General features: G+C 41.6%; 2 protein-coding genes and 1 pseudogene across 2 annotated transcripts; 2 read left to right on the plus strand and 1 right to left on the minus strand.

Moving 5' to 3' along the window:
* The first annotated feature begins 41,388 nt into the window (after nucleotides 1-41,388).
* Nucleotides 41,389-62,121, plus strand: LOC126215156 (calexcitin-2-like). The gene is made up of 7 exons (XM_049941821.1): nucleotides 41,389-41,543; nucleotides 50,314-50,394; nucleotides 53,062-53,114; nucleotides 56,360-56,479; nucleotides 58,060-58,174; nucleotides 60,254-60,351; nucleotides 61,445-62,121. Exons 2-7 carry the CDS (start codon nucleotides 50,343-50,345, stop codon nucleotides 61,559-61,561), a joined length of 555 nt encoding a protein of 184 aa, XP_049797778.1. The 5' UTR covers nucleotides 41,389-41,543; nucleotides 50,314-50,342; the 3' UTR covers nucleotides 61,562-62,121.
* Nucleotides 62,122-81,679: 19,558 nt separating this feature from the next.
* LOC126215398 (5S ribosomal RNA) lies at nucleotides 81,680-81,791 on the plus strand (annotated as a pseudogene).
* A 674-nt stretch (nucleotides 81,792-82,465) lies between these two features.
* Nucleotides 82,466-235,383, minus strand: LOC126215015 (molybdenum cofactor biosynthesis protein 1-like). Its single transcript, XM_049941639.1, is given in 9 exon segments — nucleotides 82,466-82,521; nucleotides 103,368-103,453; nucleotides 112,337-112,482; nucleotides 123,085-123,266; nucleotides 123,269-123,302; nucleotides 147,379-147,605; nucleotides 224,685-224,856; nucleotides 232,288-232,524; nucleotides 235,324-235,383. Coding segments are annotated over 9 exon segments (1,200 nt in total).
* Between the last annotated feature and the right edge of the window lie 52,975 nt (nucleotides 235,384-288,358).

The raw sequence follows: 288,358 nt of genomic DNA on the forward strand, positions 1-288,358 counted from the left end.
CAGAAATATGCTAACTATTCTACAGAAACACAGTAGAATATTGCTGGTATCGAGAGGCTGAGGTGAGGCCCCGCAATGGCTACGCAATTCAAGTACCATTACAATGCGCATGTCACAATAAAAAAAGACTAAGTCAACAACGTTGTCGCGTTATTTGAGATGGAGTGAACAACATCTGTTAGATTGTTAAAATAACGGAAAGGGCTGCGATATAATGTTTTCCTAGTGTATTTCTAACTTGTAGAGTTCTCTGTTGTCTGGAGAGGTCACACACCGTGTTCCCCACGATAGTTCGACAGTCAGACTTGTCGCCATCGTCTTCACCACTCGAAAATGGCATCACGTCTGTCTGGCGAAACATCGTAGAGAACTCACGGCGTGACCTGAGTAGACAAGCGAGAATTCTGCAAGATACTGGAAAGTGGCACTTAACACGAGTCTCCGCAGAGCAACCTGGTAGTCATAAGTTTATGTACGTAAATAAAGCATTTCGATAACACCTTCTGCACAACGACAACAGACCAACTTACTAACCGACTGAACACGGTTCGTTCTTATTAGAGGTACATTCTAACAGATCCATCTGCCACATGACGGACGCGTAAAACTTCTGTTGCGATGTTGTCGGAATTGCACCTTAACGCTTGCTAATTGTGTTGTTTTAATGACCTTCCAAAAGTGTACAAAGTGTGAAGTAAATCCGTGATCCCAACTTCGTGGCCTCCCTCGTAATTGGTGAGTCGTTCCATGAAGACACAAAGCAAGAGTGAAGAGAGGTAAGATTTTCACCGTGTTCTTGTAATTGACTAGTACTAACAACTGGAACATCTCAGTGATATGGTAATAGAGATAACACTTCTGCCGCCATCACTGGAAAGAATGGGGAGATCGCACCATTTTGTCATATTCAGAGTAGGAAGTTACGTACTGTGGATGGAGACTGCCTGTTGATTTGTACGAGCTACGTCGAATTTTATACAATCGTAGATCGTGCGGTAGAAACATTATCATTTCTGTGCATTTTTATATTCGCGATGTAGTCATACCCGGAACAACACTAAGGGACCAGAAGATTTATGGACTTTAAAAGAAATGCAACTCTACACAATTAAAAAAAAATTGGTTCAGAAATAATAGGAAAACGATAATGTTCCTTCTGCCTCATGCTGCGTTCGGCCCATCAGCGTGATCGTAATTTCTGGTGATGAACTAACACAAAACAATTATCCTTCAGGTAAATAAGGAGATGGAAATCATCAAGGTTAATTTACTAAAATAAGCACACTTATCTTTAACACACTTTTTTTTAATGCTACGTACCTTTTCATATTAAATTACAATAGATGACCATTGTGGTTAAATACTTTATACATAACAGTCAAAATGTCCTCTTGATGCTGTCTGTTCGTAATCAGTTACAAGAAACTACATGTTTTCTGATTGAAAAAAAAAAAAAACAGTTAGCATATTCACTCAATATTTTCACATAAAATATAAAATACAGTTGCGGAACGCAGCAAGTCCACGTCCGCCTTTCATAGAATACAAACGGTAAAAGGTGAGGCGCCAAAAGCCTCATTTGTCTTGAAACAACAGAATTCTTTTTTATACCATTAATCGATACACGTACATAGAGATTTACAGGCACCGCGCAAGAACGGGAAAGATAAAGAATAACAGACTCTGTCGCTGCTATGCGATGGTTCATTTCTTTTACTTTACAATTGTTCGATAACTTTAGGCCATCAGGCATTTACTATTGAGCGTATCTTAATGTTTGTGAGGCGTAAATTACTAATATTACACTGCGTCCCATGAGGATGGAAGGAATACCGAAGGTATTACTTTCATCCTCATGCCCATTGGAATATTTGTAATTTTCGGGTGTAACATACGGGTTATTAAAAGTTTCATTTCACATTCATTCCATAATAAAAGAATTAACGTTTCAGTTTGTAATTACTGACGGTGGCTCATTCTGAATTTGTTCTGTGTTTCTGTCAGTGTTTGTATGGATTCAGTCTTTCTTCATGATTCTTAAAATTAAGGCTATAAGTACACATATTTACAAAATTTATATGGAAATAGAGTCACACTTCATTTTCCATTGTTGCAAAAGTAATTTGACTATCACAACTGGTACACAACTTTCTGTTTTGACTGTATTCATTATATTGTAATCGTCTTGTCAATTGATTGCCTTGTCCGTTATCGCAAGTAATTATACATTTATTTTCGTCGCACATACACTATTTATGATAGACTTGGATTGTAGAGCGGCTTCGACAAGGAAGTCAATATCTTTCACTTTCAGGACTCGAGTGTGGCTCTCCGAATTATTTCACATATGAAACAGAAAAAATATCTTATATTAGAATAGCTTACAAAACTAATTTTATATACATGTGGGATGGGATATAGGAAGTATCGGATCCTTTGACGCATTTTAGTGTGCTTATTTTCATTCGTATCGTGACCTCTGGTTAAAGTTTACATTTCAACAGTGTTCAGAGGTGACCTTGTGACTTGTCTCTGTGTACAATCAGTCAGTATACTACTTACGCTAACTCCTCTATCTTAGAGTCTCTCAGAAGGTTTATGATACATACAAAAATGTATTCAGTACTGGGTGTGAATGTTTTTGCTACAGAATGTAGCGCACAGCAACTGTGTTGGCGGTTGAACGTTTACATTATTTCGTCACATGGTGGCTGTCCGCCTCCAGTTTTGCGAGCAATCTTGAAATTCAGTCTGTGCGCGCGCACGTGACCGGAGCTTTCTTGCAGAGCGTTGATTTCGCGTTTGAGGTGCCGTGCGTCGCTTTTGTTCGGCGGATCGTGGCTTTGTACTTTCTAGATTGCTGGAGGGAGCTTCTGCCACCGAAACTGCCTCACATCACTTCCTGTCCACTATCCAACTACGGATTCACAGGTAAGTGGTAGCTACCGCTGCAGCTGCATGTGTGGAATGACACTGATTATTACACACTGCACACATCAATGAATTTTTTTTACACATATGGTGCAGTAGAATACTGCCACTGAAAATCGTCGAACTTTAAAACTTCACTTGCACTGTGGTGAGCGTCTGCGTGAACGGTGTATTAAAAGAACTTCTCGCTTCATAACATCACACGGTGTTTACAAGTTGATTTACATACTAATATTTACAAGAGATCATTTAAATCGAGAAATAATCTAATTCACCACTTTGAATCAGAACAATTGTTTCTTAATTAGTCTTTTTTTTTATTTATGCCTACGGTCACAGGTAAGCTATTATAAGTCCTTTTTCTTTGACCAAATTCATTCCAATCTCCTTTACAAATTAATTTCATTCATAGTAATCTTTATCACGCTTGCTTATTCATTTTGTAGGCCCAATACATTTTTTTAATGCTCACCTTATTTAGTGATTTGTGAGGGGAGCTTCATTTATGTCAAAGTTTCTCTCGTATGTGCTTGTCTTTAAAGAAAGTTCGAGGACAGATTTGAAAATAGCAATTCCGCCTCTGAATTTCGTGTAGAAATACAAACAGTCGAAAAAGAAAAGTGGACAAAGCGGGCCTACTTGCGGATCGTCGACAGAATTTAAATTACTCCTCAACCAGGTCGAAAATTTAATTTACATTGCGCATTACAAAAGCAATATACGCGTCGCGAACCTACTCATTTTTATACGTAGTGCCTCACTTCCCAAGCACATGTGCATCTTTACAAGTTGATACTGAGGAGTGGATAGGATCAAGGATCTTAAAGGATTTGCACTTAGGAAAGGGGTTCAATAATCACATAATCACAGAGAAAACAATAAATATTGCAGTACGCACTTAAAATAAAATCTATCACTTCAAGCATGTATGTCTAATATGTATCTTGCTGCAGCTTGCTTACTACTCTTTGTTCATTTCTTAGACTAAGTCAAGTTTATGCATTACGCATTTGGGTATTAATTATCATTTGTATATATAAACCTCTCACTAGAGTGTTGTTGTTTGCTGCTGTGGCGACCTGTGAAGTTTGGGCGAGATTCTTATTCTATTTGCTGCTAGCTTGTGAATTTGCAGTATCGCTAATGCTCTATAGTAGCGTGAAGTTTCCATAATAAACCATGTTACTCATATGTTCGTTTACTCAGCTTGTTTATAGTCTGGACTCATCTTACTTTGCGTTATATAGTAAACTTCCTTTTTATTCCATCACGCTTTTACTTAAGGTTAACGTCAGGCCTTTTTAGAACAATTGCAGTACGTTATCAATCTGTTCATGCTTAATCCTAGGTATCTGTTTACTTCAAAGAGATGTTATTTTATCTCTGGCACAGCACTGTGCTGGAACTTACAAGTTAAATCTACCGACTGTTTTGCGCTAACAGGTGGTGCCTTATTTATGTCACATTTGAAAATAGGGAATAACCTCATGGAATCGAATCTTCTCACACTACTTTCCTCTTTTGTCTGGACGTTAAGTATTTAATTTTAAAACAGGTCATTAATTTGTCCTCGATTAAATTTCACTTACTAATACTAAGCACATATAATCATCATTTTCATATTACTATTTAGCGAGAGAAGTGCATTATTCGCTCCTTCCTCTTTACTCCTTTTAGTAACTCGGGGCTAATTAATACCTCTCGAGTACATCATTTTTCTTAAATACTAACTTATAACTAAAGTTGAAAATCGCCTCTAGGACATGTCCTCCTGTTTACATAAAGATTATTCATATAAATACTTGCCTACAACTTATTCTGTATTTTATTTTCCAGACGCGTTGTTTTAATAAATAAGGTTTCCTTTTAGCGCCGGTTAACGTCCGTAGTCAGTTCAGTTCTTGTCACTCATTGGTTAATCCTGATCTCCAATACCTTAGAATTTTCTTACAGCTTAAATTAATTCATGGCGTTATAAAATTTTCTTAAATCATGATGGTGGAACAATCCATTGATTTTATTCGTGGCAGGGTCAGATAACAAATAGCTACCAATGTGTGGTTTCCTCATGATCACAAAGGGACCTTCATAAATGTGTTGCCACTTACGATTCTTCTTTAACAACAGGGATGGTTTAAAGTGAGGCCTGACTAATACCTTTTCTCCTTCTTTGAAATCGATAACTCTTTTTACCTTCTTATCAAATGCCTTTTTTCGGAGGTTAGCATACGTTGTCAATGATATGAGAGCTTGCCTGATTTTTGCGCCTAGGTCCAATTCGTTGTCTTGTAACTTTGGAAGGGGGTCTATCCATTCATTCCTTTCTTTTGATCTTGACGTTAACTCATGGGGCGTGAATCCGGTCGACAGATGAGGAAAGTGGTTTACATTCTGTTCGAAAGGTGTTACGAAGTCTACCCACTTAGATTGCTTATTCGGAATGCGTCCTTATAAATCAGTTAAATTCTTTGAAGATTCTTTCTGTCGGATTCGATTGCGGTCGAAACAGGGATATCAAAATTTGTTTGATTCCATGGCGAGCAAGAAATGCACGCCACGGGCGTGATGTGAAATTAGAAGCATTATCGGACAAGATTGAACCCCGAATCGTTGGATATAATCATTTTCAATGCGACAGTCTTATGTGCTTAGAAAAATTGTCCAGGATTGCTACTAAGTATTTAGCGCCTCCCCTACCGGTGGGTAGTGGACCTGCCAAATCAATACTAAGAAGCTGGTTTGGCCTTTCAGCAATTATTGGATTTAGTGGGATTGAAGTGGAAATGTTTAAGGATGATGTAGATTCGGAACATAACAGTAAGTCGAGATTTTCCTTTTACATTTTTCTGGTCCATAGTGACCCCATGAAATGTGAGTGTACCACAGAAGATGTCCAATGAAATTTCGAGGGATGCAAACACACCACTTCTCAGATGACTCACACGTCTTATGAAATAGCACTTGGTTATGAACTTTATAAAACTTGGACAACTTGTGGGCTGGATTTTCGTGAAGAATTTGTCTAACCTTTTTCCATTTTGGATCTGTATTTTGAAGAATCTGAATCTGCCTACATAACTGAAGAAAATACTTTCTGTGAATTGGATCTTTCATTAACAAAACTTTATAATTAGACAATTGTTCCACCAGTTCGCTGGTTTCTGGTAAGCCCTCAGGTGAGCGAGAAAGTGCGTCTGCTATAACATTATCTTTACCTTTTATATATATATATAATGTCAAAGTCATATTCCTGCAGGAATAAGCACCATCGAGTATGACGGGGATGTTGCAACTTGCATGTAAGGAGGAATAAGGCTTGATGGTCTGAATAGACTTTAATTTTTCTTCCATAGATATAATACGTAGTTAAATCGCTTAAAAGCCCATACTACGGCGAGTGCGTCCAACTCCGTAACCGAATAAGACATTTCACACTCAGATAACACTCGACCCGCAAAGCTGAACACTTGGATTTGCTCGTGTCCATTTACTAATTGAATCTGGAAAAGACAAGCGCCGATACCCACAAAGGAAGCGTCTGCAGTAATACAAAATTCCTTATCCATCTGAGGATAATGGAGAATGTTACTGTTAACCAGACTGTCTTTAATTTTCTGAAATACGTCTTGGCATTCCGGCGTCCAATTCCAATGTGAATTCTTTTTTAAAAGGTTGTGAAGAGCGGGATTGTTCAATACCTGATTGGGAACAAAACGTCTGAAAAATGACGTAAGACCGATAAATCCTTTCAGTTGCCTTTTTGTAACAGGGGTTGGAAAGTTTTTTATAGCAGACAATTTTTCCGGGTCAGGTTTAATTCCTTCAGGGGTGATGATGTGTCCTAAAAATTTAATTTCACTTTTCCAAACTTGGATTTCTTAAGATTTGCTGTAACACCATACTCTCTGAATCGTTGAAATACCTTTTGTAGAAGGGCCACATGATCTTCCCAATTTTTCGATGCTACAAGAACGTCATCCACGTAGACTGTTACCACATCTAAAAGTTCAGGACCTAGTACATAGTCAAGGGCAGAAATAAAAATTCCGGAACTTACATTTAGTCCAAACGGTACTACTTTGAAATGGTAAGATCTACCTGCAAATATAAACGCAGTGTACTTCCTAGACTCCTGCGCAAGTTTTACTTGCCAGTAACTGCTTTTCAAATCAAGGGTGCTCAAATACTTAACTCCATGAAACTTCTGCAGATGCTCTTCAAGAGCCTCTGGTCTCGTTCTTATGGGTACTATAATTTTATTGATTAATCTTGCATCTAGCACTAGCCTTACGCTACCATCTGATTTTAGTACAGACAATAAAGGACTCGAATAAGGTGAATGAGATACTTCTATCACATTCCAGCGTAACATTTTCCTGATCTCGCATTTGACAGCTTCTCGCCTCGCATATGGAATGGAATAGCTTGTTCTACAGTAGGTTGAATGGGGCTGGACATCCATTCGATATTCAAAGCCTTTTATTAGTCCAGGTTTCTTAGATAATACTTGAACGTAATCTGTTAACAAATTGTAAAGCTCATTCTTCTGTTGTTTGGATAATTCAGTGGACTCACTAGCTCTACCGTATAATTCATTCTGACCGGGAATTAGGCCTTATACTCATCGTCATTAACACTTTCAAGATATGTCATGTCTTCTGTCTGACTGTACTGTTGTCTTTTAGTCCATGGCCGTGCTGCTATTTGAAGCACCCCAAAGTTTGTCTTCACCTTACTTCTTAACAAATTTACAGTTACTTGTTGCTGGCTCGCTACTAGAGTACAGATTCCACACTCGATGTCAATTTTAGCTTTCGTCTGCCTCAAGAATTCCATACTCAGGATACATGGCACTGATAGGTTTTTAACAATAAGAAAAATGCACGTTACTGAAATAGACTCTATCTGGATTTGAAGCTGAGTCTGAAGATTTACACGTTGTGTTAGTGGACCAATTGCTCCAGAAACGGTGCAACCTTGAATTGGAAGTGATAAAACTTTGCATACAGAGGATATTTGCTTAAATAAACATAAAGATAAGACATTTATATTAGCTCCTGTATCTACAATGGCTGTTACTGGTAAGTTGGCAATTGATACTCTTATGGAAGCTTGAACTTGTTCGTCCCATACGTCATCATTGTCTTTCGTCTCAGTGTCTGCTACTAGATCATCCCGTAAGTTTGTCTCTTTGTCATACCTAATTGCTTTAATTTCGTGTGGACTAAGGGACAGGGTGCCCCCATTCAAACCTGCAGCATCCTCTAGGAGGCTCAAAGGTGCTGCTTTTAATACTCCGCTCGACGCTTACTTTCCTGCTGATTTATATTTCTTAAAGTTTCTTCCGTCTGGAACTGGTGTTGGTTTTGTGGTACGAACTCGGTTGGAAATGGACCTTGTTGTCTTGGCGTATTCGCTTGCGCACAATAAATTTGCGTTTATGCGGGCGTTTAGGCTTCAGACTTCCCGAAGGTCCGTTCGCTTGTTGCGTGAAGTGTATATTTTGTGGCTGAAAGGTATTTTGCTGTGGCTTGTGTTGATTGTAACCGTTACTGAAACGTGTACGTTGGTCTCCACCTTGATTATGCCATTTATTTCCTTTCCACTGACGATTTGAATCGTAAGACTGATCGTTTTGATAATTACCGTTGATCGGTTGCGTGTTTCCATATTGCTGGGGCTGTGTATTATAATGTGCATTTCCGTACTGAGGTGGTGACGAATTATATATTGGATTGTATCTCTGGCCGTTATTGTACTTATTTTTGTATTTACTGTTGGAGTACGTAGTGTGATTATTTTTGAAACCGTTGTGGGGTTGGCACTGGCCGTCGCTGTGACGCGCTTTCGCTCCGCCACCATTGTTGCCTGCGTATTCTGTATTGTGCTGGCCGCCCGCACTGAAGTGAGCGTTGCCAACATCAAGTCTAGCGTCCTCGTCAATCAGATCTAACGAGTCTAACACAGATAGGAAAGTGCCCGTATCGTCCTCAGACACGTTTACTACCTTTTCTTTGATCGCAATCGGCAGCTTAGTTTTTAGAAGCATAATAACGTCTTTTGCGGCGATCGGCGAATCCCAGAACTTGATTTTCGCTAAATACTTTTCAAAATATCTTCTCAAACTACCGCGCTTACTGTTAAACACTTCGGCGTTGTAAACCTCTTTTCTCAGGCGCTGCTGCACACCAGAACTCCAGAATTTAGCTAAAAACATCTGTTCAAACTGTTTGTAACTTTTACAAGAGTCGACCATTTCGGTTCCCCATAAGGCAGCATCGCCTACGATAAATCCAGTAACGAATTGAATTCGCTGGCGGTCACTCCTGCTATTCGGGAAAATTCCTGAAAAATTTCGGAGGAACACTATAGGAAAATTTCGGAGGAACACTATAGGATGAATTTCTCTTTTCTGTGGGTGAAAGGTCGGAAAAACACGATGTTTGATCACGCTTTCCTCCTGCATCAAACTGACAAAAGTGGGTGGGCTGGTACTCTGGTTAAATTGTGCTTCTATAGAACTATGAGTTTGAGCGTTATCAAATGGTGAGCGGTAATGTACCTGCTGTTGTTATTACATCGTGGTGAATTATTCCACTCTCCTGACACGGGAGGTGGGGACTTTCCAACTTGACATTTTAGTGTACGAACTTCATCAACTATCTGTTGACGCCATTCAGGTAAATGTTGAGCTAACGTTCGTCTTATCTGGCCTAATTCTGACATCACCGTGTCTCCTGTTTTTCCAGGGGCTGCCAATATTTCAAAGGTCACGTTTTTGACAGTTTCCCTGAATTCGTTCTTGACCTTGTTTTCTATGAATCCACTCTTGGTAGTGGTCGGACAATGCTTCAGCATGTGCCTTAAAGGTATCCTTTATTTGATTCTCTACATTAAGAGTAAAGTAAAGCTTTACTCTTAATGTAGAGAATCAAATAAAGCTTTACTGTATGATTAAATGATGATGGCGTCCTCTTGGGTAAAATATTGCGGAGGTAAAATAGTCCCCCATTCGGATCTCCGGGCGGGGACTACTCAAGAGAACGTCGTTATCAGGAGAAAGAAAATTGGCGTTCTACGGATCGGAGCGTGGAATGTCAGATCCCTAAATCGGGCAGGTAGTTTAGAAAATTTAAAAAGGGAAATGGATAGGTTAAAGTTAGATATAGTGGGAATTAGTGAAGTTCGGTGGCAGGAGGAACAAGACTTTTGGTCAGGTGATTACAGGGTTATAAATACAAAATCAAATAGGGGTAATGCAGGAGTAGGTATAATAATGAATAAAAAAATAGGAGTGCGGATTAGCTACTACAAACAGCATAGTGAACGCATTATTATGGCCAAGATAGACACAAAGCCCATGCCTACTACAGTAGTACGAGTTTATATGCCAACTAGCTCTGCAGATGATGAAGAAATAGATGAAATGTATGACGAGATAAAAGAAATTATTCAGGTAGTGAAGGGAGACGAAAATTTAATAGTCATGGGTGACTGGAATTCGTCAGTAGGAAAAGGGAGAGAAGGAAACATAGTAGGTGAATATGGATTGGGGGGAAGAAATGAAAGAGGAAGCCGCCTGGTAGAATTTTGCACAGAGCACAACTTAATCATAGCTAACACTTGGTTCAAGAATCATAAAAGAAGGTTGTATACCTGGAAGAATCCTGGAGATACTAATAGGTATCAGATAGATTATATAATGGTAAGACAGAGATTTAGGAACCAGGTTTTAAATTGCAAGACATTTCCTGGGGCAGATGTGGACTCTGACCACAATCTATTGGTTATGAACTGCAGATTGAAACTGAAGAAACTGCAAAAAGGTGGGAATTTAAGGTGATGGGACCTGGATAAACTGAAAGAACCAGAGGTTGTAGAGAGTTTCAGGGAGAACATAAGGGAACAATTGACAGGAATGGGGGAAAGAAATACAGTAGAAGAAGAATGGGTAGCTCTGAGGGATGAAGTAGTGAAGGCAGCAGACGATCAAGTACGTAAAAAGACGAGGGCTAATAGAAATCCTTGGGTAACAGAAGAAATATTGAATTTAATTGATGAAAGGAGAAAATATAAAAATGCAGTAAATGAAGCAGGCAAAAAGGAATACAAACGTCTCAAAAATGACATCGACAGGAAGTGCAAAATGGCTAAGCAGGGATGGCTAGAGGACAAATGTAAGGATATAGAGGCTTGTCTCACTAGGGGTAAGATAGATACTGCCTACAGGAAAATTAAAGAGACATTTGGAGAGAAGAGAACCACTTGTATGAATATCAAGAGCTCAGATGGCAACCCAGTTCGAAGCAAAGAAGGGAAGGCAGAAAGTTGGAAGGAGTATATAGAGGGTTTATACAAGGGCGATGTACTTGAGGACAATATTATGGAAATGGAAGAGGATGTAGATGAAGACGAAATGGGAGATAAGATACTGTGTGAAGAATTTGACAGAGCACTGAAAGACCTGAGTCGAAACAAGGCCCCGGGAGTAGACAACATTCCATTAGAACTACTGATGGCCTCGGGAGAGCCAGTCATGACAAAACTCTACCATCTGGTGAGCACGATGTATGAGACAGGCGAAATACCCTCAGACTTCAAGAAGAATATAATAATTCCAATCCCAAAGAAAGCAGGCGTTGACAGATGTGAAAATTACCGAACTATCAGTTTAATAAGTCACAGCTGCAAAATACTAACGCGAATTCTTTACAGACGAATGGAAAAACTCGTAGAATGGGACCTCGGGGAAGATCAGTTTGGATTCCGTAGAAATGTTGGAACACGTGAGGCAATACTGACCTTACGACTTATCTTAGAAGAAAGATTAAGAAAAGGCAAACCTACGTTTCTAGCATTTGTAGACTTAGAGAAAGCTTTTGACAATGTTAACTGGAATACTCTCTTTCAAATTCTGAAGGTGGCAGGGGTAAAATACAGTAAGCGAAAGGCTATTTACAATTTGTACAGAAACCAGATGGCAGTTATAAGAGTCGAGGGGCATGAAAGGGAAGCAGTGGTTGGGAAAGCAGTGAGACAGGGTTGTAGCCTCTCCCCGATGTTATTCAATCTGTACATTGAGCAAGCAGTAAAGGAAACAAAAGAAAAATTCGGAGTAGGTATTAAAATTCATGGAGAAGAAGTAAAAACTTTGAGGTTCGCCGATTTCATTGTAATTCTGTCAGAGACAGCAAAAGGACTTGGAAGAGCAGTTCAACGGAATGGACAGTGTCTTGAAAGGAGGATATAAGATGTACATCAACAAAAGCAAAACGAGGATAATGGAATGTAGGCAAATTAAATCGGGTGATGCTGAGGGAATTAGATTAGGAAATGAGACACTTAAAGTAGTAAAGGAGTTTTGCTATTTGGGGAGCAAAATAACTGATGATGGTCGAAGTAGAGAAGATATAAAATGTAGACTGGCAATGGAAAGGAAAGCGTTTCTGAAGAAGAGAAATTTGTTACCATCGAGTATAGATTTAAGTGTCAGGAAGCCGTTTCTGAAAGTATTTGTATGGAGTGTAGCCATGTATGGAAGTGAAACATGGACGATAACTAGTTTGGACAAGAAGAGAATAGAAGCTTTCGAAATGTGGTGCTACAGAAGAATCCTGAAGATAAGGTGGGTAGATCACGTATCTAATGAGGAGGTAGTGAATATGATTGGGGAGAAGAGAAGTTTGTGGCACAACTTGACTAGAAGAAGGGATCGGTTGGTAGGACATGTTTTGAGGCATCAAGGGATCACAAATTTAGCATTGGAGGGCAGCGTGGAGGGTAAAAATCGTAGAGGGAGACCAAGAGATGAATACACTAAGCAGATTCAGAAGGATGTAGGTTGCAGTAGGTACTGGGAGGTGAAGAAGCTTGCACAGGATAGAGTAGCATGGAGAGCTGCATAAAATCAGTCTCAGGACTGAAGACCACAACAACAACAACACATTAAGAGACTCAATTAGTTTGGAAAGATCATCAACAGCATTCTCGATCGTGTCTACTGCGGTTTTAACTCCTTTGATCTCATCAGAGATTGCAGTATAATCTTCTTTTAAGGTCGCAGCTTGTTTTTGATATTCCATCACTTTTGAATTTATCTCTCCCTTGGCTGCTTCAATTTTTTCATCTAACCGTTTTGAAATATCCTCTATTTTTGACTCTACTTGTGTGTCAATTTCTAGCCTCATGGTCGTGATCTGACTACTGATTTGGCTTTGGACATTACCCAAGAAGGTATTTAAATCAGCTGTTATGTCTTCCTTTAGTTCGCCCTTTACCGAATTTAACTGTGTATTTAGGTCATTTATCTCCGTTTGCAGATCTGTTTTTACTGAATTTATGTCTGTTTTTACTGAATTTATTTCTGTTTTTACTGAATTTATGTCTGCTTTTACTGAATTGCACAGGTTTTTAAGGACCTGATTTTTATTATACCGTCTTTCGGCCTTCTCTTTTTCTTCGCGGGCCTTTTCATCTAATTTTTCCTGCTTTTCACGTTCCTGTCTTTGCGCTTCTCTCTGACTTTCGAACTTGCGTTCCATTATTGCTTCGATGAACTTGCGTTCCATTATTGCTTCGATCATTGCGGCCAAGTCATTTTTTTCAAAAGCGGGGCTAGTTTGCACACTAGGACCAGCTTCTACAACTTCGGTCGAGGCTGCTTCTGCCTCCGCTCGTGTACCTATCGCGCGTGATCGTAATGGATAGTGAGGTCCATTCGCATCACCGCTGTCGTCTGCTTTTGTTTGTGTCCGCTGTTTACCGTCAGCCATGTTCATGAATTATTTGTCAAACGTCAAAATGCTACAGATATTGTTTGTCAATGCCGTCAGTCGTTTGTCTGTGACGTAGTGCTATGGCTTACTGGGACCTAAGATGAAATTTTAACTCTGGGTAACAACTGACGTTCATGTACGCCAAGAAGACAAGATGGTTCCTACTAATTATAAACAAATGAAATATCACACGTTTTACCAGTTTTGAGCGTAATTATCCCCCCATATCGTAATTTTTTTATGCACTGACAACAATGGTACACTTTCACTGAATTTAACTACATAAGAATGGACTATGGACAAATTGAAATAAAGCTGTTTCATGGCAAGGAAAGACAGGTTTACGTTCTGATCAACTCGAAAGATGCAACATCAATACGAAAGCTTGCCTACTGCGTATAAAAATTTCACTTACTATGGCTGTCTTGATGGTGATACGGATGGATACTCGAGTTTTTTTGGGAATTTCATCAATCGTTCTCCTCAATTAATTAAAAGGTTTTCCTACTTCTCTTTCTGGGTTGAATTTCATCCACATGAAAAAATGAAACAATTATTAGAACAAGCACTGAAAAATTTTTAAACACATACCACATACATGAAATGATTTTTGGTCAAGTCCCTGTTCGGGCGCCAAGTGTAGCGTTGCTCTTGGGAGGGGCAAAAAGAAAAAGAATTGTTATTTTATATTATTTTTTAAAAATGTCGAAAAAGTGAATATTTTGGTGGGCCACTTGGCTACAGAATCAGGGATTGATTACACTATTATAAAAACATGCGTTGAGCATTAAATACCTGAATAAGAGCAGCATATTGATATATATATTTGAGATCGTTCGGAAGAAACATTATCATTTCTGTGCATTTTTATATTAGCGATGTAGTCATACCCGGAACAACACTAAGGGACCAGAAGATTTATGGACTTTAAAAGAAATGCAACTCTACACAATTAAAAAAAATTGGCTCAGAAATAATAGGAAAACGATAATGTTCCTTCTGTCTCATGCTGCGTTCGGCCCATCAGCGTGATCGTAATTTCTGGTGATGAAGTAACACAAAATAATTATCCTTTAGGTAAATAAGGAGATGGAAATCATCAAGGTTAATTTACTAAAATAAGCACACTTATCTTTAACACACTTTTTTTAATGCTACGTACCTTTTCATATTAAATCACAATAGATGACCATTGTGGTTAAATACTTTATACATAACAGTCAAAATGTCCTCTTGATGCTGTCTGTTCGTAATCAGTTACAAGAAACTACATGTTTTCTGATTGAAAAAAAAATAACAGATAGCATATTTACTCAATATTTTCACATAAAATATAAAATATAGTTGCGGAACGCAGCAAGTCTACGTCCGCCTTTCATAGAATACAAACAGTAAAAGGTGAGGCGCCAAAAGCCTCATTTGTCTTGAAACAACAGAATTCTTTTTTATACCATTAATCGATACACGTACATAGAGATTTACAGGCACCGCGCAAGAACGGGATAGATAAAGAATAACAGACTCTGTCGCTGCTATGCGATGGTTCATTTCTTTTACTTTACAATTGTTCGATAACTTTAGGCCATCAGGCATTTACTATTGAGCGTATCTTAATGTTTGTGAGGCGAAAATTACTAATATTACAATACATAATATTTATATAAAAACCAAAAACATCACATGCTATGGATGAAAACGGCAGCCAGATTACACACGGCGTGAGTCAGAATAAATGCACACACGTATTCGCCCACTGGTAAAGGCCATTCTCTATATAATAAAACTAATAGCAGTCCAAAGAATAAAATATTTCCATGACCTAAGTATTCACCAAAGCCAACTGTTCAAAGGTACAGACTCAAGCGATAAGAAACAACTGCGAGCAAAGGGCGCTAAACCTTTGGTTTGCAACTGGTTATCTGAGTTTTTCAACCTCTTCAAATTTATACAGTTGCTGAATCGCAGCCATTTTTAAGATTTTCCTACCGAGCAAAGGCCGCATAATTCGAGCTTGGAGGTAGGATCTGAAAGTTCGTAAAAAATAAAGGGCGTTCGGGATTCTAAAGAACCAGCTTGAAGATGTTTACCAGTTTAACTAATGAGGCCTTACTGCCTCCGAAACATGTTGTAAATGGCTATCGAGTCGGATTTACTGTCAAGCTAATATTGATGCAAGTTAATGGTTGTTTTCGCTATAAGTTCTCCACACGAAAGCAGCCTGAAGTTCACCAGTCTGACCTGGGTGACCCACTGCAATTCGCAATTTACTGCATCATGTTGTTCAGTTAGCTTCTTCCAAAGACGTGCTCGCCATAATGTCGCGAGATGTTCACTGTAACGTCTCTCAGCAAAAGACGTATTATATGTGGTAAAAAAGAAAAGGAGAAAAGAATAATTGAACAGGATGATTGTAAATGCGTGGACAACAATTGTGTGAACTTTATGTAGTAAAGAGAAAGCATTATGTGTCATGTTTTGTTCTTGTATAGAATTATGTACTGATTTTTTAAAATAATATCTGTGTCGGCGAGTACTGAAACCGCCACAGACGATACTTATTAAATATCAAACAAAGATGAGATTATGTGACTACTATAAATAGTAAAGATCGAACATTAATTTCTCTGTCGTCTTCTTGTAGTTACGTGAGTAGGAAGAGCCTGTGACGTTATATTGTACGCTTGCGTAACATTCTTTTGTCAAGATTGTGAGAGGGACGCCATTAAGACACTGATTTGGAAAGGTGTGTAATAACTTAATCTGTTTATATGTTTTGAATAGAGTTACTTAGTGAAAACTTGCATTATGATTTGTAATAAGCTTGCCTGGCATTTTATCCCATCCCTTTAAGACATTTTCAGTTATTTAAATATTATTCGTGGCGCAGAGCTGCGCTACGAACGAACGAGCCGCTGCCGCGGCGCATTGAAACTGCGTTAAATGAAATGAATCATACCGCAAAGAAGGGGGCAGGTAATAGTGAACTAAAATTATCTCTCTCAGCTCTCGTCTCTGCAGAGCAGAGCAGCAGATTTTATGATGTGTTTTACAGGTTGACGCGGGCTGCTGCTGATATGTTATTAACAGTGCAAAAAGATAATTTACCTTCACAACATAAATGAAATCTTGCTGTGCGTAGTGCAAAAAGATAATTTACCTTCACAACATAAATGAAATCTTGCTGTGCGTAGTTCTGGTCTGGCTAACCTTATAGTAAAAACATCTTTTTCTATGATAAGTCTCATGTTCTCGTGTTAGTCGTGGTACTTATTGGTGTTTTACTGCTAACAAAAATCCACTGCAAAATTTTGATGTTGAACAATCATTGCGTACTGTAACATCAGTATTGATAACGAAATAATTTTCATTAACCTTTTCAATAACCGTAAAGTAAGGAAGATATGTTGAACTTTATCGCGAGTTACAGTAACGAAAAATGTTCCTTTAATAGAAAGCCAGATCCAGAATAATAAGAACATAATATATTTTGTTTTGTTGAAAATTAATGATCCAAAGAAAGTCACAGCACAGCATCGCTAAAAGGTATTTCGGGGCTCTTTTCGTAGCAACATATTTTATCTCATATGTTAGTTGTTACGCGAGTAATAATAAAACAAAGCAAATAGTAGAGCCAGCGAAATCACGAAACACGCCACGCAGAGTTCTGTTAAGTACGTCAAGAAAGATCACACGCAAATAACTGCCCCACAAAACCATTTTAAAAAAATCCAGACTTTCACTAAAAAGTTAAAAAAGTAGTCGCTTTGCAATTACGAATCTAGAATCGACGAACAGCAAGATTTCCTTCATCTTGGCAGGAATCTGTGTAGCGCAGTTTAACATTGATGTGTACCGTACTAATGTTCCCGGGTGACTCACAGAGGAACACAACTGCGTAATGCGTATTGGCTGACGATTTAGGAAGCCTTTCGGAACAGTTCAAGCACGCATGTCTTACCGTGGTGATTGCTAATCCACCCAGCAGAATAACTGAAAGGAAATTAAAAAAGAAGTTCTGTATTTACGAAACCAAAGTTGATTGAAATAATGTAAAACACGAATTATTCCCATAATGTAATACTAACTGATGCAACGCTTAACATTTCTTCTGTCTGCTTTTATACGTACATCACATGATTTATGATTGCACAAGAACTTTCCCACCCACACATTTTACACAGATTTTAATAAAATCAAACAACCACACTTTACGTATGTCCTCCGTACACCCTCTCAGTCTCTCCTGAACATTCACACAACACAACATAATTAAATAATTTGTTTGAAAGTGGTTACTATTACGTCAGCAGCTTGTGTAATGAAAACGAAGAAAAGTCTAGAAAAATAATTGTATCTTTTTAGGTATAGTTTCAACTGATACTATAGACGAATGGACTACAATCTCTAACTCAGCTTCATAGCACCAGACAAATTATTATGACTTTCAAGTAAAAGTTTGTATCTCGGAAAGCATTAAAGATATTTGACTGAAATTTTTACGGTGTGGTTGTATTAACAATACAAGTGTGTGTATGGAATATGAAAAAGGTGGAATGAATTTTGATGCTGCTGCTTTAGACTCATAACGGATAGTAAGAAGGCGGCAGGCGAACACGTGGCCTCAGTGGCCACTGACAGCTACGCTCATGTGAAAATAAATAAATAAATAAAAATGAAAAAAAGCAGCACTCCTCGTGGCGGCACGACAGGACACGCTACCAGGTCGCTCACTTCAGAACACGTTAGCGCTGCTCCACACCCCACCCTAGCCACACCTGCCCTGCATCAGCCACACCCTATTCAAAATCGACCAGGTTTAGACGACTGCGTAAATCACCGAATTATATCTGAACTGGATGAAACAAGACGACTTGAGACCGCCAGTTGTATGATCCCTTCCACTAACAAGGTAAATTATAATACAGAATGAGATTTTCACTCTGCAGCAGAGTGAAAATCTCATTCTGGAAAGATGCCCCAGGCTGTGGCTGAGCCATGTCTCCGCAATATCCTTTCTTTCAGGAGTGCTAGTTCTGCAAGGTTCGCAGAAGAGCTTCTGTAAAGTTTAGAAGGTAGGCGGCGAGGTACTGGCAGAAGTAACGCTGTGAGGAGGGGGCGTGAGTCGTGCTTGGGTAGCTCAGTTGGTAGAGCACTTGCCCGCGAAAGGCAAAGGTCCCGAGTTCGAGTCTCGGTCCGGCACACAGTTTTAATCTTCCAGGAAGTTTCAATAATAATATACTGTCGGGATTACAGCAGTGTAGTTGGAGGGTTGGAAATTCGATAGTGGCAACTATTTATTCACAACGGATACAAAAGGGCTACATGTTTGCACCCGTTACTGTCCTTAAAAGTAGTCACCACCGTTATGTAGAACCCGTTGCCAGCGATGTGGAAGGCGTAGTATAGCGTTATCTGAGCCTGTTCTGTTGATGGTGGGAATGGAGCGGTCTTCTGCCTGTCTATTCCCTGGAACAGTTCTAAAGCGAATGCCACGAAGTGGTTTCTTCGTCTTCGGAATCAAATCAAAGTCACAAGGACTTGAGTCCGGGGAATACGGTGGATGGTACAGTACATCCCAGTCCTATCGACCGAACAGAGCAGCCACAGCTTGCGCTGTATGCGCCCGCATATTGTCGTGCAAAATGATGGGTGGGTTGCGCAGAAAGTGTCGCCGCTTCTTTCGCAGAGCTGGTCACCGGCGATTCTCCAGAAACGAACAGCAACACTGTGCATTGACGGTCTGCCGTGGCGAACGTAATGCGTTAGGATGACACTATCACAGTCGTAGACGTGAATCACCACAGCTTTCATCACACTGGACTCTGACGCACTTGCTACTTTCGCTGTGACCCACAATGACGCCATTCGTTGGATTGGCGTTTCAGTTTTGCCTGGTACGGTATGGCCCATGTCTCAGCCAGTGTTACGATACCGCGTGAGAAAGCCTCTCCTCCGCGCTCACAGCGCTCCAGAGCGTCTGAGCAGCGTCGTAACGAATCCAGTTCTGCATTTCCGAAAAATTGCAGACCAATACCCTTAACATCGGTTTGTTGCAGCATTCTCGAACATATTCTCAGTTCGAATATAATGAATTTCCTTGAGACAGAGAAGTTGCTTTCCATGCATCAGCACGGCTTTAGAAAGCATCGCTCCTGCGAAACGCCACTTGCCTTTTTTCACATGATATCTTGCGAACCGTGGATGAAGGGTATCAGACGGATGCCATATTCCTTGATTTCCGGAAAGCGTTTGACTCGGTGCCCCTCTGCAGACTCCTAACTAAGGTACGAGCATATGGGATTGGTTGCCAAGTATGTGAGTGGCTCGAAGATTTCTTAAGTAACAGAACCCAGTACGTTGTCCTCGATGGTGAGTGTTCATCGGAGGTGAGGGTATCATCTGGAGTGCCCCAGGGAAGTGTGGTAGGTCCGCTGTTGTTTTCTATCTACATAAATGATCTTTTGGATAGGGTGGATAGCAGTGTGCGGCTGTTTGCTGATGATGCTGTGGTGTACGGGAAGGTGTCGCCGTTGAGTACTGTAGAAGGATACAAGTTGACTTGGACAGGATTTGTGATTGGTGTAAAGAATGGCAGCTAACTCTAAATATAGCTAAATGTAAATTAATACAGATCAATAGGAAAAAGAATCACGTAATGTTTGAATACTCCATTGATATTGTAGCGCTTGACACAGTCACGTCGATTAAATATTTGGGCGTAACATTGCAGAGCGATATGAAGTGGGACAAGCGCGTAATGGCAGTTGTGGGGAAGGCGGATAGTCGTCTTCGGTTCATTGGTAGAATTATGGGAAGATGTGGTTCATCTGTAAAGGAGACCGCTTATAAAACACTAATACGACCTATTCTTGAGTACTGCTCGAGCGTTTGGGATCCGTATCAGGTCGGATTGAGGGAGGACAATAAGCAATTCAGAGGCGGGCTGCTAGATTTGTTACTGGTAGGTTTGATCATCACGCGAGTGTTACGGAAACGCTTCAGGAACTCGGGTGTGAGTCTCTAGAGGAAAGGAGGCGTTCTTTTCGTGAATCGCTTCTGAGCAAATTTAGACAACCAACATTTGACGCTGACTGCAGTACAAATTTCCTGCCGCCAACTTACATTTCGCGAAAGACCACAAAGATAAGATAGGAGAGATTAGGGCTCGTACAGAGGCATATAGGCAGTCATTTTTCCCTCGTTCTGTTTGGGAGTGGAACAGAGAGAGAAGATGCTAGTTGTGGTACGAGGTACCCTCCGCCACGCACCGTATGGTGGATTGCGGAGTATGTTTGTAGGTGTAGATATAGATGTAGATGTCATGCGGAACCCATAGTGATGCAATTTTTCGCACGCCCAGGCGCACCTTCAGAACGCCAAGCAGAGTCGTGTGCGCTAGTCTGATTTTGTGGGCCCAGTCACGAATCGTATGGCGTCGACCACTGTCCACTAAAGCGGCAACAGCATGCACTTCTTCTTCAGAGACGCTAGGACGACCTGCCCGTTGCATTTCTGCCACAGTTCGCCGACCTCCGTCGAAGGCTTTTACGCATCGTGCCAGTGTTCTGTACGGCTATGGCAAATCCCCGCACGCCACTTGAAGACCTTGATGACACTGTCGTGCTGTACGATCTCTGGCACATTCAGTCTTGATCCAACTCCGTTGTTCCGGTTTCGAAAACTATTGACACCGTTACGTTAGACCGCTCGCTCACAAGCGACTATGTTTCCCTCGCCTGTGCGGACGCCGGTGACGTGAGAAGGGCGAGTCCATTTGCTCGGAGGTAAGGTAGGTATGTCGACAACGTGTGCTATCAGCGACAATATTAGATGCCATTACATAGTGTCTCCACAGCAGTGTTGTCACTATTTAAGTTCCAACCTACGTAGTTACTGTCGCGCTGTGCTGTCAGTTCGTTTTTTGGTCCGAATTAAATAATGAACCAATTTTTCCTCCACTGCGCAAACTACCTACAATTACGTGAAGGCATTTTCATGTGATATTTAAGTACTTGTGATGCGTATGTCTCAATGTTACAGTCGTACATGCACAGTAAAAAGTGATGGGTGGACGACAAAGATGATTTTCATTCAAGCGTTTCACAAGCTGAAACTTCTACATTGTGTCTCTCGTTAACGCTTGTGTTTGAAAAGAAACGTAATTATTACCAAGTTATGTAATCAGTATTACAGTCTTACGAATTAGTGACAATACCAAGGTGCGTACTGAAAAGTGAGGCCTCCCAATTTTTATTCGAAATCTCTTAAAGCTTTTTAAATATAACAAACGTTATCAACTTTCTATATCTCTATTCTACACGTCCAGACATTCATTCTTTTGCATCCCGCCTGGATCTGTGATGTGCAAAACAGGCCGAATGAAGGAAGCGAGTAGGAACAGGTGAGGTAAAGCTCTTCGGTACTGCAAGTAAAGTTAAATCACCTTTACTGGTGTATAAACATTTACAAACACATTACTTAACTTCTGGTACAGATGAGCACATAGGTGCGAAGCCGTTCATGTACACTACTGGCCATTAAAGTTGCTACACCACGAAGATGTACTACAGACGCGAAATTAAACCGACAGGAAGAAGATTTTGAGATATGCAAATGATTGGCTTGTCAGAGCATTCACACAAGGTTGGCGCCGGTGGTGACACCTACAACGTGCTGACATGAGGAAAGTTTCCAATCGATTTCTCATACACGAACAGCAAATGACCGACGTTGCCTGGTGAAACGTCGTTGTAATGCCTCGTGTAAGGAGGACAAATGCGTACCATCACGTGTAGCCAATCGCGATTGCGGTTTTTGTGGTATCGCGACATTACTGCTCGCATTGGTCGAGATCCGATGAGTGTTACCGCAATATGAAATCAGGGGGTTCAGGAGGGTAATAGGGAATGCCGTGCTTGATCCCAACGGCCTCGTATCACTAGCAGTCGAGATGACGGGCATCTTATCCGCATGACTGTAACGGATCGTGCAGCCACGTCTCGATCCCTGAGTCAACAGATGGGGACGTTTGCAAGACAACAACCATCTGCACGAACAGTTTGACGACGTTTGCAGCAGCACGGACTATCAGCTAGGAGACCAGGGCTGCAGTTCCCCTTGACGCTGCATCACAGACGGGAGCGCCTGCGATGGTACACTCAACGACGAACCTGGGTGCACGAATGGCAAAACGTCATTTTTTCGGGTGAATCCAGGTTCCATTTACAGCATCGTGATGGTCGCATCCATGTTTGGCGACATCGCGGTGAACGTACATTGGAAGCGTTTGTTCGTCATCGCCATATTGGCGTATCACCCAGCGTGATGGTATGGGGTGCCATTGGTTACACGTCTCGGTCACCTCTTGTTCGCATTGACGCCACTTTCAACAGTGGACGTTACTTTTCAGATGTGTTACGACCCGTGGCTCTACCCGTCATTCGACGCCTGCGAAACCCTACATTTCAGCAAGATAATGCACGACCGCATGTTGCAGGTCCTGTAGGGGGCTTTCTGGATACAGAAAATGTTCGACTGCTGCTCTGGCCAGCACATTCTCCAGATCTCTCACCAATTGAAAACGTCTGGTCAATGGTGGCCGAGCAACTGGCTCGTCACAATACGCCAATCACTACTCTTGATGAACTGTGGTATCGTGCTGAAGCTGCATGAGCAGCTGTACCTGTACACGCCATCCTAGCTCTGTTTGACTCAATACCCAGGCGTATCAAGGCCGTTATTAGCGGCACAGTTGGTTGTTCTGGGTACTGATATCTCAGTATCTATCCACCCAAACTGTCTGAAAATGTAATCACATGTCGCTTCTACTATAATATATTTGTCCAATCAATACCCGTTTATCATCTGCACTTCTTCTTGGTGTAGCAATTTTAATGGACAGTAGTGTATCAAAGCTAACAGTTACTAAAAGTTACAAAGGCAAAGTCTGTAGTGGCTCGCCCACTATGATGTAGAAACAATGTTGGTCGGTCGTCTGCTCTTGATGAAATGGCCAGAAAGCAGAGCGGCGCTCCTTGAGCTCCACGGCGCCGTTCGTTCGCCTTCGCGGTGCTAACCTACCTGCGTGCACCTACGCTGTGTGATTGGAACCACCGATACCACACATTTGTCGACGGAGTCGATCTGGTAACGAGCACCTCCCAACGAGAGACCAGTTTGTCGTACCGGCGCTGTTGGCGCAGCTCCACCCTCAACTCTGCTTGTACCGATTCGTCACCATCGAAGTGAACTCCTCGAAGATTTGGGGCCAAGTCTGGAGTGTGTGGATGACGATCGACGACAACGAGCCCGTTGCAGGTGTCGCAGCGCTCGTGTGTCATCTGGTATTGCCCTGCTGGAGGAGAGGATGCTCCACGTGTGGACCAACTCTTCCGACCCGTGCTTACTGTTTCTGACAAGGGAACCTCCCCATCGCACCCCCCCTCAGATTTAGTTATAAGTTGGCACAGTCCATAGGCCTTGAAAAACTGAACACAGATCAACCGAGAAAACAGGAAGAAGTTGTGTGGAACTTTGAAATAATTAGCAAAATATACAAACTGAGTAGCCCATGCGCAAGATACGCAACATAAAGGATAGTGTTAGCTCAGGAGCGCCGTGGTCCCGTGGTTAGCGCGAGCAGCTGCAGAACGAGAGGTAATTGTTCAAGTCTTCTCTCGAGTGAAAAATATTAATTTTTTATTTTCAGACAATTATTATCTGTCCGTCCGTCCGTCCGATGCGAGGTACACCGAGCAGTATTGTTTACGTGATCATGTGTCAATTGTCAAAGTTCAGGCACTCACACATAATCAACTTCGCTCTCCAAAATTCCAGGACATGTTCAGATTTGCTTGGACATATGCAGGATTTGACGGTCTAGACACGGAAAATTTTGAAAACGTTAAAAACATATGTTTTGACAGAGCACAGGGAAAACTGTGCGACTGTGAAACTGTTGCATTCATTTGCTGCAAAAATGGCTCAAAATGGCGCTGAGCACTATGGGACTTAACTTCTGAGGTCATCAGTCTCCTAGAACTACTTAAACCTAGCTAACCTAAGGACATCACACACATCCATGCCCGAGGCAGCATTCGAACCTGCGACTGTAGCGGTCGCGCGATTCATAGAACCGCTTGGCCACTCCGGCCGGCTCATTTGTTGCAGTTTATGTGACAAACTCTTATTTTCATCACATTTTTGGGAGTGATTATCACATCCACAAGAAAACCTAAATCGGGAAAGGTAGGAGAATCTTTTCGCCAAGTGTACAACTTAGGTGGGTCGACAACATATTCCTGTCATGTGACGCACACGCCGTCACCAGTGTCGTATATAACATATCAGACGTGTTTTCCTGTGGAGGCATTGGTTGACCTATGACCTTGCGATCAAATGTTTTCGGTTCCCATTGGAGAGGCACGTCCTTTCGTCTACTAATCGCACGGTTTTGCGTTGCGGTCGCAAAACACAGACACTAAACATATTACAGTGAATAGAGACGTCAATGAACGAACGGACAGATCATAACTTTGCGAAGATAAATAAAGTAAACTTTTCATTCGAGGGAAGACTTGAACCTAGGACCTCTAGCTCCGCAGCTGCTCACTCTATCCATGGGACCACGGCGCACCTGAGCTAACACTATCCTTGATGTTGCCCATCTTTCGCATGGACTACTCAGTTTGTATATTTTGCTTATTTTTTTCATAGTTCCACACTACTTCTTTCTGTTTTCTCGATTGATCTGTGTTCAGTTTTTCAAGGCCTATCCACTGTGCCAATTTATAACTAAATCTGAGGGGGCTGCGATAGGGAGGTTCCCTAGTGAGCTGTTTAACACTACCACATATATTTTTAAATATACGGGAAGCCTGCAAAGATACTCCAGTACCACCCCTCGCAGACGAAGACTACCTGGACATCCACTAAAACGACTTAGGGATCCCGTGAATCTGGAACCGTAACAGGTTAGCAATGGATTTTCGTGACTGGAATATGATGATGATTATGATGATAATGACCTTTATCATCGATACTCGTGTAAGGAAATTTCATTTCAAAGATAATAAAAAGCCACTGTTATTTATATAATACTGTTACAAAGTTGTTAAAAGAAAGAACATTATCATATTTAAAACAATTTAACATTCCTCGTAAATCTTTCGAGCATAGAACAAACATAAGAACCTTCAACATCGCAGCGTGTCAGCAATCGTTGGTTAACATATTAAAAAACTAAAAACCCGCCTCGATTGCGAAAAAAGCACCTAGTGTTAAGTGTTAACCCAGGTTTCAGAACAACAATAAAACCCACAAGTGCCTAAGAAGACCTTTGTCAATGATTAAAAGAACACCACAGCTGACCGCTACGGTCGCAGGTTCGAATCCTGCCTCGGGCATGGATGTCTGTGATGCCATTAGGTTAGTTAGGTTTAAGTAGTTCTAAGTTCTAGGGGACTGATGACCTCAGAAGTTAAGTCCCATAGTGCTCAGAGCCATTTGAACGATTTTGAACACCATAGATATACATTTATAAACGAAAAAGAAAAGGAAAACACAAACAGTACATATGTACAAAGTTAAGTAGTGGTTTTGACTTTGTACATATGTACTGTTTGTGTTTTCCTTTTTCGTTTATAAACGTGTTCTTTTAATCATTGACAAAGGTCTTCTTAGGAACTTGTGGGTTTTATTGTTGTTGTGAAGAAGGTGTAGTTATCTACGCCGAAACCTGCGTTAACACTTAAGACTATGTGCTTTTTTCGCAATCGAAGCGGGTTTTTAGTTTTTTAATAATTAGAACAAACCTCACGCAGTCATCGATGTTTCCTTATTTACATATTTTGCACTGGAGTGAATATTTTCACAAATCTTTCTGAAGCTCAACAATATGTCATACATTTCCATGCATGGGAAAGTGAAATTACTTTGCAACATTAGAGCATGTACAGTTGTACATTCCAAAGTGTTGGTCTTTTCAGATGACCAGTACTTATTCATTTTTGAAAAAAAAAAAAAGAAAAGTTCTGTGGGTGTATTTGAGCCTGGAAGGCAAAGGATAAATTCTATAAGGTGAGGAAGGATTGTTATTTCGATATTTTTCTCCTTGAATATTTTGAAAATTTCCACCCATCTATCCTGTATTGGTACATTGTTAGCGTTCCATTCACGTAATTTTTCTACTATAATTGTTTTAGCCATATAAAACTCACCGAACAAGTATGAACAGTCAGGGATTGTACTATCTATCTCTTGTATTTTTGAAATAATGGCCTCTACATTTGACCGTCTTCGTTTTCATTTCAAACTACACAAACGGAAGTCGGTGTCTGACTCTGTGAAACTGGGATAACCGTATGCTACACTGTAAAACATATTTACAAATGAATAATATCTGTCTTGAGCTGGTCGTTCACACTCATACAATTTCAGTAACATAGGTTTAACTTGCAGACCCGAAAAATTTTTATCCCTCCTGTTTTTTTCTGATTTTTTTTTACCGTAGCTCATAACAACTTAATGCTTCTGCAACACATTTATTTTGCCTCTTTCACTTTCTAGAATGCTCGTGTCAAAGATATATTAATTCTGACTCCTTGTTACTGAAAAATGAATGCAAAGCAGCAGGGCACCCTGCTTCTGAGAGAAAAGATTATTTTCAAGCAGGATACAATGTCACAGCCTTTTCAAGTGCAGGAAATAATGCTAACCATCAGTACTTTCTGATGTTCAATGTTCACAAATTCACAGAATTCCTTTCGTCGTTCCACCCTAATACTGTATATATGGAAATACTTTTAAATTCTACACACCGTGTTTTCTGCAACGATTGGTAACTTGCCTACTACTGTCTCTACGCTGTTATGAATTACATATGCTATGCAACCAATCCCTACAAGAGACTTTTTCAGACTTACTTCTGATTTGCTGAAAATATTTTCTTTACCTGCTATATTAACCGCATCAAACATACTATACTTATTACCAGCTGAGAGACACAGAAATTTTGAATCTAAATTATGGGCATGCAAAACATGCTGCACACGCTGTGATAAGACAGCTGATATTTCATTTTCGACACGACAGAAATCTAACGACTTTACATGTACCCCATGTTGAGGTTTGAAATATCTGACAACCAGAGGAAGCAATTTAGTAGATTTATGACTGCTGATATCCACAGAAATAAGATTCACTTCATTAAGGGCTTCAGAAATAGGCTCTTTACACCATAGAGCCAACATATTATTAACAATACAATCTCTTTTCGTTCTTGTACAACCAAACTTGAAACTTACTGTTTCTTATTAATTTTCGATGTGCAGTCCATGGAACTATAGCTGTAACTATGACACGCACTGTGGAAGGCAAATGTTCCTTCTGCCACAGCCAGTTTTCATTCTTCATTGCCTGATATACAAGGAATTTGTAAAAGTTATTAATAAAATAAAAAAATTGCAGTGGTTAATAACAAAAGTATAAGATACCAATATTAAAATATTCTGTTAACATACCTAATATTGTACTGCGGAAGAAGATCCTCATTTTCGATGATGTTGCAGCAGGTGATGAACCCAATTTATGGTTCTTAGTTTTCTAGTGCTGTAAAGCTTTGAATTTCCACCATGTGCAATGGAAATTCAGGTGTGGCAAGTTGTGCAATAAACCTCGCAATTTATTTTGGCATTTTCCAGAAAAGGTTACTTTTCCTTTAGTTTATGTAAAAACATGCACTTGTGTTTATAGGAATGTATCACAGTAGGGAAGAGAAAGAATCTTTGAACACTGAAAGTGGATGCAATACTGATTATTCACAAAGTTGAACAACAAGACACCCACTTCTTAAAGCATTCAACACTCAGCAGACACCACTGAGATGAGGTCGGCACAAAAATGTACAGAAAATAAATAGGAATTGCCAATATTCAAATAAAGAAACAAAACACGTGGTTAAATGTAAACCTTTGCTAAGCGATAGTTTTACTACTCAGCTGATTCACGCACTGTTGCTGTTTGAAAATAAATATTAACATGGTTTAGGCAGTCGAGAAATAGGAGGGGGGGGGGGAAGTCGATTGTTGACGACGTAGTGTTGTGTGGAAGAATACAGTTACATCAACAAAAAAAACTAACAAAAAGAAATAAAGCGATAACATAGAAAATAAGGTAATTTTACGACATATTTTCAAAATTATAGATCGCAACATTTTCAAACAATTATACTTAACTTAGATCTAAACCAGTATTATTAATTTATGGCATAAAACGTATTTGCGAAATTTTTATATACCGAACACTTGTTCGTCCCAACAGAAATTTCGGGGACACCGGACACCTGGGTCAGAAAAGGGGACTGTCCCGTTTTTCACAGGACGTCTGGTAGGCGTAGGGGTGCGCCAACACAGTTCCGTTACACGCCGCCATGTTGCACGCTGCAAGTCAGCCCTCTAGCGGCAGAGAGCTGCAACTCGCGTCACCGAAGCGGGAAATTCGACCGCGAAATGTGAACGACATGTGACAGACACCACGAGCGATATCGAGGACAGAATAAAAAATCCGGAGGTATTACATTTCAGCACACGCTCTTGGTAATGATCTTTTAAAACTAATCCAGTTTCCTGGCCGAAGTACAATTGCGCTCTCTTGTGTTAACGACGAGAAAATTACGTTTTTTCATTCACAAGAGGAGGACAAGGAACGGGTCTCACCGATTTGGATCAAACTGTGTGAGTAGGAGAAAGTGTATGACCCTTTCAAGTTTCTAAATTATTTCATCTGAACGGACCGTAGGAAAAGAAGAAACGCAATGGAAAATTTTGTAAGCAATGATAGAATACTAGTCGGCCGCGCTGTCTGTAAGCGTACAGAGTGCAAATTCGGAAGGTAGAGTTCGATTCTCGCTGCTATAAAACTTTTTTTGTTCATTGTATTTTATTCCCACAATGTTTAAAACTCAACTTTAAAATTTAAATATACCGGGTGATCAAAAAGTCAGTATAAATTTGAAAACTGAATAAATCACGGAATAATGTAGATAGAGAGGTACAAATTGACACACATGCTTGGAATGACATGGGGTGTATGCAGGATGACGCTCCACCCCATATTGCTAGACGCGTGAAAGATCTCTTGCGTGCGTCGTTTGGTGACGATCGTGTGCTCAGCCGACACTTTCGTCATGCTTGGCCTCCCAGGTCCCTAGACCTCAGTCCGTGTGATTGTTGGCTTTGGGGTTACCTGAAGTCGAAAGTGTATTGTGATCGACCGACATCTCTAGGGATGCTGAAAGACAACATCCGAAGCCTATGCCTCACCATAACACTGGACATGCTTTTCAGTGCTGTTCACAACAATATGCCTCGACTACAGCTATAGTTGAGGAATGATGGAGGATATATTGAGCATTTCCTGTAAAGAACATCATCTTTGCTTTGTCTTACTTTGTTATGCTAATTATTACTATTCTGATCAGATGAAGCCCCATCTGTCTGACATTTTTTGAACTGTTGTATTTTTTTGGTTCTAATGAAACTCCATGTCATTCCAAGCATTTGTGTCAATTTGTACGTATCTACATTATTCCGTGATTTATTCAGTTTTCAAATTTATACTGACTTTTTGATCACGTAGTAGTTTAACTGCTCAATTTATATATGTAAGATTAACACACTGAAGCGCCAAAGAAACTGGTATAGATGTGCGTATTCAAATACAGGGATATGTAAATAAGCAGAATAAGGCGCTGCGGTCGGCAACGCCTGTATAAGACAACAAGTGTCTGGTCCGGTTACAGCAGCTTCATGGCAGCTCATCAAGATTTAACAGAGTTTGAACGCGGTGTTTTAGTCGGCTCACGAATGGTGCAACACAGCATTTCCGAGGCAGTGATGAAGTGGGCATTTTCCTTCACGGCCAATTCACGAGTGTACGATGAATATCAGGAATCCGGTAAAACATCAAATCTCCGACATCACTGCGACCGGAAAAGGACCCTACACAAACGGGCCCCACGACTACTGAAGAGAATCGTTCAACGTGACGGAAGTGCAAACCTTCCACAAATGGCTGCAGACTTCAATGCTGGGACCATCAACAAGTGTCAGCGTGCGAACCATTCGACGAACCGTCATCAATATGGGCTTTCGGAGACGAAGACGCACTCGTGTACCCTTGATGACTGCACGACACAAACCTTTATGGCTCGCCTGGCACCGTCAGCACCGACATATGACTGTTGACGACTGGAAACACGTTGCCTGATCGGACGAGTCTCGTTTCAAATTGTATTGAGAGGATCGACGTGTTCAGGTGAAACCGTGGACCCTGCATGTCAGCAGGGGACTGTTCAAGCAGGTGGAGGCCCTTTAATGGTGTGGGGCGCTCGCAATTGGAATGGTATGAGACTCCTGGTACATCTAGATACGAGTCTGACAGGTGACACGTACGTAAGCGCACTGTTTGATAAGCTGCATCCATTCGTGTCCATTGTGCATTCGGACGGACTTGGGCAACTCCAGCAGGGCAGCGCGACACCCCACACGCCCAGAATGGTTACAGAGTGCCTCCAGGAACACTCTTCTGAGTTTAAACATTTCCGCTGGCCACCAAACTCCACAGACATGAGAACACATTTCAGCATAACTGGGATGCCTTGCAGAATGCTGTTCAGAAGAGATCTTCACCCTCTCGTACTCTCATGGATAGCCCGGCAGGACACAATGTGTCTTTTCCCTCCAGCACTATTTCAGACATTAGTTGAGCCCATGGCACGTTGTTTTCGGCACTTCTGTTTGCTGGCGTTGGCCCTACACGATATTACGCACGTGTACCAGTTTCTTTGGCTCTTCAGTGAACAGACACTATACAACTAATTATAATTACTGTAATTTGAATATTAATATAGTTAAAAAGCGATTGTCTTGACATGATTCATCTACACTACTGGCCATTAAAATTGCTACACCAAGAAGATAACGTGCTACAGGCGCGAAATTTAGCCGACAGGAAGAAGATGCTGTGATTTGCAAATGATTAGCTTTTCAGAGCATTCACACAAGGTTGGCGCCGGTGGTGACACCTACAACGTGCTGACATGAGGAAAGTTTCCAACCGATTTCTCATACACAAACAGCAGTTGACCGGCGTTCCCTGGTGAAACGTTTTTGTGATGCTTCGTGTAAGGAGAAGAAATGCTTACCATCACGTTTCAGACTTTGATAAAGGTCGGATTGTAGCCTATCGCGATTGCGGGTTATCGTATCGCGACATTGCTGCTCGCGTCGGTCGAGATCCGGTGACTGTCAGCAGAATATGGAATCGGTGGGTTCAGGAGGATTATACGGAACGCCGTGCTGGATCCCAACGGCCTCGTATCACCAGCAGTCGAGATGACTGGCATCTTATCCTCATGGCTGTAACGGATCGCGCAGCCACGTCTCGATCCCTGAGTCAACAGATGGCGACGTTTGCAAGACAACAACCATCTGCACGAACAGTTCGACGACGTTTGCAGCAGCACGGACTATCAGCTAGGAGACCAGGGCTGCGGTTCCCCTTGACGCTGCATCACAGACAGGAGCGCCTGCGATGGTGTACTCAACGATGAACCTGGGTGCACGAATGGCGAAACATCATTTTTTCGGATGAATACAGGTTCCGTTTACAGCATCATGATGGTCGCATCGTTGTTTGGCGACTTCGCGGTCAACGCACATTGGAAGCGTGTATTCGTCATCGCCATACTGGCGAATCACCCAGCGTGATGGTATGGGGTGCCATTGGTTACGCGTCTCAGTCAACTCTTGTTCGCATTGCCGGCACTTTCAACAGTGGACGTTACTTTTCAGATGTGTTACGACCCGTGGCTCTACCCGTCATTCGATCCTTGCGAAACCCTACATTTCAGCAAGATAATGCACGACTGCATGTTGCAGGTCATGTACGGGCCTTTCTGGATACAGAAAATGTTCGACTGCTGCTCTGGCCAGCACATTCCAGATCTCTCACCAATTGAAAACGTCGGGTCAATGGTGGCCGAGCAACTGGCTCGTCACAATACGCCAGTCACTACTCTTGATAAACTGCGGTATCGTGAAGCAGCTGCACGGGTAGCTGTACCTGTACACGCCATCCAAGCTCGGTTTGAATCAATGCCCAGGCGTATCGAGGCCGTTATTACGGTCAGAGGTACTGATTTCTCAGGTACTATGCACCCAAATTGCTTAAAAATGTAATCACATGTCAGTTGTAGTATAATATATTTGTCCAATGAATGCCCGTTTATCATCTGGATTTCTTCTTGGTGTAGCAATTTTAATGGCCAGTAGTGGAAGTGGTTAGCCGTCTATTGCGTCCTTGTAATATAAGTACAAGAATCTCAATCTGAAGACATCTATGAATGAAGAAGAATAAATGTTACTGTGCTGTGTGTATGTGTGCCAATATATGAAAGTTGTAATAGCTAAGACTTGTATATACTGTAAGGCAATATAATACAGAAAATGATTCTATTCAGCGTTTTGTGATTTCAAGTGTTTTCCAAAATTTTTTAACGACCTATGGTGAACAGCATTTCGCCATGTGTCTGCGGTGATTTTGAGAGTTTCCCTGACTTAGAGTCATTCTTACATTCTTCTTCTAATTGCTTCACGGCATCAGAAACACGGCGACCAAATTTATTGCCAGGCTCTTTCATTCAAAAAAAAAAAAAAAATACCAGAGACAACTGTTTCCCTGAAGCAGTTAGAGCTGCACTGCACTATGGGTGGCTTTGGAATGATTGAGTTTTTTCACCTAAATGGTATGCGCACCTTTGTAATCCAGTATCCTGTTGTACGCTTTTTCATACTGGTATCCAGACTGGTCAGAGTTAACTAGACAATCAAGGTGAAGTTTGGGATCATACATCTGTCTGTAAACAAAACTTCTCTGCCGCTTCCACCGTTTTTTCCAAACTTGCAACATCATTTCTGCTGAAGAAGTTGGTTTTTTTTCGGGGTCTTATTGAACGTTTGCGTTTGAAAACTTTCACCCAAGTATCATTAGCAATAAACTGTATTTTTTGTGATAAATATGGGAAGGCGACTGTCCTTGGTCATTGTTCCAATGTTCCTGCCAACACTTGTCCACAACAGCCTCTTGCATCCTGCAATATTTCCCATGTTTCCGAGTCGTTTAATGATATATTGTGATCTTTTGTGCCACCTTGTTCTATTTCTTTCCTCCAAAACTGAAAAAAAAATCATTTTTTCTGTTTTCTTTTTTTTTTTTTTTTTTTTCAAGAGTGGGAATCGTGATTTTAGTGGTTGGAACTTTCGTTTTCGATAAGCATCGGCGAAATCGATCACTTTTCTATGCTTGAGAAAGAGACCTGCTACAAATGAATTATGACTACAGCAGAGGTGTACGTGGGCACAGTGAGAATGAGAAAATCCACATACCTCTTCATCAAGGATTTGTTCATTAAGTTGGGTGCATAATATTAAATCATCATTTACTACGAAATTACCAGTCATAATTTCAATAACACAGTCTGCAGTTGCTTGATCTACAGCTATTGCTGCAGGACACGCAGACACTCGTGGCTTGTCGGTTATCGTGGCTTTTTTTTTATAAATCGAGTAAGTGTAGCGAAGAGCACTGGTGGAGCCTTCATCAAGAGTTTTAATTACGATGTTTTCACTAGTCTCTTCTCCTATGGAAAATTCTTGCTCGGTTTGCGTTTCCCAACAAAGTACGTTTTTGTGAAAAATCACGGCAGCAAATTGGCGAAATGCCGTTCGTAACTGCAGAGCGCAGACATCGTGGCCGTACAGTATACAGGTCGCTTGTGTCACACTTTAGTGTCGCAACATGGCGGCGAACGCACAAGATGTGTAAACAGCTGTTTGTTTACTGCTAAAACTGTCGTAAGAAATGGGGGTAAACTGATACAGCTACGTTACCTTTAGGGATTTCACATGATGGACAATACATGAGACTCGTTTGGGTGTAATTTTTTATATGGGAGACGGAAGATACAAGGAAAGGAACGTGTCTCATGTTACGTATTTTCGCCTTTGCACCGTATATAAGCCTGAATAATACTGTATGCAAGCCTAATTATGTGTTATCTGAAATACCGGCAGTGTTTATATAATTTACGTATATTTTAAGAGGTTGAAAAATCTAGTGTTAACAGAGCTAGTTTAATGGGGTGTTTTAACCGCTTCTGTCCGCCCCGCCCCCAGTAACTGAGTGGTGCCGGCACGGTAGCTCAGCGTGCCCTAAAAAAATTGAGTTAATAGATCAACAACGAACTTAAAAGGGTGTCTTACGACGTCCGCACCGATCAGATGCAACGAACGAAAACGAACGAAATGAAATTAAAAAAAATAATAATAAAATAAAAAGTGAACTACAGAAAGCATATAAACTCACGTGGAACTATTATAACAAAAAGTCCATATCCATTAACGCAAAATTGAGGCACTACAACACCGTCGTACTTCCGGAGGCATCTGAAACAACACAAATAGGTGGGCACACTAAAATCAAAGAAATAGAGAAACAAGAAAGGAAAATTCTCAGGAAAATTTTTGGCCCGATACAAGAGCAAGGCATCTGGAAGAAGAGACCAACATCAGAATTATATAAATACACAGACAAGATTACAGATACAATAAGGAAAAGAAGAATGCAGTTCTACGGGCATATCCACAGGATGAATGAAAACAGAATTTCAAAGCGAATTCTTAAAGTCATCAACTCAGGCAGGGGAAAAACAAAATGGATAAAAGAAGTTGAAGAGGACCTCAGACAAGCACGCATAACAGTAAATTATGCAGAAAATAGAACTGAATTCAGGAACATCATCAAAAAACATAAATTTGACACCACAACACAGAAGAGAACAGGATGCAAATGGACAGCGGAGCGAAAGAAACAACACAGTGAACACATGAAGAAAATTTGGGCTCAGAAAAAACATAAACAATCATCATAAAGGAATTCAAGTTCAAACGCTCTCTTAAATGGGAATAATCAAAAAAATGGTTCAAATGGCTCTGAGCACTATGGGACTTAACATCTATGGTCATCAGTCCCCTAGAACTTAGAACTACTTAAACCTAACTAACCTAAGGACAGCACACAACACCCAGCCATCACGAGGCAGAGAAAATCCCTGACCCCGCCGGGAATCGAACCCGGGAACCCGGGCGTGGGAAGCGAGAACGCTACCGCACGACCACGAGATGCGGGCCTGGGAATAATCGAAAATAATAATAATAATAATAATAATAATAATAAAATAAAAAGTGGTCAGTGCGACAGAACGTCAATCCTAAGAGCCCGGGTTCGATTCCCGGCGGGGTCGGAGATTTTTCTCCGCTCTGTGTCTATGTGTTGTGTTGTCCTTATCATCATCATTTCATCGCCATCGACGCGCAAGTCGCCGCAGTGGCGTCAAATCGAAAGACCTGCACCCGGCGAGGAGGCTCTAGCCACACCACATTTATTTTTTACCGGTTCTGATCAACTTCGGCTTTTCTTCGAATAGTATGCTAGTTATGGAAGTGGACCCACAGGTAGAACATGCTATTTGTTGCTGATAACAAGTGTCTTGGTTCATTTGAATGTTCTTGTTTCAGTAAAATGACGTCATGCGCAGTTTGTGGTATCTATGGTCTATGGTCTGTACTGTAGAGACCGTGACAGTATCTGGGAAAACAGGGAAAACAGTTGACATCACAAACTGTCAAAGATGAATCATTTAAAGGCAATACTTGTGTAACTATATCCCTTCTCGAGTTACAGTAATCGTAACTAATTTTAAATGGTATATAATAATTTTAGGTTATACACTGAACCGTTAAGGTATATTTAAATTTTTATAATCGATACCTAAACACTGTGAGGAATAAAATAGAATGAGTAAAAGGAGTCATGGGTTACCACTGGGAATCGAACTCGAGCCGTAGAATTATCACTCCGTACGCCTACCTTTTCTTTTTTCTTTCTTTCCTTTTTTTTGTAATCTCATTTCGTACGTTGCATTCGTTCATTGATGAACCATTCATTCAGTTTTTTTTATTTATTACAGAGGGCAGCTAACCCCCTAGCCGAACACGTCTTACCGACTGCGCCATTGGATAGGCACTTGGTGATAACTGACCCTTAACATAGACAAATGTAATGTATTGCGAATACATAGAAAGAAGGATCATTTATTGTATGCTTATATGATAGCGGAACAAACACAGGTAGCAGTTACTTCTGTAAAATATCTGGGAGTATGCGTGCGGAACGATTTGAAGTGGAATGATCGTATAAAATTAATTGTTGGTAAGGCGGGTGCCAGGTTGAGATTCATTGGGGGAGTCCTTAGAAAATGTAGTCCATCAACAAAGGAGGTGGCTTACAAAACACTCGTTCGACCTATACTTGAGTATTGCTAATCATTGTGGGATCCGTACAGGTCGGGTTGACAGAGGAGATAGAAAGAAGAGCGGCGCGTTTCGTCACAGGGTTATTTGGTAAGCGTGATGGCGTTACGGAGATGTTTAGCAAACTCAAGTGGCAGACTCTGCAAGAGAGGCGCTCTGCATCGCGGTGTAGCTTGCTGTCCAGGTTTCGAGAGGGTGCGTTTCTGGATGAGGTATCGAATATATTGTTTCCCCCTACTTATACCTCCCAAGGAGATCACGAATGTAAAATTAGAGGCCGGCTTGGGTGGCCGAGCGGTTCTAGGCGCTACAGTCCGGAACCGCGCGACCGCTACGGTCGCAGGTTCGAATTCTGCCTCGGGTATGGATGTGTGTGATGTCCTTAGGTTAGTTAGGTTTAAGTAGTTCTAAGTTCTAGGGGACTGATGACCTTAGACGTTAAGTCCCATAGTGCTCAGAGCCGTTTGAACCATTTTTTTTGTAAAATTAGAGAGATTCGAGCGCGCACGGAGGCTTTCTGGCAGTCGTTCTTCCCGCTAACCATTCGCGAGTGGAACAAGAAAGGGAGGTAATGACAGTGGCACTTAAAGTGCCCTCCGCCACACACCGATGGATGGCTTGCACAGTATAAATTTAGCTGTAGATGTAGGTATTCGAACATCACTCACAACGCAATGAAAAGACCTTAGAGAGCGTTTTATTTTTTCCTACAGCCCATTCAGACGAAATACAGGGTGTTTCAAAAAGAATATACGTATTTCGAATGCATATATTTATTAAACTTTAAGACATACGAATGTAAAACTTCACTCTCATATTTACGAACCTCTCAAGTTCACTATGTCCTCCATTAGCGACACGAATAATATCACATCCATACTCAAATGCCTGCCATACTCGGGCAAGCACGTCCTTCGTCACTGATGTTACGGCAGTACGGATCCGGTTCTCCATCTCTTCCAGGTTCTGTGGGAGTGGTGGTACGTAAACGTTGTCTTTCACGAAACCCCACAGGAAGAAGTCAGAGGGTCTAAAATCGGTGACCGTCGAACCCAACTGAGCCTTAAGTTGCCAGCTCCTTGACGACCAATCCAACGGTTCGATATTCATTGAGATATTCGCGCACTTGGCGACTCCAGTGTGAGGCTGCTCCGTCTTTTTGAAAAATGAAGCCTTCGTGCAGCCTCGGAAAGAACCACTTTTGTGACATAGCGAGGTACTGCTGATCGTGTAGTTTGGATTCTTGCAACATCTTCTTCAGGAACACGAGGGCGGTCAGGACTCTGCGAATGTTCCACCCATTCGGAGGATCAATTTGCTACCTCAACCTGAAACGTCTTTGCACTGTAATCACGGAATTGCACTTCGCAAACTCGAGAACACAAAATGATTTCTGCTGTGGAGTAGCCATTTTAAATACATGACGGTTACCAAGCAAAACAGAAGACAACTGACATCTAGCGGATATATTAATATAAACTAGACTGGGCATTCGTTTGTCCAATAGCGGAGCCGACGCGCAGCGATCGATAGTTTGGACAAAATAATTGTAATACCTGTATTTGAGCCGTGTCTCGACTCGTGCTACACCTTGTGTTTAGACTGCATTGGTTTTCCTTTCTTCCCCTGACATCTTTGTTTGATATGTTGTCTGTCCTTAAGTGGCTGCTTGGTTGTCTTTTCTCTCTGCTATCTATATCTGCGTTTTTGCGTCCGGGAAACTGCTATGGAGGAAGTGAGATCGTTGACCGGTGGTAACTTCGTGTAGTGGCCCGGAAGTAGGGGTGTGCGCTGAGAGAGTCTGGCGGACACGGGAGGGCAGTGTGGCTCGCCAGCGCGGACCAGGCGTGGTCGGTTGTACCGAGCCGCCACGTGATGTGTGTCGGTCGTGTGTAACGAGCGGGTCGACAGAAGAGCTCCCCGCGTGTTGGTTGTATACATAATCGCCCCACGAGTAGTTGCTGTTCATTTCGTCTCGGTGGGACGTTAACAAGCTTCTTTAAGTCCTCCGTTTCAACACTGGAGTTTAAAAAGGAGACCACCTGACACGAAGGAGCGGTCACTACCCGTCAACGTTGCTGAGAAGACGTGGACTCCGGTGACAGAGCGTGATGTCGCGCGACCGTGGCGTGTCGGGTACGCTGGCGACGCGTGCGCTGTCGGATGTGTGGATCCTGGCCATCGGAGGTCGTGTACTGCCTGTTCGAACATAATTGCAAGTTAAGTTCGCGGAAAGTTTAATCATTAAGTAATAATTTTGTGTAACCAGTGCCTCTTCTGCCTTGTGGCCTCCGGCGACCGGGTTTCGTGTCCCTGGCACCGGTGTAATGGAAGACAGTGATCTTTCCTCCTCCTCTCGTTACTGTTCGATGGGAGGTGTAGTTTTGGCATTTTAATTGTTTCGCTATTCTGTCGTGTGTTATGAGTAAATTCGTGCTTCTTGTTGGTCGATCGTGTGGTCGCTGATTCAGGACTGTGTGGTGTAATGTTTCCTTGCACGAGGTTAGATCTAATTCTGTCAGCAAGTTAAGCCATCTTATTACAAGTATTACAAGTTTTCGCTGGCCAAAAGTCGGTGCAGTGACCAGCCTGAGAGTGGCAATTGTGTTTACGGGCGTATTTAAATTGGTCAGTATTCTGCCTAGCCTGAGCATCCCTGAGTGGGTGATTTGTGGCCGCCTTACACGGGTCCGCCATATCTGTTATGTTCTAATGATATTCCAGGACACTTTTGTTTAAAAACCTTTTAAATTCCTCCATTACCTTATTGCCATTAATCGTGTGTTTCCTGAGACCTTTGATTTTTTTTTATTGGCGGTGTTGGAAGCTTCACTACCTCACTGTACTTTATTAACAAAGTTCTGTATTTACTTTAGTAGCCGATTTACTAATGTTCTTTAAATTTTCTTTAAACTGTTGTATTGCTAGAAATTACTTGATTGGCGTTAGCGGCATGTTTTGAAAGGCTGTTATTGCCGTACTGTTAGCTTCCGTGTTTTTTTTTTTAAATTTAAACTTGTATTACTATAAATGACTTGATTGCCGTTTTTAAAAGAAATTTTTAAACTGTTGCATAGCTGTAAATTACTTGATTGGCGTTAGCGGCGTGTTTTGAAAGGTTGTTGATTGCTGTACTGTTACTTGCGTTTTTTTAAAAAATAATTTTTTTTAAAATTGTTGTATTGCTATAAATGATTTGATTTCCGTTAGGGGCGTGTTTGAAAGGCTGTTTATTGCCGTACTGTAGGTTTCTGTAAGAAGATATGAATAAAACATTTCTGTGTGAAAATCTCGACAGTAAACTACTAGAAATCTGGCCCCGTTTCCCAACTTGTGGTGTGGCTCGTAGTAACCGTAACCACTGTGTGTGTCAATATTCATTTTGAAACAAGCTGTATTTTCGCCATTTGAGAGGGCCGTGTACTTGCTGCTACACACACTGTTTGAGCAGGATCGGTGAGAGCCGTCCAACCTCTCCTTGTCAGATGGTAATTACCCGCAGGTCGGGAACCGCTGGATTGGTAGTTCAGAAGAAATGACTGTTTTAACCGTGTCTCTAGGGTCAAAACGAGGTTAGGAACCGTTATTTAGACTGACAGTGTGTGTGTGCAGCAGGTCTGAGAAATAATCCGGGTCCGACAACAAACCTCTCCCAGGAGCGACACGGTACGTCCTTTGGTTTGATTCGCACACCAGACACGCGCCCCGTGTACGAGACCACGGACTTTGGCTGGACTACACCAGATGCTGCGGGAGCTACAAGAAGACACAGAGGAGCAGGACTCTCCGCGGCTGTAATCATATCAGGCCTGACAATATGGCCAGGACCCTCGTGTAACAGACGGACGTCAGCTGTCATTCCCTGCAGCCGTTCTTCGCTCTTTGTAAAGTGGGGGTGCTGTGCGCGCATTCCCACCCAGAATAACAGGAAAGTGGGATAAAAACAAGAGCGAGTGGTTGATACGAATGTCGGGCCGTAGCTGCTCTAGATAACGATGGCACTCGAAGCGCTACTGGGTAATTGGAAAAATTTAATGTGCTGCATGGCGTCATCTAGACAGGTCCATCTCATCGTAAATTACGTAATCCAGGGCTGCAGCAGCTCTCCACGCTCGCTGTTATCTCTCCGATATGGAGACAGCACTCGAGATAATCTGCTCTCGAGACGACGGAGCCTCATCGAGCAATGCGCTTCTGCGTGTCTCCCGATAGCGCTGTCTTAATTACGCCCATTATCCCCTGACAAACACTCAGAGCGGCTCTTGAAACGGGAGACGCACGTCACTCGCCCGCCTATATATTCACCGCAGTGGACGGCAGCTGCCAGCTGGACACCTGGCCCGCGCATCCAGAAGCCGAGTCGCCTTCCAACTGGAGCCTCCTGTTCGCAGCTTCTCTTCGGCAACAGGTATGCGGGCAATATCCAGTATCACCATCTCACTCTACAGTATTTCAGGATTAATGTGTAAATATTTTGGGAGGCGGTTGTATTGACTAATCCCTTTAAAAACACTTCATCGGCCAGAGTTCGACAGTCTTCCACAAAGCCGCTAGCGCAAATACGATATTTCGTGGGCTAATATCTCGGGTTCTGTTGATCACAGAGATAACGGGTAAAGTATTTCACCTAGCTCTTGGCCTAACGACCATTCGGTATACCTTTTGGAAAAAAAGCTGTCCTCTAGCTATCCTAGAGTACAGGGTCGAAATATAAACATTACATACATCCTCCAGCCCAGGTACATTGAGCAAATCGTTTGGTTCTTTTGAGGTATGGTCTATGGTACACATTAGTTGCTTTACAAAAGAACATTTGTTGATCGACGGACCCTTAGAAAGCCTCCAAAAATCGTAAGTTTTCGCTACGAAAAGTATCTATTGTGGGGATTTCCACATCCAACTATACGTATGTTCTTAAGAAACCATTTTCTGGGAACTTGGAAACTTTTTCGATATCATTTGTGTTACCAAGATTCAGAAATTAAAAAGTTACAGCACTTACGTACAAAATGGCAAAAATCGGTTTTCAACCGTTTTTGCACCATGGTCTGCTGTTATCTAAATAAGTAACCACAATAAAACTGTCAGGTTTTGACTACACACTCTTTAGAAATTTATCTAGAAACACCATTTACCCATTTTCGACAACCTGAATCCGTTACCGAGATACACCAGAAAAATCACGAATTTTACGCACCAAAAGTTGGCATTGTCCAAATGGCCATGAACCGTGTTTTATTTTCAAAAAATATTCGTAATAATTTGTTCCACTTACTAGCGACTCATCAATAACATTAACACAGAGCGTTGAAGTAGTTGCCAGGGAGTAACTGATGAAATCATAAGCAAATTCCTTTTTGACAAATGGTAATTTATTCACTTTAATGGTGCCTAAATCTTTTTTTAAAAAGAAACAGATTTGAAATTATAATCAGAAAGTACCTTCTAAATATCAAGTTACAATTTATTCAGAGGCAGAAAGAAACAACTGTTTGACTGAATCAGCTTTTGGGCTGAGAGCCTTGCCGCTCCCTTTTGACACGGCCGTAGTTACGACCTTTCACAATAACCTCCGAAAGACTACACTGGTGCAAATCTGCAACACAGCAGATTACTTTAAACTAAAAGTTTTAACAATTCACACAAGCACACAACCTATGCACCCCGTAGGAGGGATGGAAATGGTACAAAACACTAAAATTAAAATATTAACTTTGCCACCGAAGGTGCAAGTTGATTTAACTTCTAAGAAAAGTCTTACGGTGGAAGGGTGGCAACTTTATAAACTAAAATGACCATTTACATAAAAGCCCATTAAATGCAATCTTATATAAAATTCTACAAGGTTGGCCAAACAATAGTTAAGATGTTCTACAGTACACAGATACCGCCTCTCAAGATCATAGGCAATAATATTCAATTTTACAAAGATCAAAACATATTTCAGGTATTGGGCCGTTACACTCCAAGCAATAGATTAGATTAGATTAGATTAATACAAGTTCCATGGATCATGAATACGATATTTCGTAATGAAGTGGAACGAGTCGAATTTTCCAATACATGACATAATATGGTTAATTTAACAACATACTTAAGTTAATATAACAACTTTTTTTTATTTTTTTTATTTTTTTAATATTTTTTTCTTAATTTATATCTAAAAATTCCTCTATGGAGTAGAAGGAGTTGTCATTCAGAAATTCTTTTAATTTCTTCTTAAATACTTCTTGGTTATCTGTCAGACTTTTGATACTATTTCGTAAGTGACCAAAGACTTTAGTGCCAGTATAATTCACCCCTTTCTGTGCCAAAGTTAGATTTAATCTTGAATAGTGAAGATCATCCTTTCTCCTAGTATTGTAGTTATGCACACTGCTATTACTTTTGAATTGGGTTTGGTTGTTAATAACAAATTTCATAAGAGAGTATATATACTGAGAAGCTACTGTGAATATCCCTAGATCCTTAAATAAATGTCTGCAGGATGATCTTGGGTGGACTCCAGCTATTATTCTGATTACACGCTTTTGTGCAATAAATACTTTATTCCTCAGTGATGAATTACCCCAAAATATGATGCCATATGAAAGCAATGAGTGAAAATAGGCGTAGTAAGCTAATTTACTAAGATGTTTATCACCAAAATTTGTAATGACCCTTATTGCATAAGTAGCTGAACTCAAACGTTTCAGCAGATCATCAATGTGTTTCTTCCAATTTAATCTCCCATCAATGGACACACCTAAAAATTTGGAATATTCTACCTTAGCTATATGCTTCTGATTAAGGTCTATATTTATTAATGGCGTCATACCATTCACTGTACGGAACTGTATGTACTGTGTCTTATCAAAATTCAGTGAGAGTCCGTTTACAAGGAACCACTTAGTAATTTTCTGAAAGACAGTACTGACAATTTCATCAGTTCATTCTTGTTTGACAGGTGTGATTACTATACTTGTATCATCAGCAAAGAGAACTAACGTTGCCTCTTCATGAATATAGAATGGCAAGTCATTAATATATAATAAGAACAACAAAGGACCCAAGACTGACCCTTGTGGAACCCCATTTTTGATAGTTCCCCAGTTTGAGGAATGTGCTGATCTTTGCATGTTATGAGAACTACTTATTACAACTTTCTGCACTCTTCCAGTTAGGTACGAATTAAACCATTTGTGCACTGTCCCACTCATGCCACAATACTTGAGCTTGTCTAGCAGAATTTCATGATTTACACAATCAAAAGCCTTTGAGAGATCACAAAAAATCCCAATGGGTGGCGTTCGGTTATTCATATCATTCAAAATTTGACTGGTGAAAGCATATATGGCATTTTCTGGAAACCAAACTGACATTTTGTTAGTACTTCATTTTTACAGATATGTGAAGCTACTCTTGAATACATTACTTTCTCAAAAATTTTGGATAAAGCTGTTAGAAGGGAGATTGGACGGTAATTGTTGACATCAGATCTATCCCCCTTTTTATGCAAAGGTATAACAATAGCATATTTCAGTCTATCAGGGAAAATGCCCTGTTCCAGAGAGCTATTACACAGGTGGCTGAGAATCTTACTTATCTGTTGAGAACAAGCTTTTAGTATTTTGCTGGAAATGCCATCAATTCCATGTGAGTTTTTGCTTTTAAGCAAGTTTATTATTTTCCTAATTTCAGAGGGAGAAGTGGGTGAGATTTCAATTGTATCAAATTGCATAGGTATGGCCTCTTCCATTAACAGCCTAGCATCTTCTAATGAACACCTAGATCCTACTATATCCACAACATTTAGAAAATGATTATTAAAAATATTTTCAACTTCTGACTTTTTGTTCGTAAAGTTTTCATTCAATTTGATGGTAATACTGTCTTCCTCTGCTCTTGGTTGACCTGTTTCTCGTTTAATAATATTCCAAATTGTTTTAATTTTATTATCAGAGTTGCTGATTTCAGACATGATACACATACTCCTGGATTTTTTAATAACTTTTCTTAATATAACACAGTAGTTTTTATAATGTTTGATAGTTTCTGGGTCACTACTCTTTCTTGCTGTCAGATACATTTCCCTTTTCCGGTTACAAGATATTTTTATACCCTTAGTAAGCCATGGTTTGTTACAAGGTTTCTTACGAGTATATTTAACTATTTTCTTGGGGAAGCAGTTTTCAAACGCATTTACAAAAATGTCATGAAATAAATTATATTTTAAATTGGCATCAGGTTCACGGTACACCTCATCCCAGTCTAACTGCTGTAGGCTTTCCCTGAAATTTGCAATTGTTAAATCGTTGACTGAACGTACTACTTTGGAGGACTGTTTAGTATTGCTGAATGGAGCTATGTCATATATTGTAACTAGCTGTGCACCATGATCAGAAAGACCATTCTCACCAGGCTGAGCATTTATCTGGTTAAACTTATCTTGGTCTATAAAGAAGTTATCTATCAGTGAGCTGCTATCTTTTACCACTCGAGTAGGAAAATCAATAACGGGTGTCAAATTGAAAGAACCAAGTAATACTTCAAGGTCATTTTTCCTATTACCCTCTTTAAGAGAATCTACATTGAAGTCCCCACAAATAATAATATGCTTCCCTCTGTCTGACAGATAGCACAACAAGGAGTCCAAATTTTTCAGAAATAGATGAAAATTTCCTGATGGGGACCTATATACAGTTACAATTATAAATGTGCCTTTATTTAATTTAAGCTCACAGGCACATGCTTCTATATGTTTCTCTACACAAAACTTTTTTGTTTCTATACTTTTTGCACAATGATAACTTTTGACATATATGGCAATTCCTCCTTTCTCCATATTTTCTCTCATTACATGTGCAGAGAGCTTATATCCACTTACATTTACCTTATCCATATCAGGAACAATGTGATGCTCAGACAGGCATAGTATATCTATTTCATTCTCAGCTTCTAAATCTTCTAAACAAACCAGAAGCTCATCTACTTTATCCTTTAAACTCCCAATATTTTGATGAAATATACTTACATTATTTTTAATTATACTTTTATGAGAACCTTTCCTTATTCTAACATTTGCAGTACTCTCCTGTCTGAGTTTCTCATTGTGCTTAGGCCTAGTTCCTATACCAGTGGTCACATGGAGTTCAGAGAGGCAGATTATGTCAACTGGGTTTGGTGACTTTAATTCATCAATGCAATTACCTAGGACTGAGATACAACTTGGTGGAGATAAAATTTCTGGTGATTGGTGAAAATTTATAATTGACAGCTGTGATTGGTGATCCAATGTGCTAGAATTGTGCTGTTTAATTTCTTTCCTAAACTGAAGATTTGTTTCAATCCTAACTTCTCTTAGAACTTGACATCTTTCTGTCTTACCTATCCTAAAAAAGGTGCTGCTCCAACACCTGTAACCACTGGTATTTTACCATTCATGGTAAAATTTCCTGCTATTACCCCAGCCAGTTTTCCCTTCCCTTTCCTGTTGAGATGTAGGCCGTGCCTGGTATAGTCCCACCTACTGAGATAATCAACAGGAACCACACCAATATGAGCCCCCGCACCCGACCCAAGCAGCCGTTCCAACTCCAAATTAACTCTCCCAACAGAAGAGTCCAAATGAGGCCGGTCATGGCGTCTCAGGACAGATACAAACTCAACATTGGTGTGTCTCGATGCCGACGCAATCTTTACCAGGTCACACACTATACTGTACCCAGGATCTCTGTCGATGCTGTTCCCTGGCCCTCCCACAATAACCACGGTGTCTTCCCTGGTAAATCCTTTACAGAGTGAACCTAAATCCTCTGTCACCTGATCCAGACTAGCACTTGGTTTGAAAAAATTTGTGACCTGGTATTCTGGTCCTAATTCCTCCTGCAGAAGTTGGCCTACACCTCTGGCATGAGAACTGCCTAACAACAAAACTTTCTTCCTTTTCGATGACTTTCCTACATTCTTTTTCAATTTCCTATTGAAAGTTTGTTGTGTCCTGTCTACACCTACCTCTGCTTGAGGCTCATCAGTTTCTAACTGAAGCAACAGGTCAAACTTATTTTTGACATTCACCACAAAACTGTCAGACTTAGTTCTAGGCCTGTTCCTTCTGCTACCTGTTGCCACTTCCCACCTCTCTTTGCCCTTCTCCCTCCTTAACCTGTCCAGATCTTCCCTAGCCTGATCTAGCTCAGCCTGAAGGGCAGCAATTTTCCCCTCCTGTTCCACTATTTTCCTATCTCTGCTGCAAATCCTACATAACCACTGATGAGCCTGATCCACTTTCCCAACACCCACGCCACTGCAGTCCCCCCAGTGAAAAAAACTACTGCATCCATCACACCAAACCCCGGAACTAACAATTCTACGGCAAGTCAGGCACTTCTCACTCATGGCAAAAATAATACTTAAGCTAGAATAAATCAATTGAATTACCGAAAATCAAAAAAGACGTTACAAGAATTAAGCCTATTCACAAATGTATATAAGCAAATTTCTGATTTAAAATTCCGCTGTTTTTCTGAGATCTGTATTAAAACAACGAAGGTATACGCTATTTAATATATATTTCACTCGATGGAATGAAAAAAAGGACAATTAAACGAGATAGCCTACTTTAACTTTGATTCTCCAAAAACGTTACGAGAATTAGGCCTATAAACAAATGTATATAAGCAAGTTTCTGATATAAAGTTACGCTGTTTTTCTGAAATCTGTATTAAAACAATGAAGTTATTCGCTATTTACGGTAGTTTACTTATTTGTTACCGAGAAACTAGTTAAATTACCGCGAAACAAGAAATAAACACGTTTACAAAATTTATGCCTAAGCGCGACTTCGCGAAGTTACGATCTTTTCGTGTTTTCTTAAAAAATACGCAAAGAAAAGTCAAACCTTTAACGGCAAGACTAAACGATACACTAATGCACGTATTTAATTTGTTGTCGGCGTTGAACTAAATTATATTCCTGTCTAAATCACTTAACTTTCTGGAAATGGTTTCTGGCGTCACTTACTCGGCGGCCATCTTGCCGAGTTCGTTATTACACCAAATCCGACAAACGTGACAGAGGCAGCTACTAACGTACGGCAGATTGATAGGGAAATTACCGAACAACCCGAACCGCAGGTTGCTCTAACCCGCCCCTGCTCCACATGGGAAAAACGGACCACCCAATTTATAAACAACCACCTTCCCGCGGGTGAGCAAACGGAGAAGAATGGTGGGACGACCCCAAAACAAAGAGGCTGGTGACCTCACCAAGAAAACAAGTAGAATTTAACAAGTAAATGAAACAATATATCACCAATCACTTAACTTCTAATAAACTGCAATTTCTGGAGAAGACCTGGCGCAGGACCCCCAAATCGCTCTCCCGAATCGTCCGCTGCCAGCCGCTTCGACAGACGCAGGAAGGCGCGCCGATCTCCCGTCTCACGGCGTCGCAGCTCGCACCGGCCAGACTGGCTACTCCTCGCTATACGGTGCGGTCCATTGGACTCACGTGGCGACCCCAGATGCGCCGACGCTCAAGGCGGACAAGTCATCTCGTGTCTCAGTGCGCGACCGACCAACCGATCGATCCAACCGCCAATGACCGTTGCCTGAGCAACCCGAGCAGACTGGCGGCCTAACGCGCAGACTCAGATGCAGGAACTCAGCCCCGACCGGGCGACCACTCGCTGAGTTCTCTTACTGGCGGAGTGGAAAGACTCTCATTTATCCGGCTTTAAAGGTTGATCCGAACGAAAGACATGCTAGCACTTCGGACGACAGACAGACATTAACTGCCTCACAAATTCGGACGAGAGACAGACTAGCAAATTGAGGACGAGAGACTGATCCAGACTGCCTAGCTGGCGAACTCATAGCGCCCCTCAAATGCACGTGAACGGACAACCTTTGCCCCTTTCCCACCAGAGGGAGACACCAAAGAGCTGCGACTGCCACAGCGGCGCCACCGCCAGAAACGGAGGGCGACTGCTTCACACTACGCGCTGCGGCACGCTCTTCAAAACAACAATTTTTACCAAGGCTCAGGCCATTTCTATAATTTCTGTTCATGGTGAAACATCAAAATTTTTACAATAAGTCCTTAAGATGATTTTCGAGAAACTGTGAAAGTTTTTTCGATATCAGTGTCCGTTACCCAGATCCAGAGGTTCAAAGTCACCGTACGTATGCAAGCAAAATATCCACGTAATATCGAATCTGAAGCGTAAATATGGTTTTAACGGCCGTAGTGATCACATAGCAAGGGTTCTGGGATTACAAAAAGATCTCTGCGATAAGCAAACTACGTTTTCAGTGATAATTCTTCACCAATAAAACTTTAAAAGCCTCTGTGTTTGTATAATGGGCAGTTCATGAGTATACAGCCTGACTCGATATAGAAATTATTCGTTCGTGCCACATGGCAGCATAAGCACCTGACAAGATATTGTTTTGTCGCGCAAAATTCTTCGTGCTTGCATACCGAACACAACATATCCGGCTGGCGCCCCAGGTTGCAGAAAACACGAGGAAGGATACAGCATTACTTAGATTTGCAGTCACTGTTATAAGATTTAATTGTATGTTTAGTTTCATGCAGTGGTAATAGTTTAAATGGCTTGGATATGATTATCTGAATATTGGTTTATTGATTTGGTTAGGGAGTAGTTTTCGAGAGGCGTCCCCCACCTAAAGTTACGCATTGGCGAGGAAATGCTCTCTCACAATTTGGTGGTGTTCTTGATGCAATTTTCCTTTGGTACAACTCTGCACGGCGCTTTGTGCAGTTTCAGACTTCTCTACACGCTAACAAGTAAACAAATGTGCTCATTCCGGTCACATACGTATTTCGTTTGGCACCAGATGTGGCTGTACTGCCGCTGGTTAGCGTACCTGTGGCAGCGAGTGTAGTGCTGGTCGGGGCTGGAGGAATCCCTCAGCCCCCAGACTGCCCTGTCCGGCGGCGAGGGGGTCACTTGTTTGAACCCAGGATACGTTCCGATATAGCACAACAGACCGGCGTAGGGATTCCTTTAAGCCGTAGAGCCTCGTTCGGTTTTAGCGATTTCAGCTATTGTTTTATTTTACACTCACTTTCAATTAATATTAACTGTTAGTTTGAAAACAGAACTCTTGTTTTTCATATGAGAATTAGTACGTGGGTCAACACACTTTAGCTGATCTATTTGCTTCTTGCAGGAAGTTAATACAACACCAAAAACAGAGCGATGGCAGACTTCAGGAAGAAGAAACTGATGTACGTCTTCCACGTATTCTTCGGTGAGTCGTCTGGCATAATTATTGCTTGTATACAACAAAATTGCTACAATTACCTGCATAATTACTTCATTATTGGTACAACTGAAGCTTACGAAATGACAAATTTTCTGGTCACAACAGATAATTTCTTTTTCATGCGGCACCTCATTTCCCACACGGGGACGTGCTGAAAAGTAAAGTCCTCGAAATTGTCATGTGAAAATTCTTGAACCTTTTTTTTAACTAAATAAACGTTACCAAGATTTTTAAAAGAAAAAAACGTCATTAATATTCCATATCTTTATTTTCTGTATCTACATATTTTAAGCCCTCTACCACGAGAGGGCATGGAATTATACCGCGTAACATCGCGGTGCGTAACGTAACTCTGTCGGTGCGTGAGAAACAACGTGTTGTAATCGGGTTTTGACTTTGAAGCCTTTGTCCACACATGGATCAGCCTCACCTTCAGCACGATAACGCCAGACCACACACGATCGCACTTATCTGCAGCTATCCGATGCCTCGGGTTCACCGTCGTCGATCACCCTCCACACAGTTCCAACTTGGCCCCATCAGGTTTTCATCTGTCTCCAAAACTTACGAACACCTTCGAGGAGCTCACTTTGACAGTGACGAAGCGGTGCACACAGAGGTGAGGTCGTGGCTCCGTCAACAAGGTCAGGCATTCTACAGTGACGGTATCAACAAAGTGGTCTCTCGTTGGGAGAAATGCGTTCGTCACCAGGGTGGCTATGTTGAGAAATAAATATGTACACGTGAAGAATAAACATGTAGAATGTTAGCAACGTTTGTTTTACTGAAAAGCCTTAAGGATTTTTACATAAAAAATTGGAAGGCATTACTATTCACCTCTTTCTCGTGTTACTGTAGTGAATGCCCTCCGACTCGATATTATAAATACTCATGTTCATAGTTTCAGTGTAATAAAAATTCTCTACTTCCTACCACCTTCCTTAGCGACAACCTATTCCGCTCTTATTTACTGAGAGTCTCAGTTTATCTCTCTGTTATTACTTAAATCTGCCTCCATGCATATCGCAACATTTACTGATTTTAGCTTTCTCATTGCATTAATAATTTTAGCTTTTCGTTGAACTGTAATGACCTTTCGAAATTTCTCCTCGGTCTTCTTCACAGGTTGTTGAATGTACAGATGACATAACGTCGCAGATAAGCTACAACCCTGTACAAGTCCATTCTCACCCAATGCTTCCCTTTCATGCCTCTCAACTCTTACAACTGCTATCTGGTTTCTGTACGAGTTGTAAAAACCCATCCGCTCCCTGAATTTTATCCTTGTTGCATTCAGATTTTCAAATAGTGTATTCCATCAGCATTGTGAAAACTTTCACTAAATATGCAAATACCGCGCTAGTTACAGCATCTCTCTGGAACCCAAACTGATCATCCGCGAGGTCGGCTTCTACCTGTTTTTCCATTCCTCTGCTTATTTTGCAAGCGTGAGTAATCAAATTGATAATTCAATACCGTTCACACCTATCAGCAATTGCCTCCTTTCGAATCGGTATTAATTAATTGTTGAAGCGTGTTGGTATTTCTCCTCTCTCATATATCTGTCACACTGTCTGGAATAATTCAGCCGTGTCTCCCAAGCATCTCAGCGACTTTGGAGGGAGCTTCGTCTGGTTCAGGGACCTTGGTCGACTTAGGTCTTTCGAAGGTCCGTAAAATACCTGGCACAGCATCATACCTGCCATTTCATCATGCGTGTACTTGCTCTTCCCTTTCTATGTGGTTGGGTCCCAGTTCATTGGCCTTGGAGTGCAGTTCTTTATACAGGAGGAAACCTCAAAAACGCCACACATCACCACGCCTAATACAGTGTAGGGAAACCGTTGGCATTCGAAACATCTTCCCATGGCGTCAGGGTGCATAAATACTGGTCCTGCAAGGCTTTCAAGTCACTTTTATGCCATTCCTCCCGGAAAATATAGGCAAGTTCAGACTGAGAGGAATATCGTTCACGCACTCTTCTCTCAAAAGTAGACCACAAAGGGTCAATAATATTGAGATCGGGTTAATGTGGTGGCCAGGTGAGGTGTTACGATTCATCCTCGGGCTCACATGTCAGTCCTGGAGAGTGGGAGAGGTGTGGACATGGGCCGTGTCGTCTTGGGACGCAGCACCGCCATTGGGGAACAAAATGGTCAAACGATCCTTGGCAGTAGTAGGACCGTGGAGAGAGTGACCACGTGGCCCACGGAATACCGCGATGTGGGTGTCCACGTCATCAGCCAACCCTACAGTGCTGCACACGTGGGACGTAAACTCGACCAGAAGTCGGAAGCAGTGTGGACCGAGTGTCAGACGAGCACACATTCTCCCGTTGCTCCACACTCCAGTACGGGTTCAGTCCTCGTTGTTTTGGTGCTCACAGCGTTTGCGAGTGCGATATTCAGCTTTTGCAGCAGTCGTACCGTTGTTTTACATCGCAATCTGTCACAACATTGGCAGTTGTCACAATAAAAGAATGTTCTAAAATGCGGGATTTCGTAGAGTTGTCATCAAGGGGGAAGGGGTGAGGAAATAAAGGAAGAGTAATCTTGAGTAAGTGGAAAGAAGTTTGGTTTCGTGCTTAGCAAATATAGCCACAGCTACTGAGAAATACAGCATGAAGCATCTTATTTTGCCTCTTTTTTCCAGATGTCAACAGGAGCGGCACGATTGACAAGAAGGATTTTGAGATGGCGATTGAGGTAATTATATTTTATTTATATGTGCTGAAGAATTTTCTGCTCCAGTCAAGGGGATATTGTCAGAAGTTTTGAAATTAATGACCAATCTGACATGAAACAAGTAATTACAAATATCAATATAACAATAGTAGAAGTTATAAGTGATCTACATCCGAGGGTCACTATTAAAGTTAACCTGTAGCAAACAGTAGCGAGACTAAACTCTTGGGCGTGTGGATCCAGAATAACATCAAGTGGAGCATGCACGTTGTAGATGCTAACACAAATTTGAATAAAGGTCATTATATTCTAAGGATCTTGAAAATGTGCACACATAAACAGATGTTTGTGGTTCACTAACAGATATAAAAATGGCTACGTATCGTATGGGGCTAAAATTACACAACAAGCGTGCAAAGCCATTTTGGTTTTTGTTTCGGTAGATGTTAGCAGATCCCTTTTCGCAACGTGTAACTCAAGTCATGCCAAACAAACAAACGCTGCTCGTAACGTCTCTCACGTGACGCAGAGTAACGACAGGAGACGTTTTAGCGCGCCCATTGGATAGACCGGAGGAAGCCGAGCACTGTGACTTGTGGACTACCCCGAATAACTTTTTGTCCAGATAGAAATTTTGATTAGCTGCAGGGAAACATCAGCCAGCATTACCTGTAACTTTGTTCGTTACGAACCCATGAAGGGCTGTGCTTCTTTTGTAAATAGCAACCTATTTCCTTTGGTATTCCCTCTGCTCAATACCTGTTCAAAACCGTACCATAGTCTACCGTTCACGTAAACATGACGTGATCAACGTAACCTAACGCCGACTTTGCTCTGCCAACACACTGTGCAAGTAGGTGATGTAAAGCAACTCGTACACTTTTCGGAGTTGACTAGTAAACGAATCGAAACAGAATGGAAATACACTCCAGTCATTCAGTCAGCCGTCTCTCGTTGAAGGTTTGTGTTGTGTACGTAGTTCCGCGTAGTCAGTGCGTACACAACTTTCCTACTAGAGCGCGCTCCGCTAAGCACAACAGCGTAGGCATAGCGCTCGTCCGTCTCCGCACTACGAGATGGCGCTGCCTTAGAGACGGACCAAATTCTGCTTCCGCCGATCCGCGTATTAATATGTAATGCAGCAAATGAGATTGCTGCTAACGTAGAACCTTTTCTTCTCACGGATCACACTCGCGCACTGATACCTGAACGCTCGAGGTATTATAACGAGTGTACAGACCTCTGAGTAGTCAGTCTCCATTAGTCTGTTGTCAAGTTTCAGACTGCGCCTAATAAGATTATCATATTCCTCTACGTAGCCATGAAGATAAATGTATAGACACTTTGTCAAGTATCAGAGATATGAGAATAAGATTAACGTACCAAGACCCAAAGGAACCTCAGATTGTCAATTGTAAATAGCATCCAGAACCAAGTTAAGATATTTTTATGCTTGTTATTATTTTAATAAATGTGTGTGAAAATTAATCAAGTTCTGTTTAAAGTTGGTCACTGTCAATCTGCTACTCTAAGCGCGCAAGTGGCATTTCTATCGTCTGACCTAATTGCAGAAGATAAACACGCCACGATAAGACCACGAGACATATTGCTGACACTGGCCTACTTCGTTAGAGCAACAGGTCAAATAATCTGATGGTGTGTGTACCGAAGGTCTTACAGTACGCACACCACAGTTTGTCTGACAACAATCTCCAACAACGAAGAGATGGTAGTAATGCTACTCACCTACAGAGAAAATAAGTTAGCAGAACAGTAACAACAATGTTTTCTTGTTTGTAATACGAATTCACAACTGCAGTTCACACTTGCACAGACAACTAACTGATAAGCAACTCGACAAGTGGAGAACTGGACTGAAACAAAACCTGGCCATTAGGACTCACCAACTCAGTGACTTGACCTTTTGAATTCTGGCTACCAGCTGACGCTAGCTTTGTGCACAATGCCTGTTTAAGGATGGGTGGGTGGGAGATACTACAAAGCTGTAATATGTGAGACTATTACATTTTAGATACTAATGTAAAAGACGCAAACAGTAAAAAGTACATAAACATATTAGAGACTGAACTATATTTGTGTAACTACGTGCTGTATCTTCTTAAATTTGTAAAATTGATTGGTACTATCTTGGGGGGGGGTCAAAAGTTTTGGAGCGCAGATGGAACCACAAAAACCACCCAAGAATGATCTGCAAACTCTTTAGTTTGTAACTGCAGTATTTCCGATACCAACATGTTATTCTAGCAAAGTTATATATTTTTGGATAGAGCAAGTTAGGTGACTCAAAACTATAACATTAAATTTCCAAAAGATTATATCTTAAAGATTGAAAAATTCTAGAGTACAGTTAATTTGAGTAGCAATATCTTTCGATACTGGAAGTTTTGGGTAAACATAAAACGTTTGTTTCAAAGAGGAGAATGAAGTATTTGTTGTAATGCACTACTAGGAGAAACGATTATAGTCAGAGTTGAATTGATAAGAGTTTGAGGTGAGTCATAAAGTTAGAAAATTGCATTACAGAAATAGTATAGAAAATGTATCTGCATGAACTATTAACACTATTGTCATCAGGTGTCTGTCCTGAATGGCAGTTGAAAACACAAACTTTATGTAAGAATCCGTGGATTTCGTATATTCAAGTTACAGCATTTTTTTAGTTTCTCTGGCAATTCAGGAGACATGAGCTTGAAAACTACAACAGGTAGAGGAAAATTTTGTGTCTACATATCAACCGACAGAGTGTCACTGCGAGTTTCGATAGGTGATACGCATTGTGGCATAGGTGCACTGTGGGCTCGGCACATCAGAATGAGTAAAGCAATCGTTTGCTCCATACCGTCACATTGATTAAAAAAAGAAAGTTCACGCCCCAGACAGGCAACCCAACAAAAACTCATCGAAAGTGGGCTGTCATCGTGCCTTACCACGCAATCTGTGACAGCGAGACAGAGGACATTGACATTTGTCGCATCACAAATGGTGGCCATATACACAGCCTGTAAGGCGAGTTAGAAACTTGGAAACACACTATTTTCACTTACAAGTGACTATTTTCTGTACGTCTTGTTCTTTTTACGGCAGTCGACATCTCAAACCCTGGAAGTACTTATCAGTGACGCTATTCAGAGTAGAAAACAGAAAAGGATAGTAGTCGTCATTTGAGGGGTAGGTTTATTTGGTGAGGGGAGGTGTTGCACCAGAGGTGGGCAGGTGGGTGTGACCACAGCTGTGCCGTGTTCCAGAAAATCTGCCGCAGCCGCGGCTGGGCCGAGGGCAGCGCGGAGCAGCAGAAGACGCGGGGCGCCCTGCTGGAGGTGTGGCAGGCTCTGCAGCAGAGGGCGGACGCCGACAGCGACGGGGAGGTGAGTAGGCTGGAGGCTGGGGGCTGGAGGCTGGTGGCTGGAGGCTCCAAAGCAAAGCGCACAGGCCAGGTGGGGGGCGGGTCTTGCCCTTGTGTATCAACACCGTCTAGTAGGCCACGCCACTTGCCAACAACCACATTATTGCCCGAGTGAGGCCATACCTGTTATTCTGTCACGCCTTTGTTCCCAATTTTTTCTAATTAAAAACCTCTGATCACCTTTCCCATTTTCTATAATACCTGAGTATCTCAGAATAATAAAAATGTTGAAATAAACAGTACCTGTTTTTCTAAAAAACTATTTATTAAAAATAAAAATGTTAGCACTGCTGACGTGGTAAACTGACATGTCGGTTTTTAACATGAGTTATTAGTAAAAAGTGAATAAAGAGCCAAGACTGTACAAATCCCGAAAAACAGCGATTATTTATAACTTAAATACCGTCATCGCTCTCAACGGGTCAGTTTTCGCATCTCGCGCTGCAACTAATTTCTGTCCGCTTCTGGAATTTCTGGGGCTGCGCAGTGTATAGCCATCTTGTGAGTGAGATGTTCTGTAAGACTCTCCGTTCTTTCCCTCTTTGTGTCTATCGGTCTTCTGACAAACATGTCACATAATTTACTACCTGATGTTTCGGGCACGGTCGCAACTGTTCCATGTAGTTGACTACACCTGCCTGTGTTAATTGTTTGTTTTGTGTCCACACGTCGATAGCTGATATGCTGGCCGGGAGAATACAAATATTGATGACTTGTTAATGCTACTAGTACGAGTACCTGCAGGTGCTAACCCGTCTAGAAAAAACATATTACTCCTAACAGCTGTAGCAGTTAGCTTGCCAGTGATGTAAACACTGCTGTAATGTTTTGCAGTATGCTGCGACATGGGTAGTTTCCCCCAAACATCCTGTGTATGGTCAGTTGGAGCGTTGATTTGAGGAAAGGGGCCAAACAGCAGGCCATCGGCCCCATCATGCTAGGGGAAGATGGGGAAGGAATTCGGCCGTGCTCTCTCACAGTAACCATCGCGGCTTTTACCTGTAGCGATTTAGGGAAATCACAGAAAACCTAAATGGGGATGATCGGAAGCGTGTAGAACCGTCGTTCTCCTGAATGCGAGTCCTGTGTGCGAACCTTCTCGCCCCCTTTCTCGGTCCCTGTATATGGTTGCTTCCATTTAAGTTTTCGCCAATATGAACGACGAACTCGAAGTTTTCTACGCTCTTTATTTCTTCTTGATGCACTAGATTAACGGGAAGTGAGGTATTTTTGACAGTACAAAAGTGAATGAACTACATTTTTCAAAGCTTAAATCTAGGCCTATTTTGCGAAATCAGTCAGTAGCTTTCACAAAAAATTCGTTTACTGTTTTCACAATGTATGCTTCTTTGCTCATCTTCACCATGGTGCTTGCATTACCTACAAACACATACACGCATTAACTTGGAAACGTGTGCAGTAGCCGTTATTTCCATCGAGCGGTGGCAGCAAAACTAATTTTCGTCACACGGAGAAGTCACAGTCCTTTTCCCCTTTTGTTTACCACTGGCCACTGATTGCCTGGCGTGTGCCCACTGACAGGTGAGCGAGGCGGAGTGGATCCAGATGTGGGACGATTTCGCCAAGGGCGGCGACTCGGCGCTCCACTGGCAGAGCCGCTACCGGGACTTCATGTTCCAGCACGTCGATGCCTCAGGTACAGTAGCGGGCTGGACGAGTCCACGGAGAAGGTTCCTCAACAGAACCCTTCTTTCTTGCATTTATAATTGTGATGCTAATAATATGGATAGAAGCTGGAGTAATGAATTAAAATTTGTGCCTAAGTCAGGTCTTGAACCCAGGTCGTCCGCTTACTAGACACAGTGCTAACCACTACACGGCTGTGGCACTATGGCTCACACCAAAGGACACACTGCCCTAGTCCAAGGCTGTCCCTAACACAAACCCTAAGTCACGCCTTCTGCAGTGGTGTGGCGGTTGGCACACCACTGGAGCGGGGGACCCGGTTTCAAGTCCTGGTTTTGGCAAAAAATTTTAACTCTTTACTTCAGCTCCTATCGCTATCGAAGATAAAGTTGAGACTCATATGTCTGTAGGAAACTGTAATTTAAGTAGTTATCAATACGTCATACCTTATAGCTTTCACAAAACACGCATCATCCTAGACATAAAAATCTTGATTACTTTTGAATACACTATAGTGATCAATGTGTTACAAATATGTAGTATTAAAAACAGTCTTGATCACGATTTATTTATTAAGGTGACCAGTTTCGACCACTACTGTGGTCATCTTCATACCATTGAGTAGGAACCTCAATCTGCTGGAGAATCACAGTAGTGGTCGAAACCGGTCAGCTTAATAAATGAGTTGTGATCAAGACTGTTTTTAATAGTAAATATAAAAATCCTGGATGGGTAAAACCATCATAACTTCCAACTTTCCCCACAAGCTACGTACCTGTGTATCATAATGTTTACCTTTCTGCAAATTATACAAAAGATTTCATGTACCTCAGCAATGCTTTAGTATCTGTGTCTTGGGATGACTTTTTAGCATGAATTACAACTATAATTCGCAGAATTGTAGGAGAAGGATGTAGGACTTTTGAGCCAAATTTGAATCTTATGTGTCTTAGTGCGGAAAAATGATGGGGTCTTAAGAAAGGCAGCCTTTAATTCTTTTGCCTTGTGCAAAGTGAAAATTGTAAATAACAATTAATTTTAGTACTTATATTATTTTTGGTGAACTTGAAGATGCTTGGAGTTACTAATTACATCTTCTTGACCAGGGGTCCCAAGTTGGTATATGTGCAAATTAAAACACGAATTTCCATTGAATCCACTACAATTGCTCTTCCACTCACATATTCTAAAACAAAATCTCTCCACATAAAATACGTTTACAAGAACTGATATAAGACTAGTTCTTCACTGACAAATGATACATTATGAACAGTTTACACATCTTGAAGCAATGTAACAAAAAACACCTAACTAGCATGCCGTCAGTCTTTCTATACACTATTTTCTCGTGCAAATCTTCGACAAGGACGAACATATCAAATTACTAACAACTTTCTAAACAAAACTGAATTAAGATAAATGTGGATATATTGTGACATTAAAATTGAAATGTAACAAAACGATAGTTTCAGTTTTTTAATTAACTTCTCATTTAAAATCTAAACTTCGCAGAATGCATGGTGTAATTACAAAGGTTAAAACTTATACATGTTCCTTTCTTAAATAAATTGTTTTGGATCAATTAAATGGCATTTTTGTATTCCGCAAAGTGATAACTAAAAATTTGTAAGAAATTTGTATGTTTAAAAAATAGATTAAATTTTTTGCAGATTTGTAGTTCATCTTGTAGGAAATACATCCAATTGGTAATATCATATAAATTAAAATTCTGCCCTTTTATGTGTTAGCTTCTTCCAAATGAAATAATAGGATGACCATCTTGGCTTGAGAAATACTATATTTATGTATTGTGCAAAATTATAGCTGAAAGGATCGCTCAAATGAGCTGTTGATGGGTGTGGTTATGGTATCTTGGGTACAATTTGTCTTTGTATTTGGCCCTTGTATTACGATTTTCGCCATTTTATCAGTGTGTTACGTAGGAAAAAGTTGCCTACCGTACAATGAAAGTAATTTCATTTCCGTAGCTGCACAAGCAATAAATAATCTCAGATTGTCAATGTACCTGATTTTCTGTGTAACGCGTACTCCTTTGGAGCTGACAGTTGCCACCTTTTCCTTTCGACAGGTGACGGGAGTATCGACCTGGACGAGTTCGTCAAAGTGTACACCAGCTACGGCATCTCAGCAGACGAGTGCAAGAACGCCTTCAGCAAGTTCACCAACGTAAGTTTGGTTCCGACGACAACAAGTGAGGCAGTAGAATAGCCTACTGCACTCACAGCGGCTTAGCTCTGGAACCAGAGGGGAGGACACAGTAGCCCACTCTCACTGCTCTTCATCACTTGTAAGGCGCTCTGTGAAGGCGTCTCATAAAGCAGTCTGAACGTTATGTCCGATAACGTGCTCGTTATAACATAAAGGAACTGATGTAGGTTTCACCACACGCTGTAGCGGTTAACACATTACAGGCGACACTCGTTGTTGACACTGTCAGTAGTGTAGAGTGTAGACTGTCTTCAGAAATGAACAGCTGTAGCTGAATGGTCGCATGTCGCCGTTTTATACATTCAACCTCCAGACCCAGTTTGCTAGCAGGCTACCCCCAGCAGCTATGAAGTCGACCGTTCAGTCCCAAAACGCGGTTGCCAGAACAGGCTGTCTTTGTTGGAATTTTCACGACTCGAGTGAAGATGGTCAGATACAAAGTGAGGCATATACTTATTCTGTTATTCTTTTTTTTAAATAAAAATCTGTTTATTGTACTCCTGCACAAGTATGACGCTTCCCTCAGCTGGAGCCTTTAAAACAGTTTACTAACTAGGTGCCAAACCTTGGCAACAAAAATCCATTTCATCTGCTTAAACGAACTCATAGAACAAGTTAAATCTGTTAAAAGTAGTAGTCCTCTTCTCTTATATGCAAGATGCTCAATCCCGTTAGTGACCAATTATGAGACTTGATGGATTTATAGTTATCTTATAACCTATCTTTCAAGTGCCTCTACTCTGTTGAGATTATGGGTCATCATTAAGAACTCAAATACACAGAAAAAAACCATTGTCAAAATCGTGATAAAGCGTTTTGTATTTGTGCTTCTATAGATGCCTTTCTTGTTGTAGATATTTTGATTTGACCACTTGCTCCTTTCAATTCACTGCATTTTACATCTGTTGTAAACTGTTATTTGTTCTTTTTTATTCTTATTTTAATTTTTTATACCTGTATTAACCATTTTATCATTAATGTGAATTTGAACACACAGAAAAAAAACACACAAATGTTATGCCGAGAGCTGAATTTCGTGTGTCTCTTACAGAATCAGACTGTGAAGGTTACACCGCAAGTCTTCGAGAAGCTGTGGAGGGAATTCTTCTCTTCAACGGACCCTCAAGCTCCAGGAAACTTCATCTTTGGCAAAACTTCATTCGATTAGGCTTCTGTAGGAAGTGAGACAGAGGAAGAGGGAAAATGATGATGGAGGAGGGATGAGAAGACAAGGCATACAGAAATGGCTTTCTCTTATGGATGTGCACAGCTGAAGATCCACTAATTCCAGTGTCGGCAGTTACTGCTCTGCTGTTATATGTTATGAGGGACAGCAATGGTATCCATATGTGTGCATTGCCCACCAGGCAGGGTCACCTGTTTAGCTGCCTCCTCCACACGTCCATGGCCCAAACTCCATTATCTCCATGCAACAAATACCAAAGGCCTGTAAACCTATACAAAGTATCACTGTTGTTTTCGTTCTGTTATCAAAGTTATGTTCACCATGTAAGTTCCTCACACACGCTCTGTTAACTTTATATGGACCTGTCACATTATTCTTCCTCATGTTCCTCTGTTAAAATGAAATTGTATTTTTACAAATATGCCAGATAACTGTTTTATTTAATGTAAGAGAGTTGAACAGATTATGAAGCACTTTATACTGAGCAATATTTTGTATTCATATGAGATGTTGAAAGTAAAGGAAAGACATTGGCAAACAAATATGGTTTCCGTTCCTGTTACCATACCCATAAAATTAAACATTAGATAAGTCTGATGTGTTTTACCCAAAGATACCACACTGACTGATTTACAAGGTAATATGGACGCCTTGAAAGGAATAATTCGATTCTAGAACTGGTCTTTCGGGTTAGCTATCACACACTGACATACTTCTCATTTCTTTAACGTTTCTGTGATGTTTCTGTGAATATCTTGAGATGGCGTGATGTTTGTGTGACGAGAGGTGGCTACACTGATCTACCGTCACATCAGATGTCTGACTTAACCGACCCCCAGACTGGTGCCCGCTCAGATGGTGCGTCCACAGCAGCACTCGCAGACAGTGAGTCTCCCAGAGAAGGGTAAGCCTCAGGCATGATTTGGTCCAGATTCAGAAACCATCACTCACTGAAAACAAAATTCACCCTGTGTACACACGATGCCCTGCGACCTATGCAAGACACTCCAAGTTTCCTGGAAAAAATTCGACACTTTAGTCCATGAAAAGTGGTCTAAACACAGGGAATAGTTTCACAAGAAACGTGACTGGCTCAAAGACTTTTTGCATGTTAGAATCCAGTACATTGTCTTGGACAATAAGTGTTGGTCAGCGAAAAAGATAATTATGGAATTTACAGGCTTTCAGAGCCAGTGGCTCTTTTTTCTGGCAGAAGAGTTGAAGGAAAGGAAAAGAGGTGACGGAAAAAGACTAGAGAGGTATAGGAAAAGTGGTACAGTCTTTCCTTCTCATCCCGTCCGGTAACTCTGACTTGGATCAGGGTTCTGGGTGACTTTTCTTAATTGTACCCTTTTCCTAAACATCTCCAGTCATCTTACTTCTCCCTTCTTCCGTACCCTACAAGGAGACACTGGCTCCGAAATCTTGTAAAAATTAAAACTTTTTGTGTGTGTGTTCTGCTGTCACGAAGTGGTGAGTAGATTTTTTTATCTATCCATTTACATTACATTATCAACAATTGACAATTTTTGTTGTTATAATGAAGCATTAGTATGACAGAAGCAAGCAGTGAACAACACATACACGTATAATATCATCTGTCAAATAGAATTAGAAAATTTAGTTCAAAAACAGTCTAGGCTAATTCTAGACTTATACTGACTTGTCAAGAGACGACGAAATATTTTATCAAGTCGTCACATGCAAGTGATGACGATCCAGGTTTAAGAGTTACTCAGTCCGTTGACTGATATTATGGGAAATAAAGTAGTTAAGAAAATCACTGTTAGCTTACCAATATTATCGCCAGTGTCCTCGTCATCGCCAACCTCAACGCAACATATTGAGAATAGAGGTTTCAACTGAGTAAACCCAAGTAGAGGAGGCTTTGTCCAACTTGTTACAAACTGCAACACAACAACTTCGTTCTCAGAGGACAAGTACGATACCAACAAGTTCAGTCTAACCGTAGATTATACCTTACGAATCAATGCTGTTGAAAAATACCCAAAATCAAGGGAATGTTTTGTGAACCAGAGTTCGTAATGGCCAAAGTTTGTATCACATGTGAATTGAGAAAAATGAAGGAAAGGAAGCAAAGTTCAAATACACAGTATTTGCCGGCCGAAGTGGCCGTGCGGTTAAAGGCGCTGCAGTCTGGAACCGCAAGACCGCTACGGTCGCAGGTTTGAATCCTGCCTCGGGCATGGATGTTTGTGATGTCCTTAGGTTAGTTAGGTTTAACTAGTTCTAAGTTCTAGGGGACTAATGACCTCAGCAGTTGAGTCCCATAGTGCTCAGAGCCATTTGAACCATTTGAACACAGTATTTATTTGGAAAAGTATAGAAATTTGTACAATATTTTAAATTAGTCACATTGCAATTACTTTAGGTGTTTACGTATGTCAGTTAAAGAAATATTTCAAATATGGAATTTAAGTATTTAGAAAATTCTTAATAGGCTTTGGTAGAGCACACAGAGAAATCTATTTTCCCAAAAAGCGGCTCATAAAAATAAGTTATAACACAAAAGCCATTGAGTGTATTTTCATTGGTTAGTGAAAAAAACCCTGTGACCTAACGCTTAAAAGAAATGTTTACAGTTCCTGTATTTCATGTTTCACTGAACATCTCCGTATTTTATGAACCTGCCTTATCTTATAACAGAAGAGTGGGACAGATGATGCACTTCCCAAACTAGTGGAAGTTCAATAAGAGTAAGAGAGACAACACTGAAAAGTAAGCATAAAGAAACTGAAATGTTACTTTTGTTGGATGAATATTTAAGAGGAAAAAAATTGCCCATTACTCTGCCAATATTATAGGAAAAACTTTTCCTCGCAAGTCCTTTGATCGAGAAAGTCCACCAAATAAAAGACGGTACCAAAACTACTTGAGCGTGGTCATCACAGCATTAGCAGCCGGCCGAAGTGGCCGCGCGGTTCTGGCGCTGCAGTCTGGAACCGCGAGACCGCTACGGTCGCAGGTTCGAATCCTGCCTCGGGCATGGATGTGTGTGATGTCGTTAGGTTAGTTAGGTTTAACTAGTTCTAAGTTCTAGGGGACTAATAACCTCAGCAGTTGAGTCCCATAGTGCTCAGAGCCATTTGAACCATTTTTGAACCACAGCATTAGCACAGAGCTGTTCAGGGAGGCCAGACCACTGTTGCTTGACACTCTTGAGTCACAGTCCAAAGCTATCACTTCTGATGATCCAGGACTACCAGCAGGCGAGACGCAGAGATGTTGCGGCCGGCATGGCAGATCCCAAGTCTGGGTGACATGTCAGATTGCCTTGTGGCCACTGGTGTGCCAGCTTATAAGGCCAGTTGGCTCTTGGATCTTCTGGGACTGTTTTCGTTCACGTGAGTGGTGTAGGAAAATAGTTCGCTTGTTGGTCGCGACCTCTGGCACTGCTGTCGAGCAGTGGTGCTCATATAGTGGGCCCTGCCGGCCGTTGGCTGGGACACGAGGCTGTGTTTCCATCTCTGGCAGTGGCCTCTGTCTTACTGCAAACGTCTGCTTTGGTTTCACTCACTGTGATGGAGGCATCCCGCATCTCTGTTCTGTCATGTGGGATGCCAATGTCCCAGGCCGATGGGACAGATGCTGCACTTCCCAAACTAGTGGAAGTTGAATAAAAGTAAGGAAAACAACACTGAAAGGTAAGCATAAAGAAACTCAAGTTTTACTTTTGTTGGATAATATTTAAGAGGAAAAAAATTTGTCCATTACTCTGCCAATATTGCAGGAAAAATGACTAATGGTTCAAATGGCTCTGAGCACTATGAGACTTAACATCTATGGTCATCAGTCCCCTAGAACTTAGAACTACTTAAACCTAAGTAACCTAAGGACATCACACAACACCCAGTCATCACGAGGCAGAGAAATTCCCTGATCCTATTGCAGGAAAAAGCATTGTAATTTCACCAGCAAATATAAACAGAAAATGCAGTGTTTTCTGGCAGTGATGGTAGGTTGGATCACTGGTAAAAACAATTCAGTATTCACTAAATTCCCTTTAGTAGAGAGGCTTCATTTGCAGACATAGAAACTGTGCCATTGTTCAACGACTGCTTTCAAATCTAATTGATGAGGATGGGATTTCTGGTGAACAGTTGTACAGTTGTATTCAGAGTGTTTTACATTACACGCTCCCTACGCACACACTTGTTTTGAAAAAGGAAGCTGCGGCACCTGGGTACAAGAAAAGTAAGGAATGAGTTATCATATTAGCTTGCAGTAATGTAACTGGCAATGACGAGCTTAGGTGTACGTTAATGGGGAAATCACGAATACGTAGAGATTGCAGAATCATTGCCCCTACACTACAATCAACAAAAGAAAACCTGGATGAATGCATAGATGCTTAAAACATGGTTCTACTGTAGACAAAAATACTTGAAAGACAACTGTTTACCAGGGAAAGCTCTCCTGCTTCCTGATAAATTGTGCCTTCACATCCTGCGAGTTACGAATACACAGATGGAGATATCAAAGCATTATTTTTACCACCAAATGTGACCGATGGTTCAGGACACCACTGCAGTGCCTTCTTTGACGTTAGCAATTGATAGTAATGAAGACTGCGTAATCATTTTGAAGAGGACTCGCTTGATACATATCACAAGGGGGTTGGTCGAAGCATGGGAAGAGATTCTGAACATATCGCTTCAAAGGTCTTGGAAAATTTTTTTAGACCATAAAAATGTATAGTTTAACTTCGAATAAATGTGGGAGACTGAAGTCACAGATGGAAACAATGATATACATTACTCAAAAATGTGTCGGGCTGTGAAGACGGTGATACAGCGAATGTCACAGAATGGATGCAAGTGATGAAGCTGATGAACTAACGGACAATATTGTGGAAATGGTGATGCAGGGAAAGTAAAACAAGAAGAGATGGAGAAATCTCACATCCTTTATAAGATGATTAAGGCAGCACTGCAGTACATTAGGGAACAGAAGGAAGCAATACTAATTGATATAATCTGTTTGTGAAAAACGAAGCATGGAAGAGAGCTAATGGAGGGAAACAGTCATCAATTAAGGCCTCAAACCTAGAAGATTCATCTTTTTGTTGGGTCTGGCTTTTTAAAGTATGTAATCATACAGTCATACTTCACAATGCAGATGATTGTATGTTTCCTGCAACAACTTTTGAAGGGTGCAGTATGTACATAATAAACACTTATAACTAGAATTTATTACATAAAATGTTATGAAATTGGGTTTTGGTATAAAAAGGGTTATATGAGTGGTATGGCTGAGTGAGAAGAGAGAGTCTATAGAAGTCTGGCCTGTCCAGCTTGTTTGTTATCTGGCTTGACCTTACGCCACATTAGACCGGATAGCCGAGAGTCTGCTATACATTGCGCTGTTCTACTTAAGTACCGTTGTCGTGAATGACTGACTACCGAGCAGCCGTACCACATCAGTATATAATCTACTGTGTTTATATGTGACTGTAGGCTTTCCCGGCGTAAACTATTGCTGAAGATTTCTCGGGTCTCCAGCCGGGTGGTAGCATTGATATCTCGCGACGTTTCGGGAAGTGTCATACTACCCATCTTCTGGCGAAGATGGGTAGTAGGACACTTCCCGAAAAGTCGCGAGATATCAACGCTACCACCCGGCTGGAGACCCGAGAAATCTTCACCACTGTGTTTATGTTATTTAAAACGACAGTGTTACTGTAAAATCAAATAATGAAAAGTCTACAATGCAATAACAAGAACATGCCAGTGGCTCACTATCTTCAAACTTACGACCTCCTTCCCTGTTGTTGACGTTCACTCTTACTACTATTCTTTGTTCCATATTCAGGGGATAGACATATCGTGAACAGGAAGTTCAAGAACAGTCCAGACATAACATTAAATGTGTATGTAGTCTGTCCTAAGCAAACTGAAAAAAACGTCCCTGTGTTGGCCGGATTTACGGTGTTCATTTTGAAATAAAAGTATAGAGTTATACTAAATGATGTTCCCATTCACAAAAAATCTTATGTATTCAAGTACAAATCCAAAATCAACAAGCTTTATACCAAAGTTTGTGGCGGGCGGCGAGCGGGCAGTGATGGTTTCAGCAGCGGCTGGTGGAGTTGCAGCGGCAACAGGGCCGTGACTCCGTTTGACTGTCAGTTGTGAGTGAGATGGCGACCGTGGAGCACAAGGTTTTCTGGGTTCTCGAATTCGCGAAAAATGAGTCGCAAATTGCAGTGCAGCTGGCTGGCATTTCGTACCAAAGTCGGTATTCGACCACCATTAGCCGTCGGTTTAAGCAATTTAAACAGACTGGGAGTGTGTGCAAAGGAAAAAGGCCGACCGCTTGTCTTAGAGAATGATGTCCGACGGATTCTAGAAACTTTTGTGTGCAGTTAGTCTACCAATAGAGCCAGTCAAGAACTTGGAATACCACAACCAACTCTACGGGAAGTTTTCAGGCGGCGTTTGCTGTACAAGTCCTACCGGTTACAACTTGTGCAGCCTCTCAACCTCAGTGACAAAGAGAAGTGTCTCGCATTTTGTGGTTATGTGCTAGTAAAGATGGACGACGACGCATTTCTACAGCGTGTAATTTTTAGCGATGGTGCGACGTTCCACCTTAGTGGAACAGTCAACGGACACAATGTTAGCATTTGGGTTTCGAAAATCTGCATTCACCTTTGCAACACGAAAGAGATTACCGAAGATCGACGTGTTATGTGCCGTGTCCTGTGAAAAGGTTTACAGACCACGCTTGTTTGCGGAAAGAACTGTAACGAGAATCACATACCTGGACATGTTGGAACAATGGCTGTTCCCTTAAGCTGTAGAAGATTCCCAGGACTTCATTTTCCAACAGGATGGAGCTCCGCCACATTGGCACCATAACGTACGAGGCTTTTTGAATGACTCTCTTCCTCAGTGCTGGATCGGTCGCAGGGGACTTGAGGACCTGGGTCTGCACTTCTGGCCACCGAGGTCCTGACCTCACTCACACCCTGCGACCATTTCTTATGGGCTTACGTGAGGGAAGGCGTTTGCCGTTTACCGACCAGTCTGAACGATCTGTGGAACCGGACCACTGCTGCCGTGCACTCAGTAACGGCAGATACACTTGCGCGTGTGTGGGACGAGTTTGGCTACCACACTGATGTTTGCCATACAGCCAATGGCGGCCACATTAAACATTTATAACATTTAGCACATTTCTAATTATTAAACAATTATTAAAAACTAATTAATTACAAATTATTAAACTGATGTCAAACATTATGTACAAAAACTTGGAAACCTCCATTTTCATTGGTATAAAGCTTGTTCATTTTGGATTTGTACTTGAATAAATATGAAGTTTTGAAAATGGGTTCATCATTTAGAATAACCCTGTATTATACAGTTAGTTCCGATTTTTCAATAGTCCTGGGTGTCTCCTGAAATGACAACCGTTTTAAGGGATCTAAATAATCTCTAAAGGATAGAATCAATGTACAAACTGCAGTATTTGAAACTTTCGTGGGACTCAATTGCATTGAAGAATACTAGCAAGTTCACTGCTGAGACCACACAGTTCACTTATTTTTATGCTCATGTTCAAATCAGTAGATTCAAATTATGAATCATTTGGCTCTATTTTTCTCATAAGTTCTCATACCAACGACAGTCACTAGGGAATTTATGTTATTTTCCATTGTTTTGTGATTTGATGTATGTGATGATTAGCCAAACAGCACCTCAGTGGCTAAGTGTTTATTTTACACAGTATTTAGACAGGTCAGCGTGGCTGGTAGTCCTGATGGTGAAATACATTTAGAGCTACAGAGAGTGGCATCATCAACTGTTTGAAGATACCGTATATCATGAGTGGCTCCCAGCAACGAGAAGAATATAAAAACCTATAATAAGCGGAGTCTAGGCAACCCTTATCTTGTTACTGTGGCTGTTTCTTTATGGGGACCATGAAGTTGATTTCATAGGCTTAAGGCACATATTACCGTACAGGGTAGAACACTTCTGTTACTTATGAACTGGAATGAAGTACCTGGTGTTTGCTAGTTGAAACACTGGATTTTTTATTCACCTCAAAGATGGCGTACTGTATGGCTCCAAATTGTGGTTGAATACCTATGTATGTCTACTTAAATTGACTTATTTATTTACCCTCCGCCACGCACCGTGCGGTGGCTTGCGTAGCATATATGTAGATGTAGAGATAGATGTGACCTTATAAATGGTACATGCAGTTGTCCAAACATACTCACGAGTACCTCAGTATCAGAGCAATGCTAATTTGTTAGAAGTGGTTGTGTAACAGTGGGATGGTGACTTTTGAGGTGATAGTTTTTTCTGTTAAAGTGGAGACCTAATTCGTCATCTTTCACTTGTAGTCATGATGATGAATATCAATTTTGAGCAGCCAATTTTAAACACGTTGACAGAACTCTGTTTCTGAGTTTTGCTGTATGATATCCTTTGATTGCAAACATCCTTAAAATGATTACTCTGTGTGTGGTATTGCTATCTGAAGACTCTGATGAATACTTTAGTGGAAGCAAGTCCTCTTCCGTCAGTTTCTGAATGTGAAATATATTTTCCTCTGGTTACATCTTTGTCCTTCCTATTCAAAATAATTTCCTTTGTAACTAAATTTATCAGACAAACAAAAAACTGTGTGTATGGAATGACAAAATCCTCATAATATTTTTCGAAAGGGTCCTATACCATTACACAAAATTACTCCAGTTTCAATGCCTGTGGCAAAAACTACTGAATAGAGTACAGAGAGCTATGATGGAGGCCCTTCCATCACTTCTAACAGTCACACATTGCCAGAATTTGGAGTGACATATTGTAACGAGCATTCTATCACATCTCTTCCTCTGAAGTGGAGCAATGGACTACAGCCCAACCACACTCAAAATTTTTTGACTGACTATCATGCTTTTAAGTCTCCACCAACTTATCACAGGTATCAATATCTACTCTATGTGGAAATACATTTTGCCAGAGATCAGAACTTGAACTCCAAAATTGACATTCTATTCAGTGAGACTTGCTTACCATTCAAAAATGTTAGGTGAGGTGTCCAGTGGATTTAAAACAATGACGATTGGAAAGGGTACTGCAATTATTGTTCCATATTACTGGAAGATGCCCTCACATTTGGGACTCATGCTTCATTGATAAAGTGCCTCAGCCACTTACAAGATAAGACAGTGCCCCACTAGACGCTCACTTCTTGCCCAGGAATGACTCTAATCATTTAAGACGTTGGGGCATTATACTTCTTTTGCTCCATTCCCTGGACTGCAGCCACAGTGTCAGCCAGCTGAAGGAGTGTGTAATGGGGCACCCTCCTCTGGCATTACCTTTATTTATAGAAATAGCCGATACCAGGGATATATTCGAATCTCATATTGGTGAACAGTATCTCAGCTGTTTCACTAAAAGAATTTCATATGATGTTGTATACGATGTGTTGTATTTCAGGCTGAAATTGTTGTGGGTTGGCAAGAGAGCCAACAGCTTAATAACAGAGGAAGCCGAAAGGCACGCGTTTTAGCTCACGCAGGCTGGCGTGAGGTCTGGAACAGGACAAGGAAATTAGACTTTAGAAAAAACGGACGTAGCTGGTGGAATACTTAACTTTAATCCATTACTGGTGAACGTCGGTCTGACGTTACATGAATCACAAGATCAATAGCAACTGATAATGGCGCCTTGCTAGGTCGTAGCAAATGACGTAGCTGAAGGCTATGTTAAACTATCGTCTCGGCTAATGAGGACGTATTTTGTCAGTGAACCATCGCTAGCAAAGTCGGCTGCACAACAGGGGCGAGTGCTAGGAAGTCTCTCTAGACCTGCCGTGTGGCGGCGCTCGGTCTGCAATCACTGATAGTGGCGACACGCGGGTCCGACGTAAACTAACGGACCGCGGCCAATTTAAAGGCTACCACCTAGCAAGTGTGGTGTCTGGCGGCGACACCACAGAAATGTATAGAAAGAAATTAATTTGTGACAATCGATATTTACTTGCTCTATTTGTTTAGCTAAAATTATTGTTTTTTTAGAAATATTTGAAATTACGAAATATCTGGCATACTTAAAATTCATATTATAAATTGCACAATCTAATGCTAATTATGTAATTTATTTCTCGATCCATTTACAAAATTGTAATATAACTTCGTGATGATTCTTCTTTTGAAACTTCCTGGAAGATTAAAACTGTGTGCCGGGCCAAGACTTGAACTCCGGACCTTTTCCTTCCACAGGCAAGTGCTCTACCATCTGCGAGGTTCGCAGAAGAGCTTCTCTGAAGTTCGGAAAGTAGGACACTGTATACTGGCAGAAGTAAAGCTGTGAGGAGGGTACGTGAGTCGTGCTTGGGCAGCTCAGAAGGTAGAGCACTTGCCCGTGAAAGGCAAAGGTCCCGAGTTCGAGTCTCGGTCCGGCACATAGTTTTAATCTGCTAGGAAGTTTCGTATCAGCACACACTCCGCTGCAGAGTGAAAATCTCATTCTCGATTCTTCTTTTGTGAAAAAAAGTTTGTAAACTCGTTTGTTTTGTAAACTATTTGAAATGTGTTAGTACCACCGAATGAGTTAGTAGTAGTGGGTATGCCTCTGATTGAAACTGGATCTTTTGAAACTAATGAATAGACTGAAAATTTCCTGGTAATGTGTGGCAGGGTAAGAGTACAAGTGCTTTGGGCACTCCTAAAGAGAATCCAGTATGGGGTACAGTTTTGCTTCAGGGAAGGTGCAAGCAGTAGAGAAACACACAGCCTTCAAATGAAGAAATTACCATTCATAATTTTTACCACAGTCACTGTGATAGTTTGAGGTCTATGGTGATATATTACATGGAAATCCTTCCTTCTAGAGAGCTGCTCTGACCGTTGATAGATTGGGGAATGGAAGCTATTTCACAGACTGCTTACTTACTAGCCTGTGTTTTACCAAACCTTAATTTGTGTGTTAGGTGCCAATCTTATTATAATAATTTACATTATATGACCTCCACTGGATCACTTTAGTCACTTTTATGCAAAGTGTTTTTCAGTTACCTGTTGGCTCTGTAGCTCTTTGTTCCTTCACATCACAATTTATTTTTTCTTCTTCACTGCCCATTTCCAGCTTCCAAAGTTAGGCTGCGAATCAAGAACCTCCATTGTTGATCGTTGCCTGCCCCTCCACAACTTCTATCCTTCTTTAAGTATGACATCTGGTTTTCTTCACCTCTTCTGGATGGAGTCCCCCACTGTGTCCACCTATTTCTTTTCTGTGTCTTCCTTGTGGTCCCTTTCCAATTAACCTTTGACAAAAAACTTCTTTTTCTTTGATCTCCTATTCTCATCATATGTCTACATCAATTCAACTTTATTGTTTCTATCTTGTCCCAAATGAGACTCCTGCCATTTATCTGTTCTCCTATTTTCTGATTTTATCCTTTCTTGTCTTGCGTTTAATACATCTTAAAAATTTCATCTTTGCTGCCTTCATTCTGCTCTCTTCGCTTTCTCTTGTATTACATTTACCATATACTAGAATGGATTCATAATAAGTAATGTGGACCTTTTTTGCACCCATTTGGGGCATCTTTGTTCCACAAAATATTCGTTACACTCTGGTAAAAGCTGTCTGCTTGTTGTAATCATTTCTCAATTTCTGTGGGTATCTTGAAACTATTTGTAATCACAGTTGCTAGAAGTACTTGCTACTTCTGACCTCTTTCAAAAGTTTATCATTCAATTTTATCTTTCTCCTGCCTTTTTGCCCCTTGTAATCACTATTATTTTGCTCTCATTTGTACTAACTATCTTCTCGATTCTTCTATCTCTTGGTTTCACACATCTGCTTGAATTTGGACTTTCATTTTCTCCTCACACCATACCATTATGTATCTGCAAACAAGGTGGCTATTGTTGCATCTCTTCCAATTTTTTTAAATATCTGTTCATGACATCAAAATTAGAGAAAGGAACACAAAACCAGCTTACAAAAATTTCCCTAAGTGAGTTATATTATCTCCAACCATAATTAGATGAATAGCTGTCAGGCATGTAAGGTATTCTGTTTGTCCAACTGTTTTGCTCATCTGCATATGTAGTTTGGTGTGCTGTTATATTAATGAATGACTGTTAGAGAGATTTGTTAATGATGTAAAATATATTACTCATGTTCACAATACCATTACATAAGTTTGTAACTGTAGTGGAACAGGACATGTAAATCAAATGCTTGTGTATATTTTTAAATTGTACAATGTATTTTTTTAAAAATACATTGACAGTACTCTTCAAATATTTGAAAACACAGACAATTTTACATGAATGATCTATCAGTGCTTTAAAGTATTGCACAATCATGCATACATAACCCTAAACAGTATTACTTTCAATTCAAAAGTGCTATGATTAATTTTTCCATAGAAAACTGATTATTATTGTTTATATATTGAGTATACTGTCTATTTCTGCAATGTTAGTGGTACTGAAAATGGTTTCACTTATATATATTGTTTTTGGTGTGGTGATACACACCACCCCAGGGAATTGAAGCATACCCTTCACCTTCTTACTGACAAATGATACATACAAGATATTAAGAAGATGGCAACTTAAAATAATATTGCTAATATGCTGATATCCACATATTGGTTGTTTTACTTTATTGTTCCTATGGAGAGCCGTGCTGATGGATGGCATGTGATTTCAGGACAGGATGGCTGTCACAGCTATTCAGTTATTTGCTGCAATAAGTATTCCACAGAACATCATCCTGCTTTGGACATGTACAGACTTCGAAGAAAATACATCATAATACAGGGTTATTACAAATGATTGAAGCGATTTCACAGCTCTACAATAACTTTATTATCTGAGATATTTTCACAATGCTTTGCACACACATACAAAAACTCAAAAAGTTTTTTTAGGCACTCACAAATGTGCGATATGTGCCCTTTTAGTGATTCGGCAGACATCAAGCCGATAATCAAGTTCCTCTTACACTCGGCGCAGCATGTCCCCATCAATGAGTTCGAAACCATCGTTGATGCGAGCTCGCAGTTCTGGCACGTTTCTTGGTAGAGGAGGTTTAAACACTGAATCTTTCACATAACCCCACATAAAGAAATCGCATGGGATTAAGTCAGGAGAGCTTGGAGGCCATGACATGAATTGCTGATCATGATCTCCACCACGACCGATCCATCGGTTTTCCAATCTCCTGTTTAAGAAATGCCGAACATCATGATGGAAGTGCGGTGGAGCACCATCCTGTTGAAAGATGAAGTCGGTGCTGTCGGTCTCCAGTTGTGGCATGAGCCAATTTTCCACCATGTCCAGATACATGTGCCCTGTAACGTTTTTTTCGCAAAAGAAAAAGGGGCCGTAAACTTTAAACCGTGAGATTGCACGAAACACGTTAACTTTTGGTGAATTGCGAATTTGCTGCACGAATGCGTGAGGATTCTCTACCGCCCAGATTCGCACATTGTGTCTGTTCACTTCACCATTAACAAAAAATCTTGCTTCATCAATGAAAACAAGTTTCGCACTGAACGCATCCTCTTCCATGAGCTGTTGCAACCGCGCCGAAAATTCAAAGCGTTTGACTTTGTCATCGGGTGTCAGGGCTTGTAGCAATTGTAAACGGTAAGGCTTCTGCCTTAGCCTTTTCCGTAAGATTTTCCAAACCGTCGGCTGTGGTACGTTTAGCTCCCTGCTCGCTTTATTCGTCGACTTTCGCGGGCTACGCTTGAAACTTGCCCGCACGTGTTCAACCGTTTCTTCGCTCACTGCAGGCCGACCCGTTGATTTCCCCTTACAGAGGCATCCAGAAGCTTTAAACTGCGCATACCATCGCCGAATGGAGTTAGCAGTTGGTGGATCTTTGTTGAACTTCGTCCTGAAATGTCGTTGCACTGTTATGACTGACTTATGTGAGTGCATTTCAAGCACGACATACGCTTTCTCGGCTCCTGTCGCCATTTTGTCTCACTGCGCTCTCGAGCGCTCTGGCGGCAGAAAGCTGAAGTGCGGCTTCAGCCGAACAAAACTTTATGAGTTTTTCTACGTATCTGTAGTGTGTCGTGACCATATGTCAATGAATGGAGCTACAGTGAATTTATGAAATCGCTTCAATCATTTGTAATAGCCCTGTAGTACAGATGGGCTGAAACAGTATTCAGAGTAATTTTTGCATGAAAGAAATCTACTGAAATTTGAAGCAATAGTATTTAAGATTTGTACAAGTTGGTAATATACTTTGTGACATTCCCCTTCTTTATTTCTCAGTTGATAGTCCTCTGTCTTGGCGTACTGCTTTGTTATACTGGCTGAAAAATGGGAGGTGGAAGTTCAACACTGAGTACTGTAAATGATGTAGCCGGCAGTTGCACATTTGCATTTCACAAAAAAATGGTTCAAATGGCTCTGAGCACTATGGGACTTAACATCTGTGGTCAACAGTCCCCTAGAACTTAGAACTACTTAAACCTAACTAAGCTAATGACATCACACACATCCATGTCCGAGGCAGGATTCGAACCTGCGACCGTGCATTTCACAGTTCTTTGCTTTCACTGTTAACCCCCCAATATTGCACGATTATATGGCCAGTTCACTATTGGCAAATATTGATAAGCCTCATGATTAGGTTGCAGGCAAACATCAGCATAGTGCTACAATAGTTTGCTGTTGAACATATATGAGCAGTAAAAACCTAACCACACAGTTCTTGGAGAATAATATGGTATGTGTGACAAAGTTTCTCAGTTAAATTGAATAGACATTGTCATTAATTGTTCTAACACACAGCCGATTTCTGTTTCACTTATTCCACTGTTAAGTTGGTGCACTGCTGTTAATTTAACCAATACATAATTCCCATCTCAAAATTGGTCGTGGACTGACTGTCCTGAGACCAAAAATCGGTCCTTTATACACCCTCACAATAATAGGCACTGAAACTATACATTGTTCGATGTTTAAGTTACTGAAATCACAATTAAAACATAACTCACTCAACTAACTGAATACATCGAAAAATTCCTTCTTTTTAACAATTCCTTCTGCCACAAAAGTTAGTTCAAAATGCTTCAAATGGCTCTGAGCACTATGGGACTTAACAGCTGAGGTCATCAGTCCCCTAGAACTTAGAACTACTTAAACCTAACTAACCTAAGGACATCACACACATCCATGCCCGCGGCAGGATTCGAACCTGCGACCGTAGCGGTCGCGCGGCTCCAGACTGAAGCGCCTAGAACCACTCGGCCACTTCGGCCGGCAAAGGTTAGTCCAACTTATTTGTTTAAGTAATGATAATTAACAGATGTAATTATACAACAATACTTTTGACAGACTTGATAACTATTTTGGAATGAATTAAGAGCTGGCTTTGCTAATATGTTTTCGAATAGAGCCAAACAAATACTTTAAGAATTCTAGTAGTAGCTCTTCTTCAAGATGGCTATAATTAGTAGAGAATTTATATTTTTTTATAAGTCAACAATAGAATCTCAGTCACGAAACAATTACTGATCCACCCTATAACGATCTGTAGCAAAAGATATTAACTAGGAATCGTCAAAATAAATTAGGAAATTAATTACATACATAAAACTAAGCACATAATTGAAGATGATGCTATATTCCTTAAGGTTGAGGACCAACGTTTCTCTTTTGTGGAAATGCAGGTTATACTAGTGCATGGTAATGGTAACTAGACATAAATGAAAATAAAATGAATTTAAGCAGGCAGATGGCAAAATAAGAGAGGAAGTAAAGAGATCCCAGCTTGCTTCGTCACAACTTGCAGTACAGACAAGCATATCCAATGTGAAACAGTACTTGGCACAAATTGATCAATTTTGAGTTTTTTAAATTTAAATGAGTAAATACATGGTAACAGAGTTCAGAACCACACAGTTAAACTACTGTTATATAAAGAGTGTGTCATGTTTATGTTCTATTTCGTGACTGGTTCCAGGTATCAAAACAAAGTTTTTAGCACATTATAGTACACTGCTTGTTAATATTGAGACCAAAACTCTTCGCAATGGAATCTGACAAATGAACTGAAACTTGATAGCAATGCGGACAGGATAACCATGGTGGTGGAAACACTGCCAAGCGGAGGTCTCATGCTAAGCTCCGTCGTTACAGGCACCAAGACAGGCCTACACTACTCAGAAAAAACACTACATCGATACAAAGTCAGCTATGATTCTTGTGTATGGAACTACGACATACGCTAGCTTCTCACCAAGCTGCGGCAGGAGAATACACACGTATAGGTATTTAATTTGCAAGCTTTCAGAGCCAGTGGTTCCTTCTTGCAGAAGGGCTGAAGGGGAAGGAAGAGGAGTGAAGGAAAAGGACTGGTGAAATTTAGAAAATAGGGAGAGTTCAGAAAAATCGCGCAGATCCCGGAGTTAGAGGAGACTTACCAGACAGGATGAGAAGCAAAGACTGATTTTTGGAAATTGTACCAGACGGATGTGACAACCTGAGAGTTTAATGGTGGAGGGTAACACAAAAGACAGATATTGTTGGTCAAGTCCTGTTCCAACATATGAAGAATTGTTGCATCAATCTAAAGGTGTTCGTTATGATTATGTAAGATCAAATGCCAACAGACTTACTGTGCGTACTGTATCTGTTCCTACAGAAAGAGCGTACGAGGAAAGATGTAGCCGCAGTGCGCGGAAGCCAGGAAAACGCTGACTACTTGCTGAGTACGTGGTTTGCAGTCTATGGACCCAGAAGACATGCACAGAATAAATGATTATGCAATCTCTTAGGAGAAAAACAAATGATGTGTTTAATTGTAATGTAAGAAAGATTTTGAGTCACTATTAGATCGGCAGCACTCTTGTTTGAGTTCTCATAGAGATAATATGTATTAGTGCCATGTTAATGGACTGAATTGTAAATGCAGTTACGCAATAAACATCTGGAAATGGATGTTCAAACTGAAAATATGCGTTGTCGTCATTTGATAACATGAAATAAGTCCTCAGGCTGAAAGTCAGCAATTTTCTGCAGTGGAGAAGATGCTTCAGTGAAGTCCGCACACACGTGGCACACACCTGTTGGTGTTCATTTGCCATTTTAAACACTAAATTCGAGAGTTTGAGGAAAAATTTTGAAACATTGTCTGTGAACTCACGGAGTTCAGAGGAACGTATTAAAACCTTAATAGACAAACAGGATGCTAAACATTCTACAATAGAAGACATTGTAGCTATTAAGTTTAATGCAAAAAAGGATATCATACAGGCAGCTATTACTAGTAAGGTAACTAAAGCAATAAAAGAAGGACTTCACAACTCAAATAAAAGAGCAGGCAACAAAGTTAACAGATAATGACAGTCTCACAAAAAACTTACCCAATTAAGTACATCAAGTAGTAGGTATGGCGTTTAAGCAGTATTTTTCTAATGTTAGAGATAAGTTCGACAAAGTACAACTTGAAATTTCCAGTACAGATAAATGGGGTGGCATCAACAGTAACAAGTAAGACGTGTGGAGGGGAAGTGAGAGGGGCACAAATTTCAGACGCTCTAGGAAATGGTTGGTGGGTTTAATATAGGAGGGAAGCTCTAGGACTGTAAGTCGCAGGTGTTGATTGACTAAGGGACTGTAGGTCAGTCTGATTCAAAGGAATGGGATCTCGGTGGCACTTGCTGAATGTAAAGGTGTAATACAGCTGCTGCAGACCCACACTTACTTGCGTATATTAAGTACCACAGTGGTAGATCTCTTATCCACTGGGAGGATAATGATAGAGGCATTAGTTTTTAGAGAACATAGATCCTGAAGTTCTACAGAGGACAGATGTACGCCAACTTTTGCAGGGTCACAAATTTTTTTAAACCTAGTGCTGGTCTGGGTCAGGTGACAAAGGATTTAGGTTCACTCTATAAAGATTTCACCAAGGAAGACACAGTGGTTATTGTGGGTGGACCGCTCAATAGTACTGACAGAGATCCTGAGTACAATATAGAGTGTGACCTGGCAAAGACTACATCAGTAACGAGGCATACCAGTGTTGAGTTTGTGTCTGTTCTGAGATGCCATGACCGACCTCATTTAAACTCTTCTGTCGGGAGAGTTAATTTGTTCGAACTGCGATTTGGGTCGGGTGTGGGGTCACATATTGGTTTGGTTCCTGTTGCTTCTCTCAGTAGGTGGGATTATACTAGACATGGCATAAACCTCATCACGAAAGGGAAGAGTAAACTGGCTGGGCTAATAGCAGGAAATGTAAGGGGGGGAGACACCGCCATGAATGGTAATATACCAGTGGTCATAGGTGTTGGAGCAGCACCTTTTTAGGATAGGTAGGACAGAACCAAGTCAAGTTCTGAGAGAAGTAAAGATGAAACAAACCTTCAGTTTGAGAAAGAAATCAAACAGCATAATACTGGCACATTGGATCAGCGAACACAGCTGTTGGTTAACAATTTACAGCAATAAGCAGTAATTTTATTTCCACCCGATTTCATCTTGGTAAAAGTGAAATGCCACCTATCTTCAATGCATCAAAACATTCGAGGGCTTGGAAGTAAAATTAATGAACTACTTATGTGCATTGATGAATTAGAGTCATCGAACCCAGTTGATATAATCTGCGTCTCTGAACATCATGTGACCACTGGTATAGATACGTTGAACCTTACAGAATTTAAGTTAGCCTCTTACGTCTCTAGACAAAATATGGAGAAAGGAGGAGTTGCCACATTTGTTAAAAACAGTTTTAAATTTAAGAATATTGACATTAATAAATTTTGCTTAGAGTACCACTTAGAAGCATTTGCAGCAGAGATAGAATTTCATAATAGGTCCTTTATAATAGTAACCATATACAGAGCACCTTCAGGAACTTTCAACCCGTTTATAAACGGCCTTGAAGATTTATATCCCATCTAAAATTAAAAAACAAAGAACTAGCGGTTGCTGGTGATTTTAATATAGATGTCCTGAAAACACTGTCAGTGAACAGTTACTGAAATCAGTTACATTGTCATTCAATTTAATTTCTACTGTAAATTTCCCAACTAGGGTACACAACTGTTCAAAGGCTGCCATTGCTAATATCTTGATAGACAATTCTAGGCAACTAAGCCACATTACAAAACCAGTAGCAAATGGGCTATCTGACTACATAAAGAGTAAGCTATTTTTGTAAAACGAAAATTGTAATTTTGTAAATAAAAGTTTACTAACGATAAAAAAAAATGCTGTTGGCTCCCCTTCATTCTTTCGTTTTCTTGTCGCTACCACTGCCAGCCCTCTTTTCATACCACCATTCTTTTGTGACAATGATGCTTCCTTAAGCATTTTAGACTACTGTAATGGTACGAAAATGCAGCAATTAACTCAGCTTGAAGGAGAATGTGCTAACGAAGTTTGCCAGGAAGTCTTTGAAGTCGGCAAAACAGTACGAATCGGCACATGTGTTCTGAAATACATCAGCGCCTATTGTTGTTGCAGCATTGTACAGTTCGAAATTTGATTTGTAATCGTAAATTTATTCTTTAGTCGTCTCGTCTCCTCCCGCAGACGTTTCTCGTGCTTGCGCTGTTATAAGGACCACGACCCGAGCGGCAGTCGAGCAAAGTGGGGACGAGTCGGGACGGGGATAGGGATAGGAATGGTGCGAATGCACTGCAAATTACGCAAACATGTGTGAGGCGAGGCGAGGCGAGGAAGCTCACATCGCTAGCAGTGGCGCCTTCCAACACGACACTGCCACACACCGCACAGGCCGTACGCCGGTCGGCCGGCCGCGCGCCAGCCCTCCGCCGGACTCCAGGGACATGATGCGTCCTCCGCGAGTGTCGAACGCAGCACGCGCCAAGCGAATGACAGGAGGTGCGACGAGCAGCTGGGCGCCTCACACACGCGGCGGCGCGCCCGCTAAACCGGCAGTCGCTCTGCTGGCACGTCGGGCGCGCGCTCAGCGCCGTCCTCGAGGAACTCGCTGCAGCGGAGGGAAGTGCTTTGCGTCAAATGCGGCCGATTTCGACCGAAAGCTATTTGGATACGAGCCGAATGCGAATTCTGACGTGCGCCTACAGTACACGAACGCCACGGCCATACCATGTTGAATACAGCGGTTCTCGTCCGAGCACCGAAATTAAGCAACATTGGGCCTGGTTAGTACTTGGATGGGTGACCGCGTGGGAGAACCCTGTGCGAAAATATAGAAGACCAAAGGAAATAATTACATGGACACTAACACTAAAATAAAAGCACCGAATGGATTAACTTATCGAAACAAGTAAAGAGTAAGCTATTTTTGTAAAACGAAAATTGTAAACCACTAAATGTAAACCACTAAATGAACTTGGAAATGAGTTGTCCTAGCTTCAGTATATTATTATTCATACTGTGTTTCTATCTAGCCACTGGGTAAGATCTTAGGAAAAGAAGTGAATAGTCCACTTTACTTATCCATTAGACGCAACACACGGTAAATCCTGTAAGAAGGATAACTCTATTGATTATCTTTTCCTATAAACAGTGTATTTTATTTGGAAACTAAACTAAATTTTAGTAAGAGGGTTATACGTGGCAACATAGAGACAGGGTTTCTGTTATTTACGTATAAGCATACTAATATCATAATGGTAGTGTTATAAGGTCCTATTAATGTGTGGTCATGACATTTGTTAAATGTCTCACCACATTCCTATTGAAACTATTTACTCTTCTTGTAAATAACACCTATGACAATTTTATACAAATGTCCACTAAGACATTGCTCGTCAACTTTCATTTAGGTAACAGCGATCTTTTAGATGTATTTAAATCAGTACTGTTAAGAAATACTGACTAGCTTTATTTTCAAGAATCTCAAGTTTAAGTTATACATACTGTTATCCTCCAATAAGAATCATTGGCCGATTCTTCATCTTTGACAGGTTCATCATGTCTGCAATGCAAAACATTATCTTTTGTATTAACAGATGAAATCCAACTTTTTAAATTTAATAAATGCTTATACAAACATAAAGTTTCTTCAAAAAATGTATTTCTGACAACTTCCTGTCACAGATAATTTTCGCTGAATGTTGCAACCCAGTTATATTGCTGATGAGAAGCAAATGTTGATCTTTTCCCTCTCTTCCTTCACCATCTCCTGTTTTGTTCACCTTGACATATTTCTACCAAAAAGACTACCCCAATGGATCCACTGCTTATATTTAACACACAGTAAATTCAGTGCAAATATTTCCTTAACACAGGATGTGCATTGACAAGCTTGAATTAATCAGAAAAATATAAACAGATACTAACCATTCCACAGCTCTTACAAAATACTTGCATTAAGTAATCATCAAAGCTACTTTTTGTACAGCAAGAGGACTAACAGTCAAAATGGTGCTACATGCTACAGGCAGTGCAATACAATTTATTTTACTCATTGCTACAGCAATAAATGTAGTTATAAAAATATTCAGACTTAGACTATAATCAAATACAGAGAGAGAAAATATTCTAACTAAAGAGATATAGCAGCCATAGGCAGAAACAAATAAAAAAACTGATACTAATCTTAGCTTTGAGGACCAAAAGTTTCTTCATCTGGAAAAAGTATAAAGAGAAATGAGACTGTTCAAGAATTAAGGATGAAAATTCAGGATCTTGAGTCAAGGAAGATGGATGGTTAAATGAATGAAAAAACTAGACTGGACATGATGAAATTCAGTTGCGAAAGAGCAGCAGATGATGTAATTTTAAATGCTGAGAAATAAGATCTCTTCAAGAGGAGCCACCAAAAGGTCAAATAAGTGGAGAACAAGCTGAAAATACCGGCAAATGGGCTAAAATGGCGGCAAATAGATAAAGGAAACAGAAAGAAAGTGCTGAAGAACAGGCAACCAAACAACAACAACAACAACAACAATAATAATAATAATAATAACAGCACATTGTAGCAATATATAATAGCAGTCCCACAACATCTGGAGGAAGATTTTCCACTAACAGAGCAATAAATTCATGAAGCCATCAAATCATTCCAAAACTTCAAAGCAACAAATGAAGACTCCACTACAGCAAAATTATTGAAATAGTCAGAACACGCAAATGATCTACAAATGCTGTTTGAGAACATTTGGAAAGCTGAAGAGATTATGGAAAGCATTAATCCACAGCTATGAAAAAAAGGGGACACACAAAATGTCAACAATTGCAGAGATGCCTCATTTCTGCCAGTGGTATACAAAATATTATCAAAAATTCTCTGGACAGAGTTGTAGAAACTTTAGACAAATAACTGGGAGAATCTCAAGGAGCTCTAGAAAGGGAAGACACTGCACAGAACAGATGTTTATTAGAAAATCGATAATTCTCCACAGACTGTTAATCACCAAACCTATAATAGTATCATGTATTGGTTTCAAGAAAACATTTGATTTGGTAGGCAGAGAAATTATAGGTAAAATCATCAAAGAATTTTGTGTTAAAGCAAACATAATCCTCAAAACACTAGCAAATAGGATGGCTGAAGCTAAATTTATGGGAGAAGTATCTCAACCATTTGAAATGAAAACTGGTGTTAGACAAGGGGACAGTTTATCACCTTTACTGTAACACTGCATTCTAGAAAAAATAGAAAGTATCTGGAATTTGGAGAAAAAAAATCACAAAATTGAACCAATAATTCTAGGACGAAAAACAAATGGAATTAAGGTAAACTGCCAGGCTTCTGCAGATGATTCTGATATACTTTCAAAAAATCTGACAGACAGTTATTGAAAGAAATATTTTGGAAGAAATAGCAAAGAGAGCTGGTCCCAAAATTTCAGCCGAAGAAACAACATTGATGACAATTTCAAACAATGCATCAACATTCGCAGAAAAACAAAAATGTAAAATAGCATTAGTAAGTAAATTTAAATATATTGGACAAACTGTACAACAAAATGGACTAGAAGAATTAACAGTAGATGCAAGAGTCAGCAAACTGGAGAGAGCAAATCGTTTGACAAAGGATATTTACAACAAGAAATGTACAACTAAAAAAACAAAACTAGAACACTATCCCACAGTGGTATGACCAGGATGTTTATATGGATGAGGATGCCTAATGATGAACTATAAGCTGGACAGAACAGAGGTTCCTCAAAGGAGCATTATTAGAAAATAATGGTTGCAATACAAGCTACAGATGGCTGGAAAATGAGAAGTGATGAGGAGATCTACAAAAATTTTGAGAAAATATCAGAAGTAATGGCTAAAAGAAGATTAATCTTTTTTTAGAGACCTCTACTGAATGAGTAGTTCTGGAAGAAGGAATCAATGATAGCATGGATTACAGAAATAAGAAAGAAACAACATCAAACAATCAGAAGTAATAGAAAGAAACCTTTTTACAGATAAAATACTAAATTTAAAAGGATCATCACCTCTCAAAGATCAAAATTAATTTCATCCCTCTCAATAAGACCGTGAGAACCGGAAATAAAATTCATAAATATGATATTGCGAAGCTCAAAATCAATCAAAACATATTGGAACAATGCCACCAGTAACTGACAGTTGAATCCCATAAATGGGCAGACATTGCCTCCATGATCCGACAAGCAGCTAATACTACAATCCTGACAGCTAAAAAGAGGAATCATACATGGTGGAATGAGGTTTGTGATGAGGTGGTGGCCCAAACAGCAAGTGCATGGAAAAAGTGGAACTCTACCAGGAGACCTGAAGATTTTGATGTATTCCATGAAGTTCCAAAATATGCAGCCAGAACTCTACGAAGGGCTAAGGAATTGCATGAGAAACAGCAGTTAGAACAGATCGATCAGCGTTTCCAGATAAACAATGTCAGAGTCTTCTATCAGACGTTCAAATCGAATTTGAAATGATACCAAGCCCCTAGTTTTTGTTTTAGAGACGAAAATGGAAAGCTCAGTGTTGTGTACATAGTTCCGCGTATTCGGCGCGTACACAAATTACACACTAGAGTGCGCCCCGCTAAGCACAACAGCGCAGGCGCAGCGCTCGTCCATCTCCGCACTACGAGATGGCGCTGCCATAGAGACGGACCAAATTCTGCTTCCGCCGATCCACGTATTAATATGTAACGCAGCCAATGAGATTGCTGCTAACATAGAACACTTTCTCCTCGCGCATCACACTCGCGCAGTGATACATATACGCGCGAGGTATTATAACGAGTGTAAAGACCTTCGATCAGTCAGTCTGCATTTGTCTGCACCAGTCTGCATTAGTCTGTACCAGTCTGCATTAGTCTCTACCAGTCTGTACAAGTTCTACAATTGTCTGTACCAGTCCATAGTCAAGATTCAGCCTGCGCCTAATAAGTTTACCATATTCCTGTACATAGCCATGAAGATAAATGTATAGACACTTTTGTCAAGTATCCGAGATATATGTGAGAATAAGATTAACGTACCAATACCAAAGGAACTTCAGATTGTCAATTGTAAATAGCATCCAGAACCAAGTTAAGTAATTTTTTTATTTGTTATTATTTTAATAAATGTGTGTGAAAATTAATCACGTTCTGTTTAAAGTTGCTCACCGTCAATCTGCTACTCTAAGTGTGCAAGTGGCATTTCTATCGTCTGACCTAACTGCAGTAGATAAACACGCCACGATAAGACCACGAGACATATTGCAACACACGCTTACTTTGTAAGAGCAACAAGTCAAATAATCTGATGGTGTGTGTACTGAAGGTCTTACAGTACACACACCACACTCGGCCTGACCAACAAAGAAAACTGCAAGATCATGTCTCGTTACTTTGAAAACCTACTTAATTGTGATGAACCGAAAGAAAGATTCCCTGTATGTGCCCCAATCAACAAACTACCCCTCAGCTCCATCTAGTAAAGAGGAGACCAAAGAGATCATCAACAACTTTAACAATAATAAGGCAGCTGGAGAGGATTCAATAGTGGTGGAACTACTGAAGCTGGCAAATAATGAAACTCTAGATATACTAGTCCAACTTTTTGAGGAGATCTGGAGAGCTGGGATGATACCAACTGATTGGCAGTCAGCTTTAATCCATCGTCTACACGAAAAATGTGATAAATAGAATGTCAATAACTATAGTGGTACCTCATTAGTATCTGTTCCATATAAGATTCTCTGCAAAGTGATACAGAATAGAATAGAAGATCATTGTAACCAACTGATTGTGGACTATCAAGCTGGTTTCCGAAAGGGCGATTCTTGCGCAGAACAGATCTTTAACCTGAAGAACATCATCAGGTACAAAAAAACTGGAAGAAATAACTATGTGGTCATGTTTGTTGATTTTCAGAAAGTATATGACTCCATCGACTGACAGGCATTAATGAATATTTTGGAAAAGTTTGGGGTGGATAATACATCAAGAAAGCTGATCAAACAAACTCTTACTAACACAGTGTCAAAAATTAAATTTATGGGTGAGGTATCTGAACCCTTTACAAACAGAACGGACATAAGACGAGGAGATGGACTATCCATCTCCTTTTCAATTGTGTCTTGGAAAAGGTCATTCGAGAGTGGAGAAAGTTATTAGCCCAAGAAGAAAGAAATGAAGAGTGGTTCAGACTTGGTCCTAAGAACAAAGGGGTTTTTCATTGACTGCTTAGATTTTGCGGCTGACCTGGCCATTTTTGCTAACAACATAGAGTCAGCAGTCAACAAGATAAATAGGCTGTCAGAAATTGCTGAAAAAAGTTAGACTCCAGATCTCTATTCAAAAGACAAAATATATGACGAACATCTGTGACGGACCTGAATGGATGATAACCAACCTGGGAAAAATCGGACGAGTTAAGAATTTCAGGTATCTCGGTGAAGTCATCCAGCAGGAGAATGGATTAAAAGAAGAAGCAATTGTCAGGATGAGGAAGTTAGACCAAGCATATCAACTGACAAAGAATACTTATAACAAAAAGTCTATGAGTATATGGGCCAAGTTCCAACATTGTAATACAGTTGTAAAACCTGAGGGCTTATAAGCATCCAAAACTTTGACCACGAATAGACAAGGTCAAGCTGAGCGGCTGGAAAAGCGTGAGTGTAGGATATTAAGGAAAATCCTAAGGTAATAGATGGGTCGATGGACAATGGCGAATGAGAGCAAATGAGGGCTCGTGCAGCAAGACAGAACCTATCACAGCATCCATTACGAAGAAATGATTGTTATTTTATGGTCATCTCATGAAAATGGACGGTGATCGACTAACAAAAAGAATATGGAGTTTCATCCTATCTAAGAAAATGAGGCCGAGATGGTTCAAAGAATGTGAAAAAGATCTTAAGCAGATTGGTATCTCAGAGAGAAATTCCTGAAAGGAACAAATTTAGAAGATTGGTGACCAACTACCAAGGTTTTAACATGGCATCAACATCCAAAAGACAGTGAGTACCATTATCTGAAGAGCATAAAAAGGCACTTCTTGGAGGGGCTCAGAAGATACTGGCAGGAAGTCAAAGCTGGAGCAAGAACAAGACCTGGACACTAGAGTGAAGTCGGTTGTTACCACGCAGTCCGTAGAGTCTCACCTCGATAAAAAAAATAAATAAAAATAAAAGGCTTTCGATGCAGAAGAAATAGGGGATTGAGAACAACGTGAATAGAATAAAGGGGGAAAAACATGAGGAGGAGATGGACGAGTACTGGAAAAACAGGAGACGACAAGGGAAGAAGAAGAAGTGAAGTTATTACATGACGAGAGATGGTGATTGGATTTGATTTGATTCAGTTTTCTTTACATACACCGAAAAAATGAGATGATTCTCGAGGGTGTGGAACATGTCAGAATGTATAACACAAAACATTTTAATATAATGAATACTACCCTGATCATTTGTCACGAGATTGTCAAATTTTTACTTAAGCTGGCCTAACAGTCTCTGTTAGGATATTCATCTATAGAGTAGAAGGCATTGCCTATCAAAAAGTCATTCAAACTCTGTTCAAACTGTGCTTTATCTGAAACCAAGTTTTTAATGGTTGCTGGTAATTTATTGAAAATGTGTGTTCCTGAATATTGGACCCCCTTTTGGACCAACATAAGTGATTTTAGGTCTTTATGTAGATTGTTCTTATTCCTAGTATTGATAATATGTATTGAGCTATTTGTTGGAAATATAGATATATAACTTGCAACAAATTTCATTAAGGAGTAAGTATACTGAGAAGCAATGGTTGGAATTCAAAGTTCCTCGAATAGGTTCTACACGATGTTCTTCAAAGACTGGTCCCAGGTACTCCATTGCACCATTCACCGAACCTGGTAACCCCGAGCTGTCAGTAACAAAAATTAAGTCTTGTTTAAGAGATTTACAACACTACATGCACTTGTTACCAAAGTCTCATTTACTTTTAGAGCTATCTGTTCCACTTCCTTTTTGGCCCCACTTCTCTCTGTCTTCACTATATCCCATACAGTTCTTATTTTGTTGCCCGATACAATTATCTTTTTCTCTTAATAAAGCTACTTCGATTTCTGGATTACTTGATTCAATATTTTGCAGTATTCTTTGTAATGCATTACAATGCTAATATCAGAAATGTTCCTAGATAGTAGATACAGTCTCCTTTTTGCCCCACATGATATCTTTATTCCTTGTGTAATCCATGGTTTATCTTTTGACTTCTGTGTGATTTGAGTTACCTTTAGGGGAAAACAATTTTCAAAAGAGGAGGTAACTTTATTAATAAATGCTTTGTATTTTCCATTTGAGTCAGGTAAACATCTCTCCAGTTCATGTCTTTGAGCAATTTCCTGAATTCCTCAATTTATGGCTTATTTATTATCCTCCTGTACTCAGATTTAATATTTTTTTATCCTGACAAGTTTCAACATTTAACACAAGATGCTGCACATCGTGATCAGATAGTCCATTTACTATTGGTTTTGTGATATGACTTTTTTCCCCTAGATTTGTTCATAAAGATATTATCAATAGCAGTCTCAGAGCATTTACATATCCTAGCTGCGAAGTTCACAGTAGAAACTAAATTGAATGATAGTGTTAAAAACACCAGCAACCACTATTTCCTTCTTTTTTTTTTTTTTACAAGCCATTCCTTTCGCTTTGTGAAATGAAGCACTGCCTAGTTCCAAAACACAGGACTACTATGACAAGGTGAAATGTTCTCAGAGTGCTACATGTATGATAGTAAATGTAATCAGCACTATAGTTGTCTTCTGAGTAGTTATGCTGTGTGTGTTTCATTCAATCAGATGAAATGGAATAAAATCATCAATTTATTTATTTTGGCTCTTTATCACCAAGATACATTCAATGTTGGTTGAGGTTTATCTTTTGAATTCACTCCAGTGTAGATTGTCAAAATTTTATCAGTTGTCAAAGTACTTGTAACACAGTTTCCGAATTTACTGCCATCCAGGAAAGTCTCGCACTCAAATTATTCTCAGAGACTGAGAGCTGGCTGAAACCCAGAGTAGAAAGCTCTGAGATATTTAGTGATTAATGGAATATATATCAGAAAGGCAGGTTAGACACTGTAGGAGAGGGAGTGTCCATTGTCTCTATTGAGGTCAAAGCTGATTGTGACAGTGAAGTTATCTGTTTGCGTATAATAAGTCTATGTGAAATCACGTTAATTAATGGATGTTTTAATCAGCCACCCGGTTCTGCTATGACAGTTTTGGAGCCATTCAAAGAAAGTCTACAGACAGTAGCACGTAAACACCTAGATCATACAGTACTAGTTGGAGGTGAATTTAGCCTACTGAGTATAGATGGTAGCCCATGGCTTCATTGCAGAGGGTGCAGTCAATCTTGTGAAGCACTTTTGAATGTGGTTTTCGAAAATTGTCTTGAGCACCTAGTTTGGCACGCCACATGCAATGGAAATATCTTAGACCTTGTAGTTACAAACAGGACAGATATCATCAATGACTTCAGCATAGAGATGGGGATTAATAATCATGATAACATCATAACAACTAAGGTTACAAAAATTAATAAATCAGTCAAGAAGGCTAGGAAAATGTTAATGCCAGAAAGAGCAGATAAGCAGATGTTAGCATCTCACTTAGACAGAACAGACATCACTTAGTTCCATTAAGATGGACGTAGAGAGATTATGGTCAAAGCTTAAACAGATCGTGAATTGCACTCTCAACAAGTCTGTACCTAGTAAACGAATTAAGGATGCAAAAGAGCCACTGTGGTTTAACAATGAAATTCGGAAAATACTGAGGAAGGAAAAGCTACTGCACTCTTGGTTCAAAAGAGAATGCCAAATGGCAACAAGGAAAGGTTACTACCACTGTCATACCTTAGCAAAAGATCTGGCTGAGAAGCAGGGGAAATTATTGTCCTATGTAAAATCACTAAGTGAGTCAAAGGTTTCCATCAAGTCACTTGACCAGTCTGGTGTGGCAGTAGGAGATAAATGTTTTAAATTTTGCATTTAAGAAATCATTCATGCAAGAGAATCATATAAACATACCGTCATTTGACAATAGCACAAAGACACCTAACAACAATCACCACAAGAGGCCAGCGCTAGCACAAGTTGTTCACATGATATTCGTTGGACTGTTGCCTGTAAACACGTGCCATGTCAGTGCTCTTGGAAGAGAGCTGTGGCAGTGACACGGCTCTGTTGTTGTTCCTGTGTAGTGATCTGCAAAGACTGGACGGGACGGGACGGGATTTGGGGGGGGGGGGGGGTCGGGTCGAGATTCAAGCAGTGATTAAGTACTTCATAAAGAAAGGTATGAAAGCGAAGGACATTCATGCCGATTTCCAGAATACACCAGGGGACTCTGCTCCTTTGTCTTCAACTGTTGCCAAGTGGATAAATGAATTTAAATTTGGTCAGGAGAGCTTAGATGATGATCATCCATGAAATGGTCAGCCAAGATGTGTCACTACTCTAGAAATCATTGCAAAAGTGCGCATAATGATCAAGAAGGATCACCAATTTAGAGTGCATGAAATTGCTCACGCTTGCCAGATGTCATCTGAAAGGTATCCACAAGATGGGTGCCGCGACTCTTGACGCTGGATCAAAAACGCATGAGAATGGACATATCACAACAATGTTTGGCCTGTTTTAGGAGAAACAAACAAGATCTTTTGTGCTGGTTTGTGACCACGAGGAAACTTTGGTTTACTACTATACCCCAGAGACAAAGCAACAATCAAAGCAGTGGAAACATGCTGAATCTCCGCCGCCAAACTCCTTCAGCGGGGAAGGACATGGCGTCAGTGTTCTGGGATGCGCCACCAAATTCCTTCAGCGGGGAAGATCATGGCATCAGTGTTCTGGGATGAGAAGGGGATTCTGTTTGTACATTATCTCCCCACTGGGCAAACAATTACTGGAGAATACTATGCTAACCTTCTGGACAAATTGCAGCAAAAGATATGCGAAAAAGGCCAGGTTTAATAAGGAAGAAAGTCATCTAGCATCAAGCCAATGCACGCTCGCACGCATGTGCCATCGCCATTGTAAAATTACACAAACTAAGGTATGAATTGTTGCCACACCTGCCTCTTCCCTAAACTGAAAATTTTTCTTTGTGGATGAAGATTCACTTAAATGAAGAATTGATAGCCTGAGTTGACAACTATTTTGTAGGCCTGGAGGAAAATCATTGTCGAGATGGGATCAAGGCATTGGAACACTGTTGGACCAAGTGAATTAATCTACAAGCAGGGTACATTGAAAAACAAAAAAGTTTCAGTGACGTAAGTACTTTTTTTCTATTCTGTTTCAAGAACTTTTCAAACCACCCTCGTAAGCATCCCTGACACCTGAAATAATTAAAAACAAATAAGTCGCCAGTTGCAGATGGAATCTCAGTTTGGTTTTACAAAGAGTGCTATATGGCACTGGACCCTTACTTAGCTTGTATTTCTTGTGAATCTCTCACCCAGCAGAAAGACCTAAGCAACTGGGGAAAAAAATACAGAGGCGTCTCCTGTATATACGAAGGGCGAAAGAACAGACCCGCGAAATTACGGACCAATACCCGTAACATCAGTTTGCTGCAGAATTCTTGAACATATTCTGGGTTTGAATCTAATCAGTTTCATAGAGACCAGTTTATGTCCACAAATCAGTACAAAGCATCGCTCATGGGCAACTCAGCATGCCCTTTTGTCATACGACGTCTGTTCAAAAAATTCCAGAACTTTGTCCACAAAATTTTCTATGCTTACCTTTTAGTTACTATGGATTGTCTCCTTCGAAATACTCTCCTCCACAATTGATACACTGCTCCCAATATCATTTCCACTTCCAGGAGCAGTCTTGACACACCTCTTGCGGGGTCGCATAAAGTGCCGTCTGCGAATTTTCTTTTATCTCATCTGCCATTGCAAAACTTCATCCTTTTCAACTTTGGAAATAAAAAGAAGTCTGCAGGGGTCATACTATTCTCGCAAGGAACATCTCATTCTCATTTGTGAGATCCAAAAACTTTTTTTGGTCTTGACTCATGAGCCGTGGAATGAACTTGGCGGCAACACAATGCATTCCAAGATTCTGTGCCATTTCATAACATGATCCAATTGAAATGTTACATTCTTCTACAATCTCTCGGACAGTGAATCTTCGACTGGCACACACAATTTCGTTGACGTTCCTGACACAAGCGTCATCAGGGGACATCTAAGAGCGTCCTGAACAAGGATCATTTTTGACTTTTGTAAAGCCATTTTTAAAACGTGTGAATAATACGTAACACCGAGTATGGCTTAAGCACTCATCGCTATAGGCTCCCTGCATCCATCATTTGGTGTGTCTCTGTAAAGGTTTTCTTGAGTTTCACGCAAAATTTAATGCATTGCTCCTCTAACTTTGCCATCACAAAATTCACAAACCCAGATTCCATATTTCTTGATTTCCGAGAAGCATTTGACATAGTGCCTCACTGCAAACTTTTAACAAAGATACAAGCACATGGAATAGGTTCCCAGACATGTGAGTGGCTCAAAGACTTCTGAAGTAATAGAACCCACTACATTATCCCGACGGTGAGTGTCCATCAGTGACTAGGGTATCATTAGGATCGTTCCAGGGATGTGTGATAGGAGCGCTATTACTCATATTGTCTATGTGCATAACTGATCTGATGGACAAAGTGGACAGTAATCTGTGGTTGTTTGCTGATGATGTTGTGGTGTATGGAAGGTGTCATCGTTGAGTGATTTAGGAGGATAAAAGATGACTTGGACAAAGTTCCCAGTTGGTGTGATAAATGACAGCTAACCCTAAATGTAGAAAAATATAAGTTACTGCAGATGAGTTGGAAAAACAAATCCATAATGCCAGAATCCAGCATTAGTAGTGTCATGAATGAAGAAGTCACATTGTTTCAATATCTGGACATGACGTTGCAATGTGATATGAAATGGAACAAACTTGTGATGGTCATGGTAGGGAAGGCGAATAATCATCTTTCGTTTGTTGGGTGGATTTTACTACAGTGTGGCTCAGCTGTGATGGACATCACATATAGGATGCTAGTGTGATCTCTTCTTGAGTACAGTTCGAGTGTCTGGGATCCGCAAGGGGTCGAATTAAAGCAGACATTGAGGTAATTCAGAGGCAGGATACTAGATTTGTTAACAGTAGGTTGAAACAACAACATACAAGTATTATGGAGATGTTTCTGGAACTCAAATGGGAATCCCTGGAGGGATTTTGAGGAACACTGTGCTGACTGCAGAACAATTCTGCTTGCATCAACATACATTACGCATAAGGACCACGAAGATAAGAGACGACAAATTAGGACTCATAGAGAGGCATATAGACATTCACTTTTTCCTCACTCGATTGGCAGATGGAACGGGAAAGGAACTGACTACAGTCGAATTAAAATTACTTGATAGTTGGCACTTCAAACGCCAATAAGAGTAGTCAGCGTCACACTTGAACTGTCTGCTGTTGCCAAACTCCACCAAAATTGGCCAGTCACTTCCAATTCCTGGTTCAGCATTCTTTCTTGATGTATTTGTATCCCGAATTACGAGCCCGACACTTTTATTATGTATTTCATGACACGCGATAACTACACCAAAAACAACACACATTAACAATGCTAATGAAAGACACACATTTCATTCATAGCACTAACCAAACACTACCGAATAACTCAGCACAAGGTGTAATTCAGTATCATATTCACAGAGATCACCTTACATTAGATAAGCTTTTCACTATACTGCGTGAAACTGAAATTTTTAAGGTTGCAATTCATAGTTGCAAATGGGTCACTACATTCACATATATAAATACTTAATGCAGTGCTGTGGCATAGCACAATGGTTGGCAGATTAATCTAATGTGTAGCATGTCGTAGGTTTGAATCTCATCATTGTAGCAAAATTTTTATTTCTAAATCTAACCAAAAGAGTGTGATTATTATTTTCATTCAATTAATTGGTTTAAATGTATTTTTTATTTTTAATACTTTGCTGCATCATTTTTCATCATTGTTTTGACTGTTCTATTTGGTCTTATTTTTCTTCCTGTCATTATTTGTTCATTTGGAATCTGCCTCAGTCATCTATAATCCACGACCAAGTGCCCACACGGACTGTTCACTGGTTTCTAACATGGCAGCATGTGCAGCTAGTGTAAGGATAGTTACAGGTAACAAATGACACGGAGAAATTTCAATTTGCTTTCAGCCCTGAAATTGAGTTTTTGTTGTCTTGAGTTTACCCTTAAGGGTTAGCTTTAATCGCCATGAACAAAGCGATCATGATATTAGTACTGCTGCCGACTGTTGACCACAATTTTCTCGGCTGGGTTGGGACACAAGTTTACAGTCAGGGATACAAAACGGGTCATCTGCCCCAATTCAGTCACAGGTCACTTTAAATCAATAGTCGACAGAGTATCCAACATTTCTGACATACCTTGCACCAGCCACTAGAAAAATTGCTCTGTATTAAACATTTAACATAATTTGTGAAGTGAGCCGCTTGTTTGTTGTCACCTGTAACCAAACGGTAGCTGGTAGCCAATGTGGCAACATTGTTGCAGCAAGTGATTGATGTCAACTATCAAGAGGGGTACCTTCTGCCATGCACCATATGGTGGCTAGTGGAGTATGTATGTAGATGTGGAATCAGTCTTTCCCTCTCATCCCATCTGGAAAGTCTCCCCTGATCTGCAGTTCTGGGTAACTTTCTCAAAATCTACCCTTTTTCCTAGACCTATACTTCACCCCTCTTCCTTCCACTTCAAACCTTCTGCCTGAAGAATGAGCTACTGGCTCTGAAAGCTTGCCTAATTATAATCTTCTTTTATGTGTGTGTTCTGCCGCCACTTAGCGAGTAGATTGTTTATCCATCCAATTCAATTATCATGTAATCAAAAGCTGCATTTAACACACCAAGTCTCTTTTACCAATCATTTTTAATATGTCATACAGAATGTACTGTCAATCCTGTCCTTTTTTGAGATTACTGTTTTGTTGTACTTTTCTACAGGCATCATCTTACTTATTAGGAGTCAGTTCCTTCATAGTCAACAGTTAAGGAATGGGTGGCTGAATTTATATGTGGCATATGTCTCTGTAAGATGACTCATGAACAACTTCCTAGAATTACAATCAAATATGAAAATGCTGAGAAAGAACACAGTGTGATATTGCAAGATCAGTAATTAAAAAGATGTGCAAAACAGTTGATGCCGTGGCCGTACCAGAAAGTGAGTGGCATGTCTGTTGAAGCCTGACTACAACCTAATGTGAAAAACAATTTGGGACAATCTGACACACAACTGATTCTATGCACCAAGCTGTTCCCGTGGATGAGAGATGACCGAAATGAAACAGCAGTTGCACAAAAATAGCCAAGGTGACTTCATCGGAGAGAAAGAGTGGTCATTGTTTCCTAGGATGCAAAAGGGATTTGTATTTTAGATTAGCTTGCAAGACTGAAACAATACCTCACAAATACTATGCAAGTGTTCTGACTCAACTGGATGAAAAAATATGGAGCCAAGACCCAGGGGGAAAAAAAAGTTTATCGTCAGTGAAATGCATCATCGGAGAGAAAGAGTGGTCATTGTTTCCTAGGATGCAAAAGGGATTTGTATTTTAGATTAGCTTGCAAGACTGAAACAATACCTCACAAATACTATGCAAGTATTCTGACTCAACTGGATGAAAAAATATGGAGCCAAGACCCAGGGGGAAAAAAAGTTTATCGTCAGTGAAATGCATATGGTTACAAAGGCAGTTTCACAATAGGAAAACTGGGAGTTTCAAGTGTGAAGTCTTCAAATATCTATTCCATTCTCCAATTTTTTCACATTCTGACTTTAGCTTCTTCTTCTTTTGTTTTTGTATGAATGATTCACTTAAGACTACATGCGTCACAGCTCAAAACCGTTTTGTGAGTCAACAACTGGATATGTTTTCACTGCTCTGTCTCTTGTAACTCCGTTGGACATGGAGGTAGCAAATGAGGATGTAGGATGTCCATGACATACTGCTGTGCTGTCAGAGTGACCTGAAGTCATATCCGATGTTGCCCCACACGCCCTCTCCCTATGTCGTTGTCATACTCACTGACAACTGTCATCGCGGGTCTTGCAGAATGTGACTCACTGCTGATCACATGACAGGTGCAGGTGTGAAAGGGTTACAATGTGCTCGGTGTACATTCCAGCAATTCTCCCATGGGCTCGTCAGACACGGTCAACCTGCAGCTTGCTGACAAGTACGCCGCCCTTACGTTCCCAAGCAGTCCAACATGGGGCCACTACCACATCTGAATGTCTCACAAATCTGCATATTGCATAATTCAATCAGCCTGGCAAATGGAGACACACAATTAGGCCCCTTCAAATTTTGTTAGGTGCTGATAATGCTGACTCACAGAAGTACAGGGCATCTGTGTCCTTCACAGGGATCACTCAACATCTTACACTCTTCACATCTCTTATAGCTCCTACCATTCATGGTAACAATCCGAGACACAAACAAAGCTAATGCAATCTGGTGGCCTTTGTATCCATTTCAGAGAGTTGCAACTCTCATAATTTACCACTGGTATGCACACTCATGAAACTACGTTGCTTCAGGGAGCTTCCCTTTTTTTTCTTCAAGCAGTTTAGTTCTTTGAATCCTTTATTTTTCTTGTAGCTCAGAATAATTATTTTATTGTGTAGCAAACTTACAGACCAGCATTCTGGTCTGAGATGTCAGAGTTGGCGGTCATGTGTGTGTGAGGTGTGCTTGCTTGTGAGAATGAATGGTGTGTATTTCTATTTCTTTTTCTGATGAAGGTTGTGGCCAAAAGCTTATGTGTAAGTGTCTTAACTGTGCCTGTCTGCATTTTAACGTGCCATCTTTATGGTAATTAGCACTCTATCTTTTCCTACACTGCTGATATTCCAACCTAGAGTTTCCATTGTTTGAACTTACGGTCTACTGTTTTATGTTGCAGTGCACTTCTACAAGTGTAATACACAAATGTTGCCTTAGGAAAGAGTCACAATAACATCCATGTCTACCGTTTGCTATTTTTTACGAAATAGCATGTCACACTCGAAATTTAACTTAGCCAATGAAATAAGTTTGAAGATTTATTGTGTGTAAAAGACACGAGGGCCCACTGTGTGGGAAATGTGGGAAGTTCTGTGCAGAGACGGAGTTATCCACAGACGCGGTAACTCTGGGGAGCTATACGGTTGTTAAAACATCGCCACCTGCTGGGATGAGGGGCCACTTACTCTGTGGTGGCGCTGTGCCAGCAACGAGCTCGACCACAGATGACAATGAGCAACCAGCTGCTTCTCTGTGCAGAGATATAAAATTTATCGATTTTGGACGTCGGGTGACAATCTGTCACATGGAGAACAATGTTTACTCTGGCAATTTTAACACTAATCTAGTGTTCTGCAATATATTAATGTGAAATGTTGTCTATGATGTTGAAGAGTGTAAGTTAAACTGATATCTGAGAATTTGTTGTTTTTGTGGCATTACCTGGAAAAATGGCCTCTCTTGCAGCTCCAAGCATAAATGTCAAGTGAAGAAGAATAATCGGCACAGCACACTGGAACCGAGTAGGGATCCGGTTTACGGCTCAGCCACTAAATTAGCATATCCTGAGTACACCAGAAGAGACGCTGTACACACTTGCATATACTACATACACAAGTACAAGCATCGATCAAGCTACTGTGAAACTGCACTCTGTGTGACTCGTCACTACATCAGAATACTGTAAATGTGGTGATTCCAATTTCTTAAGGTCTCTTCCTGTTTGTTTTCATCAGTTGGATCTTATTTTTCAAGTATGTGGGAATCCAATGAGCTGCATGTTTGGATACATTCTTTCTGTATGTCCCACAAGTTGGATTCTTTGGAGACACATTGTAACAAGAGTTTTTAGGAATTTGCCTGGAGATTTCACACTAGGTTCTGTGTGATGTATTCCATCTTTTATTCTTGGACCTAAGATTTTTACTACAATTTTACATTCTTCTCATTCAGTTTGCTGTTTTCATGTCTTGTGTTGGACAAAGAGTCTCTCTCATGCATAAAGAGATTCTAATTTGATCACTGTTGTACAATGTTAGATTTTAGAGTTCCAGGAAAAATACTTTTAGTTAACTGAGAGACAGTTTGTATTTTCTGAAGTCTGGATTCTATGGCCTTCTTTTCATTATAATGTTCAGTGGTCTTTTTCACCTAATTATTTAAACTCTTTAACACCGAATACTATGTCGTTGCCTATATAAGTTCACCCAGTGCCATTTTGGTATCAGCCAAGAATTTTTTCTCCAGGTGAAATTAGTAGTCCAATTTTCCTAGCTTTCTCCCTTAATATTTCAAATTGCTTTAGCACATCAGTGATGTTTTTGTCAATTAGTATTATGTCATCGGTATAGGTTACACAATATAATTCTATCTTTAAGTTTACGTTCTAGTCAGTGTAATAGTGCACCTGCTCTTCTCCATTATCTTACAATTTTCTTAGGGACATAGCTGAATAGCAATGTGATATGCCATCCCATTTTCATATTCTTATGTCTCTCTTAAATTACACTGCTTGAAAAAAAGTGAGACAGAAGGTGGGGAGAAAACGAATTGAAACATAGCGAATTTAGAAGGTATGTGATGTTATTTCAGTGATTACAAAACAGAGTCAAATTTACACAGAACTTATCAGTTTGAGCCCACTTATCAATACAGCATTGCACCCTGTCTGGCCTGGACAGTGCAGGAGGATGTCGTAAAGCTGCTGCATACCCTCCTGAGAAAGGTGATCCACAGCTGTTGTAACTGGACATTGCAATCATGGATACAGGCAGTGGGATGCAGTTGACGTTCATGTTGGTCCCATAATGTTCTATCGGGGACAGATATGGGGATTTTGCTGGCCACAGGAGTATATCAACATCACGCAGACAATTTAAAGAGACACATACTACATGTGGACAAGCACTGGCCTGTTGAAAAATAGCACCACAATACTATTACACACTGCTGTACCATCAGAGTTCCCTCGGCCATTACAAGCCGACAACTACTGAACAAAGTTATGAAACAAATCTAGAGATTACTCAAAGGAACGAAAAGTCTGTCAAGAGGAACTTTCAAGAAAAGTAAAAAAAAAAAACTTTTTAAGTTATGGACATAGAAGTTCTAGGATGCTTCATTATAGTTTATTTTTTGGTAACGAAGTCACGAATGTCTTTTTTTTGTTTTTTTGCTTCAGAAACTATTGCTGCAACAATACATCTCCAACGTTGAAAACAAACTATTTCAGGATAAATCGTCTCCTCCTGTTGGCTGATGTACTCCAGGGCAGTTTGGATCACTTCGTAACAGAATGTGTGAGGAATATTTTTCTCTGATTCATCATCAGAAACATAGTCTTCTGACGCTTTATGATCGGTCACAATTTGGACGATTTCATCCTCAGTCACATGAAAAAATGCCATTTTCCATCCACTCTTCAACGTCTTCGAAGTGTGTGTCTTTACAACCAGCTTCTCCAGTAAATTCACCAAAATTATGTCAGCTTGAGTTTCGGTGTTGCCTCCTCCTTCCCACCACTTAGGTTGCCTTACGATCTAAGAGTTTTTTCCAAGACCTAACAAGAGGAACTGGAGGAATTAGATTCCAAGCTTCAGCAATCAATGAATGACAAAACATCGATTTTTTTAAGAGCTTCCACAAAATCATCTGCAGCATCAATCACACCTATTAAGTATTCCAGCATCTTGCGTCTGTAATGTTTTTCCATCGCCTCAAGAATACCTTGGTCCATCGGTTGACATAGAGATGTGACATTTTGTGGGAGAAATACAACTTTGATATCCCCATCTTGCAGATCACCTGGGTGAGAAGGAGCATTGTCCACAAGATGTAGCGCTTTTCAAGGAAGTCCATTTCCTTCCATGTAATTTACAACAGCTGGAACAAACTCTGCCTGGAACCACTCTCTGAAGATGGCACTGTTCATATATGCCTTAAGACTGATTCGTGTACCTCAGTGGCAAAGCTGGTTGGTTGGTGTCTAAATGCTCTTGGTGTTTTGGATTTGCCAATTAAAGTAAGACACAGTTTATGATTGCCAGTGGCATTACTGCAAGCGAGGACAGTAAATCTTTCTTTGATTTTTTTTGTATCCGGAAGCCATTTTTTCTTCTTTAGAGGCAAGGGTTTTCGTTGGCAACATTTTGTAATTCAAACAGTTTCATTACATTTGTAAAGTTGATTGCCAGTATAACCTCCTTTGTCAATGATTGTGTGCAGTTTCTTCTTAAAATCAGCGTAGCAGCTTCATCCCCAGATAATGATTTGGCACTGATGGCTATTTCATGAATGCCATGCCGCTTCTTGAAACGATCCTGCCGGCCATTACTTCCGAGGAATTCTTGCTTCTTTCCTTCAATCAGCTCATCTTGACAAAGTAGAGGACCTGAAACTGACACACCTTTGGCTCTTACTTATTCGTGCCACAAAAATAATGCCTCTTCTAACTGAGGATGTGCACCTTTTCTCATTGTTTTTCAAGATTTCACTGCGCTGCCCAATGCTTGGATAGAACAAAATTTTTCAATTCCTGATCGATTTGTCTTCCGATCAGTAATTGTACTCCTACTCTGCAGCCACTTTTGTGGGTGGCTCACCAGCATCAATTCTCTGCAAAATGTGAAGCTCTTTTTCCAACAAGATCACATTCGTTTTATGTTTCATGCCTGTAGTCACGTTCAGTGTTCTTTTTACAGACACTCGACTGAGTCCTTTATGGTTTTTGGCCCCTTTTATCTCTGGACACTTTAAGGGACATAGTGGGAGCACAAAACCTCAAATCAGAAACACACAGATGCACAACTTGACAACACTCGAGATGCACTAGACAAACTTTTGACTTTTGAAACCAGGCTGTGGCAGCCATCAAATGAAAGCATTCGATACATCTATGCCATTTCCTCTGTTCTGCCCAAGCCCACGTGGCAACACAACAGGGTGTTGTACGTTCACTGTTAAACACTCAGCTTTGATGTACCGACAACAAGTGGAAAGTGTTAGGCGGCGCACTCTAATTGTCGGTTTTGACAGGGCTACGTTGCGCTGCATAGAACAATACTGTATGTACTGTACTTCCAAGGAGTTCCAATAGATGGCAGTGGCATGAAACCATGCAATACAAATAAGAAACATACTAGAGCTTCAACCAACACACGCACGAATTGACGATACTTGGACTTTTGACACGCACCAGTAGATTGCCAAAAAACACCAGCAAATGCTTGGCTCCAGGTGCACGCAAATTGAAACTTGTCAAGTGTCAATATAGCTAGCCAAAAGTGTAGCGGCACGAGAGTTTACTGTACTTGTTCTCAGATGGTAGTCACAGACGTGAACAGGTTACAATGTACTCAGTACACTACACAGTGATGCTCCCTTGTAGTGGTCTGATGTAGTCAACTGGAACATTGATGATGAGTATGCCCTTAATTTCCAACATCAGGCCACTGTCAGATCCAAATACTCCAAAAATACAGATGTTGCAAGGTTTAACCAGGCGACCAAATGGACATCCACAATGAGGTTTCTTTCAAATTCTCATCAGATAATGCCGTCTCACACCAATATGCAGCACCTTCATATTCTCCAGAGTGATGATTCAACATCTGACGCTATTCGCATCCCTTATATACCACACAATGCTTGCTAAACAGCAATAAAAACAAAGAACACTAATGAATAATGAAGGAAAAGACAGACTGTTACTTACCATAAAGAAGATACCTTAGGCTGCAGATGGGCAGAATTAAAAGACACTTACATAAAGCTTTCAGCCACAGCCTTCATCAGTAAGTAGTAATCTGTCTTTTCCAACATTGTTGATATTCCTACTGGAGTTTCCATTGTTTCAAGGACACTGATGCTTTTCTGTGAGTGTTTCCTTTATGATGTTTTCTGCATTTTAGCTTTTTTTTTTAAAAAGAAAAAAAAAGAAAGAAAGAAAGAAAAAAAAAGATTTGTTGCTGGAAAACTTCTGAAGTCCAATAAAGGAGTTACAACAGCCATATATGGTTATCTGGTGGACCTTGCAGAACCAAATTCTAGGGCTGAAATGTACTGTTGACCAATGGGCATTAATCAGAATGAATACTAAATAAAAAATTAAATCCAATTTTACACAAAAAACACAGGTTCTATCACTGTTGTTTTTCGTTCTATTTTGCTCTTATGTTTGTTATGACTTGTTTAGCAGAAATTTTTTTTCTATCTATAGAGTTACATTTGCTGTAACGTATCTTACCTGCATGTTGTTTCTTCTTTCTTCTCACTGCTGCCCCAATCATGGCAAGCAAGTCATCCTCACTGCATTTGCTTCGTATTGCATCTCTGAAACAACAGTTAAAACACCCGTTAAACAGTACTACGCAATTACCACACAGTGAAATGTTGGTACACTAAAAAGGAAGAAAAACTTTGCAGAAATCTTCAACAGTAATCTTGTAGTCTGCAGTAGGCAACAGCAGGATAACAAACCCACTGGACAAGAATGGGAAAGTCATGATAGAAGTTACTTTTATTTTTATAAGTAAACAGGTATCTTACACAAATGCTCAAGAGTATACATAGGATCTCGGGCTGAAGAGGTGGAGCAGAAACTGACATTTGTTTTGTTGAAGAGGGAGTAGTGGAACACAGCACAATTTCTTGCAAAATGAAGCCAAATTTATTGATAAACTGTTAATTAATTGCCAAGCTCACTAATGTGACCATTTTACAACAGGTACTTACTGCTTGGAGTATATGTGAATTTTCAGGCTTGCCTGATAGATCTGTTGCAAAAACACTTTGGGTTCCCCACCAGATAACATTATGCAAGTCCCTCCCTCAATATTTCAGTGACAACTTTTTGGCATCTTCAGGTGGTGGTGATTTCCACCATCACTGCTGCAAGATGCAACTGGCAATTTCCACGTGACAGCTTTGAAATTTATCATGTGGATGACTATGACCATCATATTTAGAATTCAGAGGATTTCATAGAATACCTGAAGATGCTTAAACTAGAACTTTCAGATCTTTTAGTTAGCTCAAATGTTATATCATTACTTACAAAAGTGCCCCTGCGGCCCTCATTAGAGGTTATTAGCAGCAAGTTAGAGAAAGAAATTGTGGTGCTGTTTAAACATGTGCATACCTCATCCTATTTCTTATGTAACACCAACTACTTTGATCAAGTGGACAGTGTTCCCATGGGAGATCCTCTATTTCCCTTAATAAATATCCAACATTCCTCCTTCTGGCAGAATGCTGAAGAGACATTTGTGGTGTGGCCCACTTAATACAGACACTACCTATGTTCCTGCAGCATTTGCGCTCGCTCCATCTGAATATTCAGTACAAAAAGATAGCAGCTTACCATTCCTGGATGTCACGGTTAGAAGAAAAGCTGACAGAACACTGGGGCATAGTCTCTACTGCAAACTGATACACGCAGAGTTACATTTGCGGTCCAAACGTTGCCATCACCCTGCACAATGTGGTAGTGTCTTACACTCCCTGGCACATAGAGCACACGTGATCTCAGATACCGACAGTCTGCCTGGTGAACTGTAACACCTAAGAACAGTGTTCCAGCAGAATGTTTATTCTTGTAAACAGATTTACAATGTGTTCTGAGCAAAGCAAGTTCAGTGTAGGGATGTAAATGAAGATACTTAGACAAGCACTGCAAATGGCTTTCTTGCCATATTTCAGTGGCATGTTTTCAAAAATAGAAAGAATCGCTAAGAGAAACAGAATCAAGTGTGTTTTTCGTCTACCAGCAAAACTAAGGAATTGTTTGTGTTCAGTTAATCTTGACCTTAGAAAACACAGATCATATATAAGATCTGATGCCATTATGGGAAATCTTATATAGGGCAGACACCTCACATTGTGCAAGAACACTGTGTTCAACAGCGCTGACAAAAATACCACCCAGTAAATTAGTGGTAGCAGACCACTGCCTGAATACAGGGCACCACACATTTCCCAAGAGGACTGAAATTTTATCCTCAGCATCATCACTCTAGGATTGTGTTTTTAAGAATGAGGCATGTATCCATACGGTGGGCAATCTTACCAACAGGAATATGGAATTTTGACTAAGCACTGCCCAGAATCCAGCACTGACTGCCATGAAATTAAAACAGTAGAAACCAGATCCTCCGATGTATGACCTGATGCAGCACCTTGCAGAGAGTTAATTCAGCTTTTAACCACACGAGTGTCCAGAAGTGCAGTCATTGCCCACAACACATAAGCAGAAGGAAAAATGGCATTTCCATCCAACTGGGAGTGCCTGTCCACACATTCGTACTCCTGCTTCTAGCCTGACAAATTTCAATTCTGCTGTGCGAATATCACCAGTCACATCTTGCAGCAGTGATGACAGGACCCACCACTACCTGAAGATGACGAACAGTTGTGTTGGTGAAATATTGTGAGGCTTGCACAAAGTTATTCAGTGGCAAATCTGAGAAGATTTGTATACATTATTTTTCTGTGACGCAGGTAATGTGCAGCAAAATGTGATAACTTTCTGCATTTGCCTTTTTGTACATTTCAAAATACCCCAAAAATTGGTGAGAAACACTGAACATATGACGTAACCAGATGACATACCCCACAGCATGTGCAGCAGTCGGGGTTGAGTGTAAAGAAATGATTGAGCAGTGCAATATTTTCATTTGAGCAAACAGAGCAAATTTCGAAAACATTTTGTAAATATGATCTGTTGTAAATGTAGATGTTACAAAATTATTGTCCCTGCTGTAATCAAGCAAAAGCAGTTCTGATTTTGTGTTTTTTGCTTCTGTCCCTTCTCTTTTTGTTTACAGACATTAGTTAGTAAAGAAAACATAGGTCATTTAATGGCGATGATGCTATTCAGAAGTTTATACTCATCTACTTGTTAAGCAATATGGTAGGTTTTCATTGTACTGTACTTTGAAATAAATCAAGGAAACTGCAAGACCGATAAATAAAATAATAAACCTCAATATAAATACATAATTGTTTAACACAATGAAAAAATACTGCCTGCTAGATGCAAGACTCAAATCCTGAACGCCATCACTGAAGTCGCACACGTGTGTCCGTAGCCACAATGATATGAATACTTGACTTGAGTTGGGATGATCAAGTGTGACAGACCGAGAGGCTCAACCACTGCAAGCATGGCGAGGTACATCATCTGGTGACATTTGTCATTCGCTTTTGACACATTTCCCAACATTTGCATCGTATCCAACATTTGTGATCCCATGTGTCTTGTATTAAATTACTTGTCTCAGGGTCATCTACAGGTCTTTGGAGGTTTTTAAATATTAATATGCATCACCCTGTCTGTGTGTGTGTGTTTGTGTTTATATATATGAAACAAATACTAACAAAGAGATAGAGGGCCTGGCCAGTACTTACCTCGGCTCAGTACAGCCGATAGATACACAAAACAGAACAGAAAATTGACGTATCCTAGCTTTCGGAACTTCGTTCCTTCATCAGGGAGGAGAGAGGGGAAAAAAGGGAAAGAAGGGAAAGTGGATTCAGTTATTCACAACCCAGGTTATGCAGCAACAGAGGAAAGGTAAACAGGGAGGGTAGCAAAGATGGAGGCATCGATGTCAGAGGGAAGCCAAAGATATTCTACTGTAAGTACTGTGCCAGCTTCAAACCAAGGAGGATGAATACAGAAGTAAAGAGGTACATAGTATAAAGATAAACGCAACTATGTAGAATGAAAAGATGCGTGAATGGTTAAAGAGGAAAGGGAAAGAGGAGAAGACTAAAGAGTAAATGGGAGTGAGGTTGGTTAACGTAGGTTCAGTCCAGGGGGATGGCGGGATGAAAGGATGTGTTGGAGTGCAAGTTCCCATCTCCGCAGTTCCGAGGGACTGGTGTTGGGTGGGAGAAGCCAAATGGCACATATGGTGTAGCAGGTTGCTAGGTCCCTAGAATTATGCTGGAGGGCGTGCTACGCTACTGGGTATTGGACATCTCCTAGGCGGACAGTTCGTCTGTGCCCATTCATGCGCTCAGCCAGTTTAGTTGTCGTCATACCAATGTAACAGGCTGTGCAGTGCAGGTATGTCAGCTGATAAATGACGTGTTGTCTCACATGTGGCCCTGCCTTGAGTTGTGTATGTTTTACCAGTAGCGGGGCTGGAGTAGTTGGTTGCAGGTTTTGCATCGGGGTCGGTTACAGGGGTAGGAACCGCTGGGTACAGAAGGTGGTCTGGGAATATTGTAGGGTTTGACAAGGATGTTATGAAGGTTAGGGGGTCGGCAAAAGGCAACTCTGGGTGGTGTGGGGAGAATATTGTCAAGGGATGATCTCATTTCAGAGCTTGACTTGAGAAAGTCATATCCCTGGCGGAGTAATTAGTTGATGTATTCGAGGCCAGAATAATATTGGGTGACAAGGGGGATGCTTCTGTGTGGTCTGGGGGTAGTAACATTGTTGTTGGACGGGGAGGAATGTATTGCTCGGGAGATCTGTTTGTGGACAAGGTCTGCAGGATAGTTGCAGGAGAGGAAAGCACTGATATATAATATAAAACAGGGAAACATTCCAAATGGGAAAAATATATCTAAAAACAAAGATGATGTAACTTACCAAACGAAAGCGTTGGTATATTGATAGACACACAAACAAACACACACACACAAAATTCAAGCTTTCGCAACCCACAGTTGCTTCATCAGGAAAGAGGGAAGGAGAGGGAAAGACGAATGGATGTGGGTTTTAAGGGAGAGGGTAAGGAGTCATTCCAATCCTGGGAGTGGAAAGACTTACCTTATGGGGAAAAAGGACAGGTATACACTCGCGCACACACACACACACACACACACACACACACATATATATATATCCATCCGCACATATACACACACAAGCAGGGTATATGTGCGGATGGATATGTGTGTGTGTGTGTGTGTGTGTGTGTGTGGCATACTGATCTGAACTATGCAGCCTTCAAATGGAAGTTTTTTGATCACTCCTTATTTTGCACCCTGCCACCTTGGCAATATGTACCGCAAATCATCAGACAGACGACCTTCCTGCATGCTTCGAGCATCCACTGGTGCTGTTCCGAACCAATGCTAATCTTTGTAACAGTGACGAGCAGTGTGCAGATTGCATCTTTGTATCCCACAAAGAGGTGACAGTTCCCAGTGGCATGATTGGTTACTGTTTATTGACTGTCACTGAGTTGGTGAGTCATTTGCTACATTGTGGCCCACCTGTTCGCTGCTAAAGCCATGCTAGTCAGTGGTAACCCCTGTCAATGATATCCTGTTGCCCATAGCAGTTCACTCTGCTGATTGTGGTAGTATTTTCCTTGAATAAATCTGCTCACAGTACACCTTTGACACTGTGGTACAAGAAAGCCCAATGACTACACACCCTTATAGAATAAGTGTCTCGAGCCATGGGTACCTACGATATGGCAGTGATAAAATCACCCTGTGATCAACTGTCACACTGCAGCTGTAAGCTGCACCTCCTTTTTCAGAATACTCAGGTTTATTAATTTGAAGTAAATCAGATCTTTTGAAGGAAGATTTAACAAAAAGAGCACATCCAGGAAAGGATGAAACCATGTCTAATTAACTGGCACACAAAATTAATAATTAGTGGTGACAAAGATCCTCTGCAATAAAAAATAATGTCCACTGACTTCATGTATTAGTCTTCAAGTGACAGAATATATGTAACTTCAGGTAGGAATATCAACAGTGCAGGGAAAGATAGATCACTATTTACCGTAAAGAAAACAAAGTTGCACACAGGCACAACACACAAGCAAGCACACTGCGCGTGCACGCACGCACGCACACACACACAGAGAAAAAAAAACTGCCAAGTCCAGCAGCTAGGGGCAAGCTGCTGGAGTTGGCAGTCATGTGTGTGTGACATGTGCTTGCCTGTGTGTATGAATGTGTGTGTTTCTCTGTATCTCTTTTGCTGATGAAGGCTGTGGCCAAAAGCTTTGTGTAAGTGCCTTTTTAATTGTGCCTGTCTACAATGTAACATGTCTCCTTTACAGTAAGCAGCAATCTATCTTTTCCTATATTTTTCATTTACACAGATGTAATTAACAAATCAGAGTCTATTTATTCCAGAGAAGTGACAGTTTGTTCATGACAGTTCAGCACAAATCTGATTTTTTATATATAGCAAGGCTACCTATAAATTATTCTGTGTGCCAGTGTTCATGCTGACTATAGGGATTCACACTGATCATGTGTAATTTGACATCTGGTCCTGTAAACTTACTTCTGCTCAACGTGAAAAATTCTCCAATTCACATTTTGTAATTAACCTTAATATATCAAATAATGCACCCTTCGATATAACTGCTTATTGTCCACTTCCCATCACTCTATTCCCAATGTCAACCCAGCTGACCTCTACTTCTAATCCAAAAACCATGGTTGACTCAATGTTTGCTATTGCAAGCTATTGGTATTGCAACACAAAAGTGCCAGAGGCACCAGTAATGATATATAATTAAAAATACTAGAAAGTAAGGCTCACCGGTTAGTACATGCTAAGACAAACACTACAAGTGTCTAAGACACTGTGCTCTCACACAACAAGTGCGAGGTCTGAATACATTACAGTTACGATACACTAAACTGTTTCATTCACAGTGGCAATATACATACTCTCTCCCCAATAAACAGAATAGTTATAACTCAATTGTTCACAAGTGTATATTATGACTCTTGCCACAGCTATGCAGTCAGTATGCCACAGGCGTGCCATAGAAAGGGATCAGGTTCAATTCCTTGTAGAGCCGGGAAATTCTGCTCGGTGGACAGACTGGAATAGGGTACACTCTGCTTGTAGTTCCAGCTGAGGAGCTACTCAAGTGAGAAGTAGTGTCTTCAACTTCTGGAAGTTGATAACAGCCTGGAGAGTTGTATACTGACCCCCTAACTCTCCATAGATATATAGTAGAGGACATCTCTCGAAGAGCATTGCGTGGTCTTCTGGGCCCAATGCAGAGTTCCTTTATCAATGTATATTGTATATCACCACTTGTACACACTCATCAGCACAGTACCATATTGTCTCTTCACGTGGCAAATTTTTATTTCCTTGTTTCCAGATCAACATTTTTCCTCTTCTTCTTCTTCTTCTTTTTTTACTTGTACCACACATATTCCACACGGTTTATGCTCACTCCTTCAATGATACTGCCCATTCTTCTCTAGAGTGCGAGTTGTCGCTGCTTTCCTGCGTGTTTGTTGGTTTAAACACCCTTGTTTCAAAAGAGAGTGACAGCTTAGATACAGTCTTGTCAACATTTTGTATTTTTATTTAGCAATTATTGTTTGAGCCTTATAGGCGAATGTCACAAGATATTGTCAACCACTGCATTCACTAGATTGGAATGGGGTTCATGGTAACTTATCAATTCATTTTTTAAGTTGCTGTTATCTTTTTCATCCTATCTTGGACTAGCTTTTCCATACTCCCACTCTATTTTACGTAGTCAAACAGTTATCTGCCCTTGCAAACTTGCTCCTTTACTACCAAGTTAACTAATACTGGGCAGCCTAACAGAAGTTCCAATATCCAGTCTTTCACCACAATTCACCTACACACACTTTTCACTCACTGATTTTCTTTTTTCAATATCATAAATATTTTGCTTTCACAGAATGGTGTGCTTTGAACATAAAATTGTAGGAACATCTGCCTCACATGTCAGTTTTTTTTTATTTATTAAAGAATATGCTCCTTGCTTATTCCTATCTGCTTCTGATACATTTCCATTCTCACTTTCATTTTGTTTTGATCCATTTCTTTGTTCTTTGATAGACAAGTCAAACAACAATGGCAATATGTTGCAGCCCTGTGTTTCACCCTACTTACTACGAACTTACTTTTCTTAGCTTCCAATTTTATTAGTCATTTGGTTTTTAAGATACTTAAATTAATTGTTTGACCCTGTATTTTTATATCTTATTTTACCTTGGGTTGATAAAGGATTTCTGGTATGCTCACAAAGAGAGAGCTGATTCTTCCCACCCCCCACCCCCCTTACCTTGTCCTGAAACAAACTTATCACCAAGTATCTTGCAGTTTTTTTCCTATTATTAATCTCTTAGTCTAGTCATCAATTTAAAAGTGTCAGTTGTTGGTCCCATTGTCTAATAATTTGTACATTTATACACATGAAGTTCCAATTTTTATTTGGAACATATAGACTCTGATAATCATGAATCACAGTACAAATGGCTCTGGGCACTATGGGACTTAACATCTGAGCCAAGGCCGGATTCAAACCTGCGACCGTAGCAGTCGCGCGGTTCTGGACTGAAGCGCCTAGAACCGCTCGGCAACTGTGGCTGGCGAATCATAGTTACCATCCCATGGACAGAAATACTGGGTTAACTTTATTACAACCTAGGGAGATAGCTAAAAATGTCTTTACATAATTTCCAGTCCTGATTACTTTCCTTTAATTTAATCTCACAAATAGGTTAGTGTAACATGATGTTGACAGAGGCAAATTATATATATTCACAAGTTATTTAGCTAGAGGTATCTGGTTTGTATGTCTGGGAGGGAGGAGGGTGCAAGCTGAAAACTTTAAGAAAAGATTACTCATTTCATACCTGCTGGATTTAACTGCAGTTTATCTCTTCCATATACCAACCACATACCTAATGTGCATGGCAAACAGTTTGAAAGTATTATTCTATACTCAGCATTTGGAACTATCAGTTCCTTTGTAGTAACACTGTTCACGTTTGCGTCGCACTTCACTTAGCGTAGACCGGGACTGTCCTAGGCATGCCCGATGTTGACTGAATGGGCACGGCCCGTGCTGCTGGAGTTGTTGTTGGTCTTGTTGTTACGCCGGCAGAGGTCGCGTCCGAATTCTCGCGTGCCCTCTGGTGGACGGGACTCTACTTGCGGCAACTACCGCCCGTGACGCGCCGTGCCAATGTGCGCCTCCCGCGATCTTTCTGGTGGCTACTACATCCTTCATGAGAGAGAAAAGAGGGATAAGTTTCTGAAGGTCTGAAAGGTCACTCGGACTCCACGACTAATGTGAGGACAAGAGGAACGAATGTGTCTATAAGAAGTTTTGGAATTTCACCTCCTGAAGGTAAAATACTGATCAGTCTGTCAGTCTTCTAGTAATTTTATGGTTTCCTCGCATGAATTTTCACTTTGACACGATTATTCTATGTTTCATCACTCACCTGAGAGATATCTCTGAATTCCCAAAGAGACACACCTTCAAATTGCAATCAGCTGTTATCCGTAAACGGTTGCACGTGCCACAGAAGTGTTCACTCATTGAGGTAATAAATCCCACACGTCCCTTGAAGCCCGGGACATGGTATGCCTGCAAAAAGAAATTGTAAGAAAATAGCTACTGCTGTTGTGAAAATACCATAAATGTGTTGCTCACCAAGTGGAGGAAGGGGGGAGTTTGAACGCCCTATCCTGACAATATTAAATTTAGTGACTTAACTTCCCCGTATTTCAGGAACAACTGTAGCCATTGACAAGAACCGTTTACAGGACATTAAACTACATGTTCGGAGTCTTACAATAATTGCATTTCAGCCACTGCTTTTCGAAATACAATTTTTTAATTACACAGTTACAATTTTGTGTACTTTTTTGTATGTTATTCTAAATAATTTTATTTATACATAACATTATGTTCTTCTTTTAGTTCAGAAGACTCAGGATACGTATGTTATTACTCCCTGAAAATTTGCATTCGCTACTCGAAGTAGTTTCTGAGATTTAGGGAAAAATGCAAGAGAAAATGTAAATTTTCAGGAAGAGTTTTTAAAGTTTTAATAGACTGTAACTCAATATATGCTTAACATTTTATTTTTAGCCACTCAGAAGCACCCTGCACCATACTGTATATCATCCTCTTGATCTTTTTTAAGTTTTTTCTTGTTTTCTTCTTTCTGGACTCCGTAGTGGCCAACTGTGCTGCATACTCTGCTTTACCAGTGCTAACCTTGTCCATCCATTCAAATTCTCTGGTGCAGTTTGCTCCAGAATTAATTCCCATATGTTGTAGCACTTTCACGCTACCAATGTTGCCATCATTAAAAGCAATAACAGCATGACTGACCCCCACTTTAGTGTCTTCATTACAAGAAAAACATTTTTTGGTCTACAACTACATCTACACCCATACTCCTCAAGCCACCTGACGGTGTAGGGTACCTTGAGTACCTCTATTGGTTCTCCCTTCTATTCTAGTCTCGTATTGTTTGTGGAAAGAAGGATTGTCGGTATGTCTCTCTGCGGGCTCTAATCTCTCTCATTTTATCCTCATGGTCTCTTCGCGAGATATACGTAGGAGGGAGCAATATACTGCTTGACTCCTCGGTGAAGGTATGTTCTCGAAACTTCAACAAAAGCCCGTACCAAGCTACTGAGCGTCTCTCCTGCAGAGTCTTCCACTGGAGTTTATCTAACATCTCCGTAATGCTTTCGCGATTACTAAATGATCCTATAACGAAGCATGCTGCTCTCTGTTGGATATTCTCTATCTCTTCTATCAACCCTATCTGGTACGGATCCCACACTGCTGAGCAGTATTCAAACAGTGGGCGAACAAGTGTACTGTAACCTAATTCCTTTGTTTTCGGATTGCATTTCCTTAGGATTCTTCCAATGAATCTCAGTCTGGCATCTGATTTACCGACGATCAACTTTATACGATCATTCCATTTTAAATCACTCCTAATGCATACTCCCAGATAATTCATGGAATTAATTGCTTCCAATTGCTGACCTGCTATATTGTAGCACATTACACTTGTCTACATTGAGACTCAATTGCCAACCCCTGCACCATGCATCAATTCGCTGCAGATCCTCCTGCATTTCAGTACAATTTTCCATTGTTACAACCTCTCGATACACCACAGCATCATCTGCAAAAAGCATCAGTGAACTTCCGATGTCATCCACAAGGTCATTTATGTATATTGTGAATAGCAACAGTCCTACGACACTCCCCTGCAGCACACCTGAAATCACTCTTACTTCGGAAGACTTCTCTCCATTGAGAATGACATGCTGCGTTCTGTTATCTAGCAACTCTTCAATCCAATCACATAATTGGTCTGATAGTCCATATGCTCTTACTTTGTTCATTAAACGATTGCGGGGAACTGTATCGAACGCCTTGCGGAAGTCAAGAAACACAGCATCTACCTGGGAACCCGTGTCTATGGCCCTCTGAGTCTCGTGGACGAATAGCGCGAGCTGGGTTTCACACGATCGTCTTTTTCGAAACCCATGCTGATTCCTACAGAGTAGATTTCTAGTTTACAGAAAAGTCATAATACTCGAACATAATACATGTTCAAAAATTCTACAACTGATCGACGTTAGAGATATAGGTCTATAGTTCTGCACATCTGTTCGACGTCCCTTCTTGAAAACGGGGATGACCTGTGCCCTTTTCCAATTCTTTGGAACGCTACGCTCTTGTAGAGACCTACGGTACACTGCTGCAAGAAGGGGGGCAAGTTCCTTCGCATACTCTGTGTAAAATTGAACTGGTATACCATCAGGTCCAGCGGCCTTTCCTCTTTTGAGCGATTTTAATTGTTTCTCTATCCCTCTGTCGTCCATTTCGATATCTACCATTTTGTCATCTGTGCGACAATCTCGAGAAGGAACTACAGTGCAGTCTTCCTCTGTGAAACAGCTTTGGAAAAAGACATTTAGTATTTCGGCCTTTAGTCCATCATCATCTGTTTCAGTACCTTTTTGGTCACAGAGTGTCTGGTCATTTTGTTTTGATCCACCTACCGCTTTGACATAAGACCAAAATTTCTTATGATTTTCTGCCAAGTCAGTACATAGAACTTTACTTTCGAATTCATTTAACGCCTCTCGCATGGCCCTCCTCACATTACATTTCGCTACGCGTAATTTTTGTTTGTCTGCAAGGTGTTGGTTATGTTTATGTTTGCTGTGAAGTTACCTTTGCTTCCGCAGCAGTTTTCTAACTCGGTTGTTGTACCACGGTGGCTCTTTTCCATCTCTTACGATCTTGCTTGGCACATACTCATCTAATGCATATTGTACGATGGTTTTGAACTTTGGCCACTGATCCTCAACTCTATCTGTACTTAAAACAAAACTTTTGTGTTGAGCCGTCAGGTATCCTGAAATCTGATTTTTGTCACTTTTGCTAACCAGAAAAGTCTTCGTACCTTTTTTAATATTTCTATTTACGGCTGAAATCATCGATGCAGTAACCGCTTTATGATCGCTGATTCCCTGTTCTGCGTTAACCGTTTCAAATAGTTCGGGTCTGTTTGTCACTAGAAGGTCTAACATGTTATCGCCACGAGTCGGTTCTCTGTTTAACTGCTCAAGGTAGTTTTCAGATAAAGCTCTTAAACTTTCATAACGGGTGGCAGGGACAAAGAATCCAGTGAAATTTTTTAGTCTCCCAGTCTATATCCGGCAAATTAAAATCTCCACCCAGAACTATAACATGGTGGGCAAATCTACTCGAAATATTTTCCAAATTATCCTTCAGGTGCTCAGCCACAACAGCTGCTGAGCCAGGGGGCCTATAGAGACATCCAATTACCATGTCTGAGCCTGCTTTAACCGTGACCTTCACCCAAATTATTTCACATTTCGGATCTCCGTCAATTTCCTTCGATACTATTGCACTTCTTATAGCTTTAAACATGCCTCCCCCTTCACTGTCCAGCCTGTCTCTGCGGTATACATTCCAATCTGAGTTTAGAACTTCATTACTGTTTACATCTGGTTTCAGCCAACTTTCTATCCCTAGTACTATGTGGGCATTGTGACCGTTTATTAATGAGAGCAGTTCTGGGACCTTTCTATAGACGCTCCTGCAGTTTACTATTAGCACATTAATATTGTTATTCCCTGTTGCATTTTGTCTACTCCTACCTTGCCACATCTCAGGAGGTGTCTTGTCGGGCCTAGGGAGGGAATTCTCTAACCTAAAAAACCCCCATGTGCAGTTCACACGTACTCCGCTACCCTTGTAGCCGCTTCCTGCATGTAGTGCACGCCTGACCTATTCAGGGGGACCCTACATTTCTCCACCCGATAGCGGAGGTCGAGAAATTTGCACCCCAGATCTCTGCAGATTCGTCTGAGCCCCTGGTTTAAGCCTTCCACTCGGCTCCAAACCAGAGGACCACTATCGGTTCAGGGAACGATACTACAAATAGTTAGCTCAGATTCCACCCCGCGAGGCTTTCCGCCTTCACCAACTCCGCTAACCGCCTGTACGAACTGAGGATGACCTCTGAACCCAGACGGCAGGAGTCATTGGTGCCGACATGAGCAACAATTTGCAGACGGGTGCACCCAGTGCTCTCTATCGCCGCCGGCAGGGCCTCCTCCACATCTCGGATGAGACCCCTGGCAAGCAGACAGAGTGAACACTGACCTTCTTCCGCGACCTTTCCGCTATTTCCCTAAGGGGCTCTATCACCCACCTAACGTTGGAGCTCCCAATAACTAATAAACCCCTCCCCCCATGTGCCTGCTCGGACCTTGCTGAAGGAGTGGCCACATGTCCACTCACAAGCAGAACGGGCGATGACACACGGCCAGCCTCCACACCGACCCTCCGTCTCGTGCGCCGCGTACGCCGCTGAACCCGCCACTCCCCTTGGGGAGAGGGTGGCCCAACCGCGCCCGGTAGCCGCAAAGATGTCTCGACAGCAGGGACAGTGGGTGAAGCATGTAACACCTGGGGTGTACCATGCAACGCACCAGACTCCCCACTGCCGCTACACTCCGAGGCAGCAGCCTGAAGACGGCTGACCGCGGCCATCAACACGTTCAGCTGTTCGCGAACAGTGGCCAGCTCCTCCTGGGTCCGTACACAGCAGTCACACATCCTATCCATCCTAAGAAATCAATTTACTGTAGAGAGTTAATCAACTAGACTGCTAATTCACTAAAGGCGGCTGATAGTTGACTAAACTGTGGTTACTAGACACTTCCTGTAGAAAACAATGAAAATAGCACTACCTGTCTCTGGACTGTATTGAAAACAAACACTAGCACTACTGGCACTATGGTTGACTAAGGAGACTCTCTCTGACTGTATTCAAAACAAACACGAAATCTATGGAACACTATTACTAGCACTCGACAATTAAAGCTTCCTAAAAGCAAAAACACACGGAAGAAGAAGTGACAAGTAAGAAAAATAGAGTTAATACTTAAATTAGCGTAGCTCGCTGCACAGCAGATGTGACGCAGACGGCAGTTACGACGACACTGACACTGTAAGATTATTGAACGACTCATTGGGATTTTGAGTCTGACAATGCAGACACTTCTTCAGTAATTCAGGATTGCCAGGTCTCTGTAAACAGGTTTTATGATATCCACAACTGCTGCTGGGATAGAATGTTTATGGCTGTATGACCTGTTTGAGTACTGGGCATTGCGGTAATTGCACCATGAACCAGATCCAGGAGGGCAAAGATGGTGTACTGGTTTATCATCAGCTGACAGTCTCTGGAAGAAGGTAGCCCATACTGCCTGCTTCATTTTCAACAAATCCTCAGTATTATTTCTAATGGCAATCTCATAATACTCTTGTAGTACATCAGTCATTTTGTCTGTCAGCCTGCTTCTTATGGCCTTACCACCTGAAAGTTTCTTGTCTCTCAAACTTTGTTTCAACTTCCTCAATCTGGTACCGATCCTCTTCTGGACATGACCAACACATTCCAGTTCTGTGATAAGCTTCTCACCATAAGGCTGAGTGGCTACTACACTGTTATATGCATTTGAGTCTGCATAACCTAAGAACTTAGTGTAACACACTCCCCTTTAGTTTACAGATCGATTATAAATTTCAACAGCTGCACAGGCCTCCGTACGACTAGTTGTCCTTCATAATTTCTGTCACAGATATGCCCTTCTTCATTCCCTGATTTATACTTATAACAATGTTTGGTTAAAATCTGGAAATCTATTAGCTTTCCAGTATCCACACTGGTCACTGTAGCAACAGAATTCTTAGAACTGTAGCTGCGCTTCTACCAAGTGCCCCAAAAGCTACTCATATGTCAATCATACCATCGTTTATTTCAGCAGCTTCATTTGCAGCATCCTTAATTGACTCACATGCAGCAGATTTCACAGCAGCTCCAATAAATCCTGCATACTTGTCGATTTTACAAAGTGGGCGTGGCATATACATCACGACACACATTGTTTCTGCTGCAGTGTGTCCTTTGCCAATAGCTCTCAATCCATAAAACCACCTAACATTTATTTCAAAATAATTATCTTTACACTTATCAGAATTCCAAAATGAATGAGTATATTTACAACTGGCAGAATTAATGATAAGTTTACTGGCTAGTCCATTTGATACCTCAATGTCTTCATGTAAACTAACTGGCCCTCCACATACATACAGCACACACATTCACATAACACCCCTGTTAGGATTAGGATGTGTAAATGTATCAGAATATAATCTAACCTACCATTTACATGACTTTTGTTTTGAGAAAACTGTGTTATCACTATGTTTTATTTTAATCTTCGAAGCACTAATGGGTGTTTCTCTAGATACTGATGAGTTTGCCAGTATTTCATTGTCTGTAACTTCACACACCACATGCTGAACACAAGGTTTCTCTTTATTCAAAAAATTATTACCATGAAACCCACATTTCTTAAAAACACTTCATTTTGGAGTCACACTTTTTGAGAGATTTACCAGTCTATTCGTCACTTTTCCTCGGAAAAACGTTAGCACTTCGATATACAAAGCATGTTTATATTATGAAAAGATACGATACTATTTTTGACAGTGCTACCAATACAAACACATAATTTAACCTTTATAACACAGCAATCCACAGCTTTCTACAGGGTGGTCCATTGATAGTGACCGGGCCAAATATCTCACGAAATAAGCATCAAATGAAAAAACTACAAAGAAGGATATTCGTCTAGCTTGAAGGGAGAAACCAGATGGCGCTAAAGGTTGGCCTGCTAGATGGCGCTGCCATAGGTCAAACTCATATCAACTGCATTTTTTTAAAATAGGAACCCCCATTTTTTATTACATATTCATGTAGTACGTAAAGAAATATGAATGTTTTAGCTGGACCACTTTTTTCGCTTTGTGATAGATGGGGCTGTAATAGTCAAAAATGGTTCAAATGGCTCTGAGCACTATGGGACTTAACTTCTGAGGTCATCAGTCCCCTAGAACTTAGAACTACTTAAACCTAACTAACCTAAGGACATCACACACATCCATGCCCGAGGCAGGATTCGAACCTGCGACCGTAGCGGTCGCGCGTTTCCAGACTGTAGCGCCTAGCACCGCTCGGCCACTCCGGCCAGCTGCTGTAATAGTCACAAACATATAAGTATGTGGTATCACATAACATTCCGCCAGTGCGGACGGTATTTGCTTCGTGATACATTACCCGTGTTAAAATGGACCGTTTACCAATTGCGGAAAAGGTCGATATCGTGTTGATGTATGGCTATTGTGATCAAAATGCCCAAGGGGCGTGTGCTATGTATGCTGCGCGGTATCCTGGACGACATCATCGAAGTGTCCGGACCATTCGCCAGATAGTTACATTATTTAAGGAAACAGGAAGTGTCCAGCCACATGTGAAACATCAACCACGACCCGCAACAAATGATGATGCCCTGGTAGGTGTTTTAGCTGCTGGGGCAGCTAATCCACACATCAGTAGCAGAAAAATTGCGCGAGAATCGGGAATCTCAAAAACGTCGGTGTTGAGAATGCTACATCAACATCGATTGCACCTGTACCATATTTCTATGCACCAGGAATTGCATGGCAATGACTTTGAACGTCATGTACAGTTCTGCCACTGGGCACAAGAGAAATTACGGGACGATGACAGATTTTTTGCATGCGTTCTATTTCGCAATGAAGCATCATTCACCAACAGCGGTAACCTAAACCGCCATAATATGCACTATTGGGCAACGGAAAATCTACGATGGCAGCGACAAGTGGAACAGCAGCGAACTTGGCAGGTTAATGTATGGTGTGGCATTAAGGGAGGAAGGATAATTGGCCCCCATTTTATCGATGGCAATCTAAATGGTGCAATGTATGCTGATTTCCTGCGTAATGTTCTACCAATGTTACTACAAGATGTTTCACTGCATGACAGAATGGCGATGTACTTCCAACATGATGGATGTCCGGCACATACACTCCTGGAAATGGAAAAAAGAACACATTGACACCGGTGTGTCAGATCCACCATACTTGCTCCGGACACTGCGAGAGGGCTGTACAAGCAATGATCACACGCACGGCACAGCGGACACACCAGGAACCGCGGTGTTGGCCGTCGAATGGCGCTAGCTGCGCAGCATTTGTGCACCGCCGCCGTCAGTGTCAGCCAGTTTGCCGTGGCATACGGAGCTCCATCGCAGTCTTTAACACTGGTAGCATGCCGCGACAGCGTGGACGTGAACCGTATGTGCAGTTGACGGACTTTGAGCGAGGGCGTATAGTGGGCATGCGGGAGGCCGGGTGGACGTACCGCCGAATTGCTCAACACGTGGGGCGTGAGGTCTCCACAGTACATCGATGTTGTCGCCAGTGGTCGGCGGAAGGTGCACGTGCCCGTCGACCTGGGACCGGACCGCAGCGACGCACGGATGCACGCCAAGACCGTAGGATCCTACGCAGTGCCGTAGGGGACCGCACCGCCACTTCCCAGCAAATTAGGGACACTGTTGCTCCTGGGGTATCGGCGAGGACCATTCGCAACCGTCTCCATGAAGCTGGGCTACGGTCCCGCACACCGTTAGGCCGTCTTCCGCTCACGCCCCAACATCGTGCAGCCCGCCTCCAGTGGTGTCGCGACAGGCGTGAATGGAGGGACGAATGGAGACGTGTCGTCTTCAGCGATGAAAGTCGCTTCTGCCTTGGTGCCAATGATGGTCGTATGCGTGTTTGGCGCCGTGCAGGTGAGCGCCACAATCAGGACTGCATACGACCGAGGCACACAGGGCCAACACCCGGCATCATGGTGTGGGGAGCGATCTCCTACACTGGCCGTACACCACTGGTGATCGTCGAGGGGACACTGAATAGTGCACGGTACATCCAAACCGTCATCGAACCCATCGTTCTACCATTCCTAGACCGGCAAGGGAACTTGCTGTTCCAACAGGACAATGCACGTCCGCATGTATCCCGTGCCACCCAACGTGCTCTAGAAGGTGTACGTCAACTACCCTGGCCAGCAAGATCTCCGGATCTGTCCCCCATTGAGCATGTTTGGGACTGGATGAAGCGTCGTCTCACGCGGTCTGCACGTCCAGCACGAACGCTGGTCCAACTGAGGCGCCAGGTGGAAATGGCATGGCAAGCCGTTCCACAGGGCTACATCCAGTATCTCTACAATCGTCTCCATGGGAGAACAGCAGCCTGCATTGCTGCGAAAGGTGGATATACACTGTACTAGTGCCGACATTGTGCATGCTCTGTTGCCTGTGTCTATGTGCCTGTGGTTCTGTCAGTGTGATCATGTGATGTATCTGACCCCAGGAATGTGTCAATAAAGTTTCCCCTTCCTGGGACAATGAATTCACGGTGTTCTTATTTTCATTTCCAGGAGTGTAGTTTGCATGCGGTTGAAGCAGTATTGAATAGCATATTTCATGACAGGTGGATTGGTCGTCAAAGCACCATACCATGGTCCGCACGTTCACCGGATCTGACGTCCCCGGATTTCTTTCTGTGGGGAAAGTTGAAGGATATTTGCTATCGTGATCCACCGACAATGCCTGACAACATACATCAGTGCATTGTCAATGCATGTGCGAACATTACGGAAGGCGAACTACTCACTGTTGAGAGGAATGTCGTTACACGTATTGCCAAAGGCATTGAGGTTGACAGACATCATTTTGAGCATTTATTGCATTAATGTGGTATTCACAGGTAATCACGCTGTAACAGCATGCGTTCTCAGATGTGATAAGTTCACAAAGGTACATGTATCACATTGGAACAACCGAAATAAAATGTTCAAATGTACCTACGTTCTGTATTTTAATTTAAAGAACCTACCTGTTACCAATTGTTCGTCTAAAATTATGAGACATATGTTTGTGACTATTACAGCGCCATCTATCACAAAGCGAAAAAAGTGGTCCAACTAAAACATTCATATTTATTTATGTATTACACGAATATGTAATAAAAAATGGGGGTTCCTATTTAAAAAAACACAGTTGATATCAGTTTGAGCTATGGCAGCGCCTTATAGCAGGCCAACCATAGCGCCAGCTTGTTTCCCCCTTCGAGCTAGACAAATTTCGTTCTTTGTATTTTTTTCGTTTGACACTTATTTCGTGAGATATTTGGCCCGGTCACGATCAATGGACTACCCTGTATATAAAAAATTACCGATTTTATTAGGTCTTGAAGTAATGCATGTAAAAATTTTAACATTTTCAACTGGTGTAGATTATATTTTAGAAAATAAAATAAAATACTTCCCACGCAAGTTTATACGTAATATACATATCATTTTATTTGGAAAATTGCAAATTTTATAATCAGATAAAAACCCGAAAAAGTGAAAAAGAATGTTTTCCCCTTCTAACTCCCCTTTAAGTTACGGAAATGTGCAAGCTTTCGGAGCCAGTGGCTTCTTCTTCTGGCAGGAACAATGAAGGGGAAGGAAAAGGGAAGAAAGAAAAGGATTGTCAAGGTTTAGGAAATGGGGAGAGTTTCAGAAAAGCTGCACAGAAACCCAGGCCAGGACAGACTTACTGAATGGGATGAGAAATATGTAACTAAACCAGTCCATCTCTCATACCACCAGCAGATGTGAAGTATTCTTGTGATTGGTAGTAAGTCACAAACATTAAATTATTTTCAATGTATGTTCATATGTAATACTGCACGTACCTTTGAGGTATCATTGGGCCCATTGGGAAGAGGTTCAAAATCAGGCCACTGCTTTCTAATTATTTGGAGCATTTCACTAAATGAGACCATCTTCCCATCATTCCATTTGTTGCCGCTGAAAGGCATGTACTCGATAAATCTTACATCAACATTTTTCTCTTTTGTTAACTCCACAAAACTGCATCTTCATTAAAACCTCGCATTACAACACAATTTATCTGTGGAAGAAAGACACCATTAAAAACTTGGTATCAGATAAAGCATGGTTTAAACAGAGTTTGAAAGACTTTTTGATAGGCAACTCATCCTACTCTATAGATGAATATTTTAACAGTGGCTGTTAGGCCAGCTTAAATAAGAATGTCTGTTAGATTTCAGTTCTGAGAGCACTTTGTCATAACAGTCAAGATTATGTACTTTTTGTTTGATAAATTTATTAATAGTGCATAACAATGTTTCAGTCTGACAGCGTATGAATTCTCAAAATATTAGCTGTTCCAGTTTCTATTGTATTCACCTAGTTTGACAATCTCCTGACAAATGATCAGGGTATTCAAATGTTTTATATTTTTTATGTTATACTTTCTGGCATGTTACTCACCCATGAGAATCATCTCATGTTTTGGGTCTTGGAACAAAAGCTGAATCTAATCTAATCTAACCTACAAAATAATGGTTCTACAAGTCTGTTGTTATATTTGTATACCTCACTGATTCTGTTAAATTAATCTTTTTCTCTCTTTTTAGAGAATATGGGAATTTATCTTAGCATGCCAAGCTGTTAACCTTCTTAACAATTTACGAAAATTAAACTACGTACATCTCCAATCATTTTCCCCACTCCAACGCACACATCTTTTGCTGAAGGTATTATTTTAACTATTACATTAAATTAAGAAGCTTTCTTGAAACTGTGCTGCCATTTGTGAAACAAAGTTAAAAGTGTTCTCAAGATAAAAGGTCTTCACAAAAGGAGCATTTAGTATCTGTGCAGGTGGTAATACTGACAGCCTTCATATAAACAAGCCCAAATGGTAGAACATCCTGCTATACACATACACGCAATGGCAGAAAAAAGGAAAAGAGCACACCTTTCATTCAAGCATTGAATATATAAACTGATGAGACAAAACACTATGACCTCCTGTGTTTGTCCACTGTTGGAACACAATACAGCAGTGATTTTGTGTGGGACAAGTTCAGCAAATTTCAGGTATGTTCCCAGCATTATGTGAGGTATGTTCCCAGCATTATGCAGCACCGCATGTCTAAGCACAGGTCATGTAATTCCCATAAATTGGAGATCAGTGGTTTCTGGGTGCAGAACTGGTATCTGATAGCATCACATATGTATTCCATCAGATTCAGAAGGGGTGAATTTGATTCTGGCCTCGTGACACTGAAAGTCATATTGTTGAAACATGTCATCTTCATTAGGGACAGGGTGCGGACAGTGCACAATAATGTTCACACAGAACAAAGCTGTTATGGAGCCTTCAGTTACTACCACAGGACCCACAGAAGACCAGGTGAATGTCCTCCATAGCATAATATTGCTCCCACTGGCCTGAGTCTGTAGCAAAGTGCACCTTTCAAGCACCAATTCACTCTGTTGACAGTGTATGTGCACAAAACCGTCAAGCAGGTGTAATGCGAAACACGAATGATTCAACCAGATGACACATTTCTATTGATTCACTGCCCAATCTCAATGCTCCTGAGCCACAGAAATTGTAATTCAACAGTGTTGTCAACATGGGAACATACAGGGGTTGTCTGCAGCAGAGCCCTATGTTTAACAACGTGCAATGAATGGTGTGCTCTGAAGTACTCGTGCTTCCACCAGCACTGTGTCATCAGACCTGCCACAGAAATTAGCTTCCTCAGCCGAATGTCATCTTTTTCAAAGGAACCATCCCAGCATTTGTCTTAAATCATTTAGGGAAATCAAGGAAAACCCAAATTTTGGTGGCCCGATGGGACTCGGGTCCGTTGTCCTCTCGAAGGCAAGTCCACTGTCTGACCACTGTGGTGGCATGACCTAGTCTTAATTAAGCCAGAAAATCCTGGGAAATGCTGACATACTTATTGATTTAAGATATAACAATTTAAAACAATCCTTTCATGAATTTCACTACAATTTTCTGCTCTTTTGAAAAAAAATTTCTTTTGACTGTTTTGATGTGGTTCATGGGGTGGGTTCCTGTAGTCATGTCCTAGTTCACGAACCACGGGCAACGTATGAGTGGCCAAGTAAGTGGTCCCGACAGTCGGGATACCAGTTACTTTGGAATAAGGCTGGGCATCTCGGACGTATTCTGAGTCGTGGTCACCTTTGTGCTCATACGGCAAAGACTACCAAATCCACCGGTTAGTCCCTCAGCCGTTAGGGGTAAAACCCAATGGGACTCGGGGCAAGTAAGGCTAGCAACCTGCTTCCCTGGTACTTTAAATATGATGCTGGTAACAATCAGAGCAAAATGCCTCGGACCTTTGGAGGTGATGGAGTCCCACCTCTAACTGACAAACCAGGGTCTCCCAAGATACGACTTGGCAAACAAATGGTATTGAGATGGGGAGCTATTAATATCAATGGGGGCTACTCTGGGAAGAAGGTAGAGCTGGCAGAGGCTGCAAGTAAGATGGGGCTGGACGTTTTAGCTGTTAGTGACATTCGGGTAAGGGGTGAGAAAGAAGAGGAAGTGGGAGAATACAAGGTCTACTTGTCAGGAGTCAAAGCAGGAATAGTACAATGGGGTGTAGGGCTTTACATCAGGAAAGAAATGGAACCCAGCGTAGTTGCAATAAGGTATGTAAACGAACGACTGATGTGGATAGATTTGACAGTGTCTAGCAAGAAAGTTAGGATTGTGTCAGTATATTCGCATTGTGAAGGGACTGATCAAGATAAGATGGATAGTTTTTATGAGGCACTCAGTGATGTAGTTAAGGACAAGGACAGTGTTCTGCTCATGGGTGATTTTAACGCCAGGATTGGAAATCGAACAGAAGGGTATGAAAAGGTTATGGGTAAATTTGGAGAGGATATGGAGGCCAACAGGAACGGGAAGCAACTCTTGGATTTCTGTGCCAGTATGGGCTTAGTAATCACAAACTCCTTTTTTAAACATAAGAACTTTCACCGGTATACGTGGGAAAGCAGGGGAACCAGATCTGTCATTGACTATATAATAACAGATCAGGAATTCAGGAAGGCTGTGAGGGACACACGTGTATTCAGGCGATTCTTTGATGACACTGATCATTATTTAATCTGCAGTGAAATTGGGATTGCGAGGCCGAAAGTGCAGGAGGTCAGGTCCATATGTAGGAGGATAAGAGTGGAGAAACTTCAGGATAAGGAAATCAGGCACAAGTACATAACAGCGATCTCAGAAAGGTACCAGTTAGTTGAATGTAGTCAATTACAGTCATTGGAAAAGGAATGGACAAGGTACAGGGACACAGTACTAGAAGTGGCTAAAGAATGTCTTGGAACAGTAGTGTGTAAAAGTAGGAGGAAGCAAACAGCTTGGTGGAATGACACAGTCAAGGCAGCCTGTAAAAGGAAAAAGAAGGCGTATAAAAAATGGCTACATACTGGAACTCAGGTAGACAGAGAAAGTTATGTTGTAGAAAGAAACAAAGCCAAACATAATTGCAGCATCCAAGAAGAAATCTTGGGAAGACTTTGGAAACAGGTGGGAGACTATGGGTCAAGCTGCTGGAAAACCATTCTGGAGTGTAATTAGCAGTCTTCGAAAGGGAGGTAAGAAGGAAATGACAAGTATTTTGGACAGGTCAGGAAAACTGCTGGTGAATCCTGTGGATGCCTTGGGCAGATGGAGGGAATATTTTGAAGAGTTGCTCAATGTAGGTGAAAATATGATCAGTAATGTTTCAGATTTCGAGGTAGAATTGGATAGGAATGATGATGGAAATAGGATCACGTTTGAGGAAGTGGAGAAAATGGTCAATAGATTGCAGTGCAATAAAGCAGCTGGGGTGGATGAAATTAAGTCGGAACTCATCAAATACAGTGGAATGTCAGGTCTTAAATGGCTACACAGGATAATTGAAATGGCCTGGGAGTCGGGACAGGTTCCATCAGACTGAACAAAAGTAGTAATCACACCAATCTTTAAACATGGAAACAGAAAAGATTGTAACAACTACAGAGGTATCTCTTTAATCAGCATTGTGGGTAAAATCTTCTCAGGTATTGTTGAAAGGAAAGTGCGAGTATTAGTTGAGCAGCAACTGGATGAAAATCAGTGTGGGTTTAGGCCTCTTAGAGGTTGTCAGGACCAGATCTTTAGCTTACGACAAATAATGGAGAAGTGTTATGAGTGGAACAGGGAATTGTATCTATGCTTTATAGATCTAGAAAAGGCATATGACCGGGTTCCTAGGAGGAAGTTATTGTCTGTCCTACGAGATTATGGAATAGGAGGCAAACTTTTGCAAGCAATTAAAGGTCTTTACATGGATAGTCAGGCAGCAGTTACAGTTGACGGTAACCTTAGTTCATGGTTCAGAGTAGTTTCAGGGGTAAGACAAGGCTGCAACCTGTCTCCACTGTTGTTCATATTATTTATGGATCATATGTTGAAAACAATAGACTGGCTGGGTGAGATTAAGATATGTGGACACAAAATAAGTAGTCTTGCATATGCGGATGACTTAGTTGTGATGGCAGATTCGATTGAAAGTTTGCAGAGTAATATTTCAGAGCTAGATCAGAAATGTAAGGACTATGGTATGAAGATTAGCATCTCCAAAACGAAAGTAATGTCAGTGGGAAAGAAATATAAACGGATTGAGTGCCAAATAGGAGGAACAAAGTTAGAACAGGTGGACGGTTTCAAGTACTTAGGTTGCATATTCTCACAGGATGGCAACATAGTGAAAGAACTGGAAGCGAGGTGTAGCAAAGCTAATGCAGTGAGCGCTCAGCTACGATCTACTCTCTTCTGCAAGAAGGAAGTCAGTACCGAGACTAAGTTATCTGTGCACCGTTGAATCTTTCGACCAACTTTGTTGTATGGGAGCGAAAGCTGGGTGGATTCAGGTTACCTTATCAACAAGGTCGAGGTTACGGATATGAAAGTAGCTAGGATGATTGCAGGTCCTAGTAGATGGGAACAATGGCAGGAGGGTGTCCACAATGAGGAAATCAAAGAAAAACTGGGAATGAACTCTATAGATGTAGCAGTCAGGGCGAACAGGCTTAGATGGTGGGGTCATGTTACACGCATGGGAGAAGCAAGGTTACCCAAGAGACTCATGGGTTCAGCAGTAGAGGGTAGGCGGAGTCGGGGCAGACCAAGGAGAAGGTACCTGGATTCGGTTAAGAATGATTTTGAAGTAATAGGTTTAACATCAGAAGAGGCACCAATGTTAGCACTGAATGGGGGATCATGGAGGAATTTTATAAGGGGGGCTATGCTCCAGACTGAACGCTGAAAGGCACAATCAGTCTTAAATGATGATGATGATGATGATGATGTTTTGATGTTGTTTAGTATGTTTAAATAATGATGGCAGTCTCTATAAAAGGGCAGTTTGACTTTTAAGTTTAGTTATACTGTTTTAAACTACATCCTTCATCTATTTGTCCACCCAGAAGTGCTATAGGATATAACTTGAAGACTATGGTGAGGTGGTGGGGGACAGTCATTTGTTGAGAAGGAGGTGCTGCCAGAAATGAAGTGTGTGAGGTGACATTATTGACACTGCATACAGGAAGGATAAAAATACTCTATTCCATATTCATTTACAATCTACGTCTGGCCCCCATATGGTTTTACTTTTCTCCAATAAGAAAAAAGAAATTGTCAGTAACTGTCTTTATAAGGTCTTAAAAGGAAACAAACAATAGAAAATCTAGGCTGGAATAATGACCATATTATAAAAAAGATACATTGTTATTCACTGTATACAGGAGATGTTAGGTCACAGACAAGCACAACAAAAAGACTACTAAACACGTAAGCTTTCGATCAGAAAGTCTTCTTCCAACGTGGAAAACACACACACACACACACACACACACACACACACGACCGTTGTTTCTCCCATGATGCGCAGTTGCTCCCAGTCTGGCCCTAGCAGCCAGAGACAGTGGTCATGTATGTGTGATCTGCATTTGTGCGCATGTGTGTGTGTGTGTGTGTGTGGGAAGGGGGGGGGGGTTTGCACCAAAAGCTTGCGTGTTTAATAGGTGGTGATTTTTTTTTCCTGCCTGCAACACAACATCTACACTATACAGTGAGTGCCAATCTATCCTTTTCATAATACTGTCGTTACCACCTTGCCAAGAGGCATATTGTGGAGTAATCCGAAGGGCTCTACTAATTTGTACAAGAGGAAGGAGAGCAAAATCTCAATGTAAGTTTTTAGAAAACTGGTATGTGCATTACTTCTGCAAACCTTTCAGAAAGGACACGGTATGCACTTCATTCAGCAAGATGAGTAATAAACAATATTAGCAATACTGCATCAAACTTGTTCACTTTCATCTTTGGATTAAACATTCGATTTCAGAGAGTACAGAATTTGGCAGAATCAAATTTTGGGGATATGTGGAACTGGGACAATGGCATATTTTTTACCCATTCAACAAACTAAGCACTGCTGATTGCTACTTTTATTGTGTCTGCTGCTGCAATGCATATATGAAACTGTAAGTGCAGCATCTATGATGGAATAAAATGTTATACAAATGAAACAAACAGGCACAGTGAAATAGAGTAGTATGGCTCATCATTTCGGTCTCACAGATTAGCAGGTGTTGACTTGAAAGATAATACTGAAGAAGTTGAATCCAAAGGAGAGGATGTACCGTATTTACTCAAATCCAAGCCGCACTTTTTTTTCGGTTTTTGTAATCCAAAAAACCGCCTGCGGCTTAGAATCGAGTGCAAAGCAAGTGAAAGTTCTGAAAAATGTCGGTAGGTGCTGCCACAACTAACTTCTGCCGTCGAATATATGTAGCGCTACACAGGCATGCTTCGTAGGCACAAAGATAAATACTGGCGCCAAAACCTCTGCGTCAGTAAATAAATTTTAAGAAAAAGGTGGAAGACGATTTTCATACATTATCCAACGAAGTAAATACAAATTCCGTATTGTTCATCTTCGAATGTAGCAGAACTTCAACGTATTACGAAAATCCGACTGGCAAGACTGTTTGGGATGTTTGTCAATATGGCCAACTCTACGTTCTGAATTTTTTCCTACCTGTGAGAATAGATGGTTGCTAATAGGAACCTGATGAAATGTGAATCACATGCAGTATTCTCTTCACCATAAGAGTAATACGAATATAAACATTTTGCCACGTATTCTTTCGTGTTTGCTGCTATCTTATTTAAATCCTGTCTGTCTAATAAACTACGAAACTAGAGTGAGACAACAGCAAACGCGGAAGAATATACGTATCGTGTCATGTTTATATTCGTATTATTCTTGTGCCTAATAGTGATACAGTCAGAAATGAAGCACGGCAACTGACTAGATTTTTAAATCTAAGATGACTCTAATTTCTGTGCAGAATTTGATGTACTAAAGAAGCGGCCGCAAAGATTTTCAAATGGAGAAAAATTTTCGCCCAACTCTCGTTCAGAACATGTTCTATCATACGCAGTCTATTATTTGGTTCTTGTTGATCATTATCAAAGAAAGCAGCAGTGTAAGTAACAACAAATAGTAGTCTCTTGCCATTGTTTCGCTAATGAGACGATTTCTCTCTCTTTTTTTTTTAATTGTAAGCGGCGGTAGCGTGCACAAAAGCAAGCCATGCCGCGAGCGACGACAGGCCGCAAACACGCACTATCAGAATGCGCCAAACAATGCATGGCACAGTACAGTAATGCATCTTCAGCTTAGAGTGACATAAACGCCTATAACAAGGAAAACGGCACTTATCAGATCAAAGCAAAATAAGCAATCGATTCAAACCAGACGAAGCACGTGAAAAATGAAGGGTACCAGTATAAATACGGACGGAGCGCCTGACGCATAGCAATGGCTACCTGGTAAAGCTTAACTGCTAAGCTTACGACTCGAACCAAACTACTGTAGCTGTATCGTCATTCATTCGACCTAAATTGTGTCTCATATTACAATGGACCGACTTGGAGGTGTGGCCTAAAACTTTTCTCTCCCCTTGAATTTCGAGTCTCAAATTTCAGGTGCGGCTTAGATTCGGGAATTTTTTTTTTCCTTCCTTTATTTGGAGTCTCATTTTTCAGGTTTGAGTGCGGCTTAGATTTGAGTAAATACGGTAGGTGGTATTTCAACTAATTCTGACTATGAAATAAAACAAAGTACAGCAGGGAGCTCTGACGAATCAAAGAGCAGCGATGAAGATTCTGATGAATAGTAAAGTATGAGTTAAGAAATAAGATGCTACTGAGATCGTAAATTTTTGTTGTGTTGATGAATCTGTTAACAAACATATTCAAAAATGCACTGAAACATTGGCACATGTAGTGTTGGGAGGTGATAAACTGTCATTACTGTTAGAGGAGCTACGTATTTCTTGCTGTTCTACTCCTACGTGACACTGTATCTGAAGGTATAGAATGAATCTTCACTGGCTAGAGAAATGGGTAACACAATTTTACAAGTCTCTGCTGTCATGTAATCTCTTCAGGGAAATCACGACTGTACTAAGATTCGGTTTGTGGTTGACAAGGTCAGAGTCATTAAGAAATCCAAGGCAGCTACCACGTCAGTCCTAGAAGAGAGAGACGTAGCAAACTGTCAAAGCATGTACATTCCCGGTCCATATATTTGTGGTGATGTAGTAACCAAGTAATACTGAAGTGTGATCCAAGTCGCAAAAATATGGCTTTAATAATAACCTCCGAACAATATGCCTCTAAGGACTCGACAAGACACAGAACACTGATGTGCACATTACAAACTAGAACCACACAGAGACTGAGTCAGCAGTGTTCCACAGTGGCGCCAGCAGACGGCAGGCACGGCAGGGACCGCGCCGCACGCTCGGCTCCCAGAGACGGCCTCCAGCAGCCAGCCTGCACTGATCAGTCGGTGACCAGTTTAAAGACGCATGTACGGCAACACCACACTCGGTGCACTCACGCTGACACGTACTAGTAGCACGGTACAGCAGTGATGAGCAGTGGTACCCCTCCTGTCTTGCGCGCCTTTCATCTGGCTCTACAATTTACTTTCCTAGACCCACGCAAATGCCTGATCCTCCTAATTCAATTTGCTCTGCAGACTATTTAAAATTCATAAAGAAAAAGGAGCCACAATTGCACTTTGTGTGCCAGTTACTTTCCAATACATTGGCACCAGCTGATCTTATTTAAGAATACTCAACTTTCGTAGCCATACTTACAGCACATCCTTTGCTTCCTGGCCTAAATCCAAGTTAACTCCCAGCCCCCCCCCCCCCCCCCCCTCAGCTAGTTGTGTGCTGTTATCTCACGTCACACCCTAGTCTATGAGTGCCCAGCTGTCTGTCGCCTGACCCCTCTACCTGCACCCCTAGCTAGCCAGCAGATGGCTCCCCCCCCCCCCACACACACACGCCCCTCCCCCCCTCGCCCCCCCCAATCAGCTAGTTGTGTGCTGTTATCTCACGTCACACCCTAGTCTATGAGTGCCCAGCTGTCTGTCGCCTGACCCCTCTACCTGCACCCCTAGCTAGCCAGCAGATGGCTCCCCCCCCCCCACACACACACACACGCCCCTCCCCCCCTCGCTCCCCCCCCCAATCAGCTAGTTGTGTGCTGTTATCTCACGTCACACCCTAGTCTATGAGTGCCCAGCTGTCTGTCGCCTGACCCCTCTACCTGCACCCCTAGCTAGCCAGCAGATGGCTCCCCCCCCCCCCCCCCCCACACACACACACGCCCCTCCCCCCCTCGCCCCCCCCCAATCAGCTAGTTGTGTGCTGTTATCTCAAGTCACACCCTAGTCTATGAGTGCCCAGCTGTCTGTCGCCTGACCCCTCTACCTGCACCCCTAGCTAGCCAGCAGATGGCTCCCCCCCCCCCCACACACACGCCCCTCCCCCCCTCGCCCCCCCCCAATCAGCTAGTTGTGTGCTGTTATCTCACGTCACACCCTAGTCTATGAGTGCCCAGCTGTCTGTCGCCTGACCCCTCTACCTGCACCCCTAGCTAGCCAACAGATGGCTCCCCCCCCACACACACGCCCCTCCCCCCCTCGCCCACCCCCAATCAGCTAGTTGTGTGCTGTTATCTCACGTCACACCCTAGTCTATGAGTGCCCAGCTGTCTGTCGCCTGACCCCTCTACCTGCACCCCTAGCTAGCCAGCAGATGGCTCCCCCCCCACACACACACACACGCCCCTCCCCCCCTCGCCCCCCCCCCAATCAGCTAGTTGTGTGCTGTTATCTCACGTCACACCCTAGTCTATGAGTGCCCAGCTGTCTGTCGCCTGACCCCTCTACCTGCACCCCTAGCTAGCCAGCAGATGGCTCCCCCCCCCCACACACACACGCCCCTCCCCCCCTCGCACCCCCCCCAATCAGCTAGTTGTGTGCTGTTATCTCACGTCACACCCTAGTCTATGAGTGCCCAGCTGTCTGTTGCCTGACCCCTCTACCTGCACCCCTAGCTAGCCAACAGATGGCTCCCCCCCCACACACACGCCCCTCCCCCCCTCGCCCCCCCCCCAATCAGCTAGTTGTGTGCTGTTATCTCACGTCACACCCTAGTCTATGAGTGCCCCGCTGTCTGTCGCCTGACCCCTCTACCTGCACCCCTAGCTAGCCAGCAGATGGCTCCCCCCCCCCACACACACGCCCCTCCCCCCCTCGCCCCCCCCCAATCAGCTAGTTGTGTGCTGTTATCTCACGTCACACCCTAGTCTATGAGTGCCCAGCTGTCTGTCGCCTGACCCCTCTACCTGCACCCCTAGCTAGCCAACAGATGGCTCCCCCTCCCCCTCACACACGCCCCTCCCCCCCTCGCCCCCCCCAATCAGCTAGTTGTGTGCTGTTATCTCACGTCACACCCTAGTCTATGAGTGCCCAGCTGTCTGTCGCCTGACCCCTCTACCTGCACCCCTAGCTAGCCAACAGATGGCTCCCCCCCCACACACACGCCCCTCCCCCCCTCGCCCCCCCCAATCAGCTAGTTGTGTGCTGTTATCTCACGTCACACCCTAGTCTATGAGTGCCCAGCTGTCTGTCGCCTGACCCCTCTACCTGCACCCCTAGCTAGCCAACAGATGGCTCCCCCTCCCCCACACACACGCCCCTCCCCCCCTCGCCCCCCCCCCCAATCAGCTAGTTGTGTGCTGTTATCTCACGTCACACCCTAGTCTATGAGTGCCCAGCTGTCTGTCGCCTGACCCCTCTACCTGCACCCCTAGCTAGCCAACAGATGGCTCCCCCTCCCCCACACACACGCCCCTCCCCCCCTCGCCCCCCCCCCCAATCAGCTAGTTGTGTGCTGTTATCTCACGTCACACCCTAGTCTATGAGTGCCCAGCTGTCTGTCGCCTGACCCCTTTACCTGCACCCCTAGCTAGCCAGCAGATGGCTCCCCCCCCCCACACACACACACGCCCCTCCCCCCCTCGCCCCCCCCAATCAGCTAGTTGTGTGCTGTTATCTCACGTCACACCCTAGTCTATGAGTGCCCAGCTGTCTGTCGCCTGACCCCTCTACCTGCACCCCTAGCTAGCCAGCAGATGGCTCCCCCCCCCACACACACGCCCCTCCCCCCCTCGCCCCCCCCCCAATCAGCTAGTTGTGTGCTGTTATCTCACGTCACACCCTAGTCTATGAGTGCCCAGCTGTCTGTCGCCTGACCCCTCTACCTGCACCCCTAGCTAGCCAGCAGATGGCTCCCCCCCCCACACACACACGCCCCTCCCCCCCTCGCCCCCCCCCCCAATCAGCTAGTTGTGTGCTGTTATCTCACGTCACACCCTAGTCTATGAGTGCCCAGCTGTCTGTCGCCTGACCCCTCTACCTGCACCCCTAGCTAGCCAACAGATGGCTCCCCCCCCCACACACGCCCCTCCCCCCCTCGCCCCCCCCCAATCAGCTAGTTGTGTGCTGTTATCTCACGTCACACCCTAGTCTATGAGTGCCCAGCTGTCTGTCGCCTGACCCCTCTACCTGCACCCCTAGCTAGCCAGCAGATGGCTCCCCCCCCCACACACACGCCCCTCCCCCCCTCGCCCCCCCCCAATCAGCTAGTTGTGTGCTGTTATCTCACGTCACACCCTAGTCTATGAGTGCCCAGCTGTCTGTCGCCTGACCCCTCTACCTGCACCCCTAGCTAGCCAACAGATGGCTCCCCCCCCCCACACACACACGCCCCTCCCCCCCTCGCCCCCCCCCCCCAATCAGCTAGTTGTGTGCTGTTATCTCACGTCACACCCTAGTCTATGAGTGCCCAGCTGTCTGTCGCCTGACCCCTCTACCTGCACCCCTAGCTAGCCAGCAGATGGCTCCCCCCCCCACACACACGCCCCTCCCCCCCTCGCCCCCCCCCAATCAGCTAGTTGTGTGCTGTTATCTCACGTCACACCCTAGTCTATGAGTGCCCAGCTGTCTGTCGCCTGACCCCTCTACCTGCACCCCTAGCTAGCCAGCAGATGGCTCCCCCCCCCCACACACACACGCCCCTCCCCCCCTCGCCCCCCCCCCCAATCAGCTAGTTGTGTGCTGTTATCTCACGTCACACCCTAGTCTATGAGTGCCCAGCTGTCTGTCGCCTGACCCCTCTACCTGCACCCCTAGCTAGCCAGCAGATGGCTCCCCCCCCCCACACACACGCCCCTCCCCCCCTCGCCCCCCCCCAATCAGCTAGTTGTGTGCTGTTATCTCACGTCACACCCTAGTCTATGAGTGCCCAGCTGTCTGTCGCCTGACCCCTCTACCTGCACCCCTAGCTAGCCAGCAGATGGCTCCCCCCCCCCACACACACACGCCCCTCCCCCCCTCGCCCCCCCCCCCAATCAGCTAGTTGTGTGCTGTTATCTCACGTCACACCCTAGTCTATGAGTGCCCAGCTGTCTGTCGCCTGACCCCTCTACCTGCACCCCTAGCTAGCCAGCAGATGGCTCCCCCCCCCCACACACGCCCCTCCCCCCCCTCGCCCCCCCCAATCAGCTAGTTGTGTGCTGTTATCTCACGTCACACCCTAGTCTATGAGTGCCCAGCTGTCTGTCGCCTGACCCCTCTACCTGCACCCCTAGCTAGCCTGCCTCCCATCTCCCTCCATCCCTCACATTGCCTCAACCCACCCCATCCTACCCCACTCTAAAGCCCCACCTCACTCCAGAACACTCACCGTGGGCCAGTAAAGAGCTGGCAGTTGAGCGACCACAACATAAGGAGACATGCATGCGCATGTGTGTGTGTGTGTGTGTGTGTGTGTGTGTGTGTGCGTGTGTGTGTGTGTGTGCGCGCGCGCGTGCATGTTTTCCCTACAGCTAGAAAAAGAAAGTGCATTCTGGAAGCTCGCCAACCAACGTACCTTTTAGTTTGGAAGGTAGAAGACGAAGTACTGGTGGAAGTAAAGCTGTGAGGACGGGTCGTGAGTCGTGCATGGATATCTCAGATGGTAGAGCACTTGCCCACGAAAGGCAAAGGTCCCAAGTTCGACTCTTGGTCCGGCACACAGTTTTAATCTGCCAGGAAGTTTCATATCAGTGCACACTCCACTGCACAGTGAAAATCTCATTCTACATACCTTTTGTTCGTGTGCCTATCGATGAGACAGTGCTTCTGCCTTTTGGTGAGTCATCTCCTTTATTCCTAAATAATTCGTAATTTTCAACAGAAATTTTCCGTACGTTATTATTGCATCCTACATTACAATATGCAATTTCCACAATATGTGGTCATCTGTGAATATAATGGGGGTAACAACTGTAGAAGACCAAAAACTGACTGCAGTAAGCAAGTTCAAGTTATTGTACGCTGCAGTAGTTATGCAGAGGTGAAGAGGGTCACACAGGATAGGCTAGCATGGGCAACTCCGTGAAACCAATCTTCAGATGGAAGATCACAACAATAAAAACATTTGATTCAGCATACACCAGACTCCAAACAGCGTACACAACCTGTATGCTCAGAAACACAGAAAATCATATTGGTTCCATCAGCAGGAAACTTCAGCCCGTATTTGTTATGGAACACTGTGGCGATTTTGTTCATTAATAAAACCCAAAACTGGGGAGTAATAAGAGAGTATTGTTGTAACTTCTTATCAACCTGGTTACCAAAATACATATTAAGAAGACTGGTAAAGTGTTATTTTAAAGGGGTCACTCCAAAGCGCCACGAAAGTATTTGAGCAATGTATAAAATTAGAGAATCAGTGCACAATATTGAAAGCCTATCTACATTATCTATATCTGCATGACTAGTCTGTAATTCACAATTAAATGCTGGCAGAGGGTTCAGAGAACCACCCTCAACCTATTTATCTACCATTCCACTCCCCTACAGCATTTCAGGAAAAACAAACACTTCAATATTTCCGTACAAGCTCTGATTTCTCTTATTTTATTACAATGATCATTTCTCCCTACGTAAGAGGGCTCTAAACAAAATATTTTCACATTCGGAGGAGAAAGTTGATGATTGAAATTTTAAGAACCTGCTCCAGCAAAATGCTTTTGCTTTAATGACTGCCACCCCAATTCACATGCGATATCTGTGGCATGCACTTTCCTGTTGCCCAATAATACAAAATGAGCTGCCCTTCTTTTAAATGATGTCCTCTGTCAGTCCTATCTGGTAAGGATCCCACACCATGCAGAATACTCCAAAAGAGGACAGACAAGTATAGTTGTAGATAGTCTCTTTAGTAATCCTAATCTTCTAAATGTTTTACTATTAAATCACAGTCTTTTGTTTGCTTTCCCACCGCATTATCTATGTGAGCATTCCAATTTAAGTTATTTGTAAATGTAATTCCTAAGTATTCAGTAGACTTCACACCCTTTAGATCTGCGTGAATTATCATGTAACCAAAATTTAGTAGATGCCTTTTACTACTCATGCGGATGACATAACAATTTTTATTATTTAAGGTCAGTTACCACTTTTTGCATCATATGGATAGGTAGCCTAAATCATTTTGCAGTTCATTTTGATCATCTGATCACTTTACAAGACAGTAAATGATTTGCAAGACTGTAAATGATAGCATCATCTGCAAACAATGTAAGAGGACTGCTCAAATTCTCTCTTAAAGTGTTAATGTAGATCGGCAACAGCAGGTGGTCTATAACACTTCCTTGAGGAATGTCAGATATCACTTCTGTTTTACTTGACGATTTTCCATCAATTACTATGAACTGTGACCTTTCTGACAGGAAACCACACATCCAGTTGCACAACTGAGACAATACTCCATAGGCACACAATATGATTAGAAAATGCTTGTGAGGAACTGTTTCAAAATGTCTTCTGGAAATCTACAAATATGGAATCAATTTGAGATCCCCAGTCAACAGCACTTATTACTTTGTGTGACTAAAGAGCTAGCTGTGTTTTAAAAGGTCGATATTTCTGAATCTATCTTGGCTATTTATCAATGAATCATTATCTTTGAGATAATTCATAATATTCAAACACAATATATATTCCAAAATCCTAATGCAAATCAACATTAGTGATATGAGTCTGTTATTTAGTAGATTACTCCTCTTTTCTTTCTTGAGCATTGGTGTGACCTGAGCAACTTTTTAGTCTCTAGGTATGGATCTTTATCAAATGAGCGGCTATATATGATTTCTAATGGAGCTATTGTATCAGCATTCTCTGAAAGAAACATAACTGCTTTATTACACTGAGGAGAGCTACTACTAAGTTACTCACAGTTGCAGTTGTTCTTGATTTGAATACTGCAATATTTACTTTGTTGTCTTTGGTGAAGAAATTTCAGAAATCCGTGTTTAGTAACCCTGCTTTAGTAGCACTGTCATCAGTAACATTACCACAGCTATTGCGCAGTGAAGGTATTGGTTGTGTCTTGCCATTGGTGTACTACACATGCAACCAGAACCTCTTTGGATTTTCTTCCAGATTTCAAAACGAAGTTTCACTATGGGAACTATTAAACACATCTTGCACTGAAACCCACCCTAAGTTTCGAGCTTCAGTAAAACATCGCTAATCTTGGAGATTTTGCATTCTTTTAAATTTTGACATGCTTTTTTTCATTGCTTCTGCAGCTGAGTTTTGACATATTTTGTGCACCACCCTTTTAATTTATTTGGTATCCTTTCAATTTATTTGGTATGTATCTCTTAATTGATGTCGATACTATTTCTCTGAATTTAAACCATGTCTGGTCTACACTTACATAGTCAGACTAGAAGGAGTAGAGACTTAGTAGAGACCGTCTCCTTGGAAGGCATCAAGTTAATTTTTATCTGCTTTCTCATTAAATGCCCTGTTGTGTAGGGCTGAAAATTAATAGAGATAAGGCAAACAGAATGTGCAAAGTAAGTGGAAATTACTCGTCTCTTCCCCGATTACAGTGCAATAGAAGATACTACAAGATGTTGACAGATTTCCATATCTCGGTAGCTTTATATGTAATAATGAGGTCACAGATGCAGAAATCATCAGCAGAACTGGAAAATCAGTCCATATGGCAATTAGGTCTGTAATATGTCAACAAAGCTTTGACTGTACTCCTTTATCGTTTATATGTGTGAGACTTGGAAAATGTCAGTAAAATCAGCACACAGTCTCCATATTTTTCACCAACAATGCTAGAGATGAATTCTGAAGATGTTAACCCAACCAAGTTACAAACGATGAAGTGCTGAGAATACGAGGTCGACACAGCCTGTTGAAAGAAGACTGAAGATTGCAGGTTATGTTCTACGCATGTAAGGTGGAAGAATCCCAAAATCAACACTGTTGTGGAAATCAATGGACAGATAGAGATGTACAGGAAGACCTTTTAACACCTGGAACTTTTGCAAAGAATCTTCAATGCATGGACACAAACTTGGAGGAAGGTGAGAACTTGGCAGCTGATCGAGTGAACTAGTGGAAACCAGTTCCTTGTATGGTACACAGCAAATCTGAGTCAGTAAGTAAGTAAAGTAAGTACAACTGGGGATTTTGCAAAACTGTTGGATGATCGATATTATTGTCTAGATTTGACACTGTTGGACTTCTACCTTTTCCTTGATGTGTATTCTTCAAATTGTGAATTTTATGAGAAAGCTGATAGGTACTTACCAATCAACCTTCCCTCACACGAACTGACATTGTCTCTTTATAAATTCTACTGTGCTAACAATTATCTACTGAGAATCCTCGACTAGGTCTCCGCAGCTCAAATGAGCCAGTTTCTTTTAAATTTCTGTCTTTGGCTATAATTGTCTTCCAATTTGCCTTTACACTTGTTTACTTTTCTGGACACTGCCTTTTTCTGCACTGTGCACTAAATACACTATGTGAGTAACGCCCAATCTCCAACAACCAATCGTGAACTGTAAACAGTTGTAAACTCTACCAGGGCACATAACAAACAATTAACATTTGTGTTTTAGTGTTCTAAGCTGTGAGGTCATCAGCGGACAAATAATTTAGTACCTATTCCTGGACAGCCGGAGTGGCCGTGCGGTTCTAGGCGCTACAGTCTGGAACCGAGTGACCGCTACGTTCGCAGGTTCGAATCCTGCCTCGGGCATGGATGTGTGTGATGTCCTTAGGTTAGTTAGGTTTAATTAGTTCTAACTTCTAGGCGACTGATGACCTCAGAAGTTAAGTCGCATAGTGCTCAGAGCCATTTGAACCTATTCCTGACGTGCTGTTGTTTGGAACAACAACTGACATGACCCAAAATATTACTTTCTTTTATTATAGCTTCACTTTTATTTTGTCTAATGATTACTAATTTCAGTATCAAATTCCATCATCAAGCCACTATATGATCAGAAAGCATAGTGTATCGTTAAAATATTGTTTAATAAACAAATTACCATTACATCATCATTCCTTAAAGTAATGTCCAAAGTGGAAGGACAGATGATTAATTTTGAGTATATACAAACGTCAGAGTACTGAACCGGATATGAAAGAAGGAAGCCGGCCGAAGTGGCCGTGCGGTTAAAAGGCGCTGCAGTCTGGAACCGCAAGACCGCTACGGTCGCAGGTTCGAATCCTGCCTCGGGCATGGATGTTTGTGATGTCCTTAGGTTAGTTAGGTTTAACTAGTTCTGCGTTCTAGGGGACTAATGACCTCAGCAGTTGAGTCCCATAGTGCTCAGAGCCATTTGAACCATTTTGAAAGAAGGAAAACCAGAAGGGCAGTGAGAGACGGGTGCCTTCTATCACCTTACTTCCTTAATATGTTCATCAAGGAAGTAATAACAACAACAAAGAAATGATGACAAGAATCAAAAGGTAATTTCTGGAATACTCCAAGGAAATGTGACAGGACCATTACATTTACAATGTATATAAATGATCCAGTAGAAAGTGTCAGAGGCTCCTTAATATTGTTCACAGGTACTACACTTGTCCATCAGAAAGTAGCAACAACAGAAGACAGTATCAATTTGCACAATGACCTGCAGAGGATTGGTGAATGATGCAGGCTCTGGCAGTTGACCCTGCACATAAATAAATGTAACATATCACACACACACACACACACACACACACACACACACACACACACAGGAAAAGAAATCCAACACTGTACAACTACACTATTAATGACAAATTGCTGGAAACAGAATCTACCGTAAAATATCTAGAAGTAACTATCCAGAGCAACCTTAAAGTGGAATGACCACATAAAACAGCAATAGAAAAGCAGATGCCAGACTAAGATTCACAGGAAGAATCTTAAGTGAATGTAAATAACCTGTGTCCTTACCCAGTAGGACTGACAGAAGAGAGAAAGAAGATCCAACGAAGTGCGGAGTGTTTTGTCACAGGATCATTTAGTCACCGTGAGATCATTACAGAGATGCTCAGCAACTCCAGTGGTAGATGCCATAAGAGAGCAGTTGTGCATCACGGAAAGATTTACTACCCAAATTTCGAGAGAGTAGTTTCCGAGAAGAGTCTGACAACATAATAGTTTCTCTCATATACAATTCACGAAATGATCACGAGAAGAAAATTTGAGAAGTTAGAGATAATACAGAAGCGTACTGACAGTCATTCTTCCCAAGCACTATTCACAAGTGGAACAAGGCAGAGGGGATCAGTTGGTGGCATGAGACGTACCCCCTGCCACACACAGTTAGGTGGTTTTTGGAGCATGATGTCAATATGGAAACTTAATTGCAGGCATATACACTGCAGATTGACGACATTGGAATAGTAAATCAGAGTAGGAACTAAATAAAATGTTTCAGGCCTTAAATCAAGAAATGGTAAAACTAAAGCTAAAAATGAATACAAAGAAGACAAAAGTTATAGCTACAGACAAGAAAGGAGGTGGAGGTAGGACTGACACAAGAACAGGCAATGAGCAACTCAAGAAAGGAACTGAAATTCACTATCTCAGTAGCATTTTGCAAGAAAACAATCAATATTTCAAGGCATTCAAGAAAAGAATAGCACAGGTGAAGAGTTCCTTCCAAAATAAGAAGAAGCTGCAACTGAATAAACATATCAGCTTCCACATTAAGAAAATATTTGTAAAGACCTTTGTGTGGAGTGTTCTGACACACAGATGCAAAATCTGTACATTAGAAAAGCCAAAGGAAGCTCGCCTCAAACCTGCTGAAATGTGGTTATGGAGGAGAAGTACAAGAACTAGCTGCATTGACAGAAAAATTAAAGGAAATAGGAGAGAAGAAAGAACCACTGAAAGTTATAGGCCAGGGCAAAGCAAAATACACTGAACACTTAACTGGAGACGATAATCTTTTAAAAAACATTTCTGAAGGCAAGATCGTAGGTAAGAAAACAAGGGGATGACTGAGAACATCCTACTTAAACAATATGATCAATGAATGGGATTTTCTTCACACATGGAGATGAAGACAACTGCTGAAGAGAGGAAGCTGTGGCTGCAGAGACAAGGTTTAATCTTTTGGAAGAGTAAGGACAAACTAATACAAAATATGATTCTGCATGGTAGCTACATATGGAATAAATGACAACTTCTTGTGTGCAGTCATCAAGTCACTTACCCCAGTAGGTGTCTTATCTACTAAAAGTAAAGGTCACTGTTGTGCTTTCAATAGATGTGAACTGCACCCTGAAAATGGTATGTCTAGTTTGCAGTTGTACAGAAGCTTTTTATTTTGCAAAATGGTTCGAATGGCTCTAAGCACTATGGGACTTAACATCTGAGGTCATCAGTCCCCCAGACTTAGAACTACTTAAACCTAACTAACCTAAGGACATCCCTGCCTGAGGCAGGATTCGAACCCGCGACCGTAGCAGCAGCACGGTTCCGGACTGAAGTGCCTAGAACCGCTCGGCCACAGTGGTCAGCTTTTATTTTGCAACGAAATTTTTGATAATAAGATGAACTGATGCTGGTACTTGCTACTGAAACCAGTAGTACTTGTTGTTGTTGTTGTGGTCTTCAGTCCTGAGACTGGTTTGATGCAGCTCTCCATGCTACACTATCCTGTGCAAGCTTCTTCATCTCCCAGTACCTACTGCAACCTACATACTTCTGAATCTGCTTAGTGTATTGATCTCTTGGTCTCCCTCTACGATTTTTACCCTCCACGCTGCCCTCCAATGCTAAATTTGTGATCCCTTGATGCCTCAAAACATGTCCTACCAACCGATCCCTTCTTCTAGTCAAGTTGTGCCACAAACTTCTCTTCTCCCCAATCCTATTCAATACCTCCTCATTAGTTACGTGATCTACCCACCTTATCTTCAGCATTCTTCTGTAGCACCACATTTCGAAAGCTTCTATTCTCTTCTTGTCCAAACTGGTTATCGTCCATGTTTCACTTCCATACATGGCTACACTCCATACAAATACTTTCAGAAACGACTTCCTGACACTTAAATCTATACTCGATGTTAACAAATTTCTCTTCTTCAGAAACGATTTCCTTGCCATTGCCAGTCTACATTTTATATCCTCTCTACTTCGACCATCATCAGTTATTTTACTCCCTAAATAGCAAAACTCCTTTACTACTTTAAGTGTCTCATTTCCTAATCTAATCCCCTCAGCATCACCCAATTTAATTTGACTACATTCCATTATCCTCGTTTTGCTTTTGTTGATGTTCATCTTATATCCTCCTTTCAAGACACTGTCCATTCCGTTCAACTGCTCTTCCAAGTCCTTTGCTGTCTCTGACAGAATTACAATGTCATCGGCGAACCTCAAAGTTTTTACTCCTTCTCCATGAATTTTAATACCTACTCCGTATTTTTCTTTTGTTTCCTTTACTGCTTGCTCAATATACAGATTGAATAACATCGGGGAGAGGCTACAACCCTGTCTCACTCCTTTCCCAACCACTGCTTCCCTTTCATGCCCCTCGACTCTTATAACTGCCATCTGGTTTCTGTACAAATTGTAAATAGCCTTTCGCTCCCTGTATTTTACCCCTGCCACCTTCAGAATTTGAAAGAGAGTATTCCAGTTAACGTTGTCAAAAGCTTTCTCTAAGTCTACAAATGCTAGAAACGTAGGTTTGCCTTTTCTTAATCTTTCTTCTAAGATAAGTCGTAAGGTTAGTATTGCCTCACGTGTTCCAACATTTCTACGGAATCCAAACTGATCTTCCCCGAGGTCCGCTTCTACCAGTTTTTCCATTCGTCTGTAAAGAATTCGCGTTAGTATTTTGCAGCTGTGACTTATTAAACTGATAGTTCGGTAATTTTCACATCTGTCAACACCTGCTTTCTTTGGTATTGGAATTATTATATTCTTCTTGAAGTCTGTGGGTATTTCGCCTGTCTCATACATCTTGCTCACCAGATGGTAGAGTTTTGTCATTACTGGCTCTCCCAAGGCCATCAGTAGTTCTAATGGAATGTTGTCTACTCCCGGGGCCTTGTTTCGACTCAGGTCTTTCAGTGCTCTGTCAAACTCTTCACGCAGTATCTTATCTCCCATTTCATCTTCATCTACATCCTCTTCCATTTCCATAATACTGTCCTCAAGTACATCGCCCTTGTATAAACCCTCTATATACTCCTTCCACCTTTCTGCTTTCCCTTCTTTGCTTAGAACTGGGTTGCCATCTGAGCTCTTGATATTCATACAAGTGGTTCTCTTCTCTCCAAAGGTCTCTTTAATTTTCCTGTAGGCAGTATCTATCTTACCCCTAGTGAGACAAGCCTCTACATCCTTACATTTGTCCTCTAGCCATCCCTGCTTAGCCATTTTGCACTTTCTGTCGATCTCATTTTTGAGACGTTTGTATTCCCTTTTGCCTGCTTCATTTAATGCATTTTTATATTTTCTCCTTTCATCAATTAAATTCAATATTTCTTCTGTTACCCAAGGATTTCTATTAGCCCTCGTCTTTTTACCTACTTGATCCTCTGCTGCCTTCACTACTTCATCCCTCAGAGCTACCCATTCTTCTTCTACTGTATTTCTTTCCCCCATTCCTGTCAATTGTTCCCTTATGCTCTCCCTGAAACTCTCTACAACCTCTGGTTCTTTCAGTTTATCCAGGTCCCATCTCCTTAAATTCCCACCTTTTTGCAGTTTCTTCAAATTCAATCTGCAGTTCATAACCAATAGATTGTGGTCAGAATCCACATCTGCCCCTGGAAATGTCTTACAATTTAAAACCTGGTTCCTAAATCTCTGTCTTACCATTATATAATCTATCTGATACCTATTAGTATCTCCAGGATTCTTCCAGGTATACAATCTTCTTTTATGATTCTTGAACCAAGTGTTAGCTATGATTAAGTTATGCTCTGTGCAAAATTCTACAAGGCGGCTTCCTCTTTCATTTCTTCCCCCCAATCCATATTCACCTACTATGTTTCCTTCTCTCCCTTTTCCTACCGACGAATTCCAGTCACCCATGACTATTAAATTTTCGTCTCCCTTCACTACCTGAATAATTTCTGTTATCTCGTCATACATTTCATCAATTTCTTCATCATCTGCAGAGCTAGTTGGCATATAAACTTGTACTACTGTAGTAGGCATGGGCTTTGTGTCTATCTTGGCCACAATAATGCGTTCACTATGCTGTTTGTAGTAGCTAACCCGCACTCCTATTTTTTTATTCATTATTAAACCTACTCCTGCATTACCCCTATTTGATTTTGTATTTATAACCCTGTAATCACCTGACCAAAAGTCTTGTTCCTCCTGCCACCGAACTTCACTAATTCCCACTATATCTAACTTTAACCTATCCATTTCCCTTTTTAAATTTTCTAACCTACCTGCCCGATTAAGGGATCTGACATTCCACGCTCCGATCCGTAGAATGCCAGTTTTCTTTCTCCTGATAACGACGTCCTCTTGAGTAGTCCCCGCCCGGAGATCCGAATGGGGGACTATTTTACCTCCGGAATATTTTACCCAAGAGGACGCCATCATCATTTAATCATACAGTAAAGCTGCATGTCCTCGGGAAAAATTACGGCTGTAGTTTCCCCTTGCTTTCAGCCGTTCGCAGTACCAGCACAGCAAGGCCGTTTTGGTTAATGTTACAAGGCCAGATCAGTCAATCATCCAGACTGTTGCCCCTGCAACTACTGAAAAGGCTGCTGCCCCTCTTCAGGAACCACATGTTTGTCTGGCCTCTCAACAGATACCCCTCCGTTGTGGTTGCACCTACGGTACGGCCATCTGTATCGCTGAGGCACGCAAGCCTCCCCACCAACGGCAAGGTCCATGGTTCATGGGGGAAGCAGTAGTACTTAGACACAACAAAAGTGTGACTACAGAATTAAGAATAATTTTTCAAAACAATAGAGTATTTTTTTCAAAACAACACCACAATAGAGGAAACTTATTTTAAACTAAAGACACAAAAGAAAAAAAGAGAAACTGTAAAGATCTTGAGTCTCATAAGACTCTCTTGGGAGGAAAATATAAGATATTTAATTGGTAAACTTGCAAGGCATACTTTTTTATGTTGTATAAACTACGAAACCGCATCGTCAGCTAAAATTTACTTCTTCTGTCTTAATATACCTTCCTTCACTTACAACTGCAGTGTGGAGACAGGGTTGAGGGTGGGAGCGGGGATGGGGGCGAGGGTGAGGGCGTACTGCTTTAAAATGGTGATACTTGTATTGATATTCTTAACAACAGATTTATATCTTTTGCTTATGAAAGTCTGCATGCGATGACAGCTGCACTAGTAATACCTTCACAGGGTCGTATTCAAGTTGCAAGGCTAGATCTATGCCAGCCATGACACGCTCCCAGCCTTTCCTCCTCGTGATCTGGTTGTAGCGTTGGGACTGCAGGGTGTCTAAGCTGATGTTCAGACCGTCAAGCCCTGCCCTCTGCAAGGCAACCAGCTGTCTTGTCAACATGAGGCCATCGGTTGTCATTAAGACACTTTCGAGATCTTTTATTTTCTTCAAGGCACCTGTGAAACAGCAAATTATTCTAAAGAAACTGAAACAAATGATTTGTAACATTGCTGCTGCATATGAAACAAAACTCCAGTTGATAAATTGAAAATACAAATTCCTTAAAAGTTAACTGTACATTTGCCCTAATACAAAGAGATAAGAAGGGTTAATAAACTGAAATTCACTATCTCAAACTGCGAGGTGCCTTGTTTCCAGTAGAACAATTATCCAAAGGAAAAAAGGAAACAAAGAAGACGTACGGCAATAATAGGAGAAAGGAAGAACCAGAAGAACGACAGGAGGACAACAAACACTACAATGGACAAAACAGGACGAGATAAACACAGAGACGCAAGAAACAGGGAGAAGAGATTAAAAACAAGAAAGCAGATTACCATGGCTGGTTGACCATGAGAATAAAAGAGAAGCGAAACACATTAAAACCTCCCCCCTAAATGCCCTAGGGGACAAAGGACATGCGCTAAAACTCAGATCAAATGATAAAACCCACGCTCACGAATAAAACGTAAAACTAAAGCTGGTATTGAGGCACTGTCGCCCGACACACCGAAAGCAGGGTGCTGGGAAAGTTAAAAGTCCGCCGCAGGGCGGCTAAAAGTGGGCAGTCCAGCAAGAGGTGGACGACTGTCATTTGGGAGCCACAGCGACACTGAGGTGGGTCCTCGCGACGGAGGAGGTAACCATGGGTTAGCCAAGTATGGCCAATGCGCAGCCAACAAACGACAACAGTTTCCCTGCGAGAAGCCCGCAGGGAAGACTTCCACACATTCGCAATCTCCGTAATGACACGCAGTCTGTTGTGCATACTGTTATGCCACTCCGTCTCCCAAAGCCGAAAAACCTTGCGGCATAAAACAGAGCGCAAGTCAGTTTCAGAGGTGCCCGTCTCCAGGAGCGGTTTCCGCGTAGCCTGTCTGGCCAGCCTGTCAGCAAGTTCGTTGCCTGGGATTCCGACGTGTCCTGGGGTCCACACAAACACGACTGAACGACTGGACCGTTCCAGGGCAGCGTCCCCCTGAATAGGTCAGGCGTGCACTACACGCCGGAAGCGGCTACAAGGGTAGCGGAGTACGTGTGAACTGCACATGGGGGTTTTTTAGGTTAGAGAATTCCCTCCCTAGGCCCGACAAGACGCCTCCTGAGTCGCGGCAAGGTAGGAGTAGGCAAAATGCAACAGGGAATAACAATATTAATGTGCTAATAGTAAACTGCAGGAGCGTCTATAGAAAGGTCCCAGAACTGCTCTCATTAATAAACGGTCACAATGCCCACATAGTACTAGGGACAGAAAGTTGGCTGAAACCAGACGTAAACAGTAATGAAATCCTAAACTCAGATTGCAATGTATACCGCAGAGACAGGCTGGACAGTGAAGGGGGAGGCATGTTTATAGCGATAAGAAGTGCAATAGTATCGAAGGAAATTGACGGAGATCCGAAATGTGAAATAATTTGGGTGAAGGTCACGGTTAAAGCAGGCTCAGACATGGTAATTGGATGTCTCTATAGGCCCCCTGGCTCAGCAGCTGTTGTGGCTGAGCACCTGAAGGATAATTTGGAAAATATTTCGAGTAGATTTACCCACCATGTTATAGTTCTGGGTGGAGATTTTAATTCGCCGGGTATAGACTGGGAGACTCAAACGTTCATAACGGGTGGCAGGGACAAAGAAATCAGCGTTTTTTTTTTAAGTGCTTTATATGAAAACTACCTTGAGCAGTTAAACAGAGAACCGACTCGTGGCGATAACATATTAGACCTTCTGGTGACAAACAGTCCTGAACTATCTGAAACAACGCAGAACAGGGAATCAGCGATCATAAAGCGGTTACTGCATCGATGATTTCAGCCGTAAATAGAAATATTAAAAAAGGTAGGAAGATTTTTCTGTTTAGCAAAAGTGACAAAAAGCAGATTACAGAGTACCTGACGGCTCAACACAAAAGTTTTGTTTTAAGTACAGATAGTGTTGAGGATCAGTGGACAAAGTTCAAAACCATCGTACAATATGCGTTAGATGAGTGTGCGCCAAGCAAGATCGTAAGAGATGGAAAAGAGCCACCGTGGTACAACAACCGAGTTAGAAAACTGCTGCGGAAGCAAAGGGAACTTCACAGCAAACATAAACATAGCCAAAGCCTTGCAGACAAACAAAAATTACGCGAAGCGAAATGTAGTATGAGGAGGGCTATGCGAGAGGCGTTCAATGAATTCGAAAGTAACGTTCTATGTACTGACTTGGCAGAAAATCCTAAGAACTTTTGGTTTTATGTCAAAGCGGTAGGTGGATCAAAATAAAATGACCAGACACTCTGTGACCAAAATGGTAGTGAAACAGAGGATGACAGACTAAAGGCCGAAATACTAAATGTCTTTTTCCAAAGCTGTTTCACAGAGGAAGACTGCACTGTAGTTCCTTCTCTAGATTGTCGCACAGATGACAAAATGGTAGATATCGAAATGGACGACAGAGGGATAGAGAAACAAAATTGCTCAAAAGAGGAAAGGCCGCTGGACCTGATGGGATACCAGTTCGATTTTACACAGAGTACGTGAAGCAACTTGCCCCCCTTCTTGCAGCGGTGTACCGTAGGTCTCTAGAAGAGCGTAGCGTTCCAAAGGATTGGAAAAGGGCACAGGTCATCCCCGTTTTCAAGAAGGGACGTCGAACAGATGTGCAGAACTATAGACCTATATCTCTAAAGTCGATCAGTTGTAGAATTTTGGAACACGTATTATGTTCGAGTATAATGACTTTCCTGGAGACTAGAAATCTACTCTGTAGGAATCAGCATGGGTTTCGAAAAAGACGGTCGTGTGAAACCCAGCTCGCGCTATTCGTCCACGAGACTCAGAGGGCCATAGACACGGGTTCACAGGTAGATGCCGTGTTTCTTGACTTCCGCAAGGCGTTCGATACAGTTCCCCACAGTCGTTTAATGAACAAAGTAAGAGCATATGGACTATCAGACCAATTGTGTGATTGGATTGAAGAGTTCCTAGATAACAGAGGGCAGCATGTCATTCTCAATGGAGAGAAGTCTTCCGAAGTAAGAGTGATTTCAGGTGTGCCGCAGGGGAGTGTCGTAGGACCGTTGCTATTCACAATATATATAAATGATCTTGTGGATAACATCGGAACTTCACTGAGGCTTTTTGCAGATGATGCTGTGGTGTATCGAGAGGTTGTAAAAATGGAAAATTGTACTGAAATGCAGGAGGATCTGCAACGAATTGACGCATGGTGCAGGGAATCGCAAGTGAATTTCAATGTGAACAAGTGTAATGTGCTGCGAATACATAGAAAGGTAGATCCCTTATCATTTAGCTACTATATAGCAGGTCAGCAACTGGAAGCATTTAATTCCATAAATTATCTGGGAGTAAGCATTTGGAATGATTTAAAATGGAATGATCATACAAAGTTGATCGTCGGTAAAGCAGATGCCAGACTGAGATTCATTGGAAGAATCCTAAGGAAATGTAATCCGAAAACAAAGGAAGTAGGTTACAGTACGCTTGTTCGCCCACTGCTTGAATACTGCTCAGCAGTGTGGGATCCGTACCAGATAGGGTTGATAGAAGAGATAGAGAAGATCCAACAGAGAGCAGCGCGCTTTGTTACAGGATCATTTAGTAATCGCGAAAGCGTTACGGAGATGATAAACTCCGCTGGAAGACTCTGCAGGAGAGACGCTCAATAGCTCGGTACGGGCTTTTGTTAAAGTTTCGAGAACATACCTTCACCGAGGAGTCAAGCAGTATATTGCTCCCTCCTACGTATATCTCGCGAAGAGACCATGAGGATAAAATCAGAGAGATTAGAGCCCACACAGACGCATACCGACAATCCTTCTTTCCACGAACAATACGAGACTGGAATAGAAGGGAGAACCGATAGAGGTACTCAAGGTACCCTCCGCCACACACCGTCAGGTGGCTTGCGGAGTATGGATGTAGATGTAGATGGACTCCTGGATATTCGCTACCAAAGAATGGCGTGGGTAGCACTGGTTGATAGCTTGTAAGTTGCTCACGGAGTCCTAACAGAGAAGAAACGACTCTTCAGAACAGGAACCGATGTACTGAAGTGCACGGGATATGGCCACAAGCTGTGCAGCCAGCGGGCAAGGAATGCTGTTCAATATGGCCTCTGTGGACATAGGCGAAGCCAGCATTACCATCAGTCATCGAGCCGTCGGTGTAAACAACTTCAGACCCGCGGAACACTTCGACAATCGAGAGGAAGTAACAGCGGAGAGCCGTGGGCTTAACGGAGTCCTTAGGCCCAGACGAAGCTTCGGCCGACGTGTATACCATGGAGGTGTACGTGAATGGACCTCAAGTAAAGGTGGTAAAGGGAAGGACTTCAGTTCGGAGCGAAGGGACAGCACGAGAACCGCAATCGTGAGCCCTGCCCTGGGCCGCCGAAGTGGAAGATGAACTGCCGCTAGTGGGAAAAGGAAACGGTAATTTGGATGCTCAGGAGAACTATGAATATGTGCAACATAAGTGGGAAGCAGTTGCACACGTCGGATCCGCAATGGAGGGACTCCAGCCTCCACCAGGGCACTGGTCACCGGACTCGTTCTAAAAGCTCCCGTCGCTAGGCGAACGCCACAGTGGTGCACTGGGTCGAGTACACGCAACGCTGCGGGCGCCGCCGAACTGTAAACCAGGATCCCACGGTCAAGGCGGGATTGAACAAGGGCTCTGTAGAGCTGCAGCAGCCTAGAGCGATCTGCGCCCCAGTAGGTGTTGCCCAGGCAGCGGAGAGCACTGGGATGCTGCCAGCACTCCCGCTTAAGCTGACGAAGGTGAGGTAGCCAGAACACGCTGAAGGATGCACGAAGTTCATGGGGTGTGTGATACTTGTTGACTAGCTTTTTATCTATGGTGTCAGCAACGAGTTTACAAGATTCTGAAAAAATTAAAGCCGTACACCTGAGTATTGTCTTTGTAGGAATTGTGAATGTCATACGCATTCACTTCACTTATGCCCAACATTCGGAAGAATAATGCCACTGGCCGTCATTGGAAGAGTCCACTCAATGTTTCGAAACTGTCGTTCTATTTTGTTCCTTCCTTCGCTTTTCTTTCGTTCCCGCATTATGGCTCTCGATGTTAAGTTTCGTGACTGCCTGAGTTCGATACTGACATAACTAAACTCAACATCGAAAATCCTCACATGCTGTTAGCTACTGTTGATATTCTGCACGTCAATCGGGGGAAGCAGGCTTCGAGGTTTAATGACCTCGAAAAGTTGGCTGGTTATGCTTTCTCGTGAGTCTCTTATTAAATTAACTTGCCTTTTGATAAAAAGTGCACAGGCTTTATCCGTTATATCAGTTGATCCTAGTCCACCATTTTTAGGATCGTAAGTGGCTACTTTAGCAGGTACTCTGAACACTTCACCTCTCCACAAAAAGTTTGTGATTTTGGACATTATTCTCCTCGCTATCATTCTCGGTATTGGAAACAGCTGAGCAGTATAATAAGCTTTAGCAAGGATGCATGAGTTGATATACTGTGTGCCGGCCGAAGTGGCCGTGCGGTTAAAGGCGCTGCAGTCTGGAACCGCAAGGCCGCTACGGTCGCAGGTTCGAATCCTGCCTCGGGCATGGATGTTTGTGATGTCCTTAGGTTAGTTAGGTTTAACTAGTTCTAAGTTCTAGGGGACTAATGACCTCAGCAGTTGAGTCCCATAGTGCTCAGAGCCATTTGAACCATTTGATATACTGTGTTCTTTGAACTTGGTTCATACATCGAGTTAAATTCTCTATAATGGCTCCTTGCACTTTATCTGCTGCAACGTCCCAATTTAAAGCCGTCATTTTCATAGGGCATGCTGTCAGGGCGATCCCAAGTGTTTTATGTTGTCGGACTAATTTTGCCCACTCGACGTTGATATTATCAAAACCTCTGAGATTTAAGATCTTACTTTTCTCCGTTTGCATTGGCTCCAGATGCTCTACAGTACGAATCAATCACTGTTGCTAGCGTGGTTACTCGTCATTGTTCCTTATAATGAGCCCTATATCGTCAGCATAGGCTCTTATAACTGTTCTATTTCCTGATAATGTTAAGCCTTTTAATCTGGCATGGACATGTCGGAGGAAAGGTTCCAGCGAAATGGCGAAGAGCGACATGGTCAGAGGACTTCCTTGACGAAAGCCTCGTTGTATTTGCATCGGCCTGGATTGTTGACAATTCACCGCTATTTTAGCATTTATTCCAGTTGCTATGTTCTTAATCAACTGTATGACCCTATCGTTGAAACCTATTTTCTTCAATATCTGTAGAAGATATTCATGATTTACTACATCGAACGCTTTATAAAAATCTAAAAACAATAAAGCACACTTTATGTTAGTTGCAGAAGTTATTGCAATGACATCCCTGATTCTGCTAGATTTTGAAAAATGGTTCTGCCTTGCGCGCAGTTCTGATGTTGACTAATAATTTTATGTGTAAGGCATGAAATTCTCTTGTTTACTATTCTAGCTATTAATTTATAATCAGAATTCAGCAGTGAAATTGGACGAAAATTATTTAAATCTTTGTTTCCATTATTTTTTGGCACCAGAACAATTTTACTCTCCTTAAACTCAGCCGGAATCATTTTACCCTGAATAACCTCATTTACAATGTCCGTGATTTTCGCACCTACTATTGGCCAGTAACGGATGTAAAACTCTGCTGGCAGACCATCCGGTCCTGGGGATTTTTTTGGTGGTGAGGCGCACAGAGTCTCATACACGTCTTCTTCACTGAAAACCTCGAGAAAATTTTCGTTTTCTTCTGTCAGCTGTGGGGCTAGGATGTCAAGGAATTCTTCCAAGGAAGCATCACTACTTTGGTGTACAGCATATAGCTCGCAATAATAGCGATAAATCTCATCCATGATACCCTGCTGGGTTCTGAGAATCGTACCGTGTTTTGTTCGAATTTCATCAATAAAAGTCCTTCTCCCGGTCTTCGTGTGCTTCACTAAATGATATAGGGAAGTAATTATCTTCAGACACCGAATTTGCCTTCGATTTTATTTTCAACCCTTCCATTTGACTTCTCTTGATATTAAGTAACTTGGATTTGACTTTTTTGATGTCTGCTATCCGAAGTGAGGAACCTGCTGAGACTTGATCATATAGACCTCTCAACACGGAATAGTATTATTCTATAGTGCATTTCATTTCCGTTGGGTTCTGCGCACTGTATTGACTAAGAACCTTCCTCAACTTTGGCTTTGCCATTTTAACCCACCAGTCAACAGCAGTGGCAGTGGCTACGGGCTCGCAGGCATATTGCCCATGTTTCTTTAATCAGATCTTCTAAATCATGATTTACTAACAAGGAAGTGTTCAAATTCCACTGATTCTTGAACTGGCTGTCTTGTTAGATTTATGCAAGCTAAGACACTGGTCTGGAAAGTACGTAGGAATGGTTTCTACTTTTGTCACGGAAGTTTCAAGATTTTTAGAAATATATAGTCTATCAATCCTGCTACGTGATGTTGCCGTGACATAAGTGAACTCAACAATGGAGGAGTATTTGATTTCCCCTGTATCCTTTAATTCTAAACCAGTAACTAGTCGTTTTAGTTCACTTGAGAAATTAAAATTAGGTAACTGATCTTTTCGATTTAGAACACAATTAAAATCACCTCCAAGCAATAACTGTCTTGGAGTTTTCCTTAACAAGTATATCAGGTCATCTTTGAAGAAACGTGCCCTGTCAGCTCGGTGAGAACTTCCTGAAGGGCGTACAAGTTGATGATAGTCACATCATAGATATTTGGTCCTATTCCCCTTCCGGATTCCAGTCGTTCCACCTCGCTTACTGTAATCCCTTCCCTCACCAAAACAGCTGTTCCAACACTTGTCTCGGGAGACACATTTATGTAACTGACAAAACCAGGAATTACTAAATCACTTCTTGTAACAGGGCAATATCAGTCGTGGATTCGTACAAAAATTCCTTAAGGGCTGATAATTTCAAACTGGTCGCAATTTTATTTATGTTTACAGTGGTGACAGAATAAGATTTCGTCATTGTGCTGTCACTATGTAGTTGTTTTGATGAACTAATTTAGTTTCCTGTGGTTCAGGGTTCAGTTAAGCTGCCGGCCGGAGTGGCCGAGCGGTTCTAGGCGCTACAGTCTGGAACCGCGCGGCCGCTGCGGTCGCAGGTTCGAATCCTGCCTCGGACATGGATGTGTGTGATGTCCTTCGGTTAGTTAGGTTTAAGTAGTTATAAGTTCTAGGGGACTAATGACCAAAGCAATTAAGTCCCATAATGCTCAGAGCCATTTGAACCATCAGTTAAGCTGTAACAGTTTTCTCGAAAGGCTGAACATGGAATAACACTTCAATCAGAGTATTAGTTACTGTCCCATTTTTTTCTTTTTTTTTTCTACTTCTGATGTTTTCTCTTGTACCGCAAGCAGGCTGATTTCCTGGTGAACTTTCTGATTTTTCCTCCAGTGATTCGTGTAAGACCGTATCGGACCGAACACTGTTTGGGCTTGGGTCGCCCCTCCCGGATTTTCCCTTCCCTTGGTTACGAGCTACATTCTCATTTGGTTGCATCGGTATTTTACTTCGTGGCTTATCTGGAGCAGCAGCAGACGCTTTCGCAATTTCGGTTGCCGGCGCCTGCCCTGAGATGTTGACCGTGATTTCGGTTTGGCCACCACTTCCTCGTTCTTTATTAATTTCACTCACTTCCTGATGGAGGGAAACAAATGGAGACTGCAGTTTTGCAACCTCTCCATGAATCTGTTTATTAACAGATAGCTGCTGATCTTTGCAATCGGCTACTGCACCTGTTGTTTCTTGCAAATTAATGCTGATTACACCCCCTTCGCCGGCCTGAGTGGCCGAGCGATTATAGGCGCAACAGTCTGGAACCGCGCGACCGCTACGGTCGCAGGTTCGAATCCTGCCTCGGGCATGGATGTGTGTGATGTCCTTAGGTTAGTTAGGTTTAAGTAGTTCTAAGTTCTAAGGGGCTGATGACCTCAGCAGTTAAGTCCCATAGTGCTCAGAGCCATTTGAACCATTTTTGAACACCCCCTTCATTTTCTGGTACCGTATGTGTATAATCTTTCTGTTCATCAGTTTCTATTCGCATTTTGCCTTCAGGTTCCTCTGCCTCCTCATCGCACTGTTTTTGCTTGCGAAGCGAGGGAGTGGGACAAGACAGCTCGTCCTCTAAACAACTATCAGTTATCTCCAGAGGTCGTTTTTTCGTTTGCATTTCAGTTTCACGAGTAGTGGTAATAGGATTTACCTTTGTTGTTAACGGGCGAAATTGAATGTTATCGTGATCGTGAAGGGTGACATCAGCTTGGCCCGCTGCGTTAACATCCTCAACCAGTTGATCCGGGCTATTCTTTGGTAACAGATAATTTAAGGTAAGCTTCTGACGCTGTATCAAATTACTTTTAAGAACAACAGTTCGCCGCGGACATTCCTGTCTGAAGTGGCCGGTTTCGTTACATATATGACACGTAGGTTCCTGACCTGTATAAACAATTTGTGCCTTATACCCACAAACAGTTATGTGAGACGGAATGTTCGTCTTAACGTCCATCTCTACACAGCGGACCCCGTTGAAACACTGCAGTTTAAAGCGAGGCGACCATCTTTCATTTGCAATTGGTTTAACGTCTCCGAGGAGGAGGAGGAGGAGATTAGTGTTTAACGTCCCGTCGACAAAGAGGTCATTAGAGACGGAGCGCAAGCTCGGGTGAGGGAAGGATGTGGAAGGAAATCGGCCGTGCCCTTTCAAAGGAACCATCCCAGCATTTGCCTGAAGCGATTTAGGGAAATCACGGTAAACCTAAATCAGGATGGCCGGAGACGGGATTGAACCGTCGTCCTCCCGAATGCGAGTCAAGTGTGCTAACCACTGCGCCACCTCGCTCGGTGGTTTAACGTCTCCGTAGTTTGAAAGAGGTTCCTTAATCTTATCATTTTCAATTTCAATGGGAAGATTCAAGACACAAACGGTTTAGTAATGAATGTGCGCTCTATAGATGGAAACCTTACTTTTCTTACCATTTCTATGCACAAAATTTACTTCATAGCCCCACTTTCGTAACACTTTATCAACAGTCGCAGCACTGATTAATTTGGCAAAAACACAGTATTTTTCCTGATCCAGATGCCAGGTATGGGCGGTTTCTGAACTGAGACCAATTACCTGTGTAATCCAGTCATCTGTTTCCAGGGATGTCGGCTGAACAGGACGGGATTCCTTGTCAAAAGCAAATACCAGGGTATTCTTCCTGAGGTTTGTAGCCATGGTTAATCCAGCGACGCAATTTCGGTTAAACAACCTAAATTCCAATTAGCAGCAGCAAGACCAGAAAGAGCGATCAGATCACAAGGAATAGGAACGAACACGGAGGTTAACGGACGGACGGCACTCGGCGAAGCACAAGTACAGCGATGTAAACACGGAAGTGCAGCGCAACAGTTAGCAGTGGCTGAAACGGAACTGAGGTATTTGTCTCGACCTGGTGTATTTCTGGCAGAACATCCAGTTAAAGATTCAGTCTCTACACTACTGTCTTTATCACTTTCATCACTTGTTTCATTCAAGGAAATCACAAGCTGCAAAATAAATTCGTATTCACTTTTCCACAGTTCATATACTGTATTATGTTCACTTTCAATTTCGTTGACGCTGTCTGATATAACATCACTTCCTAAACTGTCCTCAAACCATTTTAAAACAGCACCTATCAAAGTCAGGGTCTGTAATGTGAACAGTAGGCGTAGTGTGGCTACTGAATCCATAACGCAATAGTCCCATGTGCGGTCTCGGAGACCGCTAGCACGAAAGAGGCAGTAATAGTGTAGGTCCGCGTCACATTCAAAAGGGTACTGATAAAGGAAACCACGACAGCTTCGTGGAAGAACAACTGGAAAACGCTGTAATCGCCTACATCAACATTACGCATTATCAACAGAGTAACAATAAACGCTAGCGGTCTGTGAGAACGCACCTGGGACGTTAAGGGTTAACTAATTACACATACTAAAAGCTCTTGAGCAGTAAGAATTGATGGTTTGCCGTACGTCAGATGCACTTATACAAATGGTACTAGGAAAGTTTTGCAATACGACGCAACAATAAATCGCAGGAGGCTGATTGTAGCTGTGTTCTGAGAATACTTCATACATTGTAGCCCTTGTGCCAAATCTGTGGGCGCAGTCGTACACTTGCAGGGTTAGTTTGAAGTGCTTGCTATGGCATCGTGGTTACCAAGTGACATTCGAGCAGTTCTGCGGTACAACTTCGAGCGTTATTCAAACATAGAGCAGTGCTTTGAAGAAATTACTCTTGCACTCGGTGACATGTGTTCATATCGTACCGCTATATTCAGGTGGTACAGAGAACTCCAAAGAGGGAATTTCACTCTGGAGGACGCACAGAGGACGAAAAGGTCACGATCATCAGTTACGGAGGAAAACATTGATGCTGTGAGGAAAATGCTAGACGAAGACACCTATACACAGTAGAGGATACCTTAGGGCTAAATGCACCAGCTGTTCGTTCGATTCTGCACGATCATTTGCAACCAGAGAAACTATCTTGTCTCTGGGTGCCGCATAGACTGGACGAAGAGCAGATGACTCGACTTGTGACTTGGTACCAGTAAATGATAAAGAAGTTTTCTAAGGGACAATCTCAGTGTGTGACAGGTGACGAGACTTGGCTGTGCTATTATGACGTGCCGACTAAGACACAAAACAAAGTTTCGGTCTTTGAAGATGATGACACACCCGTAGATGTCAGAAAATCCCGATCAGTAAAGAAGAAAATGACAGCTGTTCTTTTTTTTTTTTAAAAAAAACGATCTGAATTGTGGGGCGCGTTGTTTTGGACACACGGAAGACAGTCACAGTTAAGTGATACACTGAGCAATGCCTGCCAACGTCATTCAATCTTTGAAGAACCTGCGACCAAAGTCAGGAATGGACACTTGGTTTTTCCAACGTGACAACGCTCTAGGTCACCGCGCAAAAGCAAGCAGCAAATATTTGCGGGGTACAGGACTGAAACTTCTTGAGCACCCTCCTTACAGTCCAGACCTCGTTTCTTGTGACTTTGCACTGTTCCCGCATGTTAAAATGAAGCTGAAAGGAGTACAGTTTTCAAGTGATGAGGCCCTCCTGAGGACTTGGGACAACGAGTGTGCCTTATTCCCTACAGAAACCTGGGAGAAATGGTTTAGGGATTGGTTTCGGAGGATGGAGAGGTGTATTCAATGTGGCCAAAATTACTTCGAAAAAATTAAATAAATCTTTTTTCCACTGTTCAATCGCCCAATGTTTACGCTGCCTACACCAAGCGAGGCGTCGTTTGGCATTTACCGTTGTGATGTGTAGCTCATGAGCAGCCGCTCGACCATGAAATTCGTTTTCTCACCTCCCGTCTAACTGTCATAGTACTTGCAGTGGATCCTCATGCAGTTTGGAATTACTGTGTGATGGTCTGGATAGATATCTACCTATTACACATTACGACCCTCTTCAACTGTCGACGATCTCTGTCAGTCAAGACGAGGTCAGCCTGTACGTTTTTGTGCTCTAAGTGTCCATCACGTTTCCACTTAACTATCACATCGCAAACAGTGGACCTAGGGATGTTTAGGAGTGTGGAAATCTAGCGTACAGACTTATGACACAAGTGACACCCAATCACCTGACCATGTTCGAAGTCCGTGAGTTCCGCGGAGCGCCCCATTCTGCTCTCTCACAATGTCTAATGACTACTGAGTTCGCTGGTATGGAGTACCTGGCAGTAAGTGGCAGCACAATGCACCCAATATGAAAAACGTAAGTTTTTGGAGTTGTCCGGGTACTTTTGATCACATAGTGTATATCGTTCCCTTGCAACAGTCCTCGCTTCCACTGATCCATACTAATAAATATCTTAGGTGCGAATAAAATTTTATCGGGCTTACAGCTGTGCATTCGTGTATATTAGCTGCGTTCTCAGCTTCACGGGCCATCTTCGCTCGGACAGATCAATACCAAAAACTTGGGAGGAGACACAGCATTGGTCGTATATTTTTGTTTATTATCGCAAAATCGATTTTCGGTCACTTAGTGACCATCTTCAGTGCTGTAATATATAACTTAAATTGGTCAGCACTGGTGTCAATAAGCTTACGGCGATCACATAGACTATTTGACTACGATTCTGTTTCGTGTTCTCATGGCACTGATCAAATGAATCAGTGGAGGAAAATAAGAAAAAAAAGAAAGAAAAAAACAAATGCCGAAACCCGGGACCTTTAGATCTTCAGTCTAACGCTCTCCCAACTGAGCTATTTCGGCTTGTACTTCACCGCTTTCTGTGACTATATAACATTATTTCGGACGCTACCTTTTTTCCTAAATGTAAAAATAGTTTATTGTTTACAATACTGTCAGACTAATTAAAGGGAGGCGGCAGTTTGCACTTAGGTTGTGTTTATTTTGACCTCGTCTTTGTTTAGAATTAGTTTTGGTTTTATTAAGCCGTAACTGAGTGTTCAGCTACTAGAACAAGGTGCTAAGCGTATGAAAATGGCACAGCGTATTGACTTTTGCTTCCGCTCGGTTTGATTTACAAAATGTACTGTTTTTGAAGGTTTCACGACAAAACTGTGGTGGCAACATCAAAATTTCGACACAGGATGTATCGTACGTGTCTGTCTGCTCCGTGTTATGAACATGCTAATCAACATTATGTATTGTGCTATGAGACCAAGACGCTGCTGTGGTCCATTATATTGTTAATTACAAAAGGCCTATTTCGGCGTGATTGCCATCTTCACGTTATAACAGGTGGTCTTGAATCCATATGACATCGACGTATCAGTTGCCGTCACACTAATACATAAGTTTGCTTCTTCGATGTTGGTGGAGCTATAGTAAGTACTAAAACTTTTGCTGGCGTGATTGTTTTTGAAGTTGTCGAACTATGAAACTGCTCCAGCAAAAGTTTAACACCTACTGTAGATCCACCAACATCAAAGGGCGCGGACTTACAGCAGTGTGACAGCAACCGAGACATCAATGTCATATGGATAGCAAGACCACCTGATATATGCTGCAGATGACAATCACGCCAAAATAGGCCTACTGCAATAAACAATATAATCTAACACAGCTGCATCTCGGTCTCATAACATAATATATAATTCCCTTATATTGCATATAAGACGCAGTGGGCCCAGATCAGTACAAACTGCTGAGCAACGTTTGTTTGATAACTTATGCTCACTTTCTCCAATTAATATTAATATGCTGTAGGAACACACCAAGAAATTTTGTCAGTTGCTCTAGTGTGATCACAATAAATTATTTAAGAAATTGAAATTTCTTGAATATTTCACATACGTCAGACGAAATAAATTCTGGAACCTGAGATTGGTGTAATGAGGATGTTACATCCACATACCGTGGCTCCTTTCACATCCCACTCACATTCTGCTAATGTCTATTAGGAATCCATGCCATGGACATCATAAATGTAGACTAGATTACTTCACAGATATAAACATTGTATTTCTTATCCTCACATCGTGTTCCAAACATTCCGTAATGATGGAGGGTCTACAGGCTGTGGAGTGAGTCAAATTATACATCAGGTGCAGGATATCAGTACTTACATAACATGTACCAACAACCAGTTACAACTTGCTGTCGTCTACTCAAACTGATAATAAATTAGCAGAAATTATTGGAATTGTTTCAAGAGTACCTCATTATATATGAAACAAGCCACTGCTCTTCCTCTTACACTACTTTCGTAATACTTCCAAGTTAAGAATATATGTAACATCACCCAGGACACTATCATCTGTATATACTGATAAAGAACCCTGTTTGATGCAAATGTTAGTATGCAGCTGAATTTACAACCCAGAGTCCAAATACTCCAATAAATAATAGGAGTGGCTAATGAGTAAGTCTTTTATTTTTGTTTTGCATATCTGTGGTTTCCAGTTTCCTACCTGATGTCTGGTAGTTACATGTTGCAGGTTTTTACATAAGAATATAAAACTACATTCTGGATTCTAGACAGAGGTACACGGTCTATGTGTAAATTATTTTTATTTCTAGTATTATGGTTGTGAAGTCATCCTAAATTACTATTATCACAAACACTTTTATGGAGTAAATGTATTGGCACGTATACCTGTTATTTTGCCCATTTCTTTGTCACTTCCTCCTTTTTTAAGGTGTAATTCACGAATTGGTGTCTAGTGCTACAATCGACGTGTAGGCATCCTTCGCAAAATACCTCGAAGAAAACAATCTATTGACACATAAACGACACAGATTTAGAAAATATCATTCCTATGAAATACAACTGGCTCTTTATTCTCATGAAGTAATAAGTGCTACTGACAAGTTGATGGTATATTTATCGATTTGCAGAAGGCTCGTCACTGTTCCTCTCAGGACCTTCTAATCAAATTCATAAAGAGCATAAAAAATGTACTGAAGGGTAACTTGTTTTGTATTATTACAAAATATGGGACAGGTCGTCACAGATATAATACACGAGTTTGGGTGGCGGTTTAAAACAAAGGCGTTTTTAAAAATCTTGAGTGCTTGGTGCTCTGCAGTTTTAAGATATTTATTAATGGACATCTTCTCAACACTATGAGCTGCACTTGAAAGATTTATTTGCTGCCCATGTGTTTTCAGTGTATAAGCCATCGTCAGTGGCATCTGATACAGAGGAACAAGCAAGGGTATGTACACCAACTACTACAGCTTGACATATGTAATAGTAGAAATGTAAGTCTGCTTACATTATGTATCTCTGTAGCAAAGACATGTGTGTCAGCTATAAATTCTTTAGGATTCATAAGGTGAGTAAACTTATACAGGGTTATTACAAATGATTGAAGCGATTTCACAGCTCTGCAATAACTTTATTATTTGAGATATTTTCACAATGCTTTGCACACACATACAAAAACTCAAAAAGTTTTTTTTAGGCATTCACAAATGTTCGATATGTGCCCCTTTAGTGATTCGGCAGACATCAAGCCGATAATCAAGTTCCTCCCACACTCGGCGCAGCATGTACCCATCAATGAGTTCGAAAGCATCGTTGATGCGAGCTCGCAATTTTGGCACGTTTCTTGGTAGAGGAGGTTTAAACACTGAATCTTTCACATAACCCCACAGAAAGAAATCGCATGGGGTTAAGTCGGGAGAGCGTGGAGGCCATGACATGAATTGCTGATCATGATCTCCACCACGACCGATCCATCGGTTTTCCAATCTCCTGTTTAAGAAATGCCGAACATCATGATGGAAGTGCGATGGAGCACCATCCTGTTGAAAGATGAAGTCGGCGCTGTCGGTCTCCAGTTGTGGCATGAGCCAATTTTCCAGCATGTCCAGATACACGTGTCCTGTAACGTTTTTTTCGCAGAAGAGAAAGGGGCCGTAAACCTTAAACCGTGTGATTGCACAAAACACGTTAACTTTTGGTGAATTGCGAATTTGCTGCACGAATGCGTGAGGATTCTCTACCGCTCAGATTCCACATTGGGTCTGTTCACTTCACCATTAAGAAAAAATGTTGCTTCATCACTGAAAACAAGTTTCGTACTGAACGCATCCTCTTCCATGAGCTGTTGCAACCGCGCCGAAAATTCAAAGCGTTTGACTTTGTCGGGGCTTGTAGCAATTGTAAACGGTAAGGCTTCTGCTTCAGCCTTTTCCGTAAGATTTTCCAAACCGTCGGCTGTGGTACATTTAGCTCTCCGCTTGCTTTATTCGTCGACTTCCGCGGGCTACGCGTGAAACTTGCCCGCACGCGTTCAACCGATTCTTCGCTCACTGCAGGCCGACCCGTTGATTTCCCCTTACAGAGACATCCAGAAGCTTTAAACTGCGCATACCATCGCCGAATGGAGTTAGCTTGTTGGTGGATCTTTGTTGAACTTCGCCCTGAAGTGTCGTTGCACTGTTATGACTGACTGATATGAGTGCATTTCAAGCACGACATACGCTTTCTCGGCTCCTGTCGCCATTTTGTCTCACTGCGCACTCGAGCGCTCTGGCGGCAGAAACCTGAAGTGCGGCTTCAGCCGAACAAAACTTTATGAGTTTTTCTACGTATCTGTAGTGTGTCGTGACCATATGTCAATGAATGGAGCTACAGTGAATTTATGAAATCGCTTCAATCATTTGTAATAGCCCTGTATTTCTGCTATTACATATACAGTTGTCAAGTTGTGGAAATATATCTCACACTGCTCAAATACAAAAACATTTGGGCAGCCAGTGTAATGAAGAAAGTCATAATACAAACAAAGTATCGTTTCTATCAGGCAGTATGGCAGAAACTCTATGAAAATTTTGAACACTATATTACCAAGCAACTATAAGTGTACATCATTTGTAAAGTCTAATGGCATGTTCCTCACAACATACAAAATAAATCACTCAATTTAGGACAAAAATGACTATTTCATTATCCTAGCTGGAGCAAAAGACATAAATGAGAGAAAAGATGAATTTATGGGCTCACTGAATGAAACTATTTCGAAACCTATACAGACTCAATTAATACTCTGCGCAAGACCTTATAGATTTGATATCCCAGGAGAAAACCACAAGATCTCGGAGATGAACAAATATTTAATAAAAAGAACTACAATGACAAACCACATCAAAGAAATCAACATAAACAGGTTTTTTCAGTGAAAAGATTTTTCAAGACATGGATCACACATGGCAAAATTAGGAAAACCTAAGCTCTGTGCAAATTTATTGAAGGAGCCAAACAAACGGTAGGTCTACTATCAAAGGGCTGATCCCGTCCTATCAACATATTCTATCACCACATGCCAAAAAGTGGTACGACAATCCAGACAACATGGGAGATTCAACCATTGCTACAAGACCAACAGAAGCCGCAGAAGTTGAAATACAGGCTGCACTCTCCAAGAAGACACCACTACCACATGCAGGGCTGTATTAAGTACAGAATCTGCATCATCTCCTGCTGAAGTGAAAGATAACAGGAGAACGATGTTATCCTTAAATGAACGCTAGCTAAAACAAGAACACATAAAAATGTATGTTCCACGGTTGCACCTAATTACAAGTTACTGTAGACCCAAAGAAGGTTATGGGGGTTCCTCCATATATACAAGTTATTATTTAGATCTGAAATGTACTGTTTTGGATGTTAAGGACTTACATATTAAAAGTGTTTTTGAAGCAGCTGTATGCTTCTACCAACAGTAAGGATGAATATGATGCAGAGAAATTTACCAAATGCTTAGAAAAACTTATTGTCCATGTACAGAAATATACCAAATACAACATGCTAATTTTTAGAGACTTAAACATTGATGTTAGGAAAACATACAGCTAGAAATATTAATTTAGCAAATGTGTTAAGGTCATATAATATTTTCTTTACAAATAAAAGTCCTATGGGGCTTCAATCCTGCCCTGATAACTTCATAACAAATGTACATAAAAGTGGATTTGAAGTAGAATTGTTTAATGTTGATCACCTATCAGACCACAAAGGTATACGGGTGAAATTAATTACTGAGAAGTTAAATGCAGACCAAAAACAAGTTCAGTACCAGGGTGTTAGATTATTGACTGATAAGAATATTAACTCTATAGGCAGGAACTACAACTAGTACACTGGTATACTCTCTTACTTTCTTCCAACAATGTTGAGGAAGCCTTCAACAGACTCATGAGCATTATCTCAAAAAGCTTTGATATCTGTTGCCCAAAGATCAGTAAACAAAAAGGCATTTGACTGTGTAAATCACAATATCCTTTTAAGTAAACTAGAATATTATAGTATAACAGGAAATGCTGCAAAATGGTTCAAATCTTATATCTCTGGCAGGAAACAAAGGGTGTTATTAGGAAAGAGACATGTATCAAGCTATCAGGCCTCATCCAACTGGGAACTAATTACATGTGGGGTCCCACAAGGTTCCATTTTGGGGCCCTTACTTTTTCTTGTGTATATCAATGACCTTTCATCAGTAACATTACCAGATGCCAAGTTTGTTTTGTTTGCCGATGATACAAACATTGCAATAAATAGCAAGTCAAATGTAGTCTTAGAAAGATCAGCCAATAAAATATTTGTGGACATTAATCACTGGTTCCTAGCCAATTCTTTGTCACTAAACTTTGAAAAAACACACTACATGCAGTTCAGAACTTGTAAGGGGTGTCCCAAGAGTATATGTCTAACATACGATGACAAGAAGATAGAAGAAGTGGACAGTGTTAAATTCTTGGGATTACAGCTTGATAATAAATTCAACTGGGAGGAGCACACCACAGAACTGCTGAAGCGTCTTAACAAATCTCTGTTTGCAATGCGAATTTTGTCAGACATAGGGGATATAAAAATGAAAAAGCTGGCATACTATGCTTACTTTCATTCCATAATGTCATATGGGATTATTTTTTGGGTAATTCATCAAGCCAAGCTAAAGTTTTCCGGACACAAAAACGTGCAGTGAGAGTTATATGTGGTGTGAACTCAAGAACATCCTGCAGAAGCCTGTTTAGGGAACTAGGGATACTAACTACTGCTTCCCAATATATTTATTCCTTAATGAAATTTGTCATTAAAAATATATCACTTTTTCAAACCAACGGCTCAATTCATGGAATCAATACTAGAAATAAGAATAATCCTCACAAGGATTTAAAGTCACTTAGTCTTGTACAAAAAGGTGTGCATTATTCAGGAACACACATTTTCAGTAACTTGCCAGCAGCCATAAAAAGCTTAACAACCAATGAAATTCAGTTTAAGAGATGCCTAAAGGATTTATTGGTGGCCAACTCCTTCTACTCCATTGATGAATTTCTTAGTAAAACCAACTGATTTGTATATAAGTACAACATAACTTCTGCACAATTTCAGTGCAGTAATGTGTTCATTGAAAATTTGTGTGTGTGTGTGTGTGTGTGTTAGTATAATATAACTTCTGTACCATTTCAGTGCAGTAATGTGTTCATTGTAAATAAGTATTACAGTAGTTGTATTACCTTATAAATAAATAAAAAACTTTTTTATTTTAAATTCAGTGCATTAGTATTTGTAAAATGACTCTTAGTGTTCATTAAAAAATGACGATCATTCCACTTGGGACCTGTGGAATGGTACATTAGCTTATTTGTTTTAGTTGTAAATATTTGTCATGTATTGTTGTTTTTCTGACATGTTCCACATCGTGGAGGACCTCCTCACTACGGATCAATTGGAATGAAAGTAAATCTAATCTAATCTAATCTAATAAACTCAGAACGGTCAGAACACCCAAGCACCCAACACAACACAAAGGTTTGCACCTGACTGACAGAAATTAAGGCTCTTGGTAATTATTTGCTGTGAAAAAGTAAAAAGCAGTATTGTGAACAAAGCCACTTACAACAATCTCATAAGACTTGAAAGTACACAAATCGGAATGGCCAAATGTAGTGAAAATGAACATTTCATTGAAAACTCAAATAACAGAAGCAAGGCAGCATGGAGGATTATAAAAGCAGAGTTGCGTACAGCTATAAATTATAAAGACACTACAAGTGCTGTCAATACCACAGCACATGAATTTAATAAATTTTCTGTCAAGGCAGCAAACCCCACTATCATCCCAACTTCTGGTACGCATATTATCAGTTTCATGTACGCTCCTAATCTAAACCTCATTTCTGGCTATCAGTTTCTTTAAAATTGTTCAAACTCTGTGCCAACTTTCAAGTGGACAGGAATATAATTATGTGACGTGGTTAAATCAATAATAAAACTAGGAAATTCAAAATCTGAGGACATGCACGGCTTATCAAATTTTGTGATTAAAAAAATAGTGGATCTCATATCAAACCCACTTTGTACAACAATAACTGCACGTATGCTAGTGGCCATTTCCCAGAGCGTCTAAAAAGAACAGTTGGCATGCCTGTTCATAAAAAGCAATTTCACAGCTGGTCATTCTCTCCAGAATAATAGAATACTGTGTCAATGGGATATTTGCACACATTTATCCGAAAACAATATTTTGACTCAAACTCAGTATAGATTTGGGGATCAACAGTGAAAGCAGGTGAGACACCATTTCTTTTGTACAAACCCCATTTGAACCAAAGTTATCTGCTGAAACCATTCTAATTGACCCAATCAAAGCATTTGATTTGGTGAACCATACAATACTACTGGAGAAACTTTGGTGTTATGGAGTCAGAGACTTAGAACTCCCCCTCATAAGCTCCTATCTCACTGACAGGAAACAAAAATGTAGATTATAATAACAAAAGTTCCAATACTTAGATTAACTCAGAGCATTCCTCAAGGTTCCATGCTTGACCCTTTACTGTATATATTTGTGAATGATCTTCCCAATAACATGCCGCATAAATCTGTACTAGATACTGATGACACAACATACATTATCTCTTGGAAAGACATACACAAATTGCACTAGAAAACAAAGAGCAACTTAACCTCTCTAATACATGGATCAAAGCCAATGAGCTAGACAGCCAATGAGAAGACAGTGAACATCAATTTCAGTTTATCAAGCAGTGAAACTGAGAGCTCAATTGTTAAGCTACTTGGTATACGAGGTGCGGCTAGAAAAAAACCGGACTGATGCTGGAAAAAACATTTATTTACAATTATTTACAATTTCATGTTATCTCCTTCAATGTACTCTCCTCCTCGGTCTCTACACCGCTCGATACGAATTTTCCACTGTTCATAGCAATGCTGCAGATCATTTTCGGTAAGTCCATACATTACTTCCGTCGCTTTTTCTTTTACTGCTTCAATAGTCTCAAATCTAGTTCCTTTCAAAGTTGACTTGACTTTAGAGAAAAGAAAAAAGTCACAGGGGGCCAAATCAGGTGAGTAGGGTGGATGATCTAAGATGGGAATGTTGTGTTTTGCCAAAAACGTCTTCACTGACAACGCACTGTGAGCTGGGGCATTGTCTTGGTGAAGGATCCATGACTTTTTTCTCCACAAATCGTTCCGTTTTCTCCGTACTCGCTCACGTAGGGTAGCCAGGACGCTAATGTAGTAATGCTGATTCACTGTTTGTCCCTCTGGTACCCAATCAATGTGCACAATCTCTTTGATGTCAAAAAAAACAATCATCATTGCCTTGAATTTCGATTTTGACATTCGTGCTTTTTTTTGTCGTGGAGAACCAGGAGTTTTCCAATGCATCGATTGGCGTTTAGTTTCGGGATCGTAAGTAAAAAACCACGATTCATCGCAAGTAATAACATTTTGTAAGAAGGTGGGATCACTTTCAATGTTTTCCAGGATGTCAGAACAAATCATTCTTCGGCGTTCCTTCTGTTCAATTGTGAGACACTTTGGAACCATTTTTGAACACACTTTGTTCATGTTGAAACTTTCATGAAGAATCTGCCTAACACTTTCCTTGTCAACTCCTGTTAACTCAGACACTGCTCTGATTGTTAAACGGCGATCTTGTCGAACAAGTTTACCGATTTTTTCAATGTTTGCATCAGTTTTTGCTGACAATGGTCTGCCAGTGCGAGTGTCATCACTGGTGTCTTCGCGGCCATCTTTAAATCGTTTAAACCAAGCAATCATCGCCGTACACTTGTTGTAACATTACAAACGTTTCACTTGCAGATTTTCCTAGTTTGAAATAAAATTTGATGTTAACACGCTGTTCTTTCTGTACACTCAACATTTTCCGACGCACAGACAAAACGTCAACTACTTAAAACAGACGCCACGGGCAGACTGAGTGCAGGAGGCAGATGAAACTCGAGCAGTAGGCGGAGCGAGAGTCACGTGACAGGCCACGCGACTTTCAGCCTTATTGCATTCGTTTTATTGTTTCACCAGTACTAGTCCGGTTTTTTTCTAGCCACACCTCGTATACCTTCATTCCAAATTAACTTGGAACGAACGAACGGACCACATATGCAGAAAGCCCTCACGCTTTACCTTCTTACTGACTAAACTACAGACATGTGTAACAACACCTTTGTTACTTAACTCCTGCTATGTCTTCTTTCACTGCCATTTGCAATATGGTGTCTCTTTACGGGGTAATTCTGCAGGGACCAAAAAATTTTCATCTACAAAAAAAGAGGATATCAAGTCTATTTATGGAGTTACAAACTCTAAAACCTCCTGCAGACCACCTTTTAATGACTTAAAGGTATTGACTCTCCCATCACTTTTTGTTGCCTAAAACTCGAACAACAACATCCTAAGGGAAGCTGTACACTAATATAAAACTTGGCAAATGAAACAGATCGATATCCCCACAGCTAGATGATATCAATTGCATAAAAATGCTGAAAGATGGATTAAAATAAAATGAACTGATGTACCAGGTGGGCATAATTAAAGTTACCCTATTTAACACGGGAACTAATTACCGTACAAGTACCAAACTTGGTCAAATTAATGTCAGGGACATGGAGAAGAGAAATAATGCAGAATCAATGCCGCAATGGTACGCTATGTGATCAAAAGTATCCTGATACCTGGCTGAAAATAACTTACAAGGTCATGGCACTCTCCATCGGTAATGTTGGAATTCAATGTGGTTTTGGCCCACCCTTAGCCTTGATGACAGCTTCCACTGTCGCAGGCATATGTTCAATCAGGTGCTGGAAGGTTTCTTGGGGAATGGCAGCCCATTCTTCATGGAGTACTGCACTGAGGACAGGTATCAATGTCAGTCGGTGAGGCCTGGCATGACATCAGCATTCCAAAACATTCCAAAAGTGTTCTATAGGATTCAGGTCAGGACTCTGTGCAGGCCAGTCCATTTCAGGGATGTTTTTATTGTGCAACCACTCTACGACAGGCCATTCATTATGAACAGGTGCTCAATCGTGTTGAAAGACGCAATCGCCGTCCCCAAATTGCTCTTCAACAGTGGGAAGCAAGAAGGTGCTCACAACATCAATGTAGGCCTGTGCAGTGATAGTGCCATGCAAAACAACAAGGGGTGCAAGCCCCCTCCATGAAAAACACAACCACACCATAACATCACTGCCTCCAAATTTTACTGTTCGCACTACACACACTGGGAGATGACGTTCACCGGGCATTCGCCATATCCACGCCCTGCCATCCGATCACCACATTGTGCACCGTGATTCGTCACTCCACACAACATTTTTCCACACTTCAATCGTCTTATGTTTACGTTCCTTACACCAAGCGAGGCATCGTTTGACATTTACCGGCATGATGTGTGGCTTATGAGCAGCCGCTCGACCATGAAATCTAAGTTTTCTCACCTTCCGCCTAACTGTCATAGCACTTGCAGTGGATCCTGATGCAGTTTGGAACTCCTGTTTGAAAGTCTGGATAGATGTCTGCCTATTACACATTACGACCCTCTTTAACAGTCAACAGACGAGGTCAGCCTGTATGCTTTTGTGCTGTACATGTTCCTTCACATTTCCACTTCACTATGAGATCAGAAACAGTGGACCTAGGAATGTTTAGGAGTGTGGAAATATTGTGTACAGACATATGACAGAAGTGGCACCCAATCACATTCATAGTCTGCGAGTTTCATGAAGCACCCCCGTATGCTCTCTCACAATGTCTAATTACCACTGAGGTTGCTGATACAGAGTACCTGGCAGTAGGTGGCAGCACAATGCAGCTACTATGAAAAACATATGTTTTTGGAGGTGTCCGGATACTTTTGATCACATAATGTACATCATACCATTACATACCGGTACATTACTGATACAAAATGGCCTCAATATGGTGCCCATCAGTGTTCAGAAGAGTCTGAAAGCACAGGCTTGCATTTTGCACAGCAGAAGAAACGATGTCTGTAGGTACGCTGGCTCTCTCTCTCGATACACAGTGCTGCAGATCAGGACATGTGTGAATGTTACCCTGGTAAACACTGTCATTCAGGTAGATCTATAACCAGAAATCACAGGGAGTGAGAACAGGTGATCATGCTGGCCAAGCATTTGGAAATGATCAGCTGGTAATTCTATAGTTTCCAAATGTGTTTCAGAGAAACAGGTGAACTTAACAAGCGATGCGCGGTGGGAACCCATCTTGCATGAAAACTGTTGAGTTCAATGCGCCTCTCTGCTGTAGAGTAGGAGTGACATGCTGGCGAAGCATATCACATTAACACTGGCCAATCGCACTACACACCTTTGGTGCTTGAGAGCCAATCTGTTCAAAAAAGAATGGGCCAATGATGAACGTAGCCATGAAGATACACCATACAGTGACACATTCATCATACAGAGGAACTTCATGCACAGTGACTGGAGGTGAAGACCATCACAGTAGGCAATTCTGTGTGTTGACCTCAACCACCAGAGAAAAATGAGCTTCGTCTGTCCATATTATGGTCCACAGCCAGCCTTTGTCAACTTAAATCCTTGCAAGAAAGTGAAGAGTGAAGTCAACACGTCGTTGTGCATCCCGCGATGCAAGTTGCTGTACGATATGGATCTCGTCAATTTCATCAACCAGTCGTCGGCCTCTTCACGAGCGACACCTAGTTCTCCAGCTGATACAAACTTGTTCATCATGCTCCGCACAACAGGTGGAGAAAGAGGACCCTTCCCTAATCCTTTCAGCCAGCGATACTCTCGAAGTACAGTTGCAGTATTACTATTGGTTTGATAATAGAGCTTCACCAATAATTTCCTACTCCATTTGTCCAAGCTCATGTTGATAGGTCAACAAGTGCACTGTGGCTGGTCTGGTGTGCGAGAGATATGACTGCTCACTGCACCTGGTGGCCATAGTTGGAACTAGATAGTAACGCTCGGAGGCATGGAATTCATGCACCTCATACTTTGGACGTAAATGCTACCAAGTTTGGTACTCATAAGGTAATTAGTTTGTGTTAAATAGGGGAAGTTTAATTATAACCACCTGATACATACAAGGGTAGTTTGAAAAGTTCTCGGAGCGCAATAAAAAAAAGTATTTAAATCACTGAAACTTTTTTCTTTTTCAATGTAGTCTCCTTGTAGATTAATGTACTTCGTCCAACGATATTCCAGTGCCCTGATCTCATCTCGAAAATGTGTTTCCTCCAGGCCTGCAAAATAGTTGTCAACTGCAGCTATCAGTTCTTCGTTTGAAGTGAATCTTCGTCCACAAAAAACAATTTTCAGTTTTGGAAAGAGATGGATGTCTCATGGAGCATATCGGATGAATAAGGTGGGTGTGGCAACAACTCATGCCTTAGTTCGTGTAATTTTGCCATAGTGACGGCACATGTGCGGGCGTGCGTCAAGAGTTGTGGAACCTATGTTGCAGATAATTTATTCATTTCTAATCCTTCAGTTAAAATGTGATATACCCTTTCAGAGATCACACACTTTCAATTGGTGATCCTCAATGAACATTTTGTGCACTTTTGCAATGATTTCTGGAGTAGTGACACATCTTGGCCAACCACTGCGCGGGTCATCATCTAAGCTCTCCTGACCAAATTTAAATTCATTTGTTCACTTGGCAACAGCTGAATATGAATGAGCAAAGTCCCTCAGTATATCCTGCAAATCGGTATGAATGTCCTTTGCTTTCATACCTTTCCAAGTCCTTAATCACTGCTCAAACCTCAATGTTTTTTCCATCCTCGCAAATCACTACACAGGAACAACAACAGAGCCGCGTCACTGCCACAGCTCTCTTCCAAGAGCACTGAAGTGGCACATGTTTACAGGTAACAGTCCAATGAATACCACGTGAACAACTCGTTGCACTAGCGCTGACTTCTCGTGGTGATTCTGAGAACTTTTCAAACCACTCTGGTACACTTGTTTGTTCCTCCGTATCAGATGCCACTGATGATGGGTTTTACAGCCGAATACCAGTTTGACAAATAAACATTTCAAGCCCAGCTAATGGTATTTAGACGATGTTTTTTTAGTAAAAAGGTGTTTTTTGTGGTAAGATATTTTCTCGAAATTTTAGTCGCCAACTTTCTACTCTAGATGCCAAAAGACTTTGTTGACTCCAAATTACATAAGGAGAACTGACCAGCACAATAAAACAGAGAAATCAGGGCTCGCACAGAAATACTTAGATGTTCGTTGTTTCCCACATGCTATCTGAGAGTGGAGCATAGTCTGAATGTCATCTATGAATCCTCTCCCAAACAATTAAAGAGTGAACTGCAGAACAATCCCGTAATCTCTCCCCGAGCCGACCCCCCCCCCTGTCTCTCTCCCCCACTCCCCTCCACCTCCACCCCTACGCTCTACTTCCTTCCGCCCTACTATTCAGAAATAATTTCACTAGAAGTTCTTGCATAACATAACAATTTCTCCTATAAATGTCCAAGAATTTCTTTAGAAAATTAAATTTATACTACACTCCTGGAAATTGAAATAAGAACACCGTGAATTCATTGTCCCAGGAAGGGGAAACTTTATTGACACATTCCTGGGGTCAGATACATCACATAATCACACTGACAGAACCACAGGCACATAGACACAGGCAACAGAGCATGCACAATGTCGACACTAGTACAGTGTATATCCACCTTTCGCAGCAATGCAGGCTGCTATTCTCCCATGGAGACGATCGTAGAGATGCTGGATGTAGTCCTGTGGAACGGCTTGCCATGCCATTTCCACCTGGCGCCTCAGTTGGACCAGCGTTCGTGCTGGACGTGCAGACCGCGTGAGACGACGCTTCATCCAGTCCCAAACATGCTCAATGGGGGACAGATCCGGAGATCTTGCTGGCCAGCGTAGTTGACTTACACCTTCTAGAGCACGTTGGGTGGCACGGGATACATGCGGACGTGCATTGTCCTGTTGGAACAGCAAGTTCCCTTGCCGGTCTAGGAATGGTAGAACGATGGGTTCGATGACGGTTTGGATGTACCGTGCACTATTCAGTGTCCCCTCGACGATCACCAGTGGTGTACGGCCAGTGTAGGAGATCGCTCCCCACACCATGATGCCGGGTGTTGGCCCTGTGTGCCTCGGTCGTATGCAGTCCTGATTGTGGCGCTCACCTGCACGGCGCCAAACACGCATACGACCATCATTGGCACCAAGGCAGAAGCGACTTTCATCGCTGAAGACGACACGTCTCCATTCGTCCCTCCATTCACGCCTGTCGCGACACCACTGGAGGCGGGCTGCACGATGTTGGGGCGTGAGCGGAAGACGGCCTAACGGTGTGCGGGACCGTAGCCCAGCTTCATGGAGACGGTTGCGAATGGTCCTCGCCGATACCCCAGGAGCAACAGTGTCCCTAATTTGCTGGGAAGTGGCGGTGCGGTCCCCTACGGCACTGCGTAGGATCCTACGGTCTTGGCGTGCATCCGTGTGTCGCTGCGGTCCGGTCCCAGGTCGACGGGCACGTGCACCTTCCGCCGACCACTGGCGACAACATCGATGTACTGTGGAGACCTCACGCCCCACGTGTTGAGCAATTCGGCGGTACGTCCACCCGGCCTCCCGCATGCCCACTATACGCCCTCGCTCAAAGTCCGTCAACTGCACATACGGTTCACGTCCACGCTGTCGCGGCATGCTACCAGTGTTAAAGACTGCGATGGAGCTCCGTATGCCACGGCAAACTGGCTGACACTGACGGCGGCGGTGCACAAATGCTGCGCAGCTAGCGCCATTCGACGGCCAACACCGCAGGTCCTGGTGTGTCCGCTGTGCCGTGCGTGTGATCATTGCTTGTACAGCCCTCTCGCAGTGTCCGGAGCAAGTATGGTGGGTCTGACACACCGGTGTCAATGTGTTCTTTTTTCCATTTCCAGGAGTGTATTATAACTGAATTTAAGTATTCTCTTTTTCCGAGGTACATAGAAACAGAAACTGCAAAAGTGAATTAATGTATGCAGCCTTCCTCGTCTTGTTATTCTGATTCTTGTGTAAACTTTCTCTTGCACACAAAAACTTGTTCACTTTTTATACATTAAAATATTTCATTTTGTTACTGTCCATTTTCCATTAAATTCAGTTGTCATTGTTGTGTCGATAAAACTTTTAAAATCATATGCGGCTCCAATCTTGTTTGAAAAGAAAAATGAATAAAATAAAATAAGACTTCATGTTGAGTATAATTAAGTGTCTTGTATAACAGAGATTTTCAGCATGGGTCAAAGCATGTTTTGGAAGATACTAAACTTTACCATCTATAAAAAAGTCTTTAACTCAAACACCTAAAGAACAAAAGAAGTCCTTGAATGAAAATAAAAGAACAAATGGAGGTGGTAGGAAGCAATATGTCATGGACACAAATAAAGGAGTCAACAAGGCATAAATATTAATGCAGATTTTTTCCCAAAATACTTAGGAGACAATGGTATGACTTGTGAACAGAGAATTAGAAAAACAAAACTCTATATTCCATCAAAGAGGAAAATGCATAATTTGGAGTGACAAAGCCCCTTTGAAGAGCAAGTTGGACAACGAACTAAGCTTGCCTGTTAAAAAATGTATAAGCATTTCTTCAGGCAACTGATGGTTTGGAATCTATTGTCTATTCTAATTAAATCCCAGAAACTAGGCTGCACATACTGGTGTCCTTCATGTAACAACAAAGTAAACTCACTTACAAATGGATATTAACTCCAGTGTTGCTTAACAATTTTCTGTGAAATCCTTGAAAATGCAAGGTCAGATAGGCATTTCATTTGACATTATACGCTAAGTAAAAACCACAATGAGTTCAAAGACTGAGCAGCAGGGCAACCAATATATTCCTTTGCTGTTGAAGTATGATTTGTGCAAAGAGACTGGAGCGATCTTTATGTACCTGAGGCATTTCGCTACATAAATCATAAGATTCCCTAAAAAAAGGCTTATTTAAAATAAAGTGAACAGCAGAGCATAAGAATCAAAAACGGGTTGACTATCCAGTCCATGAAATGCTGTATTATAGGCCCTTTGCTATTTTTTACACGCAGTTTATGACAGAAATGGTTTTTCGTTACTGGTTACAGTCATATAATTAAAGATTCAGTGGTCAAGTTTTATTTGATATGACACCTATAGCAGCCACAAACTCAAACCTAACCATTATGAGAGGATGATAGTCCCTACAAAGGTTTTAAAAGTAACTGGAGTCACAAACAAAAGTGAATGAGTTTATACTTATATTTCTGAACTGGATGCAACGAATCTTCTGAGAATTAACAAGTGTTCAATTAATTTCTTAAGATCATTGTTCAGGTAAACTTTAAATGATTTGGAGCTAGCTTTAAATGAATTGGAGTACTTATTTAAATGGTTGTTAAGTAGGCATGTTAAATACTACACAAAAATTACACCATCTGCAAAACACACACTTTCAAGCACAAATCAGAAAACTGAAATCCGGTTACAGGTTGAACAAAGTCTCAACATAACATTTTCAACAGCCAGAGTGACTGTGCTTGCACCTTTCTTCAAAACCCATCTTTGTGCTTATCTCTAACTGTAATACCAAGAAACAACACAATATACTTGAAATTCCCTCATATCAGCATCACATTACACCGTTTTCATTCAGCTGTGCTCAACAATCATGTTATACACAGTCTAAAGTTGCAGGGGTGTGTTTCTAATGGAAAATCATTGGATCACCCTTCAGTGTCTAGCCAAGTGCTTTGGTGTATGCAGAAAATTAGTTCATGTAACTCCTTGATATTAATATGGGAACATCATTGTCAATATGTTCTGCTTCACTTCAGTCATGATGTTCACGAATGCCCAATCATAATCGTACAAAACTGACCACCTCTGATGGAATGAATGATTACACTTCTTTCTCCAGCACATCTACTAAGCTTATGAACTGTTGTTGTTGTTGTGGTCTTCAGTCCTGAGACTGGTTTGATGCAGCTCTCCATGCTACTCTATCCTGTGCAAGCTTCTTCATCTCCCAGTACCTACTGCAACCTACATACTTCTGAATCTGCTTAGTGTATTGATCTCTTGGTCTCCCTCTACGATTTTTACCCTCCACGCTGCCCTCCAATGCTAAATTTGTGATCCCTTGATGCCTCAAAACATGTTCTACCAACCGATCCCTTCTTCTAGTCAAGTTGTGCCACAAACTTCTCTTCTCCCCAATCCTATTCAATACCTCCTCATTAGTTACGTGATCTACCCACCTTATCTTCAGCATTCTTCTGTAGCACCACATTTCGAAAGCTTCTATTCTCTTATTGTCCAAACTGGTTATCGTCCATGTTTCACTTCCATACATGGCTACACTCCATACAAATACTTTCAGAAACGACTTCCTGACACTTAAATCTATACTCGATGTTAACAAATTTCTCTTCTTCAGAAACGATTTCCTTGCCAGTGACAGTCTACATTTTATATCCTCTCTACTTCGACCATCATCAGTTATTTTACTCCCTAGATAGCAAAACTCCTTTACTACTTTAAGTGTCTCATTTCCTAATCTAATCCCCTCAGCATCACCCGATTTAATTTGCCTACATTCCATTATCCTCGTTTTGCTTTTGTTGATGTACATCTTATATCCTCCTTTCAAGACACTGTCCATTCCGTTCAACTGCTCTTCCAAGTCCTTTGCTGTCTGTGACAGAATTACAATGTCATCGGCGAACCTCAAAGTTTTTACTTCTTCTCCATGTATTTTAATACGTACTCCGAATTTTCTTTTGTTTCCTTTACTGCTTGCTCAATATACAGATTGAATAACATCGGGGAGAGGCTACAACCCTGTCTCACTCCTTTCCCAACCACTGCTTCCCTTTCATGCCCCTCGACTCTTATAACTGCCATCTGGTTTCTGTACAAATTGTAAATAGCCTTTCGCTCCCTGTATTTTACCCCTGCCACCTTCAGAATTTGAAAGAGACTATTCCAGTTAACGTTGTCAAAAGCTTTCTCTAAGTCTACAAATGCTAGAAACGTAGGTTTGCCTTTTCTTAATCTTTCTTCTAAGATAAGTCGTAAGGTTAGTATTGCCTCACGTGTTCCAACATTTCTACGGAATCCAAACTGATCTTCCCCGAGGTCCGCTTCTACCAGTTTTTCCATTCGTCTGTAAAGAATTCGCGTTAGTATTTTGCAGCTGTGACTTATTAAACTGATAGTTCGGTAATTTTCACATCTGTCAACACCTGCTATCTTTGGTATTGGAATTATTATATTCTTCTTGAAGTCTGTGGGTATTTCGCCTGTCTCATACATCTTGCTCACCAGATGGTAGAGTTTTGTCACGACAGGCTCTCCCAAGGCCATCAGTAGTTCTAATGGAATGTTGTCTACTCCCGGGGCCCTGTTTCGACTCAGGTCTTTCAGTGCTCTGTCAAACTCTTCACGCAGTATCTTATCTCCCATTTCATCTTCATCTACATCCTCTTCCATTTCCATAATATTGTCCTCAAGTACATCGCCCTTGTATAAACCCTCTATATACTTCTTCCACCTTTCTGCCTTCCCTTCTTTGCTTAGAACTGGGTTGCCATCTGAGCTCTTGATATTCATACATGTGGTTCTCTTTTCTCCAAAGGTCTCTTTAATTTTCCTGTAGGCAGTATCTATCTTACCCCTAGTGAGACAAGCCTCTACATCCTTACATTTGTCCTCTAGCCATCCCTGCTTAGCCATTTTGCACTTCCTGTCGATCTCATTTTTGAGACGTTTGTATTCCTTTTTGCCTGCTTCATTTACTGCATTTTTATATTTTCTCCTTTCATCAATTAAATTCAATATTTCTTCTGTTACCCAAGGATTTCTATTAGCCCTCGTCTTTTTACCTACTTGATCCTCTGCTGCCTTCACTACTTCATCCCTCAGAGCTACCCATTCTTCTTCTACTGTATTTCTTTCCCCCATTCCTGTCAATTGTTCCCTTATGCTCTCCCTGAAACTCTCTACAACCTCTGGCTCTTTCAGTTTATCCAGGTCCCATCTTAAATTCCCACCTTTTTGCAGTTTCTTCAAATTCAATCTGCAGTTCATAACCAATAGATTGTGGTCAGAATCCACATTGCCCCTGGAAATGTCTTACAATTTAAAACCTTGTTCCTAAATCTCTGTCTTACCATTATATAATCTATCTGATATCTATTAGTATCTCCAGGATTCTTCCAGGTATACAACCTTCTTTTATGATTCTTGAACCAAGTGTTAGCTATGATTAAGTTATGCTCTGTGCAAAATTCTACAAGGCGGCTTCCTCTTTCATTTCTTCCCCCCAATCCATATTCACCTACTATGTTTCCTTCTCTCCCTTTTCCTACTGACGAATTCCAGTCACCCATGACTATTAAATTTTCGTCTCCCTTCACTACCTGAATAATTTCTTTTATCTCGTCATACATTTCATCAATTTCTTCATCATCTGCAGAGCTAGTTGGCATATAAACTTGTACTACTGTAGTAGGCATGGGCTTTGTGTCTATCTTGGCCACAATAATGCGTTCACTATGCTGTTTGTAGTAGCTAACCCGCACTCCTATTCTTTTATTCATTATTAAATCTACTCCTGCATTACCCCTATTTGATTTTGTATTTATAACCCTGTAATCACCTGACCAAAAGTCTTGTTCCTCCTGCCACCGAACTTCTCTAATTCCCACTATATCTAACTTTAACCTATCCATTTCCCTTTTTAAATTTTCTAACCTACCTGCCCGATTACGGGATCTGACATTCCACGCTCCGATCCGTAGAATGCCAGTTTTCTTTCTCCTGATAACGACGTCCTCTTGAGTAGTCCCCGCCCGGAGATCCGAATGGGGGACTATTTTACCTCCGGAATATTTTACCCAAGAGGACGCCATCATCATTTAATCATACAGTAAAGCTGCATGCCCTCGGGAAAAATTACGGCTGTAGTTTCCCCTTGCTTTCAGCCGTTCGCAGTACCAGCACAGCAAGGCCGTTTTGGTTAATGTTACAAGGCCCGATCAGTCAATCATGCAGACTGTTGCCCCTGCAACTACTGAAAAGGCTGCTGCCCCTCTTCAGGAACCCCATGTTTGTCTGGCCTCTCAACAGATACCCCTCCGTTGTGGTTGCACCTACGGTACGGCCATCTGTATCGCTGAGGCACGCAAGCCTCCCCACCAACGGCAAGGTCCATGGTTCATGGGGGAAAGCTTATGAACTATGGTTTATTAAATTCATAATGTACACATTTTAAATAGGAAGAATAATTCAGCAGTCAGCTTCCAATGTGTTTCTCTAAATTTTCTCGACAGTATTCTTTGAAAAGAACGTCGCCTTTCCTCAGGGATTCTCATTTGAGTTACCGAAGCATCTCTGTAACACTTACATGTTGTTCGAACCTACCAGTAAAAAATCTAGCATCCTGAATTGCTTCAATGTCCTCCTTCAATCTGACCTGTCACGGATCCCAAACACTCAACCAGTATTCAAGAATAAATTGCACCAGTGTCTTATTGCAGTCTCCTTTACAGATGAACCACACTTTCCTAAAATTTTCCCAATGAACTGAAGTTGACCATTCACCTTTCCTACCACCATCATCACACATTCATTCCATTTCAGCCTGCTTTGCAATGTTACCCTGAGATGTTAAAATGACATGACTGTGTCAAGTAGCAAACTACTAATGGTGTATACAAACATTACAGGTTTGTTTTCCCTACTCATCTGCATGAACTTACATTTCCATACATTTAGAGCTAGCTGCCATTCATCACACCACAATTTGAAGTGTCTCCTGTATCTGAATCAAATTATTTAGATTATGTACATTATGAGATAAATAAACCACAATTCAACAAAAAAAACTAGCAATTTTGTCTAAGCCATCTTGTATCTTTGTACAGTCACTAAACTTTGACACCTTACCGTATACCACAGCATCATCAGCAAACAACAGCAAGTTGCTGCCCACCCTGTCCACAAAAACATTTATGTATATAGAGAAGAAAAGTGGTCCTATCACACTTCCCTGGGGCACTCCGATGAACACTCGTCATCGAGGACAACATACCGAGTTCTATTACTTAAGAAGTCATCGAGCCATTCACATATCTGTGAACTATTCCCTACGCTCTCACCTTCGTAAACAGCCTGCAATGGAGCACCGTGTCAAATGCTTTCCAGAAATCTAGAAATATGGAATCTACCTGATGCTCTTCATCCATAGTTAAAAAAAATTGTTCAAATGGCTCTGAGCACTATGGGACTCAACTGCTGAGGTTATCAGTCCCCTAGAACTTAGAACTAGTTAAACCTAACTAACCTAAGGACATCACAAACATCCATGCCCGAGGCAGGATTCGAACCTGCGACCGTAGCGGTCTTGCGGTTCCAGACTGCAGCGCCTTTAAGCGCACGGCCACTTCGGCCGGCCTCATCCATAGTTCACACTATATATCATGTGAGAAAAGTTCAAGCTGAGTTTCACAAGAGCAATGCTTTCTAAAACCGTGCTGATTCGTAGACATAAGCTTCTCAGTTAAAAAAAAAAAAAAAGTTTATTATATACGAACTGAGAATATGTTCAAGGATTCTGCAGCAAACCAAGGTTTGGGATATTGATCTGCAATTCTGTGGGTCAGGTATTACTCTCACCTCGGACAACACAGCCTTCGCTTAACGACTGACGGCAGTGGCGTTTATGTAGAGGTGTCAGTGCTAAGAGACAAGTAACACTGCACGAAATAACCACAAGAAATCAATGTGGGATGTTTGACGAACATATCCATTAGTATAGTGTGGCAAAATCTGGTGTTAATGGGCTATGGCAGCAGACGATTTACACGAGTGCCTCTGCTAACAGCACAACATCACCTGCAGTGCCTCCAGCAGGTTAGCACTGAGGTTAGCACACTGGACTTGCATTTGGAAGGACGACGGTTCAAAAATGTGTCCTGATTAAGGTTTCCAGTGATTTCCCTGAATTCCTTAAGGCAAATGCCGGGATGGTTCCTTCGAAAGAGCGTGGCTGCTTTCCTTCTCCATCCTTCTCTAAACCAAGCTAGTGATCCATCTCTAAAGACCTTGTTGTCAACAGGATGTTAAACACTAATATCCCCCTCCTCCTCTAGTGCCTCTCTTGGGCTCGTGACCGTATAGGTTTGACCCTCGATGACTGAAAGACTGTGGTCTGGTCAGATGAGTCCCAATTTCAGTTGGTAAGAGCCAATGGTAGGGTTCAAGTGTTGTGCAGACCAACAAGGCTATGTGCAAACTGGTGGTGGTTCCATAGTGGTGTGGGCCATGTTTACGTGGAATGGACCCCAGTCCAATTGAACCGATCACTGAATGGAAATAGTTGTGTTCAGATGCTTGGAGATCATTTGCAGCCATTTACGGACTTCATGCTCCCAGACGACGATGTCATGTCACAAGGTCACAGCTGCTCACAATTGGTTTGAAGATCATTCTGGACAATTCAAGTGATAGGCCACCCAGATCACCCGACATGAATCCCATTGAACATTTATGGCACATGATCAAGAGGTCAGTCCATGAATAACATCCCGCACCTCCAACACTTCCGCAATTATGGACGACTTTACAGGCAGCAAGGCTCAATATTTCTGCAGGGGCTTCCAGTCATGTGAAGTTGCTGCACTATGCCATGCAAAAGGAGGTCCAACAAGATATTAGGGGGTATCCCATTGCTTTTGTCACCTCAGTGTCAATGAATGCAGGAAGAAATGAATATTTCATTATTTCAGACAGAAGAGGCATATTTATTGAACATTTGAAGCTGTGTTGAATTTGTCAAAACATGTAATTATTCACGCAGTTAGTTCATATCTTGTGTAGATGCTAAACAACACGAGAATTAACAGTAGCACACGCAGAGAAAAGCAAAGTACACACGTGAAACTTTGCAAATAAGTACAGCAAGATCCAATATACAAATGATCCAAGTTTTGTGCAAATCGCTTGCCCGCAGACCATGAAATGGAGCTGCAGTTTAGCAGGGGTCGTATTTAAATGGCTCATAGTAAACAGATCATACACATGATGATCCCATCCCAACACGAGTCGGTGCAGAATGCCACATAGATGTACTAGATGACATTTCTCACAGTTAAACCAGTCTGAGAGGGGCCTAATCATCGGTATGAAACCTGCCGTTGGTCGACACTCTTTGTGGCTCACCAGGTCAGTCATTTGGAGCGTTCCATCAGACGATGTTGGAATGATCTGGAAGATAATGAGGCGAGAAGACTTTAAGTATAATGTGGCAAGCGATTGGACATCCTACAGTAAATAGCTACACAATACAAGCGACATATGGGTGCCAGTTGTTCCACAAATTATTTCCAGATGTACTGAGGATGCGAATTTGCAATCCAAGTGCCCCTGTTGTGTACTGACGTTAACATCAAGCCATAGGCGACTCCGCCTACAGTGGTACCAAGCGAGACTGCCACAGACTGGCAAAACATGGAGTTTAGTGATGAATCCTGATTTGTTTTGGGTACAGGTGATAACCACATGTGGGTGTGGAGGCAGCCTAGTGAACTGTACAATTGTACCCACACTCTCATGTGCCACACCGCCCACACAACCAACTTAATGGTCTAGGGGCCATAGCTGTGATAGCTGGTCCCCTCTAATTGTGGTATGGAGAACCTTACAGGAATCGCATTATGCTGATAAAACTCTTCAACACCATGTAGGATCTTTCTTACATGGTCTACCAGGGGCACTTTTCCAGCAAGATAATACTCATCCACATACAGCTCGAGTTGCTCACGACTTCCCATGTCTGCCCCCCAGACTTCTACCCTATACAGCATATGTGGGACCAGCTGAAATAGCAGATGCCCAGTGTCACTGTGTGCATAATTTGGAGGCAGCTGTTCAAGATTTGTGGGTCAGTCTGCCTCAGGACACCATTAGATGACTAATCAACTTGACGCCGGACTGTGTTGCAGCATGTATTGCAGAAAAAGGTGGTCTAATGCGTTAGTGATGTTGCACTATATTTGTCAACTTGTGCACACTATGTTTGTTTACAGGCTTTGGTTTCGGGATCAAGTGAATTCAGTAAGTTAGTTGTGTTACATAAATTTTGTTGAGATGTAAAGTGTACAGTATCATTTGGCGATTCACTTTTAGTCACTGGATAGCAAAACGTCTGACAATATAAAAGTGCTTGGATACTATTTAGGGTGACTCTTTTCAATCAAATTTAGCGTGGTCAAACATCCATTTACGATGGGGGTTACTCAGGGTACATACAATGATACTGTTAATCGCAGCAATAATCTGAAATTTTGAAACTACATCTACATGATTAATCTGCAGTTCACCCTTAAGTGTTTGCCAGATGGTTCATACAACCAGTTTCAGACTATTTCTCAACTGTTCCACTCTCGAATAGCCCATGGGAAAGCATTTGGAGCAGAAAGTTGGTGATTGTAAGTTCAGGAAACGTTCTTGTTGCAGTAAAAAAGCCTTTGGTTGAGTGACTTCTATCCCAAATCGTTTATCATATAACTGACACTCTCTCCTATATTGCATGATAATACAAAACAAACTGCCCTTCTCTGAACTTTTTTAATGCCCCCCTCCCATCAACCCCATCCACTAAGGATCCTATACTGCACAGGAATACTCCAGAAGAGGGTGGACAAGTGAACTGTAGGTAGTATCTTAAGAACATTTGTTGCATCTTCAAAGTGGTTTGCTAATAAAATGCACTTTTTGGTTCACCTTTGCCACAAAGTTTTCTATGTGATGGTTGCAATGTACGTTGTTTTTAAATGTAATCCCTTGGTACTTAGTTGAATCAACACCCTTTATGTTTGTGAGATGTATCACATAACCAAAATTTAACACAATTTTTTTAGTACTCATTTGAATGATCTAATACCTTTCATTGTTTGAGGTCAACTGCCCGCTTTTGAACCATATAGATACCTTACTTAAATAATTCTGTGATTTATTTTGATCTTCTGATGACTTTACCAGACAGTAAATGATGACATTATGTTCTAAAAATCTATGATGGTTGTGTTGCTTGAGGCTTTTCCGACGGACGTGTTGTATATATGGTTCTCGGGCGAGACATCGGATGTCATAGTGAAAACTCCACAATATTTCATCAGCGCAACTGGCCGAATTCTTCAGGTGCGACGAACACACTGCTAAGGCAGGACCAGAGCCCCCTATTTATGCCAGTCTTAGGCAGGAAGTGCGCATGCGTGGAGGTGACAATCTCCGATGTGGTTGCTAAGAGACTACGTACACAGGCGCCCGTATCTCCCAGGCTATACGGATTGCCCAAAATTCACAAGGATATTGTGCAACTGCGGCCTATTGTGAGTAATATTGGGGCACCAACGTATAATCTCACGAAACATCTGGCGGCGCACCTGAGCCCTTTAGTAGGAAAGTGTGAGCATCATATCCGTAACTCACAAGACTTGATTCGTCGGCTCAAGAACTTACGACTCGCACCATCAGATATACTCGTAAGTTTTGACGTAGTCTCACTTTTTACTCGAGTACCATTGCAGGAATCGTTGTTGCTCATTAGCGAAAAGCTGGATGGGGAACTTTTAGAATTATTCCAACATGTGCTCACCTCGACGTACTTTTTATTTAATGGAAAATACTTTGAACAGACTGACGGCGTCGCAATGGGTAGTCCCTTGTCACCCATTGTGGCTAATCTTTTCGTGGAAGACTTCGAGGAGAGAGCACTCCAGACATCGGATTTGAAACCTACGTGTTTTTGGCGATATGTGGATGACACCTTTGTTATCTGGCCTCACGGCATTGCATCGCTGAATGTTTTTCTTGAGCATCTCAACTCGCTTCATCCCAACATCAAGTTCACTATGGAGATGGAGAAAAACGGCGAACTTCCATTCCTGGACGTGTTGGCACGAAGAAATGAAGATGGCACATTAGGTCACGCAGTGTACCGTAAACCAACGCACACGGACTAATACTTACAAACCACCAGCTGTCACCATTCTTCGCAACGGAGTGGCGTATTGAGGACGTTGGTTCACAGAGTTCGAGCCATATCAGACTCAGACAGCTTATCCAATGAGCTACTCCATCTGCATACCACTTTCCAACAAAATGGATACTCCGAACGCAAGATTCGCCATGCCTTACAACCAAAGCGGGTTACCCAAAATGAGGAAGTGGAAGAAGGCGAAGAACATAGGGGAATGGTCATCTTGCCATACATCCGTGGTGTGTCTTCAAAAATAGGAAGATTATTGAAGAGGCATAAAGTTAAATGTGTCTTTCGTCCACCGGCAAAACTCAGAGCTCTCTTGGGCTCATCTAAGGACAGCCTTGGCCTAAGAAGACCCGGTGTTTACGAGATTCCTTGTAGCTGCGGCATGTCGCACATCGGACAAACTTGTCGCACTGTAGTAGAGAGATGTACTGAACACCGACGCTACACTCGTCTGGAGCAACCAGAAAAGTCTGCAGTGGCCGAGCATTGTCTCAGTACAGGCCATTCTATGAATTATCAACATACCAAAATTCTCACATCTACGAGTTCGTACTGGGACAGTGTTATTAAGGAAGCAGTGGAAATACGCAGCTCGACGAATCTTGTAAACAAAGACACGGGCTTTCAGCTTAGTACAGCTTGGGATCCAGCACTGGCCATATTGAAGTCGCTTCGAGCAGAGAGGAGTACTATTGGTCATACGACGGATGACGATTCACCAGCAACATAAATATTCTGTTGACAACGGGAGGATAATCAAGGTGCCTATGTGGATGCGCATTTTTGCTTGCGGCTTCCGACAGAGGTCGCTGGGGCAGCCGATGGCAGCGCAGAGCAGCGGCGGCCTCCGCGCGTGCGCTGAAGTCTTTGGTTCATCATCCTGTAGGTGGCGTTGCTGTCCTTCCAGCTATCGGTTGATATCATCGCTATTGGCCATCGAATTTGGTGCCTCCACGCATGCGCACTTCCTGCCTAAGACTGGCATAAATAGGGGGCTCTGGTCCTGCCTTAGCAGTGTGTTCGTCACACCTGAAGATGTCGGCCAGTTGCGCTGATGAAATATTGTGGAGTTTGCACTATGACATCCGACGTCTCGCCTAAGAACCATATATACATCTATGATGGTTGCCCATATTGTCCCCTAAACAGTTAATGCAGATTAAGAACAGCAGATAGAACTTCGGCTTTGCTACGGGACTTCCCATCAATTACCACAAGCTGTGTCCTTTCTGACAGCAAACCATATGTCCAGTTCCATTGATGAGATTGTACTCCCTAGGCACACAGTTTGATTTGAATCCGCATGTGAGAAATGGTGCCAAAAGCTTTTGGGAAATCTAGAAATATGAGATCAACTTGAGATCCTCTGTCAATAGCACTCTCTACTTTATTTGAATCAAGAGAAAATAGTGTTTCATAAGAATGATATTTTCTGAATACATTATGGTAATGTGTCAATAGATTGTTTTCTTTCAGGTATTTCATGATGTTGGAACACAGTATATGTTCCAAAATCCTGCTCCAAATTGACATCAATGATATGGCTCTACAATTCACCACATCATTTCTATTTCCTGTCTTGTGTATTGGTGTGATCTGTGCAACCTTCCAGTCTTCAGGTATAGAACTTTCATCGAGTGAGAAGTTGTATATGATTTCTAAAAATTTTTCACAAAACCTAATTGGTGTGCAGTATGGAGCAGAAGACTTGCATTTATAGAGTGACTTAAATTGCTTCACTACATGAAAGATATCTACTTCCAAATTACTCATGTTGGCAACTGCACTTGCTTCAAATTCTGGAATATCTTCTCCATCTTGTTTGGTGAAAGAATTTTGGTACCTTTGCTTTAGTGGCACTACCATTGGTAACACTATTAATGCTATCACACAGTGATGGAATTAATATGTCTTGCCGCTAGTATGCTTTGGATGTGACAAGAATGTCTTTGCATTTTCTGCCAGATTTTTAGACAGTTTCATTACAGCAACTATGAGAAGCATCTCGCATTGAAGTCTGCACCTGTAAATCATCTCCAATCTTGGAGAACCTGCATTCTCTTAAGTCTTGCATCCTTCTCTCATTGCTCCTGCAACAATATCTTGACCTGATTTGTGTACCAGTGTTGTTGTCTCATTTATTAATTTACTTACTATAAAACTCTAAATTGCCATCAACACTATTTCTCTGAATTTGAGCCACATTTGGATAACACTTACATAGTTAGTATAGAAGTGGTCGAGATTGTCTCTTAGGAAGGGATCAAGCTAAGTTTTACCTGTTTTCTTAAACAGATATATTCTGCGTTTATTTTGTGGTGGATTTGGATATTGTGGTATTCAGTCTCATTGCAACAACCTTGTTGTTGTGTGTTGTTGTTGTTGTTGTTGTTGTTGTCGTGGTGGTGGTCTTAACTCCGAAGACAGGTCTGATACAGCTCTCCTTGCTACTCTATCCTGTACAAGCCTCTTCATCTCTGAGTAACTGTTGCAACCCTTTTGAATCTGCTTACTGTATTTTTTTCTTAGTTTCTCTCTATGATTTTAACCCTCACCCCCTGACACACACACACACACACACACACACACACACACACACACACACACACACACACACACACACACACACACTTTCCCTCCAGTACTAAATTGGTGATCCCTTGATGTCTCAGAATGTGTCCTACCAACCAATCCCTTCTTTTGATCAGGTTGTGCCCGAAATTTCTGCTCTCCCCAACCTTATTCAGTACCTTCTCATTAGTTACATGATCTACTCATCTAATATTCAGCATTCTTCTGTAGAATCACATTTCTAAAACTTCTATTCTCTTCTTCTGTAAACTGGTTATTGTCAATATTCCACTTCCATACACGGCTACATTCCATACAAACATTCACAGAAAAGGCTTCCTGGCACTTAAATCTGTATTTGATGAAGCAAGCCTTGTAGTTACTAATTTCTGTATTTGTCATGTCACTCTCTATTTGCTCAAGATTGTTTGTCATTATTGTTTTATTCTTCAGAGAAAGCATTTAGTGCAATTGTGAATGACGTTTCATGCCTATCACCAATTTTAAACAAATGTTTTCAATCAATGTATTGAAGGCAAATTGAAGTCATCACCATTTGTAAGTGTAGTTTACAATGGTAACACTGATGTTTGTGGGTCAAAGACCCTCTAATCTTTTTTTTTAAGTGGTCCAGTGCACAAGGGTAAGTAATTTCAAAAGTTCTGCGCACTTTAAGGAGCCATTGAAGAAAATAATTTATCTTCTAAAATAACTTTACAGGTCTCCAATATAGTCTCCATTCATACTTCTGAAAGCTTCCCAATGTATTTATAAATATCATACCATTTCAGTGGTTTTAAGTGAACAAGTGCATTAAGACGTCAGCACAACATAAATGTCTGTTTTACATTTGTAGTATTTTATGTTTGATATGCTGATGCTCCTTGCAACCTTTTACCGTAAAACAATGCAACATTAGTATGTTACTTGCAAGTTTGCTAAGATCATGAACTCCTGTTAATGTGTTACAAGATCAGATGAAGATGGCACAGACTTGTCGATATCAGTAATCAATAAAAAGATTTACAAGCGATCTTGAAGTACCTGATATTTCAGAATAATGTAAAATTCAGATCACCCCCAGTGGTTGACACAATGACAGACATATATACTATGTTACATTTTTTTAATCGAAAAACTTTTTTGTTTTAGCAGTGTACTCATTCTTCCCTACTATCACCACCAAGTCCCCCTTATCTAACTTCGTAATGATAGCTTTGTCATAATTAAGTTTGCAGTGAATGTTGTCTACAGTCATTTTTTATTTAACAGAAACAGTCTAATTGGATTCTTGCGTAATGATTTTACTCTCTGCTACAGCAATTTTATACTGTTCAAATTTTGAAACCTTTATAGAGTGTCAACCGCATATTCAATGTTCACAAAAGTGCCCCTAATAGCTCTATTTCGTACTTTTGTGTTCATGTTATACTTGAAACCATTACCTGGCACTACTTTTTCCTGCTCATTAGACAAAATGTTCATCAAATTAACCAGTCTCGGACAGAAATTAAAGATCTGTTCCCTACCTGTATTAGTACTGGGTGGTTTTGATTAAAATGCAGCTATTCACATGAGTCCAGTGTAGGCTGTAATTACCGTTTGACAGGAAAAATTGGTACATATTCTAATGTGTTAGTGTGAAACCAATTTACTCTGGAAAAAAATTAGTTCAACAGGTGCAAACTTGGCACTAGGAATGCTAAAAAGATATACAGAAATGCTTCCATTTGTAATGGATTAGGAATGGGATGTGGGAAGAAAAGTTCAAATAAGTCAGAAAGGCATAATGTTGATTTCATTATTAACCACTGCAAACATAGTTTGTTCAATATGAGCACGAAAGACGTCGACGAGATATTGCACGTGTAAAACAACGTGACCAAAAGTTGCTCACAACAGTTCCAGTGGAATCTAAGCAACATGTTCCTATACTATTGCCTTCAGATCATGTAGAGATCAAATATGTCCCTGGTAAATGCGTTCTTTTACATATCCCCATAGCCAAAAGTCACATACATTCAGACCAGGTGATCTTGCACGCCATGGATTCTGGAAAAGGTCTGGAGATAAAACATTCATGGAAGGTTGTATTAAGAAGAACTTTCATAAGGTGAGCAACATGAGGTGTTGCCCAATCTTTCGTGAAAACATTGGTTTCCATACAGTTGTACTCTTCCAAAGCAAGAATCACATGCTGTACATGGAGGTCTCGATAACGTGCAGATGCCACAGTACAACGGATAGGCACTCTGGGTGTATTGTCTTCAAAGAAGAATGGACCAAGAATAGGCGCTTGTGACTCCACACCAAACAATCACATACAGCATGTGCAATGGCTCTTTGTGCACAATACATGCTTTAACAGTATCCTAAATTCTGCAGTTCTGTGTATTCAGTGCACCCTATAGTGTAAAATGTGCTTTATCACTCCACAGAACATTGCCCAGACACACGTCATCATCTTCAGTCCATGTCAGAAACTGAAGATCAAATTCAGAACATTACTGCAGATCATGAGATTTCAGTTGCTGCACTGTCTGGATTTTGTACCAGTACCAATGTAAAATAGACCGCAAGACTTTCCGCACCATTGACCACGGGTTGGACAATTCTCATGACACTGCACAAGCTCTAGCACTACCCGGGGCACATGCCGCATAGTCAGCTACAGCAACAGCAACGTCGTCATTAACTTCCTCCGAGGTAGGATGCCTTCCTCTTCCAGGTGCCACACCGAGATCACCCACGTTTTAGAACTTCATTATCATCACCGTTAAACCATTTAATGACATCAGGACTCTCCTCAGACCTTTCAGTCAGTGATAATCTCTCACTGTAGAACTGTAATTGCTGCCATTCACACAAAACAGTTTCACTTAGAGTTCACAGTCACTCTTCTCCATAGCCATACATCATGGCTTGTCAAATGAAAGTGTGGATGTCAAACCATCATAAAAAAGTGTACAGTGTCAGATTTGCACCTGGTGACTAAACTTGGAACTAATTTTTTTCCAGCATAACTTGATTCCATATTAACACTTTAACATATCTACCAAGTTTCACTGTCATACAATAATTACACGCCACACTGAACCTCCTTGAGCAGCTGCACTTTAGCTATTCGTCTAACCACCCTGTGCAATAGGACTGACCTAGCGGATCTAGAATTTTCTTGTATGTCTTAACCTTATATGTCTGAACCTTGTTCAATAGCTGTTATGCTGGCAATGTCCCTTACAACACCAAATAACATATCTAACATTAAAGGGGTTAGTACGCCTACCAGTTCAAAATGCAACCTATACAACTCATAGTTAATGGAATGGTAGTCAGTAAAAATATCTGTATAAGTATGATAATCTAAGAATGACAATGAGAAACAAAGATTTGGGATTTTTCAAAAAAAAAACAATCAGCATAAGAATGCCTTTTTTATTTTTCTATTAACCATCTTCTTAAGCTCCCACTCTCTCCACTTGAACAAGAACAAGAATTAGGCACCATTCAACACACTGCCAAGGCAAACAACTATCCCCCATCCCGCCCACATTACTCAGATAAATTTACAAAAAGACTGTAAGAAAATACCAAAGTGTAAAAGAGCCTGAAAGTAACAATAAAATGAAAGATACATATGCAAATACATTTGTTTGGCATAATATGGTACATTTATCACAAAAATAGGATTGGTTTTTAAAAAACAAAACATAAAGGCTTCTTTTTCAACTACAAACAATCTTGGCCATATTTCGGCTAAAGGGGTCGATAAAAGTAATGTGCGCCATGAATCAGGTGTGTACAGAATGGAATGTCTAGACTGTGACGTATGTTACATGGGACAGACACGTAGAAGATTTGAAGTCCGGTTTGGTAAGCACATAGCTTTGGATAGACAGGATGTAATTGAGAGATCGAACTTTGATGAGCACCTGGTTGAGAGTGGATGCACCCTTCCATCTTTGAGGTTGGGTGTCAAGCTATTGCAAAAGGCTGAGAAGGGTAGATTCATGGACCGCTTCGAGATGGAAATATACAGTCATCTGAGGTCATCTGGCGTTCACAGATGTTGGTGAAGAGCAGCTGGTTTTGGGAGATCTTCAGTGGTCTCCAGCTCCACAGCAGGAGACATCACAACCCAGGAGGGAAATAATATGAAATCTTGGCATACCTTTAATATGACGTCACTATGCATGATAGTAAGTGAAAATATAACTTATTACTATCAGTGGATCAATTTGTCTTCCGTTTTGCTGGTACCATCCGGTGCTGCATTGGCAACAGGTGATGTGAAATCGCGTAAGAGGTACACAACCATTTTTAAATAATTTGAATGTTTCCAGAATGAGATTTTCACTGTACAGCAGAGTGTCAGAACAAGGCTCAAACTTGGACCTTTGCCTTTTGCGGGCAAGTGCTCTACCAACTGAGCTACCCAAGCACGACTTCAATTCTGCCAGTGCCTCGTCTCCTACCTTCCAAACTTCACAGAAGCGATGGGTCATGAGTCATGCTTGGGTAGCTCAGTTGGTAGAGCACCTGCCTGCGAAAGGCAAAGGTCCAAGTTTGAGTCTCGGTCCGACACACAGTGTTAATCTACAATGAAGTTTCAATTTGACTGTTGTATCAATGCTATTATTGACTCTACAAAAAATACATGAACATCACAGGTTGCGTGGTGACTACTTTCTTTAATTATGAGTATTCATGTACACATCATTATCAACAACCACCATCACCATCCAAACCTTGATTAACTTGATCTTGATGATGATACTATGATGTTGACAGATCTCCATAAAATCAATCTGTATGAACTTTTTACATTTCTTTTCTATTAATTATTTAGTGGATCACTTAACCACTATGATACGAGTGACTACACTACATTTCAGCTTTTAATGATTTTCAAATTAGTAATTACCTATATTTTACTATTGTAACACAATCTTCCAAAAAAATTATTTTTTGTAAATTGTGGTGTAATAATTATATATAGGGCCATTGCATGAGCCGATTTATGATCATTTGCATAAGATTTGGTGGATTGCTTCACCACTAATATGAGAACAAACACATCATAAGTCAGTATTTTAAAGATGATATGCAACTATACTCGCTGATTTCATTTAATAAAAAAAATGGTTTAAAAGTACAACATCATAAAGAAACAACATTAATCAGTTCGTAATATACAAGGCATTACTTACACTACATGCCACAAACTGAGGCTCCCGTACATGCAAACAGCAACCACAGTTCCCTTCTGGCATACACCCATAATGTCATATAGTGACATGTAAGGCTGTGAGTTTGTTGGATTGCAACTCATTCAAATGGCATGCTGACTATAATGGATCACTGCTATGGGACAATGTGGTGTTTTACTCGTTGTTTTACATAAATCAATTCTGTTTCTGTAACTGCCACATATTTTAGGACTGAAGACAGCTATTTATAGCTGAAATCAGGATATGCAAGGATAATAAAAAATCAATCAAACTGTGACTGACTGCTTTGTCCTATCTTTCCTTACATGTATTTTAAACAATAATTATGATGTTGATCAGGCAAATGAAATGTGACATTCATATTCATTCTTTCTTTTGACAGACTTCTATGTAGAAGTTTCGTGTTGGATGTTAGGACTTGACAGAAGTTTGATGTTTCAAGTTGATGTGGTGAATGTTGATGGATAATTAACAGATTATAAATACTAACAGTCCTCTTATATTATTCAAGAGAAGCTGGAGTAGCACTACTGAATTTCATGACAGCAACGAGTAGACAAAATATGGCATAGTTGCTTACAAGCCCAAGCGACCAGGTGACTAAAAGGTAGCAAAGTGGCAATATTAAAACGTGTCCAAAAAAACAATACTAAAGTTGAGAGACAGGCAGCCTTTTTCTCTTAGGTAGAAGGTAGGAACATGAGGGGGAGGAGTAGGAGAACTCATGGACCTAAGTCAGTTACTACTTAAATTTCTTCCCCCCCCCACACACCCCCACCCCCCTCCCCACCCCCACCCCCGTCTCTTGTGTACTTTTTATACAGGCGTTGTCAGTTTTTGAAGATCCTAGTGAAATGAAAAGGTCATGGCACACTGGACACAGTACATACAGAAAATCCAAATACAGATCTTCAAATTTGTATGTGTCCAGTTGGCACAGTGTGACCGAATCTTATATGGAGCAAGAGCCATCTCTGAAAAAGATGACTTCCAGCAGAACTCAAACACTTAAACACCACATTTTTTTAAAAAAGCTATAGGAACAAGCAAATATGACGTGCTTTGAAGCAGCCAGCACCAATGCAGAATGAGTTGGAGACTCTCAAGGCTGTGGAGCACATTCCAAAGGTGGGTAATGTGGTGGACACAATTGTCCAGATCCTTAGGATGGTACATCATCAAATTAGTGTTCGCACCAACTCCCAGAACTTCAGCTTTTCTAAGATCTATCAAAGATAATCTGGGCTTCAACATCTCAGAAATGTACCCAATCCGCTGCCAATGTGGGTTACTGTACACTGGTGAGGCTGCAAATTAATATTACACAGAACTCCACAGCCCCACCAATTCAGCTGTTGCAGAGCACTTCAAGGACTGGTCATGCTATGGACTTTCATAGAAAACTCTGACAATCCTCTTCTTTCTGCAACACTGTGTTTAAATATGTGGTAACAATCCAACTTCAGCAGAGCCTGACGGACATGACATTGGATTTTGTGGTGTCACCGCCAGACACCACACTTGCTAGGTGGTAGCTTTAAATTGGCCGCAGTCCATTAGTACATGTCGGACCCGCGTGTCGCCACTGTCAGTGATAGCAGACCGAGCGCCACCACACGGCAGGTCTTGAGAGACTTACTAGCACTCGCCCCAGTTGTACGGACGACTTAGCTAGCGATGCAACACTGACGAAGCCTCGCTTATTTGCAGAGAAGATAGAATAGCCTTCAGCTAAGTCAATGGCTACGACCTAGCAAGGCGCCATAGCAATTGATAGTTATCTTATGAAGCATTGTATCATCAAGAACGATGTATACAAATGATGGATTAAAGTTAAGTATTCCAGCAGCAACGTACTTTTCTTTATAGCATTCATTCCGTATCCTGTTTCAGACCTCACGCCAGCATGTGTGAGTTTAACGCGTGCATTTTGGCCTCCTCTCTCAATTAGTGTGCGTAGTGTTGGCAAGTCTGCCAACACTACAAAATTGGCGACGAGGATGGGATTAAAACGGTCTTCTTTCTACTTGCTTAATTTACTTGTCATGGCTTCGCCACAATCTCCAGATGTACTGTCCGAATTTTATCGCTTGCGGAATCAGCAGACGCAGGCCTTATTGGATGCCCTTGGACAGCTCGTCCAGGGTCAACGTGCAATGCAAACCGATGCGGCAGCCGCCGCTTCACCGCTACTGCAGCCACAACATGCTGTTGCACCACCTTTTCGTACATACGATGCGGCAATGGAAACATGGACGGAGTGGTCACGCCAATTTGGATTCCATCTCGCCGCCTACAGAATTCAAGGTAATGAGCGGCAGCCTCACTTATTATCGTGTGTCGGCGTCCAGACGTACCGTGTGATAGTGAAATTGTTTCCCCGACGCGACGTAGCAACTCTGTCCTACGAAGAAATTTTGTCGGCATTGGATGCATATTTCAAAGAAACAGTCAATGTCGTTGCAAAAAGGTATACGTTCTTTCGTACAAAACGTACGGCCAGTCAGACTAATAGGGAGTGGGTTGCAACCTTGCAAGGCCTTACTAGGGATTGTGCTTTTGAGTGTGAATGTGGACTCCCTTATTCAGATACAATGGTACGTGATGCACTAGCACAGAACGTTTCTGATGTTCGTATACGGGAACAGATTTTGAAACTAGTCAATCCCTCCCTTCAACAAGTGATAGACATATTGGATAGGCAAGACACACTTGACTTTGCTCAGGAATCATTTGCAACTTCGCCAGCCGTGTGTCACATTAACCGGTCCGCCGGGCGCGCTGCACGGAACGGTAAACAGCCCTCGCGCCCGTCCGCGCAGCTGCCGCTACGCTCTCAACCAGGTGTGCCGCGCCAGCATGCAAATGCAGTGCTAAAATCATGCCCGCGGTGTGCTACTAGACATTCGCGTGAAAATTGCCCGTCGCGCCAAGCGATTTGCTTTTTCTTTAATAAGAAAGGACATGTTCAAAGTTTTTGCCAGAAAAAGCTCCGAAAGGACACTCACAACAATTCCAGGCCCTTTGCTTCGCGCCGGAATCGAACCAAGAATACTCAGGCTCGTGGACCTTCGTCCATGGACATTCATGTAGTTAATTCCACTCTGCCCAGTGCCACTTTCTTTAACAGTGACTGTGTTCGTCCCACAACTAGTGTGCGTCGACGGCGCCGGAAATCCCGTCAAGTGGCGAGTGCTTATGTACCAGTATCAGTTCAAATTGCACGAGAAAGTCGCTCTTGTCGGCGGCAGGACAATAAACTTTTTGTAGACTTGGACTTTCATGGCCACGTGATACCATTCCAGCTCGATACCGGAGCTGCAGTTTCATTGATCAATCACGACATGTACAAACAACTGGGCAAACCTCCGTTGCGTGCCGCAAATGTTCAGTTCAATAGTTATTCAGGTCAGAATATTCCTGTGATAGGACAGTGCAGCCTTCTTGCAACATACAAGGGACAAACAAAACTTGTGTCATTTTACGTTCTTCATTCTTCTTCTGCAGTGAACTTGTTTGGTTTAGATTTATTTCAGTTGTTTAACTTGTCAATAGTCAATCAGGTCCTCTCAGTGAATCAGACTGTGCCTTCCGCCAGTGTTTCTCGTCTATGTGAAGAATTTGCAGACATTTCTGCACCGGGCCTTGGTTGCGCTAAGAACTATGAAGCACATTTGGAACTGAAAGCCATTGCGCAACCGAAATTTTTCAGAGCGCGCAATGTTCCCCACGCATTGCGTGATGAGGTCGCAAGAACATTAAACGATTTAGAATCACAAGGTGTAATTGAACGTGTGCAGGCTTCTCTCTGGGCCTCATCCTTAGTAATTTTGCCAAAACCTTCCGGAAAATTGAGACTTTGTGTGGACTTCAAGGCAACTGTGAATCCACAACTCGTGATTGCAACTTTTCCCTTACCCCGCCCAGAAGATCTTTTTGATAAACTGTGCCCGGGTAAATATTTTTCGAAGTTGGACCTAGCAGATGCGTACTTGCAAATACCAGTGGACGAAGAATCCCAGCGAGTTTTGGTGGTTAACACGCATCTTGGTTTGTACCGATTCAAAAGACTGCCGCCATTCGGGTTTGCATCTGCCCCTGCATTGTTTCAGAAATATTTACAAACTGTTTGTGCGTCGGTCCCTACTGCAGCAAACTATCTGGACGATATTCTGATCTCCGGAAAGACGGAAGAAGAACATTTAGCCAATCTCAGAACATTATTTCAGGTATTGCGACAAAATGGTCTTCGCTTGCGGATGGACAAATGTGTGTTTTTTGCTCGTGACTTACCATATCTCGGACATGTAATCAATGCCCAAGGCATACACCCCAGTCCAGAGCACCTCCGTGCCATACAAGACTTGCCTTCGCCGCAGAATTTGAAGCAGCTACAGCGTGTGTTGGGGAAAATTAACTATTACACCCGGTATATACCGCATGCCTCTTCCATTTCAGCTCCGCTTCATCGCTTACGTCGTAAAGGTGTTCCGTTCGTCTGGACGACGGAATGCGAACGCGCCTTTCGCCAGTTGGAATCGGCGTTGCTTTCAAATACTTGCCTTACGCCATTCGATCCCCAGAACCCCTTTTGTTGATGGTAGATGCATCGGATTTCGGGATCGGTGCTGTGCTTGCGCACAAAGATGGCTCGCCTTTGCGTCCAAATTGCTCTCAACTGCGCAAAGAAATTATTCACAGATAGAGAAAGAAGCTTTGGCTCTAGTATTTGGTGTTACTAAGTTCCATGATTTCTTGTATGGTCGTCACTTTACCATCATCACAGACCACAAACCTTTGACATCGCTTTTTCATCCGCAAAAGCCTGTACCTCTGCGTACAGCGCAGAAATTCATTCGCTGGTCTATTTTCCTCTCGCAGTACCGCTACGATATCTTGTATCGGTCCACTGCTAAGCATGGAAACGCCGATGCGTTGTCCCGGTTGCCTGTTGCTGCGGATAGAGCATTCGATTCTTCCGAACTTGCTTGCATGTTCATTGATGCGGAAACCGATGACGTGGTCGAATCGTTTCCGATTGATTTTCGTCGTGTAGCTACAGCCACAGCTAGTGACCCTGTCCTTGCTACCGCTTTGCGTTTTGTTGCTACGCAATGGCCTTTGTCAAAGTCACGGATCGAGGATCCGCTGGTTCGCTGATTTTTTGCTCACAAGGAGAGACTTTTTGTACGACGTGGTGTTTTATTGTTGCATTCTGATAATGATCAGTCCAGGGTCGTGGTCCCACGTTCGTTACAGTCCTCTGTCTTACGGCTTCTCCACCAAGGACATTGGGGTATAGTGCGAACGAAACAACTTGCTCGTCAGCACTGTACTTGGTTCTGAATTGATGCTGCGATTATGTATATGTGCTCTTCTTGCATGGCGTGTGCCGAACAACAATCCGCACCACCGCGGAAATTCTTTGCATGGCCGAAAGCCACTTCCCCTTGGCAACGCTTGCACATCGATTTTGCTGGTCCATTCTGGAATGCTCGGTGGTTGGTTGTGGTCGATTCTTTCAGTAATTTTCCTTTTGTTGTCCGGATGTCTTCCACGACGTCATCTGCAACCATCCAAGCGTTGTCTGCTATCTTTTGCTTTGAAGGTCTTCCACAGACTATTGTTTCCGACAATGGCCCACAATTCATGTCCGCAGAATTTCAGTCTTTCTGCAAGGCCAATGGTATTCAACATCTGACATCCACGCCGTTTTCGCCTCAGTCAAACGGTGCCGCTGAACGATTGGTCCGGACTTTCAAGTCACAGATGTTAAAGTTGAAAGAGTCGCATTCACGGGAGGACGCATTGTTGCTCTTTTTGTCCTCGTATCGATCTCAGCCCCGAGATGGTCTCTCGACGGCTGAATTGCTCCACGGTCGTCCTCATCGAACCTTGATGTCTTTGCTGCATTCGCCGTATCAGGTTCCTGTGCAGCGGCAGACTCCTGCTTTTGCTCCAGGCGACGTTGTATTCTATCGCAACTATCGAGGTTCATGGCGTTGGCTCGCAGGGCGCATTCTTCGCTGCCTCGGCCGCGCAATGAATTTGGTTTTGGGGGCCTCTGGTGAGGTGCGTCCACATCTCAATCAGCTGCGCCTCTGTCGTCGCACGGGTTCTGCCGCTCCCTGTCTGCTTTCAGCGCCGGGGCATCCGGTCAACGCCCTGGGGACCCATCTACTGGCTCGCCTCGTCCCCAGGTGTTACCGACGCTGCCTTCCATTTTGCCCCATGGCGACGCGCCGCCGCCGCCGCCTGTTCTCCCGCCGGCGACGCCCGCAGTGGACGCTTCGCTGCAACCGCCTGGCGCCTCCCTGGGTCACGCGCCGCCAATCGCTTCCCGTGACCAGATGTCCTCCGCCATGGAACTCTTGCCCGCTCTGGACCACATGGCGTCTTCGCGCGTCGCGTACCCCGATGCAATGGAGGTCGACCCTTCGGCCCCTCCTGTCTCTTTACGGGCGCATACACCACATGTTGACGTGCACCCTGGACTAGGTTTTCAGGCGTTCCCTAGCTCCCCTCGGACCGAATGGCCGGGTGCGGGTGGCACAGCCTCGCCTGTTGTTAGGCTCCCCACCTCGTCGCATACGTCAACATGGGGTCCTCCCCACGGCGGGCGGAAGCCTTATAAAACGACCGTTCGCCGATTTTCGGGGGTGGAATGTGGTGTCACCGCCAGACACCACACTTGCTAGGTGGTTGCTTTAAATCGGCCGCGGTCCATTAGTACATGTCGGACCCGCGTGTCGCCACTGTCAGTGATAGCAGACCGAGCGCCACCACACGGCAGGTCTTGAGAGACTTACTAGCACTCGCCCCAGTTGTACGGACGACTTAGCTAGCGATGCAACACTGACGAAGCCTCGCTTATTTGCAGAGAAGATAGTTAGAATAGCCTTCAGCTAAGTCAATGGCGACGACCTAGCAAGGCGCCATAGCAATTGATAGTTATCTTATGAAGCATTGTATCATCAAGAACGATGTATACAAATGATGGATTAAAGTTAAGTATTCCAGCAGCAACGTACTTTTCTTTATAGCATTCATTCCGTATCCTGTTTCAGACCTCACGCCAGCCTGCGTGAGTTTAACGCGTGCATTTCGGCCTCCTCTCTCAATTAGTGTGCGTAGTGTTGGCAAGTCTGCCAACACTACAGATTTCATCTAAGTAAGACACGGGATCTTATGTTCGGCATACTGAGGACAAAGTGCAAAGCAAGGTGTGACTTGAGTAATGGTGTGGCATTTGTTAAGGGGAGTTGGAATGCCCTATCTCGCCAATGTTAAATTTGCTAACTTTGTGTACCTTTTTCTTTGGAACTATTATCTTCAGAACTTTGAAATTCTGGCAGAGGTTTTCAGCATATATTGTGAGCCCACTGAACTAGAACCAATGTTTTCTTTTTGTTGGTATAGTATTTATGAATTTTTTACCATTAAGCCATTTTTTATTGGAAAAAGTATAACATAAACTTCCCTAGTTCAGAGAATAAGCCAGTTCTTGTCATGATTCTAGTTCAGTGGCCTCTTTGAACTGTTTTGCAGCATTTCTGAAAATTTGAATGTTGTTGGTTGAGTGGTTTATGAGATAAAGGTACATGTAACACTAAAAATGTCAAATGCCAGAAAATGCGATTAAAGTAATTTATTATGAAAATTCACAAATACCTTTTATTCTATTATCAAAAGTGTCCAGCAGAGTAATCAGGGTCATCTTCTAGTTCTTCTTCTTCACCTAGAAGCTTTCTTCTCCTTGCTGCCCTTGCTTTTTTTGTATTAAATTCAGCTGCATACTGAGCCTTCCTTACTCGCACGCTGTCCAGAAGCTGAAGACCTCTGATGGTGTTGATACCAGGAGCAATGCCGAGCCTTGCCATGACCTTTAGCCTACCCATATGACCATCATTGAATGAAATAACAGCATCACTGACTCCCCATTTCAATGTTTTTATCCCAACAAATACATTCTTAGGTACACGAGTCCAAATGAGGTTGTTGAACGACTCGTTTTGATTCTGGGTACAACCATGAAGACATTTTCGCAGAAGATCAGGATGCCCCAAGTCTCTATATATTGGTTTAATTACTTCCATAACAGCCAATGGAATATAATTTTTATGGTGATAAGGATCCCCAGTAGCTTGAGATTTTCTATAATTGCACCATGACTGAGGACCATCTGGACAAGCAAAATGTTGAGGATTATCATCAGTTGATGATCGATGTAAATATGTGGCCCATACAGCTTGTCTCATTTCCTGCAAATTATTTGCATTATTTCTTATTGCCATACCATAGTATTGTTGTAATTCATTTATAATTTTATCTGACAGGCGACCTCTAATGGTTTTACCATCTGACAAAATTTTGTCCTTCAGATTCTGTTTCAGTTTCCTTAGACGAGTGCCCATTCGTTTCTGAACATGACCGACACATTCTAGTTTAGTTATTGTCTTATTGACATATGGCATGGATTCTGTAACACTTTTGTATGCCTTGGAGTCCCCATCTCCAAGGAATTTTGTGTAAAATACTCCCCGTTCTTTTTCTGATCTGCTAAACATTTTCACAGCAGCGGCAGCCTCCATGCCTCCACTCGTACCTTCATAATTCTTGCTACATATGTGAGCTGCTTCTTTCTTACCAGATGCACAATGGTAACAATGTTTAGTGAGCACTTCATAGTCCAAAACTTTACCGCTGTCCACACTAGTAACAGTAGCAACAGCATTTTTGGATGTGTGACCCCTTTTCTGCCAGGTTCCATCAAAAGCAACAGGGATATCTGGGTTTCCTTCATTTATATATTTTGCTTCACTGGCAGCAGCTTTCATTGATAAATCTGCTACAGACTGAACAGCATCTCCTATCACTTCAGTGTAATTGTCAATTTTAGCAGGTGGAGGTGGAAGATTCATTATGGCACAAAATGTTTGAGCAGCAGTATGTCCTTTACCAATTGCTCTCATTGCATACATTAGCCTGATATTACTCTCAAACAAATTGCTACTGCATGTTTTAGAGCTCCAAAAACAGGTCTCATTTTCACAACTGGCACAAACTATAGCAATTTTGCAGGAAAGTCCTATAGAGTTTGTTATGTTCATATCAAAAGAACCTCCACAAAGATTACAACACAAACATTTCTTCATAAACTCAGTAAAAACAGGAAAGTCGACTAAAACATATTGTTCATTAGAAGCTTCATCTGTAATTTCACTTGCACAGTTTGATAACTTCTTTTTTGATGCACTGGTGGGCGTGTCTCCTTCACACATCTCAGCTGTACAAACGTCAGAACTTTCACCAGCATCAACAGGTGCTGAAGCAGAATCACTTGAACAAACGTTATTTGTAAATCTATTACCGCGAAACTTTCGCTTTTTAAATAATGATGCACTCCTAGGCATCGTAGAAACTACGCACTCACCACTGAAAGTCAAAACAAGACAGATAACAAACTCCAAATGAGCGACAAACTAAACTCGAGGCTCAAAACAAACACTCACAGATCAAAAACTGAACAATAAACACAGCTAGTCGTAAAAACAATGGTACCTATGGAAGGATCAAAGATTCTACAACTGAAGAGTGAAATCCACAGCCTTCTATATGTAATGTTTTCGGAAATGCGAAGATTTAAATGTGTACAAATCACAAGATGGGTAACTTTGCTGGGCGCACATGTAATTTTGAAAAATTAAATAAAAATACTTCCAATTGGAATTTCTTAACAAATTTTGCACCATTTTAAGCAGAAAATTTCAAATTAAGTTATAAGGTTAAAAACTGAAAATGTGAATTTTTTCCATTTTCCGGCATTCCAACTCCCCTTAAGACTCCACAGCATGGCTCCATTCTCCCACACCACATATGCACTCCACAAGTTACTGTACATTGAGATTGTACCTGTGTGACTGATTTTATGTGTTACTCCATTCACACATAATCATAGTCTTCTTCAAATACAGGTTCTATAAATTTACCCAACTGGGATCTACAAGAACTACACTGTCTTTCTTCAAAAGATTTCCAACCAAGTTGCCTTAGTATTTCTATAACACATGCGTATGGGCTGTACTGAACTGTTACAATCCTTGCAGGATGTCTCTGAGATCGATCAGTGTCTACTGTCATGCTCGCTTGGTAAGAACTCCAAACACTGGAACAATACTCCAGAATTGGTCGCACTAGCATCCTGTGTGCAATTTCCTTTACAGGTGCACTGCACCTTCCCAGAGCACTTGCAACAAATCTAACTTTTCCATTTACCTTCCACAACAATGACTGTATATGAGTGTTCCATTTCATATCAGTTCTCTGCATTACCCTTTCATACATGCAATATGATGCGTACAAGATGTTCACAGTAACCTTATAATTAGGCACTACGAGACCCTTTCTCCTTATCATAGGTGTTACCAAGCATTTATCTACATCTGAAGACAGCTGCTACTGCTTATACCATGTGGAAATTTTGGCCAAGTTTTTCTGCATTACCTAACAATTGTCCAACAACAGTTCTTTTCCTGCATACAACAGTATCGTTTGCAGTGTTGCTGATACTATTTAGTAATCATTTGTCTATACTGAGAACATTAAGGGACCTACAACATTCCATGAAGCACAACCAATGTTACATTAGTTTCTGTTGAATACTCTCCATCCAGTTTAACGTACTGGGTTCTCCTAATCCTGTATTCACTGAAACTCTCATATGTTTGTGAAGATACTCTGTATGATCATTTCTTGAAAAGTATAAATAAAGCTAACTTCACACAAGTGAGTTTCCCTGAATCAGCACTGACTTTTTGTGAAAAGTATGTTGTCCTCGAGGAACATCATAATATTTGAGATTGAAATGTGCTCTAGGATCCTATAGTAGATGAACATCAGCTATGTGGTGTTTAAATCTGTGTAGCTGATATTTTACCCTTTTTGCAAAGAGAAGTGACCTTCACTGTTTTCCAGTCACGTGGAAATATTTGCTGTGCAAGTGAGTCTTGATAATTTTATGGGCTAGTAAAAGAGTTAATTCCACAGTGTATTCAATGTAAAATCTAACTGGAATTCTGTAAAGGCCTGGTGCCTTGTTTGTTTCAAGCAGTTTTAACTGTGTTTCAATACTGGAGGTGGTAATTTGTGCTCATTTGTAAGTCTGAGCAGCAATTAAACATGGGTATGGTAGTAGTCTCCTGTCTAAATACATTTTTAAATGTAGATTAATAATTCTGCCATTTATCTGCGGTCTTCAGTTTCAAAGCCAGACAGATGCACAAGAGACTCTACAGAAGGTGCGCAGTTTAGCCTTCTGAACTACAGAAATATGGAATCTGCTTGAGATCACCTATAGATAGCATTCATTACTTTGTTTGAATAAAGAGCCAGTTGTGTTTTACAAGAATGATACTTTCTGAATCTGTGCTACACTTTAACAGGATGTTTTTCTTCAATGTGTTATATAATATTGGAACATACAGTATAGATTCCAAAATCCTACTACAAATCATTGTCACTGGTGTGCATCAATAATTTGGCTTAGCTCTATAAATAAAAAAGTTTAGTGCAGCAGTCATATATTTATATTTCTGCTGCGCGTTTCAATGTTTCATACCATCATCTTCAGGCAGAGAATTGTGTCACTCTCTTAATTTCGAATCTCTTTCACTGCTTCACCTAGCGTACGATCAATATTTCATTCATAAAGGATGGGATCATGAGGGCTGCAGCTGTTGACAATATAAATAAAACGAAAAATATTCGGAATTACAAGAGAATGACACAAATCTCCACTTGGAGATAATGGTGTGAATCATCAAAACACACAGTGGAACAATAAATTAGTGACAGACAAAGTTAACAATTTTCCCATCCTTTATGGATGAAATGTTCATTGGTTTAGACTGCAAGCATTTCGAGTTTGTCAGATTTTAGATGCACATTATCAGTTTATCCTTTAAGTACATTGTCAGTAAATGTCTATCAGTTCAACCACAGAAATACAGGGAGTAAACGGTATAAGGCGCCAAAATTATACAGATGGTACATCTCGGTGTGCTTGACAAAAAACTCTAATGAGATTTTCTTGTATCATGTACTTTATTTTTGTATTATTAAAACCTAAAGTTCGTAGGATAGATAGTACACGCATTTCTGTTTACGTAGTCAACCGACAGTACACGGCGTACCGAGCTTATTGCCTACAATGACAGGGCGGCCAGAGAAAGGCAACGAGCCGACCAGAGGATTGAAATCATTAGACGTGTACGACGACGTGGTGTGATAATCAGGTGGCACCGAAGAAAAAAGGAATGTAAATGGTTTTTGGGTTGTCAAGAATGTGTAATTCGCTTTACATGAATTGAATACAATCAGTCTGTTTCTCAACAAGTCAATAACGAAGGTCGTAGTAGTAATGACAAGCTAATATCAAACACAATGTATTTCCATTAGTACAAATTCAATCAATCACCAAGTAGATAGTTGTGCATTAATTACAATCAACTGTTTCACCTTTTTATGGCAATGCCATAACGAATACTAAATTCACATTATTTTCCTTCGGTACAACAACATCGTTACGAAAAGAAAACCCATTACTTCGTTTCCTCTTACACCAATACTACAATAAATGTTCGAAATGACCACCATTTGCTTCTACACATGCTTCATTACGGCGAACCCAGTTTCGTTGCACTCGTTCACACACATGCACATTGGCCTTTATGGTATTGGCAGCATCTAAAATCTTCTGCGTCAATTCGTCCACATTATTTACAGGCTCAGCATAAACAAGTTCCTTCATATGGCCCCAAAAGTAAAAATCCAGTGGATTTAAATCAGGGCTGCGTGCTGGCCATCGACGTGGAGCCGAACGCCCAATCCATCGTCCTGGAAATCGACTATCCAAAAATCTGCGTACTCTGTGACCAATGTGGGGTGGAGCACCATTGTGGAGGAACCACATGTTATGACATATGCCTAATGGAATGTCTTCTAACAGCGTCGGTAACAATGTTTCCTCAAGAAACGTTCAGTAATAGTTACCAGTCAAATGTGCAGGTAAAACATAGGGCCCAATAATGTAATTATCAAGCATACCCGCCCACACATTTATGGAAAATCGTCGCTGAAAATGCGTTGCCACTATGTGGCAAGGATTGTGTACACTCCACGTGTGCACGTTATGGAAATTAGTTATTCCGTCGCGAGTGAAACACGCTTCATCTGTGACGAGTATTTTGTTGACAAAATCATGCTGCGCACTGTGTAACAAAAACCACTCTGAGAATTCACGTCGTGGAGGGAAATCTTGTTCTTCCAATGCTCGTACGTGTCGAATGTGGTAAGGCCGCAGATGCTCCTCTCGCACAGTGCGATGAATGACAGTGTGCGATATACCCACGTGGCGGGTGATGCTTTCAGTACTCTGAGAAGGATCCTCCTGGATGCGGTCCACAATTCTTTCCTCAGCTTCCAATGTACGATCGGCACGTTGTGGGCCTCTGCCTTCTGCGCGGGGCAGTAAAGAGCCAGTATCTCTCAATCTAAGGAAATTAAATACATACTCGTCAGCTGTATTCTGTCACGATGTAACAAAAACGGAAAGCCTATCAGAACAGAAGATACGTTTCGCATACGGACGAAAATTTACAAAGGTGCAGAGAACTACTGTACTTTATTAAGATGTAAATGCATGATAATCGCATACAAGTAGAGGATTACAATGACACAAGCCTTTGGTGCACAGCACCAAATGTCTTTCGTGCAGGAAGTCGTCGTCGTGGGAAGCGTTCTCGATAAATTCGTACACCTGCCCTCGCAACACCTTTTGCCTCGCCATAAATTAAATGCATATCGCATAGTTCAGCTATAGAAAATCTCCTTTCCATCCTAACAGTTAACAGAGTTGCAATAGCATCTGCACAGGTTACTCGCCTGCTGTCGGCGCTCGGTGCATTACAATGACGCAGCCACTCAGGCCGCAGTTGCCTGTGTGTTTACGATTTACGCTCGCGATGTCAATACTCGCAGCGGGCAATAACAGGAACCGATTGCTTACGTACGCGCACGGCCAAGTATCTACTTTTCCAAAACCATTATCCTGAGACGAACTGTGTTTTTTCTGGGACAACCGTAGGAAATACACAAACATGTTACTAGACTTTTTTGTCAAGCATTGCGAGATGTGCCATCTGTATAATTCTGGCGCCTTATACCGTTTACACCCTGTATATTACCCTAGATTTGTTGATAACTTTTTACCTTTGGTGGCCTTAGTTCCTGTAATAACATCAGGATCGCTAATCCCTCTCTCACTCATTACAGTCTTGGTTCTTCCACATGTGGATTGTCAGGTTAGTTGTTAGAAGCAGCAGTCGATGTATTCAGCATAACTTTCCAAGACTGGTTTTCCTTTCAGTTGATAATATATGTGTAGTTTCTCACCTGATATTGGGCAGGTTAGGGTCACCACCTACAACTAATCTATGCTCAGCATATTTCCAAGTGCTCAAGTATAAACTATCTTCGAATGACTCTACAACCAATGTGTCTGGATCTTTTTGGACAGTAGCAATATCTGATTATTAATGTAAGTCCACCAAGCAAAATTACTCTTGTCCATATTAGTCTGCACCCAGATTAATTTTCAATCTTGCTAGACCTACTGTTTTTGCTTGTCACTATAAACATTCCTCCTTCTGGAGAGTGTAATCTAACCACCATGATGCTCTCCCTTGGGATAATAAAGAAAATGAAAATGTACCACTGTGGACCAGTCTATCCCTCTTCAGCGCGCGCACACACACACACACACACACACACACACACACACAAGGTTTAACTTATGCTAGCCTTCAGAGCCAGTGGCTCCTTCTTGCGGTAGAAGTGTTGAAGAAGAAGGAAAAGGGGTGAATGAAAAGGACTGGCGAGGTTCAGAAAAAGATGTAGATTTTGGAAAAGTCCCCCAGACCTGCATGTCATGGGCGGTTTACAGGATGGGATGAGAAAGAAACACTCATTGTTCGGGACTGCACTGGATGAGATTTGAAAATCTGAGAGCTTAAAAGTGGAAGCCACGGTAATATGTGCGACAGAGATTACTACTAAAACAGCGTGTATACGCGGACAAGGAAAAAAAAAATCCCGGATTTACCGGTAAAAAATACACTTTCTTCGGGGTGAAAATACATTTTTTCTGTGTTAAGAGTGACATTATGCTTTCCCTTGGAACTGTAAATCCTTTGAATGGCTATGGTTCACTTCGGAAAACGAAACTCAGAAAAAAAAAAAAAACAGTTTCAGAAAGATCTTTGATGTGCAGCAGCAAGTAAGCTGCATATTTTCGTATTACGAAAGTATCAATGCGTATTTCACCAAACCCTGCCTGTTACTTTCCAAGGCCTTGAAATTCAGATTGCAATGTGCTTTGGTAAGCCAGTCATAGCTCCTGTCACGTGATCTCGCCAGCCGATGACAGCGGATATTCAGAGTATAGGGCACGTGATGGGGAATATAGGACACGTGATGTAATCAGCAATAGCAACATGACTGTTAAGTAGCGCGAACACATAAACAGGAAAGTTAACGGTTTAAATTAATATACATAGTGTTGCTGCAAGAAAAGCAAAGCTTTCATATGTAATATTGTTCTCGAAGAACTGTGGGGGCATAGAACCACTGGCTCTTCCTCCCAAAAATATCACTGCCCTGCCGCAGAAAGATTAGTTCTTCTCTGGAGTACGAGCTCTATGCCACATGCACTGTGTACATGCTGCAAGAATAAAAGTATTCATAATAAACGACGGGAGTGCGAGTGATAATTTATCCTCATAATTACCACGCCCAATCTCCACTGCCTGCTGTTGTTGAGGTCTTCAGTCCTGAGACTGGTTTGATGCAGCTCTCCATGCTACTCTATCCTGTAGAAGCTTCTTCGTCTCCCAGTACCCACTGCAACCTACATCCATCTGAATCTGCTTAGTATATTCATCTCTTGGTCTCCCTCTACAATTTTTACCCTCCACGCTGCCCTCCAATACTAAATTTGTGATCCCTTGATGCCTTAGAACATGTCCTACCAACCGATCCCATGAACCTTGGACCTTGCCGTTGGTGGGGAGGCTTGGGTGCCTCATCGATACAGATAGCCATACCGTAGGTACAACCACAATGGAGGGGTATCTGTTGAGAGGCCAGACAAAGGTGTCGTTCCTGAAGAGGGGCAGCAGCCTTTTCAGTAGTTTCAGGGGCAACAGTCTGGATGATTGACTGATCTGGCCTTGTAACACTAACCAAAACAGCCTTGCTGTACTGGTTCTGTGAACGGATGAAAGCAAGGGGAAACTACAGCCGAAATTTTTCCCAAGGGCATGCAGCTTCACTGTATGATTAAATGATGATGGCGTCCTGCTGGGTAAGATATTCCGGACGTAAAATAGTCCCCCATTCGGATCTCCGGGTGGCGACTGCTATAGAGGACGTCGTTATCAGGAGAAACAAAACTGGCATTCTACGGATCGGAGCGTGGAATGTCAGATCCCTTAATCGGGCAGGTAGGTTAGAAAATTTAAAAAGGGAGATGGATAGGATAAAGTTAGATGCAGTGGGAATTAGTGAAGTTCGGTGGCAGGAGGAACAAGACTTTTGGTCAGGTGAATACAGGGTTATAAATACAAAATCAAATAGGGGTAATGCAGGAGTAGGTTAAATAATGAATACAAAAATAGGAGTGTGGGTAAGCTACTACAAACAGCAGAGTGAACGCATTATTGTGGCCAAGATAGACACAAATCCCACGCCTGCTACAGTAGTACAAGTTTATATGCCAACTAGCTCTGCGGATGATGAAGAAATTGATGAAATGTATGATGACACAGAAGAAATTATTCAGATAGTGAAGGGAGACTAAAATTAAACAGTCATGGATGACTGGAATTCGATAGTGGGAGAAGGGAGGGAAGGAAACGTAGTAGGTGAAAATGGATTGGGGCTAAGAAATGAAAGAGGAAGTCGCCTGGTAGAATTTTGCACAGAGTATAACTTAATAATAGCAAACACTTGGTTCAAGAATCATGAAAGAAGGTTGTATACATGGAAGAATCCTGGAGATACTAGAAGGTATCAGATAGATTATATAAGGTAACACAGAGATTTAGGAACCAGGTTTTAAATTGTAAGACATTTCCAGCGGCAGATGCGGACTCTGACTACAATCTATTGGTTATGAACTGTAGATTAAAACTGAAGAAACTGCAAAAAGGTGGGAATTTAAGGAGATGGGACCTGGATAAACTGACTAAACCAGAGGTTATACAGATCTTCAGGGAGAGCATAAAGGAACAATTGACAGGAATGGAGGAAAGAAATACAGCAGAAGAAGAATGGATAGCTTTGAGAGATGAAGTAGTGAAGGCAGCAGAGGATCAAGTACGTAAAAAGATGAGAGCTAGTAGAAATCCTTGGGTAACAAAAGAAATATTGAATTTAACTGATGAAAGGAGATAATATAAAAATGCAGTAAATGTAGCAGGCAAAAAGCAATACAAATGTCTCAAAAATAAGATTGACAGGAGGTGCAAAATGACTAAGCAGGGACGGGTAGAGGACAAATGTAAGGATTTAGAGTCTTATCTCACTAGCGGTAAGATAGATACTGCCTACAGGAAAATTAATGAGACCTTTGGAGAAAAGAGAACCACTTGTATGAATATCAAGAGCTCAGATGGAAACCCAGCACCAAGCAAAGAAGGGAAAGCAGAAAGGTGGAAGCAGTATATGGAGAGTCTATACAAGGGCGATGTACTTGAGGACAATATTACGGAAACAGAAGAGGATGTAGATGAAGATGAAACGGGAAATGTGATACTGCGTGAAGAGTTTGACAGAGCACTGAAAGATCTGAGTCGAAACAAGGCCCCGGGAGTAGACAACATTCCATTAGAACTACTGACAGTCTTGGGAGAGCCAGTCCTGACAAAACTCTACCATCTGGTGAGCAAGATGTATGAGACAGGCGAAATACCCTCAGACTTCAAGAAGAATATAATAATTCCAATACCAAAGAAAGCAGGTGTTGATAGATGTGATAATTACCGTACTATCAGTTCAATAAGTCACAGCTGCAAAATACTAACGCGAATTCTTTACAGATGAATGGAAAAACTGGTAGAAGCCGACCACGGGGAAGATCAGTTTGGATTCCGTAGAAATAATGGAACACGTGAGGCAATACTGCCCCTACGACTTATCTTAGAGGATAGATCAAGGAAAGGCAAACCTACGTTTCTAGTATTTGTAGACTTAGAGAAAGCATTTGACAATGTTGACTGGAATACTCTTTTTCAAATTCTGAAGGTGGCAGAGGTAAAATACATGGAGCAAAAGGCTATTTACAATTCGTACAGAAACCAGATGGCAGTTATACGAAGAGTTGAGGGGCATGAAAGGGAAGCAGTGGTTGGGAAGTGAGTGATACAGGGTTGTAGCCCTCCTGATGTTATTCAATCTGTATATTGAGCAAGCAGTAAAGGAAATAAAAACTTTGTGGTTCACCGATGACATTGTAATTCTGTCAGAGACAGAAAAGGACTTGGAAGAGCAGTTGAACGGAATGGACAGTGTCTTGAAAGGAGGATATGAGATGAACATCAACAAAAGCAAAACGAGGATAATGGAAGGTAGTCGAATTAAGTCAGGTGATGCTGAGGGAATTAGATTAGGAAATGAGACTCTTAAAGTAGTAAAGGAGTTTTGCTATTTGGGGAGCAAAGTAACTGATGATGGTCGAAGAAGAGTGGATATAAAACGTAGATTGGCAATGGCAGGGAAAGCGTTTCTGAAGAAGAGAAATTTGTTAACATCGAGTATAGATTTAAGTGTCAGGAAGTCATTTCTGAAAGTATTTGTATGGAGTGTGGCCATGTATGGAAGTGAAACATGGACGATAACTAGTTTGGACAAGAAGAGAATAGAAGCTTTCGAAATGTGGTGCTACAGAAGAATGCTGAAGATTAGATGGGTAAATCACATAACTAATGAGGATGTATTGAATAGAATTGGGGAGGAGTTTGTGGCACAACTTGACAAGAAGAAGGGACCAGTTGGTAGGGCATATTCTGAGGCATCAAGGGATCGCAAATTTAGCATTGGAGGGCAGTGTGGAGGGTAAAAATAGTAGAGGGAGACCAAGAGATGAATACACTAAGCAGATTCAGAAGGATGTAGGTTGCAGTAGGTACTGGGAGATAAAGAAGCTTGCACAGGATAGAGTAGCATGGAGAGCTGCATCAAACCAGTCTCAGGACTGAAGAGCACAACAACAACAACAACACTGTAAGATACATCACAGAAATGTGCCAGTAAAATTTTTAATAATGACATAAATGACTGACCTTCTGGGCTCAAAATTCTTCTAAATGGCTCGTCCTCAAAGAGCGGATTTTTAAATGAGAGTCAAACACTCTGCGATTTAAGCAGTTCATCGTACATTCTCGCACATAGTTCATCTCGCATAAAAGGATGGTTGGTTGATTTGAGAGTGGGGACCAAACAGTGAGGTCATAGGTCCCATGTATAAAAGGACATTTACTTTGAAAGTAATGCTTTTCAAACCACTATTCACAATATTTTCCCACGCCCTGTTATAAATATGTTTGTTTCAGCAGTTGCCAGAGAGCGCCAGATAACAGGTGTCACCACGCTTGCGCAGCTACGACGACGTAGGGAGCCCGTATGTCCGCACGTGTAAAACATTAAAAGTTCTTACATTATGTCATAAAAGAAGCAACACATCAGAGGATACTCAAAGAGCATTGGAATTTCGTGAATCATACTAAAATGGGTAATTTGGCTTAAAGTGCACATTCACATGTCCAGATTCCCAATAAAGTAGACCTCAAGCTGATATTAAGCTTTTCAGTGTGGTTTTTTGAGATCTGAATTTTCTTGGAGTACCAGTACTTTATTATCTCATGTTTGGTTCTTTATTATGGGTTAGTGCCATATGTGCTAGAAGGTAAAAACGTGCACTTGAAGTGCAGCGAACAGTTGAAAGTAGCCAATAGTGTGGAATTAAACACTTCGTTTCAAATAAATTGATTGCCTCAGGGGAAAAGATCAATAAAAGCCAAATTTCTTGAACAAACTGTCAAAAATAACATCATTGTTCTGCAAAGTGATTAATGCTTGATTGTCAGAAAGGTGGAAATAAAATAAGATCTGAAACTAATAACATATTTTAGCATTCCGTTTTAATTCACATGATAGCTCTCAGCCACAGAAATCCAGTTTGTTTTCATTTGATATGAGAGCTGTGAACGAACAGGAAATGGCAAAATCACTAAACATAAACACTGGTAAACACTCTCCACTCAAACTCAGACTGCTCTGTGCATCACTCCCCCGCCGCCACCACCTCGTGCGTTTTAGTGCACATCTTCCTGAAAGGTCTGATACATAAAACATATATGTTCGAGGTCTTAAGTGTGCCAAAATGCAGTGCCACACCTCTCCACACAGCATTCTTCTATCGTGCATCGCTGTATTTCGCTCTGTGAAATTCAAACATGTATATTTTGTAATGGATGCCGTCAAACTATATTCAGGACAAGGGAAATTAAAACGTCCTGTGGTTTATCGCCTGCTTCCAGTCAGCCGGTCTGACACACTGCCTCTCTTTTAAAAAAAACCTCACAATTAGTACTGGATGGGATTCTTTGTAACCGGGAGAACAAGGACTCTTCAGAACATTTGCGCTCTTTATTGCCTATTGCTGTTTTGTCCAACAGAAAATTAAATATAGGATACATAAAATGAGTAAAGACAAGAGACAAGCAAGACAGTACACTTTTCTTCAATCCTTAGGTCCCAGTATTTTTTTATCTCTAATCTTGTTACAGCTTTACATGCCGTGCTTTGCTTTCTGCGAAAGAATCTAATACTTCATCAAAATTTGTCAAACATTTTGCTACATGAAAAATTGAAATGTCGTCCAATATTGAAAAAGACTGGTGTGATTTCTCGATCTGATTACGTGTATTTTGCCACTGTCTGCTAGATGAAACAAAATAGGTCTGTCTAATATTGTAGCAATTGTAACACACACAAAATAAACGAGACTGTTTTGGCACAAATGGCCATTTTTATAGCACGACAGAATAAATTCACAAAGTATCAATATCAAATGCCTATTAGGCCTACTACAAGCAAAAAGCTTTATGTTGGGAAACAGCTTCACATTTCATTAATACGCTCCAGCTTCTCAAGCATGAGATCGAAAAGTAGTACTAAGAAATTTTTGTATAAATTTGGAATCATCATGCAGGAGTAGGTTTAATAATGAATAAAAAAAATAGGAGTGCGGGTTAGCTACTACAAACAGCACAGTGAACGCATTATTGTGGCCAAGATAGACACAAAGCCCATGCCTACTACAGTAGTACAAGTTTATATGCCAACTAGCTCTGCAGATGATGAAGAAATAGATGAAATGTATGACGAGATAAAAGAAATTATTCAGGTAGTGAAGGGAGACGAAAATTTAATAGTCATGGGTGACTGGAATTCGTCAGTAGGAAAAGGGAGAGAAGGAAACATAGTAGGTGAATATGGATTGGGGGGAAGGAATGAAAGAGGAAGCCGCCTTGTAGAATTTTGCACAGAGCATAACTTAATCATAGCTAACACTTGGTTCAAGAATCATGAAAGGAGGCTGTATACCTGGAAGAAGCCTGGAGATACTGACAGGTTTCAGATAGATTATATAATGGTAAGACAGAGATTTAGGAACCAGGTTTTAAATTGTAAGACATTTCCTGGGGCAGATGTGGATTCTGACCACAATCTATTGGTTATGAACTGCAGTTTGAAACTGAAGAAACTGCAAAAAGGTGGGAATTTAAGGAGATGGGACCTGGATAAACTGAAAGAACCAGAGGTTGTAGAGAGTTTCAGGGAGAGCATAAGGGGACAATTGACAGGAATGGGGGAAAGTAATACAGTAGAAGAAGAATGGGTAGCTCTGAGGGATGAAGTGGTGAAGGCAGCAGACGATCAAGTAGGTAAAAAGACGAGGGCTAATAGAAATCCTTGGGTAACAGAAGAAATATTGAATTTAATTGATGAAAGGAGAAAATATAAAAATGCAGTAAATGAAGCAGGCAAAAAGGAATACAAACGTCTCAAAAATGAAATCGACAGGAAGTGCAAAATGGCTAAGCAGGGATGGCTAGAGGACAAATGTAAGGATGTAGAGGCTTGTCTCACTAGGGGTAAGATAGATACTGCCTACAGGAAAATTAAAGAGACCTTTGGAGAGAAGAGAACCACTTGTATGAATATCAAGAGCTCAGATGGAAACCCAGTTCTAAGCAAAGAAGGGAAGGCAGAAAGGTGGAAGGAGTATATAGAGGGTTTATACAAGGGAGATGTACTCGAGGACAATATTATGGAAATGGAAGAGGATGTAGATGAAGACGAAATGGGAGATAAGATACTGCGTGAAGAGTTTGACAGAGCACTGAAAGACCTGAGTCGAAACAAGGCCCCGGGAGTAGACAACATTCCACTAGAACTACTGATGGCCTCGGGAGAGCCAGTCATGACAAAACTCTACCATCTAGTGAGCACGATGTATGAGACAGGTGAAATACCCTCAGACTTCAAGAAGAATATAATAATTCCAATCCCAAAGAAAGCAGGTGTTGACAGATGTGAAAATTACCGAACTATCAGTTTAATAAGTCACAGCTGCAAAATACTTACGCGAATTCTTTACAGACGAATGGAAAAACTGGTAGAAGCCGACCTCGGGGAAGATCAGTTTGGATTCCGTAGAAATGTTGGAACACGTGAGGCAATACTAACCTTACGACTTATCTTAGAAGAAAGATTACGAAAAGGCAAACCTACGTTTCTAGCATTTGTAGACTTAGAGAAAGCTTTTGACAATGTTGACTGGAATACTCTCTTTCAAATTCTGAAGGTGGCAGGGGTAAAATACAGGGAGCGAAAGGCTATTTACAATTTGTACAGAAACCAGATGGCAGTTATAAGAGTCGAGGGGCATGAAAGGGAAGCAGTGGTTGGGAAAGGAGTGAGACAGGGTTGTAGCCTCTCCCCGATGTTATTCAATCTGTATATTGAGCAAGCAGTAAAGGAAACAAAAGAAAAGTTCGGAGTAGGTATTAAAATTCATGGAGAAGAAGTAAAAACTTTGAGGTTCGCCGATGACATTGCAATTCTGTCAGAGACAGCAAAGGACTTGGAAGAGCAGTTGAACGGAATGGACAATGTCTTGAAAGGAGGATATAAGATGAACATCAACAAAAGCAAAACGAGGATAATGGAATGTAGTCAAATTAAATCGGGTGATGCTGAGGGAATTAGATTAGGAAATGAGACACTTAAAGTAGTAAAGGAGTTTTGCTATCTAGGGAGTAAAATAACCGATGATGGTCGAAGTAGAGAGGATATAAAATGTAGACTGGCAATGGCAAGGAAAGCGTTTCTCAAGAAGAGAAATTTGTTAACATCGAGTATAGATTTAGGTGTCAGGAAGTCGTTTCTGAAAGTATTTGTATGGAGTGTAGCCATGTATGGAAGTGAGACATGGACGATAACTAGTTTGGACAAGAAGAGAATAGAAGCTTTCGAAATGTGGTGCTACAGAAGAATGCTGAAGATAAGGTGGGTAGATCACGTAACTAATGAGAAGGTATTGAATAGGATTGGGGAGAAGAGAAGTTTGTGGCACAACTTGACTAAAAGAAGGGATCGGTTGGTAGGACATGTTTTGAGGCATCAAGGGATCACAAATTTAGCATTGGAGGGCAGCGTGGAGGGTAAAAATCGTAGAGGGAGACCAAGAGATCAATACACTAAGCAGATTCAGAAGGATGTAGGTTGCAGTAGGTACTGGGAGATGAAGAAGCTTGCACAGGATAGAGTAGCATGGAGAGCTGCATCAAACCAGTCTCAGGACTGAAGACCACAACAACAACAACATATTCTTCCATAATTTTTGTGATGTCCCCGTTCTTCTTCCTGCTTGTTCTAACAAACAATCTTGTCATCACTATTCCTGCCAGTGTCAAAACTTATTCTCTTGTTAAAGTCACTCATCCTGCCAGAATCACCGGTTTCGTTATCCCACATTTGTTCTCCGGTTAGGCATTATTATGTATTCGTACAACGCGTTTTCTGCACTACTCCCAGAATAGAACTTAAGCGCTTGCTAGCCAGAGACTGTACAAATGGCCCTTACTAGTGTAGCAATCTGGCCAAACATTTTCTGTCAAAATTTTATTTTCTTGAGTACACTGAGGTAATCTTTCTTTCCTGTTATTCCAGTCTGTCGTTTATTTCCTCTCTGGTAGTCTGAATCTATGGATTTCGCTAGTAATTATAACAAAGCTGATCATTGGCAAACACAGTCAACCACATAAACAAACAGCAATTGGCATTCACCTGTTCGGGTTTATTCTGCTCAGCTCGTGTAGGCCGGCCCCTTTTGTCTGTAGGAAAGTTTATTTCCAGATGTGACCATGATTCTCCTGGCAGACACATCATGTACGCTATGCACACATTCAAAAATAAACTTATGATTCACTCAGAAATCAACTTATAATGTGATCAAAAAGGTTCAACAACCAACAGGGATGTGTTTAAAAATCATATGAATAATTGATAGACCGACGTGCACTGGATGCTAGGCGCTTTGTGAAAGAAGGTTTTTTTCCTCGAGAATATGAATTTGGTTTCCCCTCTGAAATTGCTGCCCATGACAGATACCCCAGTTTGTTTCGTCCTTGCCGAAGGCCAGCTATACACTTCTGCCCACATTAAACCTCCTACCAACAGCAGTGCTTACGTTTTGACAGTTGCCATCCTTTCCACATCAAACCTTCCCTCCCATACAGTCTTGGCACTCAAGGCAAACATAACTGTTCAGATGCAGACTCTTTACAGAAATACACCACCATTGTCACCTCAGCCTTCACTGGAAGTAGTTACCCAATCAGCCTAGTTCAAAAGCAGATTTCCCGGGCCATCATGTCCAGTTGGTTCTGATTATCCCTCCAAAAAACAACTTTGGAGCACACCACTTGTCACTCAGTATTATCCTGGTCCTGAATGTATTAAACGCCTACTTTGACAGGGTCATGACTTTCTAAAATCATGCCCTGAAATGAGATCCATTCTGCCTAAGATTTTGCAATATCCTTGTCAGACTCTATGCTCCTTCTGCATCCATCTCCATAACCTATGGCTCCTACCCCTATGACTGTCCCTGATTCAAGACCTGCCATATTCACCCTCCTATCACCAACTGTACCACCCCTGTAACTGGCAAAACATATACTATCAAATGGAGAGGCACATGTGAAATGACACACCATATACCAGCTGTTGTGTGAACGTTGTTCGGCCTTTTACATCGGCATGACTACCACCAAATTATCAGTTAGAAAGAATGGGCATAGGCAGAGGATGTATACTGGCAACACGCAATATCCTGCTGCAGAGCATGCTCTACAACATGACAGTCATGATCTCAAAGACACCAGTTTCTCAGAACTCCGCAGGTTGGAACTGGTGTTACAACATGTCCTTGGTTCTAGCCACCCACCTGGTCTTAATTTACGATAATTTCTTCCGTCTCAGCATTACTTCATAGTGACTACTCCTTTCTCCACACTGTTTTAGTTTTCTACATCTTTCACTTTCTGTCTTGTCTATTTTTGGCTTTCTGTTACATACAATGCACTTAGCTTTTCACTCTTATTAACTTGTTCATAATATTTTAGTAGTAATCTCCATCTTGCATGTTACCATGTCTTCCAGCTTTCAGCTCTCAGGTTTTCAAATCTCGTCCAGTGCAGTCCCCAACACTTAGTCTTTCTTTCTCATCCTGTCTGATAAGCCACCCCTGACCCAGGGTTCTGGGCGACTTTTCTGAATCTGAACTGTACCCCTTTTTCTAAACCTCTCTAGTCCTTTTCCTTCACCCCTCTTCCTTCCACTTCAACTGTTCTGCCAGAAGAAGGAGCCACTGGCTTCGAAAGCTTGCATAAGTTGAACCTTTTTGCGTGTGTGTGTGTGTGTGTGTGTGTGTGTGTGTGTTATCCTGCCACAGCTTGGTGAGCAGATTTTTTCATCTATCTGATTTCATTATATTGTCAAAAATTAATTATTTTTGTTGAACATATTTATAGTTACACACATGCACACACATAATGTCTCCATCTTTTTTTGTTTTTATGAGAGGAGTTTCACACTGCTTACAGATTTTAACAAAATTGTTTGTGTGTAATTTTCTATGATATTTATTTCTCTACAATGATGAATGGTCATTATATTGTATTGCTTGCTTGACCACAGTAATACTCAAAGAAACAGTGCACTGTTTCATGTGAGTACAAATCATTTTGCCTCAGTACCACGTTTTAATGACGCTGTATGAGACAAATTACTTCCTTGGAAATAAAGCAATTTCATTAACTACATTTGTTTCTTACATTAGTCATTTGATACAAAGAAAGTAACCTACACTATTAACAAAATTTATTGCTTTTTATGTTTATGTTGTAACTTACTAATAACTAAATATTTACAGCTCGCTCAATCCTAATTCCCTCGCCTGGATATTGGAAAGTTCCCTGGTCATGTGAGGTGCAGTAGTGAAGCACTGAATAGTGACGTGTCTGTTAAGAGTCCACAAAAGAAGCCTCTTAACAGCTGGCAGTGTTGTTGCCTGCTTTCAACTGAACCACAGATGGTTGCATGTAAAAACAATGGTCTATGGAGTTATGAAAACACTGACGCATTGCCATAAACTTGTTGTTGTTGTGGTCTTCAGTCCTGAGACTGGTTTGAAGCAGCTCTCCATGCTACTCTATCCTGTGCAAGCTTCTTCATCTCCCAGTACCTACTGCAATCTACATCCTTCTGAATCTGCTTAGTGTATTCATCTCTTGGTCTCCCTCTACGATTTTTACCCTCCACGCTGCCCTCCAATGCTATATTGGTGATCCCTTGATGCCTCACAAGATGTCCTACTAACCGACCCCTTCTTCTGGTCAAGTTGTGCCACAAATTTCCCTTCTCCCCAATCCTATTCAATACCTCCTCATAAGTTATGTGATCTACCCATCTAATCTTCAGCATTCTTCTGTAGCACCACATTTCAAAAGCTTCTATTCTCTTCTTGTCCAAACTATTTATCGTCCACGTTTCACTTCCATACGTGGCTGAACTCCATACAAATACTTTCAGAAACGACTTCCTGACACTTAAATCTATACTCGATGTTAACAAATTTCTTTTCTTCAGAAACACTTTCCTTGCCATTGCTAGACTATATTTTATATCCTCTCTACTTCGACCATTGTCAGTTATTTTGCTCCCCAAATAGCAAAACTCCTTTACAACTTTAAGTGTCTCATTTCCTAATCTAATTCCCTCAGCAGTATGCACTGGCACGAATCTTCCTGAGGGCTGAACCGAGACAAACTCAGCAGCTTTGCCTTACGCAGACAAGTGCTAGATTCCAGAAAGGTTTGTATCTGCATGTACTCCACTGCAGAGTGAAAATTTCACTCTGGAAGCAGCCTCAGGCTGTGGCTAAGCCATGACTCCACAATATATTTCTTCCAGGAGTGCTAATCTTGCAATTTTTGCAGAAGAGCTTTTGTGAAGTATGGATAGTAGGAGATGAGGTACAGCTGGAAGTAAAACCTGTGAGGACGGATCACAAGTCGCGCTCGGGTAGCTATCGGTAGAGCACTTCCTCACGAAAGACAAAGTTCCCAAGTTCGAGTCACGGACCGGCACACAGTTTTAATCTGTCAGCAAGTTTCATATACATAACCATCTTAAATGATTGGCTGAGGCACACACATGAAACAGCCATGCTAGGCTGATTGCAACTGTCAGGCATTTATTCGCTGGGTCTACTGCAGTTTGCAAGATCGGCACAAGGTTAGTTACTGTAAATAGTTTTCAAATTTCCAAACGTATTTCATGAAAATTGTAGTTTTTTTAAAATCTGTATTATGTTTTGGAAACACTTTTTTCTTCACGAAAGTGGTGTGTAGAATGAATATAATACTAGGATCACCAATAATCTGTACAAACACTTCATGGGTAAGGGAGGAGGAGGAGATTAGTGTTTAATACTCCCTTCGACAATGAGGTCATTAGAGACAGAGCACAAGCTCAGATTAGGGAAGAAGTGGGAAGGAACCATCAAAGGAACCATCCTGGCATTTTCCTGAGACAATTTAGGGAAAACACAGAAAACCTAATCCAGGATGGCCGGAGGTGGTTTTGAACCGTTGTCCTCCCGAATGCGAGTCCAGTGTGCTTAACCACTGCTCCACCCTACTCGGTCATGGGTAAGGAATCACACACGGGTACACACGTATTCAGTAACCACAAGAACATATTAAATGTCATGTATTTGGGCTTGTGGATTTAAATGTTGGTTAACACTAATCTTCACATTAAACAAACTGTACCTTCACTAGTGTAAAGACAGCTGATAGTGCCCTATAAGCATTAGATAAAAACAGCAGCTGACTAGTCTAAGAAGAAGAGCAGTGGTTTTTTGCCAAGCAGCTTCTTTATAAATAAATTTCCCATAATTATCCATGCGGGCAGATAGGCACTAGTTGTAACTGTTTGTTAGTATACTTTACAGAAGTAGCCTGTAATGACTGCTCTTGTCAACTGACATATAGCTTGGCTCACTCCATATCCCCGAAGCCTTTCCTTCGAGGTGGGATTTATGGAACACTACGCTGAATGAATGCATCTTAAAGATAATGTAGTAGATACTGAATTGAAGAAACTTCTGATAGGCAATTCATTCTGCCCCACTGACGATTATCCTCTTAGAAGCTCATGTTTTAGGGTAAAATAACAAGTAATACTCACATTTCTAGCATTCTTTTTCATTGTGGCTTTCTATGTTTCAATGGTCTATGTTTCAATGCCTCCTCTATATGGTGAGCAGAAATCTATTCTTTCAATATCATTGCTAACTTCAAATTGTATTCCAACTGTATTTCACAATCTTAAATCTTTTCACCATACTGCACTCAACTCAAATACACGTCTCTGATTTCTTTCCGTGTGTCATAGAAACATTTTTGCAGGATCCTCAAAATACAAGTAATGTAATGCAACATAAAATGGAAAGCCATTATTGTAATGTAACAGATGTAGCCTGTAATGACTGCTCTTTCCAACTGATGTATAGCTCAATTCACTCCACAGAATATATAACTCCACAGAATATCTGACTCACCTCTGAACATTGTGCGAACTTCTGGTGCACTCGATGGTCGTTTCTTTCTTGTCTGTGGTAGGATATCAGCCCTCCAGTCTGCCCACTGAGGGTACTGCTCTTCAAGTGACTGAACAGAGCTAGCCTGAGACCTCCTCCACTGCTCCAATTCTTCCCTTAACTGCAGTGCCATCTGCAAAATGCATCACAATGAAACAATTGTTCGTAGGATACAGAAGTGCACAGGCAATCACTTTTCTTACAGCCATGAATTGTCATGCAAAGCTCTCCCCCTCCCCCACCCCTACAAGTGTTTATGTAATTAAAAACTCGCAGTGTATGAGCAACACCTCATTGTTATTATGGTCTCCGGCTTTCAGGAACTGCTGCTTGATCAAGAGGAGTAAAAACAGGCTGTCAAGAGACACAAGACATGTTATCCAAACGGTGGTTGTACATGTAAAATTATCTAAATAGGTTGTAATCTTACTACTCATGTTGGACTCTTATTTCACCCCGCAACTGGCTGTGAAAAATATATTCGTGCATGGAATTCCTATGCTCAATTAGCATTTATAGAAAATTCAGACAGGATGACATCATTACTTTCCAGCATAGTTAATAGCTTTTGCACAGCTGTCCATTATCAAAAAAAAATTAATTGATGATATGGAATAGAAAGCTTCTTCGCTTTATTCATGCAAACTCTTTGTGTTTGAAGGTGAGTTGGATTACTCATTCTGGTGAGATAAAACCTGTAGTATGCATTTTAACAATATTATGAAAAGGGAAGTTGCTACTCACCATATAGCGGAGATGCTGAGTCGCAGATAGGCAGAACAAAAAGACCGTCACAAATAAAGTTTTTGGCCAGTAAGGCCTTTGTCAAGAATAGACGGCAAACACACACACACACACACACACACACACACACACACACGCAAAGGCAACTGGCACACATGTGACTGCAGTCTCTGGCAACTGCAGTCACATGTGTACCAGTTGCTTTTGTGTGTGTGTGGGGGGGGGGTCTATTTTTGATGAAGGACTTACTGGCCGAAAACTTGATTTGTAACAGTCTTTTTGTTCTGCCTATCTGCGACTCAGCATCTCCGCTATATGGTGAGTGGCAACTTCCCTTTTCATAATATTGTTACATTCCATCCTAGATATTCCATAGTGCATTTTAATATTTACTAAGTGAATGAGAGAATGACATTTTTGTTGAAGTAAATCTGCAATAAATGCCACTCCAGGTAGTAAATAAATTTGAGGAGTGGCTGTAACATTAGCAAGCACTCTTTAGTGCATTCTTCATCTGACACCATCTACCAACATTCACTTCTGTGACATTAAATTTCCTAATTGCTACACAGTTGTTTGAAGTCTCTGCTTCATTAATTTAAAATCAGCGTCATATTATCTGCATCAGTCAGTTGTGAACCAAAAATTCATAGATCCTCATACTGTAAAAAATTTGTGTCAGCATCCATTAACAACAACAATCACTACAATTTACTGCCCTTATATTATACTGTCCTCCACCAGAAGGTAGGTTTTAATGCCACACTGTTATACTATGCACTGTCCTATTCAAGGTGGTGCGAACTTGCGTTCCAAGAACTTTGGACTGACTTTCCCAGCGAGTTATGAGGGGGACCTGCAGTTAAAGATGAACTCCAAACCATGGTGCTACTCAGCACATACATAAATCATTTCCAGGTGTGAAAGATGCAGTAATTGACACATCCTCCGCTCAATTCAGATTTGTAGACTTAATTCACAGAGCTACCACCCTTAACTCACAGAGCTACCAACCAAGTCATTTGTACTACAGCTTCACTAATAAATGAAACTAATTATTGTACCTCCTTTTGATAATTCCTGTAAAGTTCAGATACTAACGAAACATTGATGAAAAAAGGAACTTCCATTTTAAACTATTTGCAACATAAAAATATTGTCCTCAATTACCAAAAATGTACCTACAAATGTATGATTATTCTGTTGCTTCCAAATAACAAATTTGAGGAAATAGCTCATCTTACAATTGTATGAATATGATTCTCCAGCTAGGTAGATGTACTTATGGATCTCAATAGCAGAAGCAGAAAACTCAAAGCCCATATAAAAGTAAACAACTAATTAAACAATGAAAACTTCAGACTGGAATCATCTCTCACACACACCTTCTACATGCTCCCCATAATTCACAAACCCAACAATCCTGTACACCCCTTTGTAGCTGGTCACTGTGCCCCCACTGAAAGAATTTCGGTCCTCACGGACCAACATCTCCAGCCAACTGCTCGAAATTAAGCCCCCCGTGTCACAGATACCAACCACTCCTTTACCGCCTGGATCCCTACTCATCACTGTCAATGCCACTTCCCTATACACCAACATCCCTCATGCCCACAGTCTTGCCACTATTGAACACAACATTTCCCACGATACTTCAGACTCCAAACCCACTACTTCACAACTCATTCACCTTACTAACTACATCCTAACACAAAACTACTTCTCCTTTGAAGGGAAGGTATACAAGCAAATCTGCCATGGCCATGGACACCTGGATGGCACCTTCCAATGCCAACTTGTTTATGGGCCATCTAGAGATTTTCCTTGCCTCCCAATACACCAAACCCCTAGCCTGGTTCAGGTTCATTATCTTCATCACCTGGACACAGGGCTAAGACAACCTATCCTCATTCCTTCACAACCTCAACTCCTTCTCTCCCATCCACTTTACACAGGCCTCCTCTAGGTCAAGTCAAGAAGGATAGGTGAGTGTTTCTGCTAGATAGAGCAGATAAGCAGTTATTAACACCTCACTTAGACAGTGAACTGGCATCACTTAGTTCCAGTAAGATGAATGTAGAGGAATTATGAGCAAAGTTTAAGCAGATTGTAAATCATGGTCTGGAGAGTTACATGCCTACCAAGTGGATAAAAGATGGGAAAGACGCACCGTGGTTTAATAACAAAATTCGGCAGATGCTGAGGAAGCAGAGGCTGTTGCACTCTAGGTTGAAAAGGGGACACACAAATGACAACAAGTGAAGCTTAGTACAGATTCATGCATCTGTGAAAAGACCTATGCGTGAAGCATACAACAACCACTGTCACTCCTTAGAGAAGAGATGGCAGAGAACTCGAGGAAATTCTGTTCGTATGTAAAACTGCTAAGTGGGTCTAAGGCTTCTATTCATTCCCTTGTTGACCATCTGGTGTGGCAGTTGAAGATAGCAAAACAAAAGCCAAAGTCTTAAATTTATGAAAAGGATAGTTGCTCCTCACCTTACAGCGGAGATGCTGAGTCACAGATAAGCACAACAAAAAGAATGCCACAAAATAAGCTTTCAGCCAACAAGGCCTTTGCAACTCAGCATCTCTGCTTATTACATTACATCCTGGATTTTCCATTGTTAGAGGTTTTAAATTTCACAATGAAGAAATCATTAACACAGGAGAACCATACAAACGTATCGTCATTTGACCACCAGACAGACTCCTGTATGGACAACATAGAAACAAGCAAACCTGGTGTCGAGAAACAATTGAAACATTTGAAAACAAATAGATCACCAGGTTCCTATAGAACCCCAGTTCGATTTTACATTCTATTTTTTTCGATTTTCTATTCCAGTCCTGTCACAGGCTGTTAACTAAGGTATGAGCATATGGAATAAATCCACAGATATGTGAGTGGCCCAAAGACTTCTTAAATACTAGGACCCAGTATTTTGCCCTCGATAGCGAGTGTTCATCAGAGACACATTAGGAGTGCCTTAGGGAAGTGTGATAGGACCGGTGTTGTTCTCTATCGCATTGATCTCTTACCTAACGTGCATTTATGATGAATCTCTCGCCCAGCACAAAGTCCCAAGTGACTGGAAAAAAGCACTGGTGACTCCAATATATAAGAAAGGTCACATAACGGACCTGCAAATTTACAGATCGATATTCCTAACTTCTGTTTGCTGCAGAGTTTTTGAACATATTCTCAGTTTGAATGTAACATACTTTCTTAAGACTGAAAAGATTATGTCCACAAACCAGCACGGTTTTAGAAAGCATTGCTCTTGCGAAACTCAGCTTGCCTTTCTCTCACATGATATACTGTGAACCGAGGATGAAGGGCAACAGGCAGATTCCGTATTTCTACATTTCTTGAAAGCATTTGACAAGCTGCCCCATTGCAGGCTGTTAACTAAGGTATGAGCATATGGAATAAATCCACAGATATGTGAGTGGCCCAAAGACTTCTTAAATACTAGGACCCAGTATTTTGCCCTCGATGGCGAGTGTTCATCAGAGACACATTAGGAGTGCCTCAGGGAAGTGTGATAGGACCGGTGTTGTTCTCTACATACGTGAATGATTTGGCAGACAGGGTGAGCAACAATCTGTGCTTGTTGGCTGATGATGCCGTGGTATACGGTACAGTGTTGAAGTTGAGTGACTGTTGGAAGATACGAGACGACTTAAACAAAATTTCTAGTTGGTGTGACGAATGGCACCTAGTCCTAAACATGGAAAAATGTAAATTAATGTGGATGAGTAAGAAGAACTCTGCTTGACACAGCAAAGTCATTTAAATATCTGGGCACAATGTTGCAAAGTGATACGAGGTGGAACAAGCATGTGAAAAGTGTAGTAAGGAAGGCAAATGGTCGACTTCGGTTTACTGTGAAAATTTTACAAAAGAATGGTTCACCTGTAAAGGTGACTGCATAAAGGACACTTCTCGAGGACTGCTCCAGTGTTTGGGATCTTTATCATGTTGGACTGAAGGAACACATCGGAGTAATTCAGAGGCGGGATGCTACATTTGTTAATGGTAGGTTCAAACAACGAGTAAATGTTACGGAGATGCTTCGGAAACTCAACTGGGAATCCCTGGAGGAAAAACGATGTTCTTTTCGAGGCACACTATTGAGAAATTTAGAGAACTGGTATTTGAAGCTGAGCGTCAAACGGTTCTACTGCCACCAACATATATTGCGCATAAGGACCACGAAAATAAGATACGAGATACTAGGGTTCATAAGGAGGCAAACAGACAGTTGTTTTTCCCTCACTCCTTTTGCGAGTGGAACAGGAGGGGAAATAACAAGTAGTAGTACAGGGTACCCTCTGCCACGCACCGTATGATGGCTTTTGGAATATATATGTAGATGTAAGCGGGACACCTTCCTGGAGATTGATCTCCTCCTCTCTGATGGCTTGTGTCCTCTCTGTCCACATTAAACCCACTAACCACCAACAGTACCTGCATTTTGATAGCTGTAATCCGTTCCATGCCAAAAAATCCCTTCCATATAGCCTTGCCACCCGAGGACAGTATATATGACTCTTGCCTGGTATGATGTAGGCCTCACTAAGGCCTTCACAGACAGGCACTATCCCGCAGACCTAATATGCAAATATATCTACTGTGCCATTTTCTCACACACCCTCAATCTTCTCACAAACCCCAAGAATCATCTAGAAAGGAGCGTCCCCTTTGTCACCCAATACCACCATGGACTGGAACAACTCAACCACATCCTTCATCAGGACTTTGATCACCACTCTTCATGTCCTGAAATGAGGGATATCCTAACCAAGAGGCTTCCTACCTCTCCTAAAGTGGTTTTTCACCCACCCAATCTCCACAACATCCTAGTTAATTTCTATCCACTCCCAATCCCTGTGGAAGACCGGGTGCAAGACTGCTCAATCCAACCACCCAACACTTTCTATTCCAGTCCTGTCACAGGCTTATCTTCCTCCATCAGAGGCCAGTCTGCCTGTCAAAGCAGACATGTCATATACCAGATCTGCTGCAATAATTGCACATCTTTTTATGTTTATATACTAACAATCATCTTTCCACTAGGATGAATGGCTACTGCCAAGCTGTGGCCAAGAACATACCAGAGCACCCTGTGGCACACATGCAGCTGAACATAAAATGCTTGATTTCAATAGCTGCTTCACAAATTTGGCCATCTGGATCAACACATTCTCCACTCCCAAAATTATCCTGACCTCAACCTATGGTAACCTACTGTCCCCACACCACACCTGCCCCTCTGTCCTGTCACCTCTGCCCTATTCAACTCCCATCACCCTCATCATGTGCCAGCCTCTATCAACAAACCCACCCATGTTTCTCCTTCCATGCTCCTCTAATTTTCTGCCTCCCCCCCCCCCCTGCTGCCCTACAGCCTCCCAACACTGCATCTAGCAGTCTTGTAATGCCTCCATCCAGTCCCACCATGCTCCACCAGACAGAGCTCTTCTCTCCCCCCCCCCAGCCATATCCTGCTATCCCTCCCCTCCCCCCACTTGCTCCAGATTCAACATGGCAGTTGCATTCAGGTCCGAGTTGCCAGATATGGCAGTGTGTGAGTGGAGTGTGCTTGCTTATGTGAATGAATGTGTGTGTGTGTGTGTGTGTGCGCGCGCGCGCACGCACGCACGCGCAATTGTTTTCTTTTCTGAAGACTGGTCAAAAGCTAACTGTGCAACAATCTTCCCACTTTGCTTGTCTGTAACTCAACGTGTCATGTTTGTGGCGAGCAACACCCTACCCTTTCCCTTATATTGTTTACATGTAATTATTTCTCCCTCTCTATACATGTTGAAATAGTGATAAGAGGAATGACTTTCTCAAGTCAAGCCCTAAATTAGATCCTCTCTTACCAATATCCTTCCCATACAATCCATTGTCACCTTCCGTCACCCTCCAAGCCTCTGTATCCCTGCCCAATCACACAAAACTTCTGTACCATTACCCCCATCATCAGGTTCCTACACTGAAATTGTTCCCCCTTTAAAACCTTCCCATGCAACCACTGCTTACTCCAGCTCCAGCACTGGTAAATCAAATACAGCAGAAATTGCAGAGCAACATGTGAAACTAAACATTTTGTTAATCAACTAGCGTGTTTAATGCACAGCTTTTATATAGGAATGACCACCACTAAACCGGCCGAGCAGACAAATGGATACAGAACTTTCTTCCTTAGAGCACCTTGAAAACAGTGCCCTAGTCATGATTCGATGGACTTTGCTGTACCACACAAGTCCTAATTTCTCTGAATTCTGAACTCTTGCTCTCCAACATATCCCGGCATCCCACCAACCTCCTGAATTTAGCCTCCAGTAATGTGTCTTCCCATTCTCTCTCCCCCCCCTTTCCTTCCTGCCATAACATACATACATCACTTCATCCCATCATCTCTTGACTGAAACAGGCTTACCAATGTACTATCTTTGACCTACCTGACACCACCCCCTTCATTGCTGTCTCCCTTATACTACAACAGGTTGGCACCTCTCAGCCTCAGGTCAGAATGACTCGCCCCAACTTTCAATTCTTCCACAACTGTTCCTCTCTGAGGAAGGAACTAACAGTTCCGAAAGTTAGGATATTTCTTTCCACTTTTAAATGAGGCTGTTGTCAGGACTAGGAATATCACTTGCTGAGGATAAGTACTAGCTAGCCATTCTGTCTTCTTGTAATGAAACAAAGTTAATGCCACACACCTCACTTTGTAGGTTCTCTGACAGTTTGTGAAGCATAAAGACAGGTGTGAAAATAACAGTGAACTGCAGATTGCTTGCTAACCTGGTTCCTCGAAACAGGAACTTCTCTGGGGGTAGCGTCATAGTATTTAGACTTGTCATATGCTCGGTGCCTTTCTGCAGTAAAAGGCAGCATTTCAGCAGGCAGGACACTGTAGCTCAGCGCGTCATCCCCTGCCTCGTTTGGGGCGTACTGTGAGCTGTCGTACGGGCGTTGATCCCCTGGTGGCAAACATGTTGCCAAATCTTGTGCAACTGCAGAAGGTATACTGTTTGATGCCTGAAAGCACAGAAGACAAATTTCACATTTCTTAGACAAATTTCACATTCCTTCAACTGTTACTCACAACATGTATAGTCAAATAATTGCAGTATTTTTCAGGTGAAATTTCTAACAAAATTCCAAACTGAGAAAACATTGTTATTATTATTATTATTATTATTATTAAAGCTCTGTCACAAAGCCATTGAAGTCTGAAAGTATGAAGTAATTAAATGAATGTTGACTCCCTCTGTTCAGACTACAGAAGTGAAATCTAAAATGTGTAGGAATAAAATAATGAAGAATAGCTCCATTAATACTAAAAAAACAAGTACAAGTCATTTAATTAATTATTACCACATAATGCAACTGATTTATTTCACTTATTTATTGTGTTATTTATTTGTAATACAGAAATGGAGTAAGTATTTTCATTACTTCACAACAAAACATTATAAACCAGCTTTTTCTCATTTTGTAACTTTTAGTAATGTTGTATGGTTCTTTGGATGAATTTTAAACAATATCTTAGAAAAATGACTTTGTGACAAAGTTTTATATAAAAAAGCACACATTGCTGTCAGCATTCTTTTGGATGTAGTTTTTCTTTACTGTGTAAAGGTAGGTAGGAAACCCTAAGATCCACTCTGACAGTTTGGGAGTATTTGACACTGACAGTATTTGAAAATCGGGTACATGCTGCTCGAAATTCAATATTAGCCACAGAGTGATAGAAAAACGAACGACAGTAAAAACCATATGGTTTCAACTTCCTTGCTAAGAGGCCTGCCTATTTACTACTTTCTGAGATTTGACTGCATACTCTGTATCACGAACGGGCAGAAATATTGCTTGTGTGAAGTTCACTTGCACAGGAGCAGGCAACTGTGGTTGAGGTCAGCCATATGCTTCTCTCCTTTGCCCTCCACTCTCTTTCCCTATCATCTCATTTTCTTCCTCTGCAATGCATTATTTTTTTTCCTAGCTTGCATTATTAAATGAAGGAGCAGGATTTAATAGGACAGCTGAAACGTAATCGCAGTTTCTAGGAGTATTATTTGAGATCCATTTCATTTAATTATGTCTAGTTGTATTTATAATGAGGTTAATGTCTGGTACAAAATTTATACATACAGAAAAATGCACACACTTGCATAAATTTTCATTATTGATGTTTGCTCTTGATTTATTAATTTTCATAACAGAAAAAAATATCTCACAAACGTATGTCGAGCTAAACACTGACATTATTTTCATGGCTTCATGAAGAAGACAAGGAAACTCTTGCTATGGAAAGTTTTGATAAAATGTTATTAAACGTCTTGCCAAAAGGAACTTGTCTGTCAGACAAGAATTACATTGTAGATCTATTAATTCCATTTGGAAATGGCGAGGAGTATCATCTGGGGAGGTAGCAAATGGTCTTGAAAACAATTTGAAAGCTTCAGAAATTTCCCTTATATGAGACTAATTAGAAAGACATACCCCCGGTAATTCTTTTCAGAGACAGATCGCAGAGTGGGTGAATGTATTACTTTCTCTGACAAAAGCTTTCTTTCTTCATGAAAACTTGCACTTTTTCATGCATGTTACAAATTAATCAATTTTCACTTTGCAAGCTAGTATTCAATGCATTCAGATGTCCTGTAATAACCACTAAAAATGCAAGGGTGACAACCCAATCTGGATCTTCTAATTTGAGTTCAAGCCTCCTTTTTTCTTTTAAAAATCAATTTAGTGGCAGTCTTAATCCAAAAAAAAATTTCAGTGTGTTGATGTAGCTAAGCCAGTGGTGTGGTATGTCAGTCTACTTTTTCACAATTACAATTAAATATTTATGGAACTGTCAATGTTTTAAACCACAGGCTCTCAAATAACTGACTGTCCAAGCAATTATTTGCGTGATGTCTCATATTAGAGAGTACCTCTTAGTGCAAAATGCAGTGAAATCTCTACAATGATTCTGCAGTGCACTGCAACTTCTTTCTTAGCAATCCACAAATCCCATCTGGATCCCTTCATTGCAGGTGATCCATCTATTGTCACTGACACTCAATGATCCCAGTGTAAAGCAAAAGAATCGACAGCTCTCTCGACAGCTTTGAGGATGTCCGCACTGGTGATAGTGCTCTTTAATATATAGTGTCCAAAATATCTTCAATTATGTCCACATCAGCATCCACACTTTAGACATAATTACCAATTGTGGAGCATCTGAAATGCCTGTTGAGGCATCAAGTGATATGGAAAATGGAATGAAGTCCTGCACTTTACTTATTACTTGCCAGTAAACATCACCAGCTATGGCACTTCAGCGGTGACGTACAGTCCACCACAGAAGGCTGATTTCTTGCAACTGATTTACATTCAGTGGGCACAAAAGATCTGCAACAGCACTGATGCACTCTTTTATGAACTCACAGTCAGCAAACGGTTTTGCAGTTTTTGCTATGTTAGGCACAATCTTATTGTGGTGTATAGAGGACTGCATCACATATGACTCCTGCCTCATCTTGGAGGTTGTTTGTCAATAAAAGAGTCACTGAGCTGTTTACTGCCAAGTCTCCTGCAACCGCCACAGCATCTGAGGGGTGCAAGCCACACTAATATTAAGTTTGGGGCAGGAAATATTCACAATTCTTTGAAACCTAGGTTAGTAGCTGCATATGATGGTGAATGTATCATGATCTTCACAATTTCTTTCCAACTCATACTATTTTAAAGGCACTCCACAAGTTGCTCAATTTGCTTAGCAGTTGACCTCTGTATATATCCCACTGTAGTGTGTTGTCTTTCCACAATCCAAGGAAGTCTCACTGGCCTATTCAGTATGTCTATTTGCAACAAACTGCACCTATCATATCTATTTGTTACCATCGTTAAACAGTAATTTATAAAAAATGTTAAAGCTAAAATTCACTATCGACACACATGCACCGACACAAAGTTAACTCTTGGAAGTTTTGCAGCACGAGCCACTTGTGGCACATCAAACTTCATGGAAAAAAAAGACCCTAATTCTGAGACAACTGGAAAATCCGAAAGAACTCGTGTTGACCGCAACTCACTCATTTACTTCACAGATAACGTTTTTATATGACGGAGTAGCAAATTACAAAACATGCAAAAAAAGGGAGTAAATAATTTGACAAGTGTCTGCAACATGCAGAGCCAGTAATCTACTGCAATACGTCTCTGTAAACAATGATCCAGGACTTCTTGTACTCGGTGTTGGTCGGGTATGTATTTGTTCCGATCTTCTTTTAGTCCACCTCCTTCTCCTTCTCTCCCTGTCCATCTCCCACACCCCTCTTTCTGTCCACCTCCTCTACGCCCACTCTATGTCGATCTCCTTCTTTCTCTCTCTTTGTCCACCTCCTCCAAACCATCACTCTCTGTCCAATTCCTCTCCTTTCCTTTCTCTGTCAATCTCCTCCTCTGCCCTCTCTCTGTCCATCTCCTCCACCTCCTTATCTACGTCCTTCTGCCCCTTTCCCTTCTCTGTCTGTTCATCTCCTCCTCCCCCTTCTCTCTCCACATTATTAGCCCACCTCAACAGAGCCTGGTGGATTTTACAAACACAGTATTTCTTTCCAGATCATAATAATAAAGAGTGCTAAAGAAGTTTCCACTCAAAAGCTGTACAGTCCAGAATCGGTATGCCAATCGGGCAAATTCACTGTAAGAATTAAGGTAATCTACCCACTAGTACACCAGGTCGAAGATTTCAATTTCGTAAAACACTGTGTCCTGCTGCATGAAGAAATCTGTAACTATTTGCTGCACATCCACATCCAACAGGAATTGTCAACCCTTCAAGGCCTTTTTTGAAGGGGTCAAAGATGTGATACTAAAATGGGGAGATGTGAGGATTGTAGGGTGGGTGCTCGAGTGTCTCCCACTCGAATTAGCACAGTTTCTGTGTTACAACATTTGTCAAAAGGGTACACGTATTATTGTGAAGCAGCACTGAACTTGGCTCACCGTTCCACAATGACGGTTTTTGACAGACGTGCTCCCCCGTACACATTCTTCATTCTCCAACGGGCGTTTACCGGCGACTGTCCTTCGGCAGCTGGGAGGAGGATAATCGGATGTCGGGACTGCTCGGATACTTTCGGTAATAATGTCGCCGCAGTTTACGTTTTTGCATTTACTGCACATGTGTTGGAAAGACACGAATGCTCCACTAATCCCTCGCTGGCACGTTAGTGCTTACGTACACGCATAAAAGTTACCCTAAGTACTTCATACACCACAGCAATGCCCTCAGACAGAAACTGCCTGATCACTCCTTATAACATGTCTACCAAATTTGGTTGAAATTGTTCCACAGGTTTAGGGTGAGGTTTCTACCCACAGCTTCACTCACACACGCACAAGTCAAATCTATTTCACATGTATTTAACAGATTTCACACATATTTGCGCATATCTGTTGCATGTACCTCTACCAAATTTTGCCCTGCAGTTTCATTTTCAGGCATCTCAGTGTTTACCATGTCATATCTCCTGAACTGTATTTTATACAATAACGTAATTTTGCTGTTAATTTCAGCGACGTATGTGAACTCTGTCGGCTAACAGTGTCACGAAAATAGTTAGTAGTAAAGAAATAATACATCAAAACGTCACGCTTTGTGCACCAGTTTTCTTGCACGAACAGCAAAAATGTAAATGTAACTTTTTCCTTTCATCATTTTACAGGAGTTGTCAGTGAAAAGAACTTTCATAAATGTTTGATGTTATGTGTAAAGTTTGTTGCAAGTGATCTGATTCTCAAATTCTGGATGAAAAAGTGTGGGTATTTGTGCATCTGGGCTACAACCTTTTTCACCACCACCCCTTTGACATACAGTAGCAGATGCATTGATTCAGGGTATAAGTTATATCCATTCCAAATTTCATGCAAAACCATCCAGCCTTTTTGGTGTTTGAAGGTGGAACAAACAGACAACTACCCAACCACCCCCCCCCCCCCCCCCCCACACACACAATCAAGTCAACATACATATTAACAGAAAGAGAAGCAACTCACAGAAACTTAATCTGCACACTCTACTAGCAATAAACTGCAACTATATAATGTAATTGGGCAGATAAAAAATCTACTCACCAAGGTATGCACAAAATGCACATAAAAATACATTATATTTATGCAAGCTTTCAGAGCCAGTGGCTCCTTGTTCTGGCAGAATGACTGAAGAGGAAGGAAGAGGGGTGGAGGAAAAGGACTGGAGAGGTTTAGGAAAAGTGGTAGATTTCAGAAACGTCCCCCAGAACTGCGTGTCAGAGGAGACTTACCAGACAGGATAACAAGGACAGACTGATTGTTGGGGTCTGCACCGGATGAGATCTGAAAACCTGAGAGCTTAAAGGTGGAAGATAGGGTAATATGCGAGACAACTGCTAAAACGTCACGGTGGCTGGAACAGAGGACACGTAGCGCCGGTTCCAACATGCGGAGTTCTGAGAAACTGGTGTCTGGAGGAAGAATCTAAGTAGTGAAACAAGTACCGAGGTCAGAACTGTCATGTTGTAGAGCATGCTTTGCAACAGGAATTGTGTGTTGCCAGTATTCACCCTCTGCCTATGCCCATTCATCCTAACTGATAATTTGGTGGTAGTCATGCTGACATAAAAGACCGAACAGTGTTGCATTAACAGCTGGTATATGACGTGAGCCATTTCACAGGTGGCTCTCATTTTGATAGTACATATTTTGCCAGTTACTGCGTTGGTATATATGGTGGTAGGAGGGTGCACAGGGAAAGTCTTGTAGGGTGGACAGTCACAGGGATAGGAGACATATGGTAGGGAGATGGGTGCAAGAGGAGCACAGGATGCTGCAGGGATTGAGAGAGTGACGAAAGGCTATTATAGGAGTGGTGGGCAAAATCTCAGACAGAATGAATCTCATTACAGGGCACGATTTTAGGAAGTCACGGCCTTGTCAACGTAGCCGATTAATATGTTCGAGAACAGAATAGTAATAAGTGACAAATGTTGTGCTCTGAAGTTATTTTTTGGAGGCATCGGCAGTACCAGAATTGGATGTGATGGCCCAGGAAAACTTCTTTTGAACAAGGTCTGTCTGCTATGAACATTTCCTCGGTCAGCATCTACCTGATTCCACATCTATGACATCGTTCCTGTTCACCTTAATCAACTTTATACTTACCACCAATTACTTCACACTTGAGGGGCAGAAGTGCAAACAGATTGGAGTATGGCCACGGGAACCGGGACGGCTCTTTCCTGTGCCAACCTTTTCGTGAGTTGCTCGGAGGGGGCTTTCCTGGGATCCGTAAGCCTTGAGCCCCTGGTTTGGTTTAGATACACTGATGACATCAAAATATGGACTCGTCTTGAGGCTGACCTGTTAAAATCCCTGGAATCTCTAAGTACCTTCTCCTAATTAACTTTCACACGGTCCTATTTCAAATCCCTTGCCACTTTCCTTTATTTTGATCTTGTCCTCAATAAAGGAAGGCTACACACTTCTATCCACATTAAACCTACTACAAAACAACAGTATTTACACCCTGCCAGGTGCTAGCCTTTCTATGTCAACCTTCTCTCCCATACAGCCATGGCATTCGAGGGAAACATATTTGTTCGGATGCACACTATTTACAGCAATTCTCACCTCAGCAATCACTGAATGTAATTACGTTCACTGGATGTAATTACCCCACCAGCCTAACTCAAAATAAGTTCTCCCAGGTCATCACATCCAATGCTGGTACTACTGATGCCTCCAAAGACCAACCTTGGAGCACATCACAGTATTACACTGATCTGGAATGTATTAGTCAGCTACTGCGACAAGGCCACAACATCCTGAAATGAGATCTATTCTGTCTGAGATTTTGCCCCCAAACATACAATAGTTTTTCGTCACACTCCCAATCTCCGCAATATCCTTGTCAGACCGTACGCTCCTTCTGACCCATCTCACTGTCTATGGCTCCTATCCCTGTGAATATCTCCACTGCAAGGCTTGCCCTATGAACCCTCCTACCACCACTTATACCAGCCCTACAGCTCGCAAAATATCAATGGGAGAGCCACGTGTGAAATGATACTTCATACACCAGCTGTTATGATAACACTGTTCAGTATCACTACCACTTAATTATCAGTTAGGATGAATGGGCATAGACAGAGGGTGTGTACTGGGAACACACATATTGTGTGTTATACTGGCAACACACAATATGTGCGTCCCCAGTATACACCCTCTGCCTATGCTGATCCATCTTAACTGATAATTTGGTGGTAGTCATGCTGATGTAAAAGGCATGCTCTACAACTTGACAGTCATGACCTCGGTGTCTGTTTCACCAAAAGCACCATATGGAGTCTTTCCCCAGACACCAGTTTCTCAGAACTCTGCAGGTTGGAACTGGCGCTACAACGTGTCCTTGGTTCTCGCCACCCATCTGGCCTTAATTTACATTAATTTCTTCCATCTCAACATTACTTCAAAGTGACTACTCCTTTCTTCACTCTGTTTTAGTTTTGTACATCTTTCTTTTTCTGTCCTGTATATTTTTGCTGTCCCCCTCCCACCTCTGTTACATACAATGCACTCAAGCTTTCACTCTTATTAACTCATTCACAATATTTTAGCACTAATCTCTGTCTTGCATATTACCCTGTCTTTCGCCTTTAAGCTCTCAGGTTTTCAAATCTCATCCGGTGACGTCTCCAACAATCAGTCTTTCCTTCTCATTCCATCGGATAAATCTCCCCTGAAACGCTGGTCTGGGTGACTTTTCCAAAATCTTCCCCTTTCCCTAAACCTCTGCAGTCATTTTCCTTCACCCCTCTTCCTTCCATTTCAACCCTTCGCTGGAAGAAGCAACCACTGGCTTCAAAAGCTTGCATAAGTATGACCTCCTTTTACACGTGTGTTCTGCCACAACTTGGTAAGTAGATTTTTCATCTATCCAGTTACATTATATAGCCAAAATTTGATTATATTCATTGCTATATTAGTAAACTATCACTGTTCAGAAGAGCTTCTGTAAAGTTTGGAAGGTAGGAGACGAGGTACTGGCAGAAGTAAAGCTGTGAGGACGAGGCGTGAGTCGTGCTTGGGTAGCTCAGTTGGTAGAGCACTTGCCCGCGAAAGGCAAAGGTCCCGAGTTCGAGTCTCGGTCCGGCACACAGTTTTAATCTGCCAGGAAGTTTCATATCATTGTACTACTTACTATTATTTGTGCTTACACCAGTAAAAATGTGGTCATAATGTGTGGAGAAGTCTGATGCAGTATAATGATGATGACAACAGGTGCCTAGGTCCACTGTTAATAATGCTGTTATGAATGGAAATTCTCAGGAAAACACTAAACTCAATCATCATTATCATAAGTGCATAAATCAGAAAAGGTCCCTTTGTCAAAAGGCCTCTTCTTTAAAGGTCCAAGGATGTTAATCAAATTTTGTTTACACGGTCACTTCCAACAGGCATCAAACGAGCCAGTTATTTAAATAAGGAAAATCATAAAAACAAAGCTGACTATTTAAATAAAAAGCACTGATATAAAAGTCAAACTACCATACAGAAACCAGCAGACTATAATCTGCTTTCACCATCCATATATGGCAGGCAGATGCACATTTCAGAGTAAGGTATCAACTGGTGCTCTGAGAGTGAGGGAAGACATCTGGGATAGTCAATATGGTGCACTGATGTTGGGAATCATTTACAGGATAAAATATGATGGGGAAACTTCAACAGATGGAAAGTACATTCGAACTCAAATAAATGTGGCCAAATGCTCAAATGCCTATCTTTCTGTGCCTGTACACAGTGACAACAATTCTGAACCATAGCTTTGCCGTACAGAAGGATTGGCTCAGGGCAGTCCACAAGGCATGTGGTACTGGCCAATAATTGCTGCTAAGAATCTGAAAAAATAGAACTGCAATCGCATCTCAAATACATTTCATCTCCAACCCAAATACTAGAAACACAATAACTATACAAAGACTATTACATTCACCAAGTATATAAGAAAAATTCCATCTTCTGCAACTGACTTTATCTGGTTCCCAATAAAATACATTTCACCTGGTCATGTGTGGTATCATCAGTGGTTTTAATTTTTCTATCCTTTTCATGTAGCCATGGGTTCTTCTACAGGCACTAGACGCACACACCACAGATTTACAATTGATAGTTCAAATTTGTACGTTTTACTACACATAATCTATCCTGCTGCATGTGGCACATGGTCTTACTCACTTACTGTAATCTATCCTACAGATTTTTCAGTATTTGTTTCCCTTGCCTTTCACATCTCTTAATGAAACTGTTGTGGATGTGATACACAAGATCTACTACCTCTCACAACATTATCAGCTGTGGTACGATTTCACAATGTCTTTTTTGGTAATTGTGGCATGTTTTTGTAGTTGCATATCATTTAGATCACACAGTTGAATCATAAAAATATTTTTCAAATAGAAACTGCAATCGATGTAACTGCAATAAATATAAAAAAAGAATAGCACAAGATTACTAATCTGAAGTGGGTATCAGGGAAAACATTAGGAAGTATTTCACCAATTGTTCTATATAACTGTGGAAGAAGAGCCAATTTGGACTTATTCACCAAGGAAAAACAAACAATTAACTCAAAACTGCATTTTCTATCAAGGAATAAATTTGTATAATAAATTGCCAAAAGAATTGGAAAGAATACTAAAATACATCTATTTATGAAGGCAGCTAAAACACACTCTGTACATAATGCATACTTCACAATTAAATATTACAAACCAAACTCAGAGTAGGGGTTAATAATGAAAGTGTACAACTACAATTTGTCACATTACAATAGGTAATCACAATGTAAGGCTTTTACAAGCAGATCATATGACAAGATCTACAGTGCACGACACAAATGCCTTATCATTCTCCTGAGGACATCATCTGAATCATCATGTCGGAATGCTAACTCACAGTTTTCCACGTAGTTCAAAGGGAGGACATAGACAAAAGCAAGGGGCATAGTAGCACATTTATGGGCCTGGAGCCAGTTTTCTGAACAGACTGAAGGGAGTCAAGGGGCACACCAGTATTTTTGTGGGCCTGTAGGCATCTGTAGATGTCCACAGTGTGTGCAGTGATAATGTAAAGATATGCCAAGAAACAGTGCAAAACTATTTTTCTTCAGTTGTAAGTTATTTGTGCAAATTTTATATAATCAAAAAAATACTGCACGATAACAGAGATCATCCAAATGAGGCAGTGCAGTTGTTAAGACACTGACCATCTATTTGGGAGGATGGAGTTTGCTATGTCCTGTGTGCTGAAATAGGCTGTGTATCAGAAACATAAGGACAGTTCTCTATGCTCGTGTATCGGCAGACAAAATCCGTATATGAGTAGGTACATATCAAAACATCATTCTTGAAATTTATGCCCACAATAATCACAGAATCATTTTCATTTTATATTTTTGCAAATTTGTGAAAGAAAGAAAGTTTCCTTATGCACAGTAGCATTACAATCATGTTTGCAACAACCTATATATTTCAATACCACATCTCTAAAAGCTATTTATTTGTGGTCATGACTTGGTATATTTCAATAGTGACACCATATAGCATAAGAAACTTATAAGTTTTTCCTTCTCATACTATCCTGTAAGTCTCCCCTGACCCGTGGTTCTGGGTGACTTTTCCAAAATCTACCATTTTTCCTAAACCACGCCAATCCTTCTCCTTCACCCGTTTTCCTTCCCCTTCAACTCATCTGCCGAAAGGAGCCACTGGCACCAAAAGCTTGCATAAGTATAACCTTCTTTTATGTGCATGTTCTGCCTCTGCTTGGTGAGTAGATTTTTTCTATCCAGTCACATTACATTGTTAAAAGTCAATCAGATTCACAGGAAATACAAAAAGTTGCAACATTTTGTGAAACATACAGTTTTGAATTTTTCATCATCATCATCATCATCATCATCATCATTTAAGACTGATTATGCCTTTCAGCGTTCAGTCTGGAGCATAGCCCCCCTTATAAAATGCCTCCATGATCCCCTATTCAGTGCTAACATTGGTGCCTCTTCTGATGTTACACCTATTACTTCAAAATCATTCTTAACCAAATCCAGGTACCTTCTCCTTGGTCTGTCCCGACTCCTCCTACCTTCTACTGCTGAACCCATGAGTCTCTTGGGTAACCTTGCTTCTCCCATGCGTGTAACATGACCCCATCATCTAAGCCTGTTCGCCCTGACTGCTACATCTATAGAGTTCATTCCCAGTTTTTCTTTGATTTCCTCATTGTGGACACCCTCCTGCCATTGTTCCCATCTACTAGTACCTGCAATCATCCTAGCTACTTTCATATCCGTAACCTCAACCTTATTGATAAGGTAACCTGAATCCACACAGCTTTCGCTCCCATACAACAAAGTTGGTCGAAAGATTGAACGGTGCACAGATAACTTAGTCTTGGTACTGACTTCCTTCTTGCAGAAGAGAGTAGATCGTAGCTGAGCGCTCACTGCATTAGCCTTGCTACACCTCGCTTCCAGTTCTTTCACTATGTTGCCATCCTGTGAGAATATGCATCCTAAGTACTTGAAACTGTCCACCTGTTCTAAGTTTGTTCCTCCTATTTGGCACTCAATCCGTTTATATTTCTTTCCCACTGACATTACTTTCGTTTTGGAGATGCTAATCTTCATACCAAAGTCCTTACATTTCTGATCTAGCTCTGAAATATTACTCTGCAAACTTTCAATCGAATCAGCCATCACAACTAAGTCATCCGCATATGCAAGACTGCTTATTTTGTGTTCACATATCTTAATCTCACCCAGCCGGTCTATTGTTTTCAGCATATGATCCATAAATAATATGAACAACAGTGGAGACAGGTTGCAGCCTTGTCTTACCCCTGAAACTACTCTGAACCATGAACTCAGTTTACCGTCAACTGTAACTGCTGCCTGACTGTCCATGTAAAGACCTTTAATTGCTTGCAAAAGTTTGCCTCCTATTCCATAATCTCGTAGAACAGACAATAACTTCCTCCTAGGAACCCGGTCATATGCCTTTTCTAGATCTATAAAGCATAGATACAATTCCCTGTTCCACTCATAACACTTCTCCATTATTTGTCGTAAGCTCTAAGAGGCTTAAACCCACACTGATTTTCATCCAATTGCTCCTCAACTAATACTCGCACTTTCCTTTCAACAATACCTGAGAAGATTTTACCCACAACGCTGATTAAAGAGATACCTCTGTAGTTGTTACAATCTTTTCTGTTTCCATGTTTAAAGATTGGTGTGATTACTGCTTTTGTCCAGTCTGTTGGAACCTGTCCCGACTCCCAGGCCATTTCAATTATCCTGTGTAGCCATGTAAGACCTGACATTCCACTGTGTTTGATGAGTTCCGACTTAATTTCATCCACCCCAGCTGCTTTATTGCACTGCAATGTATTGACCATTTTCACCACTTCCTCAAACGTGATCCTATTTCCATCATCATTCCTATCCCATTCTACCTCGAAATCTGAAACATTACTGATCGTATTTTCACCTACATTGAGCAACTCTTCAAAATATTCCCTCCATCTGCCCAAGGCATCCACAGGATTCACCAGCAGTTTTCCTGACCTGTCCAAAATACTTGTCATTTCCTTCTTACCTCCCTTTCGAAGATTGCTAATTACATTCCAGAATGGTTTTCCAGCAGCTTGACCCAATGTCTCCAACCTGTTTCCAAAGTCTTCCCAAGATTTCTTCTTGGATGCTGCAATTATCTGTTTGGCTTTGTTTCTTTCTTCAACATAAGTTTCTCTGTCTACCTGAGTTCTAGTATGTAGCCATTTTTTATACGCCTTCTTTTTCCTTTTACAAGCTGCCTTGACTGTGTCATTCCACCAAGCTGTTTGCTTCCTCCTACTTTTACACACTACTGTTCCAAGACATTCTTTAGCCACTTCTAGTACTGTGTCCCTGTACCTTGTCCATTCCTTTTCCAATGACTGTAATTGACTACATTCAACTAACTGGTACCTTTCTGAGATCATGTTATGTACTTGTGCCTGATTTCCTTATCCTGAAGTTTCTCCACTCTTATCCTCCTGCATATGGACCTGACCTCTTGCACTTTCGGCCTCGCGATCCCAATTTCACTGCAGATTAAATAATGATCAGTGTCATCAAAGAATCCCCTGAATACACGTGTGTCCCTCACAGCCTTCCTGAATTCCTGATCTGTTATTATATAGTCAATGACAGATCTGGTTCCCCTGCTTTCCCACGTATACCGGTGAATGTTCTTATGTTTAAAAAAGGAGTTTGTGATTACTAAGCCCATACTGGCACAGAAATCCAAGAGTTGCTGCCCGTTCCTGTTGGCCTCCATATCCTCTCCAAATTTACCCATAACCTTTTCATACCCTTCTGTTCGATTTCCAATCCTGGTGTTAAAATCACCCATGAGCAGAACACTGTCCTTGTCCTTTACTCTAACAACTACATCACTGAGTGCCTTATAAAAACTATCCATCTTATGTTGATCAGTCCCTTCACAATGCGAATATACTGACACAATCCTAATTTTCTTGCTAGACACTGTCAAATCTATCCACATCAGTCGTTCGTTTACATACCTTATTGCAACTACGCTGGGTTCCATTTCTTTCCTGATGTAAAGCCCTACACCCCATTGTGCTATTCCTGCTTTGACTCCTGACAAGTAGACCGTGTATTCTCCCACTTCCTCTTCTTTCTCACCCCTTACCCGAATGTCACTAACAACTAAAACGTCCAGCCCCATCTTACTTGCAGCCTCTGCCAGCTCTACCTTCTTCCAAGAGTAGCGCCCATTGATATTTCATGTTTATAAAAAATAACATAAGGGAATGGCAATCACTCACCTACATGGATTGATGTGTGGAGCACATAGCAGCAAACAGAATTCACATTAGCTCTGTTTCTAGCAGTAGTATGCATGTTCACACAAACATCCAAGCAGACACCCTATCACACACTCCTGTGGCAAATTTGTTACTTTTCAATAATTTGTATATCACTGAAATGCTTGGAACACAGAGGATGCATAATGGATTATAGTTTGTGTTAAAACTGTTAGGCTTGGACAAAACCAAACACTTCAGTTTTGAAATTACCTCTTTCCTTGAATTTGAGCAACACACTCAGTTCCCACAAATAGTTGTATAGAGTTCATTTCTATTTTTTTTCTAATACCGAAACAATACATAAAACTTAAAATGTCATGTTCAGAAGCAAAAAATAACATTAAATATTAATACTACCTTAAAAAATTCCAGTAACAAACTATTTAACCACACTGCATTCACTATTGAAAAAAGCAAAGCTAAATTACATTTAGATACAATGTGGTCTCCCTTTCCTGTTACCTACTGCAGTTTCTCTATGGGTTTGCCATTATTATACGTCAGTTTTGGCAGCATTAGTGACATTTGGTGACCAGACGCCCTTCCTCACGCCACCACCGCCCTGAAAGGAATCTATGTATCCCATCTCAAGACCAAGTCTGATTACATTTCCCAAGCACAGGGTGTCCGGATTAAACACATAATAATATAAAATGTAATGACTTGAGATGTAATTGAGATATTTATTGGCAATTTGCTTCTACAAGCCTGGTAACTCAATGTTTTGCGTGCTGATCTGCAGCAGTTGGTACGGCGTGTGCATGCACATTTTGTGCAAATAAATGTGCATCAGTAGCCATGCAGACTCCATAGCAGTAGGTTCTCACTGTGGTTTCTCTTGTGGAGCTAAAGACTGTTATACTGGTACAACATCATTATCGTCGTCAGTATGGACTTTTTGCAATTAACAATGTTCCCACTTACATAACAATCAAGAAATAGGACAAGCAGCTTTAGAAGAGTGGGAATTTGCTTTCAATGTTGGACCCCAGTTTGTGGTCTATCAGATAAACACCATCGGATTCGTGCAACTATCACAAATGTTGTGCCTGCATTGCTGTGAAACACTTGGACAGAAGTTAAATACAGACACGATGTCTGTTGTGTCACTAATGGTGCACATATCAAGGTGTATTATGTATAGTTTCAATAAATATCTCACTTACAAGTAAAGTTATTACATAAAGTAAAGTTATTACATATTTCATTATCTACATCTACACTCTGCAAACCATTGTGAAGTTCATGGCAGAGGGTAAATTTCATTGTACCAGTTATTAAGGTTTCTTCTTGTTCCAGCCATGTATGGAGAGTAGGAAGAATGATTGTTTGAATGCCTGTGTGTGTGCTGTAATTATTCTCCTCTTGTCCTCACAATACCTCTGTGGGCAATGCTAAAGAGCTTGTAATGTTGTCCTAGAGTCATCATTTAGAGCCAGTTCTTGAAACTTCGTTAGCAGACTTTCTCGGAATAGTTTACATCTATCGTCAAAAGTCTGCCAGTTCAGTTTCTTCATCTCTACAACGCTCTTCCATGGGTCAAACAAACCTGTGACCATTTGTACTGCTACATACAGTCAGTATCCCCTGATAATCGTATTTGGTACAGGTCCCACACCTTTGAGCAGTATTCAGCTTTTGTTCTGCTTCCCTCAATTTTAATTCCTGTCTCATTTGCTATGGATTGGACACTAACTATAGTGTCTTTATATATGACCAGAATTTTTTTGGGTTTTGTGAAAGATTATATGACAATACTCTGCTATGACAGTCACTGACAGTTTCATGTGTTGCTCTCTTGACAGCCAAGCACATTTCAATCAACATCTCTTTATCTACATCAGTAGTACACTTTTTTACACCTATTTTGCAGAAATCTCTGTTTCTTTGCAGTGACTGTACCATGGAAGGTTCCTCCCATTATGAACTGCTCTGCTGAGTACACAACTACACAGTGCATGGTCAACCATTCTTTTAAACTTGAGCCACAGTTCATCAACAAGCTCCTGCCCTGTGCTGAAAGTTTTAAGTTCCTCACTGAGACATGACACTTCAAATTTTTTTCCTAGTTTACTGAACATGTATACCTTCAGCATATCCAGACACCCCGTATTTGCATAGCATGTATCTGACGTTGGACATGGGTACCAGGCTAATATTTACATAGCCAGATTTGGGAAACTGCCCAAAAACCACATCCAGGCTGGCCAGCTCTCCAGCACTCACCATTAATCTGCCTACAATCCAGGGTTGGTTAGTGCTCTTGGCTATCTAGACAGGTTATCTAGAATGTGGATATTGTAAAGAAATAGTGAAAATGATATTAAAGTACAAAATTTATTCTGTAATTTTGTTTACATTTTAGGACTATCAATTATGTTACTAAGTAAATCCACATATGAAAAGTATATTGACTAAAGTGCAACATGTTAGGTGTCCAGAGGTGTGGGGGGATTTGTATGTTAGATGGAGTATTGGAAACACCTAAATCATGTTAGGCTGGTGTGTAGCATTATCATCAACACTTGGGCAATTATGTATAAAATGTGAAATGGAGCAAAACATCAGAAATTCAAGGTGTGATCAAAAGGTAGCAGGAGCTTTTGTTTTTCTCCAAAATTCTGTATTTGTTGATCAAAGTAAAATTGTCCCCTTCAAAGTAATCTCCCCCAACCCCAGATATAAGGCACTTGTGCCAGCATCTTTCCAATCTTGCAAGCACTTCTGGAACTCACTTTCCGTTATGATGAACAGCTCCTTCAGTGATTCTGTTTTTATCTCATCAATGGTGACAAAATGATGCCCTTTCATGGTTCTCTTCAGTCTTGGGAATAGAAAGAAGTAGCAGGGTCCCATGTCCGTCTCAAATTTAGCACGGACTTCAATGCGAGATGTTCACAATACTTTTCACAATGAAACTTTGTCTTGAAAGCTGGCAGAAAATCTAAAGAGATTCTGGTTGTATGTAATGTATGCTAGTGGCACGACACAATCAATGCCTTCTCTGCGTGATCACAATGGAAATACTATTGACGACAGTGTTGCTAAAGCAGAGTTATTAAACATAGCCTCCTGAAATTCCTTTACCAAAGAAGACGAACTAAATATTCCAGACTTCAAATCAAGAACAGTTGCCATCATGAGTAACTCAGAAGTAGATATCCTCAGAGTAGTGAAGCAACTTACATCACTCAATAAAAGCAATTCTTCCAGTCCAGACTGTACACCAATTAGGTTCCTTTCAGAGTATGCTGTTACAATAGCTCCATACTTAACAATCCGACACGACCGCTCGCTAGACGAAGGATCTGTGCGCAAAGACTGGAAAGTAGCACAGGTCGCACCAATATTCAAAAGAGGTAGCAGGCATAATGCACTAAATTAAAGGCCCATATCATTAACAACAATATGCAGCAGGATTTTGGAACATATGTTGTGTTCGAACATTATGAACTACCTCGAGGAGAATGGTCTACTGACATACAGTCAACACAGATTTAGAAAACATAATTCTAGTGAAACACAACATGCTCGTTACTCATACAAAGTGCTAAGTGCTACTGAAAAGGGATTTCAAATTGATTGCATATTTCTAGATTTCCAGAACGCTTTTGACACTCTCCCACACAAGTGGCTTGTAGTGAAACTGCATGCTTATGGAATATCGTCTCTGTTATGTGACTGGATTTGTGATTTCTTGCCAGAGAGGTCACAGTTCGCAGTGACTGACGGAAAGTCATTGAGTAAATCACAAGCAATTTCTGGTGTTCCACAATGTTGCGTTATAGGCCCTCTGCTGTTCCTTGTCTATATAAATGATTTAGGAGACAATTTGAGCAGCTGTCATAGGTTGTTTGCATATGATGCTGCCATTTCTTGTCTAGTAAAGTCATCAGCAGATGAAAAAAAATTGCAAAACGATTTAGAAAAGATATCTTTATGGTTCAAAAACTGGCAATTAAACCTAAATAATGAAAAGAGTGAGGTCATCCACATGAGTGCTAAAAGGAATCCGGTAAACTTCGGTTACACGATAAATCAGTCAAATCTAAACGCCATAAGTTCAACTATATATCCAGGAATTACAATAACAAACAACTTAAATGGGAAAGAACACACAGAAAATGCTGTGGGAAAGGCAAACCAAAGACTATGTTTTATTGGCAGAGCACTTAGAAAATGTAACAAGTCTACTAAAGACTACCTACACTCTTTTGGTCTGGGTTCCTTACCAGATAGGATTAATGGAGTACATCAAGAAAGTTCAATGAAGAAATAGGAGAGAGAGGGTGACGGACGTGATAAAGGATTTCGGGTGGACATCATTAAAATAAAGGCGTTTTTTGTTGCAGCAGAATCTTCTCATGAAATTTCAATCATCAACTTTCTCCTTGGAATGAAAAACTATTTTGTGACACTGTCCTACATAGGGAGAAACAATCATTATAATAAATTAAGGGAAATCAGAACTTGCAGGGAAAGATATAGGAGTTCATTTTTTCCACACACTGTTCAAGATTGGAATAATGGAGAATTATTGTGAAGATGGTTCGATGAACCCTCTGCCAGGCACTTCAGTGTGATTTGCAGAGTATCCATGTAGATGTAGGTGGTGGAGGCAACATAATGGTTTTATCTTTTGCCAAAAAATAATGAACAAACATTGAAATGTGAGCGGGAGCTTTACCATGATGTAATTTCCACAAGTGATTTGCACAATTCTGGCCAATTTCTTTCGACTGCTTCATGAATGCGCTCCGTAGCTCCCAGGTATTATTCCTTATTGACCATATGACCATAAGGCAAAAATTCATAATACACTATCCCTTTGTAATCGAAGAAAATAGTGAAAAGAAATTTCACATGTGATAGAACTTGTCAAAATCTTGAATCTTCAGGCAGTTTCCATAGGGACGATTGGGTCTTGGTTTCGACATCATACCCATATACCCATGTTTCGTCAGTTCTGGAGCATTGTCGGCTACATCCAGCTATTCCTGACCGATCTCCAAGCAATGTTGTTTTCAGTCAAAATTCAACAATTTCATAACAAACATTGCTGCTATATGTTTCATGCCGAAACATCTCAAAAACTGCCTGGCATGAGACAAAGGTTATGTTGACAACAACAACAACCTCTCTGATGGTGAGTCAGCCATTTTCCAGAACCATTTTCTTTACCTCTTCCACATTGTCATCAATAACTGATGTGTTCGGGCGTCCAGGGCGGTCGTCTTCAACATGTCCTTGACCCACTTTGAAATTTTTACACTGCCCATGAACTCTTGTCTTACCCATAGTAGATTTGGCAACATATTGAATGCAGTGCTACACCCTATTCCCTTTCTCTAATAAAATATAATGAAAACTCTTTGATCCATCTTTTTCAAAAGTAAAAATTCGCCAAGCACTTGAAAACGTGTATAACATTTTCTACTGTCAACAATAAACTAAATATCCAAAATAGCTGAAAATGTAAACATACACCAGGAACAAGTGTACCAATAAGGTACAAAACAAAAATTGAAAATCAGATGTATTAATCATGGGAAATTAAAAAAATAGCAAAAGATATTTTTTCCCTTGAAACTCATGGCAATTTTCAGAGTTATTTCACTTCTTCCGAAAAATTCATTATGCAAATATTCTGCAAAGGTGGCGTTCTGAAACTGGAGGAATAAAGAATGCATTTCAGACTTCATAGCCATCAGGAGGAGCACACTTAAGAATTTGTATCCCAGAATTTTCTTGAGTAAAATCATGTTTGTGATACCGAACTCATACTAGTTGTGACTGCACATACAAGTCTGCCAAGAATTCATGGAAAGATCAAACTGCCCATTCTGTTTTAGATTTTCCGTGGTTCTCCTAAATCATTTCAGGCAAATGCTGGCATAGTCCCTTCAGCAAGACTATGTCAACTACCTGCTCTATCTTCGTACAAATATCCTTATATATTCTATGTGTATGTATATTTGAGCTATTTACACACTTCAAAAAACGTTTTGCATCACCTCGGTACCGAGAGTTCCGGAACCTGTACAGAAAATTGGAATAAAGATCAACATAAACATCATTTCCGCCCTTTTTATTGCTTATGAAAACCACAAATTGCATTATGTACCACCATACAGTGATACCTTCAGAGGTGGTAGTCCAGATTGCTGTACACACCGGTGCCTCTAATAACCAGTAACACGTCCTCTTGCATTGATATGTACCTGTATTCATCGTGGCATACTATCCACAAGTTCGTCAAGGCACTGTTGATAAAGACTATCCCACTCCTCAACGGCGATTCGGCGAAGATCCCTCAGAGTGGTTGGTGGATCCTGTTGTCCATACACAGCCCTTTTCAATCTATCCCAGGCATGTTCGATAGGGTTCATATCTGGAGAACATGCTGGCCACCCTAGTCGAGCAGTGTTGCTATCCTGAAGGAAGTCATTCACAAGATGTGCATGATAGGTGCAAGAATTGTCGTCCACGAAGACAAATGCCTTGCCAATATGCTGTCGGTATGGTTGCACTATTGGTTGGAGGATGGCATTCGCATATCACACAGCCGTTATGACCCCTTCCATGACCACCAGCGGCATATGTTGGCCCTACATAATGCCACCCCAAAATAGCAGGGAACCTCCATCTTGCTGCACTCGCTGGACAGTGTGTCTAAGGCGTTCAGCCTGACTAGGTTGCCTCCAAACGTATCTCCAAAGATTGTCTGGTTGAAGCCATATGCGACACTCTTCGGTGAAGAGAACGTGATGCCAATCCTGAGCGGTCCACTCAGCATGTTGTTGTGCCCCATCTGTATTGCACTGCATGGTATTGTGGTTGCACAGACAGACCTTGCCATGGACGTTGGGAGTGAAGTTGCACATCATACAGCCTATTGTGAACAGTTTGAGTCATAACACGACCTGCGGCTGCACGAAAAGCATTATTCAACATGGTGGCGTTACTGTCAGGGTTCCTCCAAGCCATAAGCCATAGGTAGGGGTCATCCACTGCAGTAGCAGCCCTTGGGCAGCCTGAGCGAGGAATGTCATCGACAGTTCCTGTCTCTCTGTATCTCCTCCATGACTGAACAACATCGCTTTGGTTCACTCCAAGGCACCTGGACACTTCCCTTCCTGAGAGCACTTCCTGGCACAAAATAACAATGTGGACACAATTGAACCACGGTATTGACCGTCTAGGCATGGTTGAACTACAGACAACATAAGCCGTGTAACTCCCTGGTGGAATGACTGGAACTGATTGGCTGTCGGACCCCCTCCATCTAATAAGTGCTGCACATGCATGCTTGTTTACATCTTTGGGTGGGTTTAGTGACATTTCTGAACAGCCGAAGGGACTGTGTCTGTGATACAGTATCCACAGTCAGTGTCTATCTTCAGGAGTTCTGGTAATGGGGTGATGCAAAACTTTTTTTGATGTGTGTATTATAACTATACTATGATGACAAATCCAATACCATCATAATATAGTCCTTGGCTGGCTGCATCGATGGTTATGGATGAATAAATGAATGAATAACTAAATATATTTTTTTACGTAAAATCACATAATTCTTTGACATTAAAGTATCTCTAAAAGGGCCTTACCAAAGATCATCAGAGAATAAAGAATAGTTCACAAATATAGAGGAGTGAAAAGTGGAAACAGTTTTCAAGGAGCCAAACTAACAAAGAAGGAAAATTAGGGTTAATGTCCTGTCAATGACAAGAGAACACTTTCAAAATACATCATAACTGCACTGAGTGATTTAGGGAAACATGGGAATCCTAAATCTGGATGACTGATGGGGGATTTGACCCTTGTTGAACCAAAATCAGACTCGATACAGATTGCCTAGGCTAGTGCTCATATATAAGCTTGTGAACTTCGGGTTATGTACCTGAATGACCAGACTGATGAGCTCCATGAACAAGCTGATTAAATTGGACTCCAAGTCTTGATTAGAGAGAAAAAATTAACATAACTATACAAAATATACAGCAATATTAAGGATTCATTGATAAAAATGAAACTGGTGTAGGATGATAATCAGTGAGTCAGTCCTTCAAATGCCTAAAAAGAGTGGCTGAAAATGACTGGAGGTTTTGAAAGCATCAGAAACACACATCTTAATGTAAAAGACGCAAAGAGAGAACTTGAGAAGCTCAAACAAACAACTGAAAAAAAAAGAAAGAAAAACGTAGGTCAGGAAAAACAATGAGGTGCATAATACTGTGGGAAACATACATTACAGTGTTATTAAGATAATTTGCAACTTTTGCCAGTTTGGCAAGGATCCAATGGACTGGAGCGGTGTTGCCAACACGTGCTGAGCAGAAGTCACAGAAGCTACGGATGCTTTATAGCACATGCTACTGTTGACTGATGTGGCAGCAACGGAGTTAACTACACCTACCTAACCGTTGGTGGAGTCTCATCACTGGTAATACTGGAGCAATGTTGTTAGCCCTCTTCCACCCATCTGAACATCAAAAGTGAAAAGTTATTTTGATCACACTACTCCAAGGCAGTTAAACTTACTTCCTTCGGCCACACATCCCATAAGAATAATAACACAAGGACCCTAACAGAACTCTGAAAGCTCAATGGCAAAACAATACACATAAAGAAATGGTTGAAGATTTAATGATGAACTGGGTAACGAAACTAGGTGCACTGTATATGAACATACTTAAACAGAAGACCAATGACTACAGAGTACCAAAAATGCTGTTTGTGTCCACCAAAAAGTAGCCATATGCTGAGGAAGGAAAAAAAACTTTCACCCAGAATATTAAAGGTCTGTGGACAAGGAAATGATGGAAAAAAAAGACGATTGGGGGCTGGCATAAACGTTGTACAAAGAGGTTCTGATCTGATAAAACAGAGATGATGAGTTTACTACAGGACTGAGAAGAAAAGTCTCCTTGGATTCTGCATTTGTTCTTGCTACATCTCGCAGCACTATCCTGGTTAGTTAGATGCATGTTCCATGGATCATGATACTAGCCTCTCACTATGATATGGAACAAGTCAGTTTTATGATCGTAGTACACCCTCTCAGCAGAAAACAAGGCAACATACTGACCATTTACATGATATCTTAAGTTTTTCTCTTTTTTAACATACATACAGTGATTTATACTAAACTATGGTCAGTGTCTCTCTATCCCCCTCTTGAAACACACACACACACACACACACACACACACACACACACACACACACACACACACAAGGGTATTGTATTACAACACATTCAGAAATTCTTCTACTGAGTAGCAGTGTTGTCAAGAGGATATGATTTCAATTTGTGTTTGAAGTTAACTATATTATCCATTGAATTCTTAAATTCTTATCTCTCTGAGTATTTGGTCAAAGACCTTTATGATTGAACTCCTCATCCTTTCTGTGTCACATCCAACAAAAAAAGAGTGTTAATTTTTCCAACAAACAAAGAAAAATATTTTGTGCTCTTACTTGAGTTTCCCTGGTACGTTTGTTTGTTGAAGCAGCTGCTTCAACAGAGTGCCTCATTCTTGTTTTGTCAGACACACGCATTCTGTATGTGGAAATACTTGAGCAGCTACAGCTAGAACAAACACAAGAGGAAAAGATGAAAATGTAGAAAAAGGAAACTTTTAACATAACTTAGTTTCGCATTTATACTAGGCAGTGTCAAGGAATTAGCTTACAGTGCACTTTTAACAATTTGCTCCATACTGTCATTTGACCACAAGACAGACTCCCATATGGATGACACAAAAATAAACATACCTGTTGTAGAGAAACAACTGAAACATTTGAAAACAAATAAATCATCAGGTCCAAATGGACTCCCAGTTTGATTTTACAAAGATTACTCTACAGCACTGGCCCCTTACCTAGTTTGCACTTATCGTGAATCTCTTGCCCAGCACAAAGTCCCAAGTGACTGGAAAAAAGTACAGGTGACTCCAGTATATATGAAAAGTAAAAAAATGGACCCACAAAATGACAGATCAATATCCCTAACTTCTGTCTGCTGCAGAATCCTTGAACATATTCTCAGTTCGAATACAATAAACTTTCTTGAGACTAAGGTACTTATGTTCACGAATCAGCATGGATTTAGAAAGCATTGCTCGTGTGAAACTCAGCTTGCCCGTTTCTCACATGATATACTAAGAACCATTGATGAAGGGCAACAGGCAGATTCCATATTTCTAGATTTCTGGAAAGGAATTGACTGGGTGCAAATTGCAGGCTCTTAACAAAGGAACGAGCATATGGGATAAGTTCACAGATATGTCAGTGGCCCACAGAATTTTTAAATAATAGAACCCGGTATGTTGTCATTGACAGCGAGTGTTCATTAGAGACAAGGGTATTGTCAGGAGCGCCCCAGGAAAGTGTGATGGGACCGCTGTTATTCTCTGTATACATAAACAATTTGGTGGACAGGGTGGACAGCAATCTGCAGTTGTTTGCTGACGATGCCGTGGTGTACGGTAAGGTTTTAAAGTTGAGTGACTGTAGGAAGATACAAGATGGTTTAGACAAAATTTCCAGTTTGTGTGTTGAATGGCAGATAGCTCTAAATGCGGAAAAATGTAAGTTAATGCAGATGAGTAGGAAGAACAAACGTATAATGTTTGGATACAGTATTACTAGTTCCCTGCCTGACAGTCAAATTCTTTCAATATCTGGGCGTAACATTGCAAAGCACTATGAGGTGGAATGAGCATGTGAAAAGTGTGGTAGGGAAGAATGGTTAACCTGTAAAGGAAACCTTATATAGAACACCGGTGCGACCTATTCTTGAGTACTGTTTAAGTATTTGGGATCTGTCCCAGGTCAGATTAAAGGAACGCATCGAGGCAATTCAGAGGTGGGCTGCTAGATTTGTTACCAGTAGGTCTGAACAATATGTAAGTGTTACGGAGCTGTTTCGGGAACTCAAATGGGAATCCATGAAGGAAAGGCAATGTTCTTTTTGAGAAACACTATTGAGAAAATTCAGAGAACCAGCATTCCAAGCTGGTTGCCGAACGATTCTACTGCAGCCCACATACATTGTGCTTAAGGACCACAAAGATAAGATACAAGACATTAGGGCTCATATGACAGTCTTTTCCTCGCTCTATTTCGAGTGGAGCAGGAGGGGAAATAACAAGTAGTGATACAGGGTACCCTCCGCCACGCAGAGTACAGTGGCTTGCATAGTGTCTATGTAGATGTAAATGTAGATACAGTTTTTTCTAGTGACATGGACTTTAATTACTCAAGTTAACTGATTCAAAGGCTGTGTTTATATAATGAAATGGATTGTCTGCTGGTCCTGCTGTTAAAGTACCCTTCAAGGAGTTGCAGAAGAAATGCCTTTGGAAAGCACTGATACTTTTGTGGAGCTAAGGGTATTTGGAGGAAAGATCCGTGATTGTGTTTTGTGTCTCTTTAGATGAGAGGGGGCTTTTGAGGGTGGGGCAGTCCCACAGAAGTATCAGTTCTTTCCAAAGGCCTTACCTTTGCCTCACTCCCAAATTCAGTCATGCTGGACTTGTTAACAACCTTCGCTCAGTTCCTACAGTGAAAACACTTTTTCGCCATCAACCCTACCAATCAGACTCAACAAAAGACCAATGTGGGACCCAGCCTGACCCAGTTCACTCCTCCATCCAACTGTGCCCCCCCCCCTCCAGTGCCCTCGAATTACCCCCTGATAACTTGACAGAATTTCTTAACCTCGAACCTTGTGTCGCCATCATTCCCCAAACCCCTCAAGATGCAAGCTCACCTTACAGTCACACAAAAAACCACAATCCACCACCTAAAAACAGATTCCAACATTATAATACTACCTGCTGACAAAAGCTCCACCACTGTTGTTTGAATCGCAAGGATTACCTGGCAGAAGAACTTCATCAGTTGTCAGATTTGTTTGCCTACAAAACCTGCCATAGTGACCCCATTCTGAAAATCCAGCAGGATCTCCAGTCTGTCCTCAAATCCTTAGGCTGGTCCCAGAACCTCTCCCTAGGGTCTACATCTCTTCTCAACCCTACCACTTCCCATACTTCTACCTTCTACATGCTTCCTCAAGTCCATAAACCCAACCGCCCAGAACACTGCAATGTGGCCAATTACTGTGCCCCTCCTGAAAGACATAGACCAACACTCCAACCTCTTACCTGTAACCTACTCTCCTATATAAAAGATACCAATCATTTCCTCCACCAACTCTGTACAGTTTATGTTCCTTTACCACACTGTGCCCTGCTTGTAACTACTGAAGCCTCCTCCCTTTACACTAACATCTCTAATGCCCATGGCCTTGCTGCTATTGAACGCTACCTTCCTCAATGCCCAACAGATTCCAAACCTACAATCTCATTCCTGGTCACCATGACCAACTATAACCTCACTCCCAATTACTTCTCCTTTGAAGGCATCACCTACAAACAAATCCGGGTACAGGAATGGGCACCCACGTGGCACTGTCCTATGCCAACCTAATCATGGGACATTTAGAAGACTCCTTCCTAACTGTCCAGATTCCCAAACTTCTCACCTGGTTCAGATTCACTGATGACATCTTCGTGATCTGGATTGAGGGTGAGGACACCCTATCCACATTCCTCCAGAACCTCAACAGCTTCTCTCCCATTTGCTTCACCTAGCCCTTCCTCAATGTTGCCCTCCATCTCCTACATCAGTACCTCTATCCTTTCAAACCTACCAACCACCAACAGTATCTCCACTTCTACCGCTGCCACCCAATCCATACAGCCTAGCCACACACAGCTGTCGCGCCTGTAGTGGGCAGTGGCCCCTCTCGAAATAAACCAATGGTCTCACTGAGATCTTTACAAATTGTAATTATTCTCCCAACCTTGTACAAAAACAGATCTCCCATGCCTCAGCTCAGCTCTCCAGTCACCCACCAATTACCAAAGCCCCACCGTTCAGCCGCAGAGGATCATTCCCCTTCTGACTCGATACCACCTAGGACTGGAACAACTGAATCACATTCTCCACCAGGGTTTTGACTACCTCTCATTGTGCCCTGAAATTAGGAATGTCCTACCCACTACACTTCCCAACCCTCCCAAGTGGTCTTCCACCGCCTACCGAACCTACACAATATCCTCATCCATCCCTACACAACCCCTGCCTCCAACCCCTTGCCATCCCTATAGTGGACCTAGAGGCAAGACCAGTCTCATGTCTCCTACCACCACCATCTCCTCCAGACTGGCCACAAACATCACCTACCATCAAAGGCAGGGCTACCTGTGAAACCAAAAATGTGACCTACAACCTAAGCTGCAAGCACCGTGCTGCATTCTACGAGGGCATGACAACCGAAAAACTGTCTGCCTACACAAGTGGCCACTTCAAAACTGTAGCCAAGAAACAGCTGTACCACGCAGTTGCTGAGCACGCTGCCCAACACCTCCAGTACCTCCTCATTAGTTACATGATCAGCCCATCTAATACTCAGGATTCTTTTGTAGCACCACTTTTCAAAAGCTGCTATTCTCTTCTTGTCTAAACTGTTCATCATGCATGTTTCACTTGCTAACACTTAAGTCTGTATTCGAAGTGAACAAATTTCTCTTCCTTAGAAATGCTTTTCCTGCCATTGCCAGTCTAAGTTTTATATCCTCTCTACTTTGGCATCATCTGTTATTTTGCTCCCCAAATAGCAATACCTATCTACTGCTGTAAGTGTTGTTTCCTTATCTAATTCCCGAAGTATCACCTGATTTAATTCCACAAATCCCATTATCCTTGTCTTGTTTTGGTTGATGTTTATCCTGTATCCTCGTTTGAAGACGCCATCTGTTTCATTCAACTGCCCTTCCAAGTTTTTTGCTGCCTCTGACAAAGTTACAATGCCATTGACAAACCTCAGAGTTTTATTTCTTCTCTCTGAACTCTGATTCCTATTCCCAAATTATCTTTGGTTTCCTTTAGTGCATGCTCAATGTACAGATTGAATAAAATCTGTGATAGTTTACAACTTTGTCTCAGTGCCTTCTCAACCACTACTTCCCCTTCATGCCACTCGGCTCTTATAACTGCTGTCTGGTTTCTGTACGAGTTGTACATATCCTCTTGCTCCATGCATTCTACTTCTGCTACCATCAGAGTTTCAAAGAGAGTCTTCCAGTCGACATCATCAAAGGTTTTCTCTGCTTTTCCTTACGTTGTAGGGGCGGTGTAGCCTTGCATGTTCCTACATTTCTCCAAAATCCTAAGTGATCTTTCCTGAGGTCAGCTTCTAACAGTTTTTCCACTCTTCTGTAAAGAATTCAAGTTCGTATTTTGCAACCATGACTTACTAAACTGACAGTTTGGTAATTTTCACACATGTCAGCAACTTCTTTCTTTGGAATTGGAATTATTTCATTGATCTTGAAGTCTGATGGTATTTTACCTGTCTGATACATTTTGCACAACATATGAAAGAGCTATGTCACAATGGCTCTCCCAAGGCTATCACTAGTTTTGATGAAACGTCATCTACTTCAGGGACCTTGTTTCAACTTGGGTCTTTCAGTGCTCCATCAAATTCTTCTGGCAGTATCATATTTCCCATTCCATCTTCATCTACATCCTCTTCCCTTGTATAGGCCCTCTATATACTCCTTCCACCTTTCGGCTTTTCCTCCTTTGCTTAGCACTGGATGGCCATCTGAGCTCTTGATATTCATAGAGCTACTTATCTCCAAAAATCTCCTCTCAAAATAGGAGATACAACACCCTGATCCTGCCACTGCTGCACCTCAGCCTTTGCCTTGTCACACATGGAGAAGCGAATGTGAAGAGGCTGACAAAATTTAGGCAGTGCCAGTGACTTAAGACAAATGTATCCCTTGAAATTTTCTGCTTGACCCAAGGTATTTTCAAAGAGCAGATTGTACGACTGTAAAAAGGACTCCAAATCCTGAAATGGGATCGACCGAGACTTCATCAAATATCTGAAAATGAAAACAGAAAAAGCATCGTCACCAAAAATATTTTGCGCAAATATTTTGCTGACGTTCCGCATTATTATATAGTGCAGACATGGAGAATTGCCTTCTCAAACGAATACACTGTTTACTGTTAGACACAATGTGACACAGTGGCCGCTGCAACACCAGGCAGCCCAAGATCCTGTATGTACCTAAATTACTGGCGCTAATTGTCACTCCAATGTCTGCTTGAAATTCAACCAGTTAACAGAGTCAACAGTATGCGTTACCTGGCAGTCCAGCAAGAATCGGCATAGGTAATTTTCTCACCATTCTGTAGACTCACTGAAACCAGAAAATGGTGTTGGGTGAGCGAAGAAAACTGCACAGTGGCTGCCTGTCCTGCCAGTACTGTAGTCAGCCAACGGCAGCTGGACAAGAAACTGGTGAACTGAAGCCGGAAAAGGAAACGAAAACTTGCCATGCAATTCAATCTATGGCAAAACAGCCAAGATTACAGCCAGCAGCAGGTAACACTTCTGTCAGCAGGTCTACCCACACCACGCATCCAGACCACCAATGAATCTGAACCTCTGAATGGTATCAGAGTCCACTGAAATAGAACTTAATAGGAGTATGCAGAATATCACTACACTCAGAGCGGAAGCGGGCCCAGTCGTAAAACGGTCATTCCAAAGGATATCCATATATAACTGTTGTAGTGAAAGGTTGTCATCAATACGTCAGCTGGTCACCTAGAGGAAACACAAGCTAGAGTGAGCCTGCGACTGCTGGCCAGCAGACATACCATGTGTCTTGTCGACCAGAGATGCTGTCTGTTCACTGCTTCCAGTGACCCCACTGGATGGAGGTGTAATGAAGCAAACTAATAGTGTGGCACACAGCAGGATACAAGACACTTTACTGTTAGAGGAGAAAGTTACAGCTTACCAACAAAAATGATCAATGACTGACTGAAATTTTGCAGGAACGACACACTCATCTCAAAATCAATACGCTTTTTAAGGAAACTACTCAATATGTTGTAGATATCAGAATAAAAGTAAGCCCTATGGTAAAGAAAAAACCTCCAAATCAAAATAAGAGAAAATTTGACCAAACCAAATTAATAAACACTATGGATTACTACAGAAAATCTGAGGAGATTGTTTCAGCATAAAATTACTGTAAGAATGGAATGTCAAATTGAAAACAAAAACAAAAAAATCAGTTTCAATTTTCCATTAAGAAAAATCATCGGTGTAATTAAGCACGCGATCAAGCAGCAGAGAGAAGACATCGAGCTTAATTAATCACCAACTCCATCAAATTTAGAACTAATAAAACAGAGGAACTCAACTCATTAAATGATAAGACAAACAAAATGTTAACATCTTAAAAACACTGTAAAACAGATGGAAGAAAATTTCAAGAAGAATGAGTCACAATATTGTTAGCAAACATTCGGCAGATATCTTAAAAAAATATGAATGCTGTTGTGGACTGGCAAGACAGCCAATCCACTACGACAGGAAGCCGAAAGGCACGCGTTTAAGCTCACGCAGGCTGGCGTGAGGTCTGGAACAGGACAAGGTCTTGAGACTAGCAAAAAGGTACGTAGCTTCTGGAATACTTAACTTTAATCCATAATTGGTGAACATCGCTCTTGACGGTACATGTTTTACAGAATCAATATTGACTGGTAATGGCGCCTTGCTAGGTCATAGCAAATGACGTAGCTGAAGGCTATGCTAACTATCATCTCGGCAATTGAGAGCGTAATTTGTCAGTGATCCATCGCTAGCAAAGTCGGCTGTACAACTGGGCGAGTGCTAGGAAGTCTCTCTAGACCTGCCATGTGGCGGCGCTCGGTCTGCAATCACTGACAGTGGCGACATGCAGGTCCGACGTATACTAGCAGACCGCGGCCGATTTAAAGGCTACCACCTAGCATCTGGCGGTGACACCACAACTGCCAAAATTAATGCTGAGATACAAATCAGGAAAGTTGGAGCACAATAACCAATAAAATGAAGAGCTCCTCACAGAGACATTCACAAACATTTAAATTGTGGCAACACACTGGAAAAGTTTCAAATACATAAGAACACATTCATTTAAACCACCACCGAAGTAGTCGATCCTCCGACCATTGACGAGGTAGAACTCGCAATCACAGAACTAAATAATTGCGAGGTATTCGGTGATGATCTACTCTGCACAGAAAACTGGGAAAATGTACGAAAAACTGCAATCGTAAATCTCCACCAACATCTAATCAAAATGTGGACCGCAGAGAAAATTCCAGAGCACTGGATTCATAATTTTAAAAAAAGGTCTGCCTTCACAGCTAAGTGATCAGCACAGCTGCCTGCCACGTGGGAGACCCAGGTTCGATTTCCGGCACTGGCAGGGATTTTTCCTCGGTGGGAGGACCCGAACCGAGTGCACTCGTGATGCCAGCTGAGGAGCTACTACTGATAAGCAGTCGAGATCAAAAAGCCCGACAACATGCGGCAATGTGATGTCCACATGCCCCTCCATCCAACATTCAATGACACCGAGCGAGGTGGCGCAGTGGTTAGACACTGGACTCGCATTCGGGAGGACGACGGTTCAATCCCGCATCCGGCCCTCCTGATTTAGCTTTTCCGTGATTTCCCTAAATCACTCCAGGCAAATGCTGGGATGGTTCCTTTCAAAGGGCACGGCCGACTTCCTTCCCCGTCCTTCCCTAACCCAATAAGACCGATGACCTTGCTGTCTGGTCTCCTTCCCCAAGAAAACCCCAACCCCAATCCCAACGATGCCATTGGCAGAGGATGACGAGGTGGTTGTCAGACCTGATCTGCCGAGCTAGTGCCAGAATACAGACCTATAACTACCTAACCTAAAAAAAGAACATTCTTGAACCACAGCTTGGTAAATACCAAGGTGGATTTCACCCAAACAGAAGCTGCCCTTCCAAATTCTAAGCTTAAAATTAGTAATAGAATATTACAAGTGCAGAGAAACAGCTCTTTATTTCATTCAAAGATTTCAAACAAGCATAAGATAGAGTCCATAGATACACACTTTAAAAACCCTTGGATCATGTGATCTCCAACCCAAAATAATAAAATTCAATTAACTAACTTTAACCAACACAAATTCTAAGACAAATTTCAGTGAAGGAATTTCAAAAATCTTCACAGAAAAAGTGTTCTTAGACAAGGTGACGGATTATCCCCAATGCTTTTCAATGTAGCCCTCGATTATGTCATGCAGATTTGGCAAAAAAGAAAACAGTTAAAAATCAACACTGGAGCGAAGCCCTCATATGAACCAACTGCCTGGGGTTTGCAGATGATTTAGCTCTCTCAGCTCTTGACATGCTACAAGTTTGTGCCCAGATCACCAGTCTCTACATAATCACCTTAACCCAGATAACGTTGACGTCCTTCTGGAAGGACGACGTCACTCACTGTTGAAATTATTTATTTTTGAGAATAACGCATTGTTGCAACGGACTGTGACACATTGTTATATGAAGTAGGCAGAGTCAGTTGCGCTCTGAGACAGTCAGTTTGACGTCGTTGTTCATAGTGAGCGAGAAACTGTGTCTTGAAAATAGGGCTGATTTTACCGTGGACGAACTGACTGACTATGTAATGAATGGGTATGTATATTTTCTTTCATATTGCGTCAATAATTCTGAAACTTGTCGTATAATATCTTAACCTATATTATTTATGGATTCATATTACGATTGAAAGTTTTCGTCAGTTGTAATTCAATAATGTTTTCAACTGTCCTTCCAGAAGGACGTCAGGGTAATATGTTGTCATTTTGCATTCACAGAAAAGGATGTACACTGATGGAACTTTTGGACATGTTAGAATCAAAAGATGAGGAAATACCTAATACTGGTGTGAATGTAACATTACACCCTCCTCTAAATTCAACTGATGACATAACAGATGAAGATTCGGGTGCTGAATAAAATCCAAGTGGAGATAAATTAACAGCAAGTCAGTTCAATGCTACTGCGCTTTGTGATTTACCCATTTCTACCAATGGTAAGATGGCGGCCACTGAGTGACGCGCGTTTCTTTGGCTCGCGAGTTTTTCCGCTCATTGAAGGTGTTACAGAGAAGTGCGGCAGTCCACAACGTGTGCATCCGACTAAACAAGAGTTACTTGCCGTGGTGTGTTGTTCTCCGTTGATTACCACAAGTGATAAGTGATAAGTGAGTGAAAAATGGGAAGAGCACGAGTAAGCGGCAGCAGGCGAGGCTACAGGGGCGCAGGCGGCGCGGGCGCCCGGTCTCCGGCGGCAGGTGAGGCCTCGCTTCCCGACATCGGGGAGCTCGTCCGGTCGCAGGTGAGTGCGGCGCTGCACAGCAAAGACACGCTAGACGTAATCGTGCAATCCATCACGGATTCTGTGACGGCCGCGGTCATGGACAAACTGCAAGAGTCTGTCGGGCGCAACAGCACCGAAATCCAGTCTCTCAAAAAGTCCCTGGCCGCACAAGAGAAAAAAGCCGCCGACCTAGAAGCTAAACTGTCTGCGGCCACCGATGAACTTGAGCAGTATCAGCGAAGGAACAGCTTGCGCTTGTTCGGGGTAGCTGAAAACGATCGCGAAAACACCGACGACCTGGTCATTAGCCTCGTGCGAGAAAAACTTGGCGTGCGAATCGACGTGACCGATATTGACAGAAGCCACCGTGTTGGGCGCAGGATACCAGGTGTCATGAAACCCAGGCCCATAATAATTAAATTTGTGTCATATCGGAAAAGAGCTGAAGTGTTTGCTCAGAAAAGAAAACTCGCCAAGAGTGGGGTTACCCTGAGGGAAGATCTGACGCGCGAAAGACTAAAAATTTTGAACACTGCTATCACACAGTTCGGCCTTCAAAATGTATGGACCCAGGATGGCAGGATCGTAGTCAAGATGGAAGGAGGGAGGAAAACGGTGACGAACATGTCCGAACTGAAAGACTGAGCGAAATCTCGCGAGACACAAAGTCTCATATTGTACTCTGTCTAATATAAGTTAATTAGTATTCTTTCTTTTCATTTTTTTACGTAAATATTGCTTCGTTAATTCTATAAGTACCATAAGTACTCTATTTAAAATCAGTCAATTGTTTCACATAGATATTGCTTCTTTATTTGTGTATCATAAGTGCTCATGTATATTCATATTGTCAGTCAAACGGGAATTAACATTCACCTTTAACAGGAATCTCCTTAAAACCGCCTTTCTATATCTGTTATTTTCATCCTCGTCGCTACCACTACTACTACTATTATCTTTTTCGTAAGCACCACTGCCACTTTCCATCTTTCTTTTCGCTCCCTTCTCCGATACCTCCAGCTTGTCTTTCACCTTTAGCCCACAGACGCTTGAGTCAGTCACGACCTTGGACACACCTGTAAATATGTCTTCCCCCGCGAAATCCAGCTTTTGTCCCTCTTCCGGCCAGCAGGTAGACGGAGCGCGCTCGGTCCTACAGGCGGCCACAATGGGACGGACCGGTTCCGGCGGCGGGCTCTTTGTGGCCCACGCGAACGCTCAGTCGCTAACGGCTCACTTCGACGAGTTCTGTAACCTGTTCTGCCAATCGCTGTTCCATATTATCCTCGTCTCTGAAACTTGGTTGAAACCAAACATCTCTTCCGACGCTATCCGAATCACTGGTTACACTCTCCTAAGGGCAGATCGTGAAACACGACGCGGGGGTGGTGTGGGTGCCTATGTTCGCTCTGATCTGAGACCTACTATACTATGCACATCGGATGCAAAGTGCGAAGGAGAAGCAGAGTTCTCGTTTTTCGAAATAAATACATCAAATCAGAAACTGCTAATTGGAGTAATCTATAAACCTCCAAACGTCGGTGCTATGTCCTCCTTTCAGTCTGCCCTGTCCTCGCTCGTGACACTGTATGAACACATAATCATTATGGGCGACACAAACATCGACTTACAGTTAAAATCTCCCTCTGCAGAAAAACTAAGGAGACTGTTCCACTCCAATGATATGAGTTTAACACCGCTGGACCCAACTCATCACACGCCACACAGCCATACACTCATAGATATAATGGCAACAAAGCGACCAGATAAAATAATTCGCGCCAATCAGACATCCGCTCCAGGACTCTCTGCTCATGACGTGATATTCTTAAATTACTCAGTGCATACTACCAAAGAAAAATCTCACCTGGTAACCTACAGAAACCTAAAAAATGTTAACCATGACGCTCTTCAAAAGGATTGCTCAGACATCCCTTGGTATGATATAAGCAATGAACCGACTTTAGACGGAAAAATTCGGGAATTATGTCGCAAAATCATTGCACTGTATGATAAACATGCTCCTCAACGCACTGTCAAGGTAAAGAGAGCTCCCGCTCCGTGGCTCACCACTGCATTACGCCAGTTAATGAATAAACGTGATGCTGCACATAGGGCCTTCAAGCGTAACCCAACTCCCGAGGCGTACGACGCTTATAGGAAACTCCGAAATAGAACCAAGCAGAGCGTGAGGAATGCCAAAATCAGACATGCCCGCTCTGTCGTATGCGGCATATCTAAACCTGCTGCACTGTGGAAAAAGCTGCGCAGTTTCGGTATAGGGAAGCGAAGATCTGACGCTGTTTATCAAGCGTCTGCAGAAGAATTAAACGATTTCTTCTCAACAGCTGTAAACTGCCACGCAGCGACAAATTACCAGCCCCAAGATATCAATCTCTCGAGAGACAAGTTTTTCCTAAAACATGTCACTACCGGCACAGTACACAAGGCAATTACGAGAATCTCTTCCGAGGCAGTAGGAAATGATGGAGTGAGCATTGGCATGATCAAGAACGTCGTAGACACTATTACTCCAGTTATCACAGACATCTTCAACCTGTCTCTTGTCAGTAGTACATATCCTACTGAGTGGAAGCAAAGTTTAGTTCAACCTATACCCAAGACTGACAACCCTAAGTCGCCAGGTGACTACAGGCCGATCAGCATACTACCTGCAATATCTAAAGCCCTAGAATACATCGTCCATGAACAGCTGACGGATTACCTCAAAACTCATAACATCCATGACAAATATCAGTCAGGCTTTCGAAAGCACCATAGTACAGCAACTGCACTAATCAAAGTAACTGATGACATTAAACATGCTATGGACAGACGTGAAGCTACCATCCTAACACTGCTTGACTTTAGCAAGGCTTTTGATACAGTTGACTTTGATATATTACTAATTAAAATGAAGCAGCTGAATTTCTCAAACAGCGCAATACACTGGTTCGACAGCTACCTCAAAAACAGAAGTCAACAAGTCATTTGTGGGTCGGAAAAGTCATCATGGAAAAACGTGCGCTCTGGAGTTCCCCAAGGCTCCGTCCTTGGTCCATTACTCTTCTCACTGTACATTAATGATATTTCTTCAGTGATTCACTCCTGCAACTACCATCTATATGCCGACGACATCCAACTGTACATAAGTGCAAGCCCCAAGAACATTGCTGACGCAGTAGCGAGTATGAACGCGGATCTTTGCTCTGTTTCTCGATGGGCACAGTACCTAGGTCTGAAACTAAACCCCAAGAAATCCCAGGTCATACTTATATCTCATCCAAAGTTAATCAGTCGGCACTTTCACGAAACAGTCCCTCAAATACACCTCAATGGTACCCAACTACCATACCAAAAAACAGTAAAAGACCTTGGAATAATCTTGGATGAACACCTAAACTGGGAAGAACAAACAGTTACAGCTTGCCGGAAATCGCTCTCCTCCCTACATGCAATTCAGAAATTTAGAAAAATATTTCCAACCCATGTTAAACAAAAATTAGTCCAAACACTAGTCTTGCCTAATCTTTACTACTGTGATGTAGTTCAACACGGCACAAATAGTGAAAATTCGAGACGCCTCGAGCTAGTGATGAACGCTTGCGTTAGATACGTATGCAATATACGGTTGTATGATCATATCAGTCCTTCATACTCCCAGCTAGGTTGGATACGCCCACATAAGGCACGCGATCTCCACACGATGTGCTTACTTCATCGATTTCTTAGCCACTGGTGCCCCCAATACTTATCTTCTCACATTAAACACCTATCATCATTCCACAACCGCAATACCAGATCGGATACGTCTAGCATCTTGGCTGTACCTTTACATAACACAAAATCTTTCTCCATGTCATTCTCCATCTCAGCCATACGACTATGGAACGCGCTCCCCTGTGATCTGCGTCTTATCCGGAACCACTCAACATTCAAGAGTGAACTCAAGACTTACATATTAGGGACGGTATAGCCACCATTGTTGGGCCCCTCTCATCTCTTTCTTTCTCCTCTCCATCATAGCTTCGAATTTTACCATTCTATTTCTCTTCCTCTAACCTATCTACCTCTTCTATATCTCTTTCACCCCATTCTATCGTCTTATGTCTCTGCTTGATGAGAATAACTCACAAGCTGCAAGAATATAACGAGAAAATTCCCAACTAGCAATAGGACTGACATTCATAAAAGAAAAATATGTTTACTTTCATATACATAGTCATTATTATTATTATTATTACTATTATTATTATTCTTGAGTGTTATAATTAATTTTTGATTGTTATAATTATCATTGTACTACGTTTATAATCTCTATTTTTTTTTCTTAACATTAATACTGTATAACATGTAATATGTCCTTAATGTTCTGTAGAAACTGAAATTTGTTGAATCTGAGTATGCCTGGTTAGGTGTAAGAGAGGGCCTGAAGGCCCTAATCTTGCCAGGTAAAATAAATGCATAAATAAATAAATAAAATAAATAATGCTGTGAATGCAACAAGGAAACAATCCTTTACCTCTGATGTTGTTCCAGGACCCTGCAGCAGTACAAAAACAGCAACAATAACAACAACAACCACAAACAAACCAGCAAGGCTATCAAAGAATAAAATTCTAAACCTCAAGAAATATAACTGGAAAAGTGGTGAAATAGTTGATCCAACAATTGTATGGCCTCTAATGTTAACAGTTGCAATGAAGGAAGGGCGAACACTGCTTGAATATTTCCAACAGTTTTTTGCTAACGAAGTGCTTCAAATGATGGTCACTTACACAAATCAGTACGCAGCCAAGAGAAATAGACTAGGTGATTGTTCAGAAGATGAGATGTTGATGTTTATTGCCATACTTCTGCTAAGTGGATACGTAACAGTGTCATGCAGAAAGATGTACTGGCAATCAGATAAAGACAGTCACAACGACCTCGTAACAAATGCCATATCCAGAGATCGATTTGACTTTATCTTTTCCAATTTGCATGTATGCAACAATGACAATTTAGATAAATCAGACCGTTTTGGGAAACTTCATCCATTACTGTGTATGCTGAATGATAGATTCAAACAATTTGCACCTCACGTGCGGCATCATTCTGTCGATGAATCGATGGTCTCATACTTCGGAAGTCACGGGTGCAAAGAATTCATAAAAGGGAAACCAGTACGATGCAGGATCAAATTTTGGTGTGGAGGTAAAAGTGGTGGATATATTATTTGGCTCGAACCCTACCAAGGAGCTGGCACGTGTGGTAAGGATTATGAAACGAAAGGTATGGGGTACAGTGTGGTAATGACTTATGTTGACCAGTTACTTCCACATGTTCCATATCAAATATATTTTGATAACCTCTTTACCAGCGTTGAACTACTACATGACCTAAACGAGAGGGGCATGGAAGCAACAGGAACAATAAGAGGAAACAGAGTTAAGAATCGTACTCTATCATATGTAGATAAAATGATAAAAGAAACTAGAGGATCATATACAGTTTGTTCTGACTCACCATCCGGGATTTCCATTGTATGTTCGAATGACAACAATGTTGTTACTGCAGCCACCAACTTTGACAGAGTGCAACCACTATGCTTTGAAGCAATATTTTCCAGGTAACAAAAGAAAAGGATTAGCTTGCCTCAACCTAACTTATTACACTCCTACAATACTCTTATGGAAGGCACAGATCGAGCTGACCAAAATGTAACCCTATATAGATGCTCTGTAAGAGGGAAAAAGTGGTATTTCCCAATCATTGCACATTTTATAGACATTGCAGAGCAAAATGCCTGGGATCTTTACAAGCACAACGAAAAACCCATAGATCACCTGACATTTTGTCGTCGAATTGTCACTGCAATTCATAAAAATAACAAAAGAGTCACTACCAGCAGAGGATGGTCCTAGAAAGAGGGCAAAACTAGATTCTAGATTTGATGGAAGAGGGCAAAACTAGATTCTAGATTTGATGGAAGAGAACATTATGTTGCTGAATTACCAACGGACGAGATAACAAAAAAGAAGAAGCGGCTGAAATGTTGAAGTTGCCACAAAAAAACTACTACTATGTGCATAAAATGTGACGAACCATTTCATGTTTGTTGCTTTTTGACTTATCATATTAGTGAATAAAATATGTTTATAGGTTATTTTCTTTGTTTTTTGTATTTATTAGCTGTTTTAGCCCATAACTAAAATTTATTTATGTTTATTTGAAAGTATAAAAACCAAAACAAGTTAACTGTGCAATGTCATATACTTTAAAAACATGTTCCCTTATTGTCCTGACGCCCTTTTGGAAGGATGCCCATTTTTAGAAATACTAAATAAAAATAAATACTCAAAATTGTTTTTACTTTCTTCCTTACAACCTTGTGAATGAATGTAGATAAGATATAAATCAATTTTGAAAAACAAATACTTCAGGACTATCTGGGTTAAAAACAGGATTACTAGTATCAAGTACAGTATCAAGTACAAGTACAGTCCTCATAAACACCTAAAAAAATTTACATAGTGCTTCAGCTTAAATATCTTCAAGAAATCATCATACATAACTACCTGTGGTCTAGGGGTAGCATCTTTGATTCATAATCAAAACGTCTTCGGTCCCGGGTTCGATCCGCGCCACTGACTAAATTTTGATAAATAATCAGCATTGGCGGCCGAAGACTTCCGGCATAAGAAGTCAGCCTCATTCTGCCAACGGCCCTGTCAAAGAGGGCGGAGGAGCGGATAGAGGTTCAGGGCACTCTCTCGTCCTAGGGGTGGGAAATTGCCCCTAAAGGCGGAAGAATCAGCAATGATCGACATGAGGATGCAGAAGGCAATGGAAACCACTGCATTAAAGACACTTAACGTGTATCCACAGGACGTAATTAAAGAAGTGTCATGATGATCTCTCCATTGGCAAAAGATTCCGGAATAGTCCCCCATTCGGATCTCCGGAAGGGGACTGCCAAGGGGGAGGTTACCATGAGAAAAAGATTGAATAATCAACGAAAGGATAACGTTCTACGAGTCGGGGCGTGGAATATCAGAAGCTTGAATGTGGTAGGGAAACTAGAAAATCTGAAAAGGGAAATGCAAAGGCTCAATCTAGATATAGTAGGGGTCAGTGAAGTGAAGTGGGAGGAAGACAAGGATTTCTCGTCAGATGAGTATCGGGTAATATCAACAGCAGCAGAAAATGGTGTAACAGGTGTAGGATTCGTTATGAATAGGAAGGTAGGGCAGAGAGGGTGTGTTACTGTGAACAGTTCAGTGACCGGGTTGTTCTAATCAGAATCGACAGCAGACCAACACCGACAACGATATTTCAGGTATACATGCCAACTTCGCAAGCTGAAGATGAACAGATAGAGAAAGTGTATGAGGATATTGAAAGGGTAATGCAGTATGTAAAGGGGGACGAAAATCTAATAGTCATGGGCGACTGGAATGCAGTTGTAGGGGAAGGAGTAGAAAAAAAGGTTACAGGAGAATATGGGCTTGGGACAAGGAATGAAAGAGGAGAAAGACTAATTGAGTTCTGTAACAAGTTTCAGCTAGTAATAGCGAATACCCTGTTCAAGAATCACAAGAGGAGGAGGTATACTTGGAAAAGGCCGGGAGATACGGGAAGATTTCAATTAGATTACATCATGGTCAGACAGAGATTCCGAAATCAGATACTGGATTGCAAGGCGTACCCAGGAGCAGATATAGACTCAGATCACAATATAGTAGTGATGAAGAGTAGGCTGAAGTTCAAGACATTAGTCAGGAAGAGTCAATACGCAAAGAAGTGGGATACAGAAACTAAGGAATACGTTTGAAGTTCTCTAACGCTATAGATACAGCAATAAGGAATAGCGCAGTAGGCAGTACAGTTGAAGAGGAATCGACATCCCTAAAAAGGGCCATCACAGAAGTTGGGAAGGAAACCATAGGTACAAAGAAGGTAGCTGCGAAGAAACCATGGGTAACAGAAGAAATACTTCAGTTGATTGATGAAAGGAGGAAGTACAAACATGTTCCGGGAAATTCAGGAATACAGAAATACAAGTCGCTGAGGAATGAAATGAACAGGAAGTGCAGGGAAGCTAAGACGAAATGGCTGCAGGAAAAATGTGAAGACATCGAAAAAGATATGATTGTCGGAAGGACAGACTCAGCATACAGGAAAGTCAAAAAACCTTTGGTGACATTAAAAGCAATGGTGGTAACATCAAGAGTGCAACAAGAATTCCACTGTTAAATTCAGAGGAGAGAGCAGATAGGTGGAAAGAATACATTGAAAGCCTCTATGAGGGTGAAGATTTGTCTGATGTGATAGAAGAAGAAACAGGAGTCGATTTAGAAGAGATAGGGGATCCAGTGTTAGAATCGGAATTTAAAAGAGCTTTGGAGGACTTACGGTCAAATAAGGCAGAAGGGATAGATAACATTCCATCAGAATTTCTAAAATCATTGGGGGAAGTGGCAACAAAACGACTATTCACGTTGGTGTGTAGAATATATGAGTCTGGCGACATACCATCTGACTTTCGGAAAAGCATCATCCACACAATTCCGAAGACGGCAAGAGCTGACAAGTGCGAGAATTATCGCACAATCAGCTTAACAGCTCATGCATCGAAGCTGCTTACAAGAATAATATACAGAAGAATGGAAAAGAAAATTGAGAATGCGCTAGGTGACGATCAGTTTGGCTTTAGGAAAAGTAAAGGGGCGAGAGAGGCAATTCTGACATTACGGCTAATAATGGAAGCAAGGCTAAAGAAAAATCAAGACACTTTCATAGGATTTGTCGACCTGGAAAAAGCATTCGACAATATAAAATGATGCAAGCTGTTCGAGATTCTGAAAAAAGTAGGGGTAAGCTATAGGGAGAGATGGGTCATATACAATATGTACAACAACCAAGAGGGAATAATAAGAGTGGACGATCAAGAACGAAGTGCTCGTATTAAGAAGGGTGTAAGACAAGGCTGTAGCCTTTCGCCTCTACTCTTCAATCTGTACATCGAGGAAGCAATGATGGAAATAAAAGAAAGGTTCAGGAGTGGAATTAAAATACAAGGTGAAAGGATATCAATGATACGATTCGCTGGTGACATTGCTATCCTGAGTGAAAGTGAAGAAGAATTAAATGATCTGCTGAACAGAATGAACAGTCTAATGAGTACACAGTATGGTTTGAGAGTAAATCGGAGAAAGACGAAAGTAATGAGAAGTAGTAGAAATGAGAACAGCGAGAAACTTAACATCAGGATTGATGGTCACGAAGTCAATGAAGTTAAGGAATTCTGCTACCTAGGCAGTAAAATAACCAATGATGGACGGAGCAAGGAGGACATCAAAAGCAGACTCGCTACGGCAAAAAAGGCATTTCTGGCCAAGAGAAGTCTACTAATATAAAATACCGACCTTAATTTGAGGAAGAAATTTCTGAGGATGTACATCTGGAGTACAGCATTGTACGGTAGTGAAACATGGACTGTGGGAAAACTGGAACAGAAGAGAATCGAAGCACTTGAGATGTGGTGCTATAGACGAATGTTGAAAATTAGGTGGACTGATAAGGTAAGGAATGAAAAGGTTCTATGCAGAATAGGAGAGGAAAGGAATATGTGGAAAACACTGATAAGGAGAAGGGACAGGATGATAGGACAACTGCTAAGACATGAGGGAATGACTTCCATGGTACTAGAGGGAGCTGTAGAGGGCAAAAACTGTAGAGGAAGACAGAGATTGGAATACGTCAAGCAAATAATTGAGGATGTAATTTGCAAGTGCTACTCTGAGATGAAGAGGTTAGCACAGGAAAGGAATTCGTGGCGGGCCGCATCAAACCAGTCAGTAGACTGATGACCAAAAAAAAAAAAAACTTAATTGAGAAAGAAACATGGATAAATGGAACCAACAAACTGAAAAAAGCTCAATTTCTAACCTGGTCAACAAATAATAAGAAATACTTTCCAGCAGACACTAAAATTCAACACAAAAACAATAAAATCTCCCACAACTACTTATACTTCCAAAACCCTGCTCAAAATAAAGAATGAAAGAACTGATAAGATCCTCAAAACTGAAAGATGAATCATCAGAACTCACATAAATAAAAAATACCTGGTCAAAGGAGTTTCGAGAAGCCTCCCCAAAGAAACTTCCTATCGAGAGACTGAACAGCACAATGAAGAAAATAAAAATCTCTTACTTATTTCCTCCACATTTCGTGACTGTAAGGAAACAGGACGTAACAACAACTTGAGATGAGTAATCTTAGAAAGAAGACAAGAGAACAACGGATCTGAGAAATTCAGGAAGCTCTTAAAGCAGGTGGACTCAAGATAACAGATGCAGAGAACAAATACAATAAAATTAATACTCTTCTTAAGAACCACAATTTTCAGCAGGAATGACACCTGGAACGTGTACAGAAATTTCGGATTAACTGAGAAAATTACAATTGGAAAGAATGAAATAGTACTGGATGGATCACAAGAACTGAACAGTGCAACCTTCAAAGAAAAACTGAATGTGGAGTGACTCAAGTGATCCGATCTGGCCATAAAATTAATAATAATAATAATAATAATAATAATAACAATACCATCCCAAGGGACACTGCCTTGTAGCAAGCACCTTTAGTGCCAAAATAATAATAATAACAATACCATCCCAAGGGACACTGCCTTGTAGCAAGCACCTTTAGTGCCAGGCAGGAGGGCTTGTGTGATTCCGTGAAATCGAGGGCTATGCCAGTGGTAGTGTAGCTACTGGCAGGGTCACCCAAGCTGGATTGGTCTCGACTGAGGAGCCAGATGAAGTGTGTCCCACAACATAGGGCAGGGAGGGCTCTAGAGGAGTAGTGAAGCCAACTTCCCTAGGGAAGTAAACCTAATACAAATCCTGGTCCTCCAGATTGGGAGTTGGGCTCAAGGCTAACACCCTCTTCCTGTTTAAAAAAGCAAAGTTGCGAAAACCCAAAGAGTAGAAGCCAGACGGATTAACAGACGACAATGTGGCACAGATCTTGGACAATTAATGGTTAAAAAGTTAAAAACCGATCTTCGAACTGGTACCTGGCATGTTCAATCTTTATAGAGCCCAGGCTCACTAAAGAAGTAATTAGACTAGCAGGGGAAGCTCAAGAAGAGCATTATTGCCACCCAAGAAATTCGATGGGCAGGGAGTGGGGTATTGCAAAAGAAAGAGGGCACTATATTCCATAGTTTGGTACAGATTTCCTTGTTCATAAAGGTCTGAAACATTTGGTGATGAATTTTACACCCATTAATCCAAGGTTATCAGTAATTAGAACTAAAGGAAAATTCTTTAATTATAGTATAATTAATGAACATGCACCAACAGAAGAATCCACTGAAGACCTAAAAGATGATTTCTATGATGCCCTTGAAAAAGATTATGATGAGTGTCCAAGGAATGGCATCAAGATCATGCTGGGTGATTTTAATGCACAACTTGGAAGAGAAGAGATGTTCCAGTCCGTAATTGGAGCCCACAGTAAACATGGATCCACTAATGATAATGGAATAAGACTGATTGTCTTCGCAACCTCCCAGAATATGATAGTGGGATCTACCAGGTTTCCCCATAAGGAGATACACAAGGACACATGGAGGTCATCTGATGGTAGAACCATTAATCAAATTGACCATGTACTGATAGACCAGTGGCATAAATCTAACTTGCTCGATGTTCAAACCTTTTGTGGCCCTAACGTGGATTCAGATCATTTTCTTGTAATGGCAAGATAAGAGCAAGGATATCAAACGCTCAGAAAGAAAGACATACCTTAAGTCGAGCAAGTAAGAAACTGGGTCTTATGATAAATGAAGGTAAAACTAAATACAGGGCCTGTGGAAAGCATATCAACCCAATATGCCATCAACTTTCAGTGTGAATGGATACACATTTGAAAGAGTTGATAGCTTCAAGTATCTTGGTTTCATAGTCATTTGTTTTAATGACATCTCAACTGAAATTAAGATTAGGCTGATATCAGCAAATAAGGCATCTTTCACCTTGAGTAATTTATTTCGGTCAAGACTCCTCGGCCACCCAACAAAATTCGCTATTTATAAAACCCTTGTTACACCAATTCTCACTTATGCTTCAGAAACATGGTCCCCGACAGAAACCAATGCAAGGCTGCTGGACAGATTTGAGAGGAAAGTTTTGAGGAGAATAACTGGTCCCGTGTATGAGAAAGAACAATGAAGGAAAAGGTGCAAAGCAGAATCGTACACTATACATTCCGATGCTCCTGTAACAAAAATCATAAGATCAGGAAGGTTAAGGTGGGCAGGTCATGTGGCACAAATGGAGGAGTCTGAGGTGATAAAGAAGATTCTCTTTAGTAATCCAGAAGGACAAAGAGGGCAAGGTCGACCTCGAGCAAGATGGCTGGATGGAGTGGAAGAAGACCTATGGAAGCTTGGATGCAGAAATTGGAGGAGGGTAGCAAGTGACTGTAATGGATGGCGGAAGCTCATTGGGAAAGCCAAGGTTCATCCTGGGCTGTAGCACCATAGAAGAAAAGAAAAAAAAATAATAATAATATCAAATACGGTTTTCATAAAAAGTTTAGTACAATGGGTGGCCATTAATTTTTAATTATTACTTCAGAAAATAAAGTTTAGTAATTAATTTTATGTTTGTTTCGAGGTACATGTGTGCAGTCCTGATACGTGTTGAAATCTGGACACCACGGTACTGAAGCATGCCGCTAGAGGATCCACAAACAAAATGGTGCAGCTCACTTATAAAGTGGAGGTGGGCTGCACTATTTTGTTTGTGGATCCACTAACGGCATGCTGCGGTACTGTGGTTTGGGGATTTCAACGTGTATCAGCACTAAACACATATACCTCCAAACAAACATAAAATTAATTACTAAATCTTATTTTTTCAAAGTGATTGTTAAAACTCAATGACTACCCCTCTTCCGTGTTCTGCTCCTGTTCACATATTACATAATGTAGGCATTACAGAGCGTTTCGAAACTTACATATTTGTGTCCACTACTCCAGAAGCCCAGTCAATAAAGACCAAAATAGGTCGACTTGGGGGAAAAATCATCATGTAGTTGCCAATTTTTGTACAATGGTAAAAGGGAGTGCCACAAACATCTACAAACCCTGAACGATGGGCTGCAAACATTGGACTAGGGGTGAGGGGTTTAAAGGTCACTTTTTTATGTTTTCCTTGAATAATTCAAAAACAGCAGAAAGGTCCCAGAACTGCTCTCATTAATAAACGGTCACAACGCCCATATTGTACTAGGGACAGAAAGTTGGCTGAAACCAGACGTAAACAGTAATGAAATCCTAAGCTTAGATTGGAATGTATACCGCAGAGAGAGGCTGGACAGTGAAGGGGGAGGCGTGTTTATAGCGATAAGAAGTGCAATAGTATCGAAGGAAATTGACGGAGATCCGAAATGTGAAACGATTTGGGTGAAGGTCACGGTTAAAGCAGGCTCAGACATGGTAATTGGATGTCTCTATAGGCCCCCTGGCTCAGCAGCTGTTGTGGCTGAGCACCTGAAGGATAATTTGGAAAATATTTCGAGTAGATTTCCCCACCATGTTATAGTTCTGGGTGTCTGGGTGGAGATTTTAATTAGCCAGATATAGACTGGGAGACTCAAACGTTCATAACGGGTGGTAGGGACAAAGAATACAGTGAAATTTTTTTAAGTGCTTTATCTGAAAACTACCTTGAGCAGTTAAACAGAGAACCGACTCGTGGCGATAACATATTAGACCTTCTGGTGACAAACAGTCCTGAACTATTTGAAACAGTTAACGCAGAACAGGGAATCAGCGATCATAAAGCGGTTACGGCATCGATGACTTCAGCCATAAATAGAAATATTAAAAAAGGTAGGAAGATTTTTCTGTTTAGAAAAAGTGACAAAAAGCAGATTACAGAGTAACTGACGGCTCAACACAAAAGTTTTGTCTCAAGTACAGATAGTGTTGAGGATCAGTGGACAAAGTTCAAAACCATCGTACAATATGCATTAGATGAGTATGTGCCAAGCAAGATCGTAAGAGATGGAAAAGAGCCACTGTGGTACAACAACCGAGTTAGAAAACTGCTGCGGCAGCAAAGGGAACTTCACAGCAAACATAAACATAGCCAAAGCCTTGCAGACAAACAAAAATTACGCGAAGCGAAATGTAGTGGGAGGAGGGCTATGCGAGAGGCGTTCAATAAATTCGAAAGTAAAGTGAAAGCACCCACGTGATTTACCAACTGACCTGCCTACACTGTGATGCATTCTATGTGGGAATGACCAGCAACAAACTGTCAATTCGCATGAATGGACACAGGCAGACAGTGTTTGTTGGTAATGAGGATCACCCTGTGGCTAAACATGCCTTGGTGCATGGCCAGCACATCTTGGCACAGTGTTACACCGTCCCAGTTATCTGGATATGTCCCACCAACACCAACCTATCCAAACTCCGGAGATGGGAACTTGCTCTCCAATATATCCTCTCCTCCCGTTACCCACCAAACCTCAATCTCCGCTAATTTCAAGTTGCCGCCACTCATACCTCACCTGTCATTCAACAACATCTTTGCCTCTGCACTTCCGCCTCGACTGACATCTCTGCCCTAACTCTTTGTCTTTAAATATGTCTGCTTGTGTCTGTTTATGTGTGGATGGATATGTGTGTGTGTGTGCGAGTGTATACCCGTCCTTTTTTCCCCCTAAGGTAAGTCTTTCCGCTCCCGGTATTGGAATGACTCCTTACCCTCTCCCTTAAAACCCACTTCCTTTCGTCTTTCCCTCTCCTTCCCTCTTTCCTGACGAAGCAACCGTTTGTTGCGAAAGCTAGAATTTTGTGTGTATGTTTGTGTTTGTTTGTGTGTCTATCGACCTGCCAGCGCTTTCGTTCGGTAAGTCACATCATCTTTGTTTTTAGATATATTTTTTCCACGTGGAATGTTTCCCTCTATTATATTGGTATCATTAATTTGAACCCAACAATTACGTTTGTTATTGTCACTGTTGCATTTCGAAATCTTTTCTGTCGTCTTATTTTCTCTTTCTGTTTTGCAGTAGTTTCATTTTGTATTCACCTTCTCCTTTTTACCGTAATCTGCTATACAATTTTATCCCGCCTATATATACTCAATAATACGTAACCCACTTCCAAACCATAACAAAAAAAAATTTTTTGCCGCTTTCAACACTACCGTCGCTATAAAATCCACCGTTTCTAGTTCACAAACAGTTCCTTTCACCTTTTAAACAACCATTTCGGCTAGTTCTAATAACTTTCGCTTTATTTCCATTTCCGTTTTTCCCACATCACTGATAATTTTTAGCCGCTTCCCACAGGTTTTAACGTCATTATTTCTTCGTCAGACAATTGTTAGCCTCATTTTCATAATCTGCCACCACAAAACCACTCCCTTTAAATATATTACACACAGTTTTTTCGAAATTTTCCCGAATTTCTCCGTCCTTTAACGTGTTTTGGCGGCAACACAACCACCTAACCTTTGTGCACATCGTTGTCTACCAACCCAAGTCCAACATAGCCCAGCTGTAACCAACACCTTTTCGCCTTTTTTCACACCAGATCTCCAGTTACTTTCCAGTTCACCTTTATCTCTCCCCACATATTTTTATTTTCATTTTCATTTCAGCCTCATGTTACACTTTCCACCTTCTAATACCATGTCACCCTCACAACACCCCCACAACGACCCCATTAAGTTTTATTTACATTCCCTCCGCAAACATGCATTCGCCCTAGCCAGATTACGCTCCCATATTCTATTTTCTCAGGTTTGTCTGACATTTGGCATTACCCCCACAGGCTCTTTCCACCAGTCCCTATACCAGTTCCAAACTGAACAATCCATTGCCCTCACCCACCTAATCCTTCACCTACACATCAACTCAGCCAATGAACACACCCGTCAACTCCTATCCTTAATAAAAGTCCTTAATCTTTCCTCTCCCACGTACACACCGGCTGTTCAGAGCATCCTCCCACAGGCCAAACGTAAATTAGAACAGCATGCCACCCTCCACCTCAAAAAACTATCCAATCTCCTGGTTTCCCACCTCCGGAAAGGCAACTCACTCACCCTTCACAACCTTTCCAGCAAACCTCAACCTCCTCTCATTGCACACAAACCCAGTCTCTCCCATCTACTCAATCTCCCACTTCCAGCTCCACTCCCTCCACTCCCTCCAAAACCTCAAAATTCCAATCAACACAATCTGGAACCACAACACCCTAATTCAGTAGTTAACCTTTCCTCCAAACCTCTCTCCCAATCCGAAACCTCTGTCCTATCCAAAGGCCTCACCTTCAGCCCCACTCCCAGATTCAACCAAACAGCCCTCATCAAAGATTTACTGTCCTACACTCGTACTCTCTGCTGGAAATATCACTTTGCCACGAAGAAAAATGATCCTAACCCTACTCCTAATGATCCAACTCCCCAAGAGACCATCCAAATTGAACCCTGCCTGGAACAGTTCCGTCCTCCGTCGCAGCGGGACCCACCTCCTCTTCCTCAAAATCACCCACTCCAAACCTTCCAGGAATTTCTGACTTCCAGCCTTGCATCTCAATCCTTCTTAAAAAAACCTTAATCCTACTCCCAACACCACCACTGCTGAAGCCCAGGCTATCCATGATCTGAAGGCTGACCGATCCATCGTCATTCTTCCGGCGGACAAGGGTTCCACGACCGTGGTATTTGATCGTCGGGAGTATGTGGCTGAGGGACTGCGTCAGCTTTCAGACTACACCACATACAAAGTTTGCCAAAGTAACCCCATTCCCGATGTCCAGGCGGAACTTCAAGGAATCCTCAGAACCTTAGGCCCCCTGCAAAATCTTTCACCTGACTCCATCAACCTCCTGACCCCACCGACACCCCGCACCCCTACCTTCTACCTTCTTCCTAAAATCCACAAACCCAATCATCCCGGCCACCCCATTGTAGCTGGTTACCAGGCCCCCACAGAACGTATCTCTGCCTACGTAGATCAACACCTTCAACCCATTACATGCAGTCTCCCATCCTTCATCAAAGACACCAAGCACTTTCTCGAATGCCTGGAATCCTTACCCAATCTGTTACCCCCGGAAACCATCCTTGTAACCATTGATGCCACTTCCTTATACACAAATATTCCGCACGTCCAGGGCCTCGCTGCGATGGAGCATTTCCTTTCACGCCGATCACCTGCCACCCTACCTAAAACCTCTTTCCTCATCACCTTAGCCAGCTTCATCCTGACCCACAACTTCTTCACTTTTGAAGGCCAGACATACCAACAATTAAAGGGAACAGCCATGGGTACCAGGATGGCCCCCTCATACGCCAACCTAATCATGGGTCGCTTAGAGGAAGCCTTCTTGGTTACCCAGGCCTGCCAACTCAAAATTTGGTACAGATTTATTGATGACATCTTCATGATCTGGACTCACAGTGAAGAAGAACTCCAGAATTTCCTCTCCAACCTCAACTCCTTTGGTTCCATAAGATTCACCTGGTCCTACTCCAAATCCCATGCCACTTTCCTTGACGTTGACCTCCACCTGTCCAATGCCCACACGTCCGTCCACATCAAACCCACCAACAAGCAACAGTACCTCCATTATGACAGCTGCCACCCATTCCACATCAAACAGTCCCTTCCCTACAGCCTAGGTCTTCGTGGCAAACGAATCTGCTCCAGTCCGGAATCCCTGAACCATTACACCAACAACCTGACAACAGCTTTCGCATCCCGCAACTACCCTCCCGACCTGGAACAGAAGCAAATAACCAGAGCCACTTCCTCATCCCCTCAAACCCAGAATCCCCCACAGAAGAACCACAAAAGTGCCCCACTTGTGACAGGATACTTTCCAGGACTGGACCAGACTCTGAATGTGGCTCTCCAGCAGGGATACGACTTCCTCAAATCCTGCCCTGAAATGAGATCCATCCTTCATGAAATCCTCCCCACTCCACCAAGAGCGTCTTTCCGCCGTCCACCTAACCTTCGTAACCTGTTAGTTCATCCCTATGAAATCCCCAAACCACCTTCCCTACTCTCTGGCTCCTATCCTTGTAACCGCCCCCGGTGTAAAACCTGTCCCGTGCACCCTCCCACCACCACCAACTCCAGTCCTGTAACCCGGAAGGTGTACACAATCAAAGGCAGAGCCACGTGTGAAAGCACCCACGTGATTTACCACCTGACCTGCCTACACTGTGATGCATTCTATGTGGGAATGACCAGCAACAAACTGTCCATTCGCGTGAATGGACACAGGCAGACAGTGTTTATTGGTAATGAGGATCACCCTGTGGCTAAACATGCCTTTGTGCACAGCCAGCACATCTTGGCACAGTGTTACACCGTCCCGGTTATCTGGACACTTCCCACCAACACCAACCTATCCGAACTCCGGAGATGGGAACTTGCTCTCCAATATATCCTCTCTTCCCGTTACCCACCAAACCTCAATCTCCGCTAATTTCAAGTTGCCGCCACTCATACCTCACCTGTCATTCAACAACATCTTTGCCTCTGCACTTCCGCCTCGACTGACATCTCTGCCCAAACTCTTTGTCTTTAAATATGTCTGCTTGTGTCTGTATATGTGTGGATGGATATGTGTGTGTGTGTGCGAGTGTATACCCGTCCTTTTTTCCCCCTAAGGTAAGTCTTTCCGCTCCCGGTATTGGAATGACTCCTTACCCTCTCCCTTAAAACCCACTTCCTTTCGTCTTTCCCTCTCCTTCCCTCTTTCCTGACGAAGCAACCGTTTGTTGCGAAAGCTAGAATTTTGTGTGTATGTTTGTGTTTGTATGTGTGTCTATCGACCTGCCAGCGCTTTCGTTCGGTATGTCACATCATCTTTGTTTTTAGATATATTTTTCCCATGTGGAATGTTTCCCTGTATTATATCGAAAGTAAAGTTCTACGTACTGACTTGGCAGAAAATCCTAAGAAATTTTGTTCTTATGTCAAAGCGGTAGGTGGATCAAAACAAAATGTCCAGACACTCTGTGACCAAAATGGTACTGAAACAGAGGATGACAGACTAAAGGCCGAAATACTAAATGTCTTTTTCCAAAGCTGTTTCACAGAGGAAGACTGCACTGTAGTTCCTTCTCTAGATTGTCGCACAGATGACAAAATGGTAGATATCGAAATAGACGACAGAGGGATAGAGAAACAATTAAAATCGCTCAAAAGAGGAATGGCCGCTGGACCTGATGGATACCAGTTCAATTTTACACAGAGTACGCGAAGGAACTTGCCCCCCTTCTTGCAGCGGTGTACCGTAGGTCTCTAGAAGAGCGTAGCGTTCCAAAGGATTGGAAAAGAGCACAGGTCATCCCCGTTTTCAAGAAGGGGCGTCGAACAGATGTGCAGAACTATAGACCTATATCTCTAACATCGATCAGTTGTAGAATTTTGGAACACGTATTATGTTCGAGTATAATGACTTTTCTGGAGACTAGAAATCTACTCTGTAGGAATCAGCATGGGTTTCGAAAAAGACGGTCGTGTGAGACCCAGCTCGCGCTATTCGTCCAAGAGACTCAGAGGGCCATAGACACCGGTTCACAGGTAGATGCCGTGTTTCTTGACTTCCGCAAGGCGTTCGATACAGTTCCCCACAGTCGTTTAATGAACAAAGTAAGAGCATATGGACTATCAGACCAATTGTGTGATTGGATTGAGGAGTTCCTAGATAACAGAATGCAGCATGTCATTCTCAATGGAGAGAAGTCTTCCGAAGTAAGAGTGATTTCAGGTGTGCCGCAGGGGAGTGTCATAGGACCGTTGGTATTCACAATATACATAAATGACTTGGTGGATGACATCGGAAGTTCACTGAGGCTTTTTGCAGATGATGCTGTGGTGTACCGAGAGGTTGTAAAAATGGAAAATTGTACTGAAATGCAGGAGGATCTGCAGCGAATTGACACATGGTGCAGGGAATGGCAATTGAATCTCAATGTAGACAAGTGTAATGTGCTGCGAATACATAGAAAGATAGATCCCTTATCATTTAGCTACAAAATAGCAGGTCAGCAACTGGAAGCAGTTAATTCCATAAACTATCTGGGAGTACGCATTAGGAGTGATTTAAAATGGAATGACCATATAAAGTTGATCGTCAGTAAAGCAGATGCCAGACTGAGATTCATTGGAAGAATCCTAAGGAAATGCAATCCGGAAACAAAGGAAGTAGGTTACAGTACGCTTGTTCGCCCACTGCTTGAATACTGCTCAGCAGTGTGGGATCCGTACCAGATAGGGTTGATAGAAGAGATAGAGAAGATCCAACGGAGAGCAGCGCGCTTCGTTACAGGATCATTTAGTAATCGCGAAAGCATTACGGAGATGATAGATAAACTCCAGTGGAAGACTCTGCAGGAGAGACGCTCAGCAGCTCGGTACGGGCTGTTGTCGAAGTTTCGAGAACATACCTTCACCGAAGAGTCAAGCAGTATATTGCCCCCTCCTACGTATATCTCGCGAAGAGACCATGAGGATAAAATCAGAGAGATTAGAGCCCACACAGACGCATACCGACAATCCTTCTTTCCACGAACAATACGAGACTGGAATAGAAGGGAGAACCGATAGAGGTACTCAGGGTACCCTCCGCCACGCACCGTCAGGTGGCTTGCGGAGTATGGATGTAGATGTAGATGTAGTGAAAATGTTTTCCAGTACAAAATTAAATTACATAAAATTTCCCCTGGAAAAGGTCCTATTCATTTTTTATGCAGAGCTAATAGTTTCCAAATTGCTGGGGATAGAAAAATCACACGATTATTAAAAATATTGTTTTAACACTATAAAATTAATGTTTATCTTTAAGTGAAGTGGGTTAAAAACAAAAATTTAATGTGTATATCATGTCTACATGCTGTTGACCTGTATTAAAGGATAAATCATGATGCCTGAGTTTAACAGTATGGAGAGGGGGAGGGAGGGGCATGTATGGGGTACATCTACATCTACATCTACATTCATACTCCGCAAGCCACCCAACGGTGTGTGGCGGAGGGCACTTTACGTGCCACTGTCATTACCTCCCTTTCCTGTTCCAGTCGCGTATGGTTCGCGGGAAGAACGACTGTCTGAAAGCCTCCGTGCGCGCTCTAATCTCTCTAATTTTACATTCGTGATCTCCTCGGGAGGTATAAGTAGGGGGAAGCAATATACTCGATACCTCATCCAGAAACGCACCCTCTCGAAACCTGGCGAGCAAGCTACACCGCGATGCAGAGCGCCTCTCTTGCAGAGTCTGCCACTTGAGTTTATTAAACATCTCCGTAACGCTATCACGGTTACCAAATACCCCTGTGACGAAACGCGCCGCTCTTCTTTGGATCTTCTCTATCTCCTCCGTCAACCCGATCTGGTACGGATCCCACACTGATGAGCAATACTCAAGTATAGGTCGAACGAGTGTTTTGTAAGCCACCTCCTTTGTTGCTGGACTACATTTTCTAAGCACTCTCCCAATGAATCTCAACCTGGTACCCGCCTTACCAACAAATAATTTTATATGATCATTCCACTTCAAATCGTTCCGCACGCATACTCCCAGATATTTTACAGAAGTAACTGCTACCAGTGTTTGTTCCGCTATCATATAATCATACAATAAAGGATCCTTCTTTCTATGTATTCGCAATACATTACATTTGTCTATGTTAAGGGACAGTTGCCACTCCTTGCACCAAGTGCCTATCCGCTGCAGATCTTCCTGCATTTCGCTACAATTTTCTAATGCTGCAACTTCTCTGTATACTACAGCATCATCCGCGAAAAGCCGCATGGAACTTCCGACACTATCTACTAGGTCATTTATATATATTGTGAAAAGCAATGGTCCCATAACACTCTCCTGTGGCACGCCAGAGGTTACCTTAACGTCTGTAGACGTCTCTCCATTGATAACAACATGCTGTGTTCTGTTTGCTAAAAAGTCTTCAATCCAGCCACACAGCTGGTCTGATATTCCGTAGGCTCTTACTTTGTTTATCAGGCGACAGTGCGGAACTGTATCGAACGCCTTCCGGAAGTCAAGAAAAATAGCATCTACCTGGGAGCCTGTATCTAATATTTTCTGGGTCTCATGAACAAATAACGCGAGTTGGGTCTCACACGATCGCTGTTTCCGGAATCCATGTTGATTCCTACATAGTAGATTCTGGGTTTCGAAAAACGACATGATACTCGAGCAAAAAACATGTTCTAAAATTCTACAACAGATCGGCGTCAGAGATATAGGTCTATAGTTTTGCGCATCTGCTCGACGACCCTTCTTGAAGACTGGGACTACCTGTGCTCTTTTCCAATCATTTGGAACCCTCCGTTCCTCTAGAGACTTGCGGTACACGGCTGTTAGAAGGGGGGCAAGTTCTTTCGCGTACTCTGTGTAGAATCGAATTGGTATCCCGTCAGGTCCAGTGGACTTTCCTCTGTTGAGTGATTCCAGTTGCTTTTCTATTCCTTGGACACTTATTTCGATGTCAGCCATTTTTTCGTTTGTGCGAGGATTTAGAGAAGGAACTGCAGTGTGGTC

The sequence above is a fragment of the Schistocerca nitens genome, chromosome 12 (assembly GCF_023898315.1).
Source record: "Schistocerca nitens isolate TAMUIC-IGC-003100 chromosome 12, iqSchNite1.1, whole genome shotgun sequence".
NCBI classification, from domain to species: Eukaryota; Metazoa; Arthropoda; class Insecta; order Orthoptera; family Acrididae; genus Schistocerca; species Schistocerca nitens.

Coding starts and splice junctions, on each gene's coding strand:
- LOC126215156 (XM_049941821.1), top strand. CDS start 50,343: ATGGCAGACTTCAGGAAGAAGAAACTGATGTACGTCTTCCACGTATTC. Junction 53,115..56,359: donor ATTTTGAGATGGCGATTGAG/GTAATTATATTT, acceptor GCCGTGTTCCAG/AAAATCTGCCGCAGCCGCGG. Junction 60,352..61,444: donor CCTTCAGCAAGTTCACCAAC/GTAAGTTTGGTT, acceptor TGTCTCTTACAG/AATCAGACTGTGAAGGTTAC.